We start from the raw sequence: 287,804 nt of genomic DNA, 5'->3' as shown, positions 1-287,804 counted from the left end.
AAATATTTAAAACAAGTTATATCTTAATGGAAAGGTGTTTTGCCATTATTTTTAATGCTCTTCATATGAGCTTTACCTTGTTTTCATAATCTAAAATTTCAACGCTATGCCACATATTAGTTTTGCACAGCTATGTTAAACTTGGATCATCTATATGGGTTTTCCTATTTGAAATATTATGATCTCAAAAAGACTTGTTCAAAAATAACTTTTAAAATATTGTTTCCTTAATTTTGATCTTATTAGTCCTTTTATTTTTCCTTATACTTGTTCTGTTTTGTCAAGGTAGCTCTCAGAAATTAAAGGTATACATCAATATATTAAAGGGGAGGAAAGGTGATTTATAAGCTTCTGTAGACATAATTCTTCATTCTCAGCAGTCTAGAATATAAGAAGCATATGGTCTTGGTTTTTTTAAGAGCATATGTCTCATATCTTGGCTTAATAGTCATTTTTGTCCCTTATATCTTTGGCCAAAAGGCCATTTTCTAGTCCCAAATCCAATAATTTGCTTTCTAGTATTCTTACAATGTGAACTTTGTTCTACAGACACCCAGCAAGCAGGTAGAGAAATTGGTTTGGTTTGAGTCACTAAGATTTTAAATGATCCAAGAGTGGTAACTCTTAGCTAGTCTAGTTAAATTCTCATTGGAGGTATGATAACCCATAGTTATCAACTGCAACATCTGATAGTCTGGAAGAGGTGTCCTCACAGAGAGAAATTACTTGCAAACATGGCAATAAGATGTAAGTATAGAAACGGCAGTAGCATGCCATGTGCTCTGTTAAGGCTATGTTTTCATAATTACCACCTGCTTATTTTATCAATCTCACCTACTAGAAATTTTGTTTAAAATCTGGCTGACATCAGGAACTCTACTGGAGTGAGTCCATTGGTCCTTAACTTTGCTGTTTTTTTGCTTTTGTAGAAAATCTCAGTACTTAAAGCTGCCTTATTCCAGAGACATAAAATTCCTCCTCTGTGGTCTTAGAATTTCCTTTTCTTGTAGTTTCAAGGAACTGATGGGTTTTGTTGTTTAAATTTAGGTTTCTGTTTCACATACACAACTCCCTGAAGCACTAGGATGACAGTTTGAGGGACCTCCTTAGGATATGACACGTTTTCAGGTACTATTACTAATCATCGGTCACGGTCCTCCCGTTGTTCATAGATTTGCTCGAGCGGGCCCAGTAACATCTCCATCATGAGACTCGTTGTCACTGTGTTTGGCATCTCGAATACGTCACGAGTAGCTTGCCAGGCTCTGCCGTGCCAGCGAGATACTCTCGGTAGCTTGCCTGGCTCTCTGAGAGGGGCAGAGGAATCGAACTCGGGTCGGCCATGTTGGCTTCATGCAAGGCAAACGCCCTACGGCTGTGCTATCGCTCTAGCCCATTACTAATCATAGTGAGTCTAAATATAGAGAAAAATGATTCAGTTTTGGCCAGAGTCTAAAGAACTAATCAGATATCCATTATGCCTAAGGCATAGCCTTTCTTAACAGCCAGCAGTATGTACCTTCTGTGGAGAAAAGGAATATGTATCAAATATTGTGCTTATTTCTCATCACACTCTAATTTGGTAGAGCTGTGGTATGATAAATTTTCTATTTTCATGACCTTCAAGACCTTTAATTTTATAGAGGTAAAATTATCTGCATGACTGTTTCCCACTTTTGGAAGGGAAGCTTGATATTGTCCTTTATTTACAATCTTCAGAACAAGTACCTACAGAACCCTTCAAATAATTACATTTTTTAGAAGGATCCTGGGATATCAGACCATGATGTAAAAAAGACTTGTTAATGTACTGCTTTTGTATCATCTCAAAATAATTGCTGGTTCTTCAATACAAAGCACAACCAGTTATACATGGAATATGAAAATATTCTAGAAGTTCCTTTAAAAGGAATTTGAAGAGGAGGATGTAGTATGGTAATGTATATTACATATACAAATTTTTGTTCTATTTATTACCTTTAACTCTCTTCTACCAGATGTGTGAGTACTGAACTCTTGCCTTGCTTGTCAACCTCCACCTCAGTGATGTTCTTTGAATAATCAGTTCATTATATAACAGACTTTCTAGCATTGGGTGTATAAAACTCAGTATTTTTCCTCCTAATACTTGTGAAATAAACAAAAGGAACATATTTTTTAAGAAAATTGTGTCTGTTATATAAATAAGCCATTAGCCTGTATCATAAACCCAATTATTTTACCCATATTAATAAAAATAATACCAATTGAAGTAAAATATTGATGGGCCTCCATTTCTCTATTTGTAGCCATTTTAATTTTTTATTTTTTATTTTAAATATTGTATTTAAATTTTTCATTTATATAAATGCATTATTTGCAATTTTCAGCATTATTATTCTCTTGGGTAGACCCAAGGATTAATCATGAGCAATGCATGTTTTATTTCTATGATTTTAAATGACTGGGTTAGGTATTTTCTCTCTTTGGTCCTTCTCCTGGAAAGTTTTCTCAAGAATTAAATAGGTATAAAATCATAATTTTTATTAGCATGTTCTATACTCTTATGGAAAGTAGCAGGCTTCCTCTACACTGAATTGGGTAATAATTAGAATCATCATTAACAAAATTAAAGATATATCTATCAAGAAGGAATTTCAAAATAAATTTATGAATAAGTTATATGATATTCTTAACTACATATGTAATTGCCTTTATTTAAAGTTTTATTATAATTATAATGTTCCATTCCCCTTGAAAAGTTATGTGGTCCCTTTGCTTGTGTTTTTTATATTGTTATCACTGCTTCCCAAATTCTCTAAACTGATTTAATAATGCATTGAATGGTTAAAGGAATGGTTGACTAAATGTATAGTTACAGGTATATTTAGTATATATGTGTACATATGTAAAATGCTACATATAGATTCAGGAATATGAAATTTCATGCACACAAACATACTTTCATACTTTCCAAAATGATATATATATATACTATATTTTGTGAGCAAGAACAAAGGGATATAGTTCAAAAGATACAATGAAGAAAACAGTCTACATTCCACCTTTTTTTTGAGGTGAGTATTAGAAACAGATTTCATAATGAGGGTAATGGAACATTGATGTCACATTGGCTATTAACACCGTACTGAGTTGCATGAAAGCTGTCCAGGAAAGATTGTACATTCGTGTGTCAGATACAATACCTTCTAATAGAGGTGCTAAAGCAATGCTTATCTGAATAAATTGCTAAAACCATAAATGATTGAATAGTTAAGAGAACTTGTTCCGGGTCTGTATGCTATAAAAAGTTTCTTGTAATTATCAAGGGCTGGAACGATAGCACAGCGGATAGGGTGTTCGCCTTACAAGCGGCCAACATGGCCGACCGGAGTTCGATCCTCCACCCCTCTCGGAGAGCCCGGCAAGCTACCGAGAGTATTCGATATGCCAGACACAGTAACAACAAAGTCTCCAATGGAGACGTTACTGGGCCCGCTCGAGCAAATCAACGATCAACGGGAGGGCCTTTACTTTACTTTACTATTATCTTCATAAGAGTTGTATTTGGAACAAATCTATAGCTAAAATACTGAGGTTTAAGTTTGTTGGTTGATTGGTATTTTACTCTGAGCCAGGAAATAGGTTAAGAAATAAATGTGGTAATACTATTATATAAGATCATCAGCATTTGTTGAGGATTTGCAATATGCCAGCTTCATAGTTTTTTTTTTTCACAAAATATGTCATCTTTGATATCTATCTCTTCTTCACATATACATCTGTGTAGTACTTAGACTTACTTAATTGGGAATGTTTATAGATTAAGGTTTCTTGGACATCAATAAACCAAGGGAGAGAGTAAGTGCCCTCTATACCATTTAAGAAGAATCCCCACAACAATAAATATGGAAGTTTAATCCTCCATCATACCTACCTTTTCTTACCCCTTTTAACTCTTCCAGGTAGTTTGTGTGGGTATTAAATAGTTATGATACATTTTCCTATTTCCTATTACTTAAAAACCTCCAAAACTAAACCAAACCTAAGGCATTAAACAACCCCTGTAATCTTACCTAATAATCAGAAACAAGCTGAAGTGCAAAGTAAGATAATATGCCATTTATTGAAATTATGTGGAGGGGAGAAAAATACGAAGGCTGAAACGGTGTATGAATAATGAATCACAATCGACTTTTTATTAATGTGCCTTCTATTCTATCCCTGTGGTTGCTGCTTTATATAAATCTGTTATCTAATCTTCAAAAAAATCTATTATTTCCTCTAAAAAACAAAGGCAAGGTAAATATGTAGCACTTTAAAGCATTTTTAATTTAGAGTTTTTAAATGCATATTCTGTGTGTTAGAACACTGGATTCCAGTGTGAAAAATAATTGTGAATTTAACGTAAAATATTTTTAATAAACTTTGAACTGAATGTACTTTAAATTCACCCTAAAATATGTGTGGAACAGTTAGTGTTCTGCCATAATCAGTAACTTGTGGTCATTGGAGAAGCTGCTGCAGTTTAGTTAGTAAGAGTCCCAAAAGCATGGAAATAGGACACTTCATAGGCAGAACTATGTGCTCCATAAGGAAATGGATATTGGCATTGATAATCCAGATTCAGTTTCCCATTCACCATGTTTCCTGGTTATCTTTGTGGTGATAGGCAGTGAGATGTGCTAACTATTACTAAAGCTAAATGAACTAACTTATATTGGGAAATTTTTACTTAGAGGAGTAAAACAGTACATTTTGTGCTTTTAGTGATCATTCAGCTTTGAGAAAAATAGATTCAAATATCAGATTATTTTATATCTGTGTGTATAGATTTATACACACACACGCACACACAAAACAATGGTTACTAGAAATATTGCCAAAGCTGGCTAGTTCTCATGACAAATGAGACCCCACATTGGCAGTCTTAGCAGCCGGGTCAGGAGAATATTTTGAAGTTTTATTTAAGCTGGGTCTTTAATTTGTGGGTTTGATCATTATAGAAATCACCTTAAGTGGCTTGGTTTGGAATCTAACAATAAGTCCTAGTTTTCCATCTTCTAAAATTGTCATTTGAGGATATCTTAGATGATTACCAGGTCAGAATAGAACACGAGTGATGCCGGTGTACTAGTGCTGCCAGAGTACTAGTATTCGAATTTTGCTTTTCTGACTGACTAGTATGGCATTGTTTGCTTTTATAAATTGTTGAGTTAAACTTCAGTTACTGACTTATTTCAAGAAATTGGAAGCAAGAAATATTTAATGACAAGAGAAAATATGTTCAACCAAATAGTTGATTTGATTGTATTCTTTCTTGTTTTTTTCCACATACAGCGGTGCTCAGGGCTTATTCCTGACTCTGAGCTCTGAGATCACTCCTGGCAATGCTTGGGGGACTGTATTTGGTGCCAGGGATCATGAAGGCAAGCTCCTCATCCACTATGCTATCTTTTTGCCCTTAATTGTATTATTTAATAATTGCACATATTAAATGGTAAGCAGGTATAGACTTTACTCCATAGTGATTAAAATGTAAATGAATATAATAAATCACTATAAATGATATTGCCTTATAAGTGAAACAGTTAAATGTAACCTTAAATAATATAAATTAAATATTTAAATATAATCTTAAACAGTGCAAAGTAATAAAATTACAAAAGAATGCAGATTATGATATAACAATTGATATTCCTTTGTATATCTTGAGTTCTTGATGCTTGTATTTCACTTGCCATCTACTTGGCTCAAGACAAAGACTTTCCTGAGTTTTCCCCAATGCATTTTAATGAATTTGTTAGAAAACCAAGAGCTTGTCTGCATTACTCTTACAAAAAGTTTTTAGATAATTGAAACTGGATAAGTTATCTGAGCCACCTGCTAAATTTTGTCATTATTGCTTACTTGTGTAGTCCAGAATCAGGTACTTTTTATAGACTCAGGCTATCCTATTACCAACTAAATAAGGAAAATTTGATGAACCCACAGGTTCTGATTTCAGTATCATTAAAACAAACCTTAGGAGTTTGAAAGTCTATGAGAATGTCACTAATTTGATTTTATTATTTCTTGTTAATCGCAATTTCCCAAATATTCAAGTCATATTGAATATAGGGTCACTGTTGGTTTGAAGAACTGCAAAGTTCTCTAATAACAGCCACAAAGGAATGTGCAAAATGCCAGTTAGTACATGAATTCAAAAGCATGCACTATTTTGCTAATGTCAGAGCTGGAAAATATTCAACAAACCTTTCAGCAAACAGTTAATATGCATATTCAAAACCAATTGCAGAAGATGTTTCTGAAATAAATAATTTTTAAAAGTGTTTTAAAAAAACCCTGAGTTTTGGCCTTTTTCACATTGCAAGAATGTAAAACATAGACAACTAAATTCTCAGTAATTATACTGAAGTTTTTTTTTCTTAGTATTCAGAATAGTAGCAAATTTTGTTATTGATGCTATAGATCCCTTCATGTTAAATTTGGGCAGCTTTGTGGTTAAATTTGTGCAGTTTTCTACCTTTTTACTTGTGTGGTACTAAATTAGTACCTATTCCATCAGTCTCAGAAATTCTCAAATATCTACGACTTCTCCCAGTAACCATTTGTTGGAGTAAATTTATAGCAATCGAATTTATTTTGAACTTATTAAGTAGCTGTAATTTCTTTTATCAGTGATATGATCTTTGGACTGCATATTATGAAATTTCTGGTTTGTCAGTGTGGGCCAGACCAGTTGTGTTCATGGTACCATATGCAATGCCTAGTACCATACCTGCATTGACATGTGCAAGGCAAGCACCTTGCCTTCTGTACTACCTATTTTGCCTCCAATATGGTATTTTTTGTTTATTTCATTTCAGTTTTCACCCACACCTGGCAAGTGTTCAGAGTTTACTCCTGGATATGCACTCAGAGATCATATTTTGCAGGGCTTGGTTGACCCTCTGGGGCGCTGGGTATCAACTCCAGGTTGGCTATATGTAAGGCGAGCAACTTATCCACTCTTCTAGCATCCCAGCGCCTGTGCTTGAATTTTCTAGTCAGACAGATATAACTTTTCATCTGAAAGGAGAATAATTAAAAAATAGCATACAGATTTACCATTATATAACATGTATCTCTGTTGAGCCATAAAAAATGAAAGGTTTAAGTATGGTATTACATAGACACAGAGTTAATATTCTCTTTGTATCTGAGGTTCTGACCAAATCTCAGTCTCAGCAGATTTGATTTAGTGGAGTAAAATATTAGAATGATTGACAAAAGTTTTTGAATTTTGTTTTTACTCCATTTTAGTTTCTGATGAGTTTTAGTTTCTCCCTAGGTGACTAAACCTTCTGCACTATCCCCAATAACCTCGCCTTTATTAGTATATATATTTGTATATAAAAATGTTGAGCTCTTCCTAGACCTCTTCAGTTTTGGCCTGACTTAGATTGTAGCTTAATTTAGGAGAAATCCATCAAGTTTGTACTTTGTCATTTCTAAGAAAGAGGCTATATAATAGTAGTAGGGCGTTAAAATTCATATTGTAGTATCACTTGGTTGTAAATTGCACAGTTTATCCTTTAATATTATAATTATTACTTTTTACTTTAAGGGTAAATGGGTATGCGCTTTTTAGACATGAAGTTATTTAATTTATTATTTAATTGGGTTTTTTTCCATTTCATATTATCAGTTAATGCAGGACTTTGTTTTCCTATCTACTTAATATTTACAAAAATTTGGGATTGGATAAGATTGTTTTTCTGTACTCTTACTTTGCTTTTATGATAAAACTTTGTAGAGCTTGTTATCCAATTATGTTTATATTTCCCATTCTACTGTTTTTTGAAATCATATGAAATCATAATGACTTAAGTATATTCTTTTCCGTTATTTTGGCACTTATATGATCTAATTTAGGTAAATTATTCAAGTGTTTAATATTTGTCTATTTGCTCTTCCCTTACTGAAAGAAATCTAATATAAAACTAAGGACCAGTAGTTACATTATCTTCAAAATAGTGGCCTATTAAGGGATAAATGTGAACTTCTTAAACTAAGAAGCAGTATCATATAGAACTTTGTGGTAGGTTAGACTTTGTAGCACTATCTGTAGCACTCTCCCATTGTTCATGATTTGCTTGAGCAGGCACCAGTATTGTCTCTAGTGTGAGACTTGTTACTGTTATGGAATATGCCACGGGGAGCTTGCCAGGCTCCATCATGCAGGCTGGATACTCTCGGTAGCTTGCTTTGCTCTCAGAGGAATGGATGAATTAAATCCCGGTCGGCTGCATGCAAGGCAAATGCACTGCCCGCTGTACCATTGTTCCATGTCAAACTTTGTAAAAGGTTACTTTTTAAAATAGTATTTTGGTTTTGTCAAAAATGGTGGTCATTGAATTGGTTTGATTTAAAAAATGTAGAAATGATTAGAATGCTGAGAGATAAGTTTGAGTAGCTTGTTAGTTTGAGGAGTAGGCAAAAAAAAAAATCAGTATTATAATTGTGAAATAGACCCGTGAGTTTTCCCCAACAGAATAGTTTTTAGGGGAAAAACTTGGGGAAAGCTTTAATCTCAACTGATAGAAAGACTTAAATCTCTATCCAGCCCCTTCTATTATTTAATATTTTAAATATTGGATATATATATAGAAAGAAGGCAGGGGAATCAAAGCTTTGGGTAATATAAGAGTCAGGGAAAAATCACTCAGAAAGGAAGAAAACAATTTTTGCCACTGTTGAAATACCTTTGAAGATGACAACCAAACCACAAGTACAGTTACTAAAAAAGATGTTCATCACTCGGTTTCTTGTAGCTTGTTATCTCACCAAAAGATTTGATAACAGTTGACTCTATTTTAAAGAACTCTTGGTCACCAACTCTCTAAGACAAAGATTTTCTTTGTGATTTGAGGATTTTTTTGCTACCTCTAGCAGCCATAAACATTAAACATAGTATGATTTTCAAAACTCTCACATGAAAGGCCAATTTGCCTTAACTCTTAACACCAAATGCAACTCAAAAAAAAACTACAGTACAGTACATGCCATACATCAATAAAATAAACCTGAAAGGGCAAAAGAGTTAGTAGAACAAGTCTTCAAATGCATATGTTAGTATTGCACATCAAATAGGAATTTATTAAGTAGATTAATGATTTTTATGATTAATTGAGCAGGGAGATCAAAAACTAAAAGAATCAAATGGAAATACCATTTCCCAAAAAATCTCTGTAACACAAATGAATAATGACTTCCACGGTGCTATTAGAATCAATATAGTAGCAGAAAGGATCAATGAGCTTGAAGATAATAAACTGAAAGTTAACAATGAAAAAAGAATGGAAAGCCAAAGCATCCAAGAATTGTTAGATACTTTTAAAAGGTTTAATAGACATAATTAGGATTATAGAACTGGAGAAATAGTACATTTAGTAGGTAAGGCTTTTGCTTTGCACGCATCTGATCCAGGTTTTATCCCTTGTACAGTATATGGTCCACTAGGATTATGACTTGAGAACTGCTGGGGGTATTCTCCCCCACAAATTTGAGTGCTGTTTCCCCCCTCCCAAATAAGAGTTCTGAGCAAAAGGAATTTTTTAATTAATGACATCCACTGATTCTCAACTGAAAAGCTTTACATGGAGGTGGGTGTGGTCATATCTATAATGAATTACAGTGAACTAATAAAGCGTCTAAGTAAGAAGAGAGGAGTGAAATAAGTTATTTTTATTATAACTAAATCCAAATTTTTCTAAAATATAGTAACAGAATTGGTAATTATGAATAGCGAATAAGAATAGTCAAATGATAGAAATGTCATAAATCTGAGAAAGACATTTATAATGCTTTGACAGGAAGTATGTAATTAATGTAGAATATAACTTGATGAGTTTCAATTTGTTGACTGTATTGTAAATACTAACTAAAACTATTTTAACTAGTTTTAGTTAAAATAGAAAAGAATGTTTAATAATATATAAATTTTATCACGAAAATTTATCATGTGATAAAATCTGATAGAGGGGGCTGGAGCAATAGCACAGTGGGTAGGGCGTTTGCCTTGCACGCGGTCAACACAGGTTCAATTCCCAGCATCTCAGATGGTCCCCTGAGCACCGCCAGGGGTAATTCCTGAGTGCAGAGCCAGGAGTAAACCCTGTTCATCGCCAGGTATGACCCCCCCGAAAAAAATCTTGAAAGAAAAGTCATTAAAAACCCTTTTAGACATGAAGATATTTATTTAATATTAATGTGCAAAGTGTATAGCTTACAAGACATTTTTAGAAAAGATTAAAAGAAGACAAGTCTATAAAAAGTCTTTAAAATAAAATGTTTAGATGTTATATAATCAAAATGAGAAATATATACTCTGATAAAAGAGCAGTGATTAAGTTATATTGATGTCAGTTAAAACTGAGTTCAGAAAAATTTATAAGGAATGAAGAGCGGCAAATGATCAAGTATCAGTTCATTAGAATTTCACAGATGCATGCGCCTCACAACAAAATATTGTGATACATCAACAAAATATTGAAATAAAAGAAAAACCAGGCATTTAATATTATAATTAGATTTTAATTCCTTTTGCAGTAATTTTTCAAGCATGCAATGTAAACAACCAGGCAATGTAAACAATTCAGCACAGAGTACTTTATCAACAAGAGAAAATACATACTCTTTTAAAGATTACATGGAATATATATCATAATAAGATCACATTGATTGCCCCCCAAAATCAATGTATTACAAATTATGAAAACGTATTACAAATTTATGAAAACTTTATGCCTACAAATTAGACTAACTGGCCTATTTTACAGAAAATAGAAACTATTAAAATCGCACAAGGGAAAATATTTTATAGTATCCCTAAATCTATGAAAGAAATTTAGTTAAGTTCTTCCCTCCAAAAAAATGGTACCAGGTTCAGAATATTTTACTAGTAAATTTTACTAAATATTCAAAGAAAAATAAATTAATGACATTATTTCTAAAAAAAATGGGACACTTACTGACTGAAATCACTAAATCAATATTACCTGCACACCAACACCAGAAAACTACACCAAAAATAAGATTTCTCTTTGAGTTATGTTCTCTCCAATCAATGATGCTTGAACAAAGAGATTTCCATATACAAGTAGAGCACATAGAACCAGACGTTTCATGTTTTGTTCAAATTAACTCAAAACATAGAAATATGAAGTTCAGAGCTGTAAAATTTCTAGAAACATTGAAGGGTAGCTCTGTGACATTTTATTAAAGTTAAAATGCTTCCTTTGTCACAATACTATAAATGAAATTTTTATGAGAGAGATTTTTTAAACTTCAGAGCATGTGATAAAGGTCTTCAGATATATAAAGATTTCTTAAGCCTCTGCATCTGAAAAAAGATCACTTAAAATAAGGGAGACCTGAATAGTTACCTCACCCCAGAAACATACAAAGGCCAAGCATATGAAAAGTGACATCTTTCATTAGGAAGGTGAAAATAAGTTCATAATCTTAGAAATGTGGGTAAAATTCAAGAAATTTTTGGTAGTGTTAATTATTGGTTAAGATGCAATATGTAGAAACTATGGTAATGGGAATAAAAAAAGATTCAGTCATACTAGAAGAATGTATCAGTTAAATGTTAAAACTGAAAGATGAATGTCCTAACTTATATTCAGCCCTCATCCTCCTAAGTGTTTATATTTTTTAAGTTTTTTTAAATTTTTATTAGTGAGACATCATGAGGTACAGTTGCAGACTTACAAATTTTTGTGCTTGGGTTTCAATTATACAATGATCAAATACCCATCCCTCCACCGGTGCCCATTTCCCACCACCACAGATCCCAGTATCCCTCCCACCCCCATCCCCCCATCCCACCCTGCCTCTGTGGCAGGGCATTCCCTTTTGTTCTCTCTCTCTTATTGCTCCTAAATGTTTACCCCAAATGACTTGAAAACTTAGATTCACATAGTGACTAGCACATATGTATTTATTTATAACAGCTTTATTCCTAACAGCAAAAACCACTTTGGTATATCTATGCGATAAGATATTAAATGATTAATAAGTATGGAATATCAAACTATAGGAAGAAAAAGATGAAGCATTAAAACATTTTTCTAAATGAAAGAAGCCATTCTGACAATGAAATTGTGATTATATTTATGGTACATTCTGGGAAAGGTAAAAACTAAATATCTAATGCACATACCAGTGTATTAAACGTGTATTAAATTACTTAATCACAGTGTATCTATGTGATAGAATATTGTGATGTATACATGACTGGTTTCTTCAAGAATCTACACAATTTGTCAGGACAAAGAGGGAACCTTAAACTTTTAACAATTTTAGAAAATCATTTAAGAGATACGGGGATTCCAGATGGTATACAGGAGTGAAAAGGAAAAAAAAATCTATTATAAGTGTATGAAACAACTACACTGAGGATGTTGGAAGGAAGAAGTCTCACTTAGGTAGCAACAATTAGGAATCTGTAAGACTAAAAGAAGCAAACAAAAATGAGTAGAATAGTGTTGTATTGTATTTGATGAAGTATTTTTCATGTGTATATATGCTAACGGGCTGGAGCGATAGCACTGTGGGTAGGGCGTTTGCCTTGCTCTTGGCTGACCCAGGAGACCCGGATTCGATTCCTCCACCCCTCTCCAAGAGCCTGGTTGCTACCCGTGACATATTAGATATGCCAAGCATAGTAACGGGTGTCACAATGGAGACGTTACTGGGCCCGCAAATTGATAAACAACAGGAGGATAGTGCTACATAAATGCTTACAACTCAGAAATCACTATAGGTATTGCTTAATTGAGTTTCTAAGTAAATGCTTGGAGAAATGATAAAAGGTTTTTTGCTTTTGGATGGGAAAGCTACAGACCAGCAAGAAGAGGTTAGAGTGATCCTTGTGATAATGAATTAGAGTGGTTAGTGTTCATATGAGTTTATATTTAAATTAAATTGATACTAATCACTTTATAGCCAGAGATATATACATAAAAGTAGCTATTGTACACATAGGTATTTATTTCATTATATAGAAAGCCTCATAACACTTAACAATCTAGTCATTGTTTGAATTGTTGAACATTGTTGAACAGCAGACATTGAAACCATTATTTGGTTTTTAATATCTGTCTGCAATAAAACACCAACTTTTAAAAAGACTTTTCAAATGGATGATTATAGCAATTAGGAGGACAATGTCTTGATCAATATTGAATTGTCACTAAAGTATGTCTGTGAATCCACACTAATAAAAACATTGAATAGTTTGTGGAGAAATGACAATCATGTGTATAAAGATGTAAATAATCTTAGTAAATATTTTGGCTTCAAGGAGGTGCAGTATAAATTCCATACCAAAGTGTGGGTTGTACCTGGTCACTCCTTCCCTGAGAATATGGTGAGAAAATTGCAGGTAGATGGAAAAGTAGCTTTAGAGTGGAGAAATGGAGAAATCTGATGAATACTACCATGATCTGTAATTGAGGTTAAAATTAATGACAAGTCATTCTGGTAATATGACAGGATAGAATGAGAATGGTATGTTACTGTGTCATCAAACAGAACCAAACCTACAACTGAATACTATATTAAGAAAATCACTAGATCGTTTGAGAAATATTTTAGAAAATATTTAATTTCTCAAGACTGGTGGTATCAACTAAAGAATTTCAGCAAGCACCAGTCAAAACCATCCTGAGCAGTTTAATAATTAATGTAATGTAGCATCCTTTAAAAGATTCTGGCACAGTAGCAGGATTATGGAAAAATAATGGAACTTTGGCATTAAAGAAATAGTACAGCAGGTAGGGCATTTACCTTGCATGTGACTGACCTGGGTTCCATCCTCAGCATTTCATATGGCCCATAAGCCCACCAGGAGTAATTCCTGAACACCGCCAGCTGTGGCCCAAAAACTGAAAAAGGAGTAATGTGTAGGCTTTATCGCTGATCCGTTGTATGACAGATATAAGATATTAGTATCTAATAGTGAAAGGGTACATATGGCATTTGGAAATTATTTTGTCTTAACCTTTAAGAAGAAAATTAGATTGCTCTAAAATAAGTACTGTCCTTTTAAAATAAGTACTTACTAAGTAAATAAAATGTAAGTTATAGCAACATGAGATAGGCAATGTGATTCCAAAATAAAAGTATTTGATAAAATGCAAAGTATTGTCACAAACCTATTGGGAACAAGGAGTTAATTAAAATGTAATTAAACAAAAGATATTTACAGAAGAAATCAACAGAAAATATTTGTGAATGGAGATGACAAGCTTTCCTCCTCAGGCTTGAAATGAAACATGAATTTTCTATCACATTTTATATTCAACACTATGGTAGTCATGAAAAAGAAAAAGTGTGATAAGGATGATAAATGGAATAGGGTAGAGTTCATTATTTACAGGTTTTATAAATATATATTTGAACATATATATTTAACCTAGTTATAGATGTTAACTATGTGTGTATATACAAAATTATTCCGAATTTCCTGAATATTGCTTCATGTTAATTAGGTGATGATTTAATTGTAAGTAATATGTAAATACCTGATTTTAATTCCAAATTAAAATTCAATAGTTAATTTTACAAAATTACTGAATTAAACAAATGGAATTAATTTCTTAAAAACAAAACATGAAGATTTAAGATATAAACAGATATAACAGATATAAATAAAACAGATCTCAAAACATTTGTGAAGGGGCTGGAGCAATAGTACAGCTGGTAAGGCGTTTGCCTTGCACTCGGCCGATCCGGTTTCGATTCCCAGCATCCTGTATGGTTCCCCGAGCACTGCCAGGAGTGATTTCTGAGTGCAGAGCCAGAAGTAACTTCTGAGCATCGCCAGGTATGACCCAAAAAGAAAAAAAATTGTGAAAAGAAATAATATTCAAAAATGAAGATTTATAACCTAGATTGGAAAATACAATCGAATATAAATGTTAATTATCCCTCTGAAGATCCAGGGTGAATATTTAAAATCCAAATGCCATAAAGTATTTTTTTAGTTTGTTTGATTTCAGTTTTGCTAAGTAACCAAAAAGACCTTAGATGGGCTTGATGAAAATTAACAGGGGTTCAAGAATTTTATGATAAACTCTCAAGATCATTTGTAAAATCCACTTTCTTACAAGATAGAAAACTAGTCCAATGGGGAAAATAGACTTCACAAATATATTTATTACTTCACTGTTTCATGATGATGATATGGTGATTTGTTCAAGTATTGTGGTAGTTATATTGAGTAATAATATGGGAAAGCTAACAGCTTGTTCCAAATTGTACATAGAAATAATTCCTAGGTGTTATATAAACAATGTATGAAAAACAGTAATTTTTTTGTTGTTTTTGGGTCACATGCATCAGAACTCAAGGCCCACTTCCAGCTCTGTGCTCAGAAGTCATTCCCAATGTCTTCAGAGGACCTTGCAATGCTGAGGACCAAACCTGCACTCCTTGCATGCAAATCATTTTCTAACCCCCTTGAGGTATCTCTCTGGCATAAAACATTAAATCTTGAATACAGCATGAGTGTTACTATGATTTTGGTCAAGGTAAATCAATTAAAGTCAAGTACTAATAGCACTAACCATAAAAGTAACACAGAATTGGTTTGCATCAAAATGAAAACTTCATAAAAAGGTAGATTCAATTAAATCCCATTATCCCATCTTTGCATGTTAAGATGAGAAGACATTTTAAAAGGCATATCAGAAAGACATACAAATGGTCAGTGTGTATATGAAAAGAAGATACTCAAGGCACCATGATAGAAACTATTCAAACAGCAAGTCTTCACAAGAATATATAAAATATATAAATATAACTATTGGTTTTTAGAATGTTAAGTGTCCATTAAATCTGAATGGAAATGACATATTTTAAGATATAAAAAAGAATTTTATGTGCAGATCTAAACATGTAACATGAATACTTCTATTAGCACCTCATTTCTAATTCCAAAAAGAAAAGCAAAATGCTCCCTCAAGATTTGAAGCAATGAATTTAATCTTGAAATATGTTATTTTACTTCAGATTTAACAGTGAGATGATTGTAAGATCTATGAAAATAAAAATGTAGAAAGCTAAAAGTAGATGAGAGATGGCCTCCAAAGGGCAGCTTTCTTTAATACTTTCTCTTTAGGAATTTCAGTTATTCCCTAATGGCATAGGACTATGTATTTAATTTTTACTATACTGGGCACTTCTAAGAAAATGAATGACCACATTCAGAAGGACCTATTTGTTGGAGCTTGACCATTAAGCAGTTTTACCAAATTATAGTCTGTATAGGGGCAGGATTATGAATACAGAAGCTAAAGAGATAACACTATTTTATTTTATTTTTATTGTAGTTTAGGTAACACGATTACAACTGTGTAAGTGATTATGGTTTTTGATGTGCAAAGTTACCCCACCATTACCACCTACAAATTGCCCAAGACCCACTACTACAGTCTTTAATGAGTCAGCCCATTTTCAGAGGTGAGTTGAAAAAGAACTATAATAGCAGAGGGACACACAGGTAAGAAGATATTTGCTAAAAGTAAAATTCATTATCTGCCTCAACAACTGTAGAGAAATAGTTTCAGATAGATCCATGGACTTTTTTACAGAGTAACTTCTAACATACTTAGCTTCATTAGATTAACATTATTATGGTTAATAGTTCTATGAGTCACATAGTTCTTATGATTCTCACAAGAACTTTATGCCTGAGCTTTGATTTAAGCTGATAAATCTTGTCATTCATTGGGATTGTATCTATGATACATTATTTACTTGGATCCAAATTAATATATAGACAAATTCACTTCTGTTAAAATTATTTTGAGATAGCTAAATTCATAGTCTGGAGCAATAGCACAGCTGGTATGGCATTTGCCTTGCACATGTCTGACCTGGCCTACCTGAGTTCGATTCTTCCGCCCCTCTCAGAGAGCCTGGCAAGCTACTGAGAGTATCTCACCCGCACGGCAAATCCTGGCAAGCTCCCCATGACGTATTCGATACGCCAAATTCAGTAACAACAAGTCTCACAATTGAGATGTTACTGGGCCTGCTTGAGCAAATGAATGAACAACGGGAGGACAGTGACAGTGACAGCTAAATTTATATCATATTTGTGAATTATAATTGAGTTTTTGCAAGTATAGCCAGTCCAAAGTCTAGGTTTATATTACCATCTAGTAAAATCAAGAGCAGTCTGATGTCTGAGTTAGCTTCTAATATTTGGTTTTATTAGATTCATGTTAAGGATAAAATATTTCCTGTGAATAATGTCATTATTTTCTGCTCTCACTTCCTGCAAGATAGAGCCAAGGACAGGTTGATAGTAGAATTATCTTTCTGTATAAAGGGTTCTGACAGCTTGAAGCATGACCTTTGTTGAGTAATAATATCTCTCTTACAGAAATCACAAAAGGAATATTTGAACAATTGCATATACAAGAGATAGTTTTCATTCTAAATTACTGTCCTAATTCTGTCCACAAAAGACAGTTTTCATTCCAAATTACTGTCCTAATCCTGTCCTCACAGACAAACCAAATGGGGGTAAAAGCTACTTCACCTGGAGAGTCCATAACTCTCGGCTTGTTCTGCATTTAATTTCTCAGATTCCCATGCATTTGGGACCAAAGTTTAAGGGTGCATCATGGTGAGATCTTAGGACAGAGAAGCTGCAGGTATGGAAAGTGCTGTGGTTTGGGCACATGAAAAAATCCTGTCTTGAGTTGTGAGAAATTTAAAAATTCTAAAATCCTAGTACAGGTGACAATCTTAGATTGTGAATTTGTGTGTTGGAGGGTGTTTTAGCTTCACTGGAGTATAAATTCTATTCATGGACTTGAGATAATGAATTGCCTGTGGAAAACTATTCCCATGCACCCACTTCTGTCTCCTTCCATGTGAGCATTGCTTGCTTTTTATGACTCATTTTGGTGCTTTGTTTTCTTTTTTGAAAATTGTACCTTACTTCATTTTTATATTGTGTATTAAAATTAATATGGTTGGCAGTATATGCACTAATATATGAATTAGAGAAATGAAAAATTCCAAACCTTTGGCAAAATTCCAAATGGATTTTGGACTAGCAAAGACTTGCTTCTTGCTCACTTAAGGCCATTCTTTCAGAAAATGTATCCGTGTGGTTTTCCCCACAAGTTATTTATGTATATTATGTAATGCACATCCAAAGTGTTTCACTTTTCATCTGTTCCTACCTTAACTAAAAGGTAAAGTTTTGTGATGCATTCATATCACTTTTTTGGTGCAATATCTGTTTTAATTTCAGTGTAAAAGTAGGCAAATTCAACCTGTTATTTCAGGCTTTAAATATGTTATATTTGTGGACCATAGTTGGATAATGAATACTTAAGGATATTTGCAACTGTGACATGATGATTGGGATCCAGATATTTTTTTGCCAGTGAATATTTTTAAAAACAATAAAAATTAGGATTTCTTGATATCTTATTTACTTCTTAGGAATAACATCCATGAAATACAGTTTTCATCTTTGACTCCAATGTCCTTCTTTTGTCTTCTTAAAGATTATAGAAGAGGACTTTCTGTCCTCCTACATCGAGGGACACAAGAAATTGACCCACAATTACTGCATTCTATCTGTCCAAATTCCTTTTTTGGGCCCAAGGGTCTGAAGGATGGAAGTCCTGTTTAGAATTTTCAGGATCAAGTAGTAGTAGAAAGGAAGTCAGATGGTTTAGGGTAATAAGCCATAATAGCACAAAATTATGTATAAACTCTCCTAACAAACCATTTTCAGTAGAAGATATCAAAGTGACAAGACTATATGAAACTAGTTACAGAATCAGATAGGATTAGGAGAAAAGAACAAATCATTCTTGAAAATTTTGATGACTGTCACAGATGAGATATGAAAGACAAAAGCATATCACAGAATGAAAGAATCATGTTGACCAATGGCTACCCTGATAGCTTGGGAAAAATTAATAAGCAGAGTTATGTCACTACATAAAAAAAATGGGAAATTAAACCACAAAAAGTATCTTCTCAATACAAAGAATTTCATCCTTATCTTTTTGTAAGTGAAACAACCCAAATGCTTATTAGAATGTAACTGGGACAACTGAAAAGACTAAAACTGGTTGAGCCCATATGCCCTTTTCCCAGTAATATGAGGTATACTAAAAGTTACCTTCAAAAGCTTTGGAGATAAACAAAAATGGCTAGAAGTGTGCTGGAATATTTTCAATCTATACTTCTGAATATAGTTGTGCCTTCTGGATGCCCTATGGGTCATTGCTCGGTTGACTTTTTTAATTAACGGAACAGCACTAAGAAGCAATATGGTAGCCCCATTGCCAAAGGGTGTGTTCTCAGGAATCCAACTGTATCCACTTTCTCCAACCATTTGGTATTCTTTGCACTTTGGAAATCCAAAATGAGGGGCTGCTGACAGGAGTCATTGGAACTTTTCTGTAGATATTCAGCTAGGAGAAGCTAAGTGCTGCATTCAGAATCTGGGCTTGTCCTCTTTGGATTTTCACCACAGTTCATTAGACTTACAAATATAAATCCCTGTAAGTGTCAGGTAATCCTTGAAATTCTAGTTTTCTCAATTTTTATGGCACATTCGTTGCCATTAATTCAAATAAAAATTGAAGTAGACTGATGTTCAGAATGTTCAGATACTGGTGACAGCAGCCCAGCTTTGGGAAAATATAGACAGTTAAGGAAACTTATATTGCAGTTTTAACTTCCCAGTTATTTACAAGGGAACATACCAACAAATAAGAAGGTATCATCTAATATGAAGCCAATAAATCACTCTTGAAAAGCCAAGCTCTTAGAAAAAAAAGAATGCTAAATTGGAGGATTCTGCAAGGGATATAATATAATGGTATTTAACCTGTATCCAAGCCTTACTTCCTCAGGGAGATCTTTCCCACCCCATGAATCAAGCACAAACTATTTTCCCTGTGGTCCAAACTCATGAGGAAAAAGTCACACAATGAGGCTACTTACAGCTGGGAGTAAGATTAATTTATCAGCTGTTTCCTATCTTAATCTTACTGTTTCCTATCTTAATTGTTTTCTGTCCTTTCTTATGGATCCTGGCACCACAAAGTCTGCAATTTGTGAGGCTTCCCAAACAGTGCTGAGAAAGCCCTGAAGCTGTTCCTAGTGATACTCGCCTTGCTGTGCAGGCCTGAGGGTTCAGTGCTCAGGCCAGTTGTTTTGGAGGTCATCAAGACCACCCTGGAGGTGTTTAAGGGGCACCATGGCTACAACAAACCGCTCTGGAGGGGGACGTCTGTGATGGGGATTGAACTCAGGACCTCGTACATGTGAGTCCTTTGTGCTCTCTCCCCTGCTTCTTTCTCTTTATCTGAACCAGAAAAACCTCGAAATATGGGAATATTCGGGGATTTACCTTATTCTTGCTTGTTCTACTCTGAGTTGCACACATAAAAACATGAACTCTCTTAAAAATATTTCTTATGCTCTATGTTATAAAGAAACTGCTTGAAAATTAAATACTGAAAATCTGTACTCTGGATGGAAAGTAGTTGTAATCATCAAGATGTAAGGCATGGGGCTGGAGTGATAGTACTGTAGGAAGGGCACTCGCCTTGAATGCAGATGACCTGAATTTGATCTGTGGCACCTCATATAGTTCTCTAATCCCTGCCAGTAGTGATCCCTGAATGCTGAGCCAGGAGTAAACCCTGAGCACCACTGGGTGTGCCCCACCCTCAAAAAAGATGCAAGGTATATATTCATTTTTCTAGCTCAATGCATAACATCAATTTTATTAAACTATAAAAAATAAGTTCTAACAAAAATTACTTGTGAGAGTGGAATAAACATTTGACAAGAAATATTAATCTGTTTATTGATTTGCATATGATACAGAAGACACGAATAAGTCATTATTTCTCTGATATCTGGTAGAGTCCCTTACTGTTTGTAAATTTCATTTTTATTGACATTGCTTTACAAGAGGAATTCATTTTTTCTTTAATCTGCAATGTTATTATGCTGGATCCACCATTGGACTTGTTGCTTTCTCAACTCTGCATATGAATGAACTTAATATTTTTCTGAAATAGATTTAGGTTTAACATTCTCTTCTTTAACTATAGAGTAATGGTTCCTACTTGAATTTACCTATGAAAGCTTTTTTTTTTTTTTTTTTTTTTTTGCTTTTTGGGTCACACCCGGCGATGCTCAGGGGTTACTCCTGGCTTTGCACTCAGGAATTACTCCTGGCGGTGCTCAGGGGACCATATGGGATGCGGGGATTCGAACCCGGGTCGGCCGCGTGCAAGGCAAATGCCCTACCCGCTGTGCTATCGCTCCAGCCCCCCTATGAAAGCTTTTGATATTTATGGCATCTCACAGAAATTCACCTCAGCTTAAATAACCACATACTGCATTTTCTAGAGATCTACAAAACAGCTGATCGACCTAAAATTGACATACTAATTCAATATTAATTGGTATTTGATCACGAATCACGACCATCCTGTTATTCGTCGATTGCCTCGAGCAGGCCCCAGTAACGTCTCCTTCATCCTAGCTCTGAGATTAAATTCAAGGCTCTTTAGGAGAATGAGACCCATCATTGTTACTGGTATTTGGCATATTGGGTACGCCACGGGGAGTTTGCCAGACTCTGCCGTGTGGGCAGGCTACATTCGGTTTGTCCTGCCAGTTTGTCCAAAGTAGGAATGAGATAATAAGATGTCATAATAATATGTACGCATTCGCGGCCACGCGGTTCCAGGAATTGGTTTTTATAGTCTCTGAGTCTTGGCCGTTGATGGGATTACATGGCACCAAGGGGCCAGTTGGTGGGTGTGACCCCCGCCTACTAGAATTTGGAGGATCTGGGTGGAGGATGCTCGGCCCCAATCCGAGTAGGCTTGGAGATCTCGGCCCCGGAACCCGCGTGACTTTGTCCCTCTGCCAGTACCTTCAGGTGTGCGGAGAGTGGTCTCAGCATGGTGGTGTCTGGTCCTGGAGGTCTTCGGCTGCCGGAGCCCTGGTTGGGGCGGGGAGGAAAGCTCAACCCGCTCCCCTCCAAGGGGCCCCGGTTAGGGCAGCCAGGCCCGGGGGCATATTAATATTAATATTAATTGGTATTTGATAGCTACTAATAACTTCTATAACAATAAAAAAGTTATTTACTAAAATTTCTAAGTTTTCTAGTGCACTATGTCTGCTTGAATAAGATGCATCAGTATCAAGCTAAAATACAACGTTTGAGATATGTGTTACTGGTGAACAACTGGAAGATGGTTGCAACTTGAATTTAGTTAATACACAAATGAAACAACACATTTTCTCTCATACACACATACACACACCCACTCCTTTACTCGTTTCTTCATTGATTCTGAGGGTCAGTTAGATTATTGCTGCCTTTTAAGAGGTAAAGTGTCTCTTGACTTATTACATATGAATCACCTGAACCTCTTATTCAGATCAAAATAAGGTGAATAAAGTTCTTGTTTCATTATATTTTATATATCCTTTTCCTTTGTTGTTGTTGAGCACACATATCTGGTTGTGGTGTGAACATATTTTTTAAGTTGTGATCATTGCTGGAGTTTACACATCCTGTTGTGCGCATACACTTAACCATGATATTTACTACGGGTTGCACTTTTTATACTTGTAGTGCTGGTACATGTACTTTAGCAGGTGAGCTATTTCTGAGCACCAGGTGATCTATTTCTGAGCTATTTCTGGGCATACATTTTTCAGTTGTGTTTACCAGGAGTCACACCACTTGCTTGTGGTTCTTATATACACACATGACAGTGGTACAACTGGAAATTTTTGCTGCACCATGTAGCACAAATGGAAGAGCTTTCAGGATCATGCTTAGTCCATGTGGCAGCTCTGGAGCTTGAACTTTTGACCCATTTGCTTGAAGGGCAGGTATTATAAGTCTCTGAGAGTTTCCTCCAGAGCCGGTATTTCTCTTAATTGAAATATACTTGACACATTTTATTTTCCACTTTATTTGCACACTGTAGTTTACAGAGTTGTTCATGATGCATTTGTTACAGGCATTCAATATTTCAACACCAATCGTACCACCAGTGTGACCTTTCCTCTACTACTGTCCCCATTTTCCCAACCACTTAAAATGCTTGTCCCTGCTAGCAGGCCCAAATTATTTAATTGTTGCCACTAAATGACTATCAAAGAAAAAACTTCAGTAAGAGAAAATTGGTGAAAATTGTGATATATTACCATGGAAACATTAAGTTCCTATCTAAGTGTTTACTAAACTGTTATTAATTGACCCTTCTGTGCTGATATTTTTGTTTGTTGAGCTTAGTTGACGTCTATATTACTTTCCCATCTCATTTGGTGTGTTCCTACTGGAATTCCAGTATTGTAGAACTTGGAAGCATTTCATGGCCAATAATTTGACCTGTGACCTATGAATTGATCATCACCAATCTATTTTCCACCTTAACAGCATTCAGCTTTGCAATACAGTATTACTGATTATAGTCTTGATGTTGTGCACTATATCTTACTGGTTCATTTACTTTATAAAGGAAGTTTGTTTGCTACTCTTTACCCATTTTTTCATCTCTTTTCAATATTTTTCTCTTTGGTATTATAATTTTATTTTGCTCATATAGTTTACTTATTTATTTATTTGCTTTTGGGGTCACACCTGGTGGTGCACCGGGGTTTCTCCTGGCTCTGCACTTAGGAATTACTCCTGGCAGTACTCTGGGGACCATATAGTATGCTTGGAATCAAACCATGGTCAGCTGCATGCAAGGCAAATGCCCTGCCCACTGTACTATCATTCCAACCCCTAGTTTATTTTTTATATTCCACATATAACTGAGATCATGCTATTTGTGTCTGTCTCATTTTATTTCATTTTGCATAATACCCTCAAAGTCCATCCATGTTATTGAAAGTATTTTATTCTTTTCATGGTTAAGTAGTGTTCCACTATATTTGTGTATTGATTAACCTTTAACCATTCACACACATTAATAGTTGTTTTCATATCTTGGCGATGAATTCTTTAATGATCATAAGGATACATATATTCACTTGGATTAGTGATTTTTAATTTTTTGGAAGTAGATCACAATGGAGTGTTTTTAAAAAAAATAATTTCTATGGGGCCAGAGCAGGTAGCACATTTGCCCAAACAGATTCAATCCTTGGAACCCCTTATGATCCCAAAACCCCATCAGGAGTGATCCCTAGGTACAGAGCCAGGGGAAGCTCTGAGCACTAATAGGTGTGGCCTAAAACACAAAAATATTTCATCAAAGCCATGATTTACAAAATTATTCATAGTTAAATTTCAGGCATACAATGTTTGGATGTCAATCTCATCACCAGTGTCACCTTTCCTCACCAGTGTGCCAAATTTCCCTCCCACCCCCAGTCTGCCTTCTTGACAGATACATTTTAAAGTTTTACTGTAGTTTGGATCTCATTATTTTTTGTTATTTTCTGTGTCACAATCAGCAGTGCTTGGTTGCTACTCCTGACTTGGTGCTCAGAGATAATTCCTGGTAGCACAGAGGGTAGTGTTAAGTGTTAGGGACCAAACTTGGGACTCCTGCATAGAAAGCATGTGCTTAGACCTTTGAGACATTTCTTCAGGCCTCTTATTTTACTTTCTCAAGTAAGCTACATACCCTTGTTCACTGTCACTAAACCCTGTTAGGTCACTTCATTCCACAGAGGCTGAACCAGTCAGCAGTCACCAACCGAGAATTTGCTCAAGCGGACCCAGTAACGTCTCCATTGGAGACTTTGTTGTTACTGTATTTGGCATATTGAATACGTCACGGGGAGCTTGCCAGGCTCTGCCGTGCAGACGAGATACTCTCGCCCAACCGAGAATAAGGGTCCCTTTTTCACTGCATACTCACCAAAGCTATTTGTTTTCTATGCTTTTGATATATACTTTTCTCATTGGTTTGAGATAATATTGTCACTTTGATTTGCATTTCTTTGATAATAAGCGAAGGTTACCACTTTTTCATATGCCTATTACCCATATATATACCTTCTTGAAGGAAGTTTTCTATTTATCACTTATGGGTACACAGTTCACTAGGGCTTAGGTCACCATCTGTAGTTTGTCCTTACCGGAAGTTGGTGGTCTTCATTGGCTAGGACCCAGGTTAATGATATCTCTATACCACTTTTGATGGGGATGTTATGTTTTATTTTGTTGAGTTTTGTATATTATATATTGATATATTAAAATATTCGATATTAGCCATTTATCAGAAGTGTATGAAAATGTTTTATCTCATTTTGCAAATATTTTATCCCATTATTTTAGCCTGAATTTATTCCACATCAAGTTATAATATGATATACTCCTGTTTATTTGGGGGGGGGGGTTGGTGGATTTTCAATGGGAACTGCATTGAACTGTATAATACATTGAATAGTACAGTCATTTTAACCACGATAATACTGTATTTGGATAGAGTATGGATAGAGTTAGTGAATGTAATGATAATCAGTCAATCCCAGGTTAAATTAATCAATGATGGTTTCCTAACTTAGCCATTTTACTAAATGGACATTGAACTCACCCATGTTGTTGATGACCTGGTTGACAATGAATGATGCTCAATGACTCTGAGAACTTATCTGAGTGATGCATAGAGAGAGGAAAGGTGCAGGAAAGGCCTTGGTCAGTTCCTGAAAGTAAGTATTTTGGTATCAGTCCCCCAGTCACTCACTAGATCATGGTCAGAGACATGTCTTGTTTTGTCACGTGGTTGACTTGGGCTCAGGTCACCACCTATAGATTGTCCTTTCAGAAAGTTGGTGGTCTCCATTAGCTAGGGCCCTGGGTGATGATATCTTGAGTATCCTGAGCATATTCTAAGTTCATGATCTTCCATGATAGAGTTTTTATGCTTAGTGTGTCCAGCTGGAATATCTGTAGTGGGAAGCTGAAGACATGCATGTAGTACTCATGGCAGCTCTAGAAGTTTCCCTTTCAGTGAGCCTCAACCTTGATCAGAGGAACCTATTACAATTCCTTAGTATCTTCTCACTGACTTAGTGAGTCCTCAAGGAAGAAAGCAGAGGTGGGGGGCGGGCAGGGGAAGGGTTACACAATATTGCCTGTGACATCTGTCCTCATACTGTCCACTTAGGCACTATTCACTTTTATAGTCCCTGAAACCCCTACAGATGCAACCTCTGGTGTCCACTCCCAGGCTCTGCTATTCAGTTCCTCACCAATCCGTTCGCCTGAGTTCCTGGTCAGATACTTCTCTGGTAAACTCTTCCATGCAGTGTGTTCCATACACTGCTCACCTTGCATGGGTCTATGATGAGAAACCCAGACATCGCTTCTGAAGGAGCTATGCTGATTGTATGGGTTAACTCAAGGGTGTCACACTGAGACCCAATCTAGCAAGGACAATAGCAAACAAAACCATAGTGGGTGAACTTGTCTGGTTTGAACAGAGCATGGGGGAGTTGATCTTCTGTCAAACCATCCCTTCAAGTTACATGGCATGCCTTTCATGGCATGCCTATGCTGCCAGACATGCTCAAGGTTTTAACTTGGTCTTATTGCAGAAGACCCATGCTTAGCCACTTCTGATCACATGGGTTTCTTTGTGTGTCTTGCAGTACAAAGATCTTTGCTGTGTTTGTCCTGGGATCATCATCTCAGGTGAGTCAGTAGGGTGCTTTTCACCCAGGAACTAGTTAAGAGGTCATTACAAGGTCTGATAACGTTGTAATCTTGATCATTGTTGGGTGTGTGATTCTCATCATACTTGATGTGCTACCTTGCAAGCAATTAGGGGGCTATGCTATATTGAAAGCAGACTGGACCCATCAAGTTCTTTACACCTACATTGCGGGGCTCATTCCATTTACTATGTGAGAAGAGACTGTCATGCAGTTGAACACAGTATTAGATGATGAGGCTCCCTGAATCTGTGATCTCACATGTATGCAGTGAGGGAGATGGAGATGGATGAGAATGTGCCCTAAGAAGCAATTGCATGGGATTTGTTGAGGCCTGTGCTGGTCTATCCTCAACTCTTAGAAGCAGTTGGATTTAAGAAGATTTGTACTCTCTAGTCCTAATTCAAACCCAAATAATCCTCCTTTGGTGTTCACTTATTTGGCACTCTGAGTCACTTATGAGTACCCCAACGAATGACTGAGTGTTCTGGCCATCTGCTCTACAGGTCACTACCACCCATGTAACTAGGCCTTGCCCAGAGTCTCTGGCACATTTGATGCCAGTGTTGATGAACTTGATCAACAACATGATTACCACTTCTGCTCTGGCTGGATGAGTTGACAGTGGTCCCCTGCCATAGCCAATTTGAAGAACTTGTTTGAGTGATGTCTGCACAGCAGTGCAGGATAGGAATTGGTTCCTTAAAATGAGTGTTTTTGTGTAGTGGTCCCCTGGTCCCTAACCTGGTCATATAAAGCTGTGTTGCCTCATCCCAAGGTTAACTCCAGCTAGGGTGCAATTGTGGTTTGTGTTTTGTGTTGCCAGAATATTGGTGGGCTAGATTTTGCCTGGGCCAGTGGCAGTATCACCAGTTTTGTGGAAGCATGACAGTCCTTGACTTTCTAAGACAGGGTCATCAAGGCATGTCCAGCTTAGATGTCTGTGGTGGGAAAGACTAGGAAGCACCATTCTGTGCTCTGGAAACATCAATAAGGTTCCTTTCTACTGATCCTATGCATTATGAAAAAGCATGTTTTATTCATCCTTAGTGTTTCCACACTGTCTGAGTGAGTGAGTGCTCCGGGGAAACAGAAAGGGGACATAGGGAAGGATTGTGGATTATTTCAGTTTAACATGGGTCCTCATCTTGTAGGACTAGGCTCTGTGCCCCTGACACCTCACAGGAACCCAAGGATACATCTTCAGGTGTCCCCTCTCTGGGATTTATCCAATCCACCTGCTTAGTACCTTAGGCCATCTCCTTCTGAGGTAAGCTCTTCCATGCAGTGTGTTCCATATTCAGCTGTCCTTGCATGGGTCAATGATGATAAACCCAGGCTTTGCTTCTGAAGGAGCTATGCTGATCATAAAGGGTTAGCTCAAGGGTGTCACCCTGAGTCCCAATCTGGCAAGGACAATGGCAAACAAATCCACAGTGGGTGCACGTGTTTGGTTTAAACAGAATGTGGGAGGATTAACCGTTCTGCAAGCCTTTCAAAGAACCTCCACGCTGCCGAACATGCTCAGGGTGTCTGCCCCTGAGCATACCGGCCTTACAGGAGAGGACCCATGTTTGGCTTCTCTGACCACTTTGGTTCCTTTTTCTGTCTTGCAGTGCAAAGGTCTCCTCTTGCTTTCTTCCTGCATTTTGGTCTCAGGTGAGTTTGTGTGGCTCTCTTCTCATACACAGACCCCAGAGATGACTGGCCACTGAGACAGCCAAAGATATGAGCTCTGCTTATGTCTCCCATATTTTAAGAGCGTTGATTTTCTTTGGGTGTATGATTTTGCCCCAAAGAAGGCTGTTGCTTTCTGGTAATCATTCGGTTCTCTAAGGAGGCTGGATAGTTCAATCTACATATGCTTTGAACCTATTCCTCAGTGGTAAGCTCTTCAGTGCAGTGTGTTCCATCTTCAGCTGTCCTTGCATGGGTCAATGATGATAAACCCAGGCATTGCTTCTGAAGGAGCTATGCTGATCATAAAGGGTTAGCTCAAGGGTGTCACCCTGAGGCCCAATCTGGCAAGGACAATGGCAAACAAAACCACAGTGGGTGCACGTGTCTGGTTTAAACAGAATGTGGGTGGATTGATCTTGTGTCAGTCCAACCCTTCTGCAAGCCTTTCAAAGCACCTCCAAGCTGCCAAGCATGCTCAGGGTGTCTGCCCCTGAGCATACCGGCTTTACAGGAGAAGACCCATGTTTGGACTCTTTGACCACTCAGGAATTACTCCTGGCAGTGCTTGGGGTGCTGGGATCTAACCCAGGTCGGCTTTGTACAAGGCAAACGCCCTATCTGCTGTACCATCTCTCCAGCTCTCCTATTTTTGCCCATGCTGCCCCCATCTCTAAAAATACCCTAAACAGTCTTTTTAAATACTTGCCTATGCATATTTACAGACAAAAGATATTTTTTATCTACTTTCTCCTGGTATATTCTTTCCTGGGTGCACTTTTGCAAGCCTTTTGCATTATAATATCTAGTCTATCTTACTGAGAGGCATATCCATTCCCTAAGATTTTTTTTTTTGTTAGAGTGATGAAACCCTATACCATAGCTTATTCATTTTTCCAAATGGACACCCGAATAACCTGCACTGTGGTGAGTGGCAATGTTGGCTTTGAATGATGGTAATTTCCCCTGGAAACTCTTGTGAGTAATGAGTGGAGAGAAGAGTAGGAAGGGTCAAAGTGCCCTGCCGTCTTATCACCTGGCGATGTTTAGAGAGCTGTTTGGCCTAGTCCTTCAGTTCACTTGAGCTCAGGTTGCAGTTTGTGGCTTGTGCTGTAAGGATGCTCTGGGATCCATAGGAATTGGCTCATGGTTATGTAACCAGTCCTGTGGGCACATAATAAGTTCATAATCTTCCTTAGCAGTGTCATAATTCATGATGTGCCCAGCTAGGAAGAGCTGTGGGTAAGGGGAGCATATGCCATGTTGTACTATTCACTGGTGCAGAAGGTTCTTTGCGCTGATTCCCTGCATTGCGTGGGGCTGGTATTATCCCTCCTTGAGGTCTTCTCAGTAGTTGAGTGAGTAACTCAGGAAAAGGGAGACAATAGGGCACTGGAAAGGGCCATGCAGTTTTATTTTCTTCAGTTTTAACTTTATCATTTTAACTTCTGATATGTCTGTATCCTGCCCACCTGGCACAGCCAGAAGCACTCCAACAGATACTGCCACTGGTGTCCACTCCTGAGTGAGCTGTCTCCATATGAGTTACATAGGATAATACTATGGTAAGCTATTACATACACTATGATACATATGCAGATTGTGTAGGAAGGGTCAATGATGATACACCCAGGCATTGCTTCTGAAGGAGCTATGCTGATCATAAAGGGTTAGCTCAAGGGTGTCACACTGAGGCCCAATCTGGCAAGGACAGTGGCAAACACAACCAAAATGGGTGCACGTATTTGGTTTAAACAGAATGTGGGTGGATTGATCTTCTGTCAGTCCAATCGTTCTGCAAGCCTTTCAAAGAACCGCCAAGCTGCCAGACATGCTCAGGATGTCTGTCCCTTAGCATACCAGCCTTACAGGAGAAGACCCATGTTTGGCTTCTCTGACCACTTTGGTTCCTTTTTGTGTCTTGCAGTGCGAAGGTCTCCTCTTGGTTTCTTCCTGCATTTTGGTCTCAGGTGAGTTTGTGTGGCTCTCTTCTCATAAACAGACCCGAGAGATGAGTGGCCACTGAGACAGCCAAAGATATGAGCTCTGCTTATGTCTCCCATATATTAAGAGCCTTGATTATCTTTGGGTGTATGATTTTGTCGCAAAGAAGGCTGTTGCTTTCTGGAAATCAGTCGGTTCTCTAAGGAGGCTGGACAGTTCAATCTACTTATGCTTTGAACCGATTCCGAAGTGGTAAGCTCTTCTGTGCAGTGTGTTCCATATTCAGCTGTCCTTGCATGGGTCAATGATGATAAACCCAGGCATTGCTTCTGAAGGAGCTATGCTGATCATAAAGGGTTAGCTCAAGGGTGTCACACTGAGGCCCAATCTGGCAAGGACAATGGCAAACAAAACCACAGTGGGTGCACGTGTTTGGTTTAAACAGAATGTGGGTGGATTAATCTTCTGTTAGTCCAACCCTTCTCAAGCCTTTCAAAGAACCTCCACGCTAGCGAAAAAGCTCAGAGTGTCTGTCCCTGAGCATACTGGCCTTATAGGAGAAGACCCATGTTTGGCTTAACTGACCACTTTGGTTCCTTTTTGTGTCTTGCAGTGCGAAGGTCTCCTCTTGCTTTCTTCCTGCATTTTGGTCTCAGGTGAGTTTGTGTGGCTCTCTTCTCATACACAGACCCCAGAGATGACTGGCCACTGCGACAGCCAAAGATATGAGCTCAGCTTATGTCTCCCACATTTTAAGAGCCTTGATTATCTTTGGGTGTTTGATTTTGTCCCAAAGAAGGCTGTTGCTTTCTGGTAATCAGTCGGTTCTCTAAGGAGGCTGGATATTTAAATCGACTTATGCTTTGAATCTGTTCCTCAGTGGTAAGCTCTTCTGTGCAGTGTGTTCCATCTTCAGCTGTCATTGCATGGGTCAATGAAGATAAACCCAGGCATTGCTTCTGAAGGAGCTATGCTAATCATAAAGGGTTAGCTCAAGGGTGTCACACTGAGGCCCAATCTAGCAAGGACCGTGGCAAACACAACCACAATGGGTGCAAGCATTTGATTTAAACAGAATGTAGGTGGATTGATCTTCTGTCAGTCCAATCCTTCCGCAACCCTTTCAAAGCACCTCTAAGCTGCCAGACATGCTCAGGGTGTCTGTCCCTGAGCATACCGGCCTTACAGGAGAAGACCCATGTTTGGCTTCTCTGACCACTTTGGTTCCCTTTTGTGTCTTGCAGTGCGAAGGTCTCCTCTTGGTTTCTTCCTGCATTTTGGTCTCAGGTAATTTTGTGTGGCTCTCTTCTCATACAAAGACCCCAGAGATGAGTGGCCACTGAGACAGCCAAAGATATGAGCTCGGCTTATGTCTCCCATATTTTAAGAGCGTTGATTTTCTTTGGGTGTATGATTTTGTCCGAAAGAAAGCTGTTGCTTTCTGGTAATCAGTCGTTTCTCTAAGGAGGCTGGATAGTTCAATCTACATATGCTTTGAACCGATTCCTCAGTGGTAAGCTCTTCAGTGCAGTGTGTTCCATCTTCAGCTGTCCTTGCATGGGTCAATGATGATAAACCCAGGCATTGCTTCTGAAGGAGCTATGCTGATCATAAAGGGTTAGCTCAAGGGTGTCACACTGAGGCCCAATCTGGCAAGGACAGTGGCAAACACAACCACAATGGGTGCACGTATTTGGTTTAAACAGAATGTGGGTGGATTGATCTTCTGTTAGTCCAACCCTTCTGCAAGCCTTTCAAAGAACCTCCAAGCTGCCGACCAAGCTCAGGGTGTCTGTCCCTGAGCATACTGGCCTTACAGGAGAAGAACCATATTTGGCCTCTCTGAACACTTGGGTTCCTTTTTGTGTCTTGCAGTGCGAAGGTCTCCTCTTGGTTTCTTCCTGCATTTTGGTCTCAGGTGAGTTTGTGTGGCTCTCTTCTCATACAGAGACCCCAAAGATGACTGACCACTGCGACAGCCAAAGATATGAGCTCAGCTTATGTCTCCCACATTTTAAGAGCCTTGATTATCTTTGGGTGTATGATTTTGTCCTAAAGAAGGCTGTTGCTTTCTGGTAATCAGTCGGTTCTCTAAGGAGCCTGGATACTTAAATCGACTTATGCTTTGAACCTGTTCCTCAGTGGTAAGCTCTTCTGTGCAGTGTGTTCCATATTCAGCTGTCCTTGCATGGGTCAATGATGATAAACCCAGGCATTGCTTCTGAAGGACCTATGCTGATCATAAAGGGTTAGCTCAAGGGTGTCACCCTGAGGCCCAATCTGGCAAGGACAGTGGCAAACACAACCACAATGGGTGCACGTATTTGGTTTAAACAGAATGTGGGTGGATTGATCTTCTGTAGGTCCAACCCTTCTGCAAGCCTTTCAAAGAACCCCCAAGCTGCCGAACAAGCTCAGGATGTCTGTCCCTGAGCATACTGGCCTTACAGGAGAAGAACCATATTTGGCCTCTCTGAAAACTTGGGTTCCTTTCTGTGTCTTGCAGTGCGAAGGTCTCCTCTTGCTTTCTTCCTGCATTTTGGTCTCAGGTGACTTTGTGTGCCTCTCTTCTCATACACAGACCTCATAGATGACTGTCCACTGAGACAGCCAAAGATATGAGCTCAGCTTATGTCTCCCACATTTTAAGAGCCTTGATTATCTTTGAGTGTATGATTTTGTCCCAAAGAAGGCTGTTGCATTCTGGTAATCAGTCGGTTCTCTAAGGAGGCTGGATAGTTCAATCTACATATGCTTTGAACCTATTCCTCAGTGGTAAGCTCTTCAGTGCAGTGTGTTCCATCTTCAGCTGTCCTTGCATGGGTCAATGATGATAAACCCAGGCTTTGCTTCTGAAGGAGCTATGCTGATCATAAAGGGTTAGCTCAAGGGTGTCACACTGAGGCCCAATCTGGCAAGGACAGTGGCAAACACAACCACAATGGGTGCACGTATTTGGTTTAAACAGAATGTGGGTGGATTGATCTTCTGTCAGTCCAATCGTTCTGCAAGCCTTTCAAAGAACCGCCAAGCTGCCAGACATGCTCAGGATGTCTGCCCCTTAGCATACCGGCCTTACAGGAGAAGACCCATGTTTGGCTTCTCTGACCACTTTGGTTCCTTTTTCTGTCTTGCAGTGCGAAGATCTCCTCTTGGTTTCTTCCTGCATTTTGGTCTCAGGTGAGTTTGTGTGGCTCTCTTCTCATAAACAGACCCGAGAGATGAGTGGCCACTGAGACAGCCAAAGATATGAGCTCTGCTTATGTCTCCCATATTTTAAGAGCCTTGATTATCTTTGGGTGTATGATTTTGTCGCAAAGAAGGCTGTTGCTTTCTGGAAATCAGTCGGTTCTCTAAGGAGGCTGGACAGTTCAATCTACTTATGCTTTGAACCGATTCCGAAGTGGTAAGCTCTTCTGTGCAGTGTGTTCCGTATTCAGCTGTCCTTGCATGGGTCAATGATGATAAACCCAGGCATTGCTTCTGAAGGAGCTATGCTGATCATAAAGGGTTAGCTCAAGGGTGTCACCCTGAGGCCCAATCAGGCAAGGACAATGGCAAACAAAACCACAGTGGGTGCACGTGTTTGGTTTAAACAGAATGTGGGTGGATTAATCTTCTGTTAGTCCAACCCTTCTCAAGCCTTTCAAAGAACCTCCACGCTACCGAACAAGCTCAGGGTGTCTGTCCCTGAGCATACTGGCCTTATAGAAGAAGACCCATGTTTGGCTTAACTGACCACTTTGGTTCCTTTTTGTGTCTTGCAGTGCGAAGGTCTCCTCTTGGTTTCTTCCTGCATTTTGGTCTCAGGTGAGTTTGTGTGGCTCTCTTCTCATACACAGACCCCAGAGATGACTGGCCACTGCGACAGCCAAAGATATGAGCTCAGCTTATGTCTCCCACATTTTAAGAGCCTTGATTATCTTTGGGTGTTTGATTTTGTCCCAAAGAAGGCTGTTGCTTTCTGGTAATCAGTCGGTTCTCTAAGGAGGCTGGATACTTAAATCGACTTATACTTTGAATCTGTTCCTCAGTGGTAAGCTCTTCTGTGCAGTGTGTTCCATACTCAGCTGTCCTTGCATGGGTCAATGAAGATAAACCCAGGCATTGCTTCTGAAGGACCTATGCTGATCATAAAGGGTTAGCTCAAGGGTGTCACCCTGAGGCCCAATCTGGCAAGGACAATGGCAAACAAAACCACAGTGGGTGCACGTGTTTGGTTTAAACAGAATGTGGGAGGATTAACCTTTCTGCAAGCCTTTCAAAGAACCTCCACGCTGCCAAACATGCTCAGGGTGTCTGCCCCTGAGCATCCCGGCCTTACAGGAGAAGACCCATGTTTGGCTTCTCTGACCACTTTGGTTCCTTTTTCTGTCTTGCAGTGCGAAGGTCTCCTCTTGCTTTCTTCCTGCATTTTGGTCTCAGGTGAGTTTGTGTGGCTTGCTTCTCATACACAGACCCCAGAGATGAGTGGCCACTGAGACAGCCAAAGATATGAGCTCTGCTTATGTCTCCCATATTTTAAGAGCGTTGATTTTCTTTGGGTGTATGATTTTACCCCAAAGAAGGCTGTTGATTTCTGGTAATCATTCGGTTCTCTAAGGAGGCTGGATAGTTCAATCTACATATGCTTTGAACCTATTCCTCAGTGGTAAGCCCTTCAGTGCAGTGTGTTCCATCTTCAGCTGTCCTTGCATGGGTCAATGATGATAAACCCAGGCATTGCTTCTGAAGGAGCTATGCTGATCATAAAGGGTTAGCTCAAGGGTGTCACCCTGAGGCCCAATCTGGCAAGGACATTGGCAAACAAAACCACAGTGGGTGCACGTGTTTGGTTTAAACACAATCAGGGAGGATTAATCTTCTGTTAGTCCAACCCTTCTGCAAGCCTTTCAAAGAACTCCCAAGCTGCCGAACAAGCTCTGGATGTCTGTCCCTGAGCATACTGGCCTTACAGGAGAAGAACCATATTTGGCCTCTCTGAACACTTGGGTTCCTTTCTGTGTCTTGCAGTGCGAAGGTCTCCTCTTGCTTTCTTCCTGCATTTTGGTCTCAGGTGACTTTGTGTGCCTCTCTTCTCATACACAGACCTCATAGATGACTGTCCACTGAGACAGCCAAAGATATGAGCTCAGCTTATGTCTCCCACATTTTAAGAGCCTTGATTATCTTTGGGTGTATGATTTTGTCCCAAAGAAGGCTGTTGCTTTCTGGTAATCAGTCGGTTCTCTAAGGAGGCTGGATAGTTCAATCTACATATGCTTTGAACCTATTCCTCAGTGGTAAGCTCTTCAGTGCAGTGTGTTCCATCTTCAGCTGTCCTTGTATGGGTCAATGATGATAAACCCAGGCTTTGCTTCTGAAGGAGCTATGCTGATCATAAAGGGTTAGCTCAAGGGTGTTACCCTGAGGCCCAATCTGGCAAGGACAGTGGCAAACACAACCACAATGGGTGCACGTATTTGGTTTAAACAGAATGTGGATGGATTGATCTTCTGTTAGTCCAACCCTTCTGCAAGCCTTTCAAAGATCCTCCACGCTGCCGACCAAGCTCAGGGTGTCTGTCCCTGAGCATCCCAGCCTTACAGGAGAAGACCCATGTATGGCCTCTCTGAACACTTGGGTTCCATTTTGTGTCTTGCAGTATGAAGGTCTCCTCTTGGTTTCTTCCTGCATTTTGGTCTCAGGTGAGTTTGTGTGGCTCTCTTCACATACACAGACCCCAGGGATGACTGGCCACTGAGACAGCCAAAGATATGAGCTCAGCTTATGTCTCCCACATTTTAAGAGCCTTGATTATCTTTCGGTGTATGATTTTGTCCCAAAGAAGGCTGTTGCTTTCTGGTAATCAGTCGGTTCTCTAAGGAGGCTGGATACTTAAATCGACTTATGCTTTGAACCTGTTCCTCAGTGGTAAGCTCTTCTGTGCAGTGTGTTCCACCTTCAGCTGTCCTTGCATGGGTCAATGATGATAAACCCAGGCATTGCTTCTGAAGGAGCTATGCTGATCATAAAGGGTTAGCTCAAGGGTGTCACCCTGAGGCCCAATCTGGCAAGGACAATGGCAAACAAATCCACAGTGGGTGCACGTGTTTGGTTTAAACAGAATGTGGGAGGATTAACCATTCTGCAAGCCTTTCAAAGAACCTCCACGCTGCCCAACATGCTCAGGGTGTCTGCCCCTGAGCATCCCGGCCTTACAGGAGAAGACCCATGTTTGGCTTCTCTGACCACTTTGGTTCCTTTTTCTGTCTTGCAGTGCGAAGGTCTCCTCTTGCTTTCTTCCTGCATTTTGGTCTCAGGTGAGTTTGTGTGGCTCTCTTCTCATACTCAGACCCCAGAGATGACTGGCCACTGACACAGCCAAAGATATGAGCTCTGCTTATGTCTCCCATATTTTAGAGCATTGATTTTCTTTGGGTGTATGATTTTACCCCAAAGAAGACTGTTGCTTTCTGGTAATAATTCGGTTCTCTAAGGAGGCTGGAAGTTCAATCTACATATGCTTTGAACCTATTCCTCAGTGGTAAGCTCTTCAGTGCAGTGTGTTCCATCTTCAGCTGTCCTTGAATGGGTCAATGATGATAAACCCAGGCATTGCTTCTGAAGGAGCTATGCTGATCATAAAGGGTTAGCTCAAGGGTGTCACCCTGAGGCCCAATCTGGCAAGGATAATGGCAAACAAAACCACAGTGGGTGCACGTGTTTGGTTTAAACAGAATCTGGGAGGATTAATCTTCTGTTAGTCCAACCCTTCTGCAAGCCTTTCAAAGATCCTCCACGCTGCCGACCAAGCTCAGGGTGTCTGTCCCTGAGCATCCCAGCCTTACAGGAGAAGACCCATGTATGGCCTCTCTGAACACTTGGGTTCCATTTTGTGTCTTGCAGTATGAAGGTCTCCTCTTGGTTTCTTCCTGCATTTTGGTCTCAGGTGAGTTTGTGTGGCTCTCTTCACATACACAGACCCCAGGGATGACTGGCCACTGAGACAGCCAAAGATATGAGCTCAGCTTATGTCTCCCACATTTTAAGAGCCTTGATTATCTTTCGGTGTATGATTTTGTCCCAAAGAAGGCTGTTGCTTTCTGGTAATCAGTCGGTTCTCTAAGGAGGCTGGATACTTAAATCGACTTATGCTTTGAACCTGTTCCTCAGTGGTAAGCTCTTCTGTGCAGTGTGTTCCACCTTCAGCTGTCCTTGCATGGGTCAATGATGATAAACCCAGGCATTGCTTCTGAAGGAGCTATGCTGATCATAAAGGGTTAGCTCAAGGGTGTCACACTGAGGCCCAATCTGGCAAGGACAGTGGCAAACACAACCACAATGGGTGCACGTATTTGGTTTAAACAGAATGTGGATGGATTGATCTTCTGTAGGTCCAAACCTTCTGCAAGCCTTTCAAAGAACCCCCAAGCTGCCGAACAAGTCAGGATGTCTGTCCCTGAGCATACCGTCCTTACAGGAGAAGAACCATATTTGGCCTCTCTGAACACTTGGGTTCCTTTTTGTGTCTTGCAGTGCGAAGGTCTCCTCTTGGTTTCTTCCTCCATTTTGGTCTCAGGTGAGTTTGTGTGACTCTCTTCTCATACACAGACCCCAGAGATGACTGGCCACTGAGATAGCCAAAGATATGAGCTCAGCTTATGTCTCCCACATTTTAAGAGCCTTGATTATTTTTGGGTGTATGATTTTGTCTCAAAGAAGGCTGTTGCTTTCTGGTAATCAGTCGGTTCTCTAAGGAGGCTGGATACTTAAATCGACTTATGCTTTGAACCTGTTCCTCCGTGGTAAGCTCTTCTGTGCAGTGTGTTCCATATTCAGCTGTCCTTGCATGGGTGAATGATGATAAACCCAGGCATTGCTTCTGAAGGAGCTATGCTGATCATAAAGGGTTAGCTCAAGGGCTGGAGCGATAGCACAGCGGGTAGGGTGTTTGCCTTACACGCGGCCTACATGGGCGACCCGAGTTTGATTCCTCCGCCCCTCTTGGAGAGCCCGGCAAGCTACCGGGAGTATTCGATATGCCAGACACAGTAACAACAAAGTCTCCAATGGAGATGTTACTGGGCCCGCTTGAGCAAATCGACGATCAACGGGAGAGCCTTTACCTTTACCAAGGGTGTCACACAGAGGCTCAATCTGGCAAGGACAGTGGCAAACACAACCACAATGGGTGCACGTATTTGGTTTAAACAGAATCTGGGTGGATTGATCTTCTGTAGGTCCAACCCTTCTGCAAGCCTTTCAAAGAACCCCCAAGCTGCCGAACAAGCTCAGGATATCTGTCCCTGAGCATACTGGCCTTACAGGAGAAGAACCATATTTGGCCTCTCTTAACACTTGGGTTTCTTTTTGTGTCTTGCAGATGTCCTTCGCAGAAGGACTCCTCTTGGTTTCTTCCTGCATTTTGGTCTCAGGTGAGTTTGTGTGGCTCTCTTCTCATACACAGACCTCATAGATGTCTGTCCACTGAGACAGCCAAAGATATGAGCTCAGCTTATATCTCCCATATTTTAAGAGCGTTGATTTTCTTTGGGTGTATGATTTTACCCCAAAGAAGGCTGTTGATTTCTGGTAATCATTCGGTTCTCTAAGGAGGCTGGATAGTTCAATCTACATATGCTTTGAACCTATTCCTCAGTGGTAAGCCCTTCAGTGCAGTGTGTTCCATCTTCAGCTGTCCTTGCATGGGTCAATGATGATAAACCCAGGCATTGCTTCTGAAGGAGCTATGCTGATCATAAAGGGTTAGCTCAAGGGTGTCACCCTGAGGCCCAATCTGGCAAGGACATTGGCAAACAAAACCACAGTGGGTGCACGTGTTTGGTTTAAACACAATCTGGGAGGATTAATCTTCTGTTAGTCCAACCCTTCTGCAAGCCTTTCAAAGAACCTCCACGCTGCCGTCCAAGCTCAGGTTGTCTGTCCCTGAGCATACCAGCCTTACAGGAGAAGACCCATGTTTGGCCTCTCTGAACACTTGGGTTCCTTTTTGTGTCTTGCAGTGCGAAGGTCTCCTCTTGCTTTCTTCCTGCATTTTGGTCTCAGGTGAGTTTGTGTGGCTCTCTTCTCATACACAGACCCCAGAGATGAGTGGCCACTGAGACAGCCAAAGATATGAGCACAGCTTATGTCTCCCACATTTTGAGAGCCTTGATTATATTTCGGTGTATGATTTTGTCCCAAAGAAGGCTGTTGCTTTCTGGTAATCAGTCGGTTCTCTAAGGAGGCTGGATACTTAAATCGACTTATGCTTTGAACCTGTGCCTCAGTGGTAAGCTCTTCTGTGCAGTGTGTTCCATCTTCAGCTGTCCTTGCATGGGTCAATGATGATAAACCCAGGCTTTGCTTCTGAAGGAGCTATGCTGATCATAAAGGGTTAGCTCAAGGGTGTCACCCTGAGGCCCAATCTGGCAAGGACAATGGCAAACAAAACCACAGTGGGTGCACGTGTTTGGTTTAAACAGAATCTGGGAGGATTAATCTTCTGTTAGTCCAACCCTTCTGCAAGCCTTTCAAAGAACTCCACGCTGCCGACCAAGCTCAGGGTGTCTGTCCCTGAGCATACCAGCCTTACAGGAGAAGACCCATGTTTGGCTTCTCTGAACACTTGGGTTCCTTTTTCTGTCTTGGATTGCGAAGGTCTCTTCTTGCTTTCTTCCTGCATTTTGGTCTCAGGTGAGTTTGTGTGGCTCTCTTCTCATACTCAGACCCCAGAGATGACTGGCCACTGAAACAGCCGAAGATATGAGCTCTGCTTATGTCTCCCATGTTTTAGAGCATTGATTATCTTTGGGTGTATGATTTTGTCTCAAAGAAGGCTGTTGCTTTCTGGTAATCAGTCGGTTCTCTAAGGAGGCTGGATACTTAAATCGACTTATGCTTTGAACCTGTTCCTCAGTGGTAAGCTCTTCTGTGCAGTGTGTTCCATCTTCAGCTGTCCTTGCATGGGTCAATGATGATAAACCCAGGCTTTGCTTCTGAAGGAGCTATGCTGATCATAAAGGGTTAGCTCAAGGATGTCACACTGAGGCCCAATCTGTCAAGGACAGTGGCAAACACAACCACAATGGGTGCACGTATTTGGTTTAAACAGAATGTGGGTGGATTGATCTTCTGTAGGTCCAACCCTTCTGCAAGCCTTTCAAAGAACCCCCAAGCTGCCGAACAAGCTCTGGATGTCTGTCCCTGAGCATACTGGCCTTACAGGAGAAGAACCATATTTGGCCTCTCTGAACACTTGGGTTCCTTTCTGTGTCTTGCAGTGCGAAGGTCTCCTCTTGCTTTCTTCCTGCATTTTGGTCTCAGGTGACTTTGTGTGCCTCTCTTCTCATACACAGACCTCATAGATGACTGTCCACTGAGACAGCCAAAGATATGAGCTCAGCTTATGTCTCCCACATTTTAAGAGCCTTGATTATCTTTCGGTGTATGATTTTGTCCCAAAGAAGGCTGTTGCTTTCTGGTAATCAGTCGGTTCTCTAAGGAGGCTGGATACTTAAATCGACTTATGCTTTGAACCTGTTCCTCAGTGGTAAGCTCTTCTGTACAGTGTGTTCCACCTTCAGCTGTCCTTGCATGGGTCAATGATGATAAACCCAGGCATTGCTTCTGAAGGAGCTATGCTGATCATAAAGGGTTAGCTCAAGGGTGTCACCCTGAGGCCCAATCTGGCAAGGACAATGGCAAACAAATCCACAGTGGGTGCACGTGTTTGGTTTAAACAGAATGTGGGAGGATTAACCATTCTGCAAGCCTTTCAAAGAACCTCCACGCTGCCGAACATGCTCAGGGTGTCTGCCCCTGAGCATCCCGGCCTTACAGGAGAAGACCCATGTTTGGCTTCTCTGACCAATTTGGTTCCTTTTTCTGTCTTGCAGTGCGAAGGTCTCCTCTTGCTTTCTTCCTGCATTTTGGTCTCAGGTGAGTTTGTGTGGCTCTCTTCTCATACTCAGACCCCAGAGATGACTGGCCACTGACACAGCCAAAGATATGAGCTCTGCTTATGTCTCCCATATTTTAGAGCATTGATTTTCTTTGGGTGTATGATTTTACCCCAAAGAAGACTGTTGCTTTCTGGTAATAATTCGGTTCTCTAAGGAGGCTGGAAGTTCAATCTACATATGCTTTGAACCTATTCCTCAGTGGTAAGCTCTTCAGTGCAGTGTGTTCCATCTTCAGCTGTCCTTGCATGGGTCAATGATGATAAACCCAGGCATTGCTTCTGAAGGAGCTATGCTGATCATAAAGGGTTAGCTCAAGGGTGTCACCCTGAGGCCCAATCTGGCAAGGATAATGGCAAACAAAACCACAGTGGGTGCACGTGTTTGGTTTAAACAGAATCTGGGAGGATTAATCTTCTGTTAGTCCAACCCTTCTGCAAGCCTTTCAAAGATCCTCCACGCTGCCGACCAAGCTCAGGGTGTCTGTCCCTGAGCATCCCAGCCTTACAGGAGAAGACCCATGTATGGCCTCTCTGAACACTTGGGTTCCATTTTGTGTCTTGCAGTGTGAAGGTCTCCTCTTGGTTTCTTCCTGCATTTTGGTCTCAGGTGAGTTTGTGTGGCTCTCTTCACATACACAGACCCCAGGGATGACTGGCCACTGAGACAGCCAAAGATATGAGCTCAGCTTATGTCTCCCACATTTTAAGAGCCTTGATTATCTTTCGGTGTATGATTTTGTCCCAAAGAAAGCTGTTGCTTTCTGGTAATCAGTCGGTTCTCTAAGGAGGCTGGATACTTAAATCCACTTATGCTTTGAACCTGTTTCACAGTGGTAAGCTCTTCTGTGCAGTGTGTTCCATCTTCAGCTGTCCTTGCATGGGTCAATGATGATAAACCCAGGCATTGCTTCTGAAGGAGCTATGCTGATCATAAAGGGTTAGCTCAAGGGTGTCACACTGAGGCCCAATCTGGCAAGGACAGTGGCAAACACAACCACAATGGGTGCACGTATTTGGTTTAAACAGAATGTGGATGGATTGATCTTCTGTAGGTCCAAACCTTCTGCAAGCCTTTCAAAGAACCCCCAAGCTGCCGAACAAGTCAGGATGTCTGTCCCTGAGCATACCGTCCTTACAGGAGAAGAACCATATTTGGCCTCTCTGAACACTTGGGTTCCTTTTTGTGTCTTGCAGTGCGAAGGTCTCCTCTTGGTTTCTTCCTCCATTTTGGTCTCAGGTGAGTTTGTGTGACTCTCTTCTCATACACAGACCCCAGGGATGACTGGCCACTGAGATAGCCAAAGATATGAGCTCAGCTTATGTCTCCCACATTTTAAGAGCCTTGATTATTTTTGGGTGTATGATTTTGTCTCAAAGAAGGCTGTTGCTTTCTGGTAATCAGTCGGTTCTCTAAGGAGGCTGGATACTTAAATCGACTTATGCTTTGAACCTGTTCCTCCGTGGTAAGCTCTTCTGTGCAGTGTGTTCCATATTCAGCTGTCCTTGCATGGGTGAATGATGATAAACCCAGGCATTGCTTCTGAAGGAGCTATGCTGATCATAAAGGGTTAGCTCAAGGGCTGGAGCGATAGCACAGCGGGTAGGGTGTTTGCCTTACACGCGGCCTACATGGGCGACCCGAGTTTGATTCCTCCGCCCCTCTTGGAGAGCCCGGCAAGCTACCGGGAGTATTCGATATGCCAGACACAGTAACAACAAAGTCTCCAATGGAGATGTTACTGGGCCCGCTTGAGCAAATCGACGATCAACTGGAGAGCCTTTACCTTTACCAAGGGTGTCACACAGAGGCTCAATCTGGCAAGGACAGTGGCAAACACAACCACAATGGGTGCAAGTATTTGGTTTAAACAGAATCTGGGTGGATTGATCTTCTGTAGGTCCAACCCTTCTGCAAGCCTTTCAAAGAACCCCCAAGCTGCCGAACAAGCTCAGGATATCTGTCCCTGAGCATACTGGCCTTACAGGAGAAGAACCATATTTGGCCTCTCTTAACACTTGGGTTTCTTTTTGTGTCTTGCAGATGTCCTTCGCAGAAGGACTCCTCTTGGTTTCTTCCTTCATTTTGGTCTCAGGTGAGTTTGTGTGGCTCTCTTCTCATACACAGACCTCATAGATGTCTGTCCACTGAGACAGCCAAAGATATGAGCTCAGCTTATATCTCCCATATTTTAAGAGCGTTGATTTTCTTTGGGTGTATGATTTTGTCCCAAAGGAGGCTGTTGATTTTGGTTAAACAGTCGGTTCTCTAATGAGGCTGGATAGTTCAGTCTACTTATGCTTTGAACCTGTTCCTCAGTGGTAAGCTCTTCTGTGCAGTGTGTTCCATATTCAGCTGTCCTTGCATGGGTCAATGATGATAAACCCAGGCATTGCTTCTGAAGGAGCTATGCTGATCATAAAGGGTTAGCTCAAGGGTGTCACCCTGAGGCCCAATCTGGCAAGGACAATGGCAAACAAATCCACAGTGGGTGCACGTATTTGGTTTAAACAGAATGTGGGTGGATTGATCTTCTGTAGGTCCAACCCTTCTGCAAGCCTTTCAAATAACCCCCAAGCTGCCGAACAAGCTCAGGATGTCTGTCCCTGAGCATACTGGACTTACAGGAGAAGAACCATATTTGGCCTCTCTTAACACTTGGGTTTCTTTTTGTGTCTTGCAGATGTCCTTCGCAGAAGGACTCCTCTTGGTTTCTTCCTGCATTTTGGTCTCAGGTGAGTTTGTGTGGCTCTCTTCTCATACACAGACCCCAGAGATGACCGGCCTCAGAGACAGCCAAAGATATGAGCTCAGCTTATGTCTCCCACATTTTAAGAGCCTTGATTATCTTTCGGTGTTTGATTTTGTCCAAAAGAAGGCTGTTGCTTTCTGGTAATCAGTCGGTTCTCTAAGGAGGCTTGATACTTAAATCGAATTATGCTTTGAACCTGTTCCTCAGTGGTAAGCTCTTCTGTGCAGTGTGTTCCATATTCAGCTGTCCTTGCATGGGTCAATGATGATAAACCCAGGCATTGCTTATGAAGGAGCTATGGTGATCATAAAGGGTTAGCTCAAGGGTGTCACACTGAGGCCCAATCTGGCAAGTACAGTGGCAAACACAACCACAATGGGTGCACGTATTTGGTTTAAACAGAATGTGGATGGATTGATCTTCTGTAGGTCCAACCCTTCTGCAAGCCTTTCAAAGAACCCCCAAGCTGCCGAACAAGCTCAAGATGTCTGTCCCTGAGCATACTGGCCTTAAAGGAGAAGAACCATATTTGGCATCTCTGAACACTTGGGTTCCTTTTTGTGTCTTGCAGTGCGAAGGTCTCCTCTTCGTTTCTTCCTGCATTTTGGTCTCAGGTGAGTTTGTGTGGCTCTCTTCTCATACACAGACCCGAGAGATGACTGGCCACTGAGACAGCCAAAGATATGAGCTCAGTTTATGTCTCCCACATTTTAAGAGCCTTGATTATCTTTGGGTGTATGATTTTGTCTCAAAGAAGGCTGTTGCTTTCTGGTAATCAGTCGGTTCTCTAAGGAGGCTGGATACTTAAATCGACTTATGATTTGAACCTGTTCCTCAGTGGTAAGCTCTTCTGTGCAGTGTGTTCCATCTTCAGCTGTCCTTTCATGGGTCAATGATGATAAACCCAGGCATTGCTTCTGAAGGAGCTATGCTGATCATAAAGGGTTAGCTCAAGGGTATCACCCTGAGGCACAATCTGGCAAGGACAATGGCAAACAAAACCACAGTGGGTGCACGTGTTTGGTTTAAACAGAGTCTGGGAGGATTAATCTTCTGTTAGTCCAACCCTTCTGCAAGCCATTCAAAGATCTTCCACGCTGCCGACCAAGCTCAGGGTGTCTGTCCCTGAGCATACCAGCCTTACAGGAGAAGACCCATGTATGGCCTCTCTGAACACTTGGGTTCCATTTTGTGTCTTGCAGTGCGAAGGTCTCCTCTTGGTTTCTTCCTGCATTTTGGTCTCAGGTGAGTTTGTGTGGCTCTCTTCACATACACAGACCCCAGGGATGACTGGCCACTGAGACAGCCAAAGATATGAGCTCAGCTTATGTCTCCCACATTTTAAGAGCCTTGATTATCTTTCGGTGTATGATTTTGTCCCAAAGAAGGCTGTTGCTTTCTGGTAATCAGTTGGTTCTCTAAGGAGGCTGGATACTTAAATCCACTTATGCTTTGAACCTGTTCCACAGTGGTAAGCTCTTCTGTGCAGTGTGTTCCATATTCAGCTGTCCTTGCATGGGTCAATGATGATATACCCAGGCATTGCTTCTGAAGGAGCTATGCTGATCATAAAGGGTTAGCTCAAGGGTGTCACACTGAGGCCCAATCTGGCAAGGACAGTGGCAAACACAACCACAATGGGTGCACGTATTTGGTTTAAACAGAATGTGGATGGATTGATCTTCTGTAGGTCCAACCCTTCTGCAAGCCTTTCAAAAAATCCCCAAGCTGCCGAACAAGCTCAGGATGTCTGTCCCTGAGCATACCGGCCTTACACGAGAAGAACCATATTTGGCCTCTCTGAACACTTGGGTTTCTTTTTGTGTCTTGCAGTGCGAAGGTCTCCTCTTGGTTTCTTCCTGCATTTTGGTCTCAGGTGAGTTTGTGTGGCTCTCTTCTCATACACAGACCTCATAGATGTCTGTCCACTGAGACAGCCAAAGATATGAGCTCAGCTTATTTCTCCCATATTTTAAGAGCGTTGATTTTCTTTGGGTGTATGATTTTACCCCAAAGAAGTCTGTTGCTTTCTGGTAATCATTCGGTTCTCTAAGGAGGCTGGAAGTTCAATCTACATATGCTTTGAACCTGTTCCTCAGTGGTAAGCTCTTCTGTGCAGTGTGTTCCATCTTCAGCTGTCCTTGCATGGGTCAATGATGATAAACCAGGCATTGCTTCTGAAGGAGCTATGCTGATCATAAAGGGTTAGCTCAAGGGTGTCACCCTGAGGCCCAATCTGGCAAGGACAATGGCAAACAAATCCACAATGGGTGCACGTGTTTGGTTTAAACAGAATGTGGGACATTAACCGTTCTGCAAGCCTTTCAAAGAACCTCCACGCTGCCGAACATGCTCAGGGTGTCTGCCCCTGAGCATACCAGCCTTACTGGAGAAGACCCATGTTTGGCTTCTCTGACCACTTTGGTTCCTTTTTCTGTCTTGCAGTGCGAAGGTCTCCTCTTGCTTTCTTCCTGCATTTTGGTCTCAGGTGAGTTTGTGTGGCTCTCTTCTCATACTCAGACCCCAGAGATGACTGGCCACTGAGACAGCCAAAGATATGAGCTCTGCTTACGTCTCCCATATTTTAGAGCATTGATTTTCTTTGGATGTATGATTTTACCCCAAAGAAGGCTGTTGCTTTATGGTAATAATTCGGTTCTCTAAGGAGGCTGGAAGTTCAATCTACATATGCTTTGAACCTATTCCTCAGTGGTAAGCTCTTCAGTGCATTGTGTTCCATCTTCTGCTGTCCTTGCATGGGTCAATGATGATAAACCCAGACATTGCTTCTGAAGGAGCTATGCTGATCATAAAGGGTTAGCTCAAGGGTGTCACACTGAGGCCCAATCTGGCAAGGACAATGGCAAACAAAACCACAGTGGGTGCACGTGTTTGGTTTAAACAGAATCTGGGAGGATTAATCTTCTGTAGGTCCAACCCTTCTGCAAGCCTTTCAAAGATCCTCCACGCTGCCGACCAAGCTCAGGGTGTCTGTCCGTGAGCATACCAGACTTACAGGAGAAGACCCATGTATGGCCTCTCTGAACACTTGGGTTCCATTTTGTGTCTTGCAGTGCGAAGGTCTCCTCTTGGTTTCTTCCTCCATTTTGGTCTCAGGTGAGTTTGTGTGGCTCTCTTCTCATACACAGACCCCAGGGATGACTGGCCACCGAGACAGCCAAAGATATGAGCTCAGCTTATGTCTCCCACATTTTAAGAGCCTTGATTATCTTTTGGTGTATGATTTTGTCCCAAAGAAGGCTGTTGCTTTCTGGTAATCAGTCGGTTCTCTAAGGAGGCTGGATACTTAAATCCACTTATGCTTTGAACCTGTTCCACAGTGGTAAGCTCTTCTGTGCAGTGTGTTCCATATTCAGCTGTCCTTGCATGGGTCAATGATGATAAACCCAGGCATTGCTTCTGAAGGAGCTATGCTGATCATAAAGGGTTAGCTCAAGGGTGTCACACTGAGGCCCAATCTGGCAAGGACAGTGGCAAACACAACCACAATGGGTGCACGTATTTGGTTTAAACAGAATGTGGATGGATTGATCTTCTGTAGGTCCAACCCTTCTGCAAGCCTTTCAAAGAACCCCCAAGCTGCCGAACAAGCTCAGGATGTCTGTCCCTGAGCATACCGGCCTTACAGGAGAAGAACCATATTTGGCCTCTCTGAACACTTGGGTTCCTTTTTGTGTCTTGCAGTGCGAAGGTCTCCTCTTGGTTTCTTCCTGCATTTTGGTCTCAGGTGAGTTTGTGTGGCTCTGTTCTCATACACAGACCCCAGAGATGACTGGCCACTGAGACAGCCTAAGATATGAGCTCAGCTTATGTCTCCCACATTTTAAGAGCCTTGATTATCTTTGGGTCTATGATTTTGTCTCAAAGAAGGCTGTTGCTTTCTGGTAATCAGTTGGTTCTCTAAGGAGGCTGGATACTTAACTCGACTTATGCTTTGAACCTGTTCCTCAGTGGTAAGCTCTTCTGTGCAGTGTGTTCCATCTTCAGCTGTCCTTGCATGGGTCAATGATGATAAACCCAGGCATTGCTTCTGAAGGAGCTATGCTGATCATAAAGGGTTAGCTCAAGGGCTGGAGCGATAGCACAGCGGGTAATGCGTTTGCCTTACACGCGGCCAACATGGCCGACCCGAGTTCGATTCCTCCGCCCCTCTCTCGGAGAGCCCGGCAAGCTACCGGGAGTATTCGATATGCCAGACACAGTAACAACAAAGTCTCCAATGGAGATGTTACTGGGCCCGCTTGAGCAAATCGACGATCAACGGGAGAGCCTTTACCTTTACCAAGGGTGTCACACAGAGGCCCAATCTGGCAAGGACAGTGACAAACACAACCACAATGGGTGCACGTATTTGGTTTAAACAGAATCTGGGTGGATTGATCTTCTGTAGGTCCAACCCTTCTGCAAGCATTTCAAAGAACCCCCAAGCTGCCGAACAAGCTCAGGATGTCTGTCCCTGAGCATACTGGCCTTACAGGAGAAGAACCATATTTGGCCTCTCTTAACACTTGGGTTTCTTTTTGTGTCTTGCAGATGTCCTTCGCAGAAGGACTCCTCTTGGTTTCTTCCTGCATTTTGGTCTCAGGTGTGTTTGTGTGGCTCTCTTCTCATACACAGACCCCAGGGATGACTGGCCACTGAGACAGCCAAAGATATGAGCTCAGCGTATGTCTCCCACATTTTAAGAGCCTTGATTATATTTCGGTGTATGATTTTGTCCCAAAGAAGGCTGTTGCTTTCTGGTAATCAGTCGGTTCTCTAAGGAGGCTTGATACTTAAATCGACTTATGCTTTGAACCTGTTCCTGAGTGGTAAGCTCTTCTGTGCAGTGTGTTCCATATTCAGCGGTCCTTGCATGGGTCAATGATGATAAACCCAGGCATTGCTTCTGAAGGAGCTATGCTGATCATAAAGGGTTAGCTCAAGGGTGTCACACTGAGGCCCAATCTGGCAAGGACAGTGGCAAACACAACCACAATGGGTGCACGTATTTGGTTTAAACAGAATGTGGATGGATTGATCTTCTGTAGGTCCAACCCTTCTGCAAGCCTTTCAAAGAACCCCCAAGCTGCCGAACAAGCTCAAGATGTCTGTCCCTGAGCATACTGGCCTTACAGGAGAAGAAACATATTTGGCCTCTCTGAACACTTGGGTTCCTTTTTGTGTCTTGCAGTGCGAAGGTCTCCTCTTGGTTTCTTCCTGCATTTTGGTCTCAGGTGAGTTTGTGTGGCTCTGTTCTCATACACAGACCCGAGAGATGACTGGCCACTGAGACAGCCAAAGATATGAGCTCAGTTTATGTCTCCCACATTTTAAGAGCCTTGATTATCTTTGGGTGTATGATTTTGTCTCAAAGAAGGCTGTTGCTTTCTGGTAATCAGTCGGTTCTCTAAGGAGGCTGGATACTTAAATCGACTTATGATTTGAACCTGTTCCTCAGTGGTAAGCTCTTCTGTGCAGTGTGTTCCATCTTCAGCTGTCCTTGCATGGGTCAATGATGATAAACCCAGGCATTGCTTCTGAAGGAGCTATGCTGATCATAAAGGGTTAGCTCAAGGCCCAATCTGGCAAGGACAATGGCAAACAAAACCACAGTGGGTGCACGTGTTTGGTTTAAACAGAATCTGGGAGGATTAATCTTCTGTTAGTCCAACCCTTCTGCAAGCCTTTCAAAGACTTCCACGCTGCCGACCAAGCTCAGGGTGTCTGTCCCTGAGCATACCAGCCTTACAGGAGAAGACCCATGTATGGCCTCTCTGAACACTTGGGTTCCATTTTGTGTCTTGCAGTGCGAAGGTCTCCTCTTGGTTTCTTCCTGCATTTTGGTCTCAGGTGAGTTTGTGTGGCTCTCTTCACATACACAGACCCCAGGGATGACTGGCCACTGAGACAGCCAAAGATATGAGCTCAGCTTATGTCTCCCACATTTTAAGAGCCTTGATTATCTTTCGGTGTATGATTTTGTCCCAAAGAAGGCTGTTGCTTTCTGGTAATCAGTCGGTTCTCTAAGGAGGCTGGATACTTAAATCCACTTATGCTTTGAACCTGTTCCACAGTGGTAAGCTCTTCTGTGCAGTGTGTTCCATATTCAGCTGTCCTTGCATGGGTCAATGATGATAAACCCAGGCATTGCTTCTGAAGGAGCTATGCTGATCATAAAGGGTTAGCTCAAGGGTGTCACACTGAGGCCCAATCTGGCAAGGACAGTGGCAAACACAACCACAATGGGTGCACGTATTTGGTTTAAACAGAATGTGGATGGATTGATCTTCTGTAGGTCCAACCCTTCTGCAAGCCTTTCAAAGAACCCCCAAGCTGCCGAACAAGCTCAGGATGTCTGTCCCTGAGCATACCGGCCTTACAGGAGAAGAACCATATTTGGCCTCTCTGAACACTTGGGTTCCTTTTTGTGTCTTGCAGTGCGAAGGTCTCCTCTTGGTTTCTTCCTGCATTTTGGTCTCAGGTGAGTTTGTGTGGCTCTCTTCTCATACACAGACCTCATAGATGTCTGTCCACTAAGACAGTCAAAGATATGAGCTCAGCTTATTTCTCCCATATTTTAAGAGCGTTGATTTTCTTTGGGTGTATGATTTTACCCCAAAGAAGGCTGTTGCTTTCTGGTAATCATTCGGTTCTCTAAGGAGGCTGGAAGTTCAATCTACATATGCTTTGAACCTATTCCTCAGTGGTAAGCTCTTCTGTGCAGTGTGTTCCATCTTCAGCTGTCCTTGCATGGGTCAATGATGATAAACCCAGGCATTGCGTCTGAAGGAGCTATGCTGATCATAAAGGGTTAGCTCAAGGGTGTCACCCTGAGGCCCAATCTGGCAAGGACAATGGCAAACAAATCCACAGTGGGTGCACGTGTTTGGTTTAAACAGAATGTGGGAGGATTAACCGTTCTGCAAGCCTTTCAAAGAACCTCCACGCTGCCGAACATGCTCAGGGTGTCTGCCCCTGAGCATACCGGCCTTACAGGAGAAGACCCATGTTTGGCTTCTCTGACCACTTTGGTTCCTTTTTGTGTCTTGCAGTGCGAAGGTCTCCTCTTGGTTTCTTCCTGCATTTTGGTCTCAGGTGAGTTTGTGTGGCTCTCTTCTCATACTCAGACCCCAGAGATGACTGGCCACTGAGACAGCCAAAGATATGAGCTCTGCTTATGTCTCCCATATTTTAGAGCATTGATTTTCTTTGGGTGTATGATTTTACCCCAAAGAAGGCTGTTGCTTTCTGGTAATCATTCGGTTCTCTAAGGAGGCTAGATACTTAAATCCACTTATGCTTTGAACCTGTTCCACAGTGGTAAGCTCTTCTGTGCAGTGTGTTCCATCTTCAGCTGTCCTTGCATGGGTCAATGATGATAAACCCAGGCATTGCTTCTGAAGGAGCTATGCTGATCATAAAGGGTTAGCTCAAGGGTGTCACACTGAGGCCCAATCTGGCAAGGACAATGGCAAACAAAACCACAGTGGGTGCACGTGTTTGGTTTAAACAGAATCTGGGAGGATTAATCTTCTGTAGGTCCAACCCTTCTGCAAGCCTTTCAAAGATCCTCCACGCTGCCGACCAAGCTCAGGGTGTCTGTCCCTGAGCATACCAGCCTTACAGGAGAAGACCCATGTATGGCCTCTCTGAACACTTGGGTTCCATTTTGTGTCTTGCAGTGCCAAGGTCTCCTCTTGGTTTCTTCCTGCATTTTGGTCTCAGGTGAGTTTGTGTGGCTCTCTTCTCATACACAGACCCCAGAGATGACTGGCCACTGAGACAGCCAAAGATATGAGCTCAGCTTATGTCTCCCACATTTTAAGAGCCTTGATTATCTTTGGGTCTATGATTTTGTCTCAAAGAAGGCTGTTGCTTTCTGGTAATCAGTCGGTTCTCTAAGGAGGCTGGATACTTAAATCGACTTATGCTTTGAACCTGTTCCTCCGTGGTAAGCTCTTCTGTGCAGTGTGTTCCATATTCAGCTGTCCTTGCATGGGTCAATGATGATAAACCCAGGCATTGCTTCTGAAGGAGCTATGCTGATCATAAAGGGTTAGCTCAAGGGCTGGAGCGATAGCACAGCGGGTAATGCGTTTGCCTTACACGCGGCCAACATGGCCGACCCGAGTTCGATTCCTCCGCCCCTCTCGGAGAGCCCGGCAAGCTACCGGGAGTATTCGATATGCCAGACACTGTAACAACAAAGTCTCCAATGGAGATGTTACTGGGCCCGCTTGAGCAAATCGACGATCAACGGGAGAGCCTTTACCTTTACCAGGGGTGTCACACAGAGGCCCAATCTGGCAAGGACAGTGGCAAACACAACCACAATGGGTGCACGTATTTGGTTTAAACAGAATCTGGGTGGATTGATCTTCTGTAGGTCCAACCCTTCTGCAAGCATTTCAAAGAACCCCCAAGCTGCCGAACAAGCTCAGGATGTCTGTCCCTGAGCATACTGGCCTTACAGGAGAAGAACCATATATGGCCTCTCTTAACACTTGGGTTTCTTTTTGTGTCTTGCAGATGTCCTTCGCAGAAGGACTCCTCTTGGTTTCTTCCTGCATTTTGGTCTCAGGTGAGTTTGTGTGGCTCTCTTCTCATACACAGACCTCATAGATGTCTGTCCACTGAGACAGCCAAAGATATGAGCTCAGCTTATATCTCCCATATTTTAAGAGCCTTGATTTTCTTTGGGTGTATGATTTTGTCCCAAAGAAGGCTGTTGCTTTCTGTTAAACAGTCGGTTCTCTAAGGAGGCTGGATAGTTCAGTCTACTTATGCTTTGAACCTGTTCCTCAGTGGTAAGCCCTTCTGTGCAGTGTGTTCCATATTCAGCTGTCCTTGCATGGGTCAATGATGATAAACCCAGGCATTGCTTCTGAAGGAGCTATGCTGATCATAAAGGGTTAGCTCAAGGGTGTCACCCTGAGGCCCAATCTGGCAAGGACAATGGCAAACAAATCCACAGTGGTTGCACGTGTTTGGTTTAAACAGAATGTGGGAGGATTAACCGTTCTGCAAGCCTTTCAAAGAACCTCCACGCTGCCTATCATGCTCAGGGTGTCTGCCCCTGAGCATCCCGGCCTTACAGGAGAAGACCCATGTTTGGCTTCTCTGACCACTTTGGTTCCTTTTTCTGTCTTGCAGTGCGAAGGACTCCTCTTGCTTTCTTCCTGCATTTTGGTCTCAGGTGAGTTTTTGTGGCTCTCTTCTCATACACAGACCCCAGAGATGACTGGCCACTGAGACAGCCAAAGATATGAGCTCTGCTTATGTCTCCCATATTTTAAGAGCGTTGATTTTCTTTGGGTGTATGATTTTGTCCCAAAGAAGGCTGTTGCTTTCTGGTAATCAGTCGGTTCTCTAAGGAGGCTGGATACTTATATCGACTTATGCTTTGAACCTGTTCCTCAGTGGTAAGCTCTTCTGTGCAGTGTGTTCCATATTCAGCTGTCCTTGCATCGGTCAATGATGAGAACCCCAGGCATCGCTTCTGAAGGAGCTATGCTGATCATGAGGGTCAACTCAAGGGTGTCACAGTGAGGCCCAATCTGTGAGGACAGTAGCCAACAAAAACACAATGGATGAATATGTTTGGTTTGATCAGAATTTGGACGATTGATCTTCTGTCAATCCATCCCTTTGACAAGCCTTTCAGTATGCATCCATATTGTGAGACATGCTCAGGTTTTCTGCCTCTTGGAAAAACCTGGTCTTACTTGGGAAGACCCATGCACAGACTCTTCTAAGCACTTGGTTTTTTTGTGTGTCTTTACAGTGTGAAGATCTCTGCCATGTTTGACCTGGGTTAATCATGTCAGGTGAGTGGAAATGGCACTCATCACAGACACAGACCCCAGATATGACTGGCCTGGGAACCTAACCAAGACAAGAGACTATTCCTAAAATCTAAGAATTTTCACAGCCTTAGTCATCTTTGAATGTGTCATTCTCATCACATCTGAAACCTTTTACTGTGGGAGGAAGGAGACTGCCATGTAGGTTAACATACTATTCAATGGTGATGTTCCTTCACCTATGATCTCTCATGGACTGAACAAGATGGACGCAGCACTGTCTGCTGAGGATGTGCCTCAGACAATTGTATTGCATCTGATCAGGACCTTGTTTAATCTATTGTCACTGAACAAAGGATATTGTGTTTGTGCACATCCCTCTCTTTCCACAAGTGTTATGCCATCTTTGTCCTAATTTAAACCCTTATTTTTCTCCTTGGTCTCCACTCATTTGCTACCGTTGTGTCCACCCCATATGACTGGATGTTCTGGCCATACTGCTGCATGGATCTCTGCTCCAAAGTGTAACCTGGTCTTATCCTGGGGTCCTCAGCAGAGTCTTTTTCATCATATTTTGTGGAGTTGGTGAACTCCAAGATGATGGCTCGCTCTTCAACTGAATTGGGCAATACAGGTTTTAGGCAATTTTTGGAGGGCCATTCAAATCACTAGTCTTGTAGGTGAGCAGGCAGATACATGAGGCTGAGTGCCCCTGGGATCTTGTTTGAGTGATATGTGGAGAGCAGTGCAGTGAAGGCTCCGGTCGGATTTGAGAAATGAGTTTATAGTGTATGGAGTCCTTTGCTCAACACTGGGCCATGGATGGTGAATTGCCTGGCCTTGTCCCATACTTGACTCCGATTCAGCTTATGATCTTTGTGCATGCTACCAGGATGCTAGGGGATCCTTCACATGGTGATGGCACTAGTCTGATAGCACTTCCAAGCCCATGGTCTACCATAACAATGTCATCATGCATGATGCGCCAGCTGTGGTGTCTTTGTTAGGAAAACTGAGGAGGTGCAATTGGTGTACTTGATGGGTACAGAAGGGTCCCTCACAGTGATCCCCTGGATTATGTGAAGGCACATATTGTCCCTCCTTAATGTCTTTCCCAAAGCTTTTTGAATGATCCAGGAAAACACAGAGAGAGGGGTGGGAGGGAGATAACGGATATAATATTTCCTCCTGACATGTGTCCTTATCCCCAGGCACTATCCACCTGATGATGTTTCTAAGCACCTCAGTAAATGCATCCACCTGCATCTACTCCCTGGGATCCCCATAGGATCCACACACTTAGAATCATGGACTGTATTTTCTCTGGTAAGCTCTTACATGCAGTATGTTCCATATGCAGCTGTCCTTGCATGGGTCAATGATGAGAACCCCAGGCATCACTTCTGAAGGAGCTATGCTGATCATAAGGGTCAACTCAAGGGTGTCACACTGAGGCCCAATCTGTGAGGACAGTAGCCAACAAAAACACAGTAGATGAATGTGTCTGGTTTAATCAGCATGTTAATGATTGATCGTCTGTCAATCTATCCTTTTGGCAAGCCTTTCAAGATGCATCTATATTGTAAGACATGCTTGTCTTTCCATTTTCATTGCCATTTATATTAAGCTTCAAGATATATGGTGCTCAGGTTGTCTGCCTCTTGGGCGAACATGGTCTTACTTGGGAAAACCCATGTGTGGCCTCTTCTAAGCACTTGGCTTCTTTATGTGTCGTTGCAGTGAAAAGATTTTTGCTGTGTTTGACCTGGGTTCATCATGTCAGGTGAGTTGAAAGGGCACTCATCACAGACACAGACCCCAGACATGACTGACAAAAGCCAGTCATGAGCCAGCCAAGGCAAGAGGCCATACCTACAGTCTAGAGTTTGCACAGCCTTGGTCATCTTTGAATGTGTCATTCTTACCACAACATGTGTGTGTTCAAAAAGTGTGGACTCTCACCGAATGGGTTTGGTGACCATGAGCTGTCTTCCCACCCTAACCACCCCAGCCAATGGAGGCATGAAGAAGGGAATAAGGCCATACTGGTTGGTGATCAGTCACTTTTTATTCCAATCTCAGTCCTTCCATTTATTCCATTCTCCCTGTGCACCAATTCCAGTCTCACTGTGCGCCCCATTCCAATCTTACACTGTCCCCATCCAGTCTTCCACCATGCCTCATTCCTGTCTTCTCACACCCAGTCTCCCAGCCTCAGTTCTCCCCAACCCCCTGGAGTTGGGAGTTTGGAATTCGGGTAGCAAATACACAGGTGTGATTGCACAATCAACAGATGTAAAGTCCTCTCCTCAGGGAATGCTGCTTCTTCTAGGACAAAATCTCATCCTTCAAGGATATCTGCCCAAGGGCAAAATACCATCTAGAGGCATATTCTTTTCTTAGTCCATATCCATTTAAACAGTCATCTTAAATTTACTTAATCTTTCTAGTCATTTTGTGTGGACACAGTAAGAGATATATTAAGCTTCAAGGGTCGCTCTCCGGGGGACACTTCACCATATACCCCAGACTACAGTCCTTAGGCTAGATTAATCCTTCCTTAACCCAGCAGGGTCCCATACTTCTTTTTAGTCATGAAAGAGTTTCTCCATGACCGTGCTCTTAACTTAAAAGTTTTATGGTGCTTGTTCTGTCCCTTTTCATTGCCAGGGTAGCTTACACTTTGCCCTGGTTCCACCTAAGTCCCTTTGTTGGAACGCTCCTTTTGGGGTGCTAGGAACTAAGGGTAATTGAGGCTTAAGTTGAGTAAATATGAAAGGTGCCCAGAGTAAATATATTTGGAGTCATTAACACCCCTAGTTATAAAAACATAGCATTAACTGTCTTCCTGTGTCTATACAAAAAGGACATTTCTCTAAAGTAAACTATGCAAAGGACATAAAGTAAAGAAAAAGCAACATTTCACTTGCATATACAAAATCCAGAGTCCTTAGAAGAATCTGACTTTGCAAGTCACAGGATCTGATTTGGGGATATAAGTGATTAACAGATAGGCTAAATAGAGCAGAAAGGAGAAGTTAAAGATGAATGGGAGTGCTTCAGGAGCATTGTGATGGGTGTTACTCAGTAAAGCTAATCCCCTTGAGGCAGAGGAGAAAGGATTGACCAATGTTATTCAACACCTGAGTCTGTGTGGGAGGAGACTGTCATTCAGGTGAACACAGTATTCAATGATGAGACTCCATGCACCTGCCATCTCTCTCGCATGGAATGAGCAAGATGATACAGCACTGTCTGCTGAAGATGTGCCTCAGACAATTGCATGGGGTCTGATCAGGACCTTGTTTAGTCTCTCATCACCACATGAAGGCTGTTGGATTTGTGCACATCTCACTCTTTCCACAGAAGTGCTGTGCTCCCTTGGTTTAAACCCATATCATTCTTCTTGGTCTCCAGTCATTTGCCACAGTTTGTATGCCCAGAGTGGGTGTTCTGGCCACACTGCTGTCCAGATCCCTAGCCCCCATGTGTAACCTGGTCTTATCTTAGAATCTCCACCACAGTTTTTGTCATCAGTGTTGGTGGATTTGATGATGGCTCTCTCTTCAACTGAATTGGTCAACAGAGGTCCACTTCCTTAGCCATTATATCTAGGGACAGTCAAATCATTCGTCTTATAGTGAGTGGGTGGCCATCACATGATATTCAGTGCCCTGCAAACTTTTCTGAGTGATGTGTGAAGGAGAAACTACATGGGAAGAGCCATGTAATATTTCCTCCTGACATGTCTTATCCTCAGGCACTATCCACCTGATGATGTCCCTAAGCACCTCAGTCAATGCATCCACTTGTGTCTACTCCCTGGAACTACCTTAGGAACCACACATTTAGGATCCTGGACTGCGTTTTCTCTGGTAAGCTTTTCCATGAAGTGTGTTACATATGCAGCTGCCCTTGCATGGGTCAATGATGAGAACCGCAGGCATTGCTTCTGAAGGAGCTTTGCTGATCATAAGGTCAACTCAAGGGTGTCACACTGAGGCCCAATCAGAGAGGACAATGAACAACAAAACCACAGTGGGTGAATGTGTCTGGTTTAACCAGAATGTGGACAATTGATCTTCTGTCAATCCATCCCTTTTGCAAACCTTTCAAGACACATCCATATTGTAAGACATGCTCAGGATGTCTGGCTGTTGGGTGAACCTGGTCTTACTTGGGAAGACTCATACTTGGCCTCTTCTAAGCACTCGATTTTCTTTATGTGTCATTGCAGTGCAAAGATCTTTGCTGTATTTGACCTGGGTTCATCATCTCAGGTGAGTGGAAAGGGCACACATCACAGACACAGACCCCAGACATGACTGACAAGAGCCAGTCATGATCCATGTAACCTGGCCTTATTCTGGGGTGTCCATCACAGTCTTTGTCATCAATATTGTTAGAGTTGGGCTGGAGCGATAGCACAGCGGGTAGGGCATTTGCCTTGCAAGTGGCTAACATGGCCGACCCGAGTTCGATTCTTCCGCCCCTCTCGAAGAGCCTGGCAAGCTACCGAGAGTATGTTGCCTGCACGGCAAAGCCTGGCAAGCTACCAGTGACGTATTCGATATGCCAAACACAGTAACAATTGTCACAATGGAGACGTTACTGGGCCCACTCGAGCAAATTGATGAACAACGGGAGGACAGTGACAGTGACAGTGATTGTTAGAGTTGGTGAGCTCTATGAAAATGACTCTCTTCAACTGGTTTGGGAAATAGTGGTACCCTGCTTAACAATTTCATGCGGGGACACGCAAATCACCAGTCTTGTAGGTGAATGGAGTGAACATCACATGATGCTCAGTTCTCCTGGGGACTTTTCTGAGTGATATGTAGAGTAGTGCCCCAAAGGCCCAGGTTTGTTCCCTGAACAGAGTATTTTGGTCTGGGCCATATACTCACATATCCTTACTAGGTCATCCTATGGCTCACCCAGCTGGATGCAATCTGTGATTTGTCCTTCTAGGACATTTTGGGACTCCATTTTACCTGGGTCCATGGTGATCTGACCGGTATGATGGCACATGCATAGTTCCTGACCACGACAGGGTTACCATTCATGGTGTTCCTGGCTTAATGTCTGTGGTGGGTTGATCAGGGAAGCACCATTCCATGTAGATGAGTGCATAAAGTTTCCTTCTAATTGCCCCTGCCCTAGGCACAGTCATCTATAATGCCTTGTTAGTGTCATATAAATACTGAGTGACTGCTTTGTATGGGGGGTGGATTGTCGTGCAGTATTTTGTTGTGACATCAGTCCTTATCATATCTGCCTAGATTCCTCGAACCTAATCAGAGGCATCCTCTTGAACTCGCTGCTGGGATCTGATATACAGCCCCAATGTAGTTCACCCAGTTAGGATCCAGGCTACCTTGTTCTCAGGTAAGCTCTTCTGTGCAGTGTGCTCTATATGCAGCTATCCTTGCATGGGTCAATGATTAGAACCCCAGGCATCACTTCTGAAGGAGCTATGCTGATCATAAGTTTCAACTCAAGGGTGTCACATTGAGGCACAGTCTTTGAGGACAGTGTCCCACTGATCCACAAATGTTTATAGGTCTGGTTTGATCCAGAGCATGTGGGATTGATCTTTTTTCAATCCATGTATTTGGCAAGCAGTTCTATTCGTGTTCATGCTGCCAGACATGCTCAAAGTACATGCCCCTTTAATAAGAAGTTTTCCTGGAGAATATTTGGTCACTGCTTGATCACTTCTGAGGACTTGGATTCCTTTTTCTTCCTTGCAATGTGAAGACCCTGTATGATTTGGTCCTGCACTTTTGGTCTCAGGTGGGTCTTCAGGGTCTTTTCTCACAGACACAGACCCCAGAGAAGACTGTGCCATGAACCAGCTCAGATGTGAGTCCATTTCAGTGAATGTCTCCCATTTTGGTAGAGCCCTGATCATCTCTGGGTGTGTGACTTTCTTCACATCAGTGGCCATTCCTTTATGGTCATTTCTTGGGTAGTCGCTGCTTAAAACACCCTTGATCCCTAAAGTTCATTACACCTACTTGTCAGTACTATCCCTGAGGGCAAGGGGACTCCATGTTCAGATAATATAGCTTCCTACAGCCAGTGATCTCACTCTCATGGACTGAGATAGACAGATTTCTGTGGGTCAAAGGAAGAAGTTTCATGGAGTCTATTGACAACCATGCATATTACTACCACATGGAGGCTGGTGGATTTTGGCAAGTCTCACTCATTCTACAGATTTGCTGTGCTCATTTGTTCCTAATTCAAATGAGTATATTTTTTTCTTTGGATCCATCTGTTTTTCAGTTTGTACTACTAGTATTTTCATAGCATAACTGGGTGTTCTGGTGACTAGCCTCCTTTTTCCTGCCCCCATATATAACCTGGCCTTTCCATGGAGTCCTAGCATTGTCTCTTAGGTCAATGTTTGTGGAGTTGGTGAACTCCGTGACAACAGTTTATTCTGACTTGCTTAATCAATTGTGTCCTCTATCTTAGTAATAGATATCCACCTACTTAGGATCCTGGGCTGGAGCGATAGTACAGCAGGTAGGGCGTTTGCTTTGCATGCGGTCGACCAGGGTTCAATTCCTCAGTCCCTCTCAGAGAGCCCAGCAAGCCACCGAAAGTATCCTGCCTTCACAGCAGAGCCTGGCAAGCTCCCTGTGGTGTTTTCGATATGCCAAAAATGGTAACAATAAGTCTCACAATGGAGACGTTACTCATGCCTGCTTGAGCAAATCGATGAACAATGGGAGGACAGTGCTACAGTGCATCTTAGTAATTTTGCCCATTGGACAAAACCCATGTTATAGCTGAGCTTATTTTGAATGATGCTCAGTGTCCCTAGGAACAGGTCTGAGTGATGTGTGGAGAGTATGCAGGGAAGGTCTGGGTCATTTCTTGGAAATGAGTGTTTTGGTATACAGGGTCCCCTGTTCCATCACTGGATCATGGTTGGAGAGCTGTATGGCCTCATTTTGTTGTTCAACTCCATGCTCAGGTCACAATCTGTGATTCCTTTGGCCAGGATTCTGGTGGGCTCTGACGGCTTTGGCTTATGCTGAAGTCACACTCTCTTGGGCCCATGACAATTCCATGACCTTCCATAACAGTGTCATAATTCATGATGTGCCCAGCTAGGAAATCTGTAGTGGATGATCCTAGGACATGCAATTTCTGTTCTTTTCCCTTGTACTGGCACTCTGCTTTTGGCGAAAGCACATGGTATCTCTCCTTAGTGTCTTTCCATTGGCAGAATGAGAGCTCTAAGAGAGTCAGGGGCACAGGGAATTATCAAGCAATATTACCTTGTGACATGTGTCCTCATCTCATCTGTCTAGGCACTATGAACCTGACATAACCTCTCAGAACCCCAGTGGATGGAGTCCTTGGTGTCTGCTACCTGGTTCTCCACTTCCTATCCACCTACTTAGGATCCTGGGCTGCCTACTACTCTGGTAAGCGCTTCCATGCAGTGTGTTCCATATGCAGCTGTCCTTGTATGGGTCAATGATGAGAACCCCAGGCATCGCTTCTGAAGGAGCTATGCTGACCATAAGGGTCAACTCAAGGGTGTCACACTGAGGCCCAATCTTGCAAGTATGATAAAAGACTAAACCATTAAGGATGAACATATCTGGTTTTTCTGAGAACATGGGGAATTGATTTTCTGTCAGCCCATCCCTTTGACAAGCCTTTCAAGATACGTCCATGCTGCCAGACATGCTCAGGGTGTCTGCCACATGAGCGAAGCTAGTCTTACTAGAGAAGACCGATGCATGCCTGCTTGTGAGCACTTTGGTTTATTTTTCTGCCTTGCAGTGTGAAGGTCTTTGGTTGGTTTGGTCCTGTGTGCATGATCTTAGGTGAGTCCTCGGGTCTTTTCTTTCATGCCCAGTTCCAATATGATAGCCTGTAAGCCAGCCAAGTGGTGAAGTCATCCTAAGGTCTCCTTTGTTGGCAGAGCCTTGATTGTCTTTGGGTTATTGATTCTCCACACACAGGAGGTTTTTCACTGTGGGCAGTTTGGGAACAGTCTTTGTATAATATGGCCTGGATCCATCAAGTCCATCATACATGCTGGTCTGCACTCATGGGCTCACTCCTCTCCTTGTGAGCTAGGAAACTGCCATGCAATTAAACAGTGGTCAGGTGGACTGGTCCATGGTGGAAGTTTGCCACTAGTGTTGGCAGGGAGAGGGCAGTTAGGATAGATAATAATAGACAGATATAACAAAGATAGCGGAAATGATCACTCTGGAAAAGAATTGAGTGCTGAAAGTAGATAAAGCGACATGTATGATAACCTTTCAGTACCTGTATTGCAAATCATAATGTTCAAAAGGAGAGAGAGAAAGCAAGAGAGAGAGAGATAAGGAGAAGGAGAAGGAAAAGTGCCTGCCATTTAAAAGGCACATGAGAAAATGCTCTACATCATTAATCATCAGGGAGATGCAGATCAAAACAACAATGAGATATCATTTCACACCACAGAGACTGGCCCACATCCAAAAGAACAAAAGCAATTGGTGCTGCGCAGATGTGGCAAGAAAAGGACCCTCCTTCACTGCTGGTGGGAATGCCAACTGGTTCAGCCCTTCTGGAAAACAGTATGGACGATTCTCAAAAAATTAGAAATCGAGCTTCCATTTGACCCAGCAATACCACTCCTGGGAATATATCCCAGAGAGGCAAAAAAGTATAGTTGAAAACATCTGCACTTTTTTGTTCATTGCAACACTCTTTACAATAGCCAGAATCTGGAAAAAACCTGAGTGCCCGAGAACAGATGACTGGTTAAAGAAACTTTGGTACATCTACACAATGGAGTACTATGTAGCTGTTAGAAAAGATAAAGTCATGAAATTTACATACAGGTGGTACTACATGGAAAGTATCATGTTAAGCAAAATGAGTCAGAAAGAGAGGGATAGACATAGAAAGATAGCATTCACCTGGGGAACATAAAGTAAGAAATAGGAGACTAACACCCAAGAGTGGACGAGATTAGTACCAGGAGTTTTGCTCCATGGTTTGGAGGCCAGCCATATACTCTAGGGGAAAAGGGAGCTCAGATAGAGAAAGGAGCACCAAATAAAGGGTGTTGGGAGGATCCTTCCAGGATGGGAGAAGCATGCTGAAAGTAGACTATTGACCAAACATGATTGCCACTCAATGCCTCTTTTGCAAACCACAACACCCAAAAGGAGAGAACAAAAGGGAATACCCTGCCACAGAGGCAGGGTGGGACGGGGGGATGGGGCGTGGGAGGAATACTGGGACCCGTGGTGGTGGAAAATGGGCACTGGTGGAGAGATGGGTATTTGATCATTGTACAATTGAAACCCAAGCACAAAAATTTGTAAATCTACAACTGTACCTCATGGTGTTTCACTAACAAAAATTTAAAAAAATGTAAATGATGGAGAATGGGCACTGGTGGAGGGATGGATACTGGATCATTGTATAACTGAAACCCAAGCACAAAAATTTGTAAGTCTACAACTGTACCTCATGGTGTTTCACTAATAAAAATTTTTTAAAAAGTGCTACCATTGAGGCAAGGCTGGGCCCAGGGGGTTGGGAAAGAGGGAAACTGGGGACATTGGTGATGGAAATGTACACTGGTGAAGGGATGTTTGTTGTATATGATTGGACAACTTTGTAATAAATAGTGGTAGATGATTAGACTCTGCATCAATGGTCTCTGTCACATGGCGTGAGGGAGATGGATCTCTGTCTGTTAACATGCCCAAGGAAGCAGTTTCATGGGACCTTTTGATGACTGTGCTTAGTCTCTAGTTGCATTATGAGGTGTTGGCTTGGGGCATGTCTTGATTTCTGCAGAAGAGCTCTGGTCTCTTGGTCCCAGTTTAAACCCATATTATTCTTAATGGTTTCCACCAATTGGCCACTCTGGGCAGCTATGTTCCCATAAACTGATTTGATTTTCTGAACTGAATAATATTCTATGTATCCCTGCTCCCCACATATAACCTGACCTTGCCATGGAGTCCCCAGCACTATCTTTAGTGTAAGTTTAGGTAGAGTTGGTGAATTCCATGATGACAGCTCAGCTTTTTCTGGATCAATCAATGTGGTCCCCTACCTTAGCCATTTGCCCAGTTGACATAGAAATCATCAGGTTGTGATGAATTGTTGATGTTGGATGATGCTCAATGCCTCAAGTTTCCGAACTTGTCTAACTGATGTATGAGCAGCAGTGCAGGAAAAACCTGGGTCAGTCCCAGAGATGAGTGTGTCTGTGTATGGGATCCTTGTTTCATCCCTAAGTTGTGGTTGAAGAGCTGCCTTGCTTCATCTTGCATTTAATTCAGGCTCCAGTAACAATACATGTTTTCCACTTTTAGAGCACTGATAGCTCCATGAGCCTTGGCCAGTGGGGATGTCTCCAGTCCCATGGGTGCACCTAAGTCTATGACCTTCCATGAGGATATCATCATGCATGGGCATGCCAAACTGGGTATTCTTGATGATTGAACCTAAGATGCTCAGGCTGTGCTCTTGGTGAGTGCAGAAGGTTTCTTTGCACTCTTATTCTGATTTTGGCTAAGGCACATGTTATACCTCCTTGGTGTCTTCCCATTGACTGAGTGAGTGCCCCAGGTAAACAAAGGGAGGGAGACACATGGAATGGCCATATGTATTTCCTTTTGTCACATGTCCTAATACTGTCTGCCTAGGTAATATCCACCTGAAACTGACCCAATCATGGCAATGTATAAATCCTCTGGAGTCCACTCCCCAGCACCCTTCTTCAGTCCATCTGCTTAGACTCCTGGGTCACTCACTTCCCCAGTAAGTTCTTTCATGCTTGTGTCCCATATGCAGTTGTCCTTGCATGGGTCAATGATGAGAACCCTAGGCATTGCTTCTGAAGAAGCTATGCTGATCATAAGGGTCAACTCAAGGGTGTCACACTGAGGCCCAACCTGCAGAACAACAGCAAATAAAACAACCATGAGTAAACATGTCTGCTTTGACCCAGACTTGGTGGGTTGATCTCCTATCAATCCATTCTTCGGCAAGCCTTTCACAGTGCCAGAGATGCTCAGAGTTTATTTCTCTTGAGCAAGACTCATCTTATTGGGGAAGCCAAACACTTGGCCACTTTTGATCACTTGGGTTCCTTTTTGTTTCTTACAGTGTGAAGGTCTTTGGTTTGGTCCTGCATTCATGGTCTCAGGTGAGTCACCTGAGCTCTTGTCACATGCACAAACTCCAGACATTATTATCTATCCCATAAACCAGTCAGGACATGCAGCAGTTCAGGTCCCCCAAATTCCCACCCCCATGAAAGCCTTTGGGTGTATGAGTCTCATCACACAGAGGCTCATTCTTTGCAGACAACTTAAGCAGTCTCGATTTAAAGCCTGTTGCATTCATCAAGTCTATCACCCTTTCATGTCTGGATATTTGGCTCACACCTGTCTCATTGGGCAAAGACACTGTCTGTGTTGAACACCGAGTTTTCAGATTTTTAGGCTCCCATCAGCCACTGGTCTCTCATGCATGGAGTGAGGGAAGTGGACAGAGATCTGACTACTGAGCACATTTCTCAGAAAATAGTTATGTGAGGCTTGTTGCCAAATGAGCTTAGTCCCAAATCACATCAGGAGGATGTTGGTCTTGGGCATGTCTCAAACATTCTGTGGAAGGGATGTGCTCCTTTGTCTCTATTTGATCCCTATAATTCTCCTTTGTCTCTTCCAGTCTCCTACTCTATGTTCCTTTGTCCCTGCAGTATGAGTGGGTGATTTGGTCTGACTACTCTTTTTGTCGTTTTTCCTTGTATGTAACTTGCCATACCATGGAGTCTCAGGCACTGCATTTGATTTCAGTGTTTATGCAATTGGTGATTCCATAATAATGGCGCACTCTCAATCGAGATAATGAGTCATGGGCCCCTACCTTAGAAATTTTGGCCATTGGCCATTGAAATATCCTGCATTATAGTTGAACTGGTGATCATTGGAAGATGCTTATGGACTTGTTGAGTTGCTATATGGGAAGCATTGCAGAAAGGTTCAGGTCAGTTCCTGGAAATGAGCATTTTGGTGTACAGGGTCACCTCACTGGGTCATGGTAGGAGAACTGTTTTGCCTGTTGGTTTACACTATTGATGGTTTACTCTGGTTCAGGTCTTTAATCTGTGGTTCTTCCTTCCACAACACTGTTGGGCTCCATAGATCTTGGTCCACAGTGGTGTTACCAGTATCATGAACACAGGATAAGTCCATGATCTTCCATAATTGCTTTTATTCATGATGTCCCTAGCTGGTAAACCTGTGGTGGATAGGCCCAAGGACTCACCATGCCATGCTATTATGGGTGCGGTGTTACTTCCAGTGAGTACTTGCTTAGGGCAGAACCAATGTTATCCCTCCTTAGTGTATCCCACTAGCTCAGGGACTGCTCCAGGAATGGAGCACATTATTTCCTTGTGATATCTGTCTCCATTATTTCTACCTAGGCTGCAGCCCCTGCAACCCCAGTAGGTGCTTTCTGGAGTTTGCGGACCTGGCCATGTTATCCAGCCCCTCTTTAATCTACCAGTTTAGGATTCCCACTGAAACCTTCTTGGTAAGCTCTTCCTTGGAGTGTGTTCCATATGTAGCTGTCCTTGCATGGGTCAATGATGAGAACCCCAGGGATCGCTTATGAAGGAACTATGCTGATCATAAGGGTCAACTCAAGGGTGTCACACTGAGGCCCAATCAAGCAAGGACAGTGGCAAACAAAAACACAGTGATTTTACTTATAATGTGGGAGATTGATCTACTGTCAGTCCATCCCTTTGGCAAGCCTTTCAAGGTACCTCCAGGTTTTCAGTCATGCTTGTGGTATCTGCCTCTTGAGCGAGCCTGATCTTACCAGAGAAGACCCATGCTTGGCCAATTCTGAGCTCTTGGGTTCCTTTTTCTCTCTTGCATAGTGAAGGTCTTTGCTGGGTTTGGTCCTGTGTTCCTGGTCTCATGTAAGTTGCTGGGCCTCTCTTCATAAGCACAGACCCCATCCAACATATAACTGGCCTATGAGCCACCCATGACAGGAGATAGTCCAATCACCCCTAAGTTTCCAGCACCTTGATAATATTAGTGTACAGGATTCTTATCCATCCTTACTGTTTTCCCTGGGTGAATGCCCAGAAATACAGTGAGGTGGAAGTCACAGGAAAGGGCAATGCACTATTTCCTTCTAACATATGTCCTCATCCTGTTTGCCTAGGCACCATCACCATGAAAAAGATACCAGCATCCAAATAGATCCACCCCCTGGAGTTCATTCTCTAGACCCCAGGCTTACCCTCTACGGTAAGCTCTTTTGTGCAGTGTGTTCCATATGCAGATCTCCTTGCATAGGTCAATGATGAGAAACCCAGGCATTGCTTCTGAAGGAGCTATGCTGATTGTATGGGTTAACTCAAGGGTGTCACACTGAGGCTCAATCAGACAAGGACCATGCCAATAAAACTACAATGATTGATAATATCTTATTTACCCAGAACTTGGGGGATTAATCTGCCAGTTTATCCCGAAGGGAAGTTACTCAAGGTGTGTCCATCATTCCAGACATGTTCAGGGTGTATGTCTCTTGAACAAGCCCCATCTTACTGGATAAGACCTATAATCGGCCACTTCTGAGCACTTGGGTTCTTTTTCTGTATTGCAGTGCAAAAGTCTTCACTTGTTAGGCTCCTGCATTCATGGTCCCAGGTGAGTCACCAGAGCTCTTTTCACATGCATGATCACAGAATACAAGTTGTGAGCCAGATAAGATGTGATATCATCCCAAATTCCCCTAAATTTGCTGATCCCTGATCATCTATGCTTGCGTGATTGGGCATAGTGTCTAACAAGACCTGGATCCATTAGGCCATTCAGACCTACATGTCTGGTTGTAGGGAGTTATTTCTTTCCATGTGGGCAAGGACTCTGCCCTACACTTGAGCACAGTGTTCAAAAGATTAGTCTTCTGCAGCCAGTGGTTTCTCACTCATGGAGAATGGTGGAGGGAGGTCTTTGTGCTCAGGTCATAACCCAGGAAGTGGTTTCATGGGGCTACTGATGACCATGCTAAGTTTCTTATCACTGCACAGAGTTTAGGGGATTTTTGTACATCTTACTCTTTCCACAGAAGATTTATGCTCTCTTGCTTCTAATTCAAACACCTATTATTCTTCCTGGACTCCAGTGATTTGCAACTTTGGGCTACTTGTTTTCTCATGTATGACTGGATGTTCTGGCCATACTGCTCTCCAATCCCTGCCCCCTGTGTGTATCTGCTATGGAGTCCCAATGTGCTGTCTTTGATGTCAGTAAAGTTGAGTTGGTGAAGTACATGATTGATGATGGCTCAGTCTCTGATCAGTGCTCCCCAACCTTAGCTATTTTGCTCAGTGTGCACCAAACTCACCAGCATGGTAGATGAGCTGATGAGGCTGGATGATGCCCAGTGCCCCTGGGAACATCAAATCTGAGTGATGTGTGAAGGGGAGGGCAGACAGGCCTGAGTCCATTCCCAAAATGAGTGTTTTGGTGTTATGCTCCCAAAGTATCTTACAGGGTCATGGTTGGAGAGCAGTATTGCCTTATCCTCAGTTCACACTGAATAAGGTCTGTCTCAGTTTGTGGTCCATCCTTCCAGGATGGTTGTGTGCTCCATGAGCCTTGACCTATGGTCTGTCATCAATCTCCTTGGAGCATGTTAAGACCATGATCTACTACCATAGGTTCATCATGAATCTTATGCCCAGCTGGGATGTCTGTGCTGAGGAAGCCTAGGTAACGCCAGAGTGTCCTCTTGATGGGTGCAGATAACATTCATCCTCTGAATTGTGTTAAGTCACATGTGACTTAACTATACCTTTTTAGTATATTCTATATACTAAATATTCTATATACTAAATATTCTATATACTAAAGGTATATACTAAAGGTATATACTATACCTTTTCAGTATATTCTCACTGACTGAGTTAGTTCTCCAGGAAAACATAGAGGGCCATGGTAAAGGGCCATAAGATGTTTTCTTCTGAAATGTGTCATCCTTTCTGCCTAGGCACTATGATACTACATCTGATACTACCCCTCCGCAGCATCCCAATGGATACATTCTCTGAAGTCCACTCCCTGGAAACCCTCTATTTCCACCTTCTTAGATCCAGGTCTCATCCCTATACAGTAAGCTCTTCCATGCATTGAGTTCCATTTGTACCTGGTCTTGCTTCTGAAGTTACTATGCTAATGTATGGACTGATTCAAGGATGTCACACTGAAGCCCAATCTGGTGATGATGATGGCAGACAAAAGAGCAATGGGTGATCCTGACTGGTTTGACCCAGAATGTGGGGGGTATTGATATTCTGTCAATTCAAGTCTTTGGCAAGCCTTTCAAGGCATGTTCATGCTACCAGACATATTCATGGTATCTATCTCTTGAACATGACTGGTCTTATAGGAGGAGAACCATGCTTGGCCACTTATGAGCATTTGGATTTCTTTTTCCGTGTGAAGTGTGAAGGTCTTTGCTCAATTTGTTCCTACATTTGTGGTCTCAGATGAGTCACCAGGGCTCTAGTCACCTGCACAGACCTTTGAGATGACTGATTCATGAACCAGCCAAGATGTGAGGCCATTCCAAAATACCCCATGTTTACAGTGCCAGAATTATCTATGGGTGCATGGTTATCATCATATCCAGAGGTTTTATCCAGCAAGTCAGGGACGGTCATTGTCTAAATCCAATTGAATACATCAAGCCCATCATGCCTACTTGTCTGGGTGTGGGGATTATTCCTGTTTCCGTGGGCATGAATCTGCCGTGCAGTTGAACAGTATATTCAGATGATTATGCTCCCTGCAGTCAGTGGTCTCTATTTGCATGTAGTTAAGAAGGTGAACAGAGTCCTGTATGTTCAGGGTGTGCCCCAGGAAGCAGTTGCATAGGGTCTATTGATGACCTGCTTAGACTCTTGTCACTACACAGAAGCTTCAGGACTTTGGCATCTCTTATTCTTTCCACAGAAAATCTGTGCTTCCTCATTTTCAATTCAAACCCAAATGATACTCCTTGGTCTCCATCAATTTGCTCGTCAGGGCTCTTGTGTCCCTTTGGCATTCTTAGGTGTCCTGCCCAACTACTCTCCTTCTCCCTGACCCTTGGGACATATAACTTGGCCTTTGATATCAGGATTGGTGAAGTTGGTGAACTCCATGATGATGGCTAACTCTCTGGTTTGATCAGTCAATTATGGTATCCCACATTAGATATTTTTACCAGTGGATACAGAATTCTCCCATGTTTTAGTTGAGCTTGTGGACACTGTATGATGCTTCTGACCATGGGGAATTGTCTGAGTGATGTATGGGGAGCAGTGCAAAAAGGCTGGGGCGAGTTTCGGTAGTGTTTTGGTGGAGGATTTCCTAACTGGTTATGGTAGGAGAACTGTCTTGCCTCATCAAATAGTCCCACTCAGGCTTAGGTAGTGATTTATGATTCTTCCTGCCAGGACACAGCTGGGTTTCATAGGCCTGGTCCCTTGGTGATATTACTGCTGTTCATATGCTAAATCCATGACAGTGTTATCATGAATGGTGCACTCAGGCTTGGATGTCTTGTAGGTAGGCCAAGTACGTGCTGTGTTGTGCTAATGATGGGTATAGGTTTCTTCCAGTGAGCACCTGTTTTGGACGGAGCCACATGTTCTCCCTCCTTTGTTCTCTTCCCACTGGCTCAGAGACTGCTCCAGGAAGGGGGTATGGGGGACTCAGAGAAGGGCCATGGATTATTTCCTTGTGATATATGTTCCTATCATTTCCACCTAGGCACTACCCACCTGAGCAGCCTACACAAGTCTCAATAGCTCCATCCTCTGGATTTTGCTGCCTGTGCCATGTTACCCAGCACATGTCCCACCTGCTTAGGATCCTGGCAGGATCCTACTCTGGTAAGCTCAACCACACATGTAACTGGCCTTGTATGGGTCAATGATGAGAAACCCAGATATTGCTACTGAAGAAGTTTTGTTGACCTTTTGGCTTATGTCAAGTTGAGGCCCAATACAACAAGGAAGGTGACAGTAAAGAAAAATGTCAAGCGTGTCTGTATCTGCTTTAACCTTAACATAGGCAATTAGTTTTTGTCACTCCATCCTTTCATTAATCCTTTCAAGGTGCCTTCATGCTTCCAGATATGCTCTCAAGGGAGCCTGATCAGACAGGAGAAGACATTTCTGGCTACATTTTAGGATTTGGTAACCTTCTTGTGTCTTGCAGAGGTAAGATTTTTGTTATTTTTGATCCTGCAGTTATCAACAGGAAAATCAGTGAGGCAATCTTCACGTTCAGAGAAACCATAAATGACTGGGCAGTTAGCTAGCCAAAACATGCAAACAAACAAACACTGTCCTCCCGTTGTTCATCAATTTTGCTCAAGCAGGCCCAGTAACGTCTCCATTTTCAGACTTCTTGTTACTGTGTTTGGCATATTGAATATGTCACGGGTAGCTTGCCAGGCTTTGCCAGGCGGGTGAGATACTCTTGGTAGCTTGCCGGGCTCTCCGAGAGGGGCGGAGGAATCGAACCTGGCTCGGCCAGGCTGGCTGGGCGCAAGGAAAATGCCCTACCACTGTGCTATCCCTTCAGCCCAAGGCCATATAAATAAAGGTATCCCACATTTGCAAAGATTTATCTTTGGGTGCATGATTCTCACACTTAGAGGCTCTTGTTATTTGCACAAATTAGGGGCGGGCTCTGTCTAAAGTGGCCTGGATCCATCAAGATATTCACACTTGGTTTTCTGGGCTAATTGACTCACTGATGTTCCTGTACACAAGGAGACTTTTCCATGCAGTTGAACAGAGTGTTCAGATAATTAGACTCCCTGACACTGATGTTCTTTGCATGGAGTGAGAGAGCTGAACAGAACTCTGTCAGCTGAAGGTCTGTCGATTGGCACAGTTCCATAGAATCTTTTGAGGACTATTCTTAGTCTCCAGTCCCCACATGGAGGCACTTGGATTTGGGCACCTCTCATTCTTTCCACAAAAGAGCTATGATCTCTTGGTTCTGCTCCACTGCACTGCTTTTGTTGCCTCAGAAAGTTAGGGTATCTGGACAAACTCCTCTTTGGGGTCCCTGAGTGGAACCTGGCCTGCCATGGAGTCCACTTCAATATATTTGACATCAGTATTGGTGGAGTTGATCAACCATGATGACACCTCATACTCTGGATGGGTCAGAAAGTAGTGATTCCCCAGTACAACTGAAACCTAATCATGAACAGCTTTGTAAGGTCTATATAATAGTGATTCAATTAAAATAAATAAATAAATAATAATTAAAAGTATTAATTGGGTTTTTCATTTTGGAAATCAACAGCAAATCCATTATCATCTAGCTATAAGATAAAAGTTATACATTTTATACACTAAGCATAAAATTCAGTTCAGTTAACTAGTATGTAAAATAAGGCTCCAGTAAGCACTTGGTTAAATGGTTAAATGGTTGGATATATAGCTGAATGGATGGATGGACAGAAGACTTTCTGCTTGATTTGTGCAGCATGACTGGGTGTTCTGGCCAGACTCTTTTCTGAGTCCCTGCCCCCAACATACATCTTGGTCTTGCCATGGAGTGCATGACTCTTCCTTTGATGTCATTGTTGGAGGAGTTGGTGAAGTCAAAAATGACAGCTCAGTTTCTGGCTGAATCAGCCAGTGGTGCTCTCCTAACTTACCTGTTTTTCTCAATGCATACCAAACTCACACAGCAATGTATGTGAGCTGGTTGAAGTTGGATGATGCTCAGTTACCCTGGGAACAAGTCTGACTGATGTGTGGAGGGCAGTGCATGAAAGGACCAGTTTGGTTGAGAGAAATGATGGTTTTAGTGCACAGGGTCCCTCAGTCACTCCCTTGGTTTGAGTGCTATCTTGTTTCATCTCACATTTCATTCTGGATCAGTTAACAATCTATAATTTATTATATATTATAAACCTTGGCCTTTCTTCATGATTATGTCACCAGTTAAGTCCACTATCTTACCATTTTGTGCTTAGAAGATTCAGAAGATTCCCTTAAACTGATCGCTGCTTTGGGCTAAAGATAATAATGTTATCTCTTCTTAATGACTTTATGTCTTTTTATTTGTTTGGGGGCCACACCCAGTGATATTTAAAAGTTACTCCTGGTAGGCTGTGCTCAAGAATTACTCCTGGTAGGCTGCATTCAAGGCAACTGTTCTACCTGCTGTACTATCCTTCTGGCCCCATTGTTCTTCATATCTTATCATTGTCTAAGTACTGCTCCATGAAAACAGAGAGAGGGCATGGGAAAGGGCCATGAAATATTTCCTTTTCATATCTTCCCTTACCCTGTTCGCTTAGGCACTGTACACCTGATGCTTCCATCACCCCAATGGATGTAGTCTCTGGTCTCAGCTACTTCAAACTCCCTCTACAATCCACCCTTTAGTATCCTGGCTGTATCCTTCTCAGGTAAGCTCTTCCATGCAGCATGTTCCATATGCAGTTGTCCTTGCATGGGTCAATGATGAGAAACCCAGGCATTGCTTCTGAAGGAGCTATGCTGATCATAAAGGGTTTAGCTCAAGGGTGTCACACTGAGGCCCAATCTGGCAAGGACAATATCAAAAATACCCCAAATTGTGAGCATTTCTGGTTTGACCCAGAACTGGAGTAATGATCTTCTGACAGTCTATCCCTTCTCAAAACCTTCCAAAACACATCCATGCTCCCAGACATGCTCAGGGTCTTTGACTCTACAGTTAACCTTCTATTTCTGGAGAAGACCTATACTTGGCTACTTCTGAGCACTTAGGTTCCTTTCTGTGTCTTGCAGTGAGAATACCTTTGCTGGATTTGGTCCTGCGTTCATGGTTCCAGGTTAGTTGGGGCTCTTCTCACAAGCACAGACCCCAGAGGTAACTGGTTCATGAGCCAGCCAATATGACCCCATCCCAGTGTTTCCCACATTTGTAGAATCATAATTATCTTTGATTGCATGATTGTCATAACACCAGAGTCTCTTGCTTTCTTGGCAAGTCAGGAGCATCTCTTCCAAAGCTACATGGATTCAATAAGCCACTGAGACCTATGTGTCTGGACATGGAGATTCAGACCCCGTCTACAGCTGAGGGCCTGTCAGTTGACACAATTCCATGGGCCTTGGTCATGACCATGCCTAGTCTCTAGTCCCCACACAGAGGTGGTTGGATTTGAGCACATCTCACTCTTTCTGCAGAAGAACTGTGCTCCCCTGGTCCTAATTCAAACCCAAATGACTCTCCTTAATCCTCAGAGATTTGCCATTCTGGGTTCTTTTATATTTTTTGCTATAACATAACAGGGTGTATTCCCATTACCTGAGTGTAACCTGGCCTTGATATGGAGTTCACTGCTTTGCCTTTGACTTTGGCCTTGGTAGAGGGGGTAAATTCTGATGACGCTCAGATTCTGCTTGGATTGAAAAACAGTGGCTCCTTACCATAGATATTTTGTCCAGTTGACACCAAAATAACCAAAGTCCTGGGTTGTCTTTGGGCATTGTTTGATACTAAGTACCCTGAAATATATCGAGTGATATGTAGAAGGCAGTACAGGAAAAGCCCATGTCAGTCATTGGAAATGAGTGTTTGGGTATCGGCTGACCCTCATTAAGTCATGGTGGGAGAGATGTCTTGTATTTTTCTGCAATTCACTTAGGCACTGATCCCAGCCTCTGCTTGGCCCTCCCAGGACACTGTGGACTCCATTGACTAAGGCCAATGGTGATATCACCAGTCTCATATGTGCGTAATAAATCCATGGCTATCCATGACAGGGCTGTCATCCATGCTAGGACATCTGTGCTGGATAGAACAAGGAAGCACCAAGTGATGCTCTTGACAAGTGAAGAAGATTCTCTTGTACTGATCCCCTGCTTTTGGCTAAAGCACATGTTATTCCTCTAACTGGCAGAGCACTCCAGAAAGAGAGGGAGAGCACAGATAATGGCCACACAATACTTCCTTGTGACATTTGTCCTTAACCTCTCTGTATAGGCATGGTCCACTTAGTCCAGCTCCTTGCAACACCAACAAATGCATCCTCTGGCATCTGCTCCATGAGGCCTCTCTAACCCAGCCCTTAGTCTCCAAGATCATGTCTATTTCAGGTAAGCTCTTCTCTGCATTGTGTTCTACATTCAGCTGTCCTTCATGGGTCAATGATGAGAAACCCAGGCATTGCTTCTGAAGGAGCTATGCTGATCATAAAGGGTTAGCTCAAGGGTGTCACACTGAGGCCCTAGTCAGCAAGGATGATGGTAAAAAAAAAAAAAGCCACAATCGGTGAACATCTCTGGTTGAGCCCAGAATGTGGGGATTGATCTTCTGTCAGTCCATCCTTTTAGTAAGGCTTTCAGTCCATGCCTTTGGCAAGCATTTGTTGTCCTGCCCTGCTGCCAGATATGCTCATGGTATCTGTCATGTGAGTGAGCTGTCTTACTGGAGAATATCTATGCTTGGCCACTTCTGAACACTTGGATCTCATTTTTTGTCTTTCAGTGTGAAGTTCTTTGCTGGGTTTGTTCTGTATTCCTGGTCTCAGGTGAGTCTCTAGGGCTCTCTTCACATGCATAGACCCCATAGATGACTGCCCAGGGACCAGCTAAGACATGAGGCTATCTCACACTCTCCTTGATTGGTAGAGTTTTGATTATTTCGTGGAGCGTTGAGACTCTCATCACACAGAGTCTCTTGCTTTACAGGCATGTCAGGGGCAGTCACTAACTAAAACTGCTTGCATCTTTCATTCAATAAGATTTACTTGTCTGGCTGCAGAAAATTATTCCTTTTACTCTGAAGGAAGATTCTGTCATGCATTTGAACATACTGTTCAGATGATTATGCTCCATACACCTGGAGATTTCTCTCTCATGGTGTGAGAGAGGTAGACAGAGTTCTATCTGCCGAGGAAATGACCCAGGAAGCAGTTGCATGAGGCCTGTTGCTGCCCTTGCCTCAGGCCATCATCACTGCACAGAGGCTGGAGAATCTTGACACATAAGAGCTGTGCTTGGGGCTGGAGCAATAGCACAGCAGGTAGGGTATTTGCCTTGCATGCAGCCAACCTGGGTTCGATTCCCAGCATCCCATATGGTCCCCTGAGCACCGCCAGGAGTAATTCCTGAGTGCAGAACCAGGAGTAACACCTGTACATTGCTGGGTGTGAGCCAAAAAGCAAATAAATAAATAAATAAATCTAAGTCAAACTATTAAAAAAAAAAAGAGCTGTGCTCTCTTGGTTCTAATTCAAACCCATATGATTCTCTTTGTTCTCCACTGGCATGCCACTTTGGACTGTTTTTGGGAATTTGGGTGAGACTGCTCTTTGGGTCCCTGCCCCTGGTGTGTAACCTGGCCATGCCATGGAGTACCTGGGTGGAGTTGGTGACTTCCATGACAACAGCTCAATCTCTGGCTCGACCAGTGAATGGCAGTTCCCTAAATTAGCCATTTTGTACAGTGGACATTGAACTTACCATCATATAGGTGAGCTGAGAGACTGGAGCAATAGTATATTGGGTAGGGCATTTGCCTTATGTGCAGCTTTGACCACATCCCCTATCCCGAGCACTGCCAGGAGGAATTTCTGATTGCAGAGCGAGGAGTAACACCTGAGCACTGCCGGGTATGATCCTAACAGCCAATATATACATATGTGTGTGTGTTTGTGTGTATGAGCTGTTTAACAGTGAATGATGCTGCTGCTCAGTGCCCCTGGGAACTTGTTCAACTATTGTGCAGAGTAGAGAAGGAAAGGCCATTGTCAGTTATTGGAAATGAGTATTTTGGTGTACAGTCTCTCCTGTTGGTTTCAGAGCTGTCTTGTATCTTCCAACAGTTCACTCTGGAATCAGATTAGGAGGCTGGTGGGCTCCATGCACTTTGACCTATGGTTATGTCACCAGTGTCATGGAAGCATTTAAATTCATGACCATCCACTACTGAATATTCATGCATGGTGAACTCAACTGGGATATCTGTGGTGATTAAGCATAGGACCAGCCATATTGTGCTCTGGAAGTGTGCAGAGATTCACTTGCACTGATTCTTGCATCTGGACTAAGGCACATGTTATTCCTCCTTAATCTTTTCTCACCGTCTGAGTAGAACTCTAGGAAAAGCAAGGGGGCACAGAGGGCCATAAAACATCTGCCATATGCCTTTGTCCTGCCTGTCTAGGTACTGTCCACCTGATGCTGCTACTCCTGCACTCCACTGGATGCCTCATCTGGCGACTGCTCCCTGGAGCCCCTTTCTCTGTTTCATCCACTTGTATAATGACCACATAGTTCTCTGATAAGGCTTCCATGAAATTTGTTCAAAATGCAGCTGTCTCTTTCTCCTAATGTGTGCATTCATCTTATCTAGACACAGTCCTCCTGAAAGTGTGCTGCTTAGCAGCCAGCTGGATACCTCCCCTGTAGTCTCTTCTCTGGATGCCTCTACTATCCACACCTGTAAGATCCTGATCAGCATCCTATTTTGGTGAGCTTTTCCATGCAGTGTGTTCCATATGCAGCTGTCCTTGCATGGGTCAATGATGAGAAACCCAGGCATTGCTTCTGAAGGAGCTATGCTGATCATAAAGGGTTAACTCAAGGGTGTCACACTGAGCCCCAATACAGCAATAAAAATGACAATCAAAACCCCTAAAGGTGAACATGTCTGGTTTGACCCAGAGCATGTGGGATTGACCTTCTCTCACTTCATCCCTTCAGCAAACCTGTCAAGGCATGTCCATGCTGCCAGACATACTCAAGGGTCTGCCTCCAGTATGCCCAGACTTGCTAGAGAGAACTCAATCTTGCCTACTTCTGAGCTCTTGTGTTCCTTTTTGTGTCTTGCAGTGCAAAGGGCCTTGCAGGTTTGGTGCTGCATTCATGGGTTCAGGTAAATTACCAGTCTGTCTTAGCATGTCCAGACCACAGAGATGACTAACCTCTAAGACAGCCAAACAGGAGGCCATAAAAAGTTCCCCCAATTTTCAAACCTTTGACTGTCTTTAGTGCATAATTGTCACACAGCAGCTCTTGCTTCTTGGGCAAGTTGGTGTAGTCTCTGACTCAAGTGGCCTGGATCCACCAAACCATTGACCTTTGATTATCTGGATCCACCAAACCATTGACCATTGATTATCTGGATCATCATCATCACCAGCAATGGTGTGCATGTGTGTAGAGAGATGTTTTGATTCAGGTAAACATAATGTTCAGATGACTAGGATCACTGAGTGCAAAGTTATCCTTCACAGTGAGTGACCAAGGTATACAGAACTCTGTCTCTTGAGGTCCTGTCCAAAGACACAGTGCATCGGACCTGTGGATGCTCGTACTAGTTTTTAGTACCCACACAAAGTTTGATTTAAGGTATATTTCTTTCTTCAGAAGAGCTGTGCTCCCTTGGGCCTAATTCTAACCTAGCAATTGTCCATATTCTCTCTGGTTTTAGATTTTTGTTATTTGGCAGGGGTGCGGTTTATTGGGCCATGCCCAGTAAGCTCCAGGTTTCTTCTGGCTGCGCACTAAGAAATTACTCCCAACAGTGCTTGATGCTAGAGATAGAACCAGGTCAGCTGCATGCAGGAAAAGCACCCTACTTTTGGGAAAATGTCCCCAGTCACTCCTGGGTCTCCTCTGATTTGCTATTCCATGGCATGTCAATGTATTTTAACAGACTGCTCTTTGGGTCCTTGCTCACTGAGAGAAACGGGGTCTTGTCATGGAATACACTGCACTGTCTTTAATGTCAGTGTTGGTGGAGCTGAGGAACTGCAAGATGATGGTCCATACTCAGACTTGATCATAAAATGATGATTCCTGTTATTGCTCTTTTGTCCAGTGGACACTGATATCAACTGTGTCATGGATGACTGGTGGACATTGTATGATGCTGAGTGCCCATAGGCACATGTGTGAGTGATTTGAGGAGGAAAGTGAAAGAGAAGCCTTGGTTATTGTCTGGAAATGAGTGTTTGATAGAGGCTTCTCTGTCCATCATGAGTTCAGGGTTTGGAGCTGAGCTGTCTTGTACCTTCCTGAGGTTCACTCTGGCTCGGGAAACAGTTCATGGTTTGTCCTGAGAGAACATTGCACGCTCATTGGCCTGACTTATGGTAATATCACCAGTCCTGGTTGCATGCTAAGCATATGACACTTCACGACAGGGCCACAATACATACTAATTGGGATGTCTGTGGTGCATCCATACAAAGCTCTGGATGGGGGCAGAAGTTTCCCATGTACAGATCCCCTGCATTGGGTTAAAGTTACATGTTATCACCCCTCAGTGTCTTCCCACTGACGGAGTGAGTGCTCCAGGACAGAGAGGAAGGGCACAAGGAATGGCCAACTCTATTTCTTTTTGACAGCAGTTTTTAGAGGACTGTCTCCCAGGTCGAGCCATTTGAGACCTATTAAGATGCATCCGCTGGTCTTCACACCAGGAGCCCTCTCTAATTCAACCTCATAGCCTCCAGGCTATGATCCATCACTGGTAAGCTGTTCTGTACAATTTGTTCCAAATGCAGCTGTCCTTGCGTGGGTCAATGATGAGAAACCCAGGCATTGCTTCTGAAGGAGCTATGCTGATCAAAATGGTTAAACTCAAGGGTGTCACACTGAGGCCCAATCCAGCAAGGACGAGGTAAAAAAAATGCCACAATGCATGACCATGTCTGGTTTGATCCTGAATGTCGGAGATATATCTTCTGTCAGTTTATGCCTTGGCCAAACCTTGCTTGGCCTGTTTCCAGACATGCTCAGGGTTTCAGCATTGTGATAAAGCCAATTCTTACTGGGGAAGATCCATGTTTAGCCTTTACTGATCACTTGGGTTTCTTTTTCTGTTTTGCAGTGTGAAGATCATTGCTTGGTTTAGACTTGTGTTCCTTGTATCAGGTGAGTCGCCTGGATACTTGTCACATGGAAAGACCCAGAGACAAGAGACCTTCCCAAGGTCTTCCATGTTGGTAGAGCCTTGATTCTTTGGTGGGGTGTGATGTTCTTCACACAGAGACTCCTGTTTTGTAGGCATCTCATGGACATAAACATCTAGGATCTCTCATTTAATCAGATTTACATGTCTGGTCACAAGGATTGTTCCTTCCATTCTGTGCAAGGAGACTGCCAGGCAGTTGAACACAGTGCTCAGATAATTGATCTCCATGCAGCATGGTGTCTCTCACACAGTGTGAGGGGGTAGACAGAGCTCAGTCTACAGAGGCCTTAAGCCAACTGTGTCACGGATGACTGGTGGACATTATATGATGCTGAGTGCCCATGGGCACATGTGTGAGTGATATGAGGAGAGAAGTGAAAGAGAAGAATCATTTGCAGGGGACCTCACTTCACCCTTGTTTGGGTCATGCTTAGTGCACAGAGACTGGAGAATGTGGCATGTTGCACACTTTTTCACAGAAGAGCTGTGCTCCCTTGGTCCTATTAAACCCTTATATTTCTCCTTTTCACCAGTGATTTACAACTTTGGGCTGTTTGCTTCTGGGCACCATGAGTGGGAGTACTGACCAGACTGCTCTCTGGATCCCTTCTCATGCCATGTAGCGTGTGGTGCCATGAAGTTCCTGGCTCTGTCTTTGACTCAGAGTCTATCAATTTGGGGAACTAAAATGCTCAATCTCAGCCTGGATCAGCAAACAGTGCTCTCCTAGATTTTCTGTTTTATACAGTGATCATCAAACTCACTAGCATTGTAATTGAGCTACTTTGCACAAGATGATACTCAGTGCTCTTTGGAACTAGTCTGAATGATGTGTGAAGAGCAGTTCATGAAATGCCTGGTTGGTTTTCGGAAACAAGTATTTTGGGTGATCTGGTCAACATGGTTGGGGAGCTATTTGCCTCATCAGCATTTACCAGCTCATGATTGTGTCACCAGTCTCGTGGAAGTGTGTTGAGTTCATGACGTTCAACTACAGAGATTTCAGATGTTTCCAGCAGGGATATCTGAAGTGGGTATAACTAGGGCACAAAGTATGTGTTCCTGAAGGTGCACAGGTTCCCTTGCCTTGACCTATGATTAGGGATCAGGCGCATGTCAATCCCAGGTCTCCCAGTATCTCAGTAGAGGTATCTATAGTAATGTGGCACAGGAAGAGTCTATAGAACATTTTCTCCTGACCGGCGCATTCATCCTGTCTAGGCACTGTCCCCTGATACTGTTCTCACTCAAACCCACCTGGGTGCTTCCTTTGAAGTCTGATCCCTGGAACATCTACTGTCCACACTATTAAGATTCCGGGCAGAATCCTTCTCTGGTAAACTCTTCCATGCAGTGTGTTTCATATGCAGCTGTCTTTGCTTGGGTCAATGATGAGAAAGCCAGGCATTGCTTCTGAAGGAGCCATGCTGATCATAAAGGGTTAACTCAAGGGTGTCACACTGAGGCCAATACCGTAAGGAAAATGGCAATCAAACCCCTCAAGATGAACATATCTGGTTTGACCCAGAACTTGTGGAATTGATCATCTGTCAGTTCACTTATTTAGCAAGCCTATCAAGACCTGTCTATGGTCCCAGACCGCCTAAGGGTCTGCCTATTTAGCATGCCTATTCTTACTAGAGAGGACGCAGGTTTCAGCACTTATGAGCACATGTGTCCCTTTTTGTGTCTTGCTGTGCGAAGAGCTTGCAGGGTTTGGTGCTGCAGTCGTGCTTTCAGGTGAGTTACCATCTCTCTTCTACATGCTCAGACTGCAGATATAATTTGCCTGTAAGACAGCCAGATAGGTGGCCATAATCTGTACTCCAAATTTTGTAGACCCTTAATTGCCTTTGCTTCGTGGTTGTCACAGTGCCACTGCTGTTTGTGAACGTTAGTGTAGTCTCTGACTTAAGTGGCCTGGATCCATCAAGCAATTGCACCTGGTTGTCTGGGCGCATTTATGCACTTTGTACATCTGTGCAAGGAGTTATGCCATGCAACTCAGCATGGTGTTGAGATGACTAGGCTCACTATAGGAAGCGTTGTCCTTCAAAACATTGAGTGAGCAGAATGGACAGGTCTCTGTCTGTTGAGGTCCTTCCCTGAGTCACAATTGCATGGGACCTGTTTGGCGTCCATGATAGTCTATAGTCCTTCTCAGTGGCAGTTTGATTAGAACTTGACTCTTTCTGCAGAAGGCTGTCTTCCTCGGGTAAATTCAAACCCAAAGATTTCCTTGCCCCAGCTGGTTTTCTCTTTTGTTTATTTATTCTTTGGCAGTGGTGTTGCTTATTAGGCTATACCCAGTGATGATCAGGGGTCCCGTCTGGCTGGGTTCTCAGAAATTACTCTGATATCAACAGTGTTCAGAATGGACTTGTGGACAGTGTATGATGCTGAGTGCTCTGGCCACATGTATGAGTGATATGTGGAGGGCAGTGCAGGAGAAACCTGTGTTAGTACTGGAAATAAGATTTTGTTTGAGGCTTTGCTATCCATTGTGAGTTAAGGATTTGGAGGTGTCCTGTACATTCCTGAGATTCTTTCTGCTCGGGACACAATCCATGGTTGGTGTTGCCAGGAAATTGTGAGCTCAAGGCCTTGCTCATGCATATCACCTGTCTCATGGGTCCATGCTAAATCTATGATGCTCTGTGACATGGTCGTTGTGCATGCTCTCACTAACTGATGTATCTGTGTTGGGAAGATTGTGGACATACCATGTGGTGCGCTTAATGGGTGGAGAAGTTTCCATTGTATGATCCTGCTTTGGGTGATAGCATATGTTGTCTCTCCTCAGAGGTGTGCAGGAGAGGGCACATATAAGGTTCATAATCTATATCCTTTTACAGCTGTCATCATAGCAATGTCCAACTCATCTAGCCCTTCAAGACCTATTCCGATGCATCCTCTGACCTTTGCTTCAGGAGCCCTCTTTAATTCAACCTAATATTCTCCAAGTCCAGGTACTTATTGGTAAGCTGTTCCATACAGTATGTTCCAAATGCAGCTGTCCTTGCGTGGGTCAATGATGAGAAACCCAGGCATTGCTTCTGAAGGAGCTATGCTGATCAAAATGGTTAACTCAAGGGTGTCACACTGAGGCCCAATCCAGCAAGGATGATGTAAAAAAAAAAAAGGAAAATGCCATAATGTGGGATCATGTCTAATTTGACCCAGAAAGAGAATGTGAGAGATAGATCTTCTGTCAGTTCATAGCTTGGCCAAGCCTTTCTTGGCCATTCCTTGATTCCAGACATGCTCAGGATTTCTGCCTTGTGAGTAATCTCAGTGTTACTATGGAAGATACATTCTTAGCCTTTTATGATCACTTGGGTTTCTTTTTCTGCTTTGCAGTGTGAAGGTCATTGCTTGGTTTAGACTTGTGTTCCTTGTATCAGGTGAGTCGCCTATAATCTTGTGAAGGTTCACAGGTCCCCTTGCTCTGAACCCCTGATTTGGACTCAGGTACTTGTTAATCTCTCCTTGATGTCTTCCCAGTATCTGAGTAGAGCTATTGATAGTGAGGTCACACAGGGAGAGAACATACCATATTTTCTACTAATGTGTGCATTTGTCTTGTCTAGAAACAGTCCTCCTGAATGTGTGCTTCCCAGCAGCCAGCTGGATACCTCCTCTGTAGCCTATTCTCTGGAATACCTCTACTGTCCACACCTTTAAGATCCTGACCAGCATCCTATTTTGTTGAGCTTTTCCATGTATTATGTTCCATATGCAGCTGTCCTTGCCTGGGTCAATGATGAGAAACCCAGGCATTGCTTCTGAAGGAGCTATGCTGATCATAAAGGGTTAGCTCAAGGGTGTCACACTGAGGCCCGATCCAGCAAGGATGAGACAAAAAAAATGCCACAATGCATGACCATGTCTGGTTTGGCCTGTCCTTGATTCCAGACATGATCAGGATTTCTGCCTTGTGAGCAAGTCAATTCTTACTGGGGAAGATCCATGCCACTCCTTTTCTGATCACTTGGTTTTCTTTTCTTGTTTTGCAGTGGGAAGATCATTGCTTGGTTTGGACTTGTTTTCCTTGTCTCTGGTGAGTCACTGAGATTCTTGTCTCACGAAGAGACCCAGAGGCAGGAGACCTTCCCAAGGTCTACCATGTTGGTAGAGTCTTAATTTGGTGGGGTGTGATGTTTTTCACACAGAGACTCTTGCTTTGTAGGCATCTCATGGACATAAACATGCGGAGGACCCACAAAACCACTCTCCGGCCCGCGGAGGTGGCCCTAGGATCCGTAGGTGCAGGGAAGGACCAACCGAATGAACACAAGACACAAGAAACAGAGTACAGTTTAGAAATAGAGAGAAAAAGGGACAGACTTTATTGAGGGATACAGGCTGTTTATATAGGGTCAGGGCAGCTCAGTCAGGAGCAGAAGCAATATAACCATATATGGTAAGGTCAGCAACAAGAGCTTTACCTAACATTCAAGGTAGACATTTGTACATCAAAGGGTCTTAGGGCAGTAGATGCATCCTGAGCTTTACATTTGCATATCAAAGGTTCTTAGGGCAGTAGATGCATCCTGGAGGTTACTATAGATAAGGCCAGATAAGATAACTGTCAGCCTGATGTTATGTGACTATAGATCAGGTATCTGCTGAGATTAGGAAGTCCTGGAAAACTGTCACCAATGTCTGTCCCAAGCAGTTCCTAACATGGGAACCACGGCCAGGGTCTATAAGAGGGCTCTTGGCTTCCCACATAAACATCTAAAATCTCTCATTCAGTAAGATTTACATGTCTCGTCACAGGGAATAATTCTTTTCATTCTGGGCAAGAGGACTGCCAGGCAGTTGAACAGAGTGCTCAGATGATTAAACTCCATTCAGCAATGGTCTCTCTCACACAGTGTGAAGGTGGTACAGAGCTCAGTCTACAGAGGCCTTAATCCAGGAACCATTTTCATAGGACCTCACCCCACCTTTGTTTGGGTCATGCTTAGTGCACAGAGGCTAGAGGTTATGGTATATCACATACTTTTTGCATAAGAGCTGTGCTCCCTTGTTCCTAATTCTAACCCTTATGTTTCTCCTTATTCTCAAATGATTTATCACTCTGAACTATTTATTTCTGGGAATAATGAGTGGGAGGTTTTGTCAGAAAGGTCTCTGAGACGCTTCTCATCACATGTAGCATACCTGGGCCTGAATGTCTCTGGCATTCTCCTTAGTGTTTGTCAAGTTAGTGAACTAAAGTGCTGACTGTCTCTGGCTGGATCAGCCAGTATTGCTCTCCTATATTAGCTGTTTTGCATACAGACATCAAATACATCAAATTCTCCAACATTTACTTGAACTCCTGGCAAAGGTGATGCTCAGTGCCAAAGGAAGTTGTCTGACTGATGTGTGGAGAGCAGTACTTGAAAAGTTTTATTGGTTCTTGAAAAATGATTATTATGAAGTATGAGGCCACCATGGTTGAAGAGCTCTCTGAATCATCTGCATTGACTCTGACTCAGGTTGCAATCAGTGGTTAGTGATGCACAGATGTGGTAGACTCCAAGTATTCATCTCATGGTTATGTCAAATGCTTTCATGGAGCATTTGAGTCCATGATGTTCCACTATAGAGAGTTCAGATGTTCCAAGCAGGGATGTCTGAGGTGGGTATCATTTGGACATGCCATACTGTGCTTGTGAAAGTTTACAGTTCCCCTTGCTCTGAGCCCCTGATTTGGACTGAGGCACATGTTAATCCGTCATTGGTATCTTCCCTGTATCAGAGTAGAGCTATTGATAGTGAGGTCACACAAGGAAAGACCATACAATATTTCCTCCTAATGTTTTCATTTGTCTTGTCTAGACACAGTCCTCCTAAAGGAGTGCTGCCCAGCAGCCAGCTGGATACCTCCTCTGCAGTCTATTCTCTGGAATGTCTCTACTGTCTACACCTTTAAGATCCTGGCCAGCATCCTAGTCTGGTAAGCTCTTCCATGCAGTGTGTTCCATATGCAACTGTCCTTGCGTGGGTCAATGATGATAAACCCAGGCATTGCTTCTGAAGGAGCTATGCTGATCAAAAGGGTTAGCTCAAGGGTGTCACACTGAGGCCCAATACTGCAAGGAAAATGGTAATAACAACCTCTCAAGGTGAACATGTCTGATGTCTGGTTTGACTCAGAACATACGGGATTGATCTTTTGTCAGTGTAGCCCTTCCACAAGCCTGTCAGGGCATGTACACATTGCCAGACATGCTCAGGGTTCTGCCTCTTTTCGTGTCCAGTATTATTAGAGAGGACTCAATCTTGAGCACTACTGAGCACTTGTGTTTCTTTTTGTGTGTTGCAGTGCGAATAGCTTTGCTGGGTTTGGTGCTGCATTCATGTTTTCAGGTGAGTTATCAGGCTCTCTTCACATGCCCAGACCCCAGATATGACTAGCTTATAAAGCAGCCAGACAGGAGGCCATAGCCAGTACCTTGAATTTTGCAGACCCTTAACTATCTTTGGTTTATGGTTTTCACAAAGTGGCGCTTACTGTTTGTGCAAGTTAGTCTCTGACTTAATCAGTCTGGATCCATCAAGCCATTGCACACGGTTGTCTGGATGCTCTGGCTTCCTGATGTGCATCTGTGCAAGGACGTTGGTACAACTATGGCACCTAGTTCATGCAGCTCAGTTCAGATGACTAGGCTCAATACAAGCAGTGTTGTCCTTAGTAGCCTTCACCAAGCAAGGTTGACAAAGCTCTGTCTGCTGAGGTCCTGTCTGGATTACAAGATACAAGAAAACTCAAAACCCTTAACTCATGATGGACAGGAAAGCCTCAAACAAAGTCTCATTTCTAGTCACTAAACAGGCAGTCATCCTGGTCTTGTAGTTGGCGAAGAAAAGGTGGGCATTGTGAATGCTTCTCCCATCTTCTGCCACATCTGCCAGCACTGCTGCTCTTCTCTCTTTGAGGTCTTCCTTTATCACTTCTCTGCACTGTTTTGTGAACTTGGACATTCACTTGTGGTTGCCTGAGGCTTGCGCCAAGCCACGTTGGTGAATAAGCTCAAGAGTTTTCAAAGACAGGCTTTTTTTTTTTTTTTGTGGCTATCTCTCTTGGCGTTTTTTGTACAATCATGGAGGTGCTGAAACAGTCGATCGTATTCCTTGTCAATGTTGTCAATGATGGCATCTTCCCATGTTGCCGCAGTAGTGCCAAAGAGCTCCCAGTTGGTGGTTGTTCTGGGAGTTCTCTTCTTAAACTTTGCAGCCCTTTCTCCCCGCTCTGTGAAGTAGAATTTTGCACGAAGGAAACAGTGGTTCGATCCCATTTGGAATTTTGGGACAACAGCGACATCAGTCAGGCAAAACAGTCAATTGAATATTATGTGGTCAATTTCGTTGTGGAACTGTCCACCAGGAGACTCCCAAGACCAACGTTTAAATTCAGCCTTCTGGAACTGTGAGTTACCATGGATGGTCTTGGTGAACATGATGAACTCAGACAATCTCTCACCCTGTTCGTTCCATTCTAGGCCATGGGTCCCGATGTGAAGTTCTTTGGCTGATCTTCTCAGTCCTATCTTGGCATTGAAATCACCGACAATTATCTTGTAGAAGGTGTGGTCTTCTTTATAGAACTTCTCCAGCTCTATATAGGACTTCTCAATTTCTCCTTCATCATAATTGGACGTCCTGATGGATCTGTCACATCTTCCAGAAGGGCAATGGAGAAGATTATTCACGACTTCTATTTGTATCTCTTAGATAGCCACATCCACCTTCCCACATACCAAATTCCACAGGATGAATATGTCATTCCCAACGTTCTCCCTTCCAAAATCTGACGTGCCATTTCATCGGTAAGAAGTGAACAGCACCAGGCCCAGACAAGGTCAGACCCGAACACCTAAAGAATCTGCCATCAGTACTCATCAATACACTGGCTCGGCTCTTCACATGCTACCTGTCTTAATGCAAGGTTCTGTCCCAATGGAAAACCAGTAGGACTGTATTACAGTACCAGAAGGGAGACATCCACAACGTTGGCAACTATTGCCCGATCTGTCTGTCATCTACAAGCTGTTCACTCGAGTCATCCTGAATAGGATTAGCAGAACACTAGATGAAGCACAACCATGTGAGAAAGCTGGGTTCCACAAAGGATTCAGCACGATCGATCATATCCACATGATAACCAAGCTCACTGAGGTTTCTCAGGAGTTCAAGATACTGCTCTGTCTAACGTTCATTGATTTAAAGAAGCCTTTGATTCTGTTGAGACGGAAGCAGTCATTGAATCCCTTGCCAAATAGGGCGTTCAAACTCAATACATCAGGATCCTCTGTGAGCTGTATTACGGATTCACTACCAGGATCTCACCATTCTACAGGAAAGTGATCATTGACGTCAAGAGAGGGGTTTGGGAGGGCAATACCATTTCACTGAAACTCTTCAGTGCCACCCTTGAGAACATCATGCGCCGACTAGAGTGGGAAGGAATGGGAGTGAAGATAGGCAATCGACAACTACACCACCTCTGCTTTGGTGATGACATTATTCTAATAACACCAAACATTAGCCAAGCAGCACAAATGCTGGCCAATTTTGACCATGAGTGTGGAAAAGTCAAACTACAGCTGAATCTCACAAAGACAATGTTTATGAGAAACAGCCTCGTTCCTGACGCCCCATTTGCTCTCAACGGAATGATCATCTCCGAATGCAACAGCTATGTGTACCTAGGTTGAGAAGTCAACATGACAAATGACCTGGCACCAGAGTTGTGCAGGAGGAAGAGAGTGGCTTGGAACACCTTCAAGAGCATCAAAGAAATAGCTAAGAGGATGAAGAACCTCTGGCTCTGGGCACATCTCTTCGACTCCACTGTTCTTTCTGCATTAACATACGCCTCAGACACCTGGGCCCTAGGAAAACAGGATGAGAACGCTATTTGGGTATCACAAACAGGAATTGAAAGAGCTATTCTTGGAGTAACCCGCTTCACTCAAATGAGAGAAAGAATCCGGAGCTCTGGCCTCCATCAGCAATCAAGAATCAGGGATGCTGTCTCGTATGCCAAGGCATCGAAAATCAGATAGGCTGGACACATAATGAGATTTGGAGGTGACTGCTGGACTAGAGCCATTACTGACTGGATTCCATGGGATGTCAAAAGACTGCGTGGATGCCCACCTACGCGGTGGTCAGACTTCTTCAAGACCCTGAACGATTGGTTTGAGGCTCTTCGTGTTCCGAGAACGAGCAGATGCCATTCAGCTACACTAGCACACGACACGGACGAATGGAGATGTTGCTGATGCCCGCTTGAGCAAATTGATGAGTAACGGGATGTCAAGTGATCAAGTGATCAAGTGAAACAGGCAGTGCCTGAGTCACAGTTGCATGGAACCTGTTTGATGTCCATGATAGTCTTTAGTCCCACTCAGAGGTGGTGGATTAGGACATGTCTCTTTCTGCAGAAGAGCTGTGTTTCCTTGGGCCTAATTCAAATCCAGTGATTTCCTTGTCCTAGCTGGTTTTCTTCTTGTGTTTGTTCATTATTTATTGGTGGTGTCATTTATTTAGCTATGCCCAGTGATGCTCAGGGTTTCCTTCTGTCTGAGTACTCAGAAATTTTGGGGGGACTGCTCATGGTATTATATGGAATGCCAGGTTTTGATCCAAGGCCAAGGTCTTGCAGGAAAAGCATCTAACTTTATGGACTATCTCTCAGTCCTTCCTGGATCTCCTCTGATGTACTATTCCACAGCATGGCAGGGTATTTGTATAGACTGCTCTTTGGATCCTTGCTCACCAAGAGAAATTGAGTCTTGCTGTGGCCTGCATTGCACTCTTTAATGTCATGTTTGTGGAGTTGGGGAACTGCATGACAATTGCTGACACTCAGGCTAGAACCTAAAATAGTTATTCCCTGCCTTTGCTCTTCTGTCCAATGGACACTAAAATTACCCATTTCCTGGATACGGGTGTAAATTATAAATGTTGCTGAGTGCCCTGGGAAGATGTGGAAGTGATATTGGAGGGCAGTACAGGAGAATTCTTTTTAGTGGCTAGAAATGAGATTTTGTTTGAGGCTTTTCTGTCCAACATGAGTTCAGGATTTTGAGTTTTCTTGTATCGTCCTGAGATTCACTCTGGTTCAGGACACAGTCCATGGTTGGTGCTGCCAGGACATTGTGAACTCATTGGCCTGACCCATGTTGATAGCACCAGTTTCATGGGTGCATGACAAGTCCATGACACTGTGACAGGGTTGTCATGCATTCTTTTACTTGCTGGAATTTCTGTACTGGATAGACTGAGGATGTGCCATGTGTTACTCTTGATCATGCAGAAGGTTCCTGTGTACTGATCCTCTGCTGGAAGTGAAGGAACATGTTGTCTCTCCTCACTATCTTCCCTTTAACTGAGTGCTCCAAGGGAGAACGGGGAGGACACAGAGAAGGGCCTCACTCTATTTTCATTAGAAGCTTCTCTTACAGGCACTGTCCTCCTGGTCCAGTCCTTCTTGATGTATTCAGATGCATCCTCTGGCCTTTGCTCCAGGAGCCCTCTCTAATTAAGCCTCATAGTTTCCAAGTCCAGAACCATCACTGATAAGCTGTTCCTTCCAGCATGTTCCAAATAGAGAGGTCAATGATGAGAAACCCAGACATTGCTTCTGAAGGAGCTCTGCAAATCAAAATGGTTAACTCAGAGATGTCACACTGAAGCCAATTCAGCAAGGACATTGTCAAAAAACAAAAACAAAAACTGCCACAACTCATGAGTGAAAATGGTTTTACCCAGAATGGAGGGATTGATCTTCTGTCAGTCCATGCCTTAAACCCTTTCTTGTCCAGTCCTTGATTCCAGACATGCTCAGGGTTTTTGCCTTGTGAGCAAAGTCCAGTCTTAGTGGGAAGATTTATTCTTGTCCACTTCTGATCACTTGGGTTTCTTGCTCTGTCTTTTATTGTGAAGCTCTTTGCTTGGTTTCACATGTTGTCCTGGTGTCAGGTGAATTGCGGGGTTTCTTGTCCCATGCAGGGACCCAGAGATAAGAGACCTCCTAAGGTCTCCCGTGTTGGTAGTCTTGGTTATTTTGGGGTGTGTGATTTTCTTCACACAGTGGAACTTACTTTGCCAGGTATGTTTGGGGCAGCCTCTAACTAAAGCACTTGGATCTGTCATTCAATCACATTTACATATCTAACCACATTGGATTACTCCTTTCACTATGGACCAAAAACTTTCATGGAGTTGAATACAGTGCTCAGATGATTAAGCTTTATGTGGCCATGATGTCTCTCACACAGAGTGAGGGTGGTAGCAGTTTTCTTTCCGCTGAGGGCCTAAGCAGGAATAAGTTGTATGCAGCCTCACCCTACCCTTGTTTGGGCCGTCATCTGTCCACAGAGGCTGGAGGTCTTGGCACTTTTTACAGAAGAGCTGTGCTCCCTTGGTCCTTTTCCAGCCTTTATGTTTCTCCTTGTTCTTCACTGATTTGCCACTTTGGGCTGTTTGTTTCTGGGCATCATGATGAGAGTTTTGGCCAGACCGCTCTCTGCGTCCCTTCTACTATGTGTACCATGGCCTATCCATGTACTGCTGGTACTGTCTTTGACTCAGAATCAATAGAGTTAGTGAACTAAAATACTGAATCAGTCTCTGCTGGATTAGCCAGATGAGCTGTTTGACACTAGGTGTTGCTCAGTGCTCCTGGGAACTGACTGAATGTGGAGAGAAGTGCAGGAAAGGCCTGGTCAGTTCTTGGAAAAGAGTATTTCAGGGTACGTGGTCACCATGGTTGGAGAGATGTCTGCCTCATCAGCATTTAGTCTGATTTAGGTCACAATCAGTGATTTGTGATGCACAGATACTGAGATATTTGACGTGGCTTTAACTAGGGAACAGCATGTTGTCTTAGTGAGCTGCACAGGTGGCCTTGCTATGATTCCCTGATTTGGGCTCAGGCACATGTTAAGTGTATTTTTGTGTGTTTGGTGTTTCCCAGTGTCTCAGTAGAGGTATCTATAGTGAGGTAGTAGAGAGAGGGTATACATTATTTTCTTTTCTTGTGTGCATTCATCCTGTCTAGGTACCGTCACCCTGATACTGTGATGTCTAGCACTCAGACATCCTCTGGAGTCTGCTACTTGGAACCCTCTACTATCCACAGCTTTAAAATCCTGGCTAGCATCTTAGTCTGGTAAGATCTTCTGTGCAGTGTGTTCCATATGCAGCTGTCCTTGCATGGGTCAATGATGAGAAACCCAGGCATTGCTTCTGAAGGAGCTATGCTGATCATAAAGGGTTAACTCAAGGGTGTCACACTGAGGCCCAATACAGCAATAAAAATCAAAACCCCTAAAGGTGAACATGTCTGGTTTGACCCAGAACATGTGGGATTGACCTTCTCTCACTTCATCCCTTCAGCAAACCTGTCAAGGCATGTCCATGCTGCCAGACATACTCAAGGGTCTGCCTCCAGTGTGCCCAGACTTACTAGAGAGAACTCAGTCTTGCCTACTTCTGAGCTCTTGTGTTCCTTTTTGTGTCTTGCAGTGCCAAGGTCCTTGCAGGTTTGGTGCTGAACTCATACTTTCAGGTGAGTTACTGGGCTGACTTTGCATGCCTAGATACCAGAGATGACAGACCTCTAAGATAGTCAGACAGAAGGCTGTAGTAAGTTGTTCCCACTTTGCAGACTTTTGATTGTCTCTGGAGCATAGTTGTCACTTGGCTCTTGCAGTTTGTGCAAGTTAATGTCGTTTCTGACTTAAGCGGCCTGGATCCATCAAGAAATTTCACCTGGTTGACTAGACACATTAACTCATTGATCTACATGTGTGAAAGAGGCTTTTTCATGCACTTCAATAAAGTGTTCAGATAACTGAAGTCAGTGCTGTTCTCTAAGACATTGGTGAGTGAGGTGGGCAGAGCTCTGTCTGCTGAAGTCCTGGCCACACAGTTGCATGGAGTCTGTTTGATACCATGCAAGTCTTTTTATTTATTTGGGGGTGGCATAAATTATTATTTTTATTGAATCATTGTTAGATATAGTTACGAAGCTTTCATGTTTGAGTTTGGGTGATACAATAATCAAAAAAACTGGCAGGCTACCAAATGTAGCCTGCCCACAGGGCAGAGTCTGGCAAACTCCCTGTGGCATACCCAATATGCCAAATACCAGTAACAATGATAGGTCTCATTCTCCTAAAGAGCCTTGAATATAATCTCAGGGCTAGGATGAAGGAGACGTTACTGGGGCCTGCTCGAGGCAATCGACGATTAACAGGATGATTTGTGATTTGTGAATAATCAAACACCCATCCCTCCACGAATGCACAGTTTGCATCACCAATGTCCCCAGTATGCCCCCTCTTTCCAGCCCTCCCCCTGCTTTTATGACAGACAATTTCCCACATACTCTCTCTCTACTTTTGGACATTATGGTTTTAAATGTAGGTACTGAGAGGCTATCACATTTGGTCCTTTATCTACTTTCAGCACACATCTCCCATTCCAAATGATTCTTCCAACCATCATTGACTTGGTGATCCATTCTCTATTCCAGCTGCCTTCTCCCCCAACTCATAAAGGCAGGCTTCCAACCATGGAGCAATGTTCCTGGCCCAATCTTCTTCTCTCTTGTGTCTACTGTCCTTGGGTGTCAGTCTCATATTTTGTTATTTTATATTCCACAAATGAGTGCAGTCATTCTATGTCTGTCTCTCTCTTTCTGACTCATTTCACTTAGCATGATACTCTCCATGACCATCCACTTATAAGCATATTTCATGACTTCCTCTCTCCTAACAACTGCATAGTCTTCCATTGTGTAGATGTACCAAAGTTTCTTTTTTAGTTTATTTTTAAATTTTTTTTAAATCACTGTGAGATACAGTTATAGATTTATAAACTTTCATGATTAAATTTCAGTCATACAATGATCTTGTACCCATTCCTCCACCAGTGCCCATTCTCCACTACCAATGTTCCCAGTATCCACCCCCGCGACCCCTCCCCATCCCCTGCTGCCTCTGTGGAAGGCACATTCCCTTTTACTCTCTCTCTCCTCTTGGGTGTTATGGTTTGCAATATGGGTACTAAGTGGCCATCATGTTCAGTCCATAGTCTACTTTAAGCACACATCTCCTATCCTGAGTGAACAGTCCAAGCATCAATTACTTTGTGTACCAAAGTTTCTTTAGCCAGTCATCTGATCTCAGGCACTTGTGTTGTTTCCACATTCTGGCTGTTGTGAACAGTGCTTCAATGAATATACAGATGCAGATGTCATTTATACTGTGCTTTTTTGCACCCTCGGGACATATTCCCAGAATTGGTATTGTGGGGTCATATGGAAGCTCAATTTCTAGTTTTTGAAGTAATGCCCATATTGTTTTCCAAAAATGCTGGAGCAATTGGCATTCTCACCAACAGTGAAGGAGCATCCCTTTCTCTCCACATCCACGCCAACACTGGTTGCTTTTGTTCTTTTGAATGTGTGCCAGTCTCTGTGGTGTGAGATGATATCTCATTGTTGTTTAGATTTGCATCTCCCAGATGATTAGCATTGCAGAGCATTTTTTCATGGGCCTTTTGGCCATTTGTATTTCTTTTTTGAGGAAGCTTCTGTTTTTCATTTCTTCTCCCCATTTTTTGATGGGATTGTAGGGGTTTTTTCTTGTACAGTTCTACCAGTGTCTTGTATATCCTGGATATTAATCCATTATTAGATGGGTATTGGGTAAATATTCTTTCCCATGTCGTGGACTCTGTATTTTGGTCACTTTCTTTTGAAGCGCAGAACCTTTTTAGTTTACTGTAGTCCCATTTGTTTATGTTGGTTTTCACTTGCTTGGTCAGTGGTACTTCATCCTTAAAGATGCTTTTAGCTTCAATGTCATGAAGGGTTCTGCCTACATTTTTCTCCATGTACCTTCTGGATACAGGTCTGATATTGAGGTCTTTAATCCACTTTGATCTAACTTTTGTGCCTTGCATTAGACAGAGGTCAGAGTTCATTTTTGCAGGTAGCTGACCAATTTTCTTAGCACCACTTGTTGAAGAGGCTTTCCTTGTCCCACTTCACATTTCTTGCTCCTTTATCAAATATTAAGTGATCATATATTTTAGAGTCTGTGACAGAATATTCAACTCTGCTCCATTGGTCTTCAGGTCTGTTTCTAGTCCAATATTGATTACTTGATCACTTGACTTCCCGTTAATCATCGATTTGCTCGAGCAGGCACCAGTAACGTCTCCATTTGTCTCTGTTGCATGCTAGTGTAGCCCAATGGCGTCTGTTCGCTCTAGGAACATGAAGAGCCTCAAACCGATCGTTCATGATCTTGATGAAGAAGTCTGACCATCTGGTGGGTGGGCAGCCTCGCAGTCTTTTGACATCTTGTGTAATCCAGTCGGTAACAGCTCTAGTCCAGCAGTCGTCTCTAAATCTCATTACGTGACCAGCCCATCTGATTTTTCACACCTTGGCAAACGAAACAGCGTCCCTGATTCTTGATTGTCGACGGAGGTCAGAACTCCGGATTCTTTCTCTCATTTGAGTGAAATGTGATATTTCAAGCATAGCTCTTTCAATTCCTCTTTGGGAGACCCGAATAGCATTCTCATCCTGTTTGCGTAGGGCCCAGGTCTCTGCGGCATATGTTAATGCAGGAAGAACAGTGGAATCAAAGAGATGTGCCCAGAGCCATAGGTTATCATCCTCTTAGCTATTTCTTCGACGCTCTTGAAGGTGTTTCAAGCCACTCTCTTCCTCCTGCACAGTTCGGGCGCCAGGTCATTTGTCATGTTGACTTCTCGACCTAGGTACACATAGCTGTTGCATTCGGAGATGGTCGTTCTGTTGAGAGTGAATGGGGTGTCAGGAATGAGGCTATTTCTCATAAACATTGTCTTTGTGAGATTCAGCTGTAGTTTGACCTTTCCACACTCATGGTCGAAGTCGGCCAGCATTTGTGACACTTGGCTAATGTTTGGTGTTATTAAAACAATGTCATCAACAAAGCGGAGGTGGTGTAGTTGCCGACCATCTATCTTCACTCCCATTCCTTCCCATTCCAGTCGTCGCATGATGTTCTCGAGGGTGGCACTGAAAAGTTTCGGTGAAAAGGTATCACCCTGCCGAACCCCTCTCTTGACATGGATGATTACTTCTTTGTAGAATGGTGAGATCCTGGTAGTGAATCTGTAATACAGCTCTCCAAGGATCTTGATGTATTGAGTTTGAATGCCCTGATTGGCTAGGGCTTCAATGACCTCTTCTGTCTCAACAGAATCAAAGGCCTTCTTTAAATCAATGAACATTAGACAGAGTGGCATCTTGAACTCCCGAGAAACCTCAATGAGCTTGGTTATTGTGTGGATATGGTTGATGGTGCTGAATCCTTTGCGGAACCCGGCTTGCTCACATGGTTGTCCTTCATCTAGTGTTCTGCCAATCCTATTCAGGATGACTCGAGTGAACAACTTGTAGATGACAGACAATAGGCAGATTGGGAGATAGTTGCCAATGTCATGGATGTCTCCCTTCTTGAACAGTAGTACAGTCCTGCTGGTTTTCCATTGGGATGGAACCTATTCAGACAGGTAGCATATGAAGAGCCAAGCCAGCGTATTGATGAGTACTGACGGCAGGTTCTTCAGGTGTTCAGGTCTGACCTTGTCTGGGCCGGGTGCTGTTCATTTCTTTACTGATGAAATGGCGTGTTGGATTTCGGAAGGGAGAACATTGGGCACAACATATCCATCCTGTGGAATTTGGTGTGTCGGCAGGGAGACATGGCTATCGAAGAGATTTGAGTAGATGTCATGTATAATCTTCTCCATTGCCATTCTGGAAGATGTGATAGATCCATCAGAACATCGGAGGGCAGTCATCTTGGTCTTGTAGTTGGTAAAGTACAGGCGAAATGAGAATAGAAGTCCAATATTATTGAGAAGTCCAATATTATGCTGTTTTAATTACTACTGCTTTGTAGTACAGTTTGAAGTTGGGGAAGGTGATGCCAGCCATCTACTTTTTCTCAAGGATTGCTTTAGCTATTTGTGGGGGGTTATTGTTTAATATGAATTTCAGGAGTGTTTTGTCTATTTCTTTGAAAAATGTCATGGGTATCCTGATAGGTTTTTATAGTCTGTGAGTCTTGGCCGTTGATGGGATTACACGGCGCCAGGGGGCCAGTTGGTGGGTGTGACCCCCGCCTACTGGAATTTGGAGGATCTGGGTGGAGGATGCTCGGCCCAAATCCAAGTAGGCTTGGAGATCTCGGCCTGGAACCCGCATGACTTTGTCCCTCTGCCAGTACCTTCATGTGTGCGGAGAGTGGTCTCGGCATGGTGGTGGCTGGTCCTGGATGTCTTTGGCTTCCGGAGCCCTGGTCGGGGTGGGGAGGAAAGCTCAACCCGCCTGACTGTCCTCGCCGCCGGGGCCCCTTGGAGGGGAGCGGGTCAAGCTTTCCTCCCCACCCCGACCAGGGCTCCGGCAGCCAAAGACCTCCAGGACCAGCCACCACCATGCCGAGACCACTCTCCATACACATGCAGGTACTGGCAGAGGGACAAAGTCATGCAGGTTCCGGGCCGAGATCTCCAAGCCTACTCGGATTTGGGCCGAGCATCCTCCACCCAGATCCTCCAAATTCCAGTAGGCGGGGGTCACACCCACCAACTGGCCCCCTGGTGCGTGTAATCCCATCAACGGCCAAGACTCACAGACTATAAAAATCAGCTGCCAGAAACGCGCGGCCGCATTTGCGGCCCCGCAACATCCTATTATGACATCTTATTATCTCATTCCTACTTTGGACAAACTGGCAGGCTACTGAATGTAGCCTGCCCACACAGCAGAGTCTGGCAAACTCCCTGTGGCGTACCCAATATGCCAAATATCAGTAACAATGATGGGTCTCATTCTCCTAAAGAGCCTTGAATATAATCTCAGGGCTAGGATGAAGGAGACGTTACTGGGGCCTGCTCGAGGCAATCGACGATTAACAGGATGATTTGTGATTTGTGATTTGTGTGATCCTGATAGGGACTGCATTAAATATGTATAGTGCTTGGGGAGTATTGCCATATTGATAATGTTAATCATCTCTGTCCATGAGCAGGGGATGTCTCCATTTCCTATTGTCCTCTTTTATTTCTTGAAGTAGTGTTTTATAATTTTCCTTGTATAGGTTTTTCACCTTCTTAGTTAAGCTGATTCCGAGGTGCTTGATTTTCTGAGGTACTATTGTGAACGGGATTGTTTTTTTAATGAGTCTATCTTCTCTTTCATTTTTTGTATATAGGAAAGCCATGAAATTTTGGATGTTTATTTTGTTGACTGACACTTTACTATAAAAACCTATTGTTTCTAGGAGGAGTCTTTAGGGTTTTATAAGTAAAGTATCATATTGTCTGCAAATAGTGATAGCTTGACGTCTTCCTTTCCTATCTGTATGCCCTTAATATCTTGCCTAACTGCTATCGACAGAACATCTGGTACTGTATTGAATAGGAGGGGCAAGAGTGGGCAACCTTGTCTTTTCCCCGACCTTAGAGGGAAGGTTTTTAGTTTCTCTCCATTGAGAATGATGCTTGCCGTGGGTTTGTGATAGATGGCTTTGCTACATTGAGGAGAGTTCCTTTAATGCCCATTTTGCTGAGTTTTCATCATAAACAGTTGCTGGATCTTGTCAAATGCTTTCTCTGCATTTATTGCTATGATCATATGGTTTTGTCTTTTCTTTTATTGATATGATGGATTATGTTGATTGGCTTGCGAGTGTTAAACCATAATTGCATCCTCAGGATGAATATTTGGTCATGGTGTATGATCTTTTTGATGAGTAATTGGATTCTGTTTGCTAGGATTTTGTTGAGGATCTTTGCATCTGTGTTCATTAGAGATATCGCCTGTAATTCTCTTTCTTTGTAGTATCCCTGTCTGCTTTTGGCATCAGAGTAGTATTTGCTTCATAGAAACTGTTTGGAAGTGTTTCTGTTTCTTCAGTTTCCTGGAAAAGTTTGAAAAGGATTGGGAGTAAGTCCTCTTTAAAGATTTGAAATGATTCACTAGTGAATCCATCTGGACCAGGACTTTTGTTTTTGGGGAGACTTTATATTACTGTTTCAGTTTCCTTGATGGTGATAGGTCTGTTCAGGTCTTCTTGGTTCAGCCTTGGGAGGCTATAGGAATCCAAGCATTTATCCATTTCCTTGAGGTTTTCTTGTTTCATGGCATAAAGATTCTCAAATTAATCTCTGAGGATTCTTTGAATTTCTGTAGTTTCTGTTGTGATGTCCCTCTTTTCGTTTCTGATTCTGTTTATTAGGGTTTTCTCTCTCCCTTTCTTTGTGAGTCTTGCTAGAGGTTTATCAATCTTGTTTATTTTCTCAAAGAACCAGCTCTTGGTTTCATTGAGCTCTTGGATTGTTTATTTGGACTTCCATATCATTAATTTCTGCTCTACGTTTTATTATTTCCTTCCTCCTGCCTGGGTTGGGCTCCTTTTGTTGATCATTCTCCAAACTCTTAAGCTGTGAGGTTAGGTTACTTATGTGTGCTCACTGTTTCTTCCTGAGGAATGCTTGTAGATCTATAAACATTCCTCTTAACACAGCTTTTGCTGTGTCCCATAAGTTCTGGTAACTCATATCTTCATTTTTGTTTGTTTCCAGGAATCTTTTGATTTTCTCTTTGATTTCCTTTCTAAGACACTTGTTGTTCAGCAGTGAGCTGTTTAATTTCCAGTATTTGATTTGATTTTCTGTTTGTGTATGTGTAATTAACTTCTATTTTCAGTGCATCATGGTCTGAGAAGATCACTTATACAATCTCTACCTAATTTTATGGAGGTATGTTTTGTGGCCCAGCATGTGGTCTATCTTGGAGAATGTACCATACATACTTGAAAAGAATGTGTATTCAGCTTTTTGAGGATGAAGTGTCCTGCATATATCTACTAAGACCCTCTCTTCCATTTCTTCCCTCAGATAAATTATGTCCTTGTTAAGCTTGAGTCTGGTTGATCTATTGAGAGGTGATAAAGTGGTGTTGAAATCTCCCACTAGTATTGTACTGCTATCAACGTATTTCTTCAAGTCTGTGATTAGTTGTTTTAAGTATTTTTCTGGTTCCTCATTAGGTGCATATACATTTAGGAGTATAAGTTCTTACTGATGTACAGATCCCTTGATCAGTAAAAAACTGACCTTCACTGACTCTTGTGACCTTCAGTCTGAAATCAATATGTTCTGATACCAGAATGGCCACCCCAGCTTTTTAAAAAAATTTTTATTTATTGAATCACCATAAGAACAGTCACAAAACCTTTCAGTTTAAGTCTCAGTCAGTCATACAATGATCAAACACCCATCCCTTCAACAGTGCACATTTTTCACCACTGAGAACCCCAGTATACCCCCCACCCCTTCCCCTGCCTGTGTGGCAGATTTCCACTTTACTCTCTCTCTCTACGTTAATCACATTCAAAATTACAACAAAAGACCCACCATTATTATTTGGAATTTCCCCCCAACAATCAGACCTGCCAAAAAGACATCATTAGATAATTTGTTTTCTATTGCTGGTTATGAAGAGCATATGATGTTGCATAGCCGCTATTGTGGCCACGCAATTTTGGATTTCTGATATTCTAGTAATAAGTCTGGAGGGATTACTGCCAAAAGCCACTGGGTTCTGAGATTGGTTTGTGTGCCTCTGGGATCATGGTCGTCAGGAGCCAGAGGAGTCATTTGTGGGTGGCAGCTCGGGGCCTTGTCAGGGTGGGGAGCAGAGCCGGTTTTACCCCCTAAGAGGCCCCGCGTGGCCTTGTCACTGCAGTCTCATATCTGGGTGTTCATTAGGCTCTGAAAGATGGTGGCCACTATGCCACTGCCTTTAGGGGGAAAAGGTGGAGGGACAAAAACCCTCCCCTCCCACGCCCCAGCTTTTTTGAGGGAGTTTTTGGCCTGTAGAATTGTTTTCCTGCTTTTGAATTTGAATCTGTTATTGTTCTGACTGTTCAGATATGTTTCTTGGTAGCAGAAGAATGTTGGGTTTCAATTTTCTGACCTGTCCTGCCATTCTGTGTCTTTTAATTGGTGCATTTAACCCATTGATGTTGAGAGAGATTATTATTATTGGGGTTTTGTCCCATCTTTTTGCTGAAGTTTGGTGTATTTGAGGAGCTTGTCTTGTCTTAAAGTAGCCTGTTTAGTTATTATTGTAACCAAAGTTTTGAGTCTGTGAAGTTCCTGACTTCTTGTTTGTCTGTGAAACTGTGTGCTGTTCCTTCTGATATGAGTAAGTCTAGCTGGGTAAAGTATTTTTGGTGAAGCATTTGTTTCATTGAGTTTCTTCACTATATTCCACCACTGTCTTGGGCCCTGAGGGTTTCATCAGATAAGTTGGCTGTAAATCTTAAGGATGCTCCCTTATAGGTGATTTCTTTCTTTGATCTTGATGCTTTCAGAATTTTGTCTGTGTATGGTTTTCACATTCTGATCAAGATGTGTCTTGAAGTATTTTTATTTGGATTTCTTCTAGCTGGAACCCTTTGGGCCTCCTGAACCGGGTCGCATATGCTCTTCAGCTATGGGAATGTCTTAGCAATGATGTATTTGAAGTTTTTTCTTTGCCAGGATATTCTTCCTGTCCCTCTGGGACTCCAGTGATTCTTATGTTATTCCTCTTGACTTCAGCCCGATTTTTTCTTGACATCTGTTGGTTCATTTTGAGGCTCTTTTCCATTTTCTGCTGTTGTCTGGAGATTTTCTGCACTTCATCTTGAAGCTCACTGATTCTGTCCTCAGCAGCTTTTTCTCTGCTGCTGAGGCCTTTCACTGAGATTTTCAATTCACCTACCAGGTTTTTCAGATTTGTCTTTTCTGTTTGTAATCTTATTTGCATTTTCCACATTTCTGCTCTCAAATCCTCTTGAATTTTATTGGCAGTGCATTGCATTGTTTCTTTTATCTCCCTATACGTACTCAGTAACTCCCTTCTAAATTCCTTGTCAGAATTACTGGTTAGGTCTTCGGAACTAGTTTCTTCACTAACTAAGCCTGGTGAACTTCTGTGTTGCTTTACCATTGTGACCTGTGCAGTTTAGACTTTCATGCTCACTATTACCGTTGTGGTTTTGGTGTAATATTAATTGAGATGAGGCTAATGAATTATTGGCCTAATGTGTTTTTGATGATTGGGCTGCCCTAGTGAAAGTTCCACCAAGAGGTTAATTTATGGTTCTTATGGAATAGGAGGGGAATAATAATTTGTGGCCATATTAGCAGCTGAGGCTCCAGACCACCACCCCTGCTGGGCCTGTATTTGGATAGGGGGAGATTAAACAAGTCCTTGAAAGTTGGCTGCTATTGGTGAGGCCCACTTGTGTTCCTATCCCTTGAAGATTTGGGCTTGGAAGCAGGCTTTGCCTCCACCTGGCTGCATGACTCCGGACACCACCCCCCACCATGCAAGTCTTTAGTCCAACCAGAGACTGTTGTATTAGGCCTGTCTCTTTCTACAAGAGAACTTTGCTCCCTTGTGCCTAATGCAAACCCAGTGATTTCTCCTGCATCAAATGGTTTTATTTCTGTTTGTTTGTTACTTGGCTGTTGTCTGGTTTACTGGGCCTGCCCAGAAATGCTCATGCTTTCCTGTATGTATACCCAGAAATTGCTCCCTTCAATGCTCATCGGTTCATATGGAATGCCAAGGATTGAACCAGGTCAGCTGCATGCAGGAATAGCATCCTTCTCTCTAGACTATCTTGGTAGTCTCTACTGGGTCTCCTCTGATTTGCTGTTCTATGGCCCAGTAGGGTATTTGAACAGACTACTCTTCTGGTCCCTGCTCATTGAGAACTGGGTCTTGCCATGGAGTGCACGGCATTGTCTTTAATTTCAGTGTTAGTGGAGCTAGAGAACTGCAAGACACAATCAGGCTATATCATAAAATGGTGATTCCCTAGATTTGTTTTTTTGTCCAAGGACATTGAAATCAGGACACCTGTGTGGACGTTGTATGATGCTGAGTGCCCCTCAGTATGTGTGTGAGAGATAAGTAGAAGGTGTTGAAAGAGAAGCTTTAGTCCAATGACTGGAAATGATTTTTTTGGAGGAGACTTCCCTGTCCATCATGAATTCAGGGTTTGGAGTTATATCTTATCTTCTTGAGATTCATTCTGATTCAGGACCCATCCATGGTTGGTCTTTCCAGGACATGGTGGGCTCATTGGCCTGGCCTATGGTGATATTACCAGTCTAATGGCTGCATACTAAGCCATGTTACCATGTAACAGGGCCATAATGCACACTGTCACTAGCTGGCATGTCTGTGTGGAAAGACTGAGGACATGCCATATGGTGCTCTTGATGGGTGCAAGAGTGTATGATCTGTTCTGTTGTATGATCCCCACTCTGAATGAAGGCTCATATACCTTTTCAGTATCTTCACACTAATTGAGTATTCCAGGAGAGAGGGAGAGGGCAGAAAAAAGGCCACATTTGATTTCCTTTTTACAGCTATACTTCATTCACTGTCGACCTGGTCCAGCCCTTTGAGACCTTTCCAGATGCATCCTCTGGCCTTCACTCCAGGAGCCCTCTCTAATTCAACCATGTAGAATCCAAGTCCAGAACCATCACTGGTAAGCTGTTCCTTACAGTATGTTCCAAATGCAGCTGTCCTTGCATGGGTCAATGATGAGAAACCCAGGCATTGCTTCTGAAGGAGCTATGCTGATCACAAAGGGTTAGCTCAAGGGTGTCACACTGAGGCCCAATCCAGCAAGGACAATATCAAAAAAAAAAAGAAAATGTCACAATGGTGGAAGGTATCAAGTATGTTAGGACAAGAATGTGTCAAGTTGTGTTCTTAATGGTACAGAAGGTCCCTTGCACTGATCCCGTTTTTCGTCAAGGCCCATGGTATCCTCCTTAGTGTCTTTCCACAGCTGAGGGAGTGCTCTAGGCAGAGTGGTGGACATGAGAAAGGGCACACAATATTTACGGTGACAGATGTCCTCATCCTGTCTGCCTAGGCACTAACTACCTGCCGTGGTCCCCTGGAACCCCAGCAGATTCCTCTTCCTGTCATCGGCTGCCCGGGCATGAAATCCAGCCTATCTCCACTCTACCTGCTTAGGCTCTAGAGCTGCATCCTTCTCCGGTAAGCAGTTTCATGCTGTGTGTTCCATGTGCAGCTGTCCTTGCATGGGTCAATGATGAGAAACCCAGGCATTGCTTCTGAAGGAGCTATGCTGATCACAAAGGGTTAGCTCAAGGGTGTCACACTGAGGCCCAATCCAGCGAGGATAATATCAAAAAAAAAAAAAAAGAAAATGTCACAATGGTGGAAGGTATCTGGTTTGACTCAAAATGTGGGAGATAGATCTTCTGTCAGTTCATACCTTGGTCTAGCTTTTGTTGGCCATTCCTTGATTCCAGACATGGCTTCTGCCTTGTGAGCAAGCCAGTTCTTACTGGGGAAGATTCATGCCTGGCCTCTTTGATCATTGGGTTTTTTTTTCCTGTCTTGCAGTGTGGAGGTCTTTGCTTGCATTTCTTGTCTCAGGTGAGTTTCTGGGATTCTTATCACATGCAGACACCTAGAGAAAAGACATTCCAAAGGTCTCCCAATTTGTAGAACCTTAACTATATTGGGGTGTGTGCTTTCATTAACACAGAGGCAGTTACTTTGCAGTCATATCGGGATCAACTTCTGACTCTTGTATCTATCATTCAATCAGATTTACATGTCTAGCCTAGGGAATTATTCCTTTCACTCTGTACATGGGACTGCCATACAGTTGAACACAATGCTCAGATGATTAAGTTCCCTGCAGCCATGCTCTTTTTCAAACAGTGAGATTGGTAGGCAGAGCTCTGTCTGCCAAGGGCCTTACCCAGAAATCAATTGCACATGACCTCACGTCACCCTTTTATGGGTCATCATCAGTGCATAGAAGCTGGAGATCTTGGCATGTCTCACACTTTTATCAGAACAGCTTGCTCCCTTGGTCCTAAATATAACCCTTATGTTTCTCCTTATTCTCCACTGATTTACCACTTTGGGTTTTTTTTCTGGGAATCATGAGTGGGAGTTTTTGTCAGACTTCTCTCTGGGTCCCTTCTCATGTAGCATAGTTGGACATAGAAGTCTCTTGCACTGTCCTTAATTCAGTGGTGAGTTAGTAAACTGAAGTGCTGACTGTAACTGTCTGGATCAGCCAATATTACTCTCTTACATTAGCTGTTTTGCACACAGACATCGAGTTCACCAGCATTGTAGGTGAGCTGCTTGGCACAAGGTGATGCTCAGTATGCAGGAAACTTGTCTGGTTGATGTGTTGTAGAGCAGTGCATGAAAGCCTTGATCAGTTCAGGAAAATGAGTAATATGATATACAGGGTCACCATGGTTGAAGATCTGTCTGCATCATCTGCACTGACTCTGATTCAGATTGTAATCAGTGGTTTGTAATGCACAAATGTGGTAGACTCCAAGGATTCAGCCCATGGTTATGTCACTCTCTTATGGAGCATTTGAGTCCACAATGGTCCACTATAGAGAGTTCAGGTGTTCAGAACAGAGATATCTGAGGTGAGTATCATTAGGGCATGCCGTACTGTGCTTGTGAAGGTTCACAGATTTCCTTGCTCTGATCACCTGATTTGGACTCAGTCATATAATAATCCCTCCTTGGTATCTTCCCCGTATCAGAGTAGAGCGATAGTGAGGTGGCACGGGAAGAGACCATACAATACTTTCTCCTGATTTGTGCATTCATCTTGTCTAGGCTCTGTCCCACTGACTGTGTGCTGCCCAGCAGCCAGCTGGATATCTCCTCTGTAGTCTGTTCCCTGGAACACCTCTACTGTCCATACCTTAAAGATCCTGGTTCGCATTCTAGTTCGGTAAGCTCTTCCATGCATTGTATTCCATATGAAGCTGTCCTTGCATGGGTCAATGATGAGAAACCCAGGCATTGCTTCTGAAGGAGCTATGCTGATCATAAAGGGTTAGCTCAAGGGTGTCACACTGAGGCCCAGTACTGCAAGGAAAATGGCAAAAAACCCCCACAAGTTGAACATGTCTGGTTTGACCCAAAACTTATGGGATTGATGTGTCAGTTCATCCCTTCAGCAATCCTGTCAAGGCATTTCTGTGCTGCCAGACATGATCAGGAGGTCTGCCTCTTTAGCGTGCCCCATCTTACTAGTGAGGAATCAGGCTTTAGCACTACTAAGCACTTGTGTTTCTTTCTGTGTCTTGCAGTGAAAGGGTCTCGCTGGTTTTGGTGATGCATTCAAACTTACCGGTGAGTTATTTGGTCTCTTCACTGTCCAGACTGTGGAGATGACTGACCTCTAACATAGTCAGACAGGAGGTATCACAAGTTCTCCCCACTTTACAGGCAGTTGATTGTCCTTGGAGCATGGTTGTCAAGAGCAGCTCTCACTATTTGGAAAAGTTAGTGTAGTCTCTGACTTAAACATATCCATCAAGTCATCACATCTGGTTTTGTGGTGGCTTCTGTGATGCATTGGTTTACTGTGTGCATGTTGGCAGGGAGACTATTTCATGCAGCTCAGCATGGTGTTCAGTTGACTAGAGTCACTGCAGACAGTGTTCTCCTTCAAATGCATTGACTGAGCAGAGTGAACAGAACTCTGTCTGCTGAGGTCCTGTTCCGAGTCAGAGTTGCATGGAATGATGCCCATGATAGTCTTATTCCCACTCAGAGGCAGTTGGATTAGGATATGTCTCTTTCTGCAGAAGACTTGTGTTCCCTTGGGCCTAGTTCAAATGATTTCCTTGCCCCAGCTGGTTTTTAGTTTTACTTTGTTTCTTATTAGGAGGTTGTGTTGGGCCATGCCAAGTGATGCTCAAGGTTTCCTCTGTCTGAGTACTCAAATATTTCACCGTGTAGTGCTCATAGATCATATGGAATGTCAGGGATTGAACAGGTCATCTGCATGCAGGAATAGCTTCTACTCTCTAGACTATCTCGATATTCCCTCCTGGGTCTCCTCTGATTTTCTGTTCCATGGCATGGCAGTGTATTTGGACAGACTACTCTTCCAGTCACACTCATTGAGAATGACCTGGTCTTGCCACGGAGAGCACTGTACTGTCTTTAATGTCAGTTTTGGTGGAGCTGGAGAACTGCGAGACACAATCAGACTAGATCACAAAATGGTGATTCCCTACATTTGTTTTTTTGTTCCATGAACACTTAATTCACCCCTGTCATGGATACTGTGGACATTCTGTGATGCTGAGTGTCCCAGGGTTCGTTTGTGAGGGATATATAGAAGGCAGTGGAGGACAAGCCTAGGTCCGTGACTGAAAATGAGAGTTTTGGAGGAGATAATCCAGTCTATTAATGAATTCAGGGCTTGGAGCTGTATTTTAATTTCCTGGGATTCACTCTGGTTCAGGAAAAAATCCATGGTTGGTCTTTCTAGGACATGGTAAGCTCATTAGAATGGCCCATGGTGGTATTACCAGTCTCATGGCTGCATGCTAAGTCCATGATGCTCTGTAATAGTGCTGTCATGCATACTGTCACTAACCGGAATGTCTGTGTTGGCGAGACTGAGGAGATGCATGTAGTACTGTTGATACATACAGAAGTTTCCATTGTATGATCCTGCTTTGGGTGAAGGCTGGTGTTTTCCCACTTCAGTATCTTCCCACTGATGGATTGACTGCTCCAGGAGAGAGTGTTAGGGCACAGGGAAGGGCCACATTCTATTTCCATTTTACAGCTGTACTTCATTCACTGTCAACCTGGTCCAGCCCTTCGAGACCTATTCAGATGCATCCTCTGGCCGTCACTCCAGGAGAGCGCTCTCTGATTCAATCACGTAGCATCCACATCCAGAACCACCACTGGTAAGCTGCTCCTTATGGTATGTTCCAAATGCAGTTGTCCTTGCATGGGTCAATGATGAGAAACCCAGGCATTGCTTCTGAAGGAGCTATGCTGATCAAAATGGTCAACTCAAGGGTGTCACACTGAGGCCCAATCCAGTGAGGACAATGTCAAAAATGAAAATGTCACAATGCTGGAACATGTCTGGAATGACCCAGAATGTGGGAGATAGATCTTCTTTCAGTTCATGAGTTGGCCTAGCCTTTCTGGCCAGTCCTTGCTTCCACACATGCTCAGGGTTTCTTCTTTGTGAGTCAGCCAGTTATTACTGGGGAATATTCATGACTGGCCTCTCTAATCACTGGGTTTCTTTCTCTGTCTTGTAGTGAAGTCTTTGCTTGGTTTGGACCTGTGTTCCTTGTCTCAGGTGAGTCGCTGAGATTCTTGTCACATACAGAGATCCAGACATAAAAGACCTTCCCAGAGGTCTCCCATTGTTAGTAGAGCCTTGATTTTCTGGGGTGTGTGTGATGTACTTCACATGGAGGCTCTTGCTGTACAGGCATGGCACGGACATAAATCTCTTGAATCTCATTCGATCAGATTCACATATCTGGCCTAGGGGATAGTTTCCTTTCACTCTGTTCTAGGGGACTGCCAGGAATTGAACTCAGTGCTCAGATGATTAAGCTCCATGCAGCCATGGTATGTCTCACACAGTGAGATTGGTGGACACAACTCCGTGTGCTGAGAGCCTCAGCCAAGAATCAGCTGCAAAAAGTAACCCTTCTTAAGACCATCATCATTACACAGAGGCTGGAGGTCGGGGGCATGTCTCACTGTTTCACAGAAGAGCTGTGCTCCCTTGTTCCTAATTCAAACTCTGTTTCTTCTTTTTCATCAATGATTTATCACTTTGGGATGTTTGTTTTTCTGGACATTAGATTGAAAGTATTTGCCAGAACTGCTCTCTGGGGCCCTTTCCCTGGCATGTAGTTTGGTGGCCATAAAGTCCCCAGCACTGTCCTTGACAGAGTTGGTCGAGTTGGTGCACTAAAATAGTGACTTAACTCTGACTGGACCAGCCAACAGTGCTCCCTTACATAAGTTGTTTTGCACAGCTGACACAGAAGTCACCATCATGTAGGTGAGCTGCTTGTAAGGAGCTGCTTGGCATAAGGTGATGCTCAGTGCCCCACTGATGTGTGGAGAGCAGTGATGAAAGGCCCAATTGGTTATTAAAAACTGAGTATTATAATGTACGGTGTGACCATTGTAGGAGAGCTCTCTGCCTCATCTGCATTTACTCTGATTCAGATTGCAATCAGTGGTTTGTTATGCACAGATGTGGTAGACTCCAAAAATTCGGCCCATGGTTATGTCACCCTCTTATAGAACATGTTGAATCCTTGATGTTTCACTACAGAGAGTTCAGATGTTCCCAGAGGGGATATCTCAGGTGTACATAACTAGAGAACACTATATTGTGTTCATATAGTTATACAGATTCACTTACATTGATCCCCTGATTTGGGCTCAGGCACAAAATATTCCCTCCTTTGTGTTTTTCCAGTTTCTCAGTAGAGCTACTGATACTGAGGTGTCACAGGGAGAATCACAGAGTATTTTCTCCTGATATGTGCATTTGTCCTTTTTAGAAACTGTCTCCTTAAAACTGGCCACAAAGTACCCTGCTGGATAACTCCTCTGTCGTCTGTTCCCTGGAACACCTCTACTGTCCAACCTTTAAGATCCTGACCAGCATCCTGTTTTGGTGAGCTTTTCCATGCAGTGTGTTCCATATGCAGCTGTCCTTGCATCGGTCAATGATGAGAAACCCAGGCATTGCTTCTGAAAGAGCTATGCTGATCAAAATGGTTAACTCAAGGGTGTCACACTGAGGCCCAATACTGCAAGGAAAATGGCAAAAAATGCACAAGATGAACATGTCTGGTTTGACCCAGAACATGCAGGATTGATGTGTCAGTTAATCCCTTCAGCAATCCTGTCAAGGCATGGCCATGCTGCCAGACATGCTCAGGAGGGTCTGGCCTCTTTAGCATGCTGAGTATTACTCAAGAGGACTCAAGCTTGACCACTGAGCACTTGTGTTTCTTTTTGTGTCTTGTAGTGCAAAGGGTCTTGCAGGGTTTGGTGCTGCATTCTTGGTTTTAGGTGAGTTACTGGGCTCTCTCCACATGCACAGACCCCAGATATGATTGACCTCTAACACAGTCAGACAGGAGACATAAAAAGTTCTCCCCACTTTCCAGAACTTTCTTTGGTTACTTTGATGCATGGTTCTCACAAAGCAGCTCTTACTGTTTTGACAAGTTAGTGTAGTCTCTCTGAACAAAGTGGTCTGGATCCATCATGCCATTGCACCTGGTATTATGGACTCTTTGGCTCACTGTGTGCATCTTTGCAGGGAAACTGTTTCATGATGTTCAGCATGGTGTTCAGATGACTAGACTCACTGCAGGCAGTGTTCTCCTTTGAATGCATTGAGTGAGAAGAGTGGGCATAGCTCTGCTGAGGTCCTGAGACACACTTGCATAGGACCTGTTGATGTCCATGATAGTCTTTAGTCCGACTGAGAGGCAGTTGGATTTGGATATGTCTCTTTTCACAGAAGAGTTTTGTTCCCTTGGGCCTAATTCAAACCCAGTGATTTCCTTGCCCCAGCTGGTTTTTAATTTTAGTCTGTTTTTTACCTTTTATTAGGGTGTGGTGTGGTTAATTGGGTCATGCCCAGTGATGCTCAAGGTTTCATCAGCTATTACTCCCTGCAGTGCTCATGGGATCATATGGAATGCCAGGGGTTGAAACAATTCAGCTACATGCAGAAATAGCATCCTACTTTTTTTTATTGAATCACCATGAGATACAGTTACAAAACTTTCATGTTTGAGTTTCAGTCATACAATAATCAAACACTCATCCTCCACCAGTGCACATTCTCCACCACCAATGTCCTGAGTATCACCTCCCTCTTTCTAACTCCCTTCCTTTATGTGAAAATTTACTTCATAATCTCTCTCTACTTTTAGGCATTTTGGTTTGCAATATAGATACTGAGAGGCTATCATGTTTTGTCCTTTATCTACTTTCAGCACACGTCTTCCATCCCAAACAATTCGTCCAACCATCATTGACTTAGTGATCCCTTATCTATTCCAGCTGCTTTCTCCCCCAGCTCTTGAGACAGGCTTTCAACTATGGAACAATATTCCTGGCCCTTGTGTCTACTGTCCTTGGGTGTCAGTCTCATATTATGTTATTTTATATTCCACAGATGAGTCTAGACCTTCTATGTCTGTCCCTCTCTTTCTGACTCATTTCATTTAGCATGATACTCTGAATGAACATCCACTTATAGAAAATTTCATGACTTCATCTTTCCTAGGGCTGGAGCAATAGCACAGCTATAGGGTGTTTGCCTTGCACACAGTCAGCCCGGCTGAGCCAGGTTCGATTCCTCTGCCCCTCTCGGAGAACCCGGCAAGCTACCGAGATGTATTCAGTATGCCAAACACAGTAACAACAAGTCTCAAAATGGAGACATTACTGGGCCCGCTCGAGCAAATTGATGAACAATGGGAGGACAGTGACCAGTGACAGTGACCATCTTTCTTAACAGCTGCATAGTATACCATTGTGTAGCTGTACCAAAGTTTCTTTAACCAGTCGTCTGTTCTCAGTTACTCAGGTTGTTTCCAGATTTTGGATATTGTGAACAGTGCTGCAACGAACATACAGGTGCAGATGTCATTTCTACTGTGCTTTTTTGTACCCTCAGGATATATTCTAGAAGTGGTATTGCGTGGTGATAGGGAAGCTCAATTTTTTGTTTTTGAAAGAATGTCCATATTGTTTTTCAGAAAGGCTAGACCAGTCGACATTCCCACCAGTAGTGAAAGAGTGTCCTTTCTCCCCACATCCATGCCAACACTGGTTGCTTTTGTTCTTTTGAGTGTGTGCCAGTCTCAGTGGTATGAGATGATGTCTCATTGTTGTTTTGGTTTGCATCTCCCTGACGATTAGCAATGTAAAGCATTTTTTCATGTGCCTCTTGGCCATTTGTATTTCTTTTATGAGGAAGCTCCTGTTCATTTCTTCTCCCAAATTTTAATGGTGTTGGAGGTTTTTTCTTGTACAGTTCTTGTATATCCTGCCTTGTATATCCTGGATATTAACCCCTTACCAGATGGGTGTTGGGTAAATACCTTTCCCATTCTCTATATTTTGGTCACTGTTTCTTTTGAGGAGCACTCTACTTTCTTTTTTTTAATTAATTTTTATTAGTGAAACACCATGAGATACAGTTGTAGACTTACTAATTTTTGTGCTTGGGTTTTGATTATACAATGATCAAATACCCATCCCTCCACCATTGCCCATTTTTTGCCACCATGGATCCCAGTATCCCTCCCACCCCCATCCCCCCCATCCCACCCTGCCTCTGTGGCAGGGCATTCCCTTTTGTTCTCTCTCTCCTTTTGGGTGTTGTGGTCTGCAAAAGAGGCATTGAGTGACAGTCATGTTCGGTCCATAGTCTACTTTCAACATGCATCTCCCACCCTGGGAGGATCCTCCAAACGCCCTTTATTTGGTGCTCCCTTCTCTGAGCTGCCCTTTTCCCTAGAATGCCCAGCTGGCCTCTAAGCCATGGAGTAATCCTCCTGGTACTGATCTCGGCTGTTCTTGGGTATTAATCTCCTATTTTGTTACTTTATGTCCCTCAGATGAATGCAATCTTTTAATGTCTATCCCTCTCTTTCTGACTCATTTTGCTTAGCATGATACTTTCCACGTAGTACCACTTATACGTAAATTTCATGACTTCATCTTTTCTAACAGCTACATAGTACTCCATTGTGTAGATGTACCAAAGTTTCTTTAACCAGTCATCTGTTCTTGCGCACTCAGGTTTTTTCCAGATTCTGGCTATTGTAAACAGTGCTGCAATGAACAAACAAGGATCACCCTACTTTCTGGACTATCTCTCCAGTCCCTCTTGGGTGTCCTTTGATTTGCTGTTCCAATCCATGGCAGCGTATTTGGATAGACTACTCTTCCAGTGCTACTCACTGAAAATAACCTGGTCTTGCCATGGAGTGCAAGTACTATACTATTTTTAATGTCAGTGTTGATGGAGCTGGAGAATTATAAGACACAATCAGCTAGGTCATAAAATGGTGATTCCCTACATTTTCTCTTTTGTTCCATGGACACTGAATTCGCCCCTGTCCTGGATACTGGTGGATATTTTATGATGCTAAGTGCACGAGAGTTCATCTGTAGAAGGCAGTCAGCGAAGGAAAAGCCTGGGTCAGTGACTGAAAATGAGAGTTTGAAGGAGACAGAACTGTCCATTATGAATTCTGGGTTTAGAGATGTATTTTAATTTCCTGGGATTCACTCTGGTTCAGGACCCATCATGTTTGGTCTTTCTAGGACTTGATGGGCTCATTGTCCTGGCCCATGGTGATATTACCAGCCTCATGCCTGCATGCTAAGTCCATGATGCTCTGTAGCAGTGCTGTCATGCATACTGTCACTAGCTGGGATGTCTATGCTGGCAAGACTGAGGATATGCCATGTGGTACTGTTGATTCATGCAGAAGGTTCCATTGTATGATCCTGCTTTGGGGGAAGGCAGATTTTTCCCTCATCAATATCTCCTCACTGATGGGTTTAGTGTTCCAGGAGAGGGTTGGGACACAGGTAGGTACTACATTTTATTTCCTTTTTATAGCTGTCCTTCCAACACTGTAAACCTGGTCCGTCCCTTCGAGACCTATTCACATGCATTGTCTGGACTTTGCTCCAAGAGCCCTCTCTAATTCAAACTTATGGTATCCAAGTTCAGAACCATCACTGGTAAGCTGTTCTTTACAATATGTTCCAAATGCAACTGTCCTTGCATGGGTCAATGATGATGACAAACCTAGGCATTGCTTCTGAAGGAACTGTGCTAATAAAAATGGTTAACTCAAGGGTGTCACACTGAGGCCCAATCCAGCGAGGACAATGTAAAAATATATATAATAATGTCACAATGCTGGAAAGTGTTTGGTTTGGCCCAGAATGTGTGAGAGAGATCTTCTGTCATTCATGAGTTGACCTAGTTCTTCTGGCCAGTCCTCAATTCCAACATGGTCAGGGTTTCTGCTTTGTGAGCCAGCCAGTTCTTACTGGGGATGATCCATGCCTGGCTCTGCTGATCATTGGGTTTCTTTCTCTGTCTTGTATTGTGAAGGTCTTTGCTTGGTTTGAACCTGTGTTCCTTGTCTCAGGTGAGTTACCAGGATTCTTGTCACTAGCAGAGACCCAGAGAAAAGATCTTCCCAAGGTCTTCCATGTTGGTAAAGCCTTCATTATTGGGGGTGTGTTAGGTTCTTCACATGGAGGCTCTTGCTTTGTAGGCATGTGGGGACATAAATACCTTGAATCTCTCATTCAATCAGATTTACATATCTTGCCTAGGGGATATTTTCTTTCGCTCTGTACAAGGGATTGCCATGAAGTTGAATACAGTGTTCAGATGATTAATCTCCATGCATCCATGGTCTCTCTCACACAGTGAGGATGGTAGACAGAGCACTGTCTGCCCAGGGCCTAAGCCAGGAGAAGTTCCATGCAGCCTCACTCTGCCTTTTCTGGGTCATCATCAGTGCACAAAAGCTTAAGATTTGGCATGTCTTACCATTTTTACAGAAGAGGTTGCTCCCTTGGTCCTAAATCTAAACCTTGTTTCTCCTTGTTCTCCAATAATTTACCAAATTTATCTATTTATTTCTGGGAGTCATGAAAGGCAGTTTTTGTCAAACTGATCTCTAGGTCCCTTCTTATGGCATGTAGCATAGTCAGGCCTAGAAGTCTCTGGCACTGTCCTTGACTCACTGTTGGTTGAGTTAGTGAACTAAACTGCTGATTGTCCTTGGCTGGATCAGCCAACATTGCTCTCCTACATTAGCTGTTTTGCACAAAGACATCAAATTCTCCAACATTTACTTGAACTCCTGGAAAAAGTGATGCTCAGTGCCAAAGGAAGTCGTTTGACTGATGTATGGAGAGCAGTGCATGAAAAGTTTTATTGGTTCATGAAAAATTAGTATTATGAGGTATGGGGTTACCATAGTTGAAGAGCTGTCTGCATCATCTGCACTGACTCTGATTCAGGTTGCAATCAGTGGTTTTTGATGCATAGATTTGGTAGACTCCAAGGATTCATCTCATGGTTATGTCAAATGCTTTCATGGAGCATTGAGTTCATGTTCCACTATAGAGAGCTCAGATGTTCTGAGCAGGGATATCTGAGGTGGGTATCATTAGGACATGCCATATTGTGCTTATGAAGGTTCACAGGTCCCCTTGCTCTGAACCCCTGATTTGGACTCAGGCACATGTTAATCCCTCCTTGATGTCTTCCCAGTATCTGAGTAGCGATATCGTTAGTGAGGTGGCACAGGGAGAGGCCATACCATATTTTCTCCTAATGTGTGCATTCATATTGTCTAGACACAGTCCTCCTGAAAGTGTGCTGCCTAGCAGCCAGCTGGATACCTCCCCTGTAGTCTCTTCTCTGGACGCCTCTACTGTCCACACCTTTAAGATCCTGACCAGCATCCTATTTTGGTGAGCTTTTCCATGCAGTGTGTTCCATATGCAGCTGTCCTTGCATGGGTCAATGATGAGAAACCCAGGCAGTGCTTCTGAAGGAGCTATGCTGATTATAAAGGGTTAGCTCAAGGGTGTCACACTGAGGCCCAATCCAACAAGGATAAGGTCAAAAAAGAGCCACAATGCATGTATGTATCTGGTTTGACCCTGAATATAGGTGATACATCTTTTGTCAGTTTATGCCTTGGTCAAGCCTTCCTTGGCCTATCCTTGATTCCAGACATGTTTAGGGTTTCTGCATTGTGAGCAAGTCTATACTTAGTGGGGAAGGTCCATGCCTGGCCTCTTCTGATCACTTGGGTTTCTTTCTCTGTTTTGCAGTGATAAGGTCATTGCCTGGTTTGGACTTGTGTTCCTATCTCAGGTGAGTCACCGGGATTCTTGTCACATGGAGAAACCCAGAGACAAGAGACCTTCCCAAGGTCTACCATGTTCGTAGAGTCTTGATTATTTGGCGGGGTGTAATGTTTCACACACAGATAATCTTTTTTTTGCAGGCATCTCATGGATGTAAGCATCTAGAATATCTCAGTCAGATTTATATGTCTGGCCACAGGAGATTGTTCTTTTCATTCTGGGCAATGAGACTGCAGGCAGTTGAACACAGTGCTCAGATGATTAAGCTCCATGCAGCCATGGTCTCTCACACAGTGAGGTTGGTAGGCAGAACTCTGTCTGCCAAGGGCCTAACCCAGGAATCAATTGCACATGGCCTCACTCCACCCTTTTATGTGTCATCATCAGTGCATAGAAGCTGGAGATCTTGGCATGTCTCACACATTTATCAGAACAACTTGCTCCCGTGATCCTAAATCTAACCCTTATGTTTCTCTTTATTCTTCACTAATATACCACTTTGGGCTGTTTTTCTGGGAATCATGAGTGGGAGTTTTTGTCAGACTGCTCCCTTGGTCCCTTCTTATGGCATGTAGTGTACCTGGGCCTGGAAGTTTCCTGCACTTTCCTTAATCAGTGTTTGTCGAGTTAATGAACTAAAGTGCTGACTGTCTCTGGCTGAATCGGCCAACATTGCTCTCCTACATTAGCTGTTTTGCACACAGCATCAAATTCTCCTACATTTACTTGAACTCCTTGGCACAAGATGATGCTCAGTGTGCAGGAAACTTGTCTGACTGTGTGGAGAACAGTGCATGAAAGGTTTGGTTCTTAAAAAATGAGTATTATGAGATACAGGATCACCATGGTTGAAGAGCTGTCTGCATCATCTGAATTGACTCTGATTCTGTTTGCAATCAGTGGTTTGTGATGCACAGATGTGGTAGACTTCAAGAATTTGGCCCATGGTTATGTCACCTTCTCATGGAGCATTTGACATATGAGTACATGATGTTCCACTACAGAGAGTTCAGATGTTCTGAGCAGGGATATCTGAGGTGGGTATCGTAAGGGCATGCCATACTGTGCCCATGAAGGTTCATAGGTCCCCTTGCTCTGAAACCCTGATTTGGACTCAGGCACATGTTAATCCCTTCTTGGTGTCTTCCCAGTATCTGAGTAGAGCTATTGATAGTAAGGTGGCACAGGGAAAGACCATACTATATTTTTTCATAATGTGTACATTTTTCTTGTCTAGGCACAGTCTCTCTGAAGCCAGTTGCCCTGCAGCCAGCTGGATACCTCCTTGTAGTCTGTTCTCTGGATGCCTCTACTGTCCACACCTTTAAGATCCTGACCAGCATCCTGTTTTGGTGAGCTTTTCCATGCAGTGTGTTCCATATGCAGCTGTCCTTGCATGGGTCAATGATGAGAAACCCAGGCATTGCTTCTGAAGGAGCTATGCTGATTATAAAGGGTTAGCTCAAGGGTGTCACACTGAGGCCCTATACAACAAGGAAAAAATGCAATCAAAATCCCTCAAGGTGAATATGTCTGGTTTGACCCAGAGTGTGCAGGACTAATCTGTTAGTTCATCCCTTCAGCAAGCCTGTCAAGACATATCCATGCTGCCAGACATGGTGAGGGTGACTGACTTCTCTAGCATGCTCAGTATTACTAGTGAGAACTCAAGCTTTACCAATTTTGAGCTCTTGTGTTTCTTTTTGTGTCTTGCAGTGCAAAGGTCTTGCTGTATTTGGTGTTGCATTCAAGCTTTCAGGTGAGTTACTGGGATCTCTTCACATGTGCAGATCCCAGAGATCACTGACCTCTAACACTGTCTGACAGGAGGCATAACAACTTCTTCCCACTTTGCAGAACTTTATTTGGTTGTCTTTGGTGCATGGTTGTCACAAAGCAGCTCTTGCTTTTTTGACAAGTTAGTGTAGTCTCTCTGATTTAAGTGGTCTGAATCCATCATTCCATTGCACCTGGTTGTCTGGATTCATTGGCTCACTGTGTGCATGTTTGCAGGGAGACTATTTCATGCAGCTCAGCATGGTGTTCATACGACTAGTCTCAATGCAGGTAGTATTGTCCTTCGAAGGCATTGACTAAGCAAGCAGGGTGTACAAAGCTCTGTCTGCTGAGGTCCTGTCCCGATTCACAGTTTCATGGGACCTGTTTGATGTCCATTATTTTCTTTAGTCCCAATGATTAAATGCACAGATAGGTGGGTTCAATGGGTCTCGGCCCATGTTTGTTTCACCCTCTCATGGAGTGTGTTGAGTCCATGATGTTCCAATACAGAGAGTTCGGAAGTTCCTATTAGGGATATCTGTTGTGTGTATCATTAAGGCATGCCATATTATGCTCATGAAGGCTCACATGTTCCCTTGCTCCATCCTTGGTGTTTTCCGAGTATCTGAGTAGAGCTATCAGTAGTGAGGTGACACAGGGAGAGACCATACAATATTTTCTCCTGATGTGTGCATTTTCCTGTCTAGGCATTGTTCTCCTGATACTTTGCCACCCTGCTCCTAGCTGGATGCCTCCTCTGTAGTCTGTTCTCTGGAACACCTCTACCGTTCAACCTTTAAGATCCTGGCCAGCACCCTAGTTTGGTAAGCTCTTCCATGCAGTGTGTTCAGTATTCAGCTGTCCTTGCATGGGTCAATGATGAGAAACCCAGGCATTGCTTCTGAAGGAGCTATGCTGATCATAAAGAGTTAGCTCAAGGGTGTCACACTGAGGCCCAACACAGCAAGGAAAATGGCGATCAAAACCCCTCAAGGTGAACATGTCTGGTTTGACCCAGAATGTGCGGGATTGATTCATCCCTTCAGCAAGCCTGTCAAGGCACATCCATTGCCGGAGATGCTCATGGGTTCTGCTTCTTTATCATTCCCAGTCTTACTAGAGAGGACTTAGGTTTGAGCACTACTGAGAAAACTTTTTTCTTTTTGTGTCTTGCAGTGCAAAGGGCCTCACTGGGTTTGGTCCTGTTTGATGGTTTCAGGTGAGTTACTGGGCTGCCTTCACATTCCCACACTCCAGAGATGACTGACCTCTAAGACAGGCATAAATTAAGCATAGCAAGTTCCCCCCACTTTGCAGACCTTTGGTTGTCTCAGTGCTTGGCTGTCAACGAAGTTCCTTGCTGGTTGTGCAAGTTGGTGTAGTCTCTGATTTAAGAGGCCTGGATCTATCAAGCCATCACATCTGGTTGTCTGGACACATAGGCTCACTGTGTGCATGTTTGCAGGGAGACTATTTCATGCAGCTCAGCATGGTGTTCACATGACTAGGCTCACTGCATGTAGTGTTGTCATTGAATGCATTGAGTGAGCAGGGTGGACAGAGCTCTGTCTGCTGAGGTCCTGTCCTGAGACACAGTTGCATGGGACCTGTTTGATGCCCATGACAGTCTTTAGTCCTGCTCAGAGGCATTTGGATTGGAACTTGACTCTTTCTGCAGAAGAGCTATGTTTTCTTGAGCCTAATTCAAATATAATTATTTCCTTGCCCCAGCTGGTTTTCTTTTTGTTGTTGTTGTTCCCTTTTTGGGGTTGTGTGATTTATTGGTCCATGCCCAGCAATATTCAATGTTTCCTTCTGATTGTGCACTCAGAATTTACTCCTGGCAGTGCTTATGGGATCATATGTAATGCCAGGGATTGAACCAAGACAGCTGCTTGCATGAAAAGAACCCTATACTCTGTATTTTCTCTCAGTCCCTCCTTGGTCTTCTCTCAGTTGCTATTCCATGGCTGCACCGTTTTTGGACAGATTGCTCTTCAGTTCCATTCTCACTGTGAGAACTGAGGCTTCTATGGAGTGTACTGCACTATCTTTAGTGTCAGTGCTGGTGGACTTAGGGAACTGCATGACATGGCTCATACTCAGGCTAGACCATAAAATGATGATTCCCTACCTTTGCTATTTTGTCCAGTGGACACTGAAATCACCTGTGTCCTGGATACTGGTGGACATTGTATGATTCTGAGTGCCCCTCAGTACGTGTGTGAGGGATATGTAGAAGGTAGTGAAAGAGAAGCCTGAGTCAATGACTGGAAATGAGTGTTTTTGTGAAGGCTTTCCTGTCCATCCTGAGGTCAGGGTTTGTAGCTGTCTTGTATCTTCCTGAGACTCACTCTGGCTCAGGACCCATTCATGGTTGGTCTTTCCAGTATATTGTAAGCTCATTGGCCTGGTCCATAATATCACCAGTCTCATGGGTGCATGCTAAGTCCATGATGCTCCATTACAGTCTTGTCATACCTGCTTTCACTAGCTGGGATTCTGTGCTGGATAGACAGAGGACATGCCATGTGATGCTCTTGATGGCTGCATTGGTTCTCGTGTACTGTTCCCCACTTTGAGTGTAGACACATCATCTTCTCACTGACTGAGTGCTCCAGGGTGAAGGGGAAGGCATAGCGAAGGGCTACAGTCTATTTCCTTTTGACATCTATCCTTATGGCACTGTATACCAGGTCCAGCCCTCAAAACCTATTCAGATCCATTCTCTAGTCTTTGCTCCAGAAACCCTCTCTAATTCAGCCTCATAGTCTCTAAGTCCATCACTGGCTAGCTGTTCCTTACTAAACTGTGTTCCAAATGCAGCTGTTCTCACATAAGAAAGCCGGGCATTTCTTCTGAAGGAGCTATGCTAATTCAAAGGGTTAACTCAAGGGTGTCACACTGAGGCCCAATTTTGTAAGAACTATGTCAAAAATAATGACACGATTATTAAAATGTCAGGTTCGCCCTAGAAGGTGGGGAATTGATCTTTTGTCAGTTCCTGCCTTTGGTCAAGCCTTTCTTGGCCTGTCCTTGCTACCAGATATGCTCAGATTTCTGCCTTTTAGCGAACCCAGTCTTACTGTGGATGATCCATGCCTACTTTTTCTGATCAATGGGTTTCTCTCTCTCTTGCAGTGTGAAGATCTTTGCTTGGTTTCGACCTGTGTTCCTTGTCTCAGGTGAGTCACCAAAGTTCTTTTCACATGCAGTGACATAGAGACAAGAGACCTTTCCAAGATCTCCCATGTTTGTAGAGCCTTGATTATTTGGGGAATGTGTGATATTCTTCACACGGAGGCTATTTTTTTACATGCATGTTGGGGGAAACCTGCTTAAATCTATCACTCAATCATATTTATATGTCTGGTTACAGGGGATTGTTCCTTTTCCTTTGTACAAGAAGACTGCCATGCAGTTGAACACAGTGCTCAGATGATTGAGCTCCATGCAGCCATGGAGCTCAATCACACAGAGTGAGGGTGGTTGTATATTTCTTTCTGCTGAGGACCTAATCCAGGAATCATCTGTTTGTGGGCCATCATCAGTGCACAGCAGCTGGAGGTCTTGGCATATCTTACTGTTTTTACAGAAGAGCTATGCTCCCGTTGGTCCTAAATCAAAACCTAATTGTGCTCCTTGTTCTCTAATTATTTGCCACTTTGGGCTGTTTATTTCTGGGCATCATGAGTGGGAGTTTTGGCCAAGCTCTCTGGGTCCCGTCTCCTGAATTGTTTCTGGCTTGACCTTGGAGATCAACCAACAAAGCTCCCTTACTCTAGCTGTTTTGCACAGTAGACAATGAACTAACCAGCAGTTTAGCCAAGCTAGTTGACAATGGGTGATGCTCAGTGCCCTTAGGAGCTTGTCTGATTGATATTTGAAGAGCAGTGCTGGAATAGCTGAGTTGGTCCTTGGATATTTTTTTTGCATGTGTTCTCGATCCCTTGGTACCTAGCCATAATTGGAGAACAGTTATTTATTGCATTATCCGCAGTGTCCTGTGTTTCAGGTTTTTATCAGTGGTTTGTTAGGCATGATACTGGTGGTACCTTGGCCCATAGTTATATCGCCAGTCTCATGGAAGTGTGTTAAGTCTGTGACCTTCCACTATAGAGTGCTCAGGCCTGGTGTACCTAACTGGGATATCTGAAGTTGGTATTACTAGAATGCACCATTTTGTGCTCTGAAGGTGCGAGAGACACTCTTGCATTGACCCCCTGATTAGGACTAAGGTACATGTATCCCTGCTTGGTATCGTCCTCATTCTGAGTAGTGTGCCATAGATGGAGAAGGGGGCAAGGGAAAGGGCCATACAATATTTCTCATGACATATGCCTTCATTCTGTCTAGGCACTGCCCACCTGATGAATCTTTACAGCCTGCATCCCCCTGTACAGTCCACACCTTCAGGCTCCAGGGCTGCATCCTTCTCAGGTAAACTCTTCCATGCAGTGTGTTCCATATGCAGCTCTTCTTGCATATGGAATTCAGGAGGATGATGCCCAAAACTACCACAATGGCAGAATATGTATGGTTTAACTTAGAATATGGAGGATTGTTCTTATATCAGATCACCCTTGAACAAGCCTTTCTTAACTCTTCCTTGCTTCCAGACATGCTCAGGTATCTGCTTCTTGAGTGAGCCGTATTCCTGGAGAAAACCTATGCTGGGCCTCCCCTGAGTTTATATTTTCTGTTTTGCAGTGTGAAGATCTTTGCTTGGTTTGTTCCTGCATTTGTGATTTCAGGTTAGTCATCATGGCTCTCTTCACATGCACAGACATTTCTGATGACTGGTACATGAGCCGTAAGACTCTGGTGTTTCCTAGTGTCTCCTACATTTGCTGAGACATGATTATCTTTCGGGATATGATTCTTGTCACTCTGGAGGCTCTTGCTTTGCCAGCAAGTCAGAGGCAATCTCTGTTTAAAGCTGTCTGAATTGAATAACCCTAATTTGAATTGCTTTTGTGTCTTTTTCCTTTCACTGTGGGCAAGGAGTCTAGCATAATTTCAGAGGCTAGAGGATCTTGGCATTTCTCATCAGATAGCTCAGTTGATTGGCTTCCCAGGAGTTGTTGGTCTTTCATGAGGCATGTGAACAGAGCTCTGCTTGCTGAAGACAGGCCATAGGAAGCAGTTGTACGGGTCCTGCTGCTGATCTTGCTTAGGCTCTCTTCACCACAGAGGAGATGGAGTATTTTGGCATATCTCACTCTTTTTTCAATTTTTAATTTTTTAATGAATCACCATGATGTGCAGTTACAAACTTAAAAACTTACGTGTTTATGTTTCAGTCATAAAATGATCAAGTACCCCTCTCTCCACCAGTGCATATTTTCCATCACCAATGTTCCCAGTATCCCTCCTGCAACCCCCACCCCATCTCCCACACCTGTCTCTGTGGCAGGCACATTCCCTTTTAAGTTCTCTCTCTCCTCTTGGGTCTTATGGTTTGCAATGCAGGTAGTAAGTGACCAATATGTTTGGTCTATAGTCTATTTTCAACACACATCTCCCATCCTGAGCAAGCCCTCCAAGCATCATTAACTTAGTGGTTCCTTCTCTATCCATGCTGCCTTTTCCCCCAGCATGTGAGGCCAGCTTCCAAGATATGGAGTGATCTTCCTGGCCTTTATCTCTACTATCCTTGGGTGTTAGTCTCCTATTCTGTTACTTTATATTCCACAAATGAGTACAGTCATTCTATGTCTGTCCCTTTCTCTCTGACACATTTCACTTAGCATAATACTCTCCATGTTGATCCACTCATAAGGAAATTTCATGATTTCATCTTTTCTAACAGCTGCATAGTATTCCATTGAGTAGATGTACCAAAGTTTCTTTAACCAGTCATCGTTCTCGGACACTCAGTTTCTTTTCCAGATTCTGTCTGTAGTAAATAGTGCTGCAATAAACATACAAGTGCAGATGTTATTTCTACTATATCTTTTTGCATCTCCAGAATATATTCCCCCAGAAGTGGAATTGCTGGGTCAAATGGGAGTTTAATTTCTAGTTTTTTGAGAAAAGTTCATATTGTTTTCTAAAAAAGGCTAAACCAGTCGGCGTTCTCACCAGCAGTAAGGAGAGTCCCCTTTTCCCCACATCCACACCAACATCAGTTGCTTTTGTTATTTTGGATGTGTGCCATTCTCTGTGGTATGATATGATATCTCATTGTTTTTTTGATCTGCATTTCCCTGATGATTAGTGATGAAGAGCATTTTTTCATGTGCCTTTTGGCCATTTGGATTTCTTCTTTGAGAAAGTTTCTGTTCATCATTGCCTCATTTTCTGATGAGGTTAGATATTTTCTTCTTGTAGAGTTCAACCAGTGCCTTGTATATCCTTGATATTAACCCCTTATAAAAAGAGTATTGGGTGAATATCCTTTCCCATTCTTTAGACTGTCTTTATATTCTGGTCACTGTTTCTTTTGAGGTGCAGAAGCTTCTTAGTTTAAGATAGTCCTATTTGTTTATCTGTTTCCACTTGCTTGGTTAGTGGTATTTCACCTTTGAAGATACCTTTAGCTTCAATGTCATGGAGGGTTTTGCCGACCTTTTCTTCAATGTACCTTATTGATCTGGTCTGATGTTGAAGTCTTTAATCCATTTTGATCTGACTTTTGTGCATAGTGTTTGGTAGAGGTCTGAGCCCATTTTCTGCATGTAACTGTCCAGTTTTGCCAGCACCATTTGTTAAAGAGGCTTTCCTTGCTCCACTTTATATTTCTTGATCCCTTATCAAAGATTAGATGATAATATATTTGAGGGTGTTTGTAAGGATATTCAATCCTATTCCATTGGTCTGTGGATCTGTCTTTGTTCCAATACCATGCTGTTTTCATTATTACCATTTTGTAGTACAGTTTGAGGTTGGGTAAGGTGATGCCTCCCATCTTTTTTTCCCCTCAAAAATTGCTTTAGCAGTAACAAAATAGGAGACTAACACCCAAGAATTGCCGAGATTAATACCAGGAATTTTGCTCCATGGCTTGGATGCCAGCTACACATGCTATGGAAAAGGGAGCTCAGATAGAGAAGGGAGCACCAAATAAAGGGTGTTGGGAGGATCCTCCCAGGATGGGAGAAGCATGCTAAAAGTAGACTATAGACCAAACATGATTGCCACTCAATGCCTCTTTTGCAAATCACAAGACCAAAAAGGAGGGAGAGAGAACAAAAGGGTTTGCCCTGCCACAGAGACAGGGTGGGCTGGGAGGGATGGGGGGTGGGAGGGATACTGGGATCCCTGGTGGTGGTAAATGGACACTGGTGGAGGGATGGGTATTTGATCATTGTATAATCAAAACCCAAGCACAAAATTTTGTAAGTCTACAACGGTACCTCATGGTGTCTCACTAATAAGAATTTTTTTAAAAAAGAATTGCTTTAGCTATTTATGGGCACTTGTTGTTCCATATGAATTTCAGTAATGTTTGATCAATTTCTTTGAAGAATGTAATAAGTACCATTATAGGGATTATATTGAATCTGTATAATGCTTTGGGGAGTATTGCCATTTTGACAATGTTAATTCTCCCAATCCATGGGCAGGGGATGTGTTTCCATTTCCTCGTGTCCTCTTCTATTTCTTGAAGTAACATTTTGTAGTTTTCTTTGTATGGGTCCTTTTCTTCTTTAGTTAAACTGATTCTGAGCTACTTGATTTTCTGAGGCATAATTGTGTACGGGATTTTATAGCCTGAGACTTTACAATATAAGTCTGTTGTTTCCTAGGAGCTTCTTGGTAGAGGCCTTAGGGTTCTCTAAATATAAAATCATGTCATCTGCAAATAGTGAGAGCTTGATTTCTTCCTTTACTGTCTGGATGCCCTTAGTGTGTTTTTCTTGCCTAACTGCTATGGCAAGTACTTCTAGTACTATATTGAATAGAAGTGGTGAGAGTGGGCATCCTTGTCTTGTCCTGGATCTTAGGGGGAAGTCTTCTAGTTTTTCCCCATTGAGGAAATTGCTTGCCATGGGCTTGTGGTAGATGGCTTTGACTATATTGAGGAAAGTTCCTTCAATTCCCATTTTGGTGAGTTTTCATCATAAAATGGGCACTGATGGAAGGATGGGTATTTAATCATTGTATAATTGAAACCCAAGCAAAAAAGTTTGTAAGTCTACAATGGTACCTTGTGGTGTTTCACTAATAAAAATTAAATTTAAAAAAAGGGTGCTGGATCTTGTCAAATGTTTTCTCTATGTCTGTTGATATGATCATATGGTTTTTACCTTTTCTTTTATTAATATGATGGATTATGTTGATTGACTTGCAAATGTTAAACCATTCTTGCATTCCTGGGATGAATCCCACTTTGTCATGGTGTATGATCTTTTTGATTATCTGTTGGATTCTATTTGCTAATATTTTGTTGAGGATCTTTGCATCCGTGTTTATCAGGGACATCTGCCTGTAATTTTCTTTTTTTGTAGTATCTCTGTTTGCTTTTGGTATTAGGATGATATGTGTCTCATAGAAACTGTTTGGGAGTGTTTCTGTTTCTTCAATTTCCTGGAAAAGCTTGAAAAGAACTGGTAATAGTTCACTAGTGAATCCATCTGGACCTGAGCTTTTGTTTCTTTTTTTACAGAAGATGGTGCTCCCTTGGTTCTGATTCAGATGCTTATGATTCTCCTTGGTCTCCACTGATTTGTCAACTCTGGCTGCTTAATTCCTCACAGCATGAATGTGTGTTCTGGCCAGACTGCCCTCTGGGTCCATGACTCTTCTTGTAACCAGGCCTTGCCATGGAGTCTACACTTTGATGTCAGTGTTGGTGGAGTTCATAAACTCCATGACGGTGGCTCAGTCAACAGTGGACCCCTATATTTGGCACTTTCCATAGTGGACACTGAAATAAACAGCTTTACTGGTAGTTGGTTGGCAATTAATGATCTCAATTCCCCTGAGAACTTGTCTGTCTGATGTGAGAGTAGTGCAGGAAAGACCTGGGTTAGTGTTTTGGTGTGCAGTTATCTGGGGCCCTTCACCATGATTGGAGAGCTGTCTCTTTTATTTTTTTGGCTTTTTGGGTCACAGCCAATGGTGCGTAGGGATTACCCCTGGCTCTGAACTCAAGAATTACTACTGGTGGTGCTCAGGGAACTGTATGGGATGCCAGGGATTAAACCTGGGTCAGCTGCATGCAAGGAAAACATTCTCCCCACTGTACTATCTCTCAGACACCTAGAGAGCTATCTTGCCTCATCCTGCAGTTCACTCTAGATCAGGCTACAATCTGTGGTTTGTAGTTCTAGGATGCTGGTTAGTTCCATGGGCATTGACCCATGGTGATGTCACCAGTCTTATGTGTGCATGCTAAGTCATTGACCTTCCATGAGAGTGTCAACATGCATGGTGTGCCAGGCTGGCATATCTGTGGCGGATAATACAAGTGTACAATGTTTGCAGTTGACAGGTGGAGATTTCATTTTGCTGTTCCCAGCTTTGTGTGATAGCGTGTTATTCCTCCCTCATGCCTTCCCACTGGCTCTGTAAGTGCTCCAAGAAAACAGAGATGGGCACTGGTAGAGGGATGGGTATTCGATCTTTGTATAACTGAAACCCAAGCACAAAAATTTGTAAGTCTACAACTGTACCTCATGGTGTTTCACTAATAAAAATTTAATGAAAAAAAGAAAACAGAGAGGAGTCACAGAGAAGGGCATGAAGTATTGTCCTCACCCTGGTCACCTAGGCACTATCAACCTGACATTTCTTTCCCACAGTACTCCAGTGGATGCATCCTCCAGGGTCCACTCCACTCTACAATATACCAGCTTAGGATCTTAGCGGCATCCTTCTCAGGAAAGCTCTTCCATGCAGTGTCTTTCATATGCAGCTGTCCTTGCATGGGTCAATGATGAGAACCCCAGGCATTGCTTCTGAAGGAGCTATGCTGATCTTTTGGTGAATTCAAGCATGTCACACTGAGGCAAAAGCCTTCAAATGCCAAGCAAAATACAATGGGTGAACATGTCTGGTTTGATACAGAATGTGGAAGATTGATGTTGTCAGTCCATCCCTTCGGCACGCCACTCAAGGCATCTCCATAGTGCCTGACATCCTCAGGATATATGTCTCTAGAATGATCCTACTCTTACAGGAAAGGACCCGTACTTGGTCACTTCTGAGCACTTGTGTTCCTTTTTCTGTCTTGCAGTGCAAAGCTCCTTGCTTGGTTGTTCTTGTGTTTATAGTCTCAGGTGAGTCATTGGGCTCTCCTCACATGCACAGACCCCAGAGGTTCCTGAGCCAACCAGATCTGAGGCCATCCCAAGTTCTCCATATTTGCAGAGCCTTGATTATCTGGGTGCATGATTGTCATCACACCAGGGGCTTGGCTTTGCCTAGATGTTGGGGGCAGTCACTATTTGAGGATTCTGGTTCCATAAAACCTGTGAGACCTACTTGTCTGGGTGTGGGATCTTATTCTTATTCCGGTGGGCATGAGTCTCCCAGGCAGTTAAATAGAATTTTCAGATGACTAGGCACTCTGCAGCCAGTGGTCTTTCTCACATGAAGTGAGGGAGGTACACAGAGCTTTGTCTGGTGAAGGTGTGACCCAGGAGACAGTGCATGGATATTATTGCCAACCTTACTTAGGTTCTCATCTCCTCACAGAGATTGGAGGGATATCGCATGTCTCGCTCTATGCCCAGAAGAGCTGTGCTCCTAATTCAGACCCATATGATTTTCCTTGGTCTCCACTGATTTTCAACTTTGGGATGCTTATTTCTGTGCAGCATGACTGGGTGTTCTGGTCAGACTTCTCTCTGGGTCCCACCTTTCCCTCCCCACCCCATGTCCCATCTGGCCTTGGAATCTCCAGCACTGTCTTTGACACAGTGTTGGTGGAGTTTGTAAACTGAATGCCAATAACTCAGTCTCCAGCTGGATCAGTTAACAGTTGTCCATCATGTTAGCCATTTTCCCCAGTGGACATTGAATTCACAGAGATTATCGGTGATCTGGATGACACTGGTTGATGTTCATGCCCCTGATAACTTGTCTGATGTATGGAGGGCAGAAAAGGACCAGTTCAGTTTTTGGAAATGAGTGTTTTCATGGACATGGTGCCCCAGTCCCTCACTAGTTGGAAACCTATCTTGACTTGTCTATCAGTTCACTCTAGATTAGGTCTCAGTCTTTGGTTCATCTTGCCAGGACACTGATGGGGTCCATGGGCTTTGACCCATGCTATGTCACCCATCTCATCAAACTATGTTAAGTCCTTCCTCTACAGTTTTGCCATGCATGCTGAGCCCTGCCTGGATGTCTCTGCTGGGTAAACTTAGAATAACCCATGTTTTGCTCTTGATGGGTGCAAAAGGTTCCCTTGAACTGATCTCCTTCTTTGATTTAAGGCACCTGTTATTCCTCCTAAATATCTTCCCACTGACTGAGTGATCCAGGTAAAGACAGAAATTGGAGCATGGGGACCTGCAGTGTTTCTTTCTGACATAGGCCCTCACCCTGTCTACTTAGACAACTGAAACTCCCCACCCCCAGCACCCCAATGGATGCACCCTCTGAAATATGTTCCCTCTACAATCCACTACTTAGGATCCTGCTGCATCTTCTCTGGTAAGTTCTTCCATGCATTGTGTTCCAAATGCAGCTGTCCTTGCATGAGTCAATGATGAGAAACCCAGGCACTGCTTCTGAAGGAGCTATGCTGATCATAAGGGTTAACTCAAGGGTGTCACACTGAGGCCCAATACAATGATGGCAAACAAAACCACAGTGGATGAACTTCTTTAGTTTGAATAGAATGTGGGGGGACTGATCTTCCATCAGTCCTTCCCTTCAGCAAGCTTTCAAAGTACTTCCCTGCTGCCAGACATGCTCAGGGTGTCTGCTCCTGAGCAAATTGGCCTTTCAGGAGAAGACCCATATTTGCCTCTCTGACCACTTGGGTTCTTTTTTGTGTCTTGCAGTACAAAGGTCTTATCTTCCTTTGTTCCCGTGTTCCCAGTATTTGGTGAGTTCCTGGGGCTCTCTTCACAAGCATATCTGGGACGGCCAAATACGTGAGGTCATCTCATATCTCCCACATATTAGGAGCCTCAGTTATCTTTGGGTGCATGATTCTGTCTCACAGGAGCTGTTTGTGGTATGTCAGTCCATTCTCTAAGGAGGCCTGCATAGTTTATTCCTGTACTGTATGCCTCAGTATTTGGGCTCACTCCTGTCCCTGTAGGCCAGGAGACAACTGTGCAATTGAACCGTGTTCAGGAGATTCAGCTTCCTGGAGCACAGAGTGAGAGAGCTGGTCAGAGCAGTGCCGGTTGCTGAGGGCCTCGTGAGGGATGCAATTCCTAGGTCCTTATGTGGATCTTACTATTTCTCTAGTCAACAGAGGATTTGGGCACATATCACTCTTTCCCACATAAGAGCTGTGTGACGTTGGCCCAAATTCAAGCCCATATGATTTTCCTTGGTCCTCACATACACAGATACTCTGGCATCACCACATAACTGGGTTTCTGGAAAATTGTTGTTCTATTCTGTTCTCCCCGGATTTAACTTGGCCTTGCCGTGGAGTCCTGATACTGTCTATGATATCAGTGTTGGTGTTGTTAGTGAAGTCCATGGTTCAGTCTTTGGCTGATGTCAGTTCAGTCTTTGGCTGGATCAGTCTATAATGGTTCCCCTACTTAAGCAGGTTGTGTCTAATGGACACCAAAATCACCACATTGTAGGTTAGCTGGTTGATACGGTATGATGCTCAGTGCCCCTTGAACTCATCTGAGTGATTTCTAGAGAACTGTTCATGAAAGACTGGCTAAGGTCCCATAAATGTGTATTTTGATGTAGGGTCCTTCAGTCACCACCTATATCTTGGTGGGAGACATGTCTTTCCTCGTTCCAAGGTACACTCTGGCTCTAGTCAATCAGCAGTTCATCATGCCAGGTCCCTGGTGGGCTCCATTGCCTGTGTCTTTGGTGATACCACCAGTCACATGGTTGAATACTAAGTCCATGAACTACCGTGGCAGGACCATCATGCATAATGTGCCTCGCTGGTATGTCTATGCGGGATCAGCTGTTGAAACGTCATGTGGTGCTCCTGATAGGTGCAGAAGTTTCTCTTGTGGTGAGTCTCACTGTGGATGGAAGTGTGGTGATTCCTACTTAGTTTCTGCCAGTGGCTACTTGAGTTCTCCAGGCTGAAAGAGGAGCCCACACGGAAGGGAACCACACTTCCTTGGGACATCTGTCCTTACCCTGTTTGACTGTGCCTGTCTCATGGTGCAGCCCCTGCGAACCCAACTGATGCATCCTCTGGTTCTCTCCATTCCATCTGCAGAGGCTGTGGGCCTTACCCATCTGTGGAAGCTCTTCCATGCAGTGAGTTCCATATGTCGCTGGCCTTGCTGGGGTGAATGTTGAGAAACCCAAGCATCACTTCTAAAGGAGCTATGCTGATTCTTATGGGTTAAGTCTAGGGTGCCACACCGAGGCCCAGTTGATGCAAAATTTAAAAGAACACAAGAAGTGAATGTGTTTGTCTGACATTTGGAATTGATCTTCTGTCAGTCCATCTCATTGAAAAGCCATTCGAGGGAAGGCGATGCTGCCAGACATGTTCAGGGTGTCTGCCTCTTGAGTGAGCTTGGTCTTATTGAAAGACACATGCTCGGCCGCTTCTGACCACTTTGGCTCCTTATTATGTCTTGCACTGTGAAAGTCTATGCTGGGTTTACCCTGACTTCCTTCTTCTACACCCTTCTCACATGTACAGACCTCAAAGGTGATTGACTTTGGAGCCAGCCAAGACATGAAGCCATTCCAATGTGTCCCACATGGGTAGAGCTTTGATTACCTTAGGGTGCATGATCTGGTCACGCTGGAACATGCTGTTTTGTAAGCAAATCGGGGCAGTGTCTGTTATTCATGGCATACCCAGTTGGATTGTCCAAGTATGTTAGGACAAGAATGTGTCAAGTTGTGCTCTTAATGGTACAGAAGGTCCCTTGCACTGATCCCATTTTGGGTCAAGGCCCATGGTATCCTCCTTAGTGTCTTTCCATAGCTGAGGGAGTGCTCTAGGCAGAGTGGTGGACATGAGAAAGGGCACACAATATTTACGGTGACAGATGTCCTCATCCTGTCTGCCTAGGCACTAACTACCTAACGTGGTCCCCTGGAACCCCAGCAGATTCCTCTTCCTGTCATCGGCTGCCCGGGCATGAAATCCAGCCTATCTCCACTCTACCTGCTTAGGCTCTAGAGCTGCATCCTTCTCCGGTAAGCAGTTTCATGCTGTGTGTTCCATGTGCAGCTGTCCTTGCATGGGTCAATGATGAGAAACCCAGGCATTGCTTCTGAAGGAGCTATGCTGATCACAAAGGGTTAGCTCAAGGGTGTCACACTGAGGCCCAATCTGGCAAAGACAATGGCAAACAACACCATTTTGTTTTGTTTTGTTTTGTTTTGGTGCACATGTCTGGTTTAAACAGAATGTGGGGAACTGATCTTCTGTCAGTTCAACCCTTCAGAGCCTTTCAGAGCACGTCCATTCTGCCAGACCTGTGCAGGGTGTCTGCTCCGGAGTAAACTGTCCTTATAGTAGAAGACTCATGCTTGGTGTTCTGACCACGTGAGGGTTTTTTTTGTGTCTTTCAGTTCAAGGTCTACACTTGCTTTGTTCCTGCATTCCTGGTGTCAGGTGAGTTGCTTGTGCTCTCCTCATGTGCATAGATCCCAGAGATGGCTGGCCATGAGACAGCCAAGATGTGAGGTCTGCTCATGTCTCCCACATTTGCAGGGCCTCCATTATCTCTAGGTGTAGGATTCTGTCCCAAAGGAGGCTATTGCTCTGTGGTATGTCATTTGGTTCTCTAAGGAGGCCTGGGTCCTTCAATCCTGTAGTATGTGTTTCAATGCATGGGCTCAGTCCAGTCAGGTAGGCCAGTGGGTGATTGTGCAGTTGAACAGTGTTCAGGTGATTCAGCTTTCTGCATCCTGTGTTATCTCTCACATACTGTGAGGGAGGTGGACAGAGATTTATTTCCATAGAACTTTCCACAAATGAATGTCACAGGACATGTTGAATGATTTGCTTATTCTTTAGTCACCAAAGTAGACTGTTGGAATTGGGCAATTTCACTCTTTCCCACGTAAGAACTTTGTAACCTTGGCCCAAATTCAAGCTCATATGATTCTTCTTGGTCCTCATGCACAGATACTCTGGCTATTGTGTCACCCCTGCATAGCTGGGTTTCTGGGCAAATGTTCTGTTCTGTTCTCCCTGGATTTAACTTGGCCTTGCCATGGAGTCCCTGATACTATCTATGATATCAGCGTTGATGTTATTAGTGAAGTCCATGATGTCAATTCAGTCTTTGGCTGGATCAGTCTATAGTGGTCCCCTACTTAAGCAGGTTGTCCATTAGACACCGAAATCACCCACATATTAAGAGACTATAAAACCCAGCTCCCAGAAGAGAACAGTGCAGAGTCTCCTGCCTGTCCTGGCTGTCCTCACCAGGGTCCCTTGGAGGGAGGCAGGTTGAGTTTCCCTCCCCACCCCGAGCAGTGTCCCAGCTCACAAAGACCCCAGAAACAGCCATAGCCATGCTTAAGACCACTTTCCACACGTTCAGACGAGCCTCCCGCATGAAGGAACCGGCAGAGGAACCCAGGCATGCAGGACCCATGGCTGAGATCTCCAAGCCTGCTTGGATCGGGACTGGGCTTCCTCCACCCATATCCCCCATCTTCCAGTAGGTAGGCATTACACCCACCAACTGCCCCCGGTTCCATGTTATCACATCAATGGTCAAGACCCAGAGACTATAAAACCCAGCTCCCAGCGAATGCGGCTGTGCAACCTCTTAATATCTAGTTCATACTCTCAGAGAATTGGCAGGCTACCAAGAGTATCCTGCCCACATGCCAGTGTCTGTCAAACTCCCCATGGCGTATTTGATATGCCAAAACCCAGTAACAATGATGGGTCTCATTCCCCTGACCCTGAAAGAGCCTCAAATGGGACACTTTCTAAAATCTCAGGACTAGGACGAAGGAGACATTACTGGTGCTTGCTCGAGGAAATCGATGAACAACGGGATGACAGTGATACAGTGATTAAGAGAACTGATTAACATTGGTTGATGCTCAGTGCCCCTGGGAACTTGTCTGAGTGATTTGTGAAGAACATGCAAGAAAAGCCTGGCTGATTCCTGGAAATGAGTATTTTGCTTCTCAGTTCCCTGTCCACTCCCCACATTATGGAGAGAGAGTTGTATTGTCTGTCTCAAGGTTGACTCTGGTTCTCTGTGCAGCCTGGGGGCTCCATTGGTATGGATCCCATGGTGATATCAATAGTCACCTGCTTGCTTGCTAAATTCATGACTGTTCATGTCAGAGTCATCATCTATGATGTGTCCAACTGGATAACCCAATGACATGCCATCTGGTGCTCTTGACGGATGCAAAAGGCTTCCTTGTAGTGAGCCACAGCTTTAAGTGGAGGCATTGTGATCCCTCTGTAGTTTCTCACACTGGCTCACTTAGTGTGCCATAAAAAAGGGTGGAGGCCATGGGGAATAGTCAAATTATTTCCTTGGGACATCTGTCCTTATCCTTCTGCCCAGGCACTGTCCAATGGAGCACCCACCTAACAGATGCATGCAACAACCACCACACCTGAATAGATGTGTCTTCTGGCTTTGGTATAATAGGCTCTCTCCAGTCCACCCTGTATGCTTTGGGCCTTATCTATCTCTGGGAAGCTCTTCCAAGCAGTGAGTTCCATATGCAGCTCATGCTGGGCCAATGACGAGGCACCTAGGCATCACTTCTGAAGGAGCTATGCTGATCTTATGGGTTAATTTAAGGTTGTCATACTGAGACCAATTAGACGAGGACAATAGAGAAAAAATGCCATATGGCTCTGGTTGGATTCAGAATGTGGGGGATTAATAATCTGTAAGTCTATCCTTTTGGCAAAACTATCAAAGCATGTTCTTGCTGCCAGACATGCTCTGGGTGTCTGCCTCATTAGAAAGTCTGATCTTATTGCTGAATTCCCATTCGTAGCCACTTCTGACCTCTTGGACTCCTTTTTGTGTGCAAAGGTATATGCTGGGTATGCTCTGAGTTCCTGGCCTCAGCTGAGTTGCCAGGCTCTCCTCATAGGCACAGGTCCCAGAGGCTGTCCCCTGTCACCCACATTGGCAGAGACTTGATTATCTTTGGCCATGTGATTCTAGTCACATTCAATGGTCTAGCTTTGCCAGCAAGATGGGCCTTCCCTGTCCAAAAGCTTGCACTTATCAAGCCCATAATACCTACTTCTTTGGCTGTGTGGGCATGGAGACTGCCCTGTGTATAACACAATGCTCAGATGAGTCAGAACTCTGCAGGGGGTGGCCTGTCCTGCATGGAGTGAGAGAGGTGGACAGAGCTGTGTCTCCTGAGGACCCGATCAATGATGAGTTGCATGGGGCCTATTGATCTATCTTAGTCTCTAGTTGCCACATGGAATCTGTTATTATGGGCACATCCCACACAGTCCATGGAGAGTCTATGATCTCCTGCTCGTAATAAAATCCATATGACTCTCCTTTATGCCTACTCATTTGCTCTGCAGGCCTCTACACCTATGTGGAACTTGCTTTACGATGGAGTCCTCGGAACTGTTTTGATGTCAGAGTTGGTCTGAGTGATGTGTGTAGAACAGTGCAGAAAAATACGAAGTCATTTTCTGGAAATGGGTATGTTGTGTAGGAGTTCCTGGTTCCACAAGAGGATATGATTAGAGAGTTCCCTTGACTCATCTCTCGATCCTCTCAGCTCAGGTCTCCATCTGTGGTTGTTTCTGCCAGGACAGTGGTGGGCTCCTTTTGCCTGGTTCAGAGGTGATATCACCTCTTTCATATATCCTACATCTGTGACTTCCATGACAGAGTCATCATGTAGTGTGCCTTGCTGGGATGTCTATACTAGGTGGGTCGAGGATGTACTGTTGTGCTCTTGATGGTGCAGAAGTTTCCTGTGCACTGATGCCCACTTTGGGTGGAGGCACATGTTATCCCTCCTCATGCCTCCCACTGGCTGAGGGAGTGCTACAGGAAGGTGGGGTCATAGGGAAGAGCCACACAATATTTCTGGTGACATGTGTTCTTATCCTTTCTGACTAGGCACTCTCTGTCTGTTATGGCTCCTGGCACCCCAACAAATGCATCCTCCTCTCATTGCTGCCAGGCATGTTAGCCAGCCCCTCTCCAATCCAGTCCACCTGCTTGGCCTATGGGCAACATCCTTCTCTGGTAAGGTCTTCCATGCAGTGTGTTGCATATGCATCTGTCCTTGTATGGGTCAATGATGAGAAACCCAGGCATTGCTTCTGAAGGAGCTATGCTGATCATAAAGGGTTTAGCTCAAGGGTGTCACACTGAGGCCCAATCTGGCAAGGATGATGGCAGTCAATACCACAATGGGTTCATCTCTCTGGTTTAATCAGATTGTGGGTATATTGATCTTCTGTCAGCTTTACCTTTCTACAAGCCTTTCAAAGCACCTCCTTGCTGCCAGTCATGCTCAGGGTTCTGCCACTGAGCAAACTGTCCTTACAGAAGAAGACCCATGTTTAGCACTCTGACCACTTGGGTTCCTTTTTTGTGTCTTGCAGTGCAAAGGTCTACACTTGCTTTGTTCCTGCATTCCTGAACTCAGGTGAGTTACTGTGGCTCTCCTCACATACAAAGACCCCAGAAATGACTGGCTTATGAGACAGCCAGTGACATTTCATCAGCTCATGTCTTCCACATTTTAGGAGCCTTGGTTATCTTTGGGTGCATGATTCTGTTCCACAGGAGACTGATGCCTGGTGTATGTCAGTTGGCTCTCAAAGGTGGTCTGGATAATTCAAGCCTGTACTATATGTGGCAATGCATAGGCTCACCCTGTTTCTGGAGGAAGGAGATGGCCTACAGTTGAATCGTGTTCAGATGATTCAGCTCCCTGCAGCTGTGTTCTCTCTCACATGCAGTAAGGGAGGTGGACAGAGATTTATTTTCATAGAACTTTCCAAAAAATAAATGTCTCCGGATACATTAAAAAGTTTGCTTATTCTCTAGTCACAAATAAGATTATTTGATTTTGGCACATCTCACTCTCTCCATGGAAGAACTTGTAAACTTAGTCCAAATTCAAGCCCATATGATTCTTCTTGTTCTCCATTCTAAGCTACTCTAGCTTTCATGTCACCCTAGCATAACTGGGTTACTGGACAACTGTTCTGTTCTGTTCTCCCCAAATTTAACACGACCTTATTGTGAAGTCCCTGCTACTCTCTGTGATATCAGTATTGGTGTGGTTGATGAACTCTATGATGTCAGCTCAGTCTCTGATTGGATCATTCTACAGTGGTCCCCTACTTAAGCAGATTGTCCAATAGATACCAAAATCACCCACATATTAAGGGAACTGGTTATCAGTGGATGACGCTCAGTGCACATGGTGATTTACCTGAAGTGTGGTGAGCATGCAGGAAAGACCTGACTGATTCGTGGAAATGAGTATTTTTGCTTCTCAATTCCCTGATCACTCCCCAGGTGGCTGTATTGCCTATTGCAAAGCTGACTCTGAACTATAAGCAGTTTGTGATATCTATCACTAGTCACATACTTGCTATCTAGTTCAGGACTGCTCATGGTAGGGTCATCTTGTGTGATATGCCCAACTGGGTAGCCAGTAACATGTCATGTGGTGGTCTCATGGGTGCAGAAGTTTTTCTTGTAATGAGTTGCTGCTCTGGGTGGAGGCATTGTGATCCTTCCATAGTGCCTCACGTTGGCTGATTCAAGATGCCAGAAAGTAGGTGGAGGCTAGGGGAAGAAACACACTATTTCCTTGGGACATCTATTCTCTCCTTGTCTGTCTAGGCACTATCCACTTGGAGCAGCCCCCGATAACCCTAACAGATGCATCCAGTGGCCCTGCCTGCCCCCACAACCTATCAGATGCATCATCTGCTATTTTAGTCTTGGCTCTCTCCAGTCCACAAGTGCTTTGGACATAGTCATCAGTGGTAAGATTTTCTGTGCGGTGTGTTCCATATGCAGCTGTCCTTGCATGGGTCAATGATGAGAAACCCAGGCAGTGCTTCTGAAGGAGCCATGCTGATCATAAAGGGTTAGCTCAAGGGTGTCACACTGAGGCCCAATTCAGCGAGGATGATGGTGTTTTAAAATAAAGCCACAATGACGACAATATATGGTTGGATCCAACATGTGGAGGATTGACTTCTCTCAGTTCATCCTTTTGGCAAGGCTTCAAGGCGCGTCCTTGCTGCCGGACATGCTCAGGATTTCTGCCTCATGAATGAGCCTGGGATTATTGCAGAACTGCTGTGCTTAGCCACTTCTGACCACTTGGATTCCTTTTTGTGTTTCTTGCAGTGTGAAGGTCTATGCTGGGTGTGCCCTGAGTCAGTGGTCTCAGGTGAGTGTCGGGAATCCTAGAGAAGACTGGCCCTGGAGCCAGTTAAGATGTGAGGCCATCCCAATGTCTCCCACATTGGCAGAGACGTGATTATCTTTGGCCACATGATTCTGGTCACAATTGTCTTGTTTTTGCAGGCAAGGTGAGTCCTTCCTGTCCAAAGCGCCTGCTATCCATCCAGCCCATCACACCTACTTGTTTTGCAATATGAGCATGAAGACTGCCCTGTGTCAAATACAGTGCTTAGATGATTCACTCCCTGGCACAAGGTAGTTGTCCTGCACATACTGAGGGAGTAAGCAGAGCTGTGTCTCCTGGGGACCTGTGGATCACTGAGCTTAGGCTCTTGTCACCACTCAAGCATGTTATGTTTGGGCACACTTTCCACAGAGATTCTGTGATCTCTGACTTCTAATATAAACCGTCATGACAATCTGTGGTGCCCACTCACATGATGCTCTGGGCCACATTGCAGGACTTTGTATTCTTGCATGTTGCTCTCCAGGTCAATGTACCCACTTGGAACCTACCTTACCATGCAGTTCCTGAAACTGCTTTGATGTTAGAGTTGGTCTGAGTGATGTGTGCAGAACAGTTCAGGAAAAGCCTGAGCCAGTTCCTGGAAAATGAGTATTTTGTGTAGGAGCCCCTGGTTCCTCATGAGGACATGGGTTGGAGGGTTCTCCTGCCTCACCACTCAGTTATCTCAGCTCAGGTCGCCACCTGTGGTTTTTTCTGCCAGGACACTGGTGGACTACTTTTGCCTGGGTCCAGAGTGATATCACTTGTTTCAGATATGCTACATCTTTCATGACAGTCTTTACTTTCATGACAGTCTTCATGCAGTGTGCGCTTGGATGTCTATACTGGGTGGGTGGAACATTGTGATGTGCTCTTGATGATGCAGAAGATTGCATGCCCACTTTGTACTGAGGCACATGTTATCCTTCCTCATGTTTCTCCACTGAATGAGTGCTCCAGGAAGGTGGGGGTATGGGAAAAGGCCACGCAATATTTCTAGTGACATGTGTTCTTATCCTTTCTGACTAGGCACTCTATGCCTGCTGTGGCCACTGGCACCCTAACAAATGCATACTCCTCTCATTGCCGCCAGGCATGTTAGCCAGCCCCTCTCCAATCCAGTCCACCTGTTTAGGCTCTGGGCTGCATCCTTCTCTGGTAAGCTCTTCCATGCAGTGTGTTCTATATGCAACTGTCCTTGCATGGGTCAGTGATAAGAAACCCAGGTATTACTTCTGAAGGAGCTATGCTGATCATAAAAGGTTAGCTCAAGGGTGTCACACTGAGGCCCAATCTGGAAGGATACGGTAAAAAATAAAGCCACAACAGGTGATCGTGTGTGGCTGGACCCAGCATGTGGGGGATTGATATTCTGTCATTTCATCCTTTTGGCAAGGCTTCAAGGCACATCCTTGCTAGCAGATATACTCAGGATTTCTGCCTCATGAATGAGCCCAGGATTATTGCAGAACTGCTGTGCTTGGTCACTTCTGACCATTTGGATTCCTTTTTGTATTTCTTGCAGTGTGAAGCTCCATGCTGGGTTTGCCCTGAGTCAATGGCCTCAGGTGAGTGTCTAGGATCATGCACAGACCCCAGAGAAGACTGGCCCTGGAGCCAGTCAAGGTGTGAGGCCATCCCAATGTCTCCCACACTGGCAGAGGCGTGATTATTTTTGGCCACATGATTCTGGTCGCAATTGATGGTCTTGTTTTGCAGGCAATATGGGTCCTCTTTGTCCAAAACACCTGTCCAAGTATCCTTCCAGTCCATAACACCTACTTCTTTTGCAGAATGGGCATGAAGATGGTCCTGTTTTGAATACAATGCTCAGATGATTTGGCTCCCTGCGGTGGGTCGTTTTCCTGTATGGAGAGAGAGGTGGACAAAACTGTGCCTTCTAAGGACCTATTAATAATGCAGTTGCATGGGGCCCGTTGATCACTGAGCTTAGACTCTCATCAGCACTCAAGCATATTAGATGTAGGTACATACCACACTTGCCACGGAGATTCTGTGATTTCTGACTCCTAATACAAACCTATATAACAATCTTTAGTGCCCACTCATTTGCTGTTCTGGGCTGCTTGTTTCATTGCTGTGGAACTTTGTGTTCTGGCATGTTGCTCTTCAGGTCAATGTACCCACTTGAAACCTGCCTTATCATGCAGTTCCCAGAACTGTTTTGATGTCAGAGTTGGTCTGAGTGATGTATGCAGAACAGTTCAGGAAAAGCCCAAGTCAGCTCCTGGAAATTAAGTATTTTGTGTAGGAGTCCTTAGTTCCTCATGAGGACATGGTTGGAGAATGCTCTTGCCTCATTCCTCAGTTCTCTCAGCTCAGGTCATCATCTGTGGTTGTTTCTGCCAGGACACTCCTTTTGCCTGAGTCCATTTTGGTATCACCTGTTTCACATATGCTATGTTTATGAATACCATGACAGTGTAATCATGCAGTGTATCCTGCTGGGTTGTCTATACTAGGTTGGTGGAGGATGTGCTGTTTCTTACTCTTGATTATGCAGAAGATTCCCTTGCACTTATGCCCTCTTTGGGTGTAGACATGTGTTACCCCTCCCCATGACTCCCCACTGACTGAGGGAGTACTCCAAAAAGGTGGGGATATGGGGTAGGGCCACAAAATATTCTGGTGACACTTGTTCTCATCCTTTCTGCCTAGGCATTCTCTGCCTGCTTTGGTTCCTGGCACCCCAACAAATGCATCCTCCTCTCATTGCTGCCAGTCATGTCAGCCAGCCCCTCTCCAATCCAGTCCACCTGCTTGGCCTATTGGCAGCATCCTTCTCTGGTAAGCTCTTCCATGTAATGTGTTGAATATGCAGCTGTCCTTGTATGGGTCAATGATGAGAAACCCAGGCATTGCTTCTGAAGGAGCTATGCTGATCATAAAGGGTTAGCTCAAGGGTGTCACACTGAGGCCCAATCTGGCAAGGATTATGGCAGTCAATACTACAATGGGTGCATTTGTCTGGTTTAATCAGAATGTGGCTGTATTGATAATCTGTCAGCTTTACACTTTTACAGGCCTTTCAAAGCACCTCCATGCTGCCAGATATGCTCAGGGTTCTGCCACTGAGCAGACTGTCTTTACAGGTGAAGACCTCTTTGGCACTCTGACCACTTGGGTTCCTTTTTTTTCTTGCACTCCGAAGGTCTACTCTTGCTTAGTTTCTGCATTGCTGATCTCAGGTGAGTTGCTTGTGCTCTCCTCATATGTGTAGAACTCAGAGATGACTGCCCCACAAGACAGCCAATACGTGAGGTCAACTTATATCTCCCACATTTGTAGGGCCTCGATTATCTGTGGGTGTGTGATTCTGTCCCACAGGAAGCTGTTGGTTGGTGGTATGCCAGTTAGTTCTCTAGAGGAGGCCTGGGTCCTTCAAGCCTGTCCTATATGTCTCAATGTATGTCTCACTCCTGACTCTGCATGCAAGGAGTTGGCTGTGCACTTGAACTGTGTTCAGATGATTCAGCTTCTCAAAGTGAGTATTCTCTCTCACATGCAGTGAGGAAAGTAGACAGATTTTTTTCCCTTGGACTTTTCCAGAATATGTAGTGTCACAGGATCTGTTTAATACTTCACCTATTCTCTAGTCACCAAATAAGTCTATTAGCTTTGGGCACGACTTGTTCTTTCCACATAATAGAGGTGCTCCCAGGTCCAAATTCAAACTTGTGTGATTTCCTTCATTTCCACTGACAGCCCCTTGTGCTGTTTGTGTCTCCTTAGTATGACTAGGTTTCAGGACAACAGCATTTAGTTCTCTCTTCGGAGTGGAACTTGACCTTGAAAGAGTCCCCTGTACCGTCTTTGATGTTAGTGTTAGTGGTGTTTATCAAATCTATGATAGTCATCACTTTCTCTTTGGCTGGACAATAAGCAGTGGTCCCCTACTTTAGGCAATTGTCAATGAAATGCAAAATTATCCACGTTGTATGTTAGTTGGTTGGTACTGGATGATGCTCATTGCCCTGGAACTCATCTGAATGAAGTGTGGAGAACTGTTCATGACAGGCTGACTCAGGTCCCAAAAATGTATATTTTGATGTAGGGTCCTTCAGTCACCACCTATATCTTGGTGGGAGACATTGTCTTTCCTAGTCCCAGAGTTCACTCTGGCTCTAATCACAATCAGCAGTTCTTCATGCCAGAACCCTGGTGGGCTCCATTACCGGTGATACCACCGGTATCTTTGGTGATACCACCAGTCACATGGTTGAATACTAAGTCCATGAACTACTATGGCAGGACCATCAAGCATAATGTTCGCTGCTGATATGTCTATGCAAGATCAGCTGATGAAATGTCATGTGGTGCTCCAGATGGGTGCAGAAGTTTCTCTTGTGGTGAGCCTCTCTGTGGGTGGAAGCGTGGTGATTCCTACTTAGTTTCTGCCAATGGCTACCTGAGTTCTCCAGGCTGAGGGGGCCCACATGGAAGGAAACCACACTTTCCTTGGGACATCTGTCCTTACCCTGTTTGACTGTGCCTGTCTCATGATGCAGCCCCTGCAACCCCAACAGATGCATCCTCTGGCTCGCTCCATTCCACCCCCATAGGCTGTGGGACCTATCCATCTGTGGAAGCTCTTCCATGCAGTGAGTTCCATATATAGCTGACCTTGCCAGCCATCACTTCTAAAAGAGCTATGCTGATTCTTATGGGTTAAGTCTAGGGTGCCACACTGAGGCCCAATTGATGAGGTGGATGCAAAATTTAAAAGAACACAAGAAGTGAACGTGTTTGTCTGACATTTGGAATTAATCTTCTGTCAGTCCATCCCATTGAAAGCCATTCGAGGGAAGGCCATGCTGCCAGACATGTTCAGGGTGTCTGCCTCTTGAGTGAGCTTGGTCTTATTGAAAGACACATGCTCGGCCACTTCTGACCACTTTGGCTCCTTATTATGTCTTGCACTGTGAAGGTCTATGCTGGGTTTACCCTGACTTCCTGCTTCTACGCTCTTCTCACATGTACAGACCTCAAAGGTGATTGACTTTGGAGCCAGCCAAGACATGAAGCCATTCCAATGTGTCCCACATGGGTAGAGCTTTGATTACCTTAGGGTGCATGATCTGGTCACACTGGAACATGCTGTTTTGTAAGCAAATCAGGGCAGTGTCTGTTATTCATGGCATACCCAGTTGGATTGTCCAAGTATGTTAGGACAAGAATGTGTCAAGTTGTGCTCTTAATGGTACAGAAGGTCCCTTGCACTGATCCCATTTTGGGTCAAGGCCCATGGTATCCTCCTTAGTGTCTTTCCACAGCTGAGGGAGTGCTCTAGGCAGAGTGGTGGACATGAGAAAGGGCACACAATATTTACGGTGACAGATGTCCTCATCCTGTCTGCCTAGGCACTAACTACCTGCCGTGGTCCCCTGGAACCCCAGCAGATTCCTCTTCCTGTCATCGGCTGCCCGGGCATGAAATCCAGCCTATCTCCACTCTACCTGCTTAGGCTCTAGAGCTGCATTCTTCTCCGGTAAGCAGTTTCATGCTGTGTGTTCCATGTGCAGCTGTCCTTGCATGGGTCAATGATGAGAAACCCAGGCATTGCTTCTGAAGGAGCTATGCTGATCACAAAGGGTTAGCTCAAGGGTGTCACACTGAGGCCCAATCTGGCAAAGACAATGGCAAACAACACCATTTTGTTTTGTTTTGTTTTGTTTTGGTGCACATGTCTGGTTTAAACAGAATGTGGGGAACTGATCTTCTGTCAGTTCAACCCTTCAGAGCCTTTCAGAGCACGTCCATTCTGCCAGACCTGTGCAGGGTATCTGCTCCGGAGCAAACTATCCTTATAGTAGAAGACTCATGCTTGGTGTTCTGAGCACTTAGGGGTTTTTTTGTGTCTTTCAGTTCAAGGTCTACACTTGCTTTGTTCCTGCATTCCTGGTGTCAGGTGAGTTGCTTGTGCTCTCCTCATGTGCATAGATCCCAGAGATGGCTGGCCATGAGACAGCCAAGATGTGAGGTCTGCTCATGTCTCCCACATTTGCAGGGCCTCCATTATCTCTAGGTGTAGGATTCTGTCCCAAAGGAGGCTATTGCTCTGTGGTATGTCATTTGGTTCTCTAAGGAGGCCTGGGTCCTTCAATCCTGTAGTATGTGTTTCAATGCATGGGCTCAGTCCAGTCAGGTAGGCCAGTGGGTGATTGTGCAGTTGAACAGTGTTCAGGTGATTCAGCTTTCTGCATCCTGTGTTATCTCTCACATACTGTGAGGGAGGTGGACAGAGATTTATTTCCATAGAACTTTCCACAAATGAATGTCACAGGACATGTTGAATGGTTTGCTTATTCTTTAGTCACCAAAGTAGACTGTTGGAATTGGGCAATTTCACTCTTTCCCACGTAAGAACTTTGTAACCTTGGCCCAAATTCAAGCTCATATGATTCTTCTTGGTCCTCATGCACAGATACTCTGGCTATTGTGTCACCCCTGCATAGCTGGGTTTCTGGGCAAATGTTCTGTTCTGTTCTCCCTGGATTTAACTTGGCCTTGCCATGGAGTCCCTGATACTATCTATGATATCAGCGTTGATGTTATTAGTGAAGTCCATGATGTCAATTCAGTCTTTGGCTGGATCAGTCTATAGTGGTCCCCTACTTAAGAAGGTTGTCCACTGGACATCAAAATCACCCACATGTTAAGAGAACTGGTTATCAGTGGATGATGTTCAGTACCCCGGGTGAGTGATGTGTGGATAGCATGCTTTACTGCTATTAGTCCTGACTAATTCCTGGAAATGAATATTTTTGGATATTCTCAGTTTTTGAGTATTTGAGTATTATCAGTTCCCTGACTATTCCCCAGGTCATGGAGGGAGAACTCTATTGCCTGTCTCAAGGTTGATTCTGGCTCTCTCTGCAGCCTGCAATTGCTCCTGCCAGGACACTGGGGGCTCCATTACTCAGGGCACATGATGATATCAATAGTCACCTGCTTGTTTGTTAAGTCCGTAACTGTTAATGGCAGGGTCACCAAGAATAATGTGCCCAACTGGATAAGCCAATGACATGCCATACCATGTTTTCGATGATGCAGGTTTCCTTTTAGTGAGCTGCTGCTTTGGGTGGAGGCATTGTGATCCCTCTATAGAGTTTCACGCTGGCTGACCCAAAGTGCCAGAAAGAAGGGTGGAGACCATAGAGAAGAGACACACTATTTCCTTTGGACATCCCTTCTTACCCTCTGCCTACGCATTGTCCAATAGAGACCCACCACCACCCTAAAAGTTGCATCCAGCAGCCTCCCACACCTGAATAGATGCATCCTCTGGCGTTGGAATAACAGGCTCTCTCCAGTCTACCTCTGTATGCTTCAAGTCTTATCCAAACACTGAGTTCCATATGCAGTTCACCTTGCATGGGTCAATGATGAGAAGCCCAGGCATTGCTTCTGAAGGAATTATCCTGTTCTTATAGGTTAATTCAAGGGTGTCAAACTGAGGCCCAAGTCAGCAAGGATGATGGGAATCAAATGCCACAGTGACTGAACGTGTCTGGTTGGACCCAGTATGTGGGGCATTCATCTTCTGTCAGTCCATTCTTTTGGCAAGGCTTTTGAGGCATGTCCCTGCTGCCAGACATGCTCAGGGTTTCTGACTCATGACCAAGCCTGGACTTACTGCAAAACCCCTGTGCTTGGCCACTTCTGACCACTTTGGTTTCTTTTAGTGTCTTGCAGTGTGAAGTCCTATGCTGGGTTTGCAGTGATCATGGTCTTAGATGAGTCTCTGGGACCATGCACAGACCCCAGAGATGACTGGCCCTGGAGCCAGTCAAGATGTGAGACCATCCCAAAGTCTTCCACATTGTCATGAGCCTTGATTATCTTTGGGTACATGATTCTGGTCACACCAGAGGGTCTTTCTTCACACTCAGGTTGGGTATCTCTGTTCAACGTGCCTGCATTCATCAGTCCATCACACCTACTTGTTTTGCGGTGTGGGTATGGTATCTTCCCTGTGTTGAATACAGTGCTCAAATGATTTGGCTCCTTGAAGTGGGTAGCCTGTTCTGCATGCAGTGAGGGAGGTGTACAGAGCTGTGTCTCCACAGACCTGTTCAATGATGCAGTTGCATGGGACCTATTGATCACTTAGCTTTATCTCTAATCATCACATAAGCCTGTTAGAATTGGGTACACCCTGCACTTTTCATAGAGATTCTGTGATCTCTGGCTTCTAATACAAACCTGTATGACATTCCTGGGCTGGAGCGATAGCATAGAAGGTAGGGCATTTGCCTTGCACACAGCCAACATGGCCGATCCGAGTTCGATTCCTCCACCCCTCTTGGAGAGCCCAGCAAGCTACCAAGAGGATTTGTCCTGCATAGCAAAGCCTGACAAGCTACCCATGATGTATTCGATATGCCAAACATAGTAACAACAAAGTCTCACAATGGAGACGTTATAGGGCCCGCTCAAGAAAATCGATGAACAACAGGAGGGCAGTGGCAGTGATTACATTCCTTGGTGCCCACTCATTTGCTACTCTGAGCTGCTTGTGTCCATACTAAGGGACTGTCTTCTGACCAGATGCTCTCCAGGTCTCTCCACTCACATGGAACCTGCTTTACCATGCAGTTCCCGGAACTGTTTTGATGTCAGTTGGTCTGAGTGGCGTGTGCAGAGCAGTGTAGTAAAAGATTCCTGGAAAATGAATATTTTGTGTAGGAGCTCCTGGTTCTGCATAAGGACATGGTTGGAGAGCTCCCTTGCTTCTTCCCTCAGTTCTATCAGCTCAGGTCACCATCTGTGATTGTTTCTGCCAGGACATTTCTTTTGCCTGGGTCCTTTCAGATATCGCCTGTTTCACATATGCTATGTTTATGACTTCCATGACAGTGTAATCCTGCTGGGATGTCTATTCTAGGTGGGTGGAGGATGTGCTGTTTCTTACTCTTGATTATGCAGAAGATTCCCTTGCACTGATGCCCTCTTTGGGTGGAGGCACGTGTTACCCCTCCCCATGTCTCCCCACTGGCTGAGGGAGTGCTCCTGGAAGGTGGTGTAATGGGGAAGGGCCACGCAATATTTCTAGTGACATGTGTTCCTATCCTTTTGCCTAGGCACTCTGCCTGCTGTGGCCCCTGGCACCTCAACAAATGTTCATCCTTCTTCCACTGCTGCTGGGCTTGTTAGTCAGCACCTCTCCAATCCAATCCATCTACTTAGCCTCCAGTCTGCATTCTTCTCTGGTAAGCTCTTCTGTGCAGTGTGTTCCATATGCAGCTCTCCTTGCATGGGTCAATGATGAGAAACCCAGGCATTGCTTCTGAAGGAGCTATGCTGATCATAAAAGGTTAGGTCAAGGGTGTCACAATCTAGCAAGGACAATGACAAACAAAAACCACAATGGGTGCATCTCTCTAGTTTAAACAGAATGTGGGTAGTTTGATTCTCTGTTAGTCCATCCCTTCTACAAACCTTTCAAAGCACCTCCATGGAGGTGTCTGCCCCTAAACAAACTGGACTTACTGGAGGACTAATGCTTGGCCTCTCTGACCACTTGGGTTCTTTGTGAAGGTGTTTGCCTGCTTTGTTCTTGTGTTCCTGGTCTCAGGTGAGTCCTGAGGCTCTCTTTTACATGCACAGCTCCCTAGAATGACTAACCTAGGGTCTGGCAAGACATGAGGTCGTCCAGGGTCTCCCACTTTTTCACTAAATTGTAAACTTCCTTTGGTTCCCCAACTGGTAACATCCTCTTATTACAATGGTAGGCTTCCTTGTCAAATTATTTCTTTCTGGATACTTCAACATCATACACCAAGGATCTAAAAAAGTGATTATATTCATTAGAAAATACTTAACATTTGGTTAGTTCAACAATGTTCAAATTTAATCAGTCTATTTATAGGATCAGTGTGTACTGTGATATCCGTGAGGAAACAGTATATAAGGCTTGTTGATGACCCTACTTAATGATTAATCACTTAATGGAAGTTTTTAAATTTTAACACCTCTCATTCTTCAAATTCATACATTATGTCTTAGTCCTTTCTATGCTGTTTCTTGTTCTCTCTCCTGATTTGATCAACTGGGTGATTCTGTCCCCATTGTATTTTGTTGTGCCAGAGAGTCAGCTTCCAATGACATTGCTCAATGATCAGAATCATCTATTGAAATAACACCATCTACCTGAAACACATTTGATTGTACTTGTCACTGTGTTTTTTACCTCCATGTTGACATCAATCCCTGAAAGTGTTTATTGAACACTTTTCACCAAATAGAAGATTTTCAGTGCTGGAAGGGAAATTAAACCAGTGTTGTTTAGCTGCTGTAGGCAGAAAAATATTTTCCCATTTTATCTTTAGATTTTCCCTATTTTATATTTACGATATTTATCTCCTAGTCTTTTCTCTGGTAAGTCCTCACTCACTTTGGCTGCATGTGTGTTGGAGTCACTATGCTCTTTATACAGAAATGTGTTTTCTGGAGAATGTATCCCATGGGGGTTTATATGTTCTTGGTTGGTGTGCTCTCTTGAATTATCTATAGTTCATTGTCCCAGAAGAAACAAACTTCTCATTCTTATTTATTTATTTATTTATTTTTTAAATTTTATTGAATTACCATGAGAAAGTTACAAGCTTTCATGTTTAGGTTACAATCACACAATGATCAAACACCCATCCCTCCACCAGTGCACATTCTCCACCACCGATCTCCCCAGTATACCCTCCTTCCCCACCCTCCCCCTGCCTCCATGGCAGACAATACTCCCCATACTCTCTCTACTTTTGGGCATTATGATTTGCAATACAGACACTGAGAGGTCATCATGTTTGGTCCATTATCTACTTTGGGTACACATCTCCCATCCCGACTGATTCCTCCAGCCATCATTTTCTTAGTGATCCCTTCTCTATTCCATTTGCCTTCTCCCTCCACTCATGAGGCAGGCTTCCAGCTATGGGGCAATCCTCCTGGCCCTTGTATCTACTGTCCTTGGGTGTCAGTTTCATGTTATGTTATTCTGTACTCCACAAATGAGTGCAGTCCTTCTATGTCTGTCCCTCTCCATCTCTCCTAACAGCTGCATAGTATTCCATTATGTAGATGCACCAAAGTTTCTTTAACCAGTTATCTGTTCTAGGGCACTTGGGTTGTTTCCAGATTTTGGCTATTGTGAACAGTGCTGCAGTGAACATATAGGTACAGATGTCATTTCTATGTGCTTTTTTGCATCCTCGGAATATATTCCCAGAAAATTTCTCATTCTTCTGTTGAACATTGAAGGATTCCATTTGCTAAGCCACATTTTGGTATTGATATGCTAATTTTATAATTGTATACCCATAACTTATTATGACATGAAAATAATGAATGTTGGTCTAATTTTGGTTGTCTTTGGTTTAAGATTTTCCATGTTGTATTCTCTACAGGAGGATACATCTGCATAATAACAAGCTCATTTTTATTGTAAAGCATTTTTATCTTTCATTAGTATTTTTTAGTGAATATATTTCTATGTCAATCCTCCTTTGATAGGAGTTCCATGTCAGAGTTACCTTGATACTATCATGTTTTAGTTCACTTTTATAATTATCCTCATCATCTCTACCTAGATTACATCTACCTGTGTAGTCCATTATTTTGTCTACCCTGATACATACATACTCTGGCATCCTAAGTATTGCACCTCTTATCAGGATAATCTCCAGTTCACCATTAGTTTGTTCAACCTGATGCATACATACTCTGGCATCCTAAGAGTGGCATCTTTTATCAAAGAATCTCCAGTTCACCATTAGTTTGTCCAACCTGATGCACTACTAAGTATTGCATTTCTTATCAGGAGAATCTCCAGCTCACCTTATTGTGCTCATATACAGAAACCATCTGTGGTAAGCTGTTATGTGCTGTGCGTTATTTTGTTTTTGACAGGTCAATGATATGAATTCGAATTCACCATAAGGGAGATGTGGTGAAGAGATAGATGTCATGGGTGCTATCAATACCCAAACCACTGCAGGGCATGAGAAAATATGTAATGATGGGTATTTTTATCATTCAATACTCAAGATCAAGAGGAAATCTTTTTTCTATTAGTTCATTGCTTGAGGGTGTCTAGATGTAGGTATTTTGTGGGGGAGGGGTTTTTTTTTTTTTTTTTGCTTTTTGTGATGCTCAGGGATTCCTCCTGGTTCTGCACTCAGGTATTATTCCAGGCAGTACATGGGATCATATGGGATGCCAGGGATTGAATCCACATTGGCAATGTACAAGGCAAACGACTACTTACTGTTCTATGGCTCCAGCCTGGTGATGGTTATCTTATCAATGGTTCCCTGTTGCTAACCACCCAGATGTTTATGTCAATTTATAGGTCTCTATCTAATTAGAGAACAAAAATCTAGTCAATTTTTTAGTATTTGTTTTGATTTTTAGTACTTCCACTGGAGAGGTGGAGGCAGAAAGATGTTCTGTGTTTCACCACGTGAGTTTAAGTCAGCTAACACTGAGACAGCTACCTTAAGAGGAAATCAAGCCTAAAGTCTCTTTACAGAGATACCCAAGATAGATAATAGATTCTCTCTATATATTCCAGAATCTTGGTTATCCATTTGGTGTGATCTTTCTGTGGGGTCTGTGCACTGGATCTCTAATCTGTGAACTTTCCTGATTAACTCTGAGAGGATGAAATTATACAGGAGCATTGCTTTTTCTTTGGCTACAGTGATATCATTCGTGTCATACTCAAAAAGATGGTAATACTGTGAATATTCTAATCAGTTTTTAAAGCTGGTTTCAACATGCTGTGTCTCTGTTTATTGTGTTTAAAATAACCATTGTGCTCTGATAAAGTGTTTGAGGAACCATTGTCAATGGGTCTATGTTTGTGTCCCTCTAACATAACCTAATTGTAGCTCATGCAAATTGACACATCTTGCCTTACTTAAATCAGTTAATTACAGGCTCTTTATCATTGATGTGATTCTTTTATTTTTATTAAATCACTGTGATATATACAGTTACAAAGTTGTTCATAATTGGATTTCAGTCATACAATGTTTCAAAACCCATCCCTTCACCAGTGTACATTTGCTGCCACTAATACACCCGGTTTCCCTTTTGCACCCCAAGCCTGCCTCTATGGAACATACTTCTCCACACTCCCTCTCTCCCTCTCTCCCTCCTTTCCCCTCTTTTAGGCACTGTGGTCTTGGGCAAATTTATATAATAATGAGTCATCATTTTAAGTGGAGTACTTTTTAAAGACTTTCTTAGCAATTTGTTATTTACTATGTAAATTCCCCATTGATTTGAATGGTAGATACACCATGGCAGGATCATGGAAGCTCTCCTCATTATTTCTACCTAGAACAGCACTCAATCCCTTCACACCTGCAGGCCTGCACCTGTTCTGCATTCTGGTCCATGGACAGGCAGCTGTAACTAAGGTGGTAGACCAGTGGTTTTCAATCTCTTTCTACTAGCCGACCAGCACCAAGTCCGTGAACCTAGAAATTCAGCACCTAACAAGCCTCATTGCCTGCCCAGCCTGAAGCACATAATTGCCTCCTATTTTCCAACACCTTTTATTGAAACAACCTCCAATACTTTCTGTTCTGTTCATCTGCAGAAACCATCAAAATAGATTAGATGCATGTGTGTCCCATATGAAGCTAGTCTTTGATGGGTTCATGGTTCCATATACATTATAGTGGTATTTGTTTTATTTTTGTCATTACATCTAAATGTGTTTAGATTCTTTATTAACATATAGTACTGCATCTAAAGTTTTAATGTTGTTTCACCTTTAAAATGTAAAGCAAGTAAGTCTTGGTCAGAGAGATAGTAAAGCAGATAAGGTGCTTGGTTGCACCTGGTTCCCTGAGCCTCTTGAGAGTGATCCCTGAGCACAGAGCACAGAGTCAGAAGGAAACGCTGAGCACAGTCCCTCCTAAAAATAAAGCAAGTGATTCTCAAGTTTATTTGGGAAGATCTTATTACTCTCCTTTTTTCCCCTGTTTTATGATTTTTATTAATCCAGATGGGGTTTTGTTGTGTTTTATTAGAAGGCTATTTAGTGTTTCTCACAGATCTAGTTTAGAAGCAATGAATGCATTTAGCTGTTTTTGTTTATCTGAAAACTTTATCACTCTTTTACATATGAGTGATAACCTAGAAAGACACACAATTCTTGGCTAAGGGTCTTTTTCAACAAGATTTTGGATGTCCACAACCATTCCCTTCTGGTCTGTAGAGAATATTGGCAAAATTTGATCTGCATGTTAAGTGAATTTCTTTACATATAGGTAAAGTATATTTTTTTCAGTTTTGAGTGTGGATGTTGCCATGGAGCATGCTGGCTGGGCTCACCCCATTTGACATCTTCACAAATGATTGTTTTGAACCTTTGCCTTGCCACAGATTGCTTTACTAGGAATGACTGGGGGATGACCTCGTTTTTACTAGGGATTCCACATAGGGGAGATAAACTGCATCAGGTTTGATATTCAATCTGGGTGGCTCCAGGACTCAAGGCTCCATGTGTGGTCTTTTGCTTCTTTTTCAGCACCTAGCAAGGTGGAGTGGTAGGCCAGACATTATTTCTGCTTCTCCTCATTTTAGGATGGACATTCTCATGTGAAGGGATTAGTTACTTCTTTCTGAAATCTGTCGGAGAGAATTTTTCCACATAAGACTGTATGGTGATGTGTCTGTGGGTGGAGGAAAAAGCACAGAGTCTCTCCATATGCCAACTTTAACTCCCAGCATGCATTCTGTTACTGATCTTACAATGTATATTTTATGTTTATATCTTTAGCAAATTATGCTAATAGTTATTTTAATACCATTATCTCCTAACTTTTCATTTTTAACTAAAGTCAATGGAATTTTACACCAGCATTCCAGTTTTTGATTATTCTGAATTTGAATATGCCTGTGATTTTTTATATTTTAACAAGTTGGCCTATTACTGATTTGGTGGCCACACCTGGCAGTGCTCAGGGAACCATATGAGGTACCAGCAATCGAACCCACTGTACTGTCTCTCCAGCCCCAATGATCTCTTCAGCTTATGTTTGTCTAAGAAGTGTTTATATTGTCTTCATTACTGAACACATTTTCCAGGCAAAAATACCTTGTTTGGCATTTTTCAACATTGGAATATAACATTCTACTCTTTTAATAGGACTTCTACTGGGAAATCTGCTAATCACCTATTGGAATTCTCTTTATAGAATCTTTTTCTCTTGATCCTGTCACTATTTTCCTTTTAACCCTGACTTAAAGTTGTTCTATTGTATTCTTGATATATTTTTCTTTGGGTTGGTTCTCTTCAGGGATTTTTGAGGAATGCTATATTCCTCCTAAGATTTGGGAATTTTCAACCATTTTTTTTAACTTTCCTCTCACACTGGGTCTTATTTAACATATCTGAATCTGTTTTGCTACTGGATGTCTGTGTTCTCTAAAAATTCACATGTTGATATCCTAACCCATGAAGGAACTGGTAATATAAGATGGAGTTTGGGGAAGGTGACTAGGTCATGATAATAGTTCTAATGAGTAGGATTGGTTTCCATATTCAAGAATTGTCAGAGATAACCTTTTTTCTTTTTACCATGGGATAACAGAAGGCTGTCAATAAGTGAGCAAACAATTAGCAAGCACTAGATATTCTGACACCATTGCCTTTGGCTTCCTCAGCCCCTAAAATGTGCAAAGTTGTCTATGAGAAACTGAATTGTATTCATTTGCACAGAACCCCAAATATCAGAAAATTTATTCTGAGAAAGTTAGATGCTTCTGTAACAGAGAAAACTACTGAGATGTATTTAGAGGCTGAAAAAGTCCCAAAACATCAGCTCTCCTATTGAGAGTGATTTCAGAAAGTATCCAATAGGAAATAAACTGAAAATAAAGCTTGCATGTGATAAAATAAGATGTTAGACTTTGGAATCTATCGAAGGTAAGTATTCAGGTTCCGGTCTGCTCCCCTCTACCACTGGAGTAAAGTTGGTGAAGAGAGAAATGGTATAAAGATAAAACTATCAGAAATTTCGAAAACAGAACTTCAGAACCATCAAATAGTCTCAGTTTAGTCATATGCGAAACATGAGAATGCTGTTTGGAGGGAATCCAAAGGGTGTGATCAAATTTGACAAGAAAATACATGAGTTATATACCAAGACAAGAGGGTAGCCAGCTGCTTAAACAGATGCCCGAAAGAGAAGAGAATCACCATGAAGACATCCTAGAGCTAATCAGGATATCTTTTCCATTACAGACCCAAAGTGCAAGGATCTGAAATGCATGTTTTGAAAGGAGATTCTACTGCTCATGTCAGGGAAATGTTCCCCCAAAGCAGTAGAGTAGAACCACTAGCCTGTGATTCTAACCTGTAACACCACGGGCACCTCACTCTACCCAGAAGAGCTTTGACATTAATGGGGACAGGCTTTTCCTGCTTGTGGTTAAATGGTAGGTGCAAATGAATCCACAGTGAAGTGTGAGTCCAAAGCATAATGATTCTACTTGTATCCTTTTTTTGTTTGTTTGTTTGTGGGGCACACTCAGAAGTGTTTGGGATCAAATCTGTGTCATCCATATGCAAGGCAAGCACTCTACCCACTGTACTATTTCTCAGCCCCTCTTCTTAAGACTTCAGATGTAATGTTGTTTGTCCTATTTGATTTGGGACCAGTAACTTCTTTAATTTCTTTTTAATAAGTTTTATTGGATCACCGTGAGATAGTTACAGACTATTTCTTCTTTTATGTTTATCTATTTTGAAGTGGAAATGACTTTCTTAGCACCATGAATTTAGACTTTATAGTAGTAAAAATTAAATGTGTTATTTATACACTTCTCATTCTACAGTATTTTTGTTATGGAGTGAAAGTGTCCCACACATTTCAAATGCTTTTTTCATTGTTTTTATCTCCTCTGTTGGGATCATGTCAAATAACATCTTCATACTTTTTGTAATTTTTTGAAAGACAATAACTTCTATTGAAATTTTCTATTGTCTTATTCTGTATATACTTTAACTATAGATTTTTCCCCTTTTGTTTCTGATTTCTCTTTGTTGAAAGCATTCTGTTCATGTTCGTGATTTTTCTGATTGAAATGAGTTGTCTGTATTCTCTTAGCACTCATGGTGTTCCTTAAAATGACTTTTTATAATGACTTTTAATTCCTTTTTAGGCAATGTATACATCCTCATTTCTTTGGTTCCTGAAAGTTTAGTTTTATTTATGGCTTCCTATTTGCCTGCTTTTTCACGTAGCCTTGAACTGACATCTGCACTTTTTTTTTTCTTCTTGGGTCACACCTGGAAATGCACAGGGGTTAATCCTGGCTTGTGCACTCAGGAATTACTTCTGGCGGTGCACAAGGGACCATATGGGATGCTGCAAATTGAGCCCAGGTCAGCCACATGCAAGGCAAATGCCCTACCCGCTGTGCTATTGCTCCAGCCCCCAACATCTGCACATTTTGAAGGCACAAAAAATTCTTCCTGTATAGATTGATTTCAACAGGTACATACTATACCCCTCTGGTCCCCAAAATGAGTGAGACTGTGTCTAGGGTCATAGTGAAGCAGAGGACGGCTTGGTTCACAATATACAGCTGCTTCCAAGTCCAAACTTGGGTTCTTGCTTGGCAGGCCTGATTGTTTTTCAGACCAATGGAACCATCTTTGGGCATGTAGTCCTTCTGTAAGTTGCTCGGGTTATGGGTCTGTTTCTACAGGCTCAACTCTCCAGACGTAGGTCTGGTACCAGAGACTTTGAGGGATGTGTTTTCTGTGGAATTCTTATGTGGACAGACCCCATCCTCTCAAACAGCTCCAGAGAATGGGTATCTGAGTCATAGGGGTGGTTCAGGTCTACAGTCAAGGCTGACCAGTGAACCAGATTTCAGGCCCATCCCAGTGAGGTGGGCAGGGTAAGCAAGTATGACATTGGACCCACATCATAATGTGCTCCCACAATTGAGACCAAGGCTGATGGTCCTGTTACCAGGAATCTCTGAAAATCCCTAGATAATCAGGATGAATCCTGGCCTATAGAGCAGGATCCCAGTTGCAAAGTGCTAGAGCCAAGTCCTAATGCTGCTTCCACATTTTCAGTCAGGTTTAAAGTTGGCAGGTGTGCCACAAGGAATGCAGTTCTTCCCAGCTTTCTCGCGAGTGGGACTGGTGACAAGACTGCATGGAAACAGGGAGGAGTCACTAAATGGACAAGACTAATTTGCAGTGAGTCGACATTGGAATGGGTCGGCTCTCTTAAGGCAGCTTTCCTTACGCTGAGATTGTCGCAGGTTATACAAATCAGGGGGTTTCCTGCCTACCTAAGTCCTAAAGCATCTACAGAGGCACTTTTGACCAGAGGCACTTTCAAATCATTGTCTGGGGGAACATGAGATCAGTACCTGATGTTCTGTCATTTTGCTCCGTTCAATTTACTTTTGATTAAATATATTGTGGGTTTGATTTATGATATTCCCATCTGGTTCATTTTAATAATTTTTTTCAGATGAAATAGATCTAATAACATGTTCTTGCCATAATTTCTTAAGCATTCTCTAGATCTTTCTAATTTTTTTCAATTCCTCTAAAATTGGATCATCTGTCAGGTTTAAATATTATGGAATACACTTTCTTGCCTCATCTTGTATCATTCTTATTTACTCTGCACTTTTGTTTTCAGACAATATCTGAAAGAATTATTCAAAGAAGGAATTAATCAAACTTCACTCTAAGTTAAGTTTATCTGGAACGAAAAAGTATCTTTTTTATTGCAATTTCTACCCTTACTAGTAAATCTATTTTACTCTATTTGTATACTATTTAGATAATAAATATTATCTTTGCTAATCAGTATTAGGAGAGATTTTGATCTAAAATTTGATCACTAGTGTGTTTTGGGTTTTAGTATGACTAATAATTTTCAATAACTCATTCCTTTGATTTATGTAGTATTTCATATTTATATGTTAACCCAATGTACTTATTATGCTTTTTAAAAATTATTTCTTGTAACATATGGTGGTCTTGTAAATAATGCATTGATATAAATCAAAGTTGAGTAATCAGCTAAATCAAGAAAATGACAAAGTCACTATTTTAAAGGAGATTTTTGTATAGCTTCTAAAAGGAAATGTATGTTTTACAATAGTAGTTAAGAATGGATGCACTAAAAATCTAGGTGTTCCTTGGTACCCATATGGTCCCTGAACCCACCAGGAGTGATCCCAGAACACTGCTGGATGTCACCCAAAAGCAAACAAAGAAAGGAGTGGGGACTATTTTGCATGTTGATAAAGGCAAGAATTAATGAACTAAAATTTGTTTCTATGTTCTAGGAAATTGTTATTCGTCAGTTAAAATGGAGAATGGTATATATATATATTAATTTATGGCTTCAGTATAACATATATACCTTCTAGCTCAGGACTATAGACCAATTATATTAGAGGAGTGTTGCACAAGATAGATTATTACATATTTTGTCTTTTAAGTGATATGACTTATCACTTAAAAGATCTAATCACTCATTTTTTGATTTTCAAAAAAATGAGCTAATCCTCAGTGTTTTGGGTTTATAGCTCATTAAACAACTCTATCATTGAAACTCTTCACCATCAATATCACTTTATGTATAACATGAGAAAGATTCTGAGAAAATCACATTTTCTAAAATTAAATCAAATGTCTGTAAGCTGAGTGTGATTGATAAATTGTTCATGATGTTAGTGTGGTGTAAGCTGTATGTACTGATTGATAGAGGTGCAAACTGGAAGGAGGAGAAGCTGTGATCTAGCTGAGTGACTTCCTCGTAGGATGGTGACTCTCACAAAATCAGCTAAACTGATGGCCTCCTCCTCTACTTTAGTGCATGGAATACAATTTAGGATCTTCCATTCAAGAGACAACTGCTACATAAAGGCAAGATGTATTATCACTTATTTGCTTGGGATTGTTGGCTATTTGCAAAATAAAGAGTTCAGGAAGAAAGCAAGCGAGTCACTGAAATGACAGCAGTGGCAGTGAAGAAAATAACTGATGTTACAAGAGCTAGAAGAGCTGGGAGGTCTCAGCGATTCGTGAAAATAGAACCAGTGTTACACTTTATGCTTAATATGTTACTGACCTATTTTCTTTTGATATTTTCCCACAGGTCAAAATCTGAAATGAGTTAATTTTCCTTCAAATGAACAAATTGCTCTTAGGAAACAAAGGTAAGCAGCTACTTTTGTGCTTCTGAAATTCTTGTGTGTTTCATAAACTATAAATAATGTCAGAATGTTAAAGTCTGTAAATTATTCTCTCAGAGACCCAGTGAATAATAGTTTTACATTTTTCCCCTCTGCGTACCTCTATATGTTTCAAAGAATCCTCACTACTCTTTCTTCCCTTCTTTTAGTCTGTGTTCTAAGTAACCTAATATTAGAGGAGAGTCCTTGCCATATTTATTTTTACCATTTTGCATTAGTTTAAAAAATAAAACCCTAGTAAAATCCAAGTATGTTATGTGCATTTTTAAAATCTACCTGGAGATTTCAGAACAATTATGCTGCTCCTTGTATTTTGTTTTGTTTTGTTTTGTTTTGGAGTCCCATCTTGCAGTGCTCAAGGCTTACTCCTGGCTCTGCATTCAGAGATAACTTCTGGTAGTACTCAGGGAATCTGATGAGGTGCTGGGGATTGAACCTGGTTCGCCGGGTATAAGGCAAATGCTCCACCCTCTGTACTCTCGCTCCATCCTAATTTAGTTTTATTTTCAATGTATTTACTATATTATTTTTCCTACCTCATATTTTAAATTTTAGGTGATTATCATTTTCCCCATAAATTTGATATGTTTAACTAGACTAATTCAAGGCCATGGTTTTATTAGTCACTATATCTAAGATCCACTAGTCATATACAAAATAAAATGTTTACTGTTGTTTTATAATGCAGTAAACATACCCAGAATAAGCCTGGCTATGAACATGCTTATTTTTTCGAAGGGTGCTTGTCTGGATCAATGATGAGAAAAATTGTCTGAGGACGCTGAGGGACTCATTCCAGATGTCAATCTGAGGTCCAGATGAGTGACCACTAATAAGATGAATAAGACTCACAGAGCCTAGTCGAGTTGGTGACCAAGTACCCTATTAGTATGTTTTCATCCAGAAACACGCATTGGGACACCCTACCTAACAAAGCTGTATGTTTCTGTAGGCATTAGCAGTGAGCCTAGACTAGCTTCAGGTTGAACAGAGTTATAGCCATACTCTAGAGTAATGCATTTAAAAAGACTGAAGACAAGGATGGACACAGGGTTGGACAGTGAAAGACTCATTTATTTGGGACAGCAAAGGAATACTGAATGTTTATTCTAGATTCTTACAATGGAGGCCAGTTTAGTTCTTTATTATTCTGACTGCTGAGCATTTCTAAGACTGTCTTTTTTTTTCTTTTGATGTGTTCTGCGGAGATAGGAAGGCTGGGATCAGATCTTCTACTTCACTAGGTAAGTAACTACACAAGTATTCTTTTAAATTCCTATGTTGTATATACTATAACCAGAACTGAGGTTTCTATACTCAAATTTTCAAAGGACTTTTCAATGATATTTTTATGTGTTTTTCCCTCACTGAGACCTAGTCAGGCTTACATACATTATAGGCCTCTTAGAACTTTTTTCCATTTTAATTCTTTTTTCTACTTGAACAAAATATTGAATTTTAGAGGATCTGGGGATGGTTACGTATTGGTCCCCAAAACTGTAGTGAAATCTAAATATGGCAAGACATTCTTAGATCTTCCTCATCTGTTTACTTAACGGGATTGCAGATGCAGACTGTGTGATTCAGAAGGTCTTTGTGTCCGTATTGTATTATATTTCTGCTTTCATCTTTGAGAATTGACATTCGTGGTTTCTCAGTCTGAACCATGTAAGTTATTTATAAAATTGCTAAAGCTAATTCTAAGCTCTAGTCTTAGCTCATTTATATAATTGTTAGAACTAAAATGTATAAAATAGTTTGATTTCTAGCACTACATTGGGCTATAACGGTATATGGAAAGAGAGCAAGTGGAGAAACATGGAACTGTCATATACAGCATCATTATTTCTTAACAAAATTTCAAATATGTATCACAAAGAGTGGTTTTATCTGTGATCTAATGAGTAATGTCCTAGGGATAATTTAAAAAAAGAAAAAGAAAGCTCAGTTACTAACAGTCTTAGACTAAAGAGGAAGTTAGTGGGCCAGAGGGAGGGACTGCTCATGGCTTACGCCACTTGCCTTGCACACAGCCAACTCCACTTTTATCCCCAGTGGTTCTGGGTTTTGCCCCCAAACTAACATAATAATTTTTATAAATAGGAAATTTGTTGTGCTAATGAAATTCCTTTAGATCCTCAATTATTAACAAACTTTTTTTTATAAAGCCCATTCTCACTAAACTTTGTTACCATTAGTAGATCCAGAGATTCCTTGAGTAGGAACTATTGTCTCAAGCTAAAGAAAATAGAAAAACATTGTTGTACTTATACTCAGCAAATTGTCTCTATTATTTATCTAAGTAGTATAGGACTGACATGGAAAAAGATTATGACTAGAATAGCACAGACCTCCCTTTTATCCCAAAGCGTTTGCCTTCTGAAAATGTATCTATCTGAGTTTTGTAAGTTTATAAAAGTTGAATTATGTAGTTTTACTTTTTTTGTGACTTTATCATTTGCTCAAAATTCTAGCCTGATGAACATTTATTTGAAACATCAAACCCATTGTTGTAAGTTTGTTAGTCATATGCTCTTCTCATTTTGTATGTCTTTTAGATATTAATATATTCTCATTCTTTATTAATCTTGATGAGGGCTTCAATCATATTCAAATCACTATTTGTGTTTTCTTTGTTTTGTTTGGGGGTTGTTTCATTGTGCGGGGATCAAACCCAGGGCACACATGTGACAGGCATGCTCTCTGCCACTTTAGCTACAGCTCAGTCCCATTTTATATTTTTCACTCTTAACCTCATTAATCTTCCCTTTTAATCTTCTGCAGTTGACTTTGTGAAATCCAATTTATTGATTTTTACCTTCTTCTTTTCTGCTATCTCGCTTAGCCTCTTAATTTCCCAAAAGCACCTCTCTGCTGCATGAGCCCGTTTGACATTTGCACCTTTTCTCTTACTTATAGAAATTTCAAGTTTTTCTTCCTATGTTGATTACTTGGAAAGGTATTTCTTTATATCCAAACATTTGGATATTTTTCTACTATCCACTCTATTTTGAGATTACTTCATTCACATATGCTATGTAATTTTACTAATCTGTGATCTGAAAATATGCATGATACAGACTATGATGAACAATTTGAATGCATGCACTTTCTGCATGCATATTACGATAGAAAATTCAAAATGTCTCCAGCATATTAATGATTACTATTTTAGCTCGAGGATTATTACCTTAAAGAGAGACATTCTCTCAAATCAATATTATAGTATAATATAATACTGTCAGTAATACCAGAATAGTTTTTTGCTTTCAATGACTAAAGTCAAATTTTGAGGACTGAGATTCAGTAAATATGCTATGAAAACATTCTGATGAATCTGAATAATTCAAACAAGTTTTTTAAGTCTGATCATTAATTCAGGAAGGATATGTGGACAACATTGAAGAAATCAATCCAGGTAACTTGAAGAAAAGGAATTTTTAAGATTCTGGATATTATGTGTGTTTCTTCCCAAATTTAAAAAGATGTTTATTTGATTTATAAATTTTTCCTTTCATATATTTGTTCTTAGTGTTGGCAGTAAATGCTTGTGCATAAACAAAGACAAAAATACAGATTTAGAAGATATGGTCACAGGTTAAAGTAGTAACTTAATCATTTTAATCCAGTATGAAAAATGGGAGATACATCATAGACATTATTATCACCCCACTGAATGCTCTAATAGCTACCAATATACTCATTTTTGTACCAACCACCTTATAAATATTTTATATTTATCCACAGGATAGTCTACACATGTCTTTGTTGTACTTACAGAGTCAAACATTTATATGCAGCTCTGTATACACATATATCTAAGGAACATCCTCTAGATCGGCCAGAGTATGGGACCTGATTACTTACCAAAACCATGATGGAATAAAGATCGAAGCAATATTAACTAAAGCTCTTGATTTCACAAACCATATATAAGAAGGTTTGCTCATTTCCATTAATACTTTTAAAGCATTTTTTAAAAGTCTAAAAGAAGTTAACTATTATTATTTGGGACTATCTTGCACATTGATAAAGGCAAGAATTAACAATACTAGAATGTGTTTTACTTTGTCTTAAAAATAAAGCAAAACTTCATAAAGTCATATCTAGTGATAAATTCAGTAGCGGGTTCTTGACAGTAATGTTACTATTCCAATGTGGAAAAATATTGCTTAAAACAGTACACTGTTTAAAGCAAGTTTATACAGCATCTTATTTTGTTGCTGATCACTTGACAATCATTCCCTGCAACATTATTTATACATTGTCACCTGTGTCTGTCAGCAGTGCTTTTTCCTTGAGAGCATATTAACAACATTTCCCATATTGTCGGTGTAAGTAAAATAGAGCTGAGGTGAGAACACAGTGGGTAGTGCACTTAGGATTACATGCTATTGACCTGGGTTTTAACCCTACCAGGGGTGACTAAAAATGGGTTCAATACACCACATTTTCACATTAAAGAGAGGTCTGGTGTTTCATTTAAGTATAAAGTGTTCACATAAGCTAGACCATTAGTGTTGTGATACTGAAAATTAATAAGGGAAGACATGGACAGTGAATGTAAGATAAAGACATGGAAAATTTTGTTTCGATATGGCTGCTCTTTCTATATTTTCTAAATTAATAAGGTAAAGGCCCTCCCGTTGATCGTCGATTTGCTCGAGCGGGCCCAGTAACGTCTCCATTGGAGACTTGGTTGTTACTGTGTCTGGCATATCGAATACTCTCGGTAGCTTGCCGGGCTCTCCGAGAGGGGCGGAGGAATCGAACTCGGGTCGGCCATGTTGGCCGCTTGTAAGGCGAACGCCCTACCCGCTGTGCTATTTGAATTTTTCTTCTGCTGCCATTCTTGCACATAGAATAACAGTATAATGGTATCAGGGAACAAAAATAATCAGCTTCCTGTGCCACAGATATTCTTCAACTAAGTCTACAATTTGAAATCTAATAAATATGAGGGCGTTAGGAAGACAGGACAAGAGGTAAGGTGCTTGCCTTGATGAACTGCAATCACAGTTTGAATCTCTAACACCACACATGGCCAGGTCCTGACCACTGCTGGGGTGTGGTCCACCAAAAAGGAGAAAGAAATATGAGGAAAATAGCTTGTAAATTGCCATGTTTGAACTAAATATAAAAAATAGGGACTAGAATTAGTATAGGGCTCACCCAGATTCTATCCCCAGCAACGTATGTGATCCCTGAGCCTGAGCATGGAATCTCTGGAATGGCCCCTGGATTCTACCACCCATCCATCCCTGAGAAAGTCTGTATTAGAAAGGAAGAAAAGTTTCAAACCGACCAATGATCTTATCTCCACCTTAGCAAACTTAAATGTAGAAAACTAAACCCAGAGAAAAAGGCAATTGCAAAAGAGCAACGGTCACGGTCACAGTCCTCCCGTTGTTCATCGATTTGCTCGAGCAGGCCCAGTAACGTCTCCATCATGAGACTTCTTGTTACTGTGTTTGGTATATCGATTACCTCACGGGTAGCTTGTCAGGCTCTGCCGTGCCGGCGAGATACTCTCGGTAGCTTGCCGGGCTCTCCAAGAGGGGCGGAGGTATCGAACTCAGGTTGGCCATGTTGGCCGCTTGTAAGGCAAATGCCCTACCGCTGTGCACGTCAAAAGAGCAAAATTAATAAAATTTACACTAAATAGAAAAACTGGTCAGTTATTTACCAAATAATATTGGTAAAATTCTAGGAACCAAAAGACCATTCTCTGGATCCATGAAAAGCAACATCATTCAAGTTTTTATGGGCAGTTATAGGAGATAATGTAGGCCACACATGTACTTTAATTTTATTTTTTTTGCTTTTTTTTGAGGGGGAGGTACGCCTGGCAATGAACAGGGATTGCCTCCTGGCTTTGCACTTAGGAATTACTCTTGGGATGCTGGGAATCGAACCTGGGTTGGCCGCATGCAAGACAACACCCTACCTGCTGTACTATTGCTCCAGCCGCAAGACATGTACTTTAAATATGCTCCCTGCAGTATTTCTGGCACCATATCACCCCACCACCACCAGGCTGCTCCAGAGAATGTCTGAGAGGTTACTACAGTGAAAAGGCTACACAGTTTAAGATGTATGATGGTAGTTTCGACAACTTGTATAGAAAAACCATTGAAGGACTAAAGTTAAATAATTTAATCAAGAAGTAGGTCATCTGGAAAGTTCTATTTCAATGGAATAAATGGAATATGTAGCCCAAATCTTTTCCAGATATATAAAAATAACCTTCATGCCTATAAAATTTCACATGAAATTTAGGAAAAGTACTACTGACTGTACAACTCTCTAGAAATTAAATATTAAAGGGAATACTGTCTAGCTCAGTCTATGTAGACAGTATTCTATATACAAAAACAGGAGATTCAAAAAAGAAAACTAGACCAAATTACCCTTCATGGACATGAATGCAAATAGTTCTAATCAAACTTTTTAGTAAATAAAAGCCAAAACAAATAAAAAAATATTTTGTTTTCCAAGTGAGGCTAACTCAAAGGTCGCAGAGTCGGTCTGACATTTAAAGATCAATATTTGGGGCCAGAGAGATGTACTAAAACAAAGGCCTTGCATCCCGCTGACCTCTATTCAAGTATCTGGTGCTACATATTGTTTCCTTCCCCCCAGAGCCCCTCCAGGTAACCCCAAAATAAAATTATATAATAATTATTGTAGGAAAAGTACTTCTGGGAAATCAAAGTAAAACCTCCATACCTTTCTTCTCCATAAAATTAATTACCCTGACCAGAAAAGGCTAAAACCAAATTTCCCAATTTTATAAGTTAGCAAAAGATTAATAAAAGTTCAATTTAAAAAAACACGTTCACTCAAGAAAACTATTGACTCTTATTGAACTAGGTAGTGTTTTAATAATCCCCCTTTTGACACTTCTTTCCCCCACATATTTGCTTCTGGGTAATAAAGACAAGGTGTGGAGATTTGAAAATAAGAACAAAATACCATTAGGGAACTACCGGTAGTTGCCTTTTCTGAAGCTCCCAGCAAGGTCTTCATTCACTAGGGATTTTGTATTTATTTGGATTAATTCAGTGTGAAATCAGTGGACCCTGTAGCAGAATATGGTAAAACATTGAAAGTGTTGACAATCACATGTTCCTGAAGTGTTGGTGGCCACTGGGCCAGATAAGGAGATCAAAGGACTAAACAGAGGAACTGGAATGGGCTAGCTTATATGCCTGAGGCCCAAGTTCAATCCCAAGTACATGACCCCTAAAATCCCATATGGTACCCCCTACCATGCTAAGTTTGAGCAGTACTTTACTGGATCCTAGCACTGATGTATCTCTGCTGAACATTGCCATGAGGAGCCCCACTTCTCCCCCAAAACAGAAAAATTCTGAAGAAAGCTGAGAAACTGACTTTCCTTTTGTGGTGTCTATGCAACTGCACAGTTTTCATCCTCCACACACAACATCTGAGAAGGCCCTTCTGATGGTCCTGTGAGAACAGGAGGTGATGCTTAAAGATCTGCCAATGGGGCCAGGGAGACATAGAGCAGGGAAGGCAAAGGCATTGCACTCAGCTGACCAGTTTCAATCTCCAGCACCACATAGGGTTTATAAGTAGGAAGTGATCCCAGAGCATTGCCAGATGTGGCCCAAAATAAAACAAATGAAATTTGCACAGTGAACACTGAAAATGTGACTCCCACACACACAGTCCCTGGGTAAGGGACATTGAGGAAAACCTGGGTGAGTCAAGTAGTGGATAACTAGGAGCACTGCTGTTGACTTCAAAGTCCATATACCGCCAGGAGCAGAGACATCACAGATGCAGCTCATGAAAATAATCAGAAAAATCAACATTAATAGCAACAATAAACAATAACATTTCCCAGTGAGGTGAATCTGATTTCCAGAGTTGCCACATGTAGGATTAAATGTCAGAAAAATGCACTTCAAGATCACAATGAGACTGTGAGAAAGTCGTATGTCAAAAATAACAGAAAAATGTGGACTAGAAATGCAGTGGAAAAGGAGCCTCTGTTCACTGCTGGTGGAAATGTTGTCTGGTTCAGCCTCTGGAAAAGTAGAACTCCCACTGACCCAGCAATTCCATTTAGCATCTATCCCCCCTTCCCAAACATAAAAATTCATTCAAAAATATATAGGCACACCAATGTTCACTGCAGCACTTAATGTAATAGCCAGGTATGGAAACAACCCAAATTCCCAGTAACAGAAGAATGGATAAAGAAGTTATGTATGTGTAGAAGTCTGTATACACAGGTGTAAGAAAAGAATGAAATCTTGCAGTTTACCACAATATGGCATAGAACTGGAGGGTGTCATAAGCTAGAGAAGGGCAAAAACCAGAGTCATTATTGCCTATTATTATCTATCTGTGGAATCGATACAAGGGAGCTGAGCAATGGCAAACCCATGCATCATAAAACTGACTAATAAGCAGTGCACATGCATGTGTTGGAGTGACAGTGGTCAAAAAGATGCAGCTAAGGCATCTTGAACCACAGACATGAACACTATTGTCAACTATGTTCCTAAAATATTATTGGTTTTAATGTCCAGTTCTCAAAAAATATGACAGAACATACAAAGAAACAGGAAAGTGTGGCCCATCCATAGGAATGAATCCGTCAATAGAAAACACCCCTGACAAAGGTCAAATATGAATTAATAGACAAAGACACTGAATTAGCTGTTGGAAATAGAGCAGAGCACTAAGGTAATGTATGTTAACAGATGTGAAGGGTCATATAAGAAAGATGCCTCACACCAAATGCAAAACAAAAGAAATCTTCACAAAAACAAAACAATTAAGAGAAATCGTAAGCAAAGACCCTGTAACAGTTACAGAGCTGTGTTTACTAAAGGCATTTATAATAGCCAGGAGCTGGGAATAAGCTAGGGTCCTCAAACAGAGATGGGGAAAGAGACTGTGGTCTGTAAGTGCTGGGGATTACTACTCCCTGAGAAAAGAAATCTGACGTCTCCCTTCAACTTGAGTGGACCTAGAGGGTGTTGCGTTAGTGAATCCAAAGAACGCAAATGATGAAGTGACCTTGCTTATCTGCGGAATGAAAAGAAACAAAGCAAGGCTTGGGCCCAAGAGCTAGCATGATTCAGAGCCAGAAATAGACCTCTGAAGGCCTCTGGGTATCCCAAAAAGAACAAAAATGAAGAAAGGAAATCAATTCTCATCCTGGGAAGAGCCCTTGAGCCTGGGGTCTTGGGGAAGCATCTACCAGCAGTGGTGGAGGGGTTCCATGCTGTGGTGCTGGGCGTGTGCTACAGAACTGCAAGAATACAATGATGATGATATCAGAATTGTAAACATGGTGCCTCTATTTTAAAAAAATACATAAAAATAATTCTACTCTCCAAAAAGAGCCAATATGAAAAGTCTGAACCTAAATTAAGTCACTGAGATGGAAAACGTGAGAGTCGTGCGGGGGGATTCCGACCAGTGTGAACAGGGCAGAGGGCTGTGGCTCAGTGTTAGGGCATTTGCCTCATTACACGCGAGGACCTGGGTTCAATCCCTGGCACAGCAAGCTCCTCTGAGCACTCACCGCAGAGGCAGGAGGAGCTCACTGAGCACTGGGGTAGGGCCCCAGAGCCAAGAATAAAGAAACGAGTCCATCTACTCATGGCAGAGAAGCCATAGGTCTTCCATGCAGCCAAACCTGCTTCCATCCCGCACCACACAGTCCCCTGAGCAGTGCTCAGACCCGGTACTCTGCTGGGATGGTCTGGGTGACCCCTTAACACTGCAGAGCCAGGTCCACATAGAACCACTGACCCAGTTGGCTGAGATGTACCAATAGGGCCCCCAGGCCTTATGAGCCACCATGGAGGAGTAAAAAAATAAAACATATCATCTGGGGCCTGGATAGTGAAGTGGGGATGGCACATACATGCCTTGCATATGACTGATCCAGGTTAGATCCCACTGCCCCGTAGGAGTGAGCCCCGAGCACAGTCAGCACTAAACCTAGAGCACCACTGAGTGTGGCCAAAAAGCAACAAAAAATATTTGTCTGCTGCTTCCAGTAGCAGGGCTTCCTCACAGAGAGGTTTTCTAAGTTTCCCTGTGGGTAGCTTAAGTAAAGGTTTTTTTCGAAGTGGATATTTTAAATATCATAACATAGCCATTCTGGAACTCAATTGGTCTCCGCCAATACACACACACACACTTTAGTGTTTGTTGTTGCAGCTTGTTTTGTGTTGTTTGTCACTGTCACTATCCTCCCATTGTTCATCAATTTGCTCGAGCGGGCCCAGTAACGTCTCCATTGTGAGACTTGTTGCTACTGTGTTTGGCATATCGAATACGTCACGGGGAGCTTGCCAAGCTTTGCCGTGCAGGTGAGATACTCTCGGTAGCTTGCTGGGCTCTCCAAGAGGGGTGGAGGAATCGAAACTGGGCCAACCAGGTCCGCCGTATGCAAGGCAAAAGCCCTACCCGCTGTGCTATTGCTGCAGTTGTTTGTCTAGTGACTTTAAAAACCGCTTTTGTAAGCTCATATTCTTATGTGTGATGCTAAATTCAATGTTACATTTATAGTGCTTTCAAATTTTCAACAAGTTCATGGAACAACCCCCACCCCAAAATCAATGAAAAAAGGAAATGAAGTGGGGATGGTTTTGAAAAAGGTCTTGCCTGTCGTAGCACACTTGTCTATCATTTGAGTCGCCCACCGGCATTTAATCTCAACTCGGCCCACAGTGGTACCTACAGTCCAGCATCAAGTGGATATTCAACACCTCAGGGCTTCTCTGGGTCTGAGTCCCCCTGTGGAACTGCCTATGGCCTTTAGAAGTCCCTAGTGTACACGGGAACTTTTACAAACCCACTTCAATGTGTCACGACCCCTCCACCATTGAACCCACAGCACTTAAAATAAAAAGCAATTATTTCAATGCGACTGTAAACCGTAAGTTGAACAAAATATATATTAAAAAATAAATAAAACTCGTATTCCCCACATAGCTCCTTTCCCCAGTCTCCTCCTCTCCAACACATTCAAGCTGCAGCTGCTCTTCTCCCCCAACAGTTGTACCTTGCCCACCCTCTTGCTTCCAAGATCAAATTGTGTCTTTCGTTGTTTTCAGCACTAGCTAGCCCAGCCGCTTTTAGGTGATCACAAGACAAGTCAAAACTTAAGATCACTGTTCCTGAGTGCGCTGATGATGAGTGTGCAATTCATGTCCATTAAATCACATTTGGATGTGAGCCATCACGGTATGTGCCAGCAACCGTGTATTAAAAACAAGATCTACACTGGCTTCCTTGACCCTCCTAATAACCTGTGCTAGAGTCAGTGGTGCCACTTTCAGGGCCACTTGCTCACTAACACTGTGGGATAAGATACAGTTGACTGGGTGACAAACTGGGAATTTATTATCTCAGAATTCTTAGACTAGCAGTCCAGTATCAGGGCACCTACAGGCCTCTCTCTGGCTGGTAGGTGACCATCTTTTTCTTGGCTTATTTTGGTTTTGGGGTCCATACCACACCCATGTTCATGTTCAGTGCTCCTGGGAGTGCCTGGGGAATCAGATGCAGTGCAGGGCATTGAACTTAGGTTCAGTGCCTTATCCCCTATACTATCCCTCTGGCCCAACAGTCTCCTTTTTGTATCCTCATATGGTATGTTCTTTAACAGATCGATGATAGCACTGCAGTGTGCATACAATCAAATTCGAGCCACCAGTGGTGCATTCTGGTATCAATGTGTTAAGCATACACCCCTCTGCTATGCCTAAATTTCCCCATTTCACAGACAGTAGTCAGATTAGGTCAGGGTCCACCCAAATGACCTTGAGGACTAAAGTCTTAGTCCTCAGTGGACTTGAGGACTTAAAACGCAGCATTCTAATTTGGGGGCAAAAGGACGGGCATACAGATCCATCTAGAATATTCCATATTCCAAACCTGCAAGCATGCACGTATGTTTACTCCATCTCAGAAGACCTGAGCCTCATCCAAATCAAATATTGCTGAGGCTTAAAGTGTGAGACCAAACTCCTCTCTAGCTGCTAACCTGTGGGACCAGCCTGGTCCTCTGAAATAGAAGGAAAGTGCCCAACGAGGCCATTCCTTTGTCAGCATCATCCCATGGAGACATTTCCACCCACAACGTGGACTGTTCACAAATGTCCCTGTTCACAAAAGGAGGTGAGGGAGCCCCCAGGAGGGGAGCAAAGTGAGGTGAAGAAGAGGTTTTTCAGCTGCAGCAAAGAAGACAGAGGCTTAAAGAAACTCACTGAGGCAATGGGTGTATATGTGGGAGATGATAGGGGGGACTCAGAAGAAACTACCAGGGTATGGAGCAGTTCCTTGAAACAAGGGGGTTATGCCAAGCTCCTGGCACCCAACTCTACAATCCTATTTTTATAACACTTCAGCACCTCCAGCAAAAGACCGAGTTGCATGTGGGTCAGATGCAATGGGAGGGAACCCCTCATTGGCTGCCTCGCATCTAGCTGCAGGACATCATTCCTGGGGCAAACTCTGCCCTTCCCAGACCTTTAGCTTAATTGAAGGGGCATCTGAGTGATACTTGCTTAGCTGACTGCCAGGAAGTGGGCTGTACCTCCTAAAGCATTGGCACTGGACAAGGGGGTATTAGGCTCTGCACTTCCTTTCAGCCCCAGAGAGCACACTGTGTGATGCAGCTTCCAGCTACCTCTTGCATCCACCTCCTTATACACACAGGTTGCCCACCAGGCATAGTCCTGATAGCCACCCTGGGCCACGCAGAGACCACTGGGCACAGGTGAACTTGAGCCACTGCTCAGCCTCTTATAGTCCTGGCACTTTGGTACCTCAAGGCACTGGTCAGCTTGCAACCCAGCCCCCAAAGGCTGAACAAGCTTGGGGAAGCTGCACAAACCAGAATTCCTAGGAAATGCTGCCTAGGAAGTTGGTGTAAAAGGCATGTACATAACCAAATCCTTGTACTCGAGGTGCTCAACAGGCCTTGGCACAGACCTATCACTGGGCAAATGTGCTGGCACAGCCCTGGTCACCGCATAGGTCTATTCAAATGGGTGCATTGTAGACAAGGGAACATTTGGTGGCACCAGTGTTTCACACTTGGTGCCACCAGCCTTGCAAATACTGGCAACACGCCCCTCAGGATACCACCCATGTCTGCCAGACTTTGACTATGGTCAGAGATGCTGGCACATGCAAATACCCTAGGAGTGAGGAAGGCCAGTCTGGTGACACTGCTGCTGCTAGACTCATGACCGTGACCTTGACTGGCTGCCCAAAGGCACATGCATTTGTGAGTCTTGGATCCATGGCCTCATCTGCCAGATCGCTGGACTTGAGTTACTACAGCACACTGTGATTGCAGGTTCCCAGAACGCAGCCAGGTCTACCACACACACATCATCCTCTGAAACATGTGATCATGAACTTCAGATCACTTCTAGACTGGCTTAACTCATTCACCGCTGACCCTCAGGTAGAGCCAGGCTTACAAGGAAAGCATGGTGGGGTTTGCCTACTGATCCCTTCACCCAGCGATGACCTCACAGATGAAGAGAGAAGCCTAAGATATGGCAACTTTCTAAACTTCCTGATGAAGACTGAGCAACAATACAAATAATACTCAAGTGAGGAAATGAACAGAAGGCAACTTTAATAAGAATAGGGAAAGTATGAGAATAATAATAAAAAGGAAACAAACCGTTGAGAGAAACAGGAAAGCAGTTGAAATAACGTAATTGAGCTCACGGCCAGGATGGGGAAATCAAAGACCAAATGAGTGATATCAGGGATAAAGGAGAGGAAAGCAGAAAATTAATAACAGGGGAAAAGTTCCATAAAATGAAAAAAAAAAACCAAAATCACTCACCTTACACACAATAGGCTCTGATTTGATCCCTGGAGTTACATAAGATTCCCTGAGCACTTTTAAGAATGGTCCCTATGCACAGAGCCAGGAGTAAACCCCAGTGTGGTCCCAAATGTCCCCCAAATTAAAAAAAATACAGTGAGGGAAACAAACGTATTTGATGGCACAAAAAAAAAGCAATATTCACATCCTAGAATCCCTAGAGAGGGAAGGAGGAGCTGGAGAGAGCAAATGGGCCAGGGCATGATGCTTCCCACAAGCGCAGGTTTGATCCTCAACATGGTAGGGTCCCCTGAGCAAGAACTATCCCAAGCACTCTGGGTTTGACCAGACCCCTATCCTCAAACACAGCAAGGAAGAGGAAGAGCTAGTGGTTGACGAAATAAAGCTAAGGGCCAAAGCTGAGGACCAGATGATATAGTACAGCAGGTAGGACATTTGTCTTGCACTCCGCAGACCAGGATTGATCCCTGGCATTTCATAATGTCCCCTATCACTTCCAGGAGTGATCCCTGAGTGCAGAGGCAGGAGTAACCTGTGAGTATTGCCAAGTATGGCCCCCAAACAAACAAAAACCCAAAAACACCCATAATAAAACAAAGCTGAAATTTTTCCCAAAACAGATACTTCAAGCCAGGGTGCTCATAAAGTCCCTAACAAAATAAACCCAAATTATTAAGATTACTTGCTAGTAAAATAGTCAGAAGGAAAGATGAAGACTTGACACCTCAAAGCAGCAAGGGAAAATGAGACTTAAGTGCAAGGAATGCTCCCAACAGCAACCAACAAACTACAAACCAGAGGGGACGTGGCACTGAGCCAGTGTGGAATGAAAAAAACCTGACTGGGTCTTTTTGCATGTGTGAGTTCCTTGGTTCAATTCCCAGAACAATGAGGAGGAAGAGGATAAGGAGGAGTAGAAGACATCCCTCTCCCCACCCCACCCCATCCTGCCCTATCCAGCTAGGTTATTGGTGAAATTCTAAGGAGTAACAAAAGCACTTTTCTGCAAACAGTTCAATGAACTCTTGGTCACTAACCAGGACTGTGAGAAACACTGAATGGTTTTCAACAGAAGGCAAAGAAACTCCACTCAGAGGGACTAAATACATTTTTTTAAAAAATGAAAAAAAAATCCATCACTGTCAGAAGTAGCACAAACAAAGGGTCACCTGAGGTGAACTCGAGATGTGATTTCTTTAACTACAGAATGCCATTTGCATCTAGAACTTTAGGTGCCAACTTCATGGTAACTGCAAGACAAAAGTACTTAGAGGAGACAAGCAGCAGCAAATAAAAGAAGTCACTGCAATCAAGAACACAGGTGCGGAAAAGAAAGGGGAGGTAGTGAGGCAAAAACACACTGCAAGAAACTCCCTCAGGTCATGTAGAAAATGGCGATAAATTCTTTGATCTCGGCAGTTTCTCCAGACAGCAGTGGCCTGGGCACAACCAATGAAACTGGTAGAGTGGTTGGACAGGTCAAGAAGTGAATTCTAGGGCCTGGAGAGGTAGTACAGCAGGGAGGGTGCTTGCTTTGCATCCGTGCACCCCATAGGATCCCTCGAACACCACCAAGGGTAATTCCTGAGTGTAGAGCCAAGAGTAAGCCCTGAGCATCACTTGGTGTGACCCAAAACAAACCCCATGAAGCTTTTGCCTGGCGTGAAAATGACCCTGGTCAGTCCCTGGTACCACATAGTCTCCCAAGCACCACCAGGTGTGACTCCTGAGCTTGGAGCCCCAAGTAAGAGAGAATCACCAAGTGTTTCCCCCCTCCCAAATTAATATTTAAAAAATTGGTGCCAGAGAAATAGTTACAGAGAGGGCAGGGCATTTGCTCGCAAAGCTCTCAGTTGTAGGTTGACCCAGCTTCATCTTCAGCATTCCATCATATCCCCTAAGCACTGCCAGGAGTAATTCCCAAGCATCACTGGATGTGGCCCAAAAACAAAACCAAAATAGGAGCTGGAGGGAGAGTTCAGTGTTTTCCTTGCACACAACCAACCCAGGTTCAACCCCTCTGCACCCCATGTGGTCCAAAGACTGCTAGGAGTGATCTCTGAGTGCAGATAGCCCAAACACAACAGGGTGTGCCCCCACAATTATTTTTAAATGGCAAAAATGAAACAAACTGTAATCTTTTTCTGCTTAAAAGAGACCAAAATTTTACTGATAAAGGACCAAAGCAAAAGGTGGGAAACAATCATGTAGAGTGTCCTTTCTAAAGGGCAGAAAAATGGATATTGGAGCAACAAGACAGTGGGGCAGGTGCTTGCCTTGCACACTGCCAACCTGGGTTTGATCCCTGGCATCCCATAAAGTCTCTTGAGCCTGCCAGGAGTGATCCCTGAGCACAGAGCCAGGACTAAGCCCTGAGCACCACCAGGTGGGTCCCAAAAACAAAAAGAAAGTGTGAAAACTTCAATCCTTGGAGATTATTCAACATCTTATTGAACAACTTTTGATCAAGCAGTAATTATATAAAAGTATTCCTAGAAACAAACAAGAAAGAAGCTTTGAGTTATTAAATGGGACAGAAAAGAGCTGGAGTGATTCATGCTTCATTCAAGAACCAAGAAAAGACTGAAATAATCTAACTCCACATCTTCAGTGATTAGAGAAAAAAAAGAAAGTGGAAGAAAGAAAACAATAAAAATTAAAGTGAGGGCTGGAAAGACAGAATAGCAAGTGGGGTGCTTGTCTTGTATGTGGCCAACCTGGGTTAGATCTGCAGCACCCCATATAGTCCCCAGAAAACCACCAGGACTGAATCTGAACACAGAGCCAGGAGTAATCCCTGAGCACTGCCAGATGTGGCCCAAGCCAACAACTAATTTTTTTTAATTGAAGTAGATAAATGAAATAGAAAAAATTTAAATAGTACAAAAGATTGATGAAATGAGTTTCTGTAAAAATAAACAAGATCTGCAAACCCTTCACTAGACTCATAAATGAAAAAGAGAAAATCCTAAAAATATTAAGGCTCAGAAATGAAAGTGGAGAAGTTATACTAGATACCACAGAAATACAAAAAGAAATACAAAAGATCACAAGAATTACTACAAACAGTTGTCACTAAATAATTGGACAACTGGGGAGAAATGAATTTTTAGCATTGTACAACCTCCCCAGATGAATCAGGAGGGAATATAAAACCAAAACAGATCACTTGCTATTGAGGAAACTAAAACAATTAAAAATTCTCCTTCAGGGCCACAGCAAGATTATAATGAGTAAGGTGATTGCCTTGCACACAGCCATCCTAGGTTCGATCCTTGCCAACCCAAATGGTCCCCAGAGGTCTACCAGGAGTTATCCCTGAGTGCAGAGACAGGAATAACCCCTCAGCACTGCCATGCACACATGGCCCCAAAACAAAAACCAAAAAGCTCCACCAAAACAAAATCCTGGTGTAGATAAATTACCAGCTCCACTTTGGACTCAACTGACCAAACAGCTACACCTTCTCTCTTGCCAGTGCTGCTCTTATATCCCAGGGCCTTTGTTTGGACTGAAAGCTCCTGCATCTCTGTCCTTCACAGCCTGCTGCTTCCGCCCAACTTCCATCAGATCATTGCCTGCATCTGCAAGCATCTCTACAATTCATACTATTTCTGGGGTTCAAGTATGTTCAAGTGCCACTGTACCTCCTGATGCTTCACATGCCAGGAAGCGGTCCTGTTACTATCCTCCTTTTCAGCACATCAATCAACAGTTCAGTAAATGTGACGCTCCTGTGTATGTAAATCTCCTTGATGACTACGGATGGGGCAGCTCAACACATTCCCTCCTTCACTCTCTCTCCCCAGAATTTAGATTGAGGATACCAGAGAGCAGCTTATGTAAGGATGAGGGGGGAGAGGAAAGAGCACATTGGATCCTTAAAGATGAAGTGTGTTTTGCATCCTTGGGCCAGAGAGTGGGATTCAAGTGTCTGGCAAATCTCACAGAGGAAACTCAGCTGTTAATTTGATGCCAGTTTGGACTGATGACACCTAACAAGGGCTAGAAACAACTTCAGTTCATGGTGCACTTTCCTGCCCGTAAGAATGCCTTTCGCCACCTACCACAAGGATTATTGCACTGGTTTTAGTTCTCTCTGGTCTCCTGTGATGAACTACCCACAGACACGAGAGGCTCTAACTGTCCCTCAAAAAAACATGTCTGTGCACAGGCATAGGCACTTTGGCTGTCCTACACAGCATGCAAGGGATTTCCGCCAGCCTTGCCGCTGCCCTGCATCATAGTAATTATTGGGGCTGGAGAGAGTGCAGGGGCTGGCGCTGCTTTGTTCCCCACATAAAGTCCCCCAGACATCACAAATGGAGCAGGATTTACAGGCAAAACATCTCAGACCTGATAACAGATAAGGTGCAGATAACTCCATCAGACATCACCTATCACTGAGTGGCAATCAAGCTTCTGGTCCCTGACTCCACTGTCTGCTCCAACACCAAGACTGGACAGCAGTGCCTTGGTGGCCAATAAACCGTGAAAGGGCCACTTCCCATGGCAGTGGCTCTGTGGCTGCCAGGTAGAATGGGTCTGAATCATAGGACCAGCAGCCGTGCTGTGTTCTGGGCAGCTTCATGGTCCCTAAATACAAGTATTTCCTTGGGTATAGCTGTGTGCCAGGAGAAAAGTAAAGCACCTGCTTCCTTACCTTGGATAGGGAAAGAGAAGGCTGTTCAGGTCTGACCAGGACTGTTGGGATAAGCCATGACATAGCCTGGGTCACTCATCCAAGTTGCCAAATTTATGGACAGAATTTGCACAGTATTATGAGTAGACTCTAAAATGTCAGCTTCCTCTTCCTTTGTAATGTCAGTTTGTGTCTTGTCTTTGTTCAGTTTCATTTGGTGTAAGATGCATCCTAACTTTACTTTGTGTGTGTTTGGTAGAGTTTTCATCCTTTGCCATATTTCTAATTCTATAGTGACCTGAGAAAATATTGGGTGTAACTCAAACACTTTTATTATTACAGTAAAAGCCACATCACACAGAGTTTAGAGTGTACAACTCAGTGGTATTTTGTACAGTCACACATAGAGCAAACATAACCTCCACCTACTTTCCAAGTATTTTTATTACTCCAAAAGTTGCCAGTATACATTAGGTAGCTAGCACTCATTACTCTTTCTAATGGCCCCTGACAATTTATAATCTGCTTTTCTGCAGATTTACCAAATTAGGGTATTTCATACAAACAAAAATTTGTATGTGAATGGAACCTTTCAATTGAATTAGTGTGATGTTTTCAAGGTTTATCTGTGTTGAAGCATGTACCTTATTATTTTTTATGCTTTACTATTACACTTTATGGGGATATATCTATATCAATATCTATATATCTATATTTAGATATACACACTTCCAAAAATAGTTGATAAATGTTTGGCTTTCTTCCTTCATTTTCACTCCAGTAAATGTGCTATTTTGGACATCAGTATAAAAGTGTTTTGCTTTTATTTTTCATTTTTTGGTGGTGCTCAGGGCTTCTGGCTCTGTACTCAGGGATCACTCCTGGCAGAGGGACCATATAGGGTGCCAGGGATCGAACCCAGTGCTGTCCACTATACTATTTCTCCAGAACCATTGTATGTTTTTGTTTAAATAGTACCAATACCTCTTCTGTGCAAAGGGATATGCTTCTGACATGCAGAGGAGGCCTGAAGTCATGGAGAAGAGGCAACATACAAGATTAACAACAATAAAATAGAACAATCATGGCACTCTGCTGTAATAAAAGTTATGTAAATGTGATCTTGATATTCTGGACCATGGCTGCTACAGGTATCTGAATTCACTAAAAGTTAAAAAAAAACCTTCAGTTATTTGGGGATACCTATTAGAATGGTTGGATAATGCATACTTATATTAATTTTATTTAGAAACCATAAGACTTTTCCACTGTGGGTGTTTTATTTTTTTGGGTTTTGGGTGATACCCAGCCGTACTCAGGAGCACTCCTGGCAGGTGAGGGGGACCACATGGGTGCTGGGGATCAAAACTGGGTTGGTCATATGCAAGGCAAATGCCCTCCCACTGTCCTATCACTCTGACCCCAGGGCTGTTTTTTATTCTTGTGCACAGTGGATGAGGATGACTTGATTTCTCCCATCACTCAACATACCTTCTATTTATTATAGGCTTCCAACAGGTCTCACTTGGAGAGTGGGGCCATGTCTGGGCTACTCCCAGCCACGTGCTCAGGGGCCACTCGTGGGGCTTACTGTCTGTGGTGCTTGGGGGACCAGGCTGTCCCAAGGACCAAACTCAGGGCTCCAGCATGCAAAACATAAACCTCAGCCCTTTGGGTCTCACTTTTGACAGACATTTAATGAATAGTGACTGTTAGCATCTGGTCATAGACATACACCTGATTACTGTTGCTCTAAACATTTGCCCACCTCCTTGGACTCGGTTAGTTAGCTAATATTCTTGTGGGTTCCTTTAAACTTCTTAGACTCAGTGCTAATATTTTTGTGAGCTCCTTAAAATTTACTTCTTGATTTCCAAACTGGATATATTACAAAATCAAATGCAAAACTAAATTTAAAAAAAAAAACTACTTCCTGGGGTAAAGCCCAACTAATTATGCTTTGTAATCCTCACAGGCTGACAGGTTTGGTTTGCTACTATTTTGCTTAGAATTTAGGGGGATTGGGGAGGGGGGTTCTGGGCCACACCCAGTGGTGCTTAGAAGCCATTCCTGGCTCAGTGCTAACAAGTGACTTCTGGCAGGGCTCAGGGTGACAGGGGATGGAACCAGGGTCCACCGCCTGCAAGGTGAGTTCCTTAAGCTCTGCCTTCTCAGCCCCTGAATTTAAGACTTCCATGTATGCGTTCGTAAGTGACATTCATCTCTGAGTTTCCATTATGTGCTTATTTATCAGGGTAATGTTGACTTCAGAAAATGAGTCAGGGAACAGAAAAGTCTGAGAAGAATCAGTTGTAATTTTACAGTTGTTCAGTTGAGCTATCCAGTCCTACTCTTTCTCTTGCTTCGGAGTTGTTTTGGTTTTGATTCAATATATTTACTTGCTATAGGTCTTTTCAGGTTTTCTACTTATTTATGAGTCCATATGATAGTTCTTGTGTTTCTTGATACCTTTTGAATCAATATTGATAGCTTGAGTTTCTTGATATGTCCCATTAATCAGTAGTGAATTCACTGACACACATTATGATCCTTTGCTTTATATATACATTATAATACATTTTACTTTTGTTAAGTCACGTGTAATGTTTCAATTTGAGTAGAAATCTCTTTTTCATACTCTAGAGGCTGATCATTTCCTTGATCATTAAAAATAATATATAATTTTTCTATATTGTCTCTCTATGACCACCCAATCCTAAATTTCTTTTTCTACTGAGTTTACCTTGTTCTTATTTCTCTATAGCAAGAGAATAAAGTTAGGTTATTGATTTGGGAGATGTTTTATACTTTTAAAGCACAAAATCTCTGCACTGCAGTCCATAAATTCTCATAGGTTGAACTTTTGTTATATTCACCTCAAAGCAATTTCTGTTCTTGGGTTATTTCTTAGTGATTATTTTTCTGAAACTTGTTCATTCGGACAGATTTGATCTATGTCCAGCTATCAGTTTTTTTTTGTAGGAGTACTACTATTTATTCAGCCACTGATTAGCTGATTGAATTGGGCATGAACGCCACCTTAATTTTTTTTTAATTTTTTTCCTTTTTATATTTATTTATTGAATCACTGTGGATAAAGTTACTAAGCTTTCAGGTTTAAGTCTGGGTCATACAATGATCAAACACCTTTCCCTTCACCAGTACTAATTTTTCACCACCAAGAACCCCAGTATACCCCCCACACACCTCTCCAAATGCCTTGATATGTCCCATTAATCAGTAGTGAATTCACTGACAAACATTATGATCCTTTGCTTTATATATACATTATAATACATTTTACTTTTGTCAAGTCACGTGTAATGTTTCAATTTGAGTAGAAATCTCTTTTTCATACTCTAGAGGCTGATCATTTCCTTGATCATTAAAAATAATATATAATTTTTCTATACTGTCTCCAAATGCCTCTGAGGCAGATGATTTCTACTTAACTCTTCTCTACATTGATTACATTCATTATTTCGACAAAAGATGCACCATTATTGTTTAGAATTTCCCCCCAAACAATCAGAATTGCTGAAAAGGCATTGTGAAATATTTTGTTTTCTATAGCTGGTTATGAGAATCATATAATGTCACGCGGCCATGATTTTGGATTTCTGCAAAGAACCAGATAATTACGAGATTGGTTTCTGTGTGTCTGGTGTTCTGACCATGCCAGAGAGCCGCTCGTTGGGGGCAACTCGTGACCTCGGTAGGGCGTGAAGGAGTGCCGGTTACTGCCCCCCTTCCCATTAAACTGCAATTGCCCCATCACCACTGGCTTGTACCTGGCTTTCCTATAAGCTCTGAGGTGGCGGCCACCTTGCTGCCAGGGGGGGAAAAGGCGGAAGGGAGCAACACCCTTTCCCTCCTGGGAAGGCATGGCACCGTAGTTTAATGCATGGTCCATTCACTTTTCTTCTGCAAGCTGCTGGGCTCTGGACTAAGTCCTTTTGCCTCTGGAGCCATGGCGTGCCAGAGAGCCGCTTGTGGGGGGCAACTCATGACCTCGGTAGGGTGTGAAGGACGTGCTGGTACCGTCCCCCTTCCCATGAGACTGCAGTTGCCCCTTCACTGCTGGTTCATACCTGGCTTTCCAATAAGCTCTGAGGTGGTGGCTACCTTGCTGCCGGGGGGAAAAAGGCAGAAGGGAGCAACACCTTTTCCCTCCTGGGGAGGCATGGCGCTCTAGTTTAACGCATGGTCCATTCACTTTTCTTCTGCAAGCTGCTGGGCTCTGGACTAAGTCCTTTTGCCTCTGGAGCCATGGCCGTGCCAGAGAGCCAGTTGTGGGGGACAACTCGTGACTTCAGTAGGACATGAAGGATGAGCTGGTACTGCCCTCCTTCCCATGAGACCGCAGTTGCCCCATCACCACCAGCTCATACCTGGCTTTCCAATAAGCTCTGAGCCGGTGGCCACCTTGTATGCAGTCCAGATGCATTTCTGCCAAAAGCCGCTGGGTTTCAAGATTTGTTTCTGAGTCTCTGATATCATGGTTAATAATCAGCTTGATCAGGAGCCAGAGAGGCAGTTAATAGGTGGCGACTTGGGGTCTCGTTGGGATGAGGAGAAAGAGTCGGCTCCATCCCCTTGTGGTGAGGCCCTGTGTGTCTCTCGTCACTGCAGGCCCAAACCTGACTGTCCAGTGGCCTCTGGAGGATAGTGGTCACCAGGCCGCCAGGGGGAACAGCCCAAGGAATGAAACCTATTCCCACCTGGAGTGGCCCAGCGCCAGTAACCTACTGCAGGAACAGGACGCATTTCTGCCAAAAGCTTTTGGGTTCTGAGATTCGTTTCTGAGACTCTGGGATCATGGCCATTAAGCAGTTCAATCAGGAACCAGAGAGACCATGCCTCCAATTATATAGCTGAGCTGGAGGTGGTTTGTGGGTGTGTCTCCCACATAACTAACTTTTGGCCATTTACTTTCTTGGTAAACTTTGCCCCAAGTTTTTGGGGTCTGGCCAAAGGCACAGCAGCAATTTTGGGGTATCTGAAAGTCTGACTTTGCCATCAGGCTGCTGATGCACTCACCTCACAGGTACAGACTGACCTGCTGGCAGCACCATACCCCCGTCCAGCTATCAGTTTTTGTATCCTTCTATTTCTGCTTCATCAGAAGCATCTGATACTTGTCTGATTTGGGGGGTTTTAAAATGGCACTGGGCCTCTTTAAGTCTATGACTTAACAAATGGTCTTCCCTGCATATAAAGTATGCAATCAAGAACAAAAGTTTCTGTCTTTCTGCTGCTGCGTGCTGTAGTGCATGTGTGAGCTGTGGTGTACTTAGTGGCAGACTCACCCCAGGCTCCAGTCTCAGTGTCTCTGTTGGAGGGAGCGGGTCACTGGATCCAAATACTAAAAGTATTATTGAACTACTTCTCCCTTTTCTTTCTTTGTTTTTGGCCACTTGTTGGTGCTCAGGAATGTTTTGGCCACTTTCTGGCTCTGCACTCGGGAATTGTTCCTGTTGGGCACAGGAACCAAATGGGGTGTCAGGGATCAAGCCCAGGTCTGCCATGTGCAAGGAAAGTGCCAGCCACACTGTTCCAGACCCAGTGCCTGAGGGAGCTTAACTCTAGGTCTGTTTTATCTGAATGGAGTCATTGTAGCCAGTCTCCCTATTGGTTGCCTTTGCACGGGATGTTTTCCATCCTTTCCACCCTCAGCTCTGTCTATAGAATCAAAGTGTCTCGTGTGGTCTTCTGTTTCTTATAACCTCATATTACCTATAATTTCTTTGGTTTGATTTTGGACCATGCCCGGTGGTGCTCAGGGGCCGATTCTTAGCTCTGCACTCAGGAATGAGTGTTGTTGTTTGTTTTTACTTTTTTTGGTTTGTTTTTGGGCCACACCAGTGGTGCTCAAGGTTTACTCCTGGCTCTGTGCTCATGGATCATCATTCTTAATGGGCTTGAGGGACCATATGAGGTACTGGGGATTGAACCTGGATTAGCCACATGCAAGGCAAGCACCCTAACCTGCTGTATGATTGCTTCAGCCCCAAGTTTTGAGTTGTTTTTAAAAAAATACCTTTCATAGCTCTGCAAAACATCTCAAGATATAAAGGTTATTTTAACCATTTTCAATGTCCTTGTCTGCCAATCCATTTTTATGCAAATGAACAAGAAAATTAAAAAATGCCTGATATTGTTAGGCATTAGGGTAATGCAAGGCTGATACCACACCAACCTCATTACACAGTTCTTAAATTTGGTGATGTGGAGAAACTCAGACATGCTAGCAGGAATGTTAATGGCATAGCACTATGGGAAACGGTTTGGTAACTCTTTGGAAGACTATGGTATGGCATAGAAATTCTATGTCTAGGCATTTGCCCAGGAGAAATGAAAACATATATTCAACCCAGACTTAAACACGAGTGTTCATTTTCAGTGTTCATCACATTATTCATAATAGCAAAGAGAGGTGGGAATACTCAAATGCCTGTCAACTTATAAAAGAACAAGCTGTGTGTACTCATTCAATTGAGTATTATTCCAAGAATAAAATATAATAAGTGCTGACTATTCATACTATATGAGTCTTGAATACTTAATGCTAAAAGACATACAGGGCCATATGTTATGATGTAAAATGTTGAGGGTAAGCTAATCCCAGTTCAAGAGGTAGATTAGTGGTTGCCTAGAGCTAAGAGGGTTGAGGGCTAATGAGAATAAGTGATAATGGATTTAGGATTCCTTTTGGAGGTGATGAAAATGGTCTAAAATTTGGAAATAAATGAAAATTCTGTGATAGCGCTAAAACAACACTGTAAATTATAAATGGGAAAATTGTTTTATTTTCCCACCTTGAGTTTCATGGGTTTGATCACTGAATTCAAGTCCTGATTATGATTGATAATCTGATGAGTACCATTTATCCCACACACATGAGAGTGTGGTTCAATGTGAAAATGGAGAGATTCCACACACATGTGAGATGAAAATGGAGAGATTACCAAGATGGCCGAAATGTTCCTAACTTAAAGATGTACACACACACACAGACACACACACACACACACACACACACGAGTTATATAAAAGAATCCTTATAGAGATCAAGAAAATGAACTATTGGGGGAATGATCAGAGTCTAGTACCCTTGTCTTTGTATACAGGAAAGTGAGTAGGTTAGATTTGAAACTGGAAAAATGGCCTGGAGCTGAGGGAGGATGATGGCTCAGAGCCCTAATTCTTTATGGAATGCATATGATGAACAATGATCACCTCTTCGTTTTGGGGCTCACACTTGGCTGTGTGGCTTGGGCGACCCTCTGCTGTGCTGGGGCTCAAACTGGTATCGGCTGTGTGCAAGGCAAGTGCCTTACCCCTTGGACTCTTCTTTCTGCATCATCTCTTGTCATCTAAGGGATACTGGGAATGGGCTCAAGACTAAATGTCACAGGGATTCTATGTGGACACAAGTGGTCAGCTGTCTCTCTGTTGAGGTTGCTTTTAGTTTTTTGTCCAATGACCATCAATATCAGCTGAAAGGAAGAAGCTCTTGACCCCCAAGGGAAGCAGAACTCATATTAAATCTTCAGCCTTCCATGAAAGGCTAAAGAAGCTCCTTATTCCTTTGTGACTTTGGGACTGTATGAGTCCATGGTACCCATTTCCTGGCAGAGAGAATAACTTCCTCCCTTCTTGGCTGGTGTTTGCGTCCCTAGTGGACATGAGCCTATTCTCTTGGCCACTACAGGGGAAGTCTTTCTCCAGTCTCTCTGTATAGACTTCTGGTCAACCTTTGCTGTGGCAGCAACTTGGAGACAGGCTGCAGGCCTGGGAATGCCACCTTGTCAGGGAATTATCTTACTGTCATTTCCCAGGGGCTCTGGGTAAGTACTCTTACCGTGGTCCTCAGGCCAGGAAGAAGACAGGGACAGAGGCAGAAAGATGGCAAGTCTCTGAGAAATAACGCAGAAGGGTCCTGGAGGAGTGAAATGGTGTGAGACCGCCTCCAAGCTCACATACAAGAAATGAGGGAACAGGTAGTTCGAGCAGCATCACAGAGGATGGCAGTGTCCCAGGACTCTGAGCATGAGAACCTGGGCACACAGAGGTCACACAAGAAGGCATTTGAGGTGATATAAAGGTGCAATCTATGTTCACCAAATGAATTTAAGGGCAGTGGTTACCTGGTCATTTAAGTCTCGTGCAAGCCACACCCAGACACCTTATTGCCCACTTAGAAATCAGGCAAGTTCCTCATGTTACTGCTGGTCACCCCCACTCAGACCTCCCTAGTCTTTCCTCTATTTCTCCAATATCAGCAACCCTGGATGCACATTCTTCATCCATCATTGGTTCCAAGGCCAGCTGACTTCAGAATGCTGCATTAATGGGGTGAGATAATGTAGAGGGAGGCTTGTCTTACACAAAGATGACCTGGATTTGATCCCCAGCACCACCTAGGGTCCCTCAAGCCTTGCCAGTACTGGCCACTGAGCACATCCAGATGTGGCCCAAGCCATTCCCAGAAAAAACATAAAAGAGAGTGTTAAAGTCACTGATCTCGGGGCTGGAGCGATAGCACATCGGAGAGGGTGTTTGCCCTGCACACGGCCGACCCGGGTTCAATTCCCAGCATCCCATATGGTCCCCTGAGCACTGCCAGGAGTAATTCCTGAATGCAGAGCCAGAAGCAACCCCTGTGCATCGCCAGGTGTGACGCAAAAAGTAAATAAATAAATAAATAAAAGTTACTGATCTCTACTAAGGCCTCTGACAACACTAAATTGACTGCAGAGTGTGGGGATATTTAGAGGCTGGATTCCAAGGGCAGGCCAGCTGGTCTCACACAGTTGTCTCACTCTCTCTCCTTGGGCATTTCTGGGTGCAGTGCAGGGCTCTGCAGGCTGTGCAAAGAGCACTTCTGCTGGGCAAAGGCTCAGACTAGATGAGAATACCCAAAGAGAAGGACAAGATAGTCACCAGGCACCGCTGAGTGAATGCTGTGCCTTTCCTGACAATGCCACATCCAGACCACTGAGGTGGCTTATTCCTGCTTGGTTTACGGTGTCAGAGATAGAACAGGGTAAGGAACTGGCCTTACACACAACCCACCCCAGTCTGATCCCTGACACTGATGATGTCTCCAGGGCACTGCCAGGAGTTATCCCTGAGCACAAAGTCAGCCAGGAGCGAGCCCTAAGCACAGAGCCAGGAGTGAGCCCTGAGGCACCCCCAGGTTTGGCCAGTCCTCTCCCCCCCACAGAAAAAAACACCCCCAAACAATAAAGGATTGAGGGCGAGGGGGTGAAGATTGCCCCACAAGCTGCTTCCGTATAAGAGGGACTCTGACTACTCGACTAGGGAGGAAACTTCCTGAGGTCACACAGGGTTCCTCACTTCCATCAGCTGAGCACAGTTGCTGTGGCCGAATAAACCTGCCCTGCAGGGCCAGGAAAGATGCAGGTTCTGTGTCCATGCTCTGCCACCCACAGGTTAGCTGCATTTTGGGGCTGTGCAACCTTCTGGAAGGAGCAGCAGCAGGGGGCACTGTGCCTGTGTGCAGACAGGGCTGCAGGCATGTGCCCCCTCACTCCTGGGCTGGGGTTCCTGCCAGAGTCTCACAGTTCCAACCCCGGCCAATCTCTAGGGGAAGGCAGGGAGTTGTGCCCTGATAGATGGACCCACCTATTATACCAGAGCCTGGCTAGTTTGGGGGATCCGTTTGCCCTCCAAAGTACTGCCCCTCAGTGGGGAAGGAGGTGGAGGCAGGTGAATTCCTGAAAAATGATTTGGATCTCTTGGTAGGTTGTTTAGGTGGGTTCAGTTTCCTCTTTCCCGCCCCCTCCGTTGGCTGATGAAAGTACCATGTGGGAGCAAAGAATCAGGCCCGTGGGAGTCACCACAGCGCTGTGTTTTATGGGGCCAGAGAACAGCATGGCAGGGAGGGTGTTTGCCTTGCATGACCCAGGTTCAGTCCCTGGCATCCCATAGGATACCCGGAGCACTGCCAGGAGTGAGTGCAGAGCCAGGAGTCGGCCCTGAGTGCCACCAGTTGTGACCCAAAAACCCACACCAAAGCCATTTGCATTGAGAGAACTGGGTGGTGGCTCTGTGGGCAGGAGAACAGAAGGGGACTCTGGGGCTGTTGGGAGACCCAGTGCTCCCCACGGACAAGCAGTGAGATGCAGAGTCGAGGTGAAGGTGTTTGCGTCACAACCCCCCCCCCAAAATGATCCTGAGGCCACAGAGCCAGGGGTAAGGTCTGAGCACTGCTGGGCAGGACCCAACCTTCTCCCCCAATCCCCAAATAAAAACTAAAAAGAGAAAGGAGCTCTGGGGAGGAGGGAGGCAGGAGACACAGGAGAAGAGAAGTTGGCCCTGGGGGTCTGCAGGCTGCAAAGGCATTGGTCAGTGGAGCCGGAACACAGATCATGGTTGTGAAAAGGACATAAAAAAAGGAGAGGGGCAGGATAGTGTAGTAGGAGGCACTAGGCTGTCCCTGGTTTGCTCCCAGCACCACACAAGGTCCCCTGAGCACTTCTACGACTAAGCCCCAACCACTGCCCAGACTGCATCCCACGCCCACTAAAAATAAAAAGAACATTCTCCTCCTGCAGAATAGAGTGAGTGTCGGGCATTTCCGGGCAGGAGCCAGGACGGTTACAGCCCTGACATGCCCGGCCCTAGGCATTGCTAGGGTCAGCCTCAGTGTCTCCCACACCACTGTGCCAGGAATAACCCTCAGACCCCTACGTGTACAAAGGAGTCTCAGCACGGAGCAGGAGAGATAGTGGCTGCTGCCGCGCAGCCCCCAGACGGCCAGGCACGGAGACTGAGGCAGCCTCAGAGCCCCGTGGCCCCAAAGCGGGAGTTCTTTTGTTGCAATCTGGGTCTGTAGAAAAGAGGCTTGGGGTCCCTCCAGGATCCCCAGGCCAGGGAATGGCACTTGGCCCCCAGAACCCACGTCCACGCTGCGCTCTGGAGAACAAACACTGAGTTCCGAACAGAACCCCATGGGTGTGACGGTGATCCTGCTTCACCAGGCAGGGCCAAGGGTGGAACCCAGGCATCCAGGCAGCCAGAGGGCCCAAGACATGTTGACTGTCTCCTGGAGACGCTCCCGGCCCTTGCCAAATGCCACAGGCATGGTATTGGTGGAGGCGGAGAGATCTTCCTCCATTCTGACCTTCAATTGGAAGGAAGAGACTCTGCTGCAGAAGCAGCTCAGCTGCCTGGAGTCCCTGAAGAGAGCCGACGCCAGAGCTCGGCTCCTAGAGCAGAAGGCTTTCTACCGGCAGTGCCGCCTGAAACTCCAGAGGGCCGAGCTGGCCCATGCCCGGCTGCTTGGCAACAAGGAGCTGGTCAAGAGGCTCACAGCCAGAATCGCGGCCAGCTGCATCTCCAGGACCCTAGCAGACGAGAGCGAGGCGGCCGTGAGGGCCATCGTCCAGAGCAGGGGCGACAGGAGGCACCGGAAGCCTTCCCATGATGGCCAGGACAGGCAGCAGCCCCCCACCAGACTGTCCACTCACCTCGCTGCTGTCCACTGCTCCAGCCCGCTGCCGACAAAGGGGCTGTCTCTGGCTATTTCCAAGGCCACCCAGAGGGCAGGCCTCGAGGAAGACAGTGTAAGAAAGGCCCCCTCCTTCTGGGGTCTGCTTCCAGCCCTGGTGTCTCTGGAGAGGGACAGGGGGGTCTCACACAGGGAGCTCCTGCAGGTCTGCCCCTCAGAAGAGGCCTTCTTCTCCACAGACCTCTCAGTCACATCCTCAAGCAGTGGACAGAGAGAGCCTGAAGACCCAGCCACAAGCAGGACCCCCAAAGGCAAGCTTCTGAGATACATAGTCTATGGGGACAGGGCTACACAGCACAATGAGAAACAGGCCAACCCCCTGAAGCACCCCTCACACCCCGGAGAGGCGCAGGCGGGCTGGGCACAGCCGCCTCTGGACCACCCACAGCAGAATCTCCAAGCCAGATGGTGCGGCTTCCCGTGGCACACACACTTTTTCTTCCAAGAATCTCCCCCCAGCAACCCCTGGAAGAAAGGAGGTGAAGGAGGGTTGTATTCTCCAGAGGTGAAGGGGCCTGACGTGGCAAGAGGGCAGAGAAGCACCCTGGAAGAGTCCAGAAAACAAAGCAGGAGCATTCCACCCCCAGAAGGAAAAGAGACACTTTCTCTAAGGCCCGCTATCCCACCCCATCTGGGTCCCCTTCATTAAGTCTCTGACTTAACGCCTGGCCAAGACAGGACCACTTTGACACCACTCCTATCAAGGAGAAACATTTGTTCCTCGGCCCCAAGAAGTGGACATCAAGGTGGACCTGGAATGTAAGACACCACACCGTAACCCGGCAGCCCTTCCCGAGGAGACCCCAACACCAGCACAGCGGGGGTCACCACTGCGGGGCCCCAGAGCCAACACCACTCTGCTGAGGGCGGCAGAGGGGACTCGTGGTTCTGGGAAATGTATCTTTTGTGGGTATCATCCTTGTAAAAAAGAAAGAAAGGAGAGAGTCAAAGTGAAATCTCTTAGGGCTAGGGTGAGGGAGCACCTCAGCAATGCCAGTAGCTACAGGAGGGAGCAAGAGGGGAATCCTGGCTCAAATTTCTGATCTTGCCACAAGGAAAAGCAAAAGATTTGGTCTGAGAAGTAGGGGGAGATCTCTCTGCTCCCTCCAGCCCCCTCCCGCAGTGAACACTGAGAGGGGGTGGTTGACTAAATGCTTCCAGTTTGAGGCATCTCTGAAGTGAGGGGTGGGCAGGGTTCCTGTTCTTTTGGGGGCTGGAGCTCAGGCCACATCTGGTGGTGCTCAAGGGTCACTTCAGGCTCTGAACATGAGGGTGGCTCCCAGCAGTGCTTAGGAGATCCGTGCAGAGTGGGGTCACTCCTGGCCTCCTGCAGGCAAAGCAAGTGTTCCAGCCCATTGATCCATCTCTTCAGCCATTTGATCTTCTTCCAGCCCAATATTTCTATGGAGAGATAGTACAGTGGGTAGAGCATTTGCCTTGCATGTGGTCAACCCGGTTTCAATCCTTGGCATCCCATATGGTCCCCTGAGCATTGTCAGGAGTAATTCCTGAGTGCAGGGCCAGGAGTAACCCCTATCGCTGAATGACCCAAAAGCCCCCCAAAAACAAGGAAAAAGTTTCTATAGTATTTTTTTTTAAAAAACCAAAGTTGGTATTGAGGAGGTGAAACAGAACATCAGTCTTCTGTCCCTTACTGCCAGACTAGAGGGGTGAAGGCACTTGCCTAGATCCCACCAACCACCTAGGGGACCCTGAGCACTGCCCAGGGTCATCCAGAGAACAGAACTAGGAATAGCACCTCCAGACATAATCCCCAAACAAGTGTTCTGTCCCTCCTGGGCCAGCTCACATTTGACTTTTGGAGATGATTTGATTTTATAGATTAAAATATTTCTAAGGATTCCTGGGTGGGAATCATACAGTTAGTGTGGTGGGTTCTGACTAAATAATTTGATTCCATGGCATTTGTAAAAGTTATTAAAATTCATGCAGAGAACTGAGGGACAGCGGTGGCAGGTGAACGGCTGGAGTGAACTAACCTGTCTGTATGCAGAGGCTCCCTCCTTCCCTGGGTGGGCCCTGTGCAGGCTCTCAGCCTCCCTTCAGGGCGACAGACACTCGCCAGCAGCATTCAGAGTGCTCCCAGGGACGTGGTGAGAAATGGCAAGGGCCAGAAATGATTATAAGTAGCTCCCGAGTGGGGAGAAGAAGGAGCAGGCTGGAAGGGTGCTAATGCTTCAGAGGGGCTGGGGCAGCTGGACAGCAGGCAGCATGTTGGCCTGGCGTGCGGCTGACCCAGGTACAGTCCCTGGCACCACATAGGGCCCCCTGAGCCCTGCTAGGAGTTACTTGAGTGCAGAGCCAGGAGTGACCCCTAAGTATAGCTGGGTGTGGCCCCCAAACAAAACAAAACAAAACAAAAAAAGTGTATGGGGGGACGTGGATTTATTGGGCAGGGCAGGACATAATGTGTCATTCAATATGTGACACATATTGAATGTGTCATGGGGAGCTTGCCAAGCTTTGCCGTGAGGGCAAGATACCCTCGGTAGCTTGCCAGGCTCTCTGAGAGGGACAGAGGAATTGAACCCGGTCAGTTGGGTCGGCCACGTACAAGGCAAACCCCTACAGCGGTGCTATTGCTCCAGCCCTAAAAAAAAAAAAAACCAAAAAAAAAACCTTGGGGTTGGAGAGATAGGACAGCATGTAAAGTGGCTGGCCCCGGTTAGATTGCCAGCCATATGGTCCCCCGAGCCCCACCAGGAGTAATTCCTGAGCGCAGAGCCTGGAAGAAAGACTTGAGCACAGCCAGGTGTGCCCCAAAATTAAAAAAAAAAAAATCACAAAAATGTGTTGTGTTGGGGCCATTGAGTAAAAAGCCAGGAGTAAGCCCTAAGCACCACCAGGTGTGACCCAAAAATAAAAAACAAACAAAAAAATAGAAAATGTTTCTTGCTCAGGACCAAAGAGATAATAGAGAGGCAAGTTACACATGGCTGACATGGGTTCAACTCCAGGCCATGTTGTGTCCCTGGAGTGTGGTCAGGAGGCCTGAGCACTGCCAGAAGTGATCCCTGAGCAGAGTCAGGAGTGAGAGTCCTGAGAAGAGCCAGGAGTGAGATCCCTGAGCACTGTCGGATGTGACCCAAAGACAAAAAAGGAAAGCATTTGAATGTTATAAAGTCACTTAGAAAAACAGCATCTCCCCACCTCCTCCTCATGGAAAACAAGCTGGTTTCCCCACAACTAGGTATAAGCCCAGATAGATCAGGTGGGGCTTCTTGATACAGGAAGAGCATCCAGATTCCAGGAAAATGCACCCCAAACCCTGGTCCACACAATCTTACAGCATCTCTGACCCGTGGTATATTCTGGGACCACCTAGAAGCCAGTCAATCAATCAGGCCACATGGCTCTGCAGATGCCATTTCCCTCGTGGGTTCTTTGGGAAGCAAAGGTTCCCCCTACCTCACGGAGATTAAAGAGGGAATCTGATGGCGCCATGGACGGCTCAGGTAGTTTGGGGAGTATAGTTGGACCAATTCTCCTTAGTGAAGGCTCGGGTCTTTTTCAACAGGTTTGAGTGGGGAGTGAGATGCAGGTTTAGCTTGTGGGGACAAAGGCCTGCAAGACAGTGAACTGGCTGCCCCAACACACATGATGACTCTTTTGGGGGCAAAAAAGCCTCAAACAAATTTGAATAGAGAGAGGGAAAGGGCTGGAGTGATAGCACAGCAGGGAGGAGGCTTATCATGCACACGGCTGACCTGAGTTCCATCCCTAGCACTCCAGATGGTTCCCTCAAGCCTGCCAGGAGTGATCCCTGAAAACATGGCCTAAAACCGAAAAAAATGGAACAATGGAAGGGGGAGAAAAGTCAAACCTCTGGCCTCATGTACAGTCCTGAGCGATTCCCAAGCTGTTCTGGAGTAAGCCCTGAGCCCCACTGTGCGCCCTCCCACACCCCAAAACCCCACATTTGAATTCACTGCCGTGCCCTTCTGCCCACTGCCAAGTAGGTCCAAGCCAGTTCTGCCCTGCAGTGATGTCTCCTAAAAGCAGGGGGCAGTGGCTGTACCTCATGGTTTGGGACTCTATATATCCTATGGCAGAAGTCCGGGGGTCTTTCCACGTACCTGCTTCATCTTCCACGGATGATGTGCCTCTGGGTGTAAGGATGGGGCCAAAGTGAAATGGACGATGGCACTGTCCAGTGTGTCAACACTGGGCTCAGAGCCTGAAGCTCTGGCAGAGGCCTGGGCAGGCCTTGGCCTTACCTCGTTCGCTTCCTTGACCACTTAATGGTGTACAGATGAGACCATTAGAGCTGAGTGCTTCTCAGTGGTCTCTCCTGAGGGGCGGCTGCGACTCATTCAACCCACAGGGTCCTGACCCTGCCTCTACGGCCCCTTTCTCTAGAGGGGTCACCTGTGAGGTGCACAGCCCGGATCAGGACAATTCCTTCTTTGTGTTTCCGTTGGACCCGTGCTCTTACATGCCGTCTATAGGGCTCCACTCCTCTCAGATGTTCCAACTACCCAATCCAACTCCCTTCCAAGCCTGCTCCTCTGCAGTGTAGACCCAGCAGTGCCCAGCATGTAGAGACTCGGGGCTGATCCCAGCAACAGCCCAGTGCCAGTCTCTAACATCCTCAGGCCTCCGAGGACATTCTAGGGTCACAGCAAGTCTCCTAATGCCACTTCCTGTAGTTAAGACCTCACACCTGCACCAGCAAGTGCAAATCTGATCTTGGCTTCTCAATGTCTGCAAAATAAAGTCCCCAGTGCTTGATGAAGCATCCATGCCCCCTCCCCCACCCCCAGTGGACCTATCACACCTGTGGACCAGCTCACACACTGGAGCTGGGCTCTGCGGCCTGTACCTGTGTCCTTTCCAACCCCCCATAAGAGCCCCATGTTCAGGCAACACCCTCTACATGTCTGCGTGGTTCGTCCCGACCCACATGCTCAGATGTGGTTAAACAGCCACCCTCCTACTGGAAAAAAAATTGGGGACCTGAATTCCCTCCTCGAATTGTACTTTCCATCTTATCAGCCCTGGCAGCTTGTGTTTAATGAGACGGTCTGAATGAACATGCTGATGCCAACACATACCACCTGTGGCTCAACCCCGAGCGGGATTTGACGTGTTTTAGTCTGACACCAACTGAAACTCTGGGGGAACCTGGAACCCGCGTACAAACCTCCAATGTGGCAATGTTGGAATTCATGAGAGAGAAAAAGAATGTCAAAGTTCAGCAGGAATAGGGTAGTGACAAGTTTTTGGGATTTCCCAAAGAGAGATCTTTCCCCCCCCTCCATTGTGGGTATCACCATGAGTAGTCCAAGTCCTTTCCACTGTTTGGTTTACTAAATGCAAAGGTGTGTGTGTGTGTGTGTGTGTGTGTGTGTTTTCAGTGAACAGAGCACCCCCACACCGCCAGCCCCCACCTGCCAATGTGTGTGTGTGCGTGCGCGCATTTGTATGTAGACAGTGTACAGAGCACCCCCGCTCCGCCAGCCCTCACTTGCCCAGCCTTACTCTGTACTTTTCCAAGAGATGCAATCTCGCCACGTGTATTTCCTGGTCCCCTTCAATGTGCCGGCAAAGCACAGGCTCTGAGCATTGGTCCATCCTAGAAACATCAGCATGCCAGTGTTAGCTGGAAAGAGAACGTTGACGCAGGACTTGAGAACCCTGAAGAGAGGGGCATGGGTAGTCAGTGTCCTTCCCTTTCTCTCCAGCTGGCTTTGGCCCATCTTAGAAAAGGGGCTAGAGGCAAGGATCACCTTCCTCAGCGGGGGCAATAAGCCACGGAACTTTCGAGGAGAGGGCAGGCTATGGGGTTTCTTTTATGGCCTGTACCCTGCAAGGATGTTCAGAGACTCTCTGACCTTGCTGGTAGCATCCAGCCTCCTCACAGCGGCCGGAAACAAGGAAAGCTGTGAGGGGAGATTTTCAAGACTCAGGCTCCAGCAGCCCCACATGGGCCAGAGGAAATATTCACCTCTGCTCATGTGCTGCAGTTCGGACAGCACACTGGGAAGTTAGGGACCACAGCGGGGTGCCCCCAAAGCCTATTCTGATTTGAAACATGTTTCATTCTCTTAAGACAATGAGACACTCCCAACTCACTCTCTGGGCAATTTTACCCTGATATCAAAACCAAGATAGAGAAGTTAGGCCAGAAACAAAAAACGAAGCAGTATTTCCTGTGAACATAATGTGAACATTCCCGTAAATGTACCAGCAAACCAAAGCATATGAAAAGGCTTGTGTGCCCAGGATGAGGATTCTAGGAATCAAAGCAAGGCTCGATGTGTACATTCAAATCTGTCAGTGTAATACGCCCTCTTCACAGACCAGGGAATAAGAATGGGAATATCTTAATAGACGCAGGAGCAGACTCTAAAACCCTTTCCAACAAACACACTACCCAATGAAGAAATGAATGGAACTCCCTCCAGCAGAAGAGCACCTCAGGTTCCCAGAGCTCACAGCACAAAGACAAACACTGGCTCCTAAAAAATTAGGAACAAGATGTTTTTTCTCAGTATTATACTTGCCGTCCTAAATCAGAGGGGGAAAAGGGAAAAGGAAATCCAGAGTAGAATGAAAACTATTCACAAGGTGACCGTGTGTGTGTGTGTGTGTGTGTGTGTGTGTGTGTGTGTGTGTGTGTATAATCAGAGATTTTTAAAAAAGAAACTGAAGTTCAGAAAAGCTAGCATAAGACCTATATTTCAAGGGCTAGAGCGCTAGTACAGCTGGGAGGGTGTTTGCCTTGCACGAGGCCGATCCGAGTTCGATTTCCAGTAACCCATATGGTCCCCTGTGCATCGCTGGGTGTGACACCCCCCCCAAAAGACCAATATTTCAAAACTGCATTTCCACAACAATCTAAAAAGGATATTTAGAAATTTATAATAGCACCATAAGGGATAAACAATTTATCAAAGTAATCAAGGCTTAAAAACTGACACCATCAATGAAAAAAAATTAGACGATCTAAATAAAATGGACATTTTATACCTATCTGCTAGAAATCTCTGTACTAAAATAGCAGTAGCCCCCAAGTTAATCTGCAGTTTCAACTTAAAATTTCTAGCAGCTTGGTTAGCAAAAATTTCCAACATGTCCCTAAATTCAAATGGATCAGCTGAAAGAGATCCAGAACAGCCAGAGAAATCTTTAAGATAAATATCCCAAATTCCTAACTATACAGCTAATAATAAAGCTACACAAGGAGTGGTACTGCATAGGACATAAATCAAAGGAATAAAATCTAAAACCCAGAATGAAGCTTGAGGGTATGGGACAGACAGTCCAGGGGTCAGTGGGGGTGCCTGCAGTGCACCTAGCACCACGTGGCCCCCACCATCATTGTGGGGTGTACCCTGGAGTACCACTGGGTGGCCTTGGGAATCTGCTGCACGCCAGGGCCTAAGCAGTACATCCTTGCACTGTCCCAGTTGGCAGAGTCACATGGGAGGCCAAAAAAACCTGAGAAGTAGCATCAGATTCCTACAATGATTTAAAAGATGAACTAAAACTGCAAGACACCTTATGAATTTTCACGGCTGAAACTAGGCAACGTTTAACAAGCACCCAAAGCATAACAAACAACAGGCAGTTGACTTGTGTGTGTTGAGGGGCACCATCGAGACACTGGGAAACTAGGGAGAAAAAGGGAGGGAAATACTTGCAGATTTGTCTACGGGACGAGTATTCAGAATTTAAAAAGTCAGCTCTAAATAGAAAACAACTCAGTTTAAATGAAATGGGAGCAGGATGGGAAAGAAAGCCCGACTGAGGCAAAGATGGACAAATGCGAGTCTGGGCTGTTCTGCTACCGTCACTTAGGGAAGCTGAAACCGAGATCAGGAGGTGTGATGTCACTCCCACTGGAACCCCCTATTCAGTGTTCCCGAGCTGTATAGAAACAGGAGCCCCCAGAGCTAGTGGGATTCCTCGACCACTTCTGAAAATGGTATGACGGTTCCTTCAGAGGACTAGGCATGGTACCCACAACCCCACTCTATGTATGACCCGAGAAATGAAGACTTACACACCCACATAGAAACGGGTACACACATGTTCAGAGTAGTAGTATTTATAAGTCGAAAAGCAGAAATAACACAAATATCCATCAAATGAACAAAAAAATATATCAATACAATATTATTCAACTATAAAAAGAAATTTAAGTACTCATACATGCTACAACATGGATGCACCTTGAAAACACTGTTCCGAGTTGAAAAAAAAGCCAGACACAAAAGGCCAAATATTGTACGATTCCATTGATACGAAATGTCCCAGACAGGCAGATCTATAGACAGAGAGTAGGCTAGTGGCCACCAGGGGCTGAGGTGGACAGGGAAGGGGCAGCAGAGGGGCAGAACAGAATCACTCCACATGAAATGGGTCCTTTTTTTGTACTTTTTTTCTTCAGTGATGAACATGGTCTGGAATTACCTAATAGTGATGACGGAACGATTTTGTGAACACACTAAAAAGCCACTGATTGTAATTTCTGAGAAAAATCATGTCTGAAATTTAGCTGACAAGTGAGAGAAGCCTCCTTCCTCCATCTGAGGTGGATGAAGGTCAGAGTGCTCAGGAGCAGCTCAGCATTGGTGCACGTTGAGGCCCCAACTCCGCCATTCAGGGCATCTGTCTCGACCTCAGTAAATCAGGGTGGGTTAGGCAGGACCAGGACTGAACCTCAGACCTGCAACTCTGAAGGCTATTTATTAAGCCTTCCCTACGCCCACCCCAGTCACTGCTGTGGGCTGAGCACGAGCCCACCCGTTTCTGTGTTTCCTGGACACTGGAGGTTGGCTGAATTCGAGAATCCCAATCGGAGGGTCAACTTGTAGCGATGGTTTGAAGTTCTGGCAGAGCAGGCATTCAGCACAAGTGCTTTGCTTAGTGCTTGCCAGAAGGAGCAGCTGCCAACAGCGGGACAGTGTGTGCTGCGGAGACAATGGCCATACGGGGAATCCTGTTGCCAGAGCACATCTGGTGGACAGAGCTGGGGAATACAAAAATCTTGCTCTCAACAGTAAGGGCGCTGTCCTTTTGGTCCTGCCCCTTCCTACTCTAGCTTCCCACAGCTGAACTGACGCCTCCTCAAGGAACAAGTCCTGGTCACTAAAGGCTCAAAATACTTAATAACAAGAAGCTTGGGGAGGGGCAGAGGAGGGAGACGCAAGGAGTCAGGCTATCTTTAATGAAAAACAAAAGCAAAACACCAAAACAGGACACTTCATAGAACCAGCTCATCCACGCCAGGCTGTTTCCAGGTATCCAGAGTGGTGACTGACTAGCTGAGCCTTGAAGGTCAGAAGGATAAAAAGTGAACAATCTTCATATTAGTAGTGTTTGCTCACATTCCTCGGAGTGGGGATAGGGGACCCCAGGACTCCTGCCCGTCAAACAGGAACCGTGTGTGCCGCCATGTCTGTGTGGGTTGAGGTCAGAGGCACTTGGGGAGTTGAGGAATCTTTAACGGTTAAGGTGCTTTGAAAAACTGGGTTTTCAGGGGAACTTGAGGAACAGGAAGTAACTGAGCACAGGTGAAAACACAGGGTGGGCTGCAAGTTGTGAGAAGGGGAAACTGGAAAACGATTTGGATGCCAGACTCGGGAAATTCATTCAAATGGGAACACTAGTGGTGGGGAGGGGAATTTTGTAAATCTGTAAAAAGTTTTGTTTTGGCATGATATAAAAAGATCTCAAGGAGAGAGGTGAGGAAGCAAGTAAGGATTGGTAGGGGGCAAAAGGAAGAGTAATTTTCAGGAGAAAAAAAAAAAACACCGATAAATGGAGGATTTAGGGATCTTGATAACTGGCCCTGGTTGAAGTTGATGATTTCAAGCAAACAAGCAAAAAAGGCAGGGATGCTAACTGAGGTAAAAGAAAAGAGATCCTGGGAACAGAATCTTCAGAAAATTCTTGAGGATACTCAACAAAGCTCTGCTGAAACCCCAGCAGAGCGTCTCAGGGCCACAGAGATAGACACTGCCACGCTGTAGCTCTATGCCCCTTGTAGTTAAGTATCCATGCCACGGAGGTAATCAGGAAAAAAACACTAGCAAGTTCCACCTGAGGCCTCATTTCCAAGTTTCTGGTTGACATTTACCTCTCAAAATAGGTATATAGCCCAAAGTACAACCGGGGAGTTTGTGGCTGTATTTGTGTACTTGGCAGGGGGGTGGGGGGACGCGGGCGGCATGCCCAGCAGCGCTCAGGGATCACTCCTGGGGTCTCTGGGGAATGAATCAGGTCTGCTTGCTGTGTGCTAGGCAAGCGCCCTTCCTGCTGTGCTATTACTTTGGCCCCTGTAATTGGATTTGATCACAAATTAACTGAGGCCAGGTATAGCAGCATTATACAATGTTAAGAAATCCAACTATTGGCCAGGTGCCAATAAAGTTTGGCTACAAGCTGCCTCTATGTTTTGAACATTATATAACTGATTTTAAAAAGGTGTATTTTATTTAGAACGCAAATTATGTCAGCTTATGGATCTTTTTATACCCCCCTTCCAAGGTTTCTGGAAACTGTGAGCAGATTCACAGAAAACAAATGTAGCTCGGCAAAAAGAAAGTAATTTATGAAGGACATTTAAAACAGAAGGAATAGTCATTACAGTATAAAAATTCTACTGTTTTCATCTTTCTTAACATATTATTCAATGACATTCTTTAAAGTAGTAGTGAAAGGTGATAAAAGGAGTGGTAAAAATCCAGTACAATTAATCATCAAACAAATGAGAGCAACTAGTCCGGCACAGTCAAGGACTTTTTCTTCTAAATTATTTTTTTAGGGGTAGGTTTATTTTCAACTGTTGAAAATCTATTTGATGTGAATTCTACATTTCATAAACTATATTCCATTACCATTCAAAAACTTTCATACAGATATTATGAGAATTGTAGAAATTCAATACTGTAGTGATAATAAAACTTGAGAACTGAAGAGCATAAATTTCTTCACGAATTTATTATATAAAATGCCCCCAGAATATTTGATTTCTCCTCTTCTCACTTCCATTATACATAAGCACACAAATGAGAGGCCTTCAGGGTGATGAGAGTAGCATGAGGCCCTCTTGAACTCAGGTGATGTACACAGACCTTACAGTATTCTAAAGGCTTGCCCAGAAAAAACACCATGTTACCTCATCACAATATGGAAAGCATTGTCATCTTTTCTCTCTAAATGATGGTGAAAATGCCACTGTTTTATTAGCATTATGGTACAGAACACTTCTATATCAATTACTAAAAGAATTAAAATGATCCTGAAAGACATCCTTTTTCCCTCCAATGATTTGAAAGCTGCGTTTTTCTTGCCAATTTCAAACAGACCGTCAGGCTGATCTGTCAGTTAAAACGATCATCAAGGCACAAGCTCAGCATATCAGCTATCGCTTGTAGTGAAAGGATATATCAATATGTCTCTCCTTAGTTAAAAATACATAATCCTTTTATTTTATATTGCAATAAAAGAAAGGAACATCACAGACACAGAAGGCTACCAGGGGGAAACTACTCACTTCTGAATGTCCAGGGAGTCATTTAGAACTATTGGTACTTTGCCACAGTACACCAAAGGAATATTTAACACTCACTTTTTTTTTTTCAAAGGAAAATGTAATCTTTGGGAATATACGATGTGAATAGGTATTCAGAGGAACAGTTCCGTTCATTTCCAGGTCTCTTGTCACTACTGTATGATTCAGCACGACAAGGCACAGTACTCACATCCTTTCCGTTATGTTCAAACACTGATCATGTGCCTTGATAAAATGGCGAATCAGACAGGTGATGGCGACACGAAGGGAAAACTTTGGATTGTCTATTAAAATGCAGGTAATAAGTCATGGATTCAAATTTATTTTAAGTGCACTTTCACATGCTTCGTGTTCATAAGAAACAACAAACTTCCTGACTTTCTTGCGACAGGCTTGACTACCATTTCATTTGGCCAAATGCACTTTTCCCCAGTAAACTTAAAACAACAACAATAACAACAACAACAGCAACAGTAACAACAAAAACAAACAAACAAAAATAATTCCCTGTCCTTTCAAATGCTAAGAAAGAGGGTTGGCTACTCAGACAGTTCATTGCAGGACACATGAGGACGACATACCGTGGCATGAGTTTTTTTTTTTTTTTTAAATTTGTTGTGCTGTTACTAAAGTCAGGTTCTGAGGGCTGCAGTGAAACATTCCAAGTTCTCCCTTCCATCTTTATTGATTCTCAAGATTTTGCACAGAAAACTCTTTGGGGGCTAGAACAGCAGCAAAAGCATCACACTGTTTCTCAAGACTTCAAGTTTCAAAGCAAATTGTTTAAAAAAAAAAAGTTCCTGATTAGAATTAGATGATACAGGGGGGAAAAAAAACACCCCAACAAATAACCCCCCCAAACCCTAACACACCAAAACCAAAAAAATATAAAACCTAGCACATACTTGAAGATTATGTTGTCTACAAATGGTGGCAATATTTTTTCTTGGGAGAGTAGTTTTGTTGGTAAATATTTTTTAAATAATCAGAAAGGCTCAACCTCAAGCAGTAATAAACACAAAGCAAAAGTGATTTAACCCTTAAAATAAATATTCAGCAAAAACTCTCTGTACATACAACGAGTGAAAGAACAACACTTTCACGCAAAAAAAAAGAAAAAAGAAAAAAAAAGTATCTGTTCATACAAGTAGCTGAAATCTGCTGTTCCAGCCCACAGATCCCCAATCAAGAAGGGCGGCCCGGACACGAGTGTCCGCTCCAGCCCACTATCTCACAGCCTTCTGGAACGGGAGACTATCACCATCAATTTATCCCTCTTGTTACATTTATTAAAAATTTTAATTTCTCTTCTTTTTTGTTGGTTTTCTTTTTTTGCTATTTTACAGCATGCCAAATCCTTTGGCATAAGTGATGGCCTTCAACAATCTCTCTTTAAGTTTTTCTTTGCTTGAATATTCCGGAAGTAAAAGGACATTAAAGCAAGTATGAGATGTAGGTAACCTAAAAGGGGGGGAAAAAAGAAAATTAAGTTCTGGGACACATGTTCCAGCACAAGAAGCCACTTTAGACAGTGTATTTGAGATGGTGCAGCCTGAATACTAAATGCAAATTACAGTACATCTACCAAATATCAGGTTATCTGTATTTCGTAAGTCACTGTCACCCTGTTGTTCACTGATTTGCTCAAGCGGGCCCAGTAATGTCTCCATTGTGACAGTTTATTAGGAAGCTTGGGCAGGAATGCAATAAATGTACATTGATACCATTATATTAATATAGGGTATTAAAAAGATGCTCATACATTTAAATCATTTAAATAGACCAGTCCAGTCCCTACTTGCCCCAATAGTGCTCCAGTGTTTCTCAATATGGCCCCAAGTAGGTCCCTGAGATATTCGATGGGCGGAGAGTGAAAATGGTGTAAGTGGAGGACCATGGCATGAGTCTAGGGGACCAGCCAGGATGGGGTAAACCACATTTAGGTCAAAGGGAGGCTATAATCAGAGAATTTGTGAAAACACTAATGACTCTAAAATTAGGAATTCAAAGTTAATCTAATACTGAACAGGTATATCTCCTGAACCTCTCTGAATTCAACTGTGATTATAGAGCAAAGTTTCCAACCAAAACATCACTGTATAAGAAAAAGTCACAAAATTCTAAACCAAGCGAGTCTTATAGTCATTTTTAAAAATAAAATTAGTATTGGAACTACTTCCTCAGAAAATAACAAGATAGGGGGCCAGAGTAACAGTACAGCAGGTAGTGAGGGTGCATGCCTTGCATACAGCCGACTGGGTTCAATCCCTGGCACCCCATAATGTTCTGTCCCACCCCCGCCCCCACCAGGAGTGATCCCTAAGAGTAGTCAGGAGTCAGCCCCAAGTAAGTCAGTAAAACCCAAAAGGTTGCTGGCTTCCCAAACAAAACCAAACAGGATATTCTCTTAAAAACTGTTTCAAAAAATGACTTTGAGCTTTTTTGATAAAAGGGAAAGTGTGCAGAAGGGACTGGACAGCTCACACAGTCACAATGTCACCCTTACCTTTCTGTGTCTGGGCCATTTTTGGCTATGATCATCTTTAATTTCCCCAGTCCGCCCACAGGTGCTCTGTCTGTGCCTGTTGTAAACTGCAAGAAGAGTCTTTTCTGCTCATCTGTAAATGAATGAACGATTTCCCAGAACTCCCTATCAAGAAAAGATTGAATAGTTTAGTTTAGCATTCTTTACAACAAATACTAATAAAAGCTTATTATACTATATATATATATATATATAGAGAGAGAGAGAGAGAGAGAGAGAGAGAGAGAGAGAAGTAGAAATTGTTAACAACTCTATAGTTATTCCTGATGATTTAGGATCTAGGAATCCCATTTATACAAACGTATCCTTAGGAAATGTTTTTTTTTTGTTTTGTTTTTGCTTTTTGGGTCACACCTGGTGGTGTTCAGGGGTCATTTCTGGCTCTGTACTCAGAAATTACTCCTGGCAGTGCTCAGGAGACCATATGGGGTGTTGGGGATTGAAGCTGGGTCAGCTGCATTGCAAGGCAAAAACCCCTCCCCACCCCCTCTACAGTATTATTGCTCCATTCCCAGGAAATGGTCTGTAGAATGTAAAAGATTCTAGCACATTATTAAGCCAACCATGATATAATCCCAATACACAGTTGAGTGACAAATGAACCCAAATTCCATGAATCGTATGTAAAGAAAAACTGTGAAAGTCACTGCTCGCATGTGGCTGCAGTGATGGGGCCCAGATTCAAGTCCCAGGCATGGCATGTTGAGCCCCATTCTGAGCACTGCCAGGGGTGGGGGATTATAATAGAATAACTAATAGAATAACTATTAGTTATTCTAATAGTTATTCTAATAGTTATTATAGGACTTTATAGTCCTATAATAGTTCTATTAGTTATTCTATTAGTTATTCTATTATTCTATTAGAATAACTATTAGTTATTCTAATAGTTATTTTAGGACTTTATAGTCCTAAAATTCACGTGTAAAAGCATGTTCTAAAAATGACTATGTTCACTAGTTACATTCGGGGCATCTGGCCACACAAGCCCAGTTGGAACAGAAGTGCTGCCCTGCCACGGGGAATGGAGCAAACAGTGCATTTTTTCTGCGGAAGGTCTTTGAGGCCCTCAGCCCTGAGGAAGAAGACCAGAGGTGGCCTTTCGGACAGATCCTGCAACCACAGGAGGTGGGCAGGTAGGTGGGCTAGCAAGTCGCCCTGATCAGATTGGATGCTTCTGACTCAGTTTCCATTGCTTTAACTTAAAACAATTCCCTTCCTATGTGTTATGCTCTACACTAAAATGTTGAATTACACGACCAGAGTGCACTCTGGCATGTGTGGTCCCAGGTTTAAACCATGGCACAGTAGTAAAACTAAAGGAAAAGAAAATAGTTAGCATCACAATCTTAAGTGGTGGAAAAAACCCAATAAGCAAAGCCAGGAAATATATTTTCAAAGAAAAAGAAAATGAGTTTTCAAACTTTTCAGTTAAGGTTCCTACTCCTCTAATATAGTCTAAGAATGAAGAAAATGCTAAGACGACTAAAACACAAAATGCTCTTGAATACAAGACACCCACCCTCATTCATGATGGGGAAAAACAAAGTAAAACCACAGTGAAATAACATTTCTCCACTGGCAGCAGGAAGACACCTGAGTTTAACGACCCCAGGGTTGGGCAGTTCAAGAAAACAATCTGCAGGCTGTTGGTGCAACGCCCGGGCCACTGACTGAGGAGACGCTTCTACTCAAAGGACAGCTGTGCCTGCCTGCAGCAAAGACTCCCATGCTCTGCTCGCCATAACTTCACCGTGGCACTGATACAGCAAAAATAATCCCAGCTGACACAGATGACAGCACATTTTAAAGGCCTCCATTCACAAGTATTTTTGAGGAACAAAACCACCCAAAAACCAAACTCAACATCACGTAGTCAAGAATCAATGCAGGCGCCACTGAGCTGATCTAGAAGCCTACTTCTTCACAAGAACTAAGTGTTGAAAGTAGGTAAAGGGATATACAATGTATCATTTCAGCATCTGTACTGCAAACCATATGAGAGTGAGCGACCAAGAGAGCTAGAGCCAGGTCTGCCACAGGCGCAGGCAGTGCAAGCAGGGAGGGAAACGAGGGACACTGGTGCTGAGAAATTACATTGGGGGAGGGACAGGTGCTCGAACACTGTATGACCCAATAATGAACAGCTTCATAAAAATGATTAAATAGATAAATAAATAAAAGGCCCGCTTCGTCACCAGCACCTCTTGGGCACAAAGAAATGGTGGAGGCCACCTCTCGGCCTGAATAGTCCCGCACCCCAAGGCTCAGCACTAGGTCATTTTCCTGGTTGGCCCTGCAGGGCTAAACACTGCTTGGAGGCACCTATTTCCCCCCACTCCCCGGAAAAAAGTTCAAGAGACAGTGCAAAATCTTTAGTCATACCAAGAACCAGAAAAATCACAAAGTGAAGAAAAGAAGATCCACTGCCATCAACATTAGAATAAAAAGATACTGTAATTGTCTTGATAATTTTAAGGCAGTTATCATTAAGATGGTTCAACCAACAATCACAAACAAGTTCTATTGTTTCACAACTGAAATCTCAGCATAGAAAAAGTTACAGTAAGAACAAGCTAAAAGGAACCACAGGACTGCAAAGAAACAACAGTAGGTGAGCTCAAAGGAGATGCCAGAAGATCTGAAGTAAAAACAGAAAGTCAGGGTGCAAACGAAAGGAACACCTTAAGTACATGTAAAAGAACAAATGATGATTCCATACTGTGTCATAGTGATCCAGAAAGAAGAGGTGAATGGGGCCAAAAAGATTTTGACAGGTAAAACTTGCCATATTTGGGCAAGATGAGAAGCCCCCAGTTCTAGGCGCTGAGCAAAAAGCTCATCACAAAATTCATCCTCAGGAGTAAAGAGGAAAACGATGACATAGGGACAGCCACTACACAGTGTATTTTATCCACTGGCCTTGGAAGAGTGATGACACACAGCGATACAAGGTGGAATCTTGAAACCACAGGGAAAATGGAAACAGAAGAACCAGACTACTGGTAAGTCTTATAAATCAAGTTTTAATGACAGACAAAATAGTTGTTAGTACTTAAGACAATTATACTTAATAAAGGAGAAAGAAGCCTAAACAGAGAGTTTCTACATTTCAATGACAAGATGACAAGTAGGCAACAACAAGAACAAAAGCAATAAAATAGCTAACTTAAGACCTAAAATATCAGTAATTATCATAAATACAAATGTTTCAAATATAGTGATCAACAGCAGAGATTGACAGAATAAAAAATGACTTAACTGAAAGACTTGTGGAGTGGGTGCAGCAGTGCAAGGCTGGGAATTGAACCGACAACCTCACACGTGCAATGCCTGTGATTTAACCACATTCCAGCCCCAGTTATATGACATAAACATTTCAAATTCACAGAATAGAAATCTATATGGGGGTGGGGAGGGAGGAGAGAATGTACCCAGCAACTGTTTTTTACAAACCAGAGGCAGGGGCCAAATGGGGGTCAGGGACATAGTATAGGAGGGAAGGCATGTGTCTTGTAAGTGGTCAACCCAGCTTCATTCCAGCATCCCATATGGTCCCCCACGCACCAAAGTGCAGAGCCATTGGTAAACCCTGAGCACTGCGGGTGTGGCCCCAAAACGAAAAAGAAAGAGATAGCACCGATGATAAGTGAGCATATGGCACTTAGCCAACCTGGGCTTCACCCCTGGCACCGCAAGCACCACCAGGAGTGATCCTTGAGCACAGAGCCAGGAGTAAGCCTTGAGTACTGCTAGGTGTGGTCCAGAAAAAAAAAAAAGCCCACAAACCACAAAAGCCTAGAAAGTTATATTTATATCAGATTCACAGCAAAAACAATTAGAAGGCATAACTTACAATGATAAAAGGTGAAATCCACTAAGAATACATATTGATTCTCAAGAGAAATGCAACAAAGGACAGTCTTGAAATACACAAAGTAAAATACAGAGAAATGTAAAAAAAAAAAATAATAAAAATAAAAACACAAAAAGAAGCACTATGTAAATATACCCGACTGATTTTTTTAGATGAAAAAGAAAAAGCACTAGTCTACACTAGAATAGACTAATATATTAGTACAGAGAATTTAGTACAGAGAAATTACTCCCAAATTCAACAGTAAAGACACTTAGACATTGCATTTGGTTCCAGAGAAATAAAAGTTGTATACTTACACACTGCTCTGGCACAGGTCAGGGCCGGGAGGGAGAATATAGAGGTCAGGTTTGGTCCCATGTGTCCAGCCCCAGCCCAGCCAGCACTGAGGCAGGGACTCCAAGCACTGACCTAGGTGTGGCCCAAAAAGCCCAAGCCACCTCCCACAGCCCCAAAAAAACCCAAAACTGCACGTTCGTAGATTTTTAATCAGAGCCCCAAACCAGGATAAAATAAATCACTGCTGAATCAACAGTATTCAGCAATAACAAGAACAAACTATAAGTGTAGACATTTGGGATCACAGAGGAGCCAGCTCCGTCCCTGGGCAGCGTGCCAGGAGTGGCCCCAGAAGGGCAGGAGACCAGGTCCTTAAAGGAACCTTATCACCGTGGGATGAGGGCAGCGGGCACTCTGAGCAAGAACTGGGTGTGGAGGTAGACTGATGTGCAGTACCATAGACCACAGTCCCTGCTTGAGAGGCTGGCTGGGGGGAGGAAGGAAAACTGGGAACAGTGGTGGGGGGAACAGGTGCCCAAGCACTTCCAGATATGACTGAGACCCCCCACTCCCCTACCTCAATCTTAAAAAAAAAAAAAAAATCTAGAGGATTTTCCTAAGAATCCAGGAGATGAAAGAAGCACATCCCAAAACATGACTTATAAAGTCCATTTATAAGATTGATAAAACATTGGAAAACTGAATGGAACCAATCACATCAATAGAAAGGATCAGTCTAAGATGATTAAAATATAGTCCTTGCTGCTCACCACGCCCTAACATGAAGAGTGAAGGGCGCTAAAGAAGAGAATCATGTATTCACATAGGATCTTCTCACATACATCAAACAGGAATCATGCTATTATAATAAAGCTAGATACAAGATAAACTTTTTCTCCACAAATAAAAGCACCAGAGTATCTTCTGCCATTCTCAGAGAAACATGCAGCTACAACAGTCTGCTCTGTGTGACAGTCTTGCAAGCACACTCTGAGCAACAGTGCATGTTCCCAGAGGTGCGGCCATCTCCAGCTCTCACTGAGTGTCTTCTCATACACCCCACCAGTGGACACCCAACATGCATCTTTTTACCAATCCCAACAGGGGAAGAGGAAGTTGGTTTCTTAGGAACAGACAGTGCGGTATAAAAAGCAGAATCCAGGAGGAAGCGATTGAGCTGGAAGCAGGTAAAACAAGAAATTTCTGGCTCTTTTTTTAAGAACTTGGGGCTCAGCTTTTTCAAGTATAAAACTAATATACAAACACACCTTTCCTGAGTATTCTTGTGTATCAGAACAGGAAAGAGTGTGACCTTTCACACAGAAGGCCTTCCACACTGAACAGGGAACAAGACAGCCAGAGTCGAAAAGGAGACAGAGTGTCGTAAGTGGCAGTTCTTGCACAAACATGCATTTCCAGCCACTCAGAATATCTGCTCAATTATATTCACGACATAAGAAAAGTAATGACATGCATAAAACACTCAGGATAAAAAAACAATACAAGCCAGTGATTATACTTTACAAAAGGAAACTGGTAGATAGAGAATTCATAAACTGGCTCCCGAGAGACAAAGAGTTAAAGGTCATAGGGTCAAACATCTCATACCTGATCAGAACAGAGTCCCTGGTGTAGCCACCATCATATTCTGTAGTTTCTTCTAGTGCTTGGAAATCTAAATTCTGCAAATTCAAGAAAATATGTCTCAACACTTTATATCACATATCGCACACAAAAAGAGGGTGTGTAATACTCTGGGACAACTGGCTCTCTTACCCGGCTTCCACAGATAAGCAATTCAATTTCTTCTGGTCTAAACAAGTACTTTAAAGGCGATTCATTGGTCACCATATGGAAACCTCTCCGAAAAGCCTTGAACTGTTTTTCCACTGACTTGTTGAGAATATAGTCAGAATAGAGATTAACAAATTCCTGCAGGAAGCAACCATAAAAACTTCTTATAACATGCTTACACAGTAAGACGAAAAGTCACTGTGCTACAAATGACTTTTTTTTTCTATTTTCCCTAAGGAAAAAACATTTAAGATTATTTAAAAGCTCAAACTTTATATATAAAAATACCTTCAACAACTTCACAGCTTTCAGACAGTCAATATCAAACTTGTAAAAGGTCATGCACAAAACCAGTCAATACAAATTCCAATTCTGATAGTACATTTTATTGCTAAGCAATACAAATTTTAAAAAAAATTGGGCTGGGGGGGATGGATAGTGGCTCTGCATCTGGCTGTGCTCAGGGCTCATTTCTGGCACTGCACTTAGGAATTACTCGGGCAGTACTCAGGTCCATACATGGTGCTGGGGATTGAACCCTGGTCGATTGCCTACCTGCTATACTATCTGGCTCAGCAATACAATGTTTTAAAAATGCACCTTTGGTGCACTGCTGAGGTTCTCCACTAGATGTGCTAATGCAGAGACAGTAAAGTAATAAATACACCTATTTATAAAAAAAGTACTTTTTTCTAACAGGAACCAAACTATTTTCAAGAGAATGCAAATGAATGGATCTTATTATGTTGTTTAAAAGTCTCATATTCTATTTCAAAATATTTGAGAAGCTGCCTAAACGTATACAGTTCAGCAAAAATGCTGGTGCTTGGCTATTGTACCAAAAATTTTATGAGAAAATCATCTAAATGTTTTATCGAGCATTTTAATATTTTATTTAGCTTTATTTACATAATAAGCTAAGTATTTTATTAAAATCTGCTGCACATATTTTGTACATTAAATGCATTTATCATTCAGTTGAAGGGCCGTCCTCAGGAAGTCCTGTCTCCCACTGCACCATCTAGTGTGAGCTACAGCCTCTCTCTGTGTTCCACACTAGTTACACGGAGTCACTGCCCACGCCAACACCCATTTCCTTCCATAAAAAGGGAAAGTACAGAGCCCTCTGGGCTCACACACCAGCTCAAACTGCAGCTCCTCCTACCTTCCTTCACAGTCCAATGAAACTGGGTGATTTGAGCTCTTGGGGTCTTCTACAGAAAGTATTTGAAATTTAAAATTTATAAGCATATATGCGCTAAAGTTCTGAGAGAGACAAAAACAACGACGACATACCATTCATTACCTCGCTAAAGTTCTGAGACAAAAACGACGACGACATATACCATTCATTACCTTCCTGTTTTCATTTGTGATTGGAATCTTATCGCCATTCTCCTTGAGATCATACATCATCGGATTACCAAACAGATCTGTCTGTGAGATCTGGAAAGTGATCATCATGTCCTCCTCCACGCTCCCTTCATACTCCAGTAGATCCTTTAGACTCTGATACAGAACCTGACAACCAGAAACAGGAGATTGAGGCTACCCCAAGAAGCACCAAAGACAGCAATAGCATTTTTAATCACTCTTCCTGGAAGAGACAAACCCTCTGTCAATTACAATCACAGCTCAAACTGTGTTTACAAGACAGAAACTGATGGACTGTGTGTCACTGGTGCTACACCTCTCTGCTGAAAACCCACACCACCAACCAGGGGGGCAGTTTTCACTGCTGAGGTAGGGGCTTGCAAACTCCAAGCCCCTACCCAGGGTCATCTCATAGCGTTTCATTAGAAGAAAAAATGTTTATGAACAGTTCTATGGATACCATCTTACAAAACCTTCCCACAGCTATTGAAGTGTTTGTACTGGAGACAACAAATTTACTAAATAGAGATTAATAGATTCCAAATGGAAGCTTTAAGTTTTTAAAATATCAATTAAGCTCTTATCTCTAAAATAGTATCCAAAAATTCAAAGAAAAATGGCTAAGACTTACAGGGTGCGAGTCTCCCAAGTCACGGAAAGTTCCTTTTTTCCCCATTAACTTTCTGTAGACAACCATGGGAAAATGTACATCCAAAATACAGTTATTGTAAATTGCCAGGCCCAACACTATGCCGATCAGAGTGAACTGCCCTTCAGTTTCAAAAGAAGATGGATTAAACCAAAAGAGTTTTGTGGCTTCATCATATGTGAACATACCTGCAGAAATAAAAAATACATTATTTTGCATGACAAGGAACACAAACTTTTTCTTAATAATGATGGCATTTGAAATAATTTTAAGAACCCAGGGAAATCATGTTAATGAACAATTTTGGTAACATTTTATAAGAAATTAAGAAAATACTCTTTTTCTTTTGAAAGGTTTTGGGGCCACACCCAGCAGTGCTCAGGGCTTACTGTTGGCATACAGAAGGACAAGGCGTGATGCCACGGATTAAATTCAGATCGACCACTAGCAAGGGGAGCACCTTACCCACCATACTCTCGAGGACTCTGAAAAATATTCTATTAACTCAAATTCTCTAATCTACTAATAAATTAAAAATTAGTTTACACCCACACTGTATACACAGAAAGGCTGAAAAATAAGTGCAAACACACTAACATACCTGTAAAAGCATTACATTTATAAAAACAAGTTAATCCACACATACTGTTTTTAAAAAAATGATTCTGTACTTTATTCATAATTTGTAAGAAAAAGTCTGCCTTTCCCTAAAACTGCACAATGCTCCCATAAAGTTCCTATACACAAAATCAGATAACAAGGAGATAAACTGAAATAACTTACTATGCTTAGATTATGAGCAAAATAAAATAATATCTATAGTTTTCTCTTTCATATTCACTATACAAACCCCTAATTTGGAAGCCAGTTTTAGTTTAATTTAAAATTACAAGGGCTGGAGAGATAGCGCAGTGGGTAGGGCATTTGCCTTGCACGCGGCCGACCCGGGTTCAACTCCCAGCATCCCATATGGTCACCTGAGCACTGCCAGGAGTAACTCCTGAGTGCAGAGCCAGGGTGTGACCCAAAAAGCAAAAAAAAAAAATCACAAATCTTTACAGCTGAAGTGACAGTACAATACTTGCATGCAGCCAACACGGGTTCAATGCCCTGAGCCTGAAATGAGTGAACCCCAAGTGCAGAGTTAGGAGTATGCCCTGAGCACTGCCAGGTGTGGCCCCAAATCCCAAAATAAATAAATACATGCATGCATACATAAAGAAAGAAATTAGGACTCTATTTTCTACCTAAATGAATAACCATTACTAAGACAGGATTATCTTCTTAGCCAAAGTAATAAAATATCTATGGATAAGTATTTAAGAAACAAGTTAAATATTTTAATTTAATTTACTTTTTTCTTAAAATGTTTGTGAAACAGGGAATTTAATAATTTGGTCTAGGGAAAAAGGAATTTCCAATATAATAAAGTAAAGTAAAGGCCCTCCCGTTGATCATCGATTTGCTCGAGCGGGCCCAGTAACATCTCCATCGGAGACTTTGTTGTTACTGTGTCTGGCATATCGAATACGTCACGGGTAGCTTGCCAGGCTCTGCCGTGTGGGCGAGATACTCTCGGTGGCTTGCCGGGCTCTCCGAGAGGGGCGGAGGATTAACACAAACGTACAAATCAGTTTAACTTTAAAGATGTTTCTTCACTTCTCATTCAGTTAAATACAAATTTAAAATGTCCCCTTAATCATTAAGACTTCTACTGCACATAGCATTCATGAAAGAGTAGTTTAAAATTTATCCAACTTGTACTTGAATTCAAATTTTAAATCTAAAAGCTTCATTTAATTGTAAATATAGCATTTAGCAGGGCCAAGAATTGTTCCCCAAAAAGTAGAACAAATTGATAAATTTGATGTAGTCGCACAAGTGCATGCCTGTGGTCTGAAGAGCAGCAAAACAGAAATTAATCAAACATCAATTACATAGGTCACTAGTCAGCTGTGTCAAAAATTTCAGTCCAATGAGAATACAACTGGGGGACATTTTTCAGGCTCCTGGAAGAAAAATGCCATAAAGTTTAGCTCTAAATTAATCCCTCCAATCAAGTGGAAGAGCCTAGTACTTCTGCAGTGGGACTGGGGGAATGGCAGAATTTAGGAAACAGCCTGGCAGTCAAGGTTCCCACCCCTGCATACTACAGAGGTGATCCTGGGGGCCCAGGGTCTTCCCCTGATGCTGTCCGGCCCAACTGTCTGAGAATCACCAAAGTGGCTCATGAACAATGCAGAGTTCTTCTGCCTGGGAGAACACCCCCTCCCCCCAAAGTATTTCTGCACATTATTCTAATTTATAGCTAATATTTATCATTTCTGAACAGATAATAGAACATTAGTTTAAAAAGCTAAGGAAATGTATAAATTTAATTTTCACTTCTAAAAGGGCATAGTTCTAAGTGTCTTAGTTTACTCTGAACAAATTACCTACGAAAGACAGTCCTAAGCAGATACAGGCTTAACTGTACTTGTGACAAGTGTCAAAGGTCTACTTCCATTTAATTACGATATATGTATCAGTAATTATGTAACAGATATGAAGAACGGTTAAGAGAACAGAAAAAACCATTCTATGAACACACAGAGAATTAAGCTCAATTCTCAAAGCTAAAAGAGAACTGATCTGTAATTATTCTACATCATCAAAATTCTATCACTCTATTTAAGAGGAATCTTGTGTCTAGCACGCTCTCAATTTGAAAATTAAAGCAAACCCTGGAGCCAAGTGATTATGTTTAATAAAGTCAGGTTCAAATCATTCAGGTAAAGCCCCTTCCTGCATTATTCTACCTAACCCACCACTGAGATTCAATCCCTTTAGCGCTTGACTGTCATCAGTCCTTCCAACTGTTCAGTGAAAAGTCTACTAGGAAATAGATATTACTAGATCAGGAATGTAAAAAGGGTCCTGGAGTTTACAAAGTTTGGAAAAACATGACATTAAGTCCCCCCAAATCCAGTAGCAAACACACCTTTTTTAAAAAAAATCACTTTGCTGTTAGTGTCTCCAGACTTTGATCATGAGATGCCTGAGGCATTCTTCACACTCTTGAGAATCCTTACTTCAGACATTCAGATTCTTACTTCAGAAACACCAAGAATATGATGATGCTTCTTGTTTTTTTCAGTCCTTGGTATGTTTGAGGGTCACACCTGGCTATGCTCAGGAGACCTATGTGGTGCTGGGGATCAAACCCAGGTCAGCCCAGTGTAAGACAAGCACCTTCCCCACTGTACTAGCTCTCCAGTCCTTAAGGAATGTTTTCAACTAAAACAAAGAAATCCTTCAACTGCCCTAATGTGCTAAAGGTTTTAATTTCATTTCCCTCGGAGATAACTTCCTATATTAAAATACTTAGCTATGTCGTCTAAATTTGAGTAAAATTTATTCAACTTGAATAAACGAGAAACTTGAATAAATGTGTCCAACAAATCAGTCCTCAAAACATACAAATTCAGGGCCTGGAGCAATAGCACAGTGGGTAGGGCGTTTGCCCTGCACGCGGCCAACCCGGGTTCAATTCCCAGCATCCCATATGGTCCCTTGGGCACGCCCAGGAATGATTCCTGAGTGCAGAGCCAGGAGTGACCCCTGAGCATCGCCAGGTGTGACCCAAAGGGGGGGAAAAAAACACATACAAATTCAGTCATATCATACTCCATCAAGAAATCTGCTATCACTCTTCATACTACAAATATTTACAAACCTGGTAAGCAAAGTTTTAGTTAAAAAAGACACAGCACACCATGATCACTTGGTTAAACTACTCACCGATATCCGGATTGAAGATTTCTTCCACAACCAGCTGAAAAAATTCTTTGGAAACTCCTCCCTCATCAACTCCTTGTTCTCCCTCAAATTCCACATACAGCTGCTTCTTCAGGTCTGCGGGGTTCTCCATGGCAATCATCTCTAGCTAGTAAACAAAAAGAGAAAAACAAATCACTGCCAGTTTAGAATAAAAGCAAAATTAAAAATAAGAATAAAATTAAGGAGTAGGGTTAGAAAGCAAACAAAAAGACATCTGTTTTAAACAGAGCAGGAGTCAGTGAAGGCCAAGATTCAGTCTTGCATTACATGGAAAATCAGGACAGACAATTGAAAAAGGATTACTTTTGCCCTGATGTAGACAGCAAAAAAAAAAAAAAAAAATGTGTGGCTCTGTTATTAACATGCAGCAGAAATCTAAGGTGACACAGGGAAAACAAAACAAACCTAGACAGCAAAATTCCTGTTACTCAAAAAGATTTTTAGCAAAACCAATGCAGTATATGTTTTATATCAGAATTTCTTGGGAATAATTCTGCTTATTTTTATCCCAAAAAAAACTTCATTGACTCTGGATGAATGAAGATGACTCTGGTCCCTTAGAAAAGTATCAGACCTTTTATATAATTCTAAACCTTTAATATTCAGTTTTTAAAATACAGGTGAGATATGTTTACTCAGATCCTCTAATAGTTACCAGACTCTACTTCCCAGCATTTCAACTACAAATCTTTAACAAAATACTTAATGCCTATAAATTAAAAACACTCTAAAATTAATCTCATAAAAGATAAAACGAAACCAGAGTCTATTGTGAAATAGTAGCCACAGGTTCATTGTTTAATGTTTCTGAAATTTACTAACAATATGCCCGATTAGTCATCAAGTTCTTATGCTAAAGTGACTTTACATACTCTTTAGCTCTTAAAAATAAATTGGTATTAAAATGTGGAATGTGTTCAGGTTACTGCAATTATTTCAGCTCAAATTTTTTAAAATAAGTGTGCTACAGTCCTACAGTAGAGTTACTCTAAATAACAAAATCAATTTGGACTCGGTCATCTATGTATAAAAATCTCATAAATTCGTAGGTAAGTCATTTGCCTTAGTGGACAATAACCAACGATAGAGGGGAAATAAGAATGCACTGCCCACAGCAATGCCCATGTACTGTTTTGAGAAACCTTTAAGAAAAAATGTACTGATACAAATTAGTATACTGGGTGCTATTCAAGTCTTACTCTTCTGGGGAATTGGTGGGGGGGGCGCGGTTGGCAGGAAGAGGAGGTTTGCAGTCAATAATGTTTTAAGGGCAAAATTAAAACGATCACCTGATTATTCAATTTCTGTATTCTATGATTCTGAGTGTAAGTTTAAATGTCTCTCCTTACACACAGGAATATGCAATATACTTACAAAGTAATCTTATGTCAATTTACACACACACACACACACACACACACACACACACACACACACACACACAGAGTACAGTGGGTGGGGTGTCTGCCTTACACGAGGCCAACAACCCAGATTCTATCCCCAGCATCCCATATGGTCGCCTGTGTACCACCAGGATTCCTGACCGCAGAGCCAAGAGTAAACACCTGAGCACCTCCAAGTGTAGCTCAAGATCAAAATGAAAACCCCCAAACATGAATTTATTTTTGAAATAAACTGCTGTGGATCAAGTCAGAATATCTCACTATCTCACACTAGTTCCTCCTGGCACTTAACTTTAAACCTTTACACAATGACCCCAGTACATACCACTCAGGGGCTACATCTGAGTGTGGTTTAATGAATAAATGGCAGTGAGTGTTAATCTTGACCAAGTGGCTCAATTAAGTCTCCATTTCTTCTACTACAAAGGTAAAAAGAGGGTATCTGGACTCCTCGTACTGGAGAGCAAGATTTAGGAAGAATGTGAGAGGGTGAGTGCTGGAGTACACTTTGTATGGGAATGGCCTGGGCTCCATTCCCGGCACCACCTGGTCCCCCAAACGCTCTGGAGTAACATATATCCCCCCACACACATCAAGCACTGAGCCAGAACCAGCCCCCAAGCAGGTGTGGCCCCAAACTCTGAACTGAACAGAAGTCGCAGACTTTGCAGTACAGGGCCTATGATTTGAAAATAACCCAAGGGAAAGAAATGATTGTATTTGGAAATAGTCTCCAGTCACAGACTATAGAGTATTCTTAAGGCTCGGGGCACCTTCTTAGCTTAAATGTGGTATCTAGTATGTCAGTTTCCCATACAGCCACTCCATACCAGCTGCTGGAGGAGGAAAACACAATATTTCTATATGCCTTCAAGACACAAAAACAAACCTGCCTGTACCCAAGTGAAATGTACTCCATGGATCAAAAGAAAAAAAATTTTTTTGAAATGAAACAATGGAGTCACATCACAGAGGCAGATTCCTCTGGAAGGATAGGGGTCTATGTGTGCAAGTACAGCTCAACACCCCAGGCTAACTCCTGCTCACTCTTAGGAAACCACTGCACACCCCATTTCTACCAACTCCAAGGTCACCATGTCCAAAGAACCTCTGCATTTTGGGACCTCTAACTGTACACATTTAACTTGCTCTATCTCTGCTTTTAGCGTCACCTGTAAAGTGGGCATGATGTGCTGTAATATGTAAGTCAGTGGCATGCAAAAGATTAGAAGAGTCCCTGCACAACAGTCTTCTACACAATGAGCTCCTGTGGCTGGCTCTATACTTCCGTACAGCTTAAAAATCTTGACTAAAACATTACAGGAAAAAAATAATCCACTGATGACAACACAGCGCACTTCTATGCTGGGTGCATTTTACATCTATCAGTTAACAGTCCCAACAATCTCACGCAATTAGCAATGCTGCAAACGACCAAAATTCACAGATGGAGACCCTGAGAAAAAGAACTTCGTAACTTAAAAGTCAGCCAGTGGTAGAACAGATTCTGACCCAGAAGGCTGCGTAACTGCGCTCAACTGCTGCTTCTTCTCTGGAAGTAGCGACGATCTCCTCGAAACTGTGAGTGCTTTACCTTCTACGTAAGCTTCTATTTTCCAATGTTTCCACAAAATAATACAAATTCCTTTTGATTCAGGTTTATACTGATGTAAATACACCAAAAAGAATGATTTGGGGAAAAAAAGGTGGAAACTGATTTGGTGGTAAAATTTCCCTTAATTTTAATCATTCTCATTTAATATACACCAGTGGTTCTATAAATTACTGTATCTACATAAGCAGTCTATCTTAAAGTTTTAATTGTGGTAACACATGTAGCAATAATCATTTGGTAAAGGCTACTTTTAAGCACTGCATTTTTCTTTAAAAAATAAAAAACCTCAAACCCAGTGTTCAAGTAGAAAATGATTTAAGAATCAATTTGCAAAAATCACTTTGTGAAATATGTGCATACCATTCAAAACTGAATTTAATTAAAGTCAGCCAGTGGTAGAACACTGTCTTAACTGCCTTGCACACAGCTAACCAGGTTCGATTCCTTTGCCCCTCTCGGAGAGCCCAGCAAGCTACCGAGAGTATCTCGCCCGCATGGCAGAGCCTGGCAAGCTCCCCGTGATGTATTTGATATGCCAAAAACAGTAACAAGTCTCACAGTTTGTTGTGAGACGTTACTGGGCCCGCTCAAGCAAATTGATGAGCAACGGGAGGACAGTGCTACAGTGCTGTCTTAACTGTAGTAGGACATTTGGAGATAAGAGGAACATGTCAATGAACATTATGAACAAAGGTGTCTGTATTCATCCTGGCTGTCGCAGGGTATCTGGAGATCAGGGGAATATGTCACTGAACTTCTGAACAGGGGAGTCTGTATTCACCCTGAATTCATTTAGCATAGACTTGCAAAGTTTTATAAATTTTTAAGGCAGGGTATTTTGTGTGCTAATTTAACAATAAGACTGTCAAAATACTAGTAGGGATGAAAAGAGACTGGATGTAATAACACCTACTACTTATTCATATGACTCCTTCTTCTTACTAAAACTCATCATTTCATCAACTTTTGGATGAAACTATTTTCAATTTCTGAACTTTAAACTGGCCATGATGATGAAATCCTAATTATTTTCTTAAAAAAAGACCTGATCAATGCACTCCCAGAATACTGAAGTAGGAGGACATCTCAAAATAGAGATATCATACTTGTCAGATTGGTGAGGAAAAAAAGAAAAACACCATTTTTCAAACCTTATAGGATTCTGGGCTGTTGTTCATGTCAAATCCATCCGTATCTAAAGTGGAAATTCTTTAAAGACTAATAATAGTATTTAGTTAGGACCGTATCATATTTTATACTTCAGAATACCTAAATTCTGTACAAATGGCTGTTTCAACGTTTCACTCTCAATGGTTGACTTTCTTCTCTCTTGTATCTGAACTAGACTACAAGATTTTTAGATATCCCAGTTAGACTGAATTTTCCTACCAATAAACTACTAATGGAAAGTTTGGATGTTTAGCAGGTAAATCACATAATGACATAGGTCTAGGAGAGTAGGAACCCTGGGTTTGAATCCCAATTTCATCACAGATTTCTCTATCCAAATCAGTTTCACTAAGATAGTTGCAGCACTATACTAAGAAATTTGACAGACTCCATTCTTTGAAATTATTATATGACGCTGAGAACAGACCCATTTCATTATTCTACTTTGAAAAAAAATTAATTTTATCCTAATTAGAATAGGATCACAAGAAATAAAAAGTCACTGCGTACACCACACCATGCAATGTGTAGAATACAATGAATGAACTATGGAGAGAAGAACTGAGTTTTAACAGTGTTCAAGCACTGCAGGTGGGTGGACAGCAAATCCAGGTTAAAGTTTGTGCTTCATCAATTACAAGGGAAATGCTGAGGCAGGGTTAGATAATGCTGCACTCCAGAAAAGAGGTAAGTCATTCTCAGAATGTATTAGGGAAAGAAGTTCGGGCTTTTCATATGTGCCAATAGCTTCATCTATTCATGCTCATATTTTCGGACTTTCTTAACCAATTCTACATTTCCAGCTTTTTCTTTTTGTTTTTTGGGTCACACCCAACAGAGGTTACTTCTGGCTCTACGCTTACAAATTATTCCAGGCGGAGCTCAGGGGACCATATTGGATTCTGGGAATTGAACCTGGGTCAGATGCGTACAAGGCAAATGCCCTACCCACTGTGCTATTGCTACAGCCCCAGCTTTTCTTTTGGTCAAAATTTTTACCTCATATTTCAAAATTCTAGGACTCCTAATCACAACCACAACTCTTGCTGTCATCATCTCCTAGTCTAAGTCTGCTGTTCTCATCATCCACTTATACAAAGTCCAGCTGTTTCCTAAACATGTTTATAAAAATGCTTTTTACAAATATGTGTTTTCACCGATGTGACAATAGGGATCCTCCCAAACAGAGGTTTGCAGTTTGGCTTTGTGAGTTACTTTGGGGTGTCAAAGAGATTCCAAGATTCTGCACTAGCACCCCTAGAATGAATTTAGAGGGTAGAATGCTGGGTTTAAAAACAAACTTATGTTCAAATGGGAAAACACTTTGGATTGATAGCAATCCCACTGTCTTCACAGAGCCTCACATCCTAGTCCTCTCTTTGCACACTTAGACCCTCTTTCTTTGGAAAGGCTTCCAGGAAAATGACAAAATATTTGCTGGAAGAACCTAGAGATAAATACTGTTTATGAAATATTGTAGAAAATCTCCTAAATATCAAATACAAGCTGGGTCTAGGTTGTGTTGATCCTTGTGCCATTTTCCTAAGGCACAATAAGCAGAAAGAGGGAAAACAAGCCCTGGGAGGCATGCTGCAAGAACTGAAGCAAGGTCATCAATGTAGTTCTGTGTTCTAGAAAAGCAATTTTGTTGTAAAAACAATTTTATCCTATTTCATTGCTTCTAAATTTCCCTCTTCTGTTTACACTACCCCTTGTAGTTAATTGGAACAATTTCTCCTTTCTTAGTGATAAAAATAATAGTGTGCTTACAATCAGTCTCTTAGGTTTGACAGAATACTGTAAAGAATAATGTTCTGGTAATCAAGGACAGTTCTTCTAAATTCTATACTTAACAATTTTTTTGCTAGCCTAGGTTAAATCACATAGCACATGAAAGCAAGAGCCTGTTTTTTCTTTGAAAAATGTTTCATTATTCCCTTGTTATTCCCTTTGAAGCCAGTCTTTCCTACAATAAACTGAAAGACCCAATAAAAGAATGTATCCAGTTAGTGTCATTTGTCATCACTCTTTTCTGACCCTCATTAATAACTACTACACAGATGTGTCCCTAAGAGTCCTCTTTTATTTTTAAAGGGGAGGGGGGAGGGACACACACAAGATTTATTTCTGGCTCTGTGCTCAAGAATCTCTCCTGGCAGGTTCTGGGACTATATTAGATGCCAGGGATGGAACCTGGACACACGCGAGGCCAGTGTCTACTTACTGTGCTATCACTCTGGCCCTACCCTAAGGCTCTTTGAGCTTTAACTATTTCATTACTGAGTCCAATATAGAGCTTCTTATTTCCTCTTCTCTTCCTGACCCTATGTTGTAATTTAAAAGAAACAGGTCATAAGAAGTCGCCAAGAGGTTTATTTCATCTGTCTAACTGAACTCGAAGAAAGCAAGAGGCTTAAAATGTTCACACCCAACAGTACTGGCAAGATGAACCCAAAATGACCTTAAACCACTGTTGCTTATGTTTTCTAAATTTTCAGGTGGGTAGTATTGGGGAGGGGGCACTGGGCCACACCTGGCAGTGCTCAGGGGTTACTCCTGGTTTTATACTCAGGAATTACTCCTAAGCTATGTTCAACAGATCATATGCAGCACCAGGGATTGAACCGGGAGGAGGTGCCTCTGCAAGGTGATCTCTCCAGCACCTACTTTTTATTCTTTGTTGCTAAACTAATGACTGTTATTAAATTTTATTTGCTATGACATCTGAAAAATAAGTATATAATTATTTCCAAGGCCTACTTTGACACTTATTTTTTAATAAAAATTTATGGGTAAAATCTGCATAGTGTGAATATCCAGAATCCCCAAGAAGGTTCTCAGTGGTCACAACTCATCTTCATCTCTGTGCTGTTGTATCTCTCTCCCTCTCGCTTTCGCTTTCTCTCTCTCTCTCTCTCTCTCTCTCTCTCTCTCTCTCTCTCTCTCTCTCTCTCTCTCTCTCACACACACACACACACACACACAATTTTTGAGGGTTTTGTATCACAAATGGCAGGGCTCAGACTTACTCCTGATAGTGCTCCCAGACGGTCTGCAGAGCTAGACAAACACCTTCCCACTGAACACTCCCTCTGGTCCCCACATGATTTTTCAGGCAAACTGCTTTTGTGGAATGGTAATATTCACTTACAGATATTATCAACTGATTAATAATAGCAACTGATTATCAAAAGACAATAAAAATCAATTTTAAAGTAATTAAACAGAACTGGTTAAGTTAGCATAATTAAACACTTCAGAGTGAACGTTATATTAAAAACCTAAAGACCTTACTTAAAATCCTTTGGGGTTGGAGAAATCACACAGTGGGGAGTTTGCGTGCGTTGAATGCAGCCAACCCAGGTTAAATTTCCAGCATTCCACCGGGTCCTGTGAGCCCTCTGAGAGATATGCCCTGTCTGGAGTGAGCCCTGAGCACAGCCAAGTGTGGCACTAACAATCTCTCACTCCCAAAAATAAATCACTTGAGGGGGTGGGAGAGTAGTAAAACAGGTAAGGTGCTTGCCTTGCATGCAGTCAACTATCTCAACACCCAACACTGTACTCAGTCCACCAGGAGTGAGGATCCCTGAGCACAAAGGAAGGAGTAAGCCCTGAGCATTGCCTGGTGTGGTCCAAAAACCAAACAAAATAATCTGAAAAACAATAAAAAGTACCTAATCTTTTGTTTGCAGGTTCTTACAGGTGGGTAAGAAAAGCAAGGGTAGCCTTGCTTTTACCAGGAAAGGAAATGGGACCTAGGGGAGAAAAACAAGCCTCGGTAAACTGGATTGGACTCTACAAAGAGCTTCTGAAATGTCAGGTTTTTGCTAAAGATAGGTCCCAGTCCAGAAGCCCAAAAGAAACTGTGCACAACAGCATTTGCAAACCTACTCTCAACAATAGATATGCAAGACAGATTGCAGTGTTTTCCACAAATCATCATTCATGCTCTTATTATTCCAGTAGGATTAGTAATAATAGCCTGATTATTCCCATGAACTCCATAAAGTAAGTTACTGGCTACCCAACAACTATTATTAACTATATTTATTATCCATGAAGCTTGAGACTACATAACTAAAATGAAAAAGGCACAGAAACCAAGTGATGGTAACAGTTCTTTGAGCAGTTACCGTCCTTTTACTGTCTCTGATGAAAAACTGCCTGAACTTCTTGAGTGTCAATTTCTTTCCTCAAGACAACACACCTGAAAACCAGTAACAAAAGTCAAGAGGGGCTGGAGACATAGTCGAGGCAGGGAGGGTGTTTGCCTTGCACACAGCCGACCCAGATTTGATCCTCAGCATCCCGTATGATCCTCCAAGCACCACCAGGAGTAATTCCCGAGGGCAGAGTCAGGAGTAACCCCTGAGCATCACTGGGTATAAATAAATACTATAAAGGCCCTCCCGTTGTTCATCGATTTGCTCGAGCGGGCCCAGTAACATCTCCATTGGAGATTTTGTTGTTACTGTGTTTGGCATATCGAATACAACACGGGTGGCTTGCCAGGCTCTGCCGTGCGGGCGAGATACTCTCGGTGGCTTGCCGGGCTCTCCGAGAGGGGCGGAGGAATCGAACTCGCATTGGCCATGTTGGCTGCGTGCAAGGCAAACGCCCTACCGCTGTGCTATCGCTCCAGCCCATCACTGGGTATGATCCAATAAGCCAAAAAGCAAAAACAAAAAACAAAACCCCCAAAAAACCACCTACAAGAACTAGACTGCTATGTTTTAAACACCTGTTTTAGGTGTCCAACAATTATTTCAATTTTATTATCTCTTAAGACAATTATAAAATATGTCTTAAGATGTCTTGAAATGTTACTAATTCCCTAGTTCAGTCTATCATGGGTCCTACTATATGGAAGAATAACTGTCTATATTTTAGCTAACATTATACTTTATTTACAGTAGTTGAAAAACATTAGCAATGATGGGTGTGTATAGCAAATGGTATGAGAATAGCCAAACTCTATTAAACACCTCAGGACAAATGTAAATGTTGGCACAAAGTGACTGATAATTTCTGTCTTCTCCTGAGCCCCTTGTCCAGAAATTAGGAGAATTCTGTAGTTCCCCATGTTCTTCCAGTCAGCATTCCAACTAGGCTGGTCAGCCAGTGCCCATCCATATCACACACTCCCAGAACAGGAGCTCCAGCAACTCCAAGACCCATGGGAGTCCCTCTGGATAGCGCAGTGTGAGTCAACTACCACCAGAAGGCAAGGCAGTGGCGGGCAGTGATAGGAACTCCCTGCCCGGCCACTTCATTGACCTCACAGTCAATTAATTTGAGAGCGAGAGTGTGTGTTGGTGTGTGTTCATCAACATCATATTAAAGCAATTCTAAATTTTATGTGAAGAGGGTGTGTGCGTTGTGTTTTCCAATGTAGCAAATGAATTCACTCAACTATACCTACCTTCCCATTGCTTTTCTAACATAGTCATAATCCTTTTATTTTTTTTTGTAGTTGTAATTTTTAAATAGTAACCCAACTTACCCGAACAAGAGCATCATCTATAATATGGTCACGTCTGACTTTGAGTCTCAAATATGGATTCAATTGCTGTCCTTGAACCAAACTGTAGAGAACAGTGATTCTTCGTTCACTGTACATGCGAATCCTATTGTCATAATATAATCCCAAATTCTTTGTGACAGCATTCAGTATAAAGGGACATGTCATGAAAGAGAATTTGTTCTCTGTTTCTACTTTGAAAAAAGTATAATCTTTATCCATTTCTAGAACATCATTCAGTGGTTCATTAATAAACTCTTCAAAGGGGATAAGTGGTTTTCGACAATCCAGAGTTTTGACACCCAGTTCAGTTTCCAGTGGGTCCACTCGTGGCCCTTTCTTATTTCTCCTTTCCTCTCCCAACAGCTCCTGAAGTGTCAGCTCACTGGACTCCGGGATGGGCTCCTCATCATCTTCCTCATTGTGGCCTGTGTCCACTTCCCCTCCTACCACATTGGCATAGTAAACCATTTTCAAGCACTTTGAAGCAGCAACAATAGCATCATCATCGTTCACGAGGTTCCGACTGTTAAACTCGTTGCTTATGACTTTGTAAGTAATAAGTTGCTGAAATGTCTCCATCATTCTCCGAATCTGGTCTGCATTGTACTTAGACCACAGTCTAACCAATTTTCCTTGGGCAGCCAGGGGTAGCTTACTCATTGCTTTGCAAAACAATGGCAAAGCCATTTCCAGATATTCAGGACTATGGAGATTTCTATTCTCCATTACAATAATGAACAAATTCAGATAATTAGGATCTCTGGAGTACACATTGTGATACGTCAAGTCACATTCCACGTTAGGTGACAGATATACAAGTGCATTGAGAAAGGCAGTTTCTATTTTTTCATTTGACAGCAATCTGATGTAGACCCTTCGAATGGCCTCGATATCCACAGACACATCATCAGGGCCTAGTTTGTGTAAGTTGTTTTCTCCTTGTGGGTTCTCACTTACTCTTGAGGAAGATGCTTCTGAATCTTCTTCCATAGCAGCAGCAGAACATGCAGCCTTTTCCTTTTCATCTTCATCTTTGTCTTCATCCTTTCCTTGAAGAGATTTCAGTTCTTCCTTGGTGTGTTGTTTGACTTTCCGAAAGCTCTGTACCAATGCTTCAGCACTTGAAAAAACTCTTCCAATAACACGGATTAAAGGGGAATAATCCTCTCTCTCTCTACATAATTCAAGAATTTCATATACTTTCTCTTCCGTTAGGTAAGTCACATCTAGAAAATTAGAGCAGAAAAAAGAAAATTTATTTTCATAATACTTGCAAGCTCCTTTTCAGTAAGCTCAAGTAAAAAGTAAAACAGCCAACTATCTGCACTCAATCCCATTTATGATTTACAGGTCTTTTTTTTGGGGGGGGGGTGGTCACACCCAGTGATGCTCAGGGGTTACTCCTGGCTATGTGCTCAGGTGACCAGATAGGATGCAGGGGATTAAACCTGGATCGGCTGCATTCAAGGCAAACCCCTACCCATTGTGCTATGGCTCCAGTCCCAAGTCTCTTGAAAAAATAATTATTTAGATTCAACACAAACAATATATGCTTGCCTTTATTTTTTTTTTTACCTTTTTCAAAAGCACCTCTAATCCTTATAATTGCATTCAATAAAACATGCAGCTCTAACTATAAGCATGAACTAAGATGGTATGGGCTAGTTAATCACAATACACCTTTGACACCATTACTCAACGGTTCTCCTGAGATGCCCCATTCTGATTCTTCTCGGTCCTCTAACACTAAGATTCCTAAAACACAGAGTTTTCAGAAAAATTCTTCCAGTATCCTCTTTTGGAAGTTGTTCCTCCCCTACTTTGGAATGGACAAAAACACAACGTTATTTTTGATGAGCATTCCACAGATGACTAGGAAAATTAATTTTCCTTGTCTCTTAAGACCTTGATCAACAAACACTGTCATCTACAGTTAGAAGTGAAGCTGGAATGTACCGTATGGAACAGTTACTGAACAATTAAAAGGAGTAAGAGGAAAGACAGCAACTGATTTATTAACATACAAGTGAAATAGACACTATCAAGGCATGTCCCAAGCACTCACCCTGCCTGGGCAAAGAGCTGGCCCACATTTCCCACCTTCCTGGCCTTCTGAAAGAATTGCTACTTGACTTTTAGGCCACAGCTTTTCTTCTTCCACTCCAGGATGGACAGTCAGTGTCAGTTACCCTACTGCCTGTTAAGACTCTCGAATGAGTCATACATATCCCTGCTTATGTTTAATGAGCAGTGCTCCTTTTGGGTTCTCTCTGAGAAGGCAGTCGAACCAGTCATAACTATAACAGACCCTTTCCATTTCTATCACATATTCAGAATCTTAGCAACTCCAGTCCAGTCACCTGTGAAGCTAAGCTTAGTCCTTCTGGGTACTGTGCTAGAAGTTAGATTAATATAGTACCCATACAAGGGAGTGTTACACTACATTTTTCCATGATGCCAATTCTCCCCTATAAAGAAACAGTACTAGAAAGGCAAAAAGGACAGAGAGACATAAAAGGATAAATCTAGTAAAAGCCAATGAGTCATTTTCAGAGTTACTAAAATGTGAACAAGGTGAAACTAAACTAATGAAAGTACACTGTAACAAGAAGAGAATCCTATAAGGTTTTCTGGGAAGAATGTCCACTCTGGTAACTCAAGTGAGGCCGGGCCCTACACTGCCACCTCTGCCCCCGAACACTTGCTGTATTTATCTACCATTATTCCCTTCCCGACAAAACCAGAAAAAACTACGGCACTCATCCTCTTCACCACTCCAATTATAAAATTCCCTTTTAAATTTTAATTGGGCTAACTAATATTTTGGGATAATTTTTCACTACTCAGGTCAGTAAAATCACTATCAAACTGTGGAAGAAATAAAACAGAGCTCCCAAAGTAAATTTAAATAAGTTTTCATCAGTTTTTCATTTGAAATAATTCTCTGTACTTAAGGCAACCGATAAACGCAATCGTAGCCGCATTAACTTATTTTGAAATAATATTCCTCAGAACCAGCTTGCCATTTTGAGTAGCAATTTAGGTATGTTGCTTTAATAAATAAATGATTTATTTATACAGATGATACTGGTCAAAAAACAGAATACTAACAGAAATCAAGCTATCCTTTTGAGATAATGAAATATGCAATTAAGTACTAAGGATAATTTTTGTCATACCAGCAGTCAAGTTTTTATTGTAATAAATGGATCTTTATTTCTGTACTGTACAACATGTTCAATGTCTTAAACAGGTACCAGGAGCTCAGCAGTAGAGAAAGTCTTGGGTTCAATTCAAGGCAACTCCCGCACCCAAAAATCGTAATACTCCATAAAGTCCAGAGCTTTTTTGTTTTTGCTTTGGTTCAGTTTTTAGACACCAACTAGCCACACTCAATGGACCATCTGGAGAATGGAGTGCCATGAATCAAACCTGGGTCAAATGTTCTATCTGTTGTACTCTACCACCTGGAAGGCAAACGTTCTACCTGTTGTACTCTATACTGTTGTACTCTCTGACCACTTACTACAGTCTCTGGGCTAAAATAGATGTTTCACAGCAAGTGACCACAGAAATGGTCACCAAAAATTAAATCACAAAAACAAAACAATTTGATGGCACCTGAAATCTGTTCCATGTTCCCTATTACCATATAGGCAATACCTGCAGAATTTCTTCTGCTAAGAGGCAACTTCTGAAAAGCGAAACTAGAGATTTATTTCTCGTAATTTTAATTGGAAAATATTTAATATTCTTTTAGAGGGAGGGGAGACCCTTTTGGGCAGTCTTAAAGGAACTTGGGAGACACTCCAGTGATACTCACCCAACTGTGCTGGTTGGCATAGAGATGCCAATCCGTATGTGACAACTGGGAGCCCAGGACTGCAAGGCATGTATCCTAACCCCTATACCATCTTCCTGATCCTAATAAATTTTTTTCTAAAACAATGCAAATCCCCAACAAATCCCCAGCAAATCCCCAATTTCCTACTATGTAGCCAAAACACAATCAATAACTATTGTAAATTAACTGTCTTGGTAAAATGTTAAATATCTGCTTCCTAATCTTCACAGCATAAAGTTGTTGACAAAGAGCTGCTAGACACACATATCGCCAATCATACTGAATGCCTGTGCTTTCACAATATGCCCTTTATTGGCATGCAGTGCCCTTCAGAAAATTTTCTGAAGCCTGACATTCCTAATTTGACTGAATCTATCAATACCTTTTCTCTAGAGTTTTGTTAGAAATGAACATGCATAGAATTTGAAAACCGTAAAAAAGAGGTGATCTACTAAGAAAACAAGCATTCTAGCATCGTACATCTGCGTAAAATGTGAAGGATGTGCAGTTCCTCTACTTAAAAAAGGGAAAAATTTAGAGTGGACTATTATAATACCTATGGAATGCTGTAACTAAAACCAATAAAATTAATGTTAGTATTCATGCAATTATAATTCCTAATAGAAAAACACCCTAATAAGTGAAGAATGTTACCAAAAAGACACTAGCATTCTGGATAAAAGTGTAAGGAAGTGTGATAATACCTAACTTCTGGACCATCTAAGGACAAACAGCACATAAAGACCGGAACTATCCACCCACTCACTCAACAGACTGGCCAATTCTTGGACAATTGCCCCCTTGACTGGCTGCATTCAACTGTGCCAGCACTGTCTCCATATGCAGCAACTGTTGCTCTACAGTATATACTTGCTGGAGAAACATGTATGAGGTCTGTGTAACGCCCACAATATACACAGCTAATTCATAGTAACAGAACTCTATGTATTCTGAAATAAAGTTATGAGTTACAGCTTGTGAAAAGCTGTAATGATTCATTTTATAATTTATTTAAACTTGACTTAAGATCACGATCACGACCATCCTGCTGTTCATCGATTGCCTCGAGCAGGCCCCAGTAACGTCTCATTTGTCCTAGCCCTGAGATTTTTAAAAAGTGCATATTCAAGGCTCTTTCAGGGTTAGGAGAATGAGACCCATCATTGTTACTGGTAGCTGGCATATTGGGTACGCCACGGGGAGTTTGCCAGACTCTGCCGTGTAACTTAACATATTACTAGAAATTTTAAAGGTATATTCCAAGCTACATATCTATATATATGTCAAATAAAAAATCTCTTAAAAAATACTGCCTTTCATAAGACTGAACCAGGTCAATCATTCAAAAATCTGTTTACCTCGTTACTGATTACTTCCACTGAGGAGAGAAAGAAAGAGGATATAATGATCACAACTAATCTAAAGTCCTGAAACAATCAAAAAACTAAATAAGGCCTAAATGGAAACAGCCACCAATTCAAGTCTTGCTAACATGAATGTATCAAGGACCTGGAAGACAAATGAGCAGGTTATAAGAATAACATATGGGGGGGAGGGGAGGGAACCCACAAATTATTTCTCAAGTATCTATTATAAAATGAGAGAGTATTACAGAGGCTATGCAGTTTCCCTTGTATGCTGCTGATCCAAGCTCGATACTCAGCACTGGATATGGTCCCCTTGAGTCTTGCCAGGAGTGATCCCCTAAACAGAGGTGTGCCAAAAAAGAAAGAAGAAACAAAGGGGGGGGGGGGGGGGCAAAAACAGAGTTGCCCTGCCTCTGGAAATGGCAAAAACCCCAGTTTCTTTTTTCTGCTTCTTTCACTCCACACAATGCAGGTCCAACTATGTTAGAATTTAAGCAGACTTTGTGACCTAATTCAAGTGAATATCTGACTTAATGTCTTTCTCCTAGTGGAAAACATCTCTACATTCCTAACAATCCATTAACAAATTTTTGGATTATAATCTGCTTCTAGAGACCACTGAACATTAAGATGTAGTTAAGTCAATTAATTTAGTTCTGTCCTTTATCACAATTAAAAAAACCCCACTTCTGCTATCAATCTGTTCAAATTATTGCATAATTAAGACAGAAAAGCCTCACATCTTATTTGAATCTCCAATGTAGTTTCCGGTCAAAAATTCTCCATGATAGATAGAATAGCTTACCTTTAAAATCATCTCTAGCTCCTTGTCCGTCCTTCTTGTTCATTTTTATCTCAGAACAGTTGTTAGAGGCACCTTTTGAGTTTTCAAGGTAAGCTGAGCTTGCTCCTTTCTTGGAGGGATGAGGGTCACAGAGTTTTGCATTAATCTTATAAAGCTCAAGGGCTTTAATAGCTGCTGCATTGTTATCCATACGAAGAAAACTTGGACAGGAAGCACAAAACTCATTCGTGCAGGCCTCATTTCCACACCCCTCAGTTAACTGGTGGTAGTAGCGTTCTATTAGATGCTTTGCAGCTGCTCGCTTCCTGTACCAAACATTTAAATAATAAGCAGAGTGATTAGTACAAAGCTCAACAGATCATCACAGCAAGGCAATAGTCAGGCACTGACATAATAAACCACTAGAGTAAGAAAGAGCAACTGACCACACAAAACTTTATAAACTAGTAAAATACTTTTTATTTCCTAAAGTACTATCACAGACTATCGTTGTTTATCCAAATCATTAATAGCATATGCTTTACTTTTTAAATAGTTTTAAGTGGGGGGAGGGGAACTTGATTATATACTGTGCTTAAAATGTAGCATTAGCTACAGAAATCCCAAAGTTTAGGGCTTAAAGTTTATTTTATTACTTTTAAAATTAACATTGGGATATCAGTTAGGTATCAACCTAATTTTCCTCTACATTGTTTCAATAGTCTACAAATACTTGATTTAGAATTAACAGACATTCCTTTTACCAGGAAAAAAAAAGAATTTTATTCCCAATCACCCATCATATGGGAAATTTAATTAACTTATTATAAATATCCAAAATTTGTATGCAGATGTGTTCAGTGCAAGAGAATGGCAACATACAATCTCGAACCCCAAATATATGACTGAACCTCTTTATTAATTCCATATCAAAGATTCACAGAACAGGTTAAGAGCCATTACTGCAAAATATTACATTCTTATGCTCCTACTATCTGCTGATACAAGATTTAAGTTGTCTACTGGGTTCAAAGAAAGGTAATTTATAACTATTCATTTGGTCTCAAATTCATTCCTCCGCCCCTCTCGGAGAGCCCGGCAAGCTACCGAGAGTATTCGATAATGCCAGACACAGTAACACATAAAGTAAAAATATAAAAATTCTAACTACAAAAATTTCTCTAATTCTTAAAATATTTTTATATTTTTCTAACAGGTAGAACTAAATTGCAAATGGCATTAAAGTTTATATCTAGTTAATCACGGGAAAAAGAACAGGAGGCAAATGTGGAGTAAATAAAGGAAACAGCAAGTCCAAGCAATCTTAAGTCTAAAAGGAAACACTCCTGTGTCTAAGCTATAAAGGTAAGTAACAGAGTAGCCACTCAAACTTAAACATTTCATTCCAGTGCTTCTATTTTTCAAATGTCTCAATGTAAACTCACCACTTCTCATTACATGCAGAGAGGGCAAAAACCTCTAAAACACACATGAGCATTACTGTAAAAGAGATCTGTTCACTATATGCAGCTACAAATAACCCTAATTTTATAAAAACTATTCTAGATACTACCTAAATGTGAAAGTGACAGCCAAGACAACACAAAAAAGGATACGACCCACTACTAAATACCCATTGTCTAATCAAAGTTTATTTGTCAAGTGAATTGTGATTTTGAAGAAATTATTTTTTTCACATTAAAAGAAAAAGAAATGTAGAATCTAGAACATTCAAGTACAGTTTACAGGCTGCTTTCTTCTACAAAGAATGCGTGATTAATACCACTCGCTTCCAAACTGCAGTCTCTTTCTCCAGTGAGAATATAAATAAGCATTTTCTTTCTGGAGGAAAATTATGAACCTGTATCATCTTTAAAAATGAGTCAGAGAATGAATCATAAGAACCAGAGATCCACTTACAGGAAGTAACTAGACAATTTTGCAAAATTATGCTGTTTCTAAGAAATCTGGGGGCAGGGATATCATACCCAACAATACATAATTATGTAAATGAACTGACAACAGTTCACATGGAAGAAATGAAAATGACCCAGACCAGAATCGGTCAAAGCACACTCTTCTGTACAGAGTAAGGTACAGAGTTGTGAAGAATGAAGCTTTCCCCCTGCTATTTGATGGAGTAGGGATCGAACCAGCACCTCACACACAGCAAGGCCAGTGCTCCATCACATTCCCTCACTGGGCAACAGCTCCAGCTCCAAGACAATTTCAAGTGTTAATAATCAGTTTCTGTTTTGTTTGGGAGACACACCTGGCAGCGTCCAGGGCTTCTTGGCTCCTTTACTCTGGAATCACATCCTAGCGGGATCATTGTGGGATGCCAGGGATTAAGCCCAGGTGGGTCGTTTGCAAGGCAAACTTATCTTTGTCACAGATAAAGATTTCACTTTAACCTCAGGACTCAGAATTCTCTTTAGTCCACAGTGACAAGACAGAATGGAGTCAAAAAATCACACAAAGCAAACCAAGCAAAGTGCAGTGCCAGGGCCACAATAGGAGCCTCAGGGGTCTCCACACTCCAGACTATTTCTATTACACCGAGGCCATTCATTTAAAAAGGATGGCAGTACTAAAAACATCTACAAAGAAGTGCCACAAATAATGTGTGCATGAAAAAATTATCTTAAAAACACCTAAAATATAATGGAATAAAAAAAATGGAATCTCTGCCTGGTATCGCATATGCTCTGAGGGTGGGGCTAGGGATGGCCTAACAGAAAGAAAGGTTGGTAGGTGAAAGCAAATTAAAAACGCAGGCTTACACTGTCAGCCGCAAGATTATTTTAAACATGCTCATTTGTGCCTGGCTGATAGCTCATACGGCAAAAAAAAGGGTTTTTTTCAAAAAAGGGTTCAGCTCCCTGAGCACTGCTGAACCAAACAAAAACAAAGAAATTTTGCTAACTACAACTTCAGAGAAGGCAGTTCACCTAGCAGAGGAAATGGTCTTACCCAATCAAAGAGGGAGAATGGAAGAGCAAGATCTTCTATGGCATGAACACAACTTACATTACAGCCTTATCTAAATGATAAGGAGGAAGAGGGAGAGGAGGAACATGCTGACCATCACTTACAAAGCAACCTGGCTGGCCTGACAAGAAGACAGACTGTAGGAAAATATAGCAACATTCAAAGCCCTGGTAAATGGCTGAGGCTAGGAGAAACAAGGTTGCCAACAACAGGAGAAAGAGCTAAGACCGAACTTAAAAGGCAATGGGAAAATAAGAGATAAATACAAGAATTGACATAAGGTCATAAAAAACTCAAGAATACAAGAACTGAGATAGGGTCATAAAACCATGCTTTCAGAAAAGGAAGTTGGATTAGTGAACATCAGGCAAACAAGACAGCAATGACAGAAATGAAAGGAATGATGACTGTGACATGAAATGTAAACTGATGCTGGCCAAAGTACAGACTCATAAAAGATAAAAAGGCAAAGAAAAAAAAATCAATCATGAACCTAAGTAGAGTGACATTAATCGATCAAGGAGTTGAATAGAAAAGATATAAGAAATCAAAAAGTGAGAAATGAAACAGCAAATGTCCAGGGCTGGAGAGATAGCACAGCAGGCAGGGTGTTTGCCTTGCACGCAGCCGACCCAGGTTCGATTCCCAGCATCCCATATGGTCCCCTGAGCACCACCAGGAGTAACTCCTGAGCGCAGAGCCAGGAGTAACCCCTGTGCATCGCCGGGTATGACCCAAAAAAAAAAAAAAAAAAAAAAAAAAAAAAGGAACTGCAAATGTCCAAAGCTTGATAAGTCTAGAAAACTAATAATCACTACTCACCTAACTTCTCAAAGTAGAAAACTTCTTGTTTCCTTCTAGAATGCAATCTTTGAAAACACTGTGGACCCCTTCCCTAATGCTATAGTTAATGCAAATGGTTTCAAAGAGAGAACAGTGATTTTCTAGGTATGATTCAGGCTTTAGAGAAAAAGAGCTGATGAAAAATGACACAATTGTGGTCAGGTTTAAGGTCAAGGTCTACACCAAAACAGTGAACTGTTTACTCAGTCATCTACAATTTTGAGCTGATCATTTAAAAAATCAACCATATTATTATAAAAGTATTTTTTCATGAAAATGAGTTTAAATATAAGGTTTTTTGTTTTGTTTTTTACTGTATGAAGTTTAACAGCAACTCGTAAAATGTGTTCTTAATCATTACGACCCTAATGCCCAGGCTACTTGTTATAGTGAACACAAAGTAAAATTGCAGAATCAAGTATTCACATAAAATTACAGCAAAAGTATAATAACCCAAAATGTATCTACCTCCCTCCAATGCAGATTTGAAAGAGTAAGGAACACAGAACACTATCATCAGAGTTGTGCTCCTATTCAATTCTGAGACAATAAATATATTTTGATATATGGTTCTAATTCCAAAACTTTGTTTATTGTGGGCCAGACAATATATAAAAAATTCTTTAATAAAGATCTGAGTGGTCAATTATTTTGCAGTCTATTCGGCTGAGTTTTTCCAGAAGGTGAGGAAGCTTCGAAAACAGAGTTAATTTGCTATTAGAAATGCTGTGAGAGCTTTTAGTTTTAGGGTGAGAAAATCCTAGATACTGACTTTCGGCAGCTTTCTTCTAAGGATTATTTAATTATATTATTTTATTAAGTTAGTGTTGTATGAACAGTAAATGAACCAGCAGGTATGTGTTTCCTATCAAATGACAAGTTTTCCTAAACAAACCAAGTGAATTGTAGGAATACTAAGTTTTACTGAACAAAAACTAGCCAGGGGGCAGAGTCTCAACACAGCCCTGCCTTATACAGAGAGGACCTATCTTGTCTCGGAGCCCTGTCATGAGTGATTCCCAAGCACAGAACCAGGAACAAGCCCTGAGAACACTCCAGTGGGACCTATAAAACAAAAGCAAACAAACTAGCAACTAGCCAGGAACGACCACCAGCAAGACAGACAAAAAGTCAAAAAATCAAAGTCAAGAACAGCCACACTGGAAAAAAATGTTTCAGCTCCCTTTCACCCACCCTTGCATAGCTCATAATCCTGATAAGAATACCCAATGCCCAACTTCAACCCTGGGAAAAGAAGAGACCAGATTACAGTATCTTACAGTGCAGTTTTTCAGGGGGTGCTCATGGGTAGTCTTTAAACCTCCTACCAGTGCAGGAACAATGGGCTACAGATAGTTGCAAATAGCTTCTGTTCCCCCTGGCAGCTTCTTACAACCTTTAAGAAGGAGCAAGACTACTTAGAACAGTTCTCAGTCACACATAAAAGACTTCAGAATCTCTAGGACAGGCGAAACGACGAAACGACGAGGGCCTTCTCTTTCCTTTATAAAAGGCACTCCCTGAATGCTTTTGCAAATGCAAAATCTACAACAAACTAGGCAGATATACAAACACATATACACATACCAGCATAATGGTCTGAACTCTGTAATGTAACCCCGTAATAACAGAATATGCATTACCTTAAGGAAATACAATAAGCTACAAGAGAACAGACTACATGAAATCATGAGATACAAATACAAGAATACCTACATCAACAATAATTTTTAAAATATGCACGAAACCGAAAAAATTTACTGAAGTGAAGGACACAGTCAGTGAATTAAAGAAGTCACAGCGGGTGATCAGAACTTGTTCCGCAATCAATAGACTCAATTTAAAATGAATCTTAGTGAAGTGGAGGTATGGTACAGGGGGTAAGGGTTTTGCCTGAAAGGTAGCTGATTCTGGTTAGATTCCTGGCAACACCTGATCTCCTGGTCCTCTGGCCTTTTCCTAAAAACACAGGCTAGGTTGTCTGAATCATTGGGCGTCCGAAACCTGTGGGCCTCCAGAATATTGCAGGTAGGCCCAAAATAAAGAAAAATTTTGAAATAAAACAAAATGGATTTTTTTCACTATAAAATGCCATATGTGATAATCCCACAATAACCACAAAGAAAAACACAGAGAAGATTCACAAAAGCAAATGACATACAAAGAGTATAACAACGTGTAAGAAATGGAAAACAACAAAGCAGTAAGTTCTTCCCTATCAGTAATTATTTTAAACGAATTAAATCCACAAATCAGAAGAAATAAACTGAATTTAATTTTTTTAAAGAAGTGAATCATACACTATGCACAAGTCAATTTATAAGAATATTTAGACTCAAAGTATAAGGAATAAAAAAGAAAACCTTTACAAATGGTAATCAAAAAAAGAGTTATGAGAACAAAGAATTTCAAGTCAAAAATGTCATAAAAAATGTTTATACCTTTGTAACAATTATATATAAAATCTACATAGAATGTACATACATGGCTTATGGTTTATGTTTATATATTCCATATATTATGGTACATATAGTGTGTTACATGCCTACCAATTCATTCAATAGAAATTCACAATAAACTAAATATTCACATTTTTAAACATTCATTTAACAGCAGAGCACCAAATATATAGCAAATATTGACCAAACTGGAGAAAGATTAAGTAGTAAAATAATGGGACATGTCAATAACAGACAGATCAACCATACAGAGAATCAATTAGGAAATAGAAAGTAAACAATACAGACACACTGGATCTGAGACACAGACATGCACCCCATCTAACAGAATTCATGTTTTCTCAAAGGCTTATGAGAAGATTTTCCAGGGCTCATAGCAAGTAGCTTTACTCACCATGAAAGAATTGAAACTAGACATTAAAATAAAAACTGTTGTGAATGGGTAGGCAGTCTTGTACAATCAATGAATAAAAAAAGAAAAGAAAGAAATCAGAACAGAAATTAGGAACTACTTAGGACAAATGATAATGGAAATAAAACATATCCAACTGTCTCAGATGTAGTAAAAACAAGACAATGAGGTAAGTTTAGAAAGATAAATACCTCTATGAAAAGGATCTGAAATTAACCACCTAACTTTGGACCTCAAGGAACCAAAGTAAATAGATCAAAAATAATAATCAACATAAGTAAATAGAAATCAGTGATATTAAGAGCTGTTCTTTTGCAAAACAAAATAAACCAAGGGTTTGGTTAAAAAACTATTTCAAATGAGAAAAAAAAAAAGCTGTAGCCTTTAACAACTTTTGCTAAGTCAACATTTCCACTCATTTCACTAGACCATGTGGAGAAACCATTTGTTATTTACCATTCAGACCAACCTTTCCTGATTTCCTCTGTTCTTCAGAGTCTTCCTTTCCTTAATGACCAAAGAATCATGGTCCTCAGGGACCAGACATTACACCTCATCCTTCAAATAGTCTTTGAATAACTGAATCTTTAAAAGACTTCAGCAAGGGGCTGGAGTGATAGCACAGAGGGTAGGGAGTTTGCCTTGCATGCAGCCAACCCAGGTTCGATTCCCAGCTTCCCATATGGTCCCCTGAGCACCGCCAGGAGTAATTCCTGAGTGCAGAGCCAGGAGTAACCCCTGTGCATCGCTGAGTATTACCCAAAAAAAAAAAAAAAAAAAAAAGACTTCAGCAATCCCTTCCAAGGTCTCCCTTAGTATGATCCAAACCATTTCAGGCCCCAGTACTATTCTAGGACATTGGGCTATTCCACATGGGCTCTTTCTTCAAGGGACTGAGTTGTAAAGGAGAAAGCCAAAAGACTTTCAAGGAAATGCAGAGTCTGATTTTACTACAGGGACCTCTGTAGCACTGTAGCACTGTCCTCCCACTGTTCATCAATTTGCTCGAGTGGGGCCCAGTAACATCTCCATTGTGAGACTTGTTGTTACTGTGTTTGGCATATCTAATATGCTACAGGGAGCTTGCCAGGAGGAGGAGGAATCAAATTCAGGTCAGTTGGCCATGCAAGGCAAATGCCCTACCTGCTGTGCTATCACTCCAGCCCTCAAAGATATATAAAGAGACACCTTCAGCCACAATAATCAAATTAGATAAGCAAGGGCAGATGACAAAAAAAAGACTCAAATTCAGAATCTTTCAGATTAAAAGTAGATACTGTGAGTAAAGGCCCAAGGCCCGCCCTGCCTGAGGACATGGTTCTAAGATAAGTGTCAACAGTTTAATAGCACAAAGCTCAGGGAAGAACTAAAAATACAGTGAAGATGCAGGGAGGAGCCAGATTATGGGATATTTTGTAGTGGTTTACAAACACCAGTCCATGGACTAGTGCCAAGCCACTGGTCTGCAGGTGTAAAAAAAGGCTGAAACCACCACTTTGTAGATATTTTAGGCACTCTGATTTTAACAGAGGAGCAGTGGAATAAAGGCTAATGGCACTCTCACCATAAAATGCAAACAAGGGCTAGAAAGACAGCTTCAGTGGTCAAGAATGTGTGACCCTAAACTTAATGCCATGTGCCACATGGCCTCCAAGCACTGCCAGGTGTGGCACCAGTGAACATCGAGCCTTTCAGCCTACCTCACAGGACCAAACGCCCCAGGAGTGGTTCCAGACTGCTAACTTCCAGCAGAGCACTGCAGAACGTGGCCCACAAAGACTTCTTTAATTCATATATAGTCTACTTAGCAAGAAATTTCATATTTCTACACCATCATAAACCTCTACATAAAACCTGCAATCAGCTAACCAATGACCCAAGTCAAATTCATCTTTAAGTAACTTTGCTTTCTAAAACTTGGATAATCCATGACAAAACTAGAGACAACCAAATTAGGTGATTACTGCAATAGACGAGTCAATACAGTAGCAGAAACAAAAAAAAAAATCTATACAAAATGCATTTAAGCATACTTTATAGTGGGTCAAAGAATAAGAATAGCTCCTGAGAAAGAGGTAAAGCTACAAATTGAAGTGGTAACAATATGAACAATGAGAAACCAATAACAGAGAGTGGTCCTCAATTAATCCTCAATTATCCTTAGATAATAGGAGAAGAGACGCCAAGAAAGCATCAAAATGCTCTAGGACCTTTAGAGCTGGAAGAAAACACGTCTTCTTTACGAACTGCTTTTTGCTTTGAACCCCATCAACAGATGACAAACTCTGTGCATTAAACGTAAACTGTTCTCCTCAATGTTGCTTAGACAGTTTCTTAGACACACATAAGATGTACTGAACACAGTTCAAAATTCACATCAATTCTTTTTTTTTTTTTAAGTTTTTTTTTTTTTATTTATTGAATCACTGTGGGAAAGGTTACAAAGCTTTCAGGTTTATGTCTCAGTCATGCAAATATCAAACACATTTCCCTTTACCAATACTTATTTTTTACCATGAAGAACCCCAATAAAACCCCACCCCCCACCCCTCCCCGTCCCTGTGAGGCAGATGAATTCTAGTTAACACTCTATCTGCTTTGATTAGATTCATTGTTTCAATAAAAGATTCACCACTATTATTTAGAGTTTACCCCCCCCCCCCCCCAAATCAGACATGCTGAAAAAGCATTGTGAAGTGATTTGCTTTCTACAGCTGGGTTCAAGAATTAAATGTTGGTTTTGGATTTCTGCTCTTTTACCTATTGACCCTGGAAGTATTTCTACTGAAAGTCAGATAGTTAAGAAATTGGTTTCTGTGTTCTGGAGTCCTGGCCGTGCTGGAGAGCCGCTCGCGGGGGGCAACCGGTGGCCTCGGTAGGGCGTGAAGGGCGGAGCGAAACGCCCCCCTTCCCATGAGGTTTTAGTCGCCCCCACACTCCCAGCTCATACCTGCTGTCCACAAGGCTCCCATGTGGCCGCCATCTTTCTTTCCAGAGAGGAGAGGGCGAATGGTGCAACACCCTTTCCCCTCCGGCAGACTTGATGGCCTGGATCAATGCATAGTCCGTTCACTTTTCTGCTCCAAGCTGCTGGGTTCTGCATTAAGTCCTTGTGCTTCTGGGGCCGTGGCCGTGCTGGAGAGCCGCTCGTGGGGGGCAACTGGTGACCTCGGTAGGGCGTGAAGGACGGACCAGAACGCCCCCCTTCCCATGAGGTTTTAGTCGCCCCCACACCCCCGGCTCATACCTGCTGTCCACAAGGCTCCCATGTGGCCGCCATCTTTCTTTCCAGAGGGAGGAGGGCGGAAGGGAGCAACACCCTTTCCCCTCTGGGCAGAAATGATTGCCTGGATTAACGCATAGTCCTTTCACTTTTCTGCTCCAAGCTGCTGGGTTCTGCATTAGGTCATTGTGCTTCTGGGGCTGTGGCCGTGCTGGAGAGCCGCTCGTGGGGGCAACTGGTGGCCTCGGTAGGGCGTGAAGGGCGGAGCGAAACGCCCCCCTTCCCATGAGGTTTTAGTCGCCCCCACACTCCCGGCTCATACCTGCTGTCCACAAGGCTCCCATGTGGCCGCCATCTTTCTTTCCAGAGAGGAGAGGGCGAATGGGGCAACACCCTTTCCCCCCGGCAGACTTGATGGGCTGGATCAACGCATAGTCCGTTCACTTTTCTGCTCCAAGCTGCTGGGTTCTGCATTAAGTCCTTGTGCTTCTGGGACTGTGGCCGTGCTGGAGAGCCGCTCGTGAGGGGTGACTGGTGACCTCGGTAGGGCGTGAAGGACGGACTGGAACGCCCCCCTTCCCATGAGGTTTTAGTCGCCCCCACACCCCCGGCTCATACCTGCTGTCCACAAGGCTCCCATGCGGCCGCCATCCTTCTTTCCAGAGAAGAGAGGGCGAATGGGGCAACACCCTTTCCCCTCCGGCAGACTTGATGGCCTGGATTAACGCATAGTCCTTTCACTTTTCTGCTCCAAGCTGCCGGGTTCTGCATTAAGTCCTTGTGCTTCTGGGACTGTGGCCGTGCTAGGGAGTCGCTCGTGGGGGGCAACTGTTGACCTCGGTAGGGCGTGAAGGACGGACCGGAATGCCCCCCTTCTCGTGAAGTTTTAGTCGCCCCCCACACCCCCGGCTCATACCTGCTGTCCACAAGGCTCCCATGCGGCCGCCATCCTTCTTTCTAGAGAAGAGAGGGCGAATGGGGCAACACCCTTTCCCCTCTGGGCAGAAATGATGGCCTGGGTTAACTCATCGTCCGTTCACTTTTCTGCTCTAAGCTGCTGGTTTCTGCATTGAGTCCTTGTGTTTCTGGGGCTGTGGCCATGCTCCAAACTTAACTCTGATTTTCAGGGAGAAAGACTGGGTGGTTTACTTCTCATTGATCACTTTGTATATAGAGAGATGTCGCGCGGCCGCATAAGCGGCCGCGCGGTTTTGAGAAAAAGTCCTCGTTCCCGCATACTCTAGCTGTGTTTGTAGAGGCTTCTGGTCACCAGGGTTCCATCTGGGGGAGGCGGGATGCGGCGCCTACTCCATCTGGAACTTGCCGGTGCTCTCGGCTCTTTTTGGAACCTGTTTTTTCTTTTTTCTTTTCCTCCGGGATCCCGCACCCTCCATGTGTTCCTTCTCTTATTCTGAACGCTTCAAAGATGGCGCTGGGGGGCGGGCTATGGGCGTGACTTCCGGAATCAGAGGTTACCTGGGAGGTGTAGTCCGGCAGATTTGAGAAAAAGTCCTCGTTCCCGCATACTCTAGCTGTGTTTGTAGAGGCTTCTGGTCACCAGGGTTCCATCTGGGGGAGGCGGGATGCGGCGCCTACTCCATCTGGGACTTGCCGGTGCTCTCGGCTCTTTTTGGAACCTGTTTTTTCTTTTTTCTTTTCCTCCGGGATCCCGCACCCTCCATGTGTTCCTTCTCTTATTCTGAACGCTTCAAAGATGGCCCACATCAATTCTTAAAGCCCTTTCCAATGGAGAACAATCGTAACACTGGAAAGACTGTTTACCTTCTCAACCACAACTCCAGAAACCAAGAGATCAGACTGCCTTATCTTTAAAATTAAATGAATGAGCTTAACAGATACTTTGCCTATCCAAGAGTGAATAGACCATGATGCCTATCTTTTCTAACACTTCCAACTATGCATCAGCTCCTCTGTGTCTAAAAAGAACAGGAGTACTTTTCAGCACCATTAAGGGCTCTCACTATCTAGCTGGGATTTTCTACTTAGAGCTACAATTTTATCACATCTGCTCTCCTCCTCTCTGCAGCAGTACTGAACTTCAGTGCCAAAGACTGAATTCTGTCTTCCTGGGCTTCCAGATCCAGAAAAGTCTTTCTCCCAATTTGGCACACTCTGACCCCTGATGTTCCCTCTCATCCTTGGGGGATCCAGCTAAAGGGCCACTTCACAGCTGATCAAGTATCCCTCTCCTTGGTTCTACAGGGTCCTGTTCCTTAGTCTCGGGACACTCTCAGTGTACCTGTCAACCAACTAATGCCAAGTTCCTGAGACACAAATTCCAGTAATTCAGTTATGCTTTCAGAATCTCAAGTTTATTCTGCAAATGCTCGATCTAGAGGACATGAATATTATCAAAACTCAAAGAAATAACCTTAAAATTAACTAGATTAAAAAAATCTGTATTTTTTTATTTCAAGTTGAACTTAGATGTCATTTAATCCATAAATTTAACACCTAAGTTGGAAGCCATATAAAACTGTGCTATAAAAAAAATCACTTGAAAAAAAAAGAAAAAAAGTCATTTGAAAATTAAAAGCAGTCAAACTATTTTCAACTTGATTTTTGGTTCTCATGTGGAAGCCAAAAGGTCACTGCCCAAGCCCACAACCAACAACGTGAAATAGACTACAATTGGCAACTCTTCTTGTGTCTGTGAGGGGAAGGAGAAAGAGACACAAGGTAGATGAGAAACAAGCCAATAAAGGGCATCAAGGCGCAGTCTCCAAGAGGGGAACTGCCAGATGAAATCTGGGACAACCAGGAAAACCTAAACTGTAACCGACAAATTCCTGGTGGTTCAAGAGAGGCAAGTCAATGGGGCCAGAGCGATAGCATAGCAGGTAGGGTATTTGTCTCGAACAGGGTTTTATGCAAGGTCTCCTATATGCTCCTCTGAGCATGCCAGGAGTGATCCCTGAGCTCAGAGCCACACGCCAGGAGTAATACAACCACAGTGGAGAAAAGGACGAAACCAAGGTGGAGAAAAGGACGAAACCCATTTGTGAAGTCCAGAGACAGGAGCAGGCTCACCAAGGGACACAGATCTACCAGACAGGCCTGAGAACATCTTCCCTCCCCTATACTTCATTACTTCATAAAAGGCTTACTGAAAGAAATTTCTTTTACCCATGAAATTAATCACCTATCACAAACTTACAAGATAAAAGCCAAAAACACTATCTGAAGAGACAAAGTAAAATTAAAAAACTTAGCAAGAAGTTTGAACTATCGCATCAGGAATTTAAAAGAACTCTGTGAAAACCATGAAATTATGTGCTCTAGAAAGAATGCAGAGCATGCAAGAACTAAAGATCAATGAGCAGAGAAAGGGATCAACTGGACACAAATGAGGAGAACACATCTGAACATGAAGAAAAATCAACAGATACTATGCATAGAGAAAGCAAAGAAGACTTTAAAAAAATTTAAAAACATCCAAGAAATATGGGGGAAATGACAAAGCACAATATACACACAAAAATACAAGAACTAACTGAGAATAGACGATGCAAAACAATTACTGAAAATATCCCCAAATTAGTACCAGGTATCTAGGAAGGATACATGCCAAAGAGAAATCACATTGATTACAAATCTACAGATAACTGCATTTTTACAATTCCCTAAACTAGAAGACCTGTGGCTTTGCATATGTGAGGTTTGAACACTAGCACCACTGACAAGAAAGAGCAACAGTCCCCAAGGGCCCCTACACCAACATGACTACAGCAACAAGCAACCACAAAAATTAATTCTAAAGTCAGGAGATGAAAAGCACCTTACTTACAAAAATTGCATCTCATCTAGAAATCACACCAAAAAAGCAAATGAAACATCTGAAAGAACTGAGAGAAAACTGACACCAACCTAGAGTTTTGTTCCCTGGGTTAGTATTCTTTCAAAAAATAAAGGCAAAAATACTCTGGGGTAGTAAGAAAAGGGATTGATTTGCTGTCCATAGACCTGCCTTGAAAGAAATGTCTCTTAAAAGTTCTCAAGAAAAAAAGGAATACAGTTCAGATCAGAAATCTGACTCTACCAAAAAAAAAAAAATCACCAAATAAAGGCAAAATAAACTTTTATCTTTCTCACTGATCTAACAGCTAAGTCACTTCAAAACAGTAATACCAACAACTACATTATGGATATTTAGGTGTCCATTTAATGTGCTTGTGTAAGGCTTATACAGATGTGAGATCAAGTAGAAATTAAGATTTTGCTTCATTTTTAAGTATTTACAATCCCAAGTTAGACAGTGCTATTTGAAAATGGACCAAGACTAAATATAAAAGCATACAGCAAAGTATAGGACAACCACAAAACTTTTAAAAGGTTTTTTATTGGTTTTTTTGTTGTTTTTTTTTTTTTTGCTTTTTGGGTCACACCCGGTGATGCACAGGGGTTACTCCTGGCTCTGCACTCAGGAGTTACTCCTGGGGTGTTCAGGGGATCATATGGGATGCTGGGAATCGTACCTGGGCCAGCCACGTGCAAAGCAAACGTCCTACCCCTGTGCTATCTCTCCAGCCCAAGAAGGGTAATTTAAAAGCTAACAATAGAGAGAAAACAAAATCATCCTAAATGCACAGGTAGCACTGTCCTCCCGTTGTTCACTGATTTGCTCCAGCGGGCCCAGTAAAGTCTCCACTGTAAGATTTGTTACTGTGTTTCGCATATGGAATACAGCACGGTAGCTTGACAGGCCTTGCCATGTGGGCGAGATACTCTCGGTAGCTTGCAGGGCTCTCCGAGAAGGGCAGAGCAACTGAACCCGGGTTGGTCAGGTCAGCCGCAGGCAAGGCAAATGCCCTACCGCTAGGCTATCAACAAGAAAAAAAGGTAGAAAAAAAGACGATGCAGTGAAACATTAATGAACTAAATGAAGCAGTTAAGAGACAGATGGTCAGGGGTCAGAATGATAGCACAGCAGGTAGGATGCTTGCCTTGTATGCAGCAGGCTGGGGTTTGAGCCCCACCATACCAAGATGTCCCTGGCCCTTCCAGGATTCATTTCTGAAGTACAGAGCCAGGAGTAATCCTTGGGCATAACCAAGTGTGCCCCCAACCTCAAAATAAGTAAATAAATATTAAAAAGAAAATAAAGAAAAAAAGAAGACTGATAGCCAGAGCGATGGTCCTTTCAAGATCTGTTTAACTATACTTATCTGAATTTTTACAGAAGAAAATAAAATGCATTTAAAATTTTTCAATTTGTAATAAATCCAGAATAATCACTCAAAGACTAAATAACAAGTTGTTCTTTAGTTATTTTTGCCTGGCCTGGCCATCCCATTAGGGCAATAGTGCTTGTGTAGTAAAAACTGCTTTCCTGTCACTTGAAGGATTTTCTTTAAAATGTCTAGCTTACAAATAAAGTTTTGTTTTTTATATTCTATCACTGAACTTATCAAGATCAAAAAGCATGTAAGAATGCACCATATAGATAATAAAATTTTTTAAATGGAACTTTGCTTTATAAAACTGAATCAGATTTAAGGAGAACCTTCCATATTCTTGGGGAAAAATGCTGACTGGGCTTTAAAGTGTTCTGAAAATGCAGTATTAAGATACTATTTCTATAAGCAAGATTATACTTCATAAGTAATCCAGAATCAAGAGCTATTTCATAAAGTCAACATATACCACCATATAAAGTTGGGCAAATGCTGAATGTAACATTTTCCTCTTTAAAAACCAGTAACAAAAAGACACAATTGCGGCTGGAGAGATAGCACAGCGGGTAAGGCATTTGCCTTGCATGTGGCCGACCCAGGTTTGATTCCCAGCATCCCATATGGTCCCCCTGAGCACCACCAGGAGTGACTCCTAAGTGCAGAGCCAGGAGTAACCCCTGTGCATTGCCAGGTGTGACCCAAAAAGCAAAAAAAAAAAAAAAAAAAAAAAAAAAAAAAAGACAATTATATGTTGTCTATACTTCAAATCTGATGACATACAGATTGAAAGTAAAAATATAATATACCTACAATGCTAACAATAATCAAACAAATACAATAATAGCATGAGTTTCAAAAGAGCAAATTATGTATTACCAGGGTTAAAAAGGGTGTTTGTAACCATGGTAAGTGGGTTAATTCTCCAAGAAGACTTTACCAGTCTTAATGTGTGGAAAAAAAAAAAAGAAAGTGAAACTGCATGAGGCAAAAAGTCACAGAACAAGAAAAACAAATGAATCCACTAACTGGAGACTTTAACACCCTTTGTCAAAAATGTGCAGATCAAGAAGCAAAATGTCACTAAGGACACAGCTGAACTCTACAAGCAAAATCAAACAACAGCACATAATGAACATGTGAATTACTTTTTCATTCAACAGGAGCTGAATCAAACATCCTGTTCAGACTCACAGGACGCACTCACCAAGACAGAACACATGTCATGGGGATAAAACCTGACTGGACATAATACAAGGGCAGAACCCATATAACATCTACCTTCAAGTCTTATAAAGCTAATGAGAAATCACCAGTACTGAGCACTAGAAAATCTCAAAATACATGCAGATTATGGGGCTAGAGAGGTAGTACAGTGGGTAGGGCACTAGCCTTACATGCAGCCAACCCGGTTCAATCTCCAGCACCGCAAATAGTCCCCTGAGCACCACCAGGAGTGATTCCTGAACAGAGTAAGGATTAAGCCCTGAGTACTACTAGGTGTGGCCCAAACACTAACTAAAAAAAAAAATCCCACATGGAGATTTTATCTATTGAACAGAAGAACTGCACATCATTTATCTGGTAAGTGGCAATACCCAAGTTATAAAGAACTTTCACAACTGAATAGCAAAAAAGCAAGTAATGTAATTTGAAATGTGCAGGGTCACAGGATATTCTTCCAAAGACAGCTTCCCAAAGATGGCCAACAAACGAAAAGATGGCCCACATACATATCAATAATCAGGGAAATGTAATCAAAATCACAGATGTTACCACCTCAGACTTACTAGACTTATCAGAAAAGAAATAACAAGTGTTGACAAAGATATGAAAAAGGAAACTTCTGAGCAATGTCACGAGGAAAACTGCATGGAAAGTACTTCAAAAATTAAAACTTCCACTACTTTATTACCCAGCATTTCCACTTCTGGGTACTTACCCACAGAAAATGAAGACACTTATTTGAAGACATATATGCAACCCCACAATCACTGAAGCATTATTTATAATAGCCAAGATATGGAAATGATCTAAGTGTCCAGAACAGAGGAATAAATTTTTAAAAAGTGAGACACAGACTCTCTCTCTCTCTCTCTCTCTCTTTCTCTCTCTCTCTCATACACACACACACACACACACGTCATAAATAAGAATGCAGTTCATAATTTGTGACACAATGGATGTACATTGATGGAATTATGCTATATGAAATCAGAGAAAGACAAATACTATCTCTCAAGCTTACATGTGAAATGTCAAATCCAAACCAACAAACTCAATCACAGATACAAACTGGTAGTCGCTGGAGGAAAGGGATAAAGGGTACAAGGCAGGTTAAGGATGTTAGCATAAAAATCCCACACAGCAAAGCCACCACACCCTCAAAAAATTTCCACTTACATTCGGCTAGCTTCAATGTCGTCAGACTGAGGTTCTCCTGGTGATCTGTAAAATGCAATTGAGGAAAGTCAGAAAAATATCCCACGTTACAGAAGTAAACAAACATTTAGGAGATAAATTTAAAAGAACTGAAGATTTTCACACTTTAAAAATAAAAGGGTTAGGGCTAGAGAGACAGTATAGCGGGTAGGATGCTTACTAGCACACAGCTAGCCTGTGTCCCTCAAGTACCACCAAGTAATACCAGGAGTGAGAGCACTGCCAGGTGTGGCCCCAACCCCCCATCCCCCCCCAAAAAAGTCATCAGATCAAACTGCAGACAACACACTAAGGATAAGGGCTGACCTAACTGAAAGAGGCTATACCCCATGATGCTTGGGGTTAAGGAGGGAGGTTTGGGGAAGCCTGAAATGGAAATGCACTTTCCTGTTACCATCAGCCCCAAGGTTTGGTCCTGACTCAGGTGCTCAAGACCACCAAGCGTGGTTGTGCTCAGGCCCACCAGAAATTCACCAAGTGGCCAAATGGTGGTGGAGGGGAAGGGAGAGAGGGACAGGTGGGACTTGCAACAGAACTCAGGGCCTCACACATGTTCTTTTATTTGGTCCACCCCCCCCAGCCCTTGGTGTCTACTTTTCCTTTAACAAATGCAAACTGGTGGGGCTGGAGTAATAGTACAGCGAAGAGGGCGCTTGCCTTGCATGCAGCCGACCCAGGTTGAATCCTCAGCATCCCATATAGTCCTCTGAGCATGCCAGGAATAGTTCCAGAGTGCAGAGCCCAAGCATTATTGGGTATAACTCAAAAAACTTTTTTTAAAAAAGGAGGGAACAGTTGTGGGTAGAAAAGATAGGACAGGAGGTAGGGGGGTTCAATTCCCAGCACCACTTCCTCAAGCCTTTGTTGGCAGAGTACCTCTGGGAGTGGCTCTTGGACCTCTGGAGGCCAATTAAAAAATAAAAGATACAAACATACAAACTAGCATAATAAATCAAAATTATTCACAAAACCAAACATTTACAACAAAATCATACCACTATGAAATGTTCTAGTCAAATATTGGCTATTCAAAATGTCAAAAGTGCTCAGAGTCCCAACCTTGGGCCAGCAAACTCGCCTGGGACAAGTGCCGAGACCTGGTGAAGTCACAGCTTTCCAGGAGCACAGCCACATAAATGTAGTCACGTGCTTTCTTTGACTGCCTTCATATTACAGAGCAGAGCTGAAGAACTATGACAGAGACCACTCGGCCTAAAATGCCTGAAATATTGATGATCTAGATCCTGCATGTATGAATCTGCAAACCTACACTCTAGGTAATTCAAACCAGCATAATAGCCTTTGTGAATTTAAGCCTGATTTACCTTTTGATCATGATTATCTTGGTTGGACAATGAAATTCATTTTTCCATGAAAATACACTAGCAATAAGATGTACTGGATGTACTACCTGTCAAAATAGACCATTCTGGAGATAATGAAATTTTGCTGTGGAGAATCTGTGAAGTTACTTCAGTCATAAATAACTGCCAGATTGTTTTCTATTATTTTGTAATATACTATAACTATCTTGTGTATAAGTACTTAAATTCTAAACACTAAGAAGACTTTTCACTTTGAGGTTTGAATCAATGTTGCCTATACCTGATGTTGAAACAATTAATTTCTATTACCATATTTATTTGTATAAATTAACTCTATTCACTTTAGCACTTTACAACGCAATGTAAAGTGTTTAAAATAATATGGTGTTCTCAAAATACACAAAATATTTTTAAGAGGCTTAAGAGCCACCAGAAAAAAACTAAAAAGTACTTTCCATGTATCTTAGCTTCAAAAACTCATTTCCTCAGATATGTGATATTATCCCTTACTGCATTTCATTGGGACAAAAATGGGATGTGGGAACATTTTAGTCCTCAGAATCTTCTCAGAGATGCACTTCCATGCTCACTTGCAGAAGCATGAGAACTAAGAATTAGGTCGAGTGGAGGTGGCAGCAAGTTGGCAGTGAGACACAAGCAGCAACTTCACTCTGCCTCTCCCCCAAAGGAGCAAGTGAGCCACCACTACGACACAGCTGCTTCCAGGGCCCCGTGGGGAAGCCCACAAGTGCTTCCTCAAGTCTCTCTCTCAGACATGAAGAAGAGCAGGAAACTGGTGACAGCCCCACGTAGAGCTGACTTGGTTGCCAAATGCAATCCCCAGCACCCCATGCCATGCTGCATCTAGGAGTCAGAGCAGGATGCAAAAAACAAAAAAAGGTAAACCTGCTGTCACTGAGCAAAAAGAGGCAGATTATAAGCTTTCAAAATATTGGCAGAAAAATTAACCGAGAAGTATGGGGGAGCAATGAAGATATAATGGCAAGAAAATAAAAATGCTACTGCAAAAGATAAGCCACAAGCAAGATTCAAGTTAAATGTATCAAATGGAAGCTACATGCCCCCTTTTCAATGTGTTTCCTAAAAAGAGTATCAAAATGCGACCAAATATTATAAAAATGCTCATTATTTCAGTTATACACTAAAATGAGCAACTTCTCTAATATTCTAAATAATTTACGTAAAATTACCTGAAATTAGGATTCAAACACTCAGAACTTCTAATTACAAAATATTGAACACCCAGTTTTGGGTGGGAGCAGTGCCTAAATAAGTTTCTTTATTCTTTACTGCCAAGAACTGAGAAATAAGAATCCATTAAATTCTCAGAATTTTACCAAATTTAATTGAAGGGCAGGGGGGCAATATGGGGGAGCTACTGAAAGGTTAACCTAGAGTTTGTCAGAATAACAAATCAGAAGAAAATTTTAATACTGAAATAAGAAATTTTAGAACAATTTTAAATTCCATGAAAAGGGGTCTCAATTTTAGGTCCTGACTTGAACCCCAGAAAATTTTGAGTACAAACATCCTTTAGTCTGAATACTACAGTCATGAGCTAGGAAACTCAAAAGGACAACACTGAATGCAGTTTCTCCAGCCTGCAAGCCACTACCCATCATAAAAAGTTTACTAGCTCCTGCAGGTTGTACATACTTCAGAAGGGTTTAGTTAAAAATTTACCATGTAAAAGGCATACTTTAGATGCACATGTAGATGCTTTTCCTATTTTTACAATATAGTATTTAAGAACTTGGGATTTTTGAGAAATACTTCCTGTGTACTCATATATAGGTCTGGTCTGAGAAATAAAGCAAATATTAGGAAGAAGATTAAAAGGACAAGTAGGTCAGCTCCTAGGTCCACGGTTCTCAGCAGTATTCATGACAACTACACATTTTTTTCATTTCACAGCACGTATTTTACTTGATAACAACAGCCTTTTAAAGGCTGTAAAATAACGGTCAAAATTACCTTTTACAAGCTGTGGCCATTCGGTGACATCAGGGTGATCACAGCTTTGAGTCACTGATTAAAAACAGGTTGTCACACCAGTCTATAGCTGCTAACTTGATCTGAGCGTAGGTTTAATAACTCTAATAAATTAAACAAATCTTTAGTTAGAACACTTCAATTCACCGTTCAAAAAATAATCTTCAAAGCTTTGAATTAGGTGTCAATGCAACATTCATCAAGACTAATTATTACAGAAATGCCTTTAGGGACCTGTTTTCCAGCACACTTTTTTCTTCCTTCACTTGAGAAGATGTGTCACTGATCCCTTGACTTTAATGGAGCAGTATACAAAGTACCCGGTCAACAGGATCTTGCTGGAGTCTCACAACGCTACCTTAATTAGTGCCAATGCTATAGCATGAATTAAAAAATTAAAAAATATAAATAAAGAAGCAGCAACCTTAGAGTGATCAATTAACTTGACCAAGATTCTGAAATTTATTGAAACTAGAACCAAAACCCAGATTCAATAACTTCCTACTCAGTACCCATTTTATTTTAGTTTCACTATACAGAACTTTGTGCTTTAAATATACATGAGTAAACCAATATTTATTGAATCACCATGATATAGTTACAAAACTGTTCATGATTGGATTCCAATCACACAATGTTCCAATACTGTCCCTTCACCAATGTATAGTAAACCAGTATTTAGCGTATGGATTAAGACCCCAACCACTATGACAATAGTTTTTAAGTAGAACTAATAGGTATAGGATTTTCAATGAAGTCAAATACTCCCATTGTCTATCTGTCCGTCTGTCTGTTCCCCGGCACTCCCCCCCCACACACACACACAGAGCACCATTTTTTCTGTATTTATATAGGTTAACCTCTTGGATACTTTGTAAGAGTATATTCTACTTTCTTAGCCATAAAGCCACTCAATTGCTTGTGAGAGAAAACATTTTCTCCTCTCAATCCAGTCTTCTCATCTCCCTTACTTGGCATCAGCTGAACTTTCCTGATTATCAGGGGTGAAATTTATCCAGCATCCTAATCATACCATAGCAGTGGCAAAGTCATACTTCTGAAATGCCAGTTTTCAGATGTGCAACTGCAGCTGACCTTCAATAGGGTGGAGTGAACAGTGCTGACCCATTAACAGCAGAATCTATGAAATGTGGAGTCCAGGAATAGAAAAGGAGGAAAAAAGTCACGAACACATGGAAATACATTACTCGATTAAACCTATATTGTTCGAGGTTCACACTGCAATTTTTTACTTGATGACTTCCCTACCAAACGGCATATCCAAGGGCATTATGTGAGAAAATTAGGATGAAATAAGGTTCTGAATAATTCACACCATCAAAGTGACAACAAATGGGATGAGGAGACAGTACAGAGGCTAAGGTGTTTGCCTAGCTAACCCAGGTCTGATCCCTGGCACCATATATACCAATCCTCAGGACCACCAGGAGTAACCCCAGAGCACAGAGACTGGAGTAAACTCTGAGCACTAATAGGTGTAGTCCAAATTCTCCCACCAAAGTGACAAATAAGCGGACGTGTACCTAGAACCCAACATAAAATAGCAAGGTATCAGAAAACCTAATAAAAGGGTTGAAACATCAGTTCTTAACCCATACCTATATGTACAGTCTATGAATTTAGATTTCTAACAAATGACTTTAATGCCTGGAAGAAATAATTCATTTTCACAAATTTTCTGATCACAAAGTGGTGGGTTAGGAATGCTGACCCGTTAATAGTTGGCTGAATCCATAAAATGTGGAGCCCAGGGATAGAAAGGGTGGGGGGTGGGGGAGAAATAGCATATACATGGATCCACACTATTCAATCTCCTGATGATCAAAAAACTTTCCTGAGGTCATAGGAAGCTACTGAAATAAAAAATGTGGTGACAGTCGTTTCTCTCTTGGGTTCTCATAAGATTTAACAGTGTGCGTGGATTTAAAAGATCCAAACAAGTCTAACTTTACAACTAGCATACATAAAAATCAAGAAGTGGTTCCATTTTGATTTTTTTTTTGGGTGGGGGGAAGGGCCTTCAGGTCACACATGGGGGAGCATTGCCTCCAAAGCGGAGGGGAAGCTGGGGACTGGCCATGCCAGGCGATACTTGGTCAACGAGGACAGCCATTTCAGTGCTTGGGCCACGGACCCAACAACTTGAACCCAACAACTTGAGCATCACCAAGGTCACCCTGGCAGTACTCTGTGGTTTTCAGGGCTACACTCAGCACTTATTGGGGCAGGGAGGAGTCTTACAGTACTGGTGGGGGGGGGGGGGGGGGGGTGGTGACCACAGGACTGACTCCTGAGCTATCTCCCTGCCTCCTGCCCCAAAAGCTGAAGTAATTTCAACTGTACTGAAGCTATTCCTTTATTAAAAAGTTGTGTGCATTCTGAAAATCAGTAGGTCCAATCGTCTTACAATCCCTCTCCTTAAGGCCAAAACAGAGACTCCAGAAGCAGCTCAGACTCAAGTTCCTGTTGGCTCATTAAAGATGAGAAATCCCAGGCCTATTATTAAACTGAACTTCTCTGGGCCTCAGTTTCCTCATAGGAAACAATATGCGTAACATATAACAGTAAATTGTGTAATAATCAGATAATAATATTATATAACAGCAAAATAGTATATTAAAATAATAGTAGCATCTATTTCAGGTTTGTCATAAGGATTGACAGTCAACACAGAAGCTGACTGAATAGTCCAAGCTTCACTAATGTAAGCTTCGACACAGCCTATCGGTTAAACCTACCCCTTTCCTTATGCATACTATTCTCTTCTCATAGCACACTTAACGCTTCTAAAATTTTATGAATCATACTTTTAAGTCCTTTCCCCAAAATAGTTATTTAGCACCTATCACAATAATATGCAAGTGGCACATACCCAAACTTCCTGTAGTAACCTGCCATTATTCTAATCATATTGAAACATGCATTTTTGAATCCCAAAATATAAAACAGAAATGTATCATATTTCACCAAACTTTTGAGGCACTGGTGAATTCTAAAAATCGCGCACTTACAGATTTTTAACCTAAAATATAAAATACCTCACTCAATCCTTTTCATATAAACTGGATAAGCTTTTTAAAAGAAATTTTAGTCCCCCTAATTTTACTACAAAAGCAACTTCATTTTCTTTAATTGTTGGTATCCAGGTGCAAGACAAACCCCTGCTCTGTGGCTGGGGAACATGGAGCGATATTTCTGTGAAAATTTCAGCTACCACTGCCATATAGAGATGGCTGCTGCTGTGTCTGCACACTTCCCTACTTCCTAAAGATCTGAGAACACCTGAAAACAGTTTCATGAATGAATACCGAGCACTGAAGGTGACAGGTCTGGGCAAAAACAAAACTCAAAATCCAGAGTAAAACCCAGAGTATAACCGCAGTGAGCAGAGAAAGAAAAATAGAATATGTAGAATTCTGATAATCTGGAGAAAAGACATTCTTTTATGATATGACATAAATTGAGAGTGATTTATCAGAAACAGATAATAGAAAAGTAGTGGTAAGACAATCAGTCCAGCTGCCCAAAACAGTTAAGCTGGCCATTTAAAAGTTTGAGTTTTGATTCTCCTCCCCACCCCACCCCCAAATATTTTGTTCCTTAGGACACTTAAAAATACTTTCTATCTTTTGCTATCCTCCATCTCTCATCTGCTATTGGGCCTGTTTAAAAAACAAAACAAAACCTTTCAAAGGCTCACTGGGGGTCTTCGAAATCTTCTATAAGTAATGCTGTACTCTTTGAACCTTACTATATGCTATTATAAAATAATCTTGATTTCTACACTAAACTTACTAACTTATACCATATGTATTCTATTCTAGCCATCTATATGTCCCTGTCAGTGCTGCTAGTTGTAAGCTATTGACAGTAGGACCTGTCTTACCCATAAAATCCCATTTACATAGTGAAGTGAAATATGCTCCTACCTCCCTGAGATTAGATTTGTGGCCTGAACCAAATTCAGTTCATGGGGGGGAAAAAGGATAGAAGCAGTGCTAGAAAACAGGACAAAAGCACAAAAAGAATGAACAACCACTATCATACACAACACACAGAAATATACTCAAAGTCAAAAGACCCAAATATAAGACCTGAAACCATAAAATACACTTAAATCATCGCCAAAACAGAAAGGCAACTAACTGGGAGAAGATACTTAAAAACCCCTTATCCAAAAAAAATTTAGAAGAACAGAAAAAAACCCACATATCCAACAAGAAACTAATGCCCCAAATATATCCTGTCCTGTCCTCCCGTTCATCGATTTGCTAAGGCGGGCTCAGTAATGTCTCCATTGTGAGACTTGTTACTGTGTTTGGCATATCGAACATGTCACGGGTAGCTTGCCAGGCTTTGCCATGCAGGCAATGGTAGGGCATTTGTCTTGCACAAGGCCGACCTGGCAGACCCGGGTTCAATTCCTCTGCCCCTCTCAGAGCCCAGCAAGCTACCGAGTATCTCGCCTACATGGCAAGCCTGGCAAGCTACCCATGACATATTTGATATGCCAAACAATGAAGAAGTTACTGGGCCCACTCGAGCAAATCAATGAACAATGGGAGGACAGTGCTACAGTGCTATCTTGCTGTAGTTCCTCTTCTCCTATAGCCCCAAATATTAACTTAAAATTCAGCAGCAAAGACAACTCTATTAAACCCTTAAAGAGAATCTAAGTAGGTATTTCACCCAAAGCATGTGGATGGTCAGACACTAAAACAGACACTCTTTAGAGCTTAACAGTAGGAAAATGTAAATCAAATCAAATGCAGGATCACCTGACACCAGTCTGAACAGATAAGGAAAAGATCAGAAACAGTGTTGGCAAAACAGGAACTAAAGGCTATGAAGTCTTTGTAAATTGCTTGTGGGAATGTAAATCTGACACAGTCATTATGAAAAAGTCTATGGGATGATTTTCATGTAATTAAGTAATTAAGAGTACCTCTCCATTATGATGCAACTAATTTATTTGGGGGTATTTACCTAAAGAATACATAAGACCCTAGGTTAACTGTAGTATTATTCATAATAGCCAAAATAAGGAAGCAAACTACAGCCCAACAAGGCATGTGCTGATTATAGACCATGCAGTAATATATACAACTATTAAAAAAAAAAGTAATCTGTCATTGTGACAACTTATGGATTTTGAGGGAATTATGCTAAGCCAAAGGGGCAAAGTAAGATTCAATCAATTGTGAAAGGTAAAAAAATTACCCCTTGGAGTTTCATGAGGAAAGTAGTTGCAAGACAGGTAGGTAGATGTAGGAGGGAGTTATATACTAGATAAACGAAGTACATTACTTGGGATTGGATAAAAATTAGGCTTTCAGTGGTAACCAAACTTTATCAAAATATAAAGCAGAACAGGGGTCGGAGAGATAGTACAGTGGGTAGTGCATTCATTCGCCCTGCACGTGACAAACCAACCTGTGCTCAATCACTGGCACCACATATGATCCCCTGAGCCCTGCCAGAAGTGATTCCTGCTCAGAGCCAGGATTAACCCCTGAACCACTCCGGATGTGGCTAAAGAAAAAAAAATAACGAATGAAATAAAACCCAACCATGAAGAGATTTTAGGGTCTGATATAAAGGAACACTTTGTATAATTTATAAATAATAATAAGAAATTGGAGATCTGATTAAAGGATTGATAAGTTTCTCTAAATAAGATGATCAACTGACATGTTATCATTCATCATTTGTCATGAAAACCATTAAGAGAAGCAACAAGGAGACAGCTCAAAGGGATACCAGAGCCAGGGATCTTCTACCACAGTCCATGTGCTGGTCTGTGGGTTCAATACAGGAATCAGTGTTTCTAGGGCACCACTGGATACAGAAATCTTGGTGGCTCCTAGCACAGCTGAAAGGCCCAAAGTAGAAAGACACCACCACAAAGTACAAGTTAAAACCACCCCCAGGATAGTGTCACAACTCACATAATGATGGTGATAAAAAGGGACAAACATTAAATTCTGCCAAGGAAGTAAAATCAGAAAAATCAAAGAAAACAAAAATCAAGCTGGATAGTGCTGATGCAATTGCAAGACTAAGCAGCCACTCTGAAAAGATTGGCAATGCCTCAAAATGTTAACATGGTGCCCTATGACCCAGCAGTTTTGCTTCCAGGTACTAACCAACCCAGCAGTTTCACTCTTAGGAACATATCCAAGTGACTGATGACATTGGAAACTAAACTGTGAATTCATACCAAAATACTTTAGACCCAAGTCTGTACTGGAAACATAGATTTTCTTCTCTGGTTATTATTTCCTTAGCTTCTTAAATGGGTCACAGTCCCACATGAAGTCAAATAATTTTAAAATGTTTTAATTTACATAAACATGATTCAGTAAATGTTAAAACTGTATACCTATTTTATATACCTCTATAACTGGAGGCAAGTAAAAAATTTATCAGGCAAAAAGGGGGCATGGGTGGAAAAAGTTTAAGAAGCCCCGTAGTAAACAATTTAGCAGCTACTCAAATGATCTTTACACAGTATTAGATATTACAAATGATCTAAAGCAACTAAAATATGCAGGAAGACATTCCCAAGTTGTATACAAGTTCTTGTGTGTGTTTTGGGGGAGTGGGCGTGGGGGGGGTGGTCAGTGCTCAAGGCTTACTCCTGGATCCATGTTCAGGGGTCACTTCTAGTAATGCTAGGTGTCCAACTGGAGACTGGCCTGTGACAAGACAGCAACCTACCTGCTGCAATATGTCACTGGCCCTGCGATGCCATGTTAGTGAAGAGGCAGGCATCAAAGGCATTAGCTATCCACAGGGGGATAAGCAATTCCATCAGTCAAAATTGTTCGTAAGAAAGCTCACATATGAATATTCGCAGCATCATGGGTCAAACTGTTACAACTGAATATACTAAAAGCACTGACATTTCCACTTGAAAAGGGTCCTGTCTAAACAAAGCTGAAAATTCTAAGCTATATGCCATCATTTTTAAGAAACAAAACCCTCCCCAAGTAAGCTGCATTGATATATTAGGTGCCTGTCATTTTGTAGGAATAATGTACTTAAGATCAAATAATGTATTTACTTGATCAGGCTATGCTTGGTCATTTACATATTAGTAAGAACTTTGGGATCTATCAAAAATCACTCTACCTAATAAGAGAACTTAAATCTTCAAAGTGTAAAGCCTGATGGTGATAAAAAGGGACATTTACTATGAACATTTCTGAAAGCAAGTAAATTATACACACACGTGTATATTCTGTATATTTTATGTATGACAGGGATGGAACCCAGGCAAATGTTCCCTTACTGAGCTACATCCCCACTCCCCTATTGACATCTGGAGTAGCACTGTACTGTAGCACTGTCCTGTTGCTCATCGATTTGCTCAAGTGGGCCCAGTAACGTCTCCACTGTGAGACTTGTTACTGTGTTTGGCATATCGAATACCTCACGGATAGCTTGCCAGGCTTTTCCATGCGAGAGATACTCTCAGTAGTTTGCCGGGCTCTCCAAGAGGGGCGGAGGAATTGAACCCAGGTTGGCAGGGTTGGATGCCTGCGAGGCAAACACCCTACTTGCTATACTATCACTCCAGCCCTAGAGTTACTGTATCCAACCTAAATCTAAACTTATGGTAATTTTCAAAGCCTATTAGCACCACACATAAAAATTACGTGGTGCAATTTGCTCAAGGTGGATGGATTTCCCTTCAAACAACCATTAATAGTTCTTAAATTGTTGTTCTCAAGTCTATCCACAGAAGAACATAAATAGGAAAACCTTAAAGGAGGGGTAGAACTTGCTGACTGTGGTCCAGACATACTGAAATGCACTGGCAAAAGGTTTAGATATAAAAGAAGTTGGACAGCTGAAAAAAACTAAAGAAGGTATGTCCTGTGAGATGGCTCTGAACAGAAGGAAATGAGCAGGCTGGGGAGACAGGTCATGTGGAACCATGCAAATCAACGAAAGGTCCTGAATCTTGTTCTAAAGACCCTGGAGAGCCAGAGTGAATTTTAAATAGAAAGTCAAGTTAGACTTGTACTTTTGCATAGCATCACTTGAAAATGGCATGTCTTGGTATTTGTTTACAGTAATACAAAAGAATTACAAATGAATAGCACAGACAGTACATCCAACTTGATGGAAACAAAATCAGTATCACCAAAGGTCAATGAAATTTAAAAAATGCCATTCACATTAAAAAAAATAACATCTAGCAACAAATGTAATGATGCGTGAGACATTTATGAAAACTGCGAAGTACAGAAGAATCAAGCAGGAAGATGAATCGTATTAATTCTCCCAAAAGATATACTTATAAAACAAAAAAAAAACCTAATTCCCCAAAGGAATTTAATAAACTGGTTTTAATTTATTACAAAAGAGAAGTCTGAGACTCAAGACAATTCCAATTTCTTCCTAGGCTATATTACTAAGAACATGGACAACATGATCTTCAAGATCATTTATAGCATAAGAGTTATATGGTAATTTATCTTTTTTTTAAACATTTAACTTACAAAAGCATTTTAACAAAAAAAATTTTAAAAACATACATAAAATAATAAAATTCAGAGTAAAAAGGGGGCTGGACGTAAGGCACTTACTTGTCCTGCTGCTGGGAACACAGGAGTAATCCCTAAGGCTAGTCAAAAGTAAGCCCTGAGCACACAGCAGGATGTGGCCCAGAACCCTCACACACACCTCAGAAAAGTGTAATTGTACCATTTCATAATCATCAGTTGTGGGGAAGCCAACTTAAATCTGACAATGCCAAGTATGGGCTACAACACAAAAAAAGTAACGTTCATACTGTTGATGTAAGATAAGAGAATTTAATATAGTAAAATTAGATATTAATCTATTCCCCAGAAATTTCACTCCTATGTATCTTCGCAAAGAAATAACTGCACAAATGTGTAAAAATGCTCATTATAACACTGCTTATAACAGCACAAACCAAAACAGCAAAAACTATCCATCAATAGCAGGACATGTATATTTTACAGTTACATACACATTAACAATAAATGGAATAAACTAAACCTATATCTATCATTATACATATCTCAAAAAAGTCTGGAGGGCACCTGCTCTGCACATGGTTAACCTGGGTTCCAACCCTGGCATCCCATATGGTCCCCTGAGCCCAGTCAGGAGTGATCCCTGAGTACAAAACCAGGAATAAGCCCTGAGCAAAGTGCAGTCCCAAAACAAAAGAAAAATACTAAGCATTAAAAAAAAAGGCTGATTGAAGAAGATATAGAAGTATTATTTTGTAAAAACATAAAATAGTATATGTATCATAAATATCAACATTTAAGAACCTTAAGATAGTTATTACAGGACTGTTAGCAGGACTAGGAGTAGAAGAGAGGTAAGAATTACAGTGAATACGTAAAAGTGCACTTTGTTTCTCAAAGCATCAAAACTTACACAATCTGTGATTAAAGAGTTTATATCACTTATAATTAAATTGTTTTTAATGTGCACATAATATCCAAGCTGAAAATTACTTCTGATCATCATACCCAACCTACTCACTTTATAAAAGAAGGCCCAGGGTGGGGGTGGGGGGGCCACCTCTGCAACACTAGAGTGGTCCTGGCGGTCCCCAACACAAGGCACTACCATTGAACCACCAGCAAGGTGACTAAGTAGCATCAGAGTCCCTTGGCTCCCTAAATCCCAACCCTAAATATGAACTAAGGAACACACAGTATATTAAAAAATCAAAGTCTGAAATTTTGCTGTCTAAAATAGGTGGAACCTAGTAGTAACTTACAAATTATGATCACTAGTTCTCAAAATTTGGTGGCAGACCCTTCCCACTCACCCCCACCCAAGAAATGGTCAAATTCAGCATAGGCCTTGGCCTGCTGCCCAGGTTGACCCCATCCGAGTTCTATTTAAAAATTACAAGTTTTGAAGCCTAGAGGACTATTGATTATACTCAGCTCACCAACTTAAAGCATATTAAGTTCAAAGTATCCCTGAACCACTTTTCATGTAACACTTTTACAATCAATACTACACAGGTAAGGGGGGGCGGGGGGTGAGAAACCTTTAACACCAAATACCTACTATGCTCATAAAAACTTGATCAAGAAGAAATTACTTGATTCCAGGATCAATGCAGATCTATGTTAATTGTAGCACTACTATTTCTAACAGCCACTATCTGCAAACAATCCAAATATCCACAGGACAGATCAGTGGGCAAACTGTGGTCAGTAGACACATAAGAAATACTACTCAGCTGTTTAAACTCTTATTTCTACAGCTATGACATTAAAGGGGGTCATTATAAGCAAAGTAAGTCAGAGGGAGGACAAATAACACATGGCCAAATATGTGGTACATTAAGAAATAAAGCAAGGGAATGGACAGTTTCCAACGATATTAAACCCTTGCACTGATGACTCTACAATGAAGGTCCAAGCAGTAGAGGAGGGTTGGGGTGGATAAAGTGACAAAGGACAATAGTGAAGGGTTTGTAAGACTCTGGTAGTGGTGCATTAGTTCTGTATACCACAAATAAACACTTTTAGCTACATTACTTAAAATACATGTTTTAAAGTTATTTCAACTGATATAGCAATTTATTCCCCAGTAGAAAACCAATTTTATTAAGCACAGGTGGGGATAGACTAAGTCTACCGAGTTAAATGAAACCCAAAATTTTTTTTTTGAGTATTTGAAAATTGCGATAGCACAGTGGGTAGGGCGTTTGCCTTGCACGCAGCCAACATGGCCGACCCGAGTTCGATTCCTCCGCCCCTCTCGGAGAGCCCAGCAAGCTACCGAGAGTATTTGATATGCCAGACACAGTAACAACAAAGTCTCCAATGGAGACGTTACTGGGCCCGCTCGAGCAAATCGATGATCAACGGGAGGGCCTTTACTATTGAAAATTACTCTGGGCAATAATTAAATTCAAAGTAGTAATGTATCAAATACAGAAACTTAATTTTATGAATTTTATGGGTATGAAAGACTAAAATTAGTTTAACTTTTTGAAGATACTTAAGTGTTCTCATCACAAGGCAAGTCAACTTTTACTGAGTATTTGAATTCTGTTAAGCACAGTATAGCTCTACTTCAGTGACCAAATTTGATCCACTCTGCTTTTTCTCTTTGTTCTTTTATGTGTGTCTTATTTTTCACTTGGGTAGCTGTAACAAAAAAACATAGACTGGATAGCTTATAAACAACAGAAATTTATTTCTCAAGAGTCCTGGAGTCTAGAAAATCCAACGATCAAGGTGCTGGCCGAAGCAGTATCTGGTGGAACCAGCTTCCTGTCTCCTAGACAGTCTTCAGGCTGAGTCTTCCTTCCAGTGGCAGCAGAGGCGAGGGAGCACTCTGAAGTCTTTTAGGGGCCACTAATTCCATTCATGAGGGTTCCAATCTCATGGTTTAATTGCCTACCAAAGGCCCCAAACTTCCTAGCACCATGGAAGCTATAATTCCATGTATGAATGGGGGTGGGGAGACATAAACATTGCCTGTATCAGTGTGTTACAGACAACAATGTATAAGAATTCAAACCAAGGATGTAACTCAGGGATAGAACCTTGCATTGCACATGTAAGGCCCTGGCTTCAATTCCTGGCACTGGAAAACAACAAGGTATAAGAAACTGGACATAAATGAAACAACTAAAGAATAATTTCTTAAAACTTCTAAGTTTAGATGATCTGAAACAGCACAGTTCCTATCACCAGTAAGAATACTGTCGCCTTCACAAAGTAAGAAAATTGCCCACTTATCAAAAATAGGATTTAACAATATACATATCACATACAATAAACGTTCCAAATATGTATTTTAATTCCAATTTTAAATATTTAGCAAAATATTCAATATCCTTATTTATGTATTGCATGCCTTATGGATATCAAGGACACAATGGAGAGATGAAATTCCTGTACTGTAGAGGTATCATCTGAGAAATAAAGAACATTAATTTTAGAAAGGGACCTAAAGTGTATGGAAGAGAGAAAATGTGACATCTTTCTCTAGTGAATAAATGAACGGAATTGTAATTATCTGAAGGCTCGATACTATATACTATCAGTGTATTTCATTTTAGAAGAGATTATCAATTCAGAATTTATTCTGCATCACAAAAAAAAAAACCTTAAGATTCTGAGTAGTTTTCTACTCAGAAAGAATTCTTGACCACTTTCTCACATTCAATGAAGGCTACTTCATGTAAAACTATTAGAAGATTGAAATAGGTGAAGTTAGTTTAATCCTCAAAGAAAAGAACGTGCAAGTACAGCACTAGGAGTACCTTCATTGAGACTCCAGCTGTCATTTGTGTGCAACACTCCTCTCAAATACGAAAAACATCTTGTAAATGGGCACACACTAAGAAGTACAAAAAGGGCTACAAGCCTGCACACAGACAAACCAAAAAACATTTTCAAGTCTTGTTTATTCATGTACAATAAAAGGATCTGTGGTAGTCTAACACAGAACAGTTAAATGTCACATTAGACTCCACAGGGGCCGCTCAACAGGCTGAGCACACACTTTGCAAGCAGGAGGCCAGGGTTCCATCCCTATCACCAAATGATGGTCTGAGACCACCAGCAGTAAGCAGCAGTCCCTGACCAACACCCAGGTATATCCTTTCCACCCTGCCCCCATTAAGACAAGCTTCATTCATTCTATCCTCCTTGTATGTGTTCAGAGCTCAACCACTACTTCCACCTTACTATTTGCAACATAGCTGCTAATTTTTCTACACAGGTTCCTCTTCTAAGATTCACATGTGTTGTCTTTTTTATTAGATTCCAGCAGATTTTCTAGAATTCAATTTCAGAAATAATCAACTAGTAAGGTTCAATGTCTCTAAAGCCTCTTTTCCTTCCAGGTCAACTTAATGATTTACTTGTCATTTATCAAATTAACACGGGTATAAAGTAGAATAAATTACAGATAGGATAATACTGCGTAATTCTTTAGTGGTTCATAATTGTAACAGGTAACCTGCTGCTTCCTGTTTCAAATAACATCTACTAATTTAAATAAATTAATACACTAAATTCTTTCCCAAAACAGTGTTTTGACCAAATGATTAAATGTTAATAGAGAAAAACATAAAATATACCAAGAATCCAATTACCTACCAACCACTAATAATTATATTGAGTTTTAAGTCAATGGTGTCAGTTAAGAGATAACTTTATACAACATTTATCATTTTTGGAGAATGATCACATTTGAAACCACAACCCAGTGAAACAAAGGAAGCACACCTTCAGTTGACAGAAGGAACAAAGATTTTGAAAGCTAAATGACCTGCTCACGTCCAGTGAGGAAACTAGAGAAAGGATGAACCCCAAATCTTCGGAAACCAGTTCTCCTTCCTTCGGAACAATGGTTCTTGATGGCTTCTGTTCACTAAACCTGCAGACTCCGAAGCACTTACAATCTTCAGGCATAATTTCAGGGAGTTCACGGCCATAATATTTATCAGCAAACAATGTCAGCTAAATCTCATGTGCAAACAGAAAGTATTCAAAGAAATAGTACTAGATTTATTTCATTCTCAGATAGACCTAACACTTAACAAGCTCTGATTATATCCATCAAGGTACTTACTTGTTAAAAGATGAGTTAGATGAAACACTATAGGTGACATTCCAGAGATTAACTAAAATTTGGCCAAAAACTGGTATTGTGTACTTATTGTCATTTCATTTAAAAAAATACTTGTCATTTATCAAATTAACTATATATTTAGTACTATATATATATTTGGACAGATGACATGAGTTTGTAAACTCAATACCACTTACTACTATCTTATTTATTAGAAGAAAAAACCCACTCCTGCACTAACAGCTATGGTTAGAAAAGGTCTACTGAGGGCATCATGTGAGTTTCATCTGTGCCTCCCACCAGGCAGATAGAACATGGATCTGTGTGCACAGCCCTCAATGGACACAACTCAGGCTTAGCCACCCAAACAACTACAAAAACCATTCTGAAACCTTGCTCTTCTGTTTCCTCCTAGGTAAAAGAAATAACTGGAAAACAAAAACTGCCCTCAAGGATTATCATCCAGAAAAATAACGGTATACTGCTAAATTTATTTCACACAAATACACACACACACACAAATATGCATTGGGTATTAGGTGACAGGGACCAAGATATAAAGATATGAAGTATCTGGCATGTGCCAGACAATTATATAAAGGGGTAAAAGACTATTTTTAGAATAGCAGTTGGAGGTAGATGTTGAGTTCACAAAATGGCACAGGAGAATGAGGGTCCCCTTAAATGCAATTGGTTTCTCTCTTACATAGGTACAAAGAAAGTGCATGGAGGGGAAAAAAAAAAATCACTAGACTCAAGAAGCATCAAGACAAAAATGGTCTTCTATTTGTAACCCCAACACCTAGCTCAGCTCATAGTAGCCACAGTGAGTAGCTAATTAAATGTTACTTAAGCATTAAGTGAATTCACTGGAAACTGAATCACCACCACACTCTGGAGTAGCATTTTCTGATAAACACTATGAGTTCCTGCCCTTACCTTCAAGAGCTGAGTTTCAGCTAATAAGAGGAGGGGGGCTGAGAAGAAAATAAACAAACCCTTCACAAAAACTGGACAGAGAGAAATGTATTAAGGATGCTTACTAAATGCCTCTGTTAGGCATTTTACATACTCAATTCCAACAATCCACAAACTTTATACAATGTACACCTGCACAGTTCCCCAGTGATAAAGCAGCACGCCGGTGGTCTTCAACCTTCTCACATCTGCAGACCAGAGGTTGAAGGACACTCCTTTAATCCTCAGGACAACTGGGTTGATGACACCATCCCATTTCACAGATGTGACAACTGAACCTCACTAGGATTTATTAACTTACCAAAAAAAGTTCAGACAATAAGGCCGAATTTAAAGCAGGATTTAATTCCAAAGCTATTTCCACTATACCTTGATTTACATGTCTTTGATTTTTATATTTCATCTTAACATTTGTAGAACAAAAATGAGAATAACAGGTGCCTTGAATTATCAAGTGTCTTAAAAATTTTTTACTCATGTTAAGACATTTTTACCCATGTATGTTATGAAGTCATTTCTAAAATATCTTGACTCAAAAAGACAAATTATAATTGTTAACAGTTGCACATATATTTCTTATGCTTCCACATGAGTGGCAGATTAGAGGTAAGGAGTTCAACCTGGATCTTTATTTAAATCGATTTTTTTTCATGTGTTGCCCAAAAAAAAAAAAAAGCAAATGAACCCAAGGCCTCATATATGCAAAAACATTCTTCCTACCTCTGAATTACAACCGTAGCTCCCGTTTTTATATTTTGATCTGCACAATTATAGATCTAAACAAACGTGTAGAACATGATCGCAGAACATACCATTTTAAGTACTTATGCTGAAAATTAAGATAGTTTTAGATCATTCCACTGACTACATGTCGAGAGAAACAGTAAATTAATCAAGATTTGGTTCGAGGGTTGTGGAGAAGGAAAGCTGGTGAAAAATATCCCCGAAAAATGACCTAAAATTTAGAAAATACAACTGATTAACTCCAAGACATACTGAGTTCCAAGTCCATCTTAAGTGGACAACTCTGGTAAAAGTGTTTCTCATGCTGACTATTAAGTGTCCTGAAGAATTTCAAGTCATTATTAAAAAATTGGAGAGAACAAATTAAAGTAGCTTACCTCTAAAACGGAATCACAACACTATAATTTGTATCTTTGTGTACATTAAATGTGGCAGACACAAGGGCAATTCCAGAGGGTGGTTGGTGTACATACTATTTGGCACAATAATGAACGTTTATAAATACTGCCATAATAATGCTGCCAGGATTTACATTCTAATTTTGTAAACACAGCCATCATTTCTTGAAGCTGTAGCTTGTTTTAATGTTGGGCTTATCCATTTCTTTAAAGGGCTTCTGGTGACCCTTAGGACTTATCAATACTGTATTCACACATGTTGATTTTCAATGGAGCTCACCTAAAACTTACCTATGTTATAACGCAATGTTACTTCAACTTCAATATGACCTAAAAAATTACTGTATTCATTTCACTAAATATGTGGTAAGTAGCTCGGATTTACCAGCAGGATCAAATTCCAAAGTAGTTTCCACTGTACATCATGACAAAGCTTTTTATCTTCCTAAATTCAAAGCTTTTTTGCATGCGCTGACAAAATCTCTTCAAATCAGGGTTATTTACTAGTAGTTAAGAGATTGTGAAATGAACATTTCTCATCGTTCTCACACCTATTCCACAAAATGCACAAGACACCTACAGCATCTATCTTATATATTAACACGCTTTTTAAAAACCCAGTCTTAACTGATTCGTAAGCTAATGGCAATTGGTTTACAATACCTTAAAAATTCCAGAATAGAGCTTCACTCCTTACCACATCATGTTTTTTTCACCAGTCATCTCTCAACTTGAGATCTTTTCCACTTCAATCCCCCTAATGCCCGCCCCCCTCCAAAATATTCTGCAATCATCTCAAAATCGCAGGCAGTGGGTTGATCCCAAATCACGGCTCCCATCTCTAATTCTCCTTCGAAGCTCGGCTGTCGGCAATTTTGGCCTCCAGGTCTCATCTGCCTTCAGCGTGCATATTCTCGGTAGCGCCCCGACCCCTTCATAAACACAAACCCCAGACACTTTTTTTTAACACGGACTCGACCTGAGCCTGCCCAAGGGGCGTTTAAGAAAAAAGAGAGAGAGAGAGAGAGAGAGAGAAAGGGGAAGGAGGGAAAAAATCAGTCGAAAAATTTACCCTCCCATTCTAAAAGTCTCCCCGACAGCGTCTGCATTCTGAGCCATTTCAAACGCAGTTGCCACATGCAAATCTAATACCCCCCCTTTTTCGGTGTCCGTGTGCGCGGGGGGGCGGGGGTTGTCGTGTTGACCAACAATCCGCGCCTCCCGCTCTCGGGCTCGATCTCCGGCTCAGGGTCTCGTCCGAGCCGGGGGCGGGCGGGGGTGGGGCGGGGGCCAGGCCCCGTTGCAGCTCCGCAGCGAGGAGGCTCCGCGGCCAGCCGCCGCTCTCACGCTTCCCTGGAACGGGATCGCGGGCAGCAAACACGCCAGCGACACCAGCCCCCACCCCGGAGGCTGCGGTGCGTGTGCGGGGCTGGGGGCGTCCGCGTCTCGCCGACCCCCTCAGGCGCGCGCGGCTCAATTGTCCCCGCGGCGCCGCGGGGGGCGGGGGTCCCCGGCTGCCCCGGGCCTCGGCCGGGCCCCGCTCGCGTCCCCGAGTCCCCGAGTCCCCGCGGGCCGGGACTGACAGTTAGGGCGGCCGAGGCCGCGGCCTCCCGCCCCACCGAGCCGCGCACGCACCCGCCTCAGGCCGCGGCGGCCGCGCTGACTGACCTGTCGTCGCCCCCGCAGCCGCGCCGCGGCCGCCTCACTGGTCGTCGTCGCCCGCGCCCGCCGCCTCCGCCCGCCACCGCCTCGTTCCCGATCGCTGCCGCCACCGCCGGGGCTCATGCGGGACTCGCGCTCCGTCCTCCCGAGGCCAAGGCCGAGGCCGAGGCCGGCCGAGCGGGCCGCCGCGGACGCGCCGAGCGCAGCGAACGAGGCGCCGCCGCCGCCCGCGGCCCACACAGCCGGGCGGCCTGAGGCGAAAGCGCGTCGGCGCTGGCGGCCGAGGGCGACGCGGGGCGGGAGAGGCGCGGGCGAGCGAGCCGAGGGCGCTGCGGCGAGCTTCCGGCGGCGAAGGGGGGAGGCAAGAGCCCGCTCGGTCTCCTGCAGCCAGTCACCCCGAGCCCGGCGCCACCATGTTGGGGGGGAGGCGGGGGAGACGCGCACGTCGCGGCCGCGGCGCAGGCTGGGAGGACCCGGCGGGGCGGGCCGCGGCTCCGATCCCGGCAGGCAGCGCGCGCGGCCCTGCCGGCCCAGGGCTCCGGGCCCCGCGCGCAGGCGCGAGGGGCGGGTCCCGGGCGCGCGCGGGAGACCGCGGCGCGCCGGCCCCGCCCACTCTCGCGCGATCCGCCCTCCTCGCGCTCGTCGTGCCCCCGGCGCGGGGGCGCCTGGGAAGGGGAAGTGGGGGCGCCGCTCCGCGGTACTCCCACCGGCATCCGTCGCCATCTTGGCGCCGGGCTGGGGGCGCAACGCCGCGGCCGGCCAGGAGGAGGGGGCTGGGCGTGCCTCACTCCCCGGGCCCCCGGGAGTGTGAGAGGCGCCCCCGGCGCGGGCCCGCCCGGCGAGAAACGTGCGAGGCCCATGCTGACGAGGCCGCGCGAATCGCCCCAGAAGCCGACCTCGAAGGCTTGGATGACGTCCACCCCCGGGAGGACACGGAGCCACCCGATCCCGGCGTCCCCGCTCCCCGGGCTGCCGTTGTCGCGGTGGCCCGAGTATGGGGGCGGCGTGCAGGGGCCAAGGTCACTCGCTTAAGCCCTTTGCCGGCACGTGATGTGTGCCTAGGGGCCACGCAAGTCCAAGTTCCGAGGCCTGCGGATCTGACCTTCTGCAGCTCGTACATAGGGGGCTTCTGGGTGGACCCCAGCTGCCCACAGGACAGTCGGGCCAGCGGAGCCCTGCATATTCACGGTTGCATTTTCGAAGGATGCTTTTTGCTCTTTTTTTTTTTACCCCCATGGCTCTGCAACATTGAGCAAACAGAGCTGGTTAGTGGAATCACTAACGAGCAGTATTCTATCTGGTATTTAAGACTTTGGGATCACAGCCCACCGTCCCTCCTGTATTCCGCCGTTATCCTTAAAGCGTCTTTTAGTCTCAGTGGTAGGGCGTTTGCCTTGCATGTGGCCGACCTGGGTTCGATCCCCGGCATCCCATATGGTCCCCCAAGCACCTCCGGGAGTGATTCCTGGGTACAGAGCCAGGAATAACCCCTGAGCATCGCCGGGTGTGACCCAAAAAGCAAAACCAAAACAAAAATTAAAAAAATAAAGCAACTTTTATTCTATGGTCGAGGGTATTATATATATATATATATATATATATATTAGATGGTACACATTAGGTCATACACACAAACCCCGCTTGCCAATTAATGCGAGCTATAAGGGGAGAAAAACCCAAAAATATGGTCAACTCAAAATAAGTAAAAAAGTGATTTATTCTCAAGACTATGGGGATACGTGGCAATATTAGAACACGTCCTATTTTAAATTTTAGTTCCTATTCCTTCAGTATACAGTATTTTAATTCCCAAAGTAGTTTTTTCACCACCACCATCCCCCAACCTCAGATAATTGAATTTTTTCATTCAGTTTTATAGAAGAGGCTAGCTGAAATCATAGCCTTTCAGTATTTCTCTTTGCTTGTTGTCAAAATAGGCTACCGAGCATGGGAATGTTAAAGAGAAATGGAGATGTTAAAGAGAAATTTTGGCAAAATGTTACTACTTCATGGACATTTTAGCCCTTTACACTCTCTTGCTTCCTCTTAAAAACGTCAGAATAAGTGAAATGTAACTATGATGTATCAAAATGTTGCCGAAGTGCCTGTACTCCAAAAGAGAATAAAGACAAGAGAAAGAAGAAAATTTTTTAAATGTCAGAATGTCTTCGGTTCTTAGCTGAGTTCATAGAGGGTCCAGATTTCCTCCATTTCCATGGAGGAAATCACACATAGCTCTTCAGTTCATTAATATTAAATATATACTGTCTGACAACAGTGTTGGCTTTATTTAAAAAGAACTACTTTGTGCTCTCAAATGTGCAATGTTTGCTGGCAAAAATTGTGTGAATATTGTTGAGATACGTCACTGATGCATACATGTGTGTTTAATTTTACCAGATTTTTCTGTTTTTTTGTTTTATTTTATTGTGGGGCAAGGGGCTCCCTACTAAGTAAGCCATAAAAAAAGTTAAGACTATTCTGGTCAAAACAAGACACAACCGCTTACAATGTTTTTTATTCCAGGTATAAAGTGAAAGATTATTTGTTGCTTTGTTAGTTTATTTATTTTTAGCACAGTGTGTGAATTCCTTGGATGAACTTGGAGCATTATGGTTCAGGGAAGGGCTGTTCTTGGGGGAAACAATAAAAGATCAATAACTTGCAACCCAGTGAGGAGCGCGTCAAAGCAGCCTTTTCAGAATGGTCCAGAGCTCATCCTTCTGTGGATTTGTCTAATACACATAAAAGCTGATTTGGGGATTGTTTTCTTAACAGGGTTTATTGGGCATTCCATAATTTTTGCTACTAGTTGGTAAAGAGCACTCAGAAATACAAAAACACAATTTTGCATTATCTGACCGAAGTATGATAGGAGAATTCATGTTGCCACTTTTGAGCTTGCTGCAAAGTGTTACTCTCTCAAGGGAAGAAGAGTCTGAGTTCTGGGGTGCAGAACTAACAGTCCTTAAGGAGCACTTTGAACGCAGTTGGTTCCATAAAGAACATTGCCTGGTGTGTGGGTGCTCACTGCATGTCCACTGATAATAGCACAGCGTGCCCTCACTTATGTCCCCCACAGGCTCTGTGAATGATAAATCAGCCCATGTTGCATGCAAGCAGATACTCGAGTAGCCTTTTGTTCTCTCTGAGCAGGGATTGTTTCTTTCTCAGGAAAGAAGAGAAGGAAAAAAGAAAAAGCTTTGTGATTCTAAGACCTGCATCCATATCATCCTGACCTCTGTCTTCTCTGTGTTAATTAGCATGGCACAATGCAGACAGGAAGTCTTCCCTTAATCCTCCCCTTCCTAAATATCTGTACCCTTCCTTTCTACAGCAAATTGAGCTAGGGGAGAGGAGTCTGTTCCTCTGTATTCCGCTCTCCTGCTGTCCCTCTATGCTCCCTCCCTGGCACCCCTCTGGTGATTTCCTTCCATGTGTTTTCCTCCAAAATTGATTGTCCCATTTTATTCTTCTGTCCACCTTACACCTGGACCCATCTCTGGGATACACATCCACCTTATAGTTAATGCTGTTTATATTTATCTTTTTTTTTTAACATTGTATGGTGATGGAGACTATTCTGATATACATTGTACACAAAATAAGATCTTTGAGAACAAAGCACAAGACATGCAATGTTGGATTCCTCCACTGGATCCCAGATGTGACTGATAGGAGAAAAGAAGTTTCAACGGGAATGTTGGGTGAGAAACCATAAGTCATCTGAAGCACAAATGCACACGTCTGATGTGACACACAACAAGGGCAGCATTGGCAGCAGTGCCTCCAAGTGGTGCATCTCCATCAGTAATGACTTGGCTCAAGCCCCACCCTTGCTTCTCAGTGTTCATGGTATCTACCTCTTTGCAGCCTGACACACCACTGACCCCAGACAGCATCCTTGACACAGCTCTGCTCCTGTGTCTCCATCTGAATTTCAGATACACACCTCACCCAGAAAGTTTGACCCAAATCTTCAACCTGTGCTTGCAAGCTTGTACTGGATGTTCTCCTGGCACCACAAGATGTGAACATGTCTGAGATGGACCCGTGCAGCTTCTAGACCAGACTAAAAGAAGTGGGAGGCCCCCTGCCCTTACCCTTTCCTGGCTGGAATATTGCAAGGGTCATGCCTCCCAGGGCACGGGGCCCTGGAGAACCTCCAGAATTAGAGTCAGGGTTTGCTGGCACCTTATAGTGACACTGTGATTTGTTGTGGTGGTTCTAGATTGCCTTTTCTACACCTGACCTCCTATCTTCATAGGCAGTGAAGAAACGGAAGGTGCAAAGTTGTGGTCTGTGGAGTTAGGGAAACTGTCTACATTCCCTATTTAGGGACCTGCTGCCTGAGACAGCCACTGGTTGTGACAATGGTCATAGCCTTGCTCTCTCCCTTCCCTGCTCCTTCTGGCCACTGGGAAACAGTTACATCCTGATGACTAGAAGATTATTTTCCCCTGTATTCTTTTGTTGTTGTTGTTGTTCTGAACAATACTCTGGAACTTAACCTAAAAAAATAGGATTTAGGGTTAACAGGAGAAGGAGTTAAGAATGCCAGTTCCCAATCTCTTAGCAGGTGTAAAAATGCTGGGCAAAGTACCAAGCTCTTTTACTCATCTCTGTCCAGTATTTGTGAGGATTCAATGTTTGTAGATGTGAAGATCTTCCAGTAGTGCTGGGTCCGTAGCATAAGCTCAGTGAAGATGAGATCTGTGTTTGTTTGGTTGTTTTTTTAAAAATTCCATACAAATTCCTGTTCTTCCACTTGCCGGTCTTCTATTCCTCATCTATGAAGTGGAGGGAATAATCCTACTCAGCTCAGTGGGGTACTATGAGCTCAGTCCAGAATTCTCTAGCTGCTCTGAGAGGTTGGGTACAGCAGTGACTAAACTGAAGAGCCTGCCCTAGTGATATGTAGGGCCCAACAGAGGTGTGTCTGAATGTGGCTGCTAAGGAAGGACAATAAGGCTAGGTGAAAAGTCTAGAGAATAATGCAGGGGGCCAGAGAAGAGCTCCATGGCACAGTAAGAACAAAGGAACGGGCTGAGGGACTCTGACAGGAAGAAGGATGTGGGCTGAGAAGGCTCTAAGGCAGAAACAGAAACAGGCCTAAAGAAACCCAGGAAGACAGTGAGGGGGGCTGTCAGAGGAATTAAGTAAACTCAGAACCATGAGCCATCACCTGTGCTGGCTGCATCCCACAGCTGAAAGATGGCACCGACTCCCAGAACCAGTCAGCTCAGAAGCCCCTGAAAAGGGCTGGGAGCCTTACAACAAGGTCCGACCTGGAGGGGTCAGTCTTTCTTCCATGTAGAGATGAACAGAGCACCTACTGGGTTAGTGCCTGCCGCATGGGATGTGTTCATTGACAACTAATAAACACTTTCCTCTGCCACTTGCATTGCACCAGCCCTGTTGGTGGAGAATTGCCCGGATGGGTCCCTAGGGCCTCCTGGGTACTGCTCCAAAGAATAATAAATACCATTTTAAAAAAATAAGCACATAGCAACAGGAGAGATAGTACAGTGGGGAGAACACCTTCTTTGCACAAGGCCAACCTGGGTTTGATATCTTGTACCAAATATGGTCCCCCAAGACTGGTGGGAGTGATCCCTAAACACTACCAGGTATGACCCAAAACCCAAAAAAATAAAGATATAATGTTTTCTATTGTCATTACAACATCCATTTCCTCTGTATAATCTCACTGTTGCTACCTTACCTTAGAGCAAATGTGTAAACTCTAGAAATCTCTCTTCTTACCCTAGAGAGGATGCGTAAGTCCCAGAAAGGACCATACACTCTGTTGCATTCTCTTGTATCCACAGCATCCAGCCAGATTTCATCCATCTAATGATACTTTGCTATTGATCACCTCAGGGGTGCGAGCAAGGAGCCACTTTGCACTGCGGGCAGTGCTTGGAGCCACTTCCTGACTCTGCACTCAGGAATTATTCCTGGCGATGCTAAAGGGATCATACAGGATGCCGGGAATCAAACCCAGTTTGGCCAGGTGCAAGTTAGGCAATGGCCTTCCCGGCTATATCATGGCTCCAGACCAATTAATGCTTTTTTTTTAAGTGGCACGTGGCTTTGCTTAAAGGTCTACACAGCTTTCCGAGATGTCCAAATGCCAAGAATAAGGCCCTGCCCCTTCCCGGGCCCCATCATCTTCCACCCACCCCCCACCACGAGTCTTTGCAGCCCTCTGCATGCCCCTGCTTCTGCTTCCCGCACCAGTCCAAGCGTTGCCTCTAAGAAAATTCCTCCTGTCACAGGGCTATTGCACGTGCCCCTCTGTTTCAGGATTCCCATCCAGTCCCTTGGTAGATGTTGTCATGCCTGGGCCTCACTCCAGTATACCCTGAGAGAAAGGGTTCCTTTGATTGGCTTTCAGTGTCTCCTATACTGATCTGCTAAACCCCGACATCTTCTCAAAGGCATCGGAGTGAATGAATGAATGATGGCAGAGGGGCATGTCCTGGAGCATTTCGTTTTCAACAGTTTCAGAGAGATAGGGAGAGGAGGTCAAGGGCCCTGCTCATCCAGATTCTGGATGAGGTGTTGGGGGAGCAATCTGGGAAATTAACTTTCTCTAAGGAAAACAGCGAACTATAGCAAATCAGGAACAATATTAAAGTCTTTGTCTTGCAGGACCTTAGTGTAATAAGATAAACTGGGAGGAGGAAAAGATGACAGCAGTGAGAGTTCAGGTCCAGGATCATATTGCTCCCCTCCCCCAATTTCCATAGTATGACTGGGTGCAGCCCTGAAGGCCCCGGCACTGCCACAGGGCCCCAGGAGTCCAGGCACTCCAGGCCTTGATCCGCACTAGATGCTCTGGATTTTGTGCTCAATCAACAGCCAGCGGGCTGAGAATTGCAAGAGGCGGCCCAGAACCTCTTAAGTACTGCTCATTGAGAGCACCCCATTCCCATGCCCAAAACCAAAACAAAACAAAAGAAACAGCAATGAATTATAAGGTCCTCTTAAAAATGCAACTTACTTTGCCACTAATTTTTAGCTCTTGCACCTAGATCTAAGATGACATGGGAAATCAAACAAAAACCTAGAAATCCTTTAAAATCAAGCGTAAGCTGCCCTCCTCTGGTCCCTGTGTCCCCTCTGTGCCCAGGTGAAGAGGAGGCAGGAACACATAGAATGTTCTCGACTGCTGTGTGGAGCTATTCTGAATAGAGCCATTTCCCTCAAATCAATGAAGCAACCCTTAGAAAAATGTTCCTTCTGACAAGTGTGTCATTTCAGCTCTTTGAAAACATTCACACTGCATTCACATGTCTAATACCATTTAAATACATCCCATACTGATTTATTCCAACAGGAACCCAAATGTATTCAAACTAAAGGAAGTACACTGCTTAAAGACTAAATTTTAAAAAGGGTGTCAATAGCATTTATTGGTATTACTCAGGATTTCACAAAGGGCAACTTGGCTGGAGAGGAAACATAACTATTTTTCTAGTAAGATTTTTTTTTATTCTTGCTTTACACTAATCCACAATTGTCTTATCAAAATGATAAATTTACTCTTGAATTATTTGAGAAATTCTTATCGAAAGCTTGCCTTTTTAATTTTTTTGCTTTCTGAGGGTAAACAAGCACGGTAAGAAAGACAAAGATTCTGAAAAAGATAGTAATGTAGATATTGTTTATGATCAAGAGTGTGTGGTGTTGCTTTCTTTCCATATCCTTCCAAGTACTATACTGGCTGCACTTGCATTTCAGACCTGAACACCAAAGTCTTGAAATGACTGTTTATTTTCACATATTGTAGTAGGTACACACATTAGGTGTACTGTTGCTTACGTCTCATTAATTCTTAGAACAATCTTGGTATTATGCATGATGTGGATTGAAAACATTTGCACTTCAAATACTGTCTTGGAGCTGTCATCTCAATGACTGATTAAAATCCAGGTGTTTGTGTGTTTGTGTGTGTGTGTGTGTGTGTGTGCGTATGTGTGTGTTTCTGTTGCTCTCCCAGAAAACAAAACTAACTTCTTTGAATTTAAAAAAATTACATTTCAGAGGCCAGAGTGAAAGGACAGTAGGTAGGGTGCCTTCTTTGCATGCAACCCATCCGAATTCAGTCCCCAGTACCCCATATGGTGCCCCCCAGCCCCACCCCCAGCACCCACAGGAGTCGATTCTGAGTGCAGACACAGGAGCAAACCCTGAACACAGAGAGGTGTGGCCCAAAAACAAATCAACAAAATGATATTTTTCTGAATATCTTCTTAATCACCCAGACATCTCTTTCATTCATTGCTTCCTCTCTACAACATCAGGATAATATTCTCAAGTATTTCCCATTCTGTTCTCTCCTTTTCACTACTCTTCAGTTCAAAACTCGACTTCTAAGCATCATGGCCAGCCCAATCAGCCACTGTCCACTCACTGCAACTCTCCATCCTAATTATGTGCTATGGGGCTGCTGCTTATCTTCTTGAAACCTCCATTACTTTACGGGTGAAGGGGATGATGGTGTGGTGATTAAGAGAACAATATGTTGCTAAGAACTTATCTCTGAGCCTGGCACATAAGTGCTCCAGAAATTTCCATGAACAAATGGGTGAATGGATGAAATTACCTTAATTTCATGTTCTCCCAGAACATAGACCCACTCGGGACTATGACATTTTTAGTACAAGGAGTTTCTTGTAAAAAGGGAAGTAAGGAAGCAGGGAAGTAAAAATAAGAAAAGAAAACAATATATTATGAGGCGACTACTGCAGGGAACTTAATCCTGATGAACTGGGAGCTGGTTTATACCACTCACTTTCCAGTTATTCTGATGAAAGGGAGAAAGATTTGATTACACACACACACACACACACACACACACACACACACACACACATAAATCCATTACTCATGTCTTTGGTTTGTTCTGGTTAGGGCACAGTCATACTAGGAGATCAGAGAGAACCCCCCCAAAAAATGCAAATGTTGACCCTTGGAACTCTGTTTGGCATATACTACATTGGTGAGACTTAGTCTGTCATTTGCTCCTTGAATGAACACACAAATGAATGGATGATGAAAAATCACTGTTTGAATCTGCAGGTTTAGAAAATTGTTAGCAGTCCACCAACCAAATTCCTACCAACCCAGTTTGATAGATAAAATTATAAAATGTTAGAATGCCAGTTTATTGATTCAATTTGAGCAATAACTGTGGCAGAGACAGGAATATTTGAAGTGCAAATGATCAGAACATTTTTTAAAATGTAGGAGTACTGCTATTTATTCAGCCACTGATTAGCTGATTGAATTGGGCATGAACTCTGCCTTACCTTTTTTTCCATTTTTTAAAATAATTTTATTTATTGAATCACCATGAGAGCAGTTACAAAGCTTTCAGGTTTAAGTCTCAGTCATACAATGAAACACCCATACCTTCAGTAGTGCCCATTCTCCACCACCAAATATCAGTATACCCCCATCCCACATCCTCCCCTACCTGTGGGGCAGATGATTTCCACATTACTCTCTCTCTCTACTTTGGTTACATTCAATATTTTGACACCAGACCCACCATTATTATTTGGGATTTTTTTCCCCCAACACTCAGATCTGCTGAAAAGGCAACAGCAGACAATTTGTTTTCTATTGCTGGTTATGAATAACATATGATGTCGCGTGGCTGCAGTAGTGGCCACGCAATTTTGAAATTTGAAATTTTAACACTTGAATTTGGAGGGATTTCTGTCAAAACATGCTGGGTTCTGAGATTTGTTCCTGAGTCTCTGGGATCATGGCTGTTAAGGAGCTTGATCAGTAGCCAGAAAGGCCGTTCGTGAGCGGTGACTCAAGGTCTCATTAGGGTGGGGAGGAAAGGGCCAGCTCCATCCCCATCCCATAAGGCCCACATGTCTTGTCACTGCGGGCCCAAATTTGCCTGTCCAGTGGCCTCTGGCGGATGGCAGCCACCGGGCCACCAAGGGGGAGCAAGTGGAGGGACAGCACCCTTTCCCCCCTGGGGTAGCCTGGTGACAGTAATCTACTGCAGGGTCCAGACGTATTTCTGCCAAAAGCTGCTGGGTTTCGAGACTTGTTTCTGAATCTCTGGGATCATGGCCATTAAGCAGCTTGATCAGGAGCCAGAGAGGCCGTTCGTGGGCGGCGACTAGGGGTCTCATTGGGGTGGGGAGGAAAGGGCCAGCTCCACCCCCATACCATGAGGTCCCACGTGTCTTGTCACTGCGGGCCCAAACCTGACTGTCCAGTGGCCTCTGGAGGATGGCGATCATCGGGCCACCAGGGGGAACAGGCCAAGGCACAAAACCTATTCCCACCTGGAATGGCCCAGCACCGGTAACCAACTGCAGGAACAGGACGCATTTCTGCCAAAAGCTGTTGGGTTCTGAGATTTGTTTCTGAGTCTCTGGGATCATGACCATTAAGCGGCTTGATCAGGAACCAGAAAGGCCATTCGTGGGCCGTGACTTGGGATCTCGTTGGAGTGGGAAAGAAAGGGCCGGCTCCACCCCCATCCCATGAAGCCCTTCGTGTCTCATCACTGCGGGCCCAAACCTGACTGTCCAATGGCCTTTGGAAGATGGCAGCCACCGAGGGGGAGCAGGCAGAGGGACAGCACCCTTTCCCCCCTGGGGTGGCCTGGCGACGGTAACCTACTGCATGGTCCAGATGCATTCTGCCAAAAGCCGCCGGGTTTCAAGATTTGTTTCTGAGTCTCTGGGATCATGGTCATTAAGCAGCTTGACCAGGAGCCAGAGAGGCTGTTCATGGGTGGCAACTCAGGGTCTCATTCCAACGGGGAGGAAAGGGCTGGCTCTACCCCCATCCCATGAGACTCCACATATCTCGTCACTGTGGGCCCAAACCTGACTGTCCAGTGGCCTCTGGAGGATGACAGCCACCGGGCCGCCAGGGGGAACAGGCCAAGGCACAAAACCTATTCCCACCTGGGGTGGCCCAGTGCCAGTAAACTACTGTAGGGACCGGACGCATTTCTGCCAAAAGCCATTGGGTTTCGAGATTTGTTTCTGAGTCTCTGGGATCATGGCCGTTAAGCAGTTTGATCAGGAACCAGAGAGGCCATGCCTCCAATTATATAGCTGAGCTGGAGGTGGTTTGTGGGTGTGTCTTCCACATACCTAACTTTTGGCCGTTTACTTTCTTGGTAAACTTTGCCCCAAGTTTTTGGGATCTGGCCAAAGGCACAACAGCAATTTTGGGGTATCTGGAAGTCTGAAGGTGCCATCAGGCTGCTGATGCACTCGCCTCACAGGTACAGATTGACCTGCTGACGGCACCATACCCTCTCAGAACATTTTTTCTTGATAAGAAAACATGCATAATAATAGCATGTAGCTTAAGAAGCATGAAAACCAAAGCAATTGACTGTGGCTGGCCTTACATGTGGCTGGCCCAGGTCAATCACCAGCATCCCATATGGTTCCCTGTGCTCCACTGAAGTGCAGAACCAGGAGTTAAGCCCTGAGCATTGCAGGTGTAGCCCCCAAACAAAACAAAGGTGTAACAAAACCAAAAAGTAAGAAGGAAGTCTTGTTTTCCCTTCATTTACAAGTTTTGTGTCATCTTGATGATGGCACCAAGGCATAACTATTATACTTATTTATGAAAATTATTGTAATCTCTCATCCTGAAGTGTTTTCTTCCTATGTGTAATTAGAACTTCAAGTCTTAGCTCACATCTTTGACTAAGTGGAGTATTCCTTAGAACCAGCAAACAAAGAAGAGAAATATTTTGATTACAATGAGTCAACCCAGGGTATTGGCATGATCAGAACATGGAAAAACATTACTGTGGGTCAGAAAGATAATGCAGAGGTGAAGGCGCTTGCCTTGCACAGAGCTTCTTGCCCCCAGTTCCATCTCTGGCACCACATAATGGTCTTCCACGCACTCCCAGGAGTGATCCTTGAGCACAGAGCCAGGAGCAGTCCTTGAGCACTGTCAGGAATATCTCAAAAGCAAACCAAACCAATAAAAATGATGAGAGGGAGAAGTACTTTCCATAAGAATGTGGTACATCATCTACCTTATGTGAAGAGAATCATGAACATCTGGCTGGCAAGCACAGACCTTAAAGCAAAAAAAAAATGTTGTAGAAAGCAATTTACATGGTAGTATGGCTATAGTAAGGTTTACTGAGATTTGGAAAACTCAAAACCAAGAAAAGCTGAAGTAGAGGGGAATTAGGTAAGCAGAGACCTTTGTTTCTCATCTCACACGAGAGGAAATAGCTTTGGCAATTTCAGAAGCTGAACTACAGAATTCATGGTCTTTATTTCTGTGGTGTTTGGGAAAGGCACATTGCAGATCAGAGAGAAACTCAGCTCTAAGTCTTGACACGTATGCCTTGCATGCAGGAGGCTCAAGTTTGATGTGCATGTCCTCATGAGCACTGCGGTCCATTACACTGGCCAGTCTAAGTGAAAAGAATTCAGCACGTGCTATTAAATCATTTACAGAATCATTCAGGGGGCTAAGGCAAGAGGATCTAGGTTGCACATTCTGGAAAGACTTGCAAAATGGCCCTGGAGTTCACCAAGTTCTCATTTCCTCGAGCGGGTCCAGTAACAGCTCTATCATGAGACTTGTTGTTACTGTGTTTTGGCATATCGAATACATCACGGGGAGCTTGCCAGGCTCTGCCGTGTGGGCAAGATACTCTCGGTAGCTTGCCGGGCTCTCTGAGAAGGGTGGAGGAATCGAACTCGGGTCGGCCATGTTGGCTGCTTGTAAGGCAAACGCCCTACCGCTGTGCTATCGCTCCAGCCCAAGTTCTCGTAGAGAGTTAAATATCTACTGCCATATAGAACATAGTCCCCATGGGTCAGAAAGATAGTACAGTGGGTAAGGTGCTTGCCTTGCATGCAGTCGACTGGATTCAATCTCTGGTACCCCATATTGTCCTTGAGTACTGCCAGGAGTAGTGCCTGAGCACAGAGTCAGGAGTAACCCTTGAGTATAGGTAGGTGTGGCCCCAAGATCAAAATAAAGAAATAAAAACATGTGATTAAACTTTTAAAAAAAGGTTCTAGAAAAACATTGGAAAAGTGAGAACGGAATCAATAGCTAGATTGGAGGTTAAATCCATAATTTATTAATTACAGTAAATATTAGTGACTAAACACTTCAAACAAAGACAGGTTGCTGGGCCACGGGTGTTGCTCAGCTGCAGAACACTTGACTTGCATGAGTGAGGCCCTGGATTTGAACCCCAAGAGCTCAAAATAAAATAAATACAAATCAACACACTGTATATGATACATGATACAATGATACATGAGTATCTGCATTTTATAAGGTGATCAAAGAATAGGACACAATTAAATTAAAAGTAGCTAAATAGAAAAAATTATGCCTTACAAATAGTTGCCCCCCAAAAGTTGTCTATCCATATGTAATATCAGAATCATAGGCAAGAAAAAATGCTGGAAGCAAACAGAAATTTTTTATAATAATAGAAGCATCAATTAAATAGATGTCTTTAGCTCTATAGCACTGTTCTCCCATTTTTCATCGATTTGCTCAAGTGGGTACCAGCAACGTCTGTATTGTGAGACTTGTTGTTACTGTATATGGCATATCAAATACACCATGGGGAGCTTGACAGGCTCTGCCGTGCAGGCGGAATACTCTTGATAGCTTGCCGGGCTCTCCGGGAGGGATGGAGGAATCGAACTTGAGTTGGCCGCGTGCAAGGCAAACACCCTACCTGCTCTGCTATTGCTCCAGTCTAAAATGTGCTGTTTTTACCTAGGTGCATTAAATACATAATGTTTCAAAATACATAATGCAAAAAATTAAGAGACCTAGAAAATTGACCTATAAATCATATAATAGGAGATTTTAACATACTATCTTTCAGTATTACTACAACAACCAAATCAATTAAGATATAAAATACTAGAGAAATATATTACTAAGATAAGTAGATATTTAAAATAATGCACTTACATGCAGGTCCAACTTTTTCTGGATGCATGGAACAGTTATCCCTGTATATGATAATTGGTCACTAAATAAAATCTAAAATAAAATCTACTGACTGAAAAAGGTTAAGGTCTGCTCTCTGGTTACTTTGAATTTTAAGTGGAAATCGAGAACAGAGAGATAAATAGGCAAATTCTCAACAGCTTAGCATTTAAGCACCTGACTTCTTAATAACCCACAAGGAAAAGAATAAATTATAGTGATTATTAAAATATAGTTTGAACGGAATGGTAATTTAGGATGTCATATCAAAAACAGCTAATGTAAACAAAGGAACGCTTAAAGGGATTTAATGGCTTTAAACAGAATATATTTTTAAATCAATGAACTAGGAGGCAAGAAAAAATTTTTGTGATAATAAATGTTTTAGAATTTGGGGGTGAGTGATCTTTGTTCCAACTATTCATCTTTGCCATTGTAGAGTGAAAACACCCATAGGCATTAATAAATAGCTGTGTGGCCCACCGGTTAATTTTTGTAGGCAAGGTTCGTAGGAGTTATACCTGCTTAAGGGTTTATGAATAATTCATGCTCTTTAGATGAAGTGGGAATAAGCAGTTTATCTCACCAACTTAGTAGACAATGGTGAAAAAATGCACAAAACCTCACCAGAGCTCTTTGCCATCTTTCATCTTCCCTGGGAGCTGCAGCAATGAAATTCCAGCAGGTTCAAGCTCTACCCTGAATGTGAGAAGGCGCTATGCCAGGAATGATGGAAAGATTTTCTAGTTTCTTAACACAAAGTGCAAATCTGCTTGCCTTTCCAAGAGAACTCCTCAGCAAATAAATTGGACTGTCCTCTACATGGAAAAAGCAAACAAACAAACAGCACCAAAATGGGACCAATGGAGGACATTCAAAAGGAAAGAACTTGTGCAGTTCCAGAGGGTTATCATTGGTTCAGCTATAAAGGCTAGTGTGGTCCTGGCACCCTGCCAGGAGGGATTCCCGAGCATGGAGCCATGGAGCTCTGAGCTTAATTCGGTGTCGCTCCCAAACTGAGAAAAAAATAAAATAATGAAAAAATACTTTTTGCTATATTTAGATGGTCTCGTCCTTGATCCCACCCCCCCCCGCCCCCGACAAGAATATGGCCACCTTCAAAGAATTAAATCTCATGCCAACTTGAACTCCCCCCACCATATCCCATATTCCCCCTCCCCCATCTAAGATTTAAAGTAGCAAGGGGTTAATTCCCAGACTGAGTAGTTGCAGGGGAAGTAGGTGTGGCCTAATGGCCACTTAGTGGGACTGGCAGGGCCACTGCCCACAAGACTAAGCAGGAACTTGTCCAGGTCCTCCCCTGTTTTTCTTTGTTGTTGCTGCTGTTGTTGTTGTTTTGGTCAGGGGTTACTCCTAGCTCTGAACTCGAGAATTACTCCTGCAGTGCTTGGGAGATCACTTGGGATGCCAGGGATCAAACCTGGGTCATCCATGTGCAAGGTAAATACCTTACCCTTAGTACTAGGGCTCCGGTCCTCCTCCTCTATTTTCCTCCAGGTTCAAGAATCAGAAGAAGTTGGCTGAGGTCTCCCCTTTTCTCTGTGGCCTCTCCAAGTCTGTTTTCAGTTATACTTTCTTTTTAAAAGTTTTACTTATTTATTTTTTTGGGGGGAGACCCATACCATGCTATTCTCAGGTCTTACTCCTGACTCTGTGCTCAGGGATCTCTCCCAGTGGGCATGGGGTGGGGAGGCTGGGGATCGAACCCGGGTTGGCTATGCAAGGCAATCACCTTCCCTGCTGTCCTATTGCTCCAGCCCTTCTCCTACAGCACTTTCACTCAAAGACATGTTTGTGAGATTTCTCTAAGTTGAGACTTAATCTTCACTGTGACATCATGCTCACAGACAACAACTGATTAATCCGTTCCTCCTGGGATGGGGCCTTTGGTTCTGCAAGATCGTAAATAATGCTGCCGGGGAACTACCCAAAGTGAATGTGATCTACTTTTGCCTGAATGAGGATCACAAAAGACTTATACCCACAATCAGTGCCCCCTGTCTATTCTTGAGCCTGTTGTTGCTATCATTGTTGTTTGTTGTTGTGATGGGGGGGAGGGGAAGAGAAAATGTGTGTTCTAGAAGGACTCTGCACATGTATGGCACTGATGCTCATGCTGGCCCAGTGGGATGGTGCCAGGGATCAAATTCAGGGACTCATGCATGCAAGACAGGTGCTCTGCTACACGCAGTTCTGCTTAGGACCTTGTACAGCTGTCAGTCAACTCTTCCTCCACTGGAACCTATGATTCATCCACACAAAATAAGAACCATCGTCCTCTTTGTCTATCAACGCCTGTTTGCCACTAGAGAAGATGATGAGAATTAATTAGGTTCACAGTGCTTTTTTCCCCTGGGCTCTCTGTTGGGCACATGGGAGGGAAGAAGCACCCAGAGCTGCAGTGCTGGGGGCGTGGGGAGGGGGCTGATGTGATGCAGTGGATGGAACTGGGGTTTTGGCACACGTACTTAGTCCCTGTACTATTATCCAGTTCCATGAGCCACAGTTCTTGAAAATGGTTCAGCCCAGCAGAGGAAAAAAAAGGTTTACAAGTTATTTAATGTAATAACTGTCAGACCAGGAGCAAATACAGGTCGGGAGGTGGGGGGGAGGGGGCGGAAAGAAGTCAAAATTTTATCTACATTTATTTGGAGGCTGCTTTGGTTTGCTTTGTCTTTGGGCCAGAGCTGGCAGTTTGGTGGGTGGTACTGTTGGTGATATGGGAGCTCCCACATGCAAAGCCTGGACTGAGGCCCTTTTTAGCATCTCCACACTGGTTTCTGTTGCTAAAATGACTTTGCAGTTTATTGCCTATCACTTGAGTTTGCAGGCACGTCTGGGGAGCTTTGCATGAAGTGGAATGTTTCCTTTCACTGGATCTGACCATGGTAAAGGAGCGATCTGAGTTCCCAGTATGTATTTTAGGAAGGAGCAGTTGAGGCCCTTGCATTTGGCATGTTACTAAGAACTGTGCCCGGGAAATAAACCCTGACATCAACTAGTCATTTTAGCTTCCCACGAACGCGCCCAGCTTCCTTTAACCGCTGCCAAAGATCTCAGTCCTGCTCTGAGCCAGAAACTGGGAGAGAGTGTCGGGTGTCCAGTGCTGCTTCATCTCAGAAGTAATCCCCCAGATAATTCCTCTGGGCCTGTGGGAAGCAACTCCCAACTATCTTGTTGGAAGTGTGTGGCCCTTTTTCAGAGCTGTTGGCTCAGGGCTGGCCGCAATGGATTTTTATTTTATTTTATTAAAGCACCATCATTTAGAGTTATTCACAGTTGAGTGCTAGATATACAGTGTTCCAGCACCAATCCCACGACCAAGGTTAAGTTCCCTCCATCAGGGCTAAATTCCCTCCACCAGGGTTAACTCCGCCCCCTGCCCCTCTTGCTTCCCATCTGTTTCTTCTTACCTCCTGTCTATTTCTTTTCTTCTCTGACCTTCTCTTCCCTATAGCCAAGGGTGACTAGGCATGCCTCCTTTAATAAATTTTCTATGTATACATGTGATACCATCGTGTGTTGACCTTCATTTTTTAATTTATTTATTTATTTTTTGCTTTTTGGGTCACATCCTGTGATGCACAGGGGTTACTCCTGGCTCATGCTCTCAGGAATTACTCCTGGCAGTGCTTGGGGGAACCATATGGGATGCTCGGAATCGAACCCAGGTCAGCCGCCTACAAGGCAAATGCCCTACCCACTGTGCTGTCGCTCCAGACCCAAGTTGTTGGTCCTTCTTCTTCTGGGTAATGTCATTTAACATGATATCTTCCAGTTCTATCCATGGTGCAGTGAACCGCATAATTTCATCATTCCTCACAATTGTGTAATTTTGTTGTGTATATACATATCAGATCTTTATGATTCACTGATCTGTCACTGGGCATATAGGTTTCAATGATGTTTTGTGACACCTTTCCCCCAGATGTAGAAGAAATCAAAGCAGCTGGACCTCTGAAGACTTTAAACTTAGGATTCTCGAGGAAAGTGGTCACTTCAGACCAGGACTAGGTGAAGTGATATGCATGACATTCTATTAGTAACAGAATTGTAAATCACAGTGCCTAAAGAAAAAAAGAAAAATAAAGATGTGTCCGCTACAGAGGCAGACTGGAAGTGGGCAGTAGGGAAACTGGGGACATTGGTGGAGGGAAGTGGATACTGGTGAGGGGATGGATATTGAAACATTGTATCCCTGAAACTCAGTTATGAATAACTTTGTAATTCTTTGTAATTCAATACTTATTTTTTTAAATGGGGTCCCAAGGGGAATGATATATTTATTAGGATGCCCAGACTAATGTGTCTAGGGGGACTGCTCAGAGCAGAACTTGCCTTCTGGTTCCTTGTCTCCTGATAGGTTAGCACAAAGATTCCAAATGCAGTGAAAGGTCAAGTGAAAACTGGGAAGAAAAAATTTCAGGGAAGAAATGGGGAGAGGTGAAAAGGGTGGTTATTGGGCGTGGGAGACTCAGCCTGCCTGCAGAAGCACATGTGGTAGCCACTTTGGGCTTTTGGCTTTATTTTGTACCAGTGCTGGGGTACATTGAACCCAGGCCTCATGTCTACCGGGCACGTGCTTTGTCACCAAGACACAGCCCTGGGCCAGGTGCTAGTGCCTACAAAATAGAGCATCTGGAGTTTGATTGTGCAAACTCTTGAGCCAGCAGAGAGGTCAATTAGAACTTGTCGTTGTAACTAAATAAACTTACTTTAGAAACTCAAAAAAAGAAAAATAAAACAGGTATGTTTAGTGTGTACCCAGAGAGACAAAAATACCTCACCAATGTGTAGCTTCTGGTCATCCCCAATGGAAAGAATGACCCGGGTAGGGTTTTAACATGACTGGTGAATGGAACTGTAAAGAGAAAAGTTGCTCTGAAGTAAAATTAAAAACAAAAACCTTTTGGAACAAAGTGCTTCATTCTCAATGAATACTATGAGGAAAAATTTATTTCACAAAAGGTAGATGCTTATAACAAAACACTCTGCCCTCATACTGTTATTATGTTTTTGCTTTTGGAATAGATTTGAAATCTGCTCTAAAAAATGCCGCCAACATTTTTTTTAGTTTAAAACCTCCTGAATTTTATTTATATTTTAAAATGTTACATTGATTATTTTTTAATTGAATAACAGTGAGATACAGTTACAAAGTTGTTCATGAAGGGGTTTCAGTCATGTAAGTTCCAACACCTGCCCCTTACTGCCTTCACCAGTACATTTCCCACCACCAATGTCTTCAGTTTTTCTCCCACCAATACCCGCAGCCACCTCCTGCCTCTACCCACCTCTATGACAGACACTTCTCTCTCTCTCTCTCTCTCTCTGTCTCCCTCTCTGTCTCTCTCTGTCTCTCTCTGTCTCTCTCTGTCTCTGTCTCTCTCTGTGTCTCCCTCTCTGTCTCTCTCTCTCTGTCTCTCTCTGTCTCTGTCTCTCTCTCTCTCTCTGTGTCTCCCTCTCTGTCTCTCTCTGTCTCTCTCTCTCTCTCTCTCTCTCTCTCTCCCCTC

At 42.7% G+C, this 287,804-nt stretch overlaps 1 protein-coding gene, 1 long non-coding RNA gene and 1 other non-coding gene across 4 annotated transcripts; 2 read left to right on the top strand and 1 right to left on the bottom strand.

Annotated features, from left to right (window-relative positions):
- The first annotated feature begins 141,217 nt into the window (after nucleotides 1-141,217).
- On the top strand, nucleotides 141,218-231,307 carry LOC130033117 (uncharacterized). The gene is made up of 7 exons (XR_008793895.1): nucleotides 141,218-141,259; nucleotides 143,432-143,559; nucleotides 143,937-143,979; nucleotides 147,155-147,283; nucleotides 158,228-158,288; nucleotides 159,537-159,568; nucleotides 231,184-231,307. It is a non-coding gene; the product is annotated as an uncharacterized LOC130033117 (long non-coding RNA).
- On the top strand, nucleotides 159,074-159,140 carry LOC130033215 (small nucleolar RNA SNORD109A). Its single transcript, XR_008793929.1, has one exon. It is a non-coding gene; the product is annotated as a small nucleolar RNA SNORD109A (small nucleolar RNA).
- Nucleotides 196,434-268,783, bottom strand: UBE3A (ubiquitin protein ligase E3A). Of its 2 annotated transcripts, XM_056124831.1 has the most exons (12): nucleotides 268,282-268,783; nucleotides 250,850-250,971; nucleotides 247,491-247,535; nucleotides 229,989-230,293; nucleotides 223,952-225,198; nucleotides 214,219-214,363; nucleotides 210,421-210,626; nucleotides 209,772-209,936; nucleotides 208,398-208,553; nucleotides 208,230-208,303; nucleotides 202,427-202,570; nucleotides 196,434-201,381 (listed from the first exon to the last, which is right to left on the bottom strand). In XM_056124831.1, the coding sequence occupies exons 2-12, from the start codon at nucleotides 250,867-250,869 to the stop codon at nucleotides 201,261-201,263; spliced, it is 2,628 nt and encodes an 875-aa protein (XP_055980806.1). In that variant the 5' UTR covers nucleotides 250,870-250,971; nucleotides 268,282-268,783; the 3' UTR covers nucleotides 196,434-201,260. The 2 variants fall into 2 exon arrangements, with proteins under 2 accessions (XP_055980806.1, XP_055980807.1); XM_056124832.1 differs by lacking the exon at nucleotides 250,850-250,971.
- Nucleotides 268,784-287,804: the final 19,021 nt, after the last annotated feature.

The sequence above is a fragment of the Sorex fumeus genome, unplaced genomic scaffold (genome assembly GCF_029834395.1).
Source record: "Sorex fumeus unplaced genomic scaffold, SorFum_2.1 ptg000051l, whole genome shotgun sequence".
Taxonomy (NCBI): Eukaryota; Metazoa; Chordata; class Mammalia; order Eulipotyphla; family Soricidae; genus Sorex; species Sorex fumeus.
The sequence above is the reverse complement of the archived record's forward strand: the minus strand, read 5'-3'. Positions and strand labels throughout refer to the sequence as shown.

Excerpts from the sequence above, each read along its gene's own strand:
- UBE3A (XM_056124831.1), bottom strand. The coding sequence starts at position 250,869 with ATGGCCACAGCTTGTAAAAG. Across the intron at positions 247,536-250,849 it reads ATGGCCACAGCTTGTAAAAG|ATCACCAGGAGAACCTCAGT; the intron begins GTAATTTTGACC and ends TGCATTTTACAG. Across the intron at positions 210,627-214,218 it reads AATCTTCAATCCGGATATCG|GTATGTTCACATATGATGAA; the intron begins GTGAGTAGTTTA and ends TTATTTCTGCAG.